This window comes from Molossus molossus, unplaced genomic scaffold, assembly GCF_014108415.1.
Source record: "Molossus molossus isolate mMolMol1 unplaced genomic scaffold, mMolMol1.p scaffold_m16_p_6, whole genome shotgun sequence".
NCBI classification, from domain to species: Eukaryota; Metazoa; Chordata; class Mammalia; order Chiroptera; family Molossidae; genus Molossus; species Molossus molossus.
The window spans coordinates 56,165,100-56,426,304 of record NW_023425399.1 but is presented as its reverse complement, the minus strand read 5'-3'; the positions used below and the strand labels follow the sequence as shown (position 1 = coordinate 56,426,304).

At 41.2% G+C, this 261,205-nt stretch overlaps 1 protein-coding gene and 2 pseudogenes across 7 annotated transcripts; 1 reads left to right on the top strand and 2 right to left on the bottom strand.

Moving 5' to 3' along the window:
• The first annotated feature begins 66,835 nt into the window (after positions 1 to 66,835).
• On the top strand, positions 66,836 to 248,627 carry CHCHD6 (coiled-coil-helix-coiled-coil-helix domain containing 6). 7 transcript variants are annotated; one of them, XM_036245358.1, is made up of 10 exons: positions 66,836 to 66,938; positions 93,137 to 93,257; positions 107,474 to 107,546; positions 109,374 to 109,506; positions 233,598 to 233,641; positions 235,672 to 235,713; positions 240,843 to 240,991; positions 242,842 to 242,949; positions 246,225 to 246,332; positions 247,449 to 247,585. In XM_036245358.1, exons 1-6 carry the CDS (start codon positions 66,849 to 66,851, stop codon positions 235,706 to 235,708), a joined length of 498 nt encoding a protein of 165 aa, XP_036101251.1. In that variant the 5' UTR covers positions 66,836 to 66,848; the 3' UTR covers positions 235,709 to 235,713; positions 240,843 to 240,991; positions 242,842 to 242,949; positions 246,225 to 246,332; positions 247,449 to 247,585. The 7 variants fall into 7 exon arrangements, with proteins under 7 accessions (XP_036101251.1, XP_036101255.1, XP_036101250.1 ...); XM_036245362.1 differs by lacking the exons at positions 246,225 to 246,332; positions 247,449 to 247,585 and adding an exon at positions 248,578 to 248,627 and having other exon boundaries at positions 240,843 to 240,915; positions 242,865 to 242,949; XM_036245357.1 differs by lacking the exons at positions 246,225 to 246,332; positions 247,449 to 247,585 and adding an exon at positions 248,578 to 248,627.
• On the bottom strand, positions 153,525 to 154,595 carry LOC118618832 (annotated as a pseudogene).
• On the bottom strand, positions 195,000 to 208,655 carry LOC118618366 (annotated as a pseudogene).
• Positions 248,628 to 261,205: the final 12,578 nt, after the last annotated feature.

The window sequence follows — 261,205 nt, the reverse complement described above, 5'->3', positions numbered from 1 at the left end:
AACATATAGATGAGTCATGCTTTCTTATCCAATCAGCTACTCTGTGTCTTTTTATGGGAGCATTCAATCCATTTACATTTAAGGTGATTATTGATATGTACTTATTTATTGCCATTTTTGTTTAGTGTGGTTCTATTTTTCTTCCCGTTTCTACTGCTAATTACAGCAGTCCTTTTAACATTTCTTGCAGTGCTGGTTTGGTGCTAATGTATTCCCTTAGCCTTGTTTTGTCTGGGAAGCTCTTTATTTGATCTTCTATTTTGAATGATAGCCTTGCTGGGTAGAGTAGTCTTGGATTCAGATTCTTGTTTTTTATGACTTTGATTACTTCATGCCATTGTCTTCTGGCCTGTAGTGTTTCTTCTGAGAAGTCAGCTGAGAGCCTGATGGGGTTCCCTTCGTAGGTAACCTGTTGCTTATCTCTTGCTGCATTTAGGATTCTCTCTTTGTCTTTAATTTGTGGCATTTTAATTACCATGTGTCTTGGTGTGGGCCTGTTTGGGTTCTTCTTACTTGGAACTCTCTGTGCTTCTTGAACTTGAATGCCTTCTTCCTTCACCAAATTAGGGAAGTTTTCTCTCACTATTTTTTTGAATATATTCTCTATCCCTTGCTCCTTTTCTTCTTCTTCGGGGACTCCTATGATGCGAATATTATTACGTTTCCAGTTGTCCCATAGTTCTCTTAAGCTGTCTTTCTGTTTTTTAATCGTTTTTTCCTTTTTTTTTTTTTTTCTGATTGGTTGATTTTTTCTACCCTGTCTTCTAATTCACTGATCAGGTCCTCAGCTTCCTCTACTCTGCTTTTTAAACCTTCCAATGTGTTTTTCATTTCTGATATGTCATTTTTTATCTCTTCTTGTTGGTTTTTAATTTCCAATTGGCTTATTTTCAGTGTCTCTACGTCCTTACTCATGCTGTTCAGCTTCCTCAAGATCATGGCTCTGAATTCTAGCTCTGTTAACATGCCTAATTGCTCCACATTGATCTCATCTTCGGTGGAGGTCTCTTGCTCTTTCATTTGGCTTCTGTTTCTGCGTTTCACCATTTTGGCTATCACTGTGGGCTTTGGAGCCTGTCAAGTTCTCCCTGTGGGTGTTGGTGTTCTGCTGTTTGTGGCTCCCTCTCCTGTGTTTAAATGAGCGAGGGAGGACCCACGTTGAACACCACTGTCAAGTCTTACTTTCCTGGTTAAAGTTGCCAGCCCAGGAAAGGTACTCTTATCCTCTAGTTTTTTGCCTGGAGGCTAGCAGTCTAGGTTACTTGATGAGTTTTGGGTTGTCAGTTGATTGAAAAATTCCCTCTGGTGCTCAGCCAAGGGGCTTTCACGAGGGTGGGGCAGATGCTGGTTGTTAGTGAGCCTCAATTAGCATTTCAGTGGCCCACAGGGTGGGGTTGGATCTCCGAGGGAGGGGCTGCTTCCTCTCCTCAGAGCCCTGGGAAGGAGCAATATGTCCACCGTCCTGCATGGCTGCACTCAACTAAAGCTCTGAGCGCCCTCAAATCCCGAGTGTCCCGACACAGCTCCTGTCCAGTCTGCCCTCCCTCTGCCAGAGCCCAAGGTGAGTGGCTGTGGCTGTTTCAGCCTCTGTCCTGGCTCTGCACTGTGGAGCCGCCTGGGAGTGTAACCCGCGGGCACTGCTCTCAGCTAAGGCCACTGCCGAGCTGCGTCTCGCGCCTTCACAAGCCTACCGGGATGGAGTCCATGTCCCTCATTGTTTGGTCCTCACAAGCTGCTTTTCTGTTGCTTTTTCCCATCGATTTGTCTGTGTTATAGTTGTAATTCCAGTTTGGTTCTCGGAGACGGTCTGTGTAGCTTCTGTTCACTCCGTCGCCATTTTTCCTCTCCAAGAAAAAAATCTTGTTGTAGTATCTTTATCTAGTTTTCAAATTAGAATTATGCTGGTGCATAAAAAAAGATTGGAAGTCTTCCTTCCTCTTGCATTTTTTGGAACAGTTTGAGGAGAATAGGTATTAGTTCTTCTTTGAATGTTCAATCAACTCCCCTGTGTTGATGTCCAGACTAGGGCTTTTGTTTGCTGGGAGTTTATTGATTATTGCTTCAATTTCCGTAGTTATTATTGGTCTGTTCAGGTTTTTTTCAGTCTTCTCAGTTGAGTTTTGGAATCAATTTCCGTAGTTATTATTGGTCTGTTCAGGTTTTTTTCAGTCTTCTCAGTTGAGTTTTGGAAGACTGTATGATTCTAGGAATTTGTTCATTTTACCTAGGTTGTCCAATTATCTGGCATATAATTGTTCATAATATTTTCTTACAATCTTTTGTATTTCTTCAGTTGTTACTTTACCTCTTTTATTTCTGATTTTACTTATTTGGGTCCTCTCTCTTTGTTTCTTAGTCAGTCTGGCTAAAGGTTGGTCAATCCTGTTTATCATTCAAAGAACCAGCTCTTGGTTTCATTGAAATTTTGTGTTGTTTATTTAGTCTCTATGTCATTTATTTCTGCTCTGATATTTATTAATTATTTTCTTCTACCAACTGTGGATTTTTTTGTTCTATTTCTAAATCTTTAATGTATGGTTAGATAATTTATTAGAAAATTTTCTTGTTTCTTGAGGTAGACGTGTATTGCTATGAACTTCCTTCTCAGGACTTCTTTCGCTGTGTACCATAGATTTTGTGTCGTATGTTTGTTTTCATTAGTTTCCAGGAAGTTTTTTATTTCTTTCTAGATCTCATTGGGAACCCATTCATTGTTTAATAACATGCTATTTAGACTCTATGAGTTTGAATTCTTTTGAGTGTTTTGATTGTGAGTTCTAGTTTCATGCCACTGTGATCTGTGAAGACGCTTGATACGGTTTGAATCTTTTTGAGCTTGTAAAGACTTACTTTGTTTTCTAAATGTAGTCTGTCTTTGAGAATGACCAATGTGCACTTAAGAAGAATGTATATTCTGCAGCTTTGGGGTTAAATGTGTAATATTAATTAAATCCAGATGATCTAGTGCATCGTTTAGTGTCCCTATTTTCTTATTAACTTTTTGACTACAAGATCTATCCAGTGATATTAGTTGGGTGTTAAAATAACCCACTATGGCCCAGCTGGTGTGGCTTAGTGGATTGAGCATTGTCCCAATGACTGAGAGGTCCTGGTTCAATTCCTGGTCAGGGCACATGCCTGGGTTGTGGGCTCAATCCCCAGTAGGGGGAAGGCAGAAGACAGCCAATGGATGTATCTCTCTCACATTGATGTTTCTATATTTCTCTCCCTTCCTCTCTCTCTCGAAAATCAATAAAACATGTTAAAATCATCCATTATGACTATATTGCTGTTCATCTCTCCCTTGAAGTTCTCCAAAAGATTTTTTTTATTATTATTATATTTTGGTGCTCCTACATTCAATACATATATGTTTACCATGCTTATATCCTTTTTTTGGTTGACCCTTTTCTTATTATGTAGTGACCTTCATATCTTATTGTAGCCTTCATTTGAAATCTATTTGATCAGATATGTGTATTGTTACACCAGCTTGTTTTTGTTTCCATTTTAATGGAAACATTTTTTTCCATCCCTTCACTTTCATCCTATGTGAACTTTGTGTTCTGCAGTGAGTCTCTTATAGATAGCATATATAACTTTGATGCTTTGTATCCAATCAGCTACCCTATGTCTTTTGATTAGAGTATCTAAGCCATTTGCATTTAAGGTTATTATTATTTTATTTTATTTTAAATCTTTATTGTTGAATGTAGAATGTATTACAGATGTTCCACATTTTTACCCCATTGACCCCTCCTCCCCACTCCCGCCCTCCTCCCGCCTTTTCCCACACTATTGTCTGTGTCCTCTGGTTATGCATATAAGTTCTTTGGTTTATTTCTTCCCACCCCCCCAACCCTTTTCCCTTTGAGGTTTGTCAGTCTAGCAATGAATTTGTACTTCTTAATCCCTTCACCTTTTTCACCCATTCTCCCAACCCCCTACCATCTGGCAACCAACAAAATGTTCTCTGTATCTATGAGAATGTTTCTGATCTACCTGTTCATTTTGTTTGTAGATTCCATTGTTGACAGATATGTATTCATTGCCATTTTGTTTGTTCATACATTTTATCTTTTTCTTCAAAAAGACCCTTCATCATTTCATATAATAACAGTTTAGTGGTGATGAACTCCTTTAACATTTTCTTGTCTGGGAAAGTCTTTATATGGCCATCAATTCTAAATGACAGCTTTGCAGGATAGAGTAATCTTGGTTGTAGGTTCTTGCTTTTCATCACTCTGAATATTTCTTGCCACTCCCTTCTGGCCTGCAAAGTTTCTTTTGAGAAATCAGCTGACAGCCTAATGGGAACTCCCTTGTAAGTAACTAGCTGCCTTTCTCTTGCTGCTTTTAAGATTCTCTCTTTGTCTTGAACCTTTTGCATTTTGATGATGATGCGTCTTGGGGTGGGCCTCTTGGGGTTCATCCAGCTTCCTGGACTTGTATGTCTGTTTCCTTCACCAAGTTAGGAAAGTTTTCTGCCATTATTGTTTCAAACAGGTTTTCAATTTCTTGTTCTCGCTCTTCTCCTTCTGGCACCCCCAAGATGCGAATGTTGGCACGCTTGAAGTTGTCCCAGAGGCTCCTTACACTATCCTCATTTTTTTGGATTCTTTTTTCTTTTTGCTGTTCTGATTGGGCATTTTTTGTTTTCTTATATTCCAAATTGATGGTTTGCTTCTTGGATTTGCATTATCTGCTATTGAATCTGTGTAAATTATTCTTTATTTCAGTTAATGCCTCCTTCAATTCTGACTGGTCCTTTTTTATGCTCTTGAGGCCCTCACTAAGTTCACTGAGCATCCTTATAAGCAGTATTTTGAACTCAGCATCTGTTAGGTTGCTCATCTCCATTTCACTTAGTTCTTTTCTTGGGGTTTTGTTCTGTTCTTTCATTTGGGACCTGTTTCTTTGTCTCCTCATTTTGGCTACCTCCCTGTGATTGTTTCTGTGTATTACTTAATGAGAGATATGGGGCTAGCTGAGACCAGATGCTGCTCGTTTGAAAGAATTTAGGAAGAATCGAAGCAGGATTCAAGACAGGCCAATCCTATGGTTAAGCAAGTGGCAACAGCTTGGGTGGGCCTGAAAGTTGGGTGGGGTGGGGCAGGACCTCAGGGAGTCACCAGGGCAGGGCTACCAGTGTGAGCCAGGTTGCTGGAGTCCCAGATATGGTGGCTGTCTGCCACCCCAGGGAAGGGCTCACCAAAGGAACAAAGGCCTCTGATAGCACGTTTGTCCCGGAGAAAGCTCCCTCTCCAGCCCTCTCTCCAGTGCCAAACAGCTCGGTTCTTCCCTGTATGTCTCTGGTGCCCCTCGAGCTGCCTCCCCTTCAAACTTAGAGGGAGAGAGTCCGATAAGTTCATGCGCAGGCACTTTAAGGAGCTGCCTGGGGCTCCAGCTGCCGTCAGCTTCCCTGAGCCTCAGTTCCCGCTGGTTTTTCCAGCCAGAAGTTATGGGGACTTCTCTTCCTGGCACTGGAACCCTGAGCGGGTCACCTGGTGTGGGACAAGGACCCTTCAGTCCTCAGGGAGGACCTTCCCAGCCGAGGGAGCCTCCTGATTTTTATCTGCCACACATGGGTCTGGGACCAGCCCATCTCGCCACTGGCCCTCGAGCCTCTGCCCCTCGTACCAGTCTGGCTGTGGCTGCTGCTTTAATTCCATAGTTGTAGGACTTCCATTCAGCTTGATTTCAGGCGGTTTTGAATGATGGTTGTTTTGTAGTTTAGATGTAACTTTGATGTGGTTGTGGACGCGATACCGCGTTTACTTATGCCGCCATCTTGACCAGAAGTCTAAGGTTATTATTGACAGGTACTTATTTGTTGCCATTTTTATTCTTTATGCCAATGTTCCCCTTTCTCTCTCTCTCTCTTTCTGTCTCTCTCTCTCTCTCTTCCTCTTTTTCCTTCAGTTCCTTTAGAATTTTGTGCAGTGCTGGTTTGGTGGTAGTAAACTTTTATTTATTTATTTTTTAAATTTTATTTTTGTCTGAGAAGCTCTTTATTTCACCTTCAACTTTGAATGACAGCCTTGCTGGATACAGTAGTCTTGGACTCAGTCTCTTGCGTTTCATTACTTTGAATAATTTCTGCCACTTTCTTCTGGCCTGGAGTGTTTTTATTCAGAAATGAGTTGACAGTCTAGTGGGAGGTCCCTTGTGGTTAACTTTCTGTCTCTCTGGCTGCCTTTAAGATTCTTTCTTTGTCTTTAATATTTGCTATTTGAATTGTGATGTGACTAGGTGTGGATATTTTGGGCTTTATCTTGATTGGGACTTTTTGTGTTTCCTGGACTTGTGTGGCTTTTTCTTCACCAGGTTTGGAAAGTTTTCCATCATTATTTTTTCAAACAGACTCTATTCCTTTCACCAGTTCTTCTCCTTGTGGTAAACCTATTATATGAATGTTTTTATGTTTTGTGTTGTGCCAACACTCTCTTAAACTCTCCTCCTGCTTAATAATGTTTTTTGTTTTTTTTTTTCATTTGCTGCTCTAATTTGGTGACTTTTTTTGTATGCTTTGTATTCTAATTTTTTGATTTGGTCTTCAGCTCTTTTTAATCTACTATTTAATCCCTTCAGGGTATTTTTAAAAATATTTTTCTTTATTGATTTTTAGAGAGAGGAAAGGAGAGAGAGAGAGACATTGATGAGAGGGAACATTGATTGGCAACCTCCTGCGTGTCCCCCACTGGGGACTGGGCCCACAACCTGGGCATGTGCCCTGACGAGGAATCGAATGGGCAACCTCTTGGTGCATGGGTCAATACTCAACCACTGAGCCACACCAGCCATGCCTTTCAGGGTATTTTTTTATTTTAGCTATGTCATTCTTCATTTCCACTTGATTTTCATTAATAACTTCTACTTATTAGATTAATGCTGATATAGTTCCCACTGCATTCTTTATAATTCTCATTAATTTGCTTGTAATTCTCACTAAGTTGTTTGAGCACCCTTAAAACCATGACTTGAATTTTTTATCTGACAAACTGCTTACCTCCATTTTATTTAGTTCCCTTTCTGGTGATTCCTCCTTTTCTTTCATTTGGGTATTGTTCCTTTGTCTCACTATTTTAACAGTCTTGTAGTCCAGGGCCAGTTGTGGTAAACCAGTGCACATAGGCAGGTAGGTGTATATTCAGTAAGATTGCTATGCCTCCCAGTCTTGGTGGGGTGGCCTTCTTATGGGACCCAGTAGAGTAGTCTCCTTGATATTCTAAGCTGGGGGCTCTAGCAATAACCTTTGTGTGGGTTTTTGGGCTCTCATTTTGGATTTGGGTCTTGATTGTTGTTGTGCATTTGAGGGTGTGCTCAGTCCTCAAGGTTGTTGACTGTGAGTCTTAACTCCAACCCTATCATTCCAAATGTTATGTAGGTTCTGACAGAATAATCCAAGGCAAAACCAGACCAAACCAAAAAGAACTTGAAAAAAATACCATCAATAATAATAATAAAAGCAACAGGCTCAACAAAAAGAATAAAAAACAAACCAATGAACCAAACACACACACACACACACACACACACACACACACACACACACAGAATACAAGAAGGCTCAAGAGCAAAAGAAGTAGAAGATAATAAAATAGAGTATGAGGGCAAAGGTGGCAAGGCAAAGCCAGACCAAACCAAAAAAAAATTTTTTTGAAAAAAAAATATCAGCAACAACAATAATAAAAGCAATAGCTTCAACAGCAAAAAAGTTTTCAGACAAACAAACAGAAAACACACACACACACACACACACCAAAGAATACTAAATGGCACAAGATCAAAAGAATTAGAGGAAGGAAAAAAAATAATATAAATGCAAGTAATAATGCTAAATAAAACAAAATAGGAAAGTAAAAAATGGGAAAAGAAAAGAAGAAAAAAATTGAATTAAAAATAAAAACAAAACAAGAAAAAATAGAATTAAAAGTAAAAATAAAACACACACACACACACACAAAACAACCACCACCACAACACAAAAAAAAACATACATGGATCTGCTATTTACCGAGTTCACTGGATTTTGCTCCAATGTTTGATCTGGCCCCTTGGTGTGTTTGTCCCTGTGCTTTTGGGCAGTTCTTTGGTGCAGGCCAATGCAAATCATAGTCCCTGCCTAGCCCTGGGCCTGGGCCACCTGACTGGAACCCTTCTGGACAGGGTCCCAAGTAGTCTGGTGGGTTGGGCTTTCCTAGCTCAGAGGTTGGGTCTGCTTTGGGGCTCACGGCTTAAATGTACTTATTCTGGGCTGCTTTCTCTCCCCCCATGGCACTGGCTCTGTAGGGTATCAGGTGGTCTTTCAAGTCAAATGTTCTGCAGTTTAGCTTCAAGTCCAGTCCTGTCCTAAGAGCAAGCAGATGGAACTTCCTTAGGCTTCAGCCATCTTGCTTCCTCCAATCAAAGTAATTCATTTTTAACAAATTTCTATTTTCAACTGTATATTTTTACTCTGTGGTAAAAAAAATGAAGAAATTAGAACACTTACACTTTCTTCTGTCTCTTCTCCCTACTCATAAACTTTATGACATATTATTATTTTTGAACTTGTATTCTTTTTTTTTTTAAATATAATTATTTATTTATTTATTTTTTTGTTACAGATATTTTACCTTTTTACCCCATTGGCACCCCCCACCCCACCCCCCCTCCACCCTGTCCCCGGCTTAGTTGTCCATGTCCATTGGTCATGCATACATGCATATAAGTTCTGTGGTTTATCTCTTCCCACCCCCCCACCCCCCATCCCCTCTTCTGAGGGATGTCAGTCTGTGCCCCACTTCCATGTGTCTGGGTCTACTGTATTCCTCAGACTGTTATGTTCATTATATTCCGTATATAAGTGAGATCATGTGGTATTTGTCCTTCTCTGCTTGGCTTCTTTCACTTAGGATAATACTTTCCAGGTCCCTCCATGTCGTCTCAAAGGATAAGAGATCTTTCTTTCTTACCGCTGCATAGTATTCCATTGTGTATATGTACCACAGCTTTTTGATCCATTCGTCTACTGGTGGACACTTGGGCTGTTTCCAGATCTTAGCTATTGTAAATAGTGCTGCTATGAACATGGGGGTACATATATTCTTCCTGATTGGTGTTTCAGGCTTCCTAGGGTATATTCCCAGCAGTGGGATCGCTGGGTCAAATGGAAGTTCAATTTTTAATTTTTTGAGGTAGCACCATATTGTTTTCCATAGCGGCTGCACCAGTCTGCATTCCCACCAGCAGTGTATTAGAGTCCCCTTTTCTCCACACCCTCGCCAACACTTGTTGTTTGATGATTTGTTGATGGCGGCCATTCTGACAGGTGTGAGGTGATACCTCATTGTTGTTTTAATTTGCATCTCTCTGATGATTAGTGATGTTGAGCATTTCTTCATATGTCTCTTGGCCATTTGTATGTCCTGTTTGGAGAGGTGTCTATTCAGCTCCTCTGCCCATTTTTTAATTGGGTTCTTTGTCTTCCTTTTGTGGAGTTGTATGAGCACTCTGTATATATTGGAAATTAACCCCTTATCTGATACATCATTGGCAATGATGTTCTCCCATACAGTGGGTTGCCTTTCCATTTTGATGATTGTTTCTTTTGCTGTGCAGAAGCTTTTTAGTTTGATGTAGTCCCATGTGTTCATTTTCTCCTTTATTTCTGTTGCCTTAGGTGATGTATCAGTGAAAATTCTGCTCCGTATGATGTCCGAAATTTTGTTGCCTACATTTTCTTCTAGAATTTTTATGGATTCACGGGTCACATTTAAGTCTTTTATCCATTTTGAGTTTATTTTTGTGTATGGTGTAAGTTGATGGTCTAGTTTCATTTTTTTGCATGTAGCTGTCCAATTTTCCCAACACCATTTATTAAAGAGGCTGTCTTTACTCCACTGTATGCTCTTGCCACCTTTGTCAAATATTAATTGAGCGTATTGCCTTGGGTCCATTTCTGGGTTTTCAGTTCTGTTCCACTGGTCTATATGCCTGTTCTTGTGCCAGTACCAGGCTGTTTTGGTTACAGTCGCTTTGTAGTATAACCTGATATCTGGTATTGTGATCCCACCTACTTTGTTCTTCTTTTTCAAGATTGCTGTGGCTATTCGGGGTCTTTTTTGGTTCCATATGAACTTTTGAAGTATTTGTTCTAGTTCTATGAAATATGTCGTTGGTATTTTGATGGGGATTGCATTGAATCTATAGATTGCTGTGGGTAGTATGGACATTTTAATGATGTTAATTCTTCCAATCCATGAACAGGGTATGTGCTTCCACTTTTTTATATCTTCCTCTATTTCTTTTTTTCAATGACCTGTAGTTTTCTGCAAATAGGTCCTTTACTTCTTTGGTTAAGTTTATTCCTAGGTATCGTAATTTTTTTGGAGCGATGGTAAATGGGATTGTTTTTTCCATTTCTCTTTCTGTGAGTTCATCATTGATGTACAAGAATGCCGTCGATTCCTTGACGTTAATTTTGTATCCTGCTACTTTGCCAAATTCATTTATTAAGTCTAATAGATTTTTGATGGAGTCTTTAGGGTTTTCTATGTACAATATCATGTCATCTGCAAATAATGACAGTTTCACTTCCTCCTTTCCAATTTGGATCCCTTTTATTTTTTCTTCCTGTCTGATTGCTGTGGCTAAGACTTCCAGTACAATGTTAAATAAGAGTGGCGAAAGTGGACATCCCTGTCTTGTTCCTGTTCTTAATGGAAATGTTTTTAGTTTCTGTCCATTGAGTATGATGTTGGCTGTAGGTCTTTCATATATGGCCTTTATTATGTTGAGATATGATCCCTCTATTCCTACATTGCTGAGCGTTTTTATCAGAAATGAATGCTGGATTTTGTCGAATGCTTTTTCAGCATCTATTGATATGATCATGTGGTTTTTATTCTTCATTTTGTTTATGTGGTGTATCACGTTTATTGATTTGCGAATATTGTACCAGCCTTGCATCCCTGGAATGAATCCCACTTGGTCGTGGTGAATAATTTTTTTGATGTATTTCTGGATCCGATTTGCTAGTATTTTGTTCAGGATTTTGGCGTCTATGTTCATCAGGGATATTGGCCTGTAGTTTTCTTTCTTCGTAGTGTCTTTTTCTGGTTTTGGAATTAGAATTATGCTGGCCTCATAGAATGTGGTTGGAAGTCTTCCTTCTTCTTGAATTTTTAAAAATAGTTTGAGGAGAATGGGTGTTAGTTCTTTTTTAAATGTTCGGTAAAACTCCCCTGTGAAACCATCTGGGCCTGGGCTTTTGTTTGCTGGGAGAGTCTTGATTACCTCTTCAATTTCCTTAGTTGTTATTGGTCTGTTCAAGTTTTCTATCTCTTCCGGGAATAGTTTTGGGAGACTGTGTGTTTCTAGAAATTTGTCCATTTCGCTGAGATTGTCGAATTTGTTGCCATATAGTTGTTCATAGTAGTTGTTAACGATCTTTTGTATTTCCGTGGTGTTGGTTGTTACTTCTCCTCTTTCATTTCTGATTTTGTGTATTTGGGTTCTCTCTCTTTGTTTCTTGGTGAGTCTAGCTAAGGGTCCATCTATCTTGTTTATCTTTTCGAAAAACCAGCTCTTTGTTTCATTGATCCTTTGAATTGTTTTTTTGGTCTCTATGTCATTTATTTCTGCTCTGATCTTTACTATTTCCTTCCTTCTACTTGCTCTGGGGTTTTCTTTTTGTTTGCTTTCTAATTTTTTAAGCTGTCAGGTTAGACATTCAATTAGAAATTTTTCTTGTTTTCTGAGGTAGGCCTGTAGTGCTATGAACTTCCCTCTCAGAACTGCTTTCGCTGCATCCCATAGATTTTGTGTTGTTGTGTGTTCATTTTCATTGGTTTCCAGGAAGTTTTTAATTTCTTCCTTGATCTCCTCGGTGACCCATTCATTGTTTAATAACATGCTATTTAGCCTCCATGTGTTGAAATGTCTTTGCATGTTCTTGTTGCAATTGATTTCTAGTTTAAGGCCATTGTGATCTGAGAAGATGCTTGATATTATTTCAATCTTCTTGAACTTGTAGAGATTTAGTTTGTGTCCTATCATGTGGTCTATCTTTGAGAATGTTCCATGTGCACTTGAGAAGAATGTGTATTCTTTAGTTTTGGGGTGTAATTCTCTGTAGATATCTATTAAATCCATTTGGTCTAGTGCTTCATTTAGAGTCTCTGTTTCCTTGCTAATTTTTTGCCTAGAGGATCTATCCAGTGCTGTCAACGGGGTGTTGAAGTCCCCTGCTATGATTGTATTGTTGTCGATTTCTCCTTGGAAGTCCTCCAGAAGATTTTTAATATATTTTGGTGCTCCTATATTGGGTGCATATATGTTTATCAAGGTTATATCTTCCTGTTGGATAGATCCTTTCAATATTATGTAGTGGCCGTCTTTGTCTCTAGTTATGGTCTTCATTTTGAAATCTATTTTATCAGATATGAGAATTGCTACCCCAGCTTTTTTTTGCTTTCCACTTGCTTGGAAAATTTTTTTCCATCCCTTCACTTTCAACCGATGCGAGTCTTTTGTTGAGAGGTGGGTCTCTTGTAAACAACATATAGATGAGTCATGCTTTCTTATTCAATCAGCTACTCTGTGTCTCTTTATGGGAGCATTCAATCCATTTACGTTTAAGGTGATTATTGATATGTACTTATTTATTGCCATTTTTGTTTAGTGTGGTTCTATTTTTCTTCCCATTTCTACTGCTAATTACAGCAGTCCTTTGAACGTTTCTTGCAGTGCTGGTTTGGTGCTAATGTATTCCCTTAGCTTTTTTTTGTCTGGGAAGCTCTTTATTTGATCTTCTATTTTGAATGATAGCCTTGCTGGGTAGAGTAGTCTTGGATTCAGATTCTTATTTTTCATGACTTTGATTACTTCATGCCATTCTCTTCTGGCCTGTAGTGTTTCTTGTGAGAAGTCAGCTGAGAGCCTTATGGGGTTCCCTTTGTAGGTAACCTGTTGCTTATCTCTTGCTGCTTTTAGGATTCTCTCTTTGTCTTTAATTTGTGGCATTTTAATTACTATGTGTCTTGGTGTGGGCCTGTTTGGGTTCTTCTTACTTGGGACTCTCTGTGCTTCTTGAACTTGAATGCCTTCTTCCTTCACCAAATTAGGGAAGTTTTCTCTCACTATTTTTTTGAATATATTCTCTATCCCTTGCTCCTTTTCTTCTTCTTCGGGGACTCCTATGATGCGAATATTATTACGTTTCCAGTTGTCCCATAGTTCTCTTAAGCTGTCTTCCTGTTTTTTAATAGTTTTTTCCTTTTGTTTTTCTGATTGGTTGATTTTTTCTACCCTGTCTTCTAATTCACTGATCCGGTCCTCAGCTTCCCCTACTCTGCTTTTTAAACCTTCCAATGTGTTTTTCATTTCGGATATGTCATTTTTTATCTCTTCTTATTGGTTTTTAATTTCCATTTGGCTTATTTTCAGTGTCTCTATGTCCTTACTCATGCTGTTCAGCTTCCTCAAGATCATGGCTCTGAATTCTAGCTCTGTTAACATGCCTAATTGCTCCGCATTGATCTCATCTTCGATGGAGGTGTCTTGCTCTTTCATTTGGCTTCTGTTTCTGTGTTTCACCATTTTGGCTATCACTGTGGGCTTTGGAGCCTGTCAAGTTCTCCCTGTGGGTATTGGTGTTCTGCTGTTTGTGGCTCCCTCTCCTGTGTTTAGATGAGCGAGGGAGGACCCACGTTGAACACCACTGTCAAGTCTTACTTTCCTGGTTAAAGTTGCCAGCCCAGGAAACGTACTGTTATCCTCTAGCTTTTTGCCTGGAGGCTAGCAGTCTAGGTTAATTGATCAGTTTTGGGTTGTCAGTTGATTGAAAAACTCCCTCTGGTGCTCAGCCAAGGGGCTTTCAGGAGGGTGGGGCAGATGCTGGTTGTTAGTGAGCCTCAATTAGCACTTCAATGGCCCACAGGGTGGGGTTGGATCTCAGAGGGAGGGGCTTCTGCCTCTCCCCAGAGCCCTGGGAAGGAGCAATGTGGCCACCGTCCTGAGTGGCTGCACTCAGCCAAAACTCCGAGAGCCCTCCAAACCCCGAGTGTTCCGACACAGTTCCAGTCCAGTCCGCCCTCCCTCCGCCGGAGCCCAAGGTGAGTGGCTGTGGCTGTTTCAGCCTCTGTCCCGGCTGCGCTGCGGGGCCGCCTGGGAGTGTAACCCGTGGGCGCCGCTTATAGCTAAGGCCGCTGCCGAGCTGCCGGCCGTGCGCTCCCAGCCCCGTCTCGCGCCTTCGCAAGCCTACCGGGATGGAGTCAGTGTCCCTCGTTGTATTTGAACTTGTATTCTTCATTCCACTAAATCTTTCACAGTTTAGTCATACTTATGTGGATCCTGAGAAATAAGATATCTATCAAGAAGGACTCGTGGTGGCTAAGTGGGCTCAAATTTAAAAGCAGAGCCCAGCAGCTATTTTAAACAGGTGTCTCTCATGCAAATCAAACTTTAGGTAGAAGCCTGCACTAATCTGTCTGCCTCCTGGACTGAACTGCCTGCCTGCACCATGTTCCTGTCATCTGAGCCAGCTCTTATAAAAGAGTTCTGGGAATCCTATTTCAACCAATAAGACTGAGGCTTTTCTCATCTAATGAAAGCTGCGCAATTATATCTCCATCAGCATCTTCACTGACCAATCAGAGTGGCTCCATTCTTACCAATTCCAGCAGTGCTATTTGAACCAATCAGACTTCAAGAAATTGAAGTCCCTATTTGCACGAGGACAGATAAATTAGGGACCAGGACCAGGGACTTCTGTCTATATAAGTCGGATCCCCTCTAGCTTAGAGACTACACTTTGTCTTTCTGTGGAAGATTAAACATTGTGTTTCCTTGACTGGAGATGAAAACACCAAAGATGAAACACTGTCTTAGCAGAGGAAGCAGAATGGAGCAGATAGGCACAGACCAGCACAGCATAGAGAAGACAGTAGCAGGTGGAGTAGACAAGAGCAGAGCAATGTCGCCTCATCCCAGAGCTGCCTCACCCCTGGGTTGCATCACAGTGGTGCTATTTCATAACTGAGTTGTAACATTATTGAGCTGTAACATTATTGAGCTATTCTCACAGCCCTGCTAAATCACAGTTGAGCTGTTTGCACTGAATGAAGTTTCCTTCTTCACTGCCTGTTGGTGTTGAATTGATGCCAACAATCATTGGTTGACACTTATTTAAGGGGATACTTAGGTGGATTTGATGTACAACACTAATATTGCCATGTCATTTTTATTCCTGAACTTTAGAATTGTAATCATTTCTTCATTGTTTGCTTTGAACTATCTCAAATACTTTTTCCCAAAAGAATCACAGTTGTCTGCCCTGTTTTTACATCTTGAGCATGTCTGTCTGTTACATACATGCATGAACAACTCAATTAGCTTTAAAGTTCCTGAATCATATTTTATTTCCCTCTGAGCTTTGTAGATTTTGCTCCCTACCTTCTGGAATAGAATATGGATGTGGAAAATTCTGAGAACATCAGTTTTCTTCTTGCATCACATGTTGGTTATTTATTATTGCAGAACATGTTATCCCAAAATTGGACTAAAAAGAGCAAATATTTATTATCTCACAGTTTCTGCAGGTCAGAAACCTGGAACAGATTGGCTGGATGATTCTGGCTCAGGGTCTCTATGAGGTTTCAATTAAGCTATTGACTAGGGTTGAAGAATCTGCTTCCAGTCTCACTCACATGGTTGTTGAAAGGACTCTGTCCTCACCACTTGGGACTCTCTATGGGTTTCTTGAGTGTCTAATGAAAAGTGACTTTTCCCACATGAGTGATTAAAAAGACAGAGAAAGAAAGAGAGCCCATGTGCAACCAAGCTGGAAGCCACATTTTTATAACCTAACCTCAGAAGTGACATCCATCATTCTGCTGTATTCTATTACCTATAAATGTGCCTAGCCCATAACTAGGGGGAAAGGAATATAGCTCCACCTTTTTATGAGAACTGCATGAAAGAATTTGTGTGCATATTTTGAAGATCACTACATACCATATACTGTTTTGTTTTTTATATCTTATTTTTTTACTTACCCTTGAGATTTAGAAATATCACCCAGCTATGTCTTTGTGTGATCTTTTGAGCACAAATCCAAGTATATCATTACTTTAAGAAAAATTTCTTCTATTACATCTTTAGATCTGTTTTTCCTTATATTGACTCTGTTTTTCTTTGTTCAAAAATTATTATAATATGTTGGGTTTCCTTTGCTTTTACATTTATTATCTCTATAATTATTGTTATAATCTTATGTTTTCTATTAACTTTTCTGTTACTTTATATTTCTTCTAGCTTACTCATTATGTGTTTTCAGTTATATTTATTCTATATGTGTTATTTTATATACAACTACTTGTATAAAGAATATATTTGCACCCTGGCCAGTTTGGCTGAGCAGTAGAGTGTTGGCCCAGGAACCAATGAGTTGTGGGTTTGATTCTGGTCAAGGGCAGTACCTTGGTTGCGATTCATCCTCAGCCTGGTTGGGGTTGCGCAGGAGGCAACCAGTTAATGTGTCCCTCTCACGTCAATGTTTTCTCTCTCTCCCTTTCTCTCCCTCCCACTCTGCCTGAAGATAACTAAAAAAAAATATCCTCGGGTAAGGATTAAGAAAAAAAAGATTACCCCTAGTTTGGCTCAGCAGTTAGAGCATTGGCCTGTGGTTCCGAGAGACTCGGGTTCGGTTCCCACTAAGGGCGCATACCTCAGTTGCAGTTTGTCCCCGGCCCTGGTTGGTTGTGCGGGTGGCAGCGATTCAATGTGTCCCTTTCACGTTGATGTTTCTCTCTCTCTCCCTCCTAGTCTACCTGAACAACAACAGAAAAAAAAAATGGAAAAATGTCCTCAGGTAAGGGTTTGAAAAAAAGATTATATTTGCTGCTTTTTTAATGTGGCTTTTATCCTTATGTGAGGACATTTTTGCATTTATCTTCAGATAGAGTGGAAGAGAGAGAGAGGTAGGGAGAGAGAGAGAAACATCAACCTGAGAGAGACATATCAAGTGGTTGCTACCTACACAACCCCAACCAGGGCAGGGGACAAACTGCAACTGGGGTATGTGCCCTTAGTGGGAACCGAACCTGGGACTCTCTGGTCCATGGGCCGACACTCTAACTGCTGAGCCAAAATGGTCAGGGCTATACTACCTTTATTTTTATTTTTAATTTATTTTATAGGCTCTGCCAGCTTTCTCTAATCATCTGAATACTTTCAGTGGACTTATTATTTCTTCTTTGAAATTTTGTAGCATTTTTCTTGAGCTTCCTGACCTCATTTTTTAAAAAAAGACAGATCATTTTCTCTACCTTCTTTGAAATTATAGAGAACTAGTTGTGTAAATTTTTCCAGTGTCTAGCTGTGGATTGATTCTTCTGTGATGTCTGCTCTTCATCTACAATTGCTTTCTTGCTCCTGTCTTCATTCCCTTTTTAGTAGCACTTATGCATAGATCTTGCAATATCAATAGTTGTTGCTAAGGGTTCGTATTGGCAATCAAATTCACAAGACACAATAAGCTTTAGTCTAATACTGTGTTTAGAAAGTTTTACAGAAAGATACAGAACAGAATATTCAAAATGTACCATTGCTTCATTTGGGGGGGGGGGTGGCGTTCTAACAGCTACCCAGGTACACTGCTTCTGATGTCCCTTACTCATGTGGAAAATGCATAGCTGCTGTAGAGGACAGACAAAATGCATATGAGAGATCTTAGCATAAAAGTTGTCACCTCAATTTCTCAATATTTTAAAAATATTATTCTGGTCACGTAAGCACAAGGCTGGATGCCAACTCCCCCAGTCCAGGTACAGACCCACAGATCACAAAGTGTGCTGTGACGTGGTCATTATTATTTTCTCTCTTATCCACATCCTCTAGTAGTCTCCTCAGCCAGAGGCTAGGTCATTAAGAAGAAGGATAACATATTTCTCTTTCATCTCCCTTGCTTCCTGGGTACTTCTTGCTTTACTCTGCATCCTGCTCATGCCCTTACATCCATTGGATCCATCTAAGCTTCATTGGATGGGACTTTCAGAACAATGACACTGTTTTCAGGAAAATCTGTATTTTAAAAAAGCACTTCAAAGACCAAGCCACTGTCAGGATAGTTTTAAACAGAATGGACTAGTTCACTTTTCAAACCTAGACTAGCAGCAAGATGATACAGACCATACTCCAGATAACTGAGATTACCACTTCCTCTAAGGCCCTCTTCACCCAACCATTGTCTTCCCATAAGATCTTCAGATCTCTACGTGTTTTTTATTACATCTTCAAGCAAGTTCTTGATCAGTATCTCACTCTGATAGCAAATGAGCCACTAGAGTTTATTGAAAACAGTGAACAGTGGTGGAGGAATGTGTGTCATCAACTTGCTCTAGGACCCCTAGCCAAAACCACTCTGGAGACAGTTATACAGGAGAGATTGCAGTCTTCTTGTGCCAGAGTATCTGTCTAGTTTTACAAAAAATGTATTACATCATAGCCAAAAATATGGCTTCTCTTATTTTTACTTTTAGAAATGTATTAAAATTCTTTTCATAGTGTGATAGCAATTTTTGCCAATGATCCTTGACTATTTGAAAAGAATATGCATTTTTAGTATGTTGTGATTATGTATTTCATATGACAGCATCCTAGCTTATTTTTATTATCAGTTCATAAGAGAGGTAAGTCAAGATTCCCTAATATGACTGTGGGTTTGTCAATTATTCAATCCATTTGCTCATATAAGTTTTGGACATTTGGTTGGCTCTCCAGAATTTGTCCCATTTCTTCTATATTGTGTCACTTCCAAGTGTTTGGGACATAATAGATATCATACCATGATGGTTTCAGATAACAGGAATCCATTCACCCTTGCTTCAGTTTATTTCAGAATCTGTGCACAAACCAGGTGTAAGCCAATCATTATCTACCATTCCCCTGGCTGCATGATCTGGTTCAGCCATGATTATGTGACCTAAGTTGGTCTATGAAGAGTGATACTCCTTAGATCAGATGCTACTGAGGAAATATTTTTTATCTATATTCTACTAGCAACCAACCCCTAATCATTAGGAGAGAATGCTTTAGGTGAAAGCAAGGATGAGACAAAGAAGGAAATGTGATCTTTGGGAGATTCTATGGCAGTTTCATTTAGCCATAGGATCCAACTTCAACTGAAAGCTGTGCTGTCTGGATGATTATAGTCCAGAGAATTGCCTTCATTACATAAGCCAGCTTGATTTGTGTTTTCTGTTATTAGCAATAAAAAGTATCCTAACCAATAAAAATATTTCAAGGTTATGATGTTAAGTGCAGAAAAATTTATGACTCACAATTTCTTTATGGATTATATCTTTTATCATAAAATACACTTTTTTGTCCTACTTAACACTGTATTTCCTTTTTTTTTTTTTTTACTTTTGTTCAACAGAATACCTATATTATTATTTTTTATTAATTTATTTTTGTTACAGATGTTTCTCCTTTTATCCCCAATTGACACCCTCCTCCCCACCCCCCCCACTGTGTCCCAGCTTTGTTGTCCATGTACATTGGTTATGCATACATGCATATAAGTTCTGTGGTTTATCTCCCCACTTCTTCTGAGGGTTGTCAGTCTATACCCTACTTCCACATCCTGTGCTGTGGACAGGAGCAGCCAGCTACCACAATAAGCTGCTTTCCAGTGCACTTATCCCTGCACCACGGGGAGGTCCCACCATTTTGGAAGATCCTGGATCTTCTCTGGGAGGAGGCAGTGGGAGCAGCTAGGGTCCAGCAACCTGAGCCCACCTGCACATCTGGCATAATCAGACCAGTGGATACTCTGTGTCAACACAGACCAGTGCATAGCAGTGGAACTCCCAAGGTGCCTTTCATGAAAACTGCAAAGAGCCCGGAGCCCAGCACCATCCCCGATAGTAGCAGCCCGATCAGAGTCCAGATATATCCCCAGCAACAGAGGCTGGGGAGCAGAAATCCATCCCCTGGCAACAAAAGCACAAACCAGAAGATGAGACCCATCCCCAAAATCTACAGCAAAGCTGAGCAGGAGTGAGCCCCATGAGGCAGCAGCACTCCCCAGCCACCAGCAGCAGGACCTAGGGCTCCACAGAGGCCTAGGTGGTCCAGTAGCTCACAAGTGCAGTGGGAAGCCCGAGCCCTAGAGGGACTGGTATGATCCAGCTGACCAACCGCAAGCTTCAGGGTTCAGGGGCACCAGAGAGGCCCCAGCGACCCAGCAGGGACTGTGCAATCCAATTAGACATGTGACCCAGCAGGAACTGTGCCATTCAATAACCCGCAGGACCTGTGGGGTGCTGAAACACCAAAGAGGACTGTGTGACCCAGCAGGGACTGTGCCATTCAGTTTCCCACAGGACCTGTGGGGTGCTGAAGCACCAGAGAGGCCTGTGCCACCCAGCAGGGACTGCGCAATCTAATTACCCACAGGGCCTGTGGGGTGCTGAAGCATCAGAGAGGCCTGTGTGACCCAGCAGGGCCCGTGCCATTGAGTTACCCACGGGACCTTCAGGGTGCTTTAGCACTAGAGAGGCCTGTGCGACCCAGGAGCCCCTAACATAGGCATAGAGCTGGGTCCCCAAAAAGAATGTGCAATTCAAATACCCATAGGACCTGCAGGTTGTGGGGGCACCAGAAAGGCCTGTGCAATCCAGCTGCACACAATATAGGCATAGAGGATGTGAAAATGGGGGCGGAGTGAATAGAAGCCATGCAGATGATCTCCCAGGACCAAATGGGAATTACAACAAAAATAAAGACAAATCCTCAGAAAAAAGCAACAGAAAAGCAGCAGGACAGGACCATATAACCAGGGACACTGTTAGGATCTGTGGAGGCACGAGAGAGTGGTGGGCTGAGAGCCAAGGACAGCAGCAGTCTTAGCTGTGAGCAGCGCCCTTGGGGAATAAAGACCAAGCCCGCTCCACAGCACAGAGAGCCAGGACAGAGTGCTAAAACAGCCACAGTCACTCACCTGTGGGCTACAGCAGAGGGAGGGCAGACTGGGCTGGAACTCTGTGGGGACACCCAGGATTTAGAGTGCACTCAGAGTTTTTGCTGAGTTGCGGCCACAAAGGACAGTGGCCAGTGGGCTCCTTTCCCTAGCTGTGGGGAAAAGCAGCAGCCCCCTCAGAGATTCAGCCTTTCCTAGGTGAGTTAAAGAAATAAAAATTGAGGCTCATTAACAACTAGCATCTATCCCTCTCTCTGGAAATGCTCTTAGGCAGAACACCAGGAATACATTCCAAGGCACTAAATAACTGAGACTACTAGCCACCAGGAGAAAGCTAGAAGATAACTTAACCTTTCCTGGGCTTGCAAATCTACCCAGGAAAGTAAGTCTTGACAGTGGTATTTAATGTGGGCCCACCCAGGCTCATCTGAACCCAGTAGAGGGAGCCACAAATGTTGCAACCCAGGAGAATCAACCTCACTCAGACACAAAGTAATTTAGAATATTAGGAGCTTTATTACCTGTGCAGGGACTATAGCCAACCTTTGTAGAGAAGAACTACAGCACCCCGTAGCAGACTCTCAGCCCTTTTATAATCAGGGTTAAACAAGCACTTATTGACAGAGAGTTAGCCAGGTGCAGTACATATATTCTTAACAGTTACAGTTTTATGGGATAAAAGTAAGCTTCAGTTTCTCCATATTTACAGCTGAAGGATGTTACTTTTCAAATTCCCAGTGGAGGTCAAACTCCGGTTAATTTCTCACAGGGCTAAAGCTACCTATAACATTCCCCACCGGTTTTATGTACAGATTAAATCTTTGATTCTTGTTGTTCATCTAATGGCAACCTCTGGTAATGAGAGGCTAAGACTAATAATTTGACAGATTGGACCTTCTCTCTTATGAAAATTATTAATTTGTTTATAATTAAAGGTCCCTATGTCAGTCCTAGAAATAGGGGTATGAAGGGGCCTGCTAGAGCAAAGAGAAGAGGGGGACCAGTTATAGAGATTTTTGAACCAGTTATTAGGGGCCTCTTTTTTTCTGGCCCATTCTGCGAGTTGCTTTCTAAGAACCTGAATACTCTCTCTGATGACTCCTGATCTATTAGCATAAATAGCAAGCTTCCCCTAGTACTGCACATAAACCACCTTGCTGGAGGAAGAGGTATGGTGGTGGGGTTACATTTTCAGGATTGTAACATTTTCCAGGTCGGGGAGTGGTACGCCTGTGGAAATGTATTAGAGGGTCATTTCTTCTCCCCAGATACCAGCCTAAAGCCAAAGTTTCACATCCCCAGGATCTGCAATAATAGTCGGCCGCTGTTCCACAGGAGAGATTTGGAGGAGGGTTTTTGGGACAGGCATAATGTGGCATCTACATGTTGTCCTGGCCATGCCTAGGCCAAATAGGAATATTCCTCCCCTATTCTTTATTTCTAGGCTTATGCAGATGTCATCTCCAAACAGGTGAGCTAGGTCAAAGGAGAGGGTAGGGTCCTCCCCGTATGTCTCATTGGAGGAGATGACAGTTCCGTCTATAGTTCTCATGATTACCCATTTGGATTATTGAATGGATTACCTGGGGTGCTTGGTATAGTGAATCCAGTACCTTTTTCTTAAGACCTTTACAGCAGTTAGAGTAGATAGGATGACTAAGTATGGTCCGTCCCACCAGGGTTCAAGGTTCTCAGGGTGGTGTCTTTTCAGTCAAACCCAGTCCCCTGGGTGGTACTTCTGAGTCAGGGATGGCAGAGGTTGTCCTTCAGGTCATTGAAGGAGCGGTCGAGTCTCATCTCAAAGGAGTTGAATAGCCTGTAAGGACTTTAAGAGATCTCAGTTATGAAATTCAGCAAGATATTCAGAAATAAGCTTAGGTAAAATTGGCAGGGGTCACCCGAACATAATTTCAAATGGGGTGAGTTTCTTGAGATAAAGTGAGCAATGGATGCACAATAGTGCTGCAAAGGGCAAGAGACTTACCCAATTTTTGCCCATCTCTAAGTGTAGCTTAGTTAATGTTTCCTTTAGAGTCCTATTCATCCTTTCTACTTGTCCTGTAAATACAATGTAATTTCCAATCTATCCCTAAGGTTTTTGCTAGTGATTGAGATATTTTGGGAATGAATGCCAGACTATTGTCAGACCCCAATGCTAAGGGAAGGCCAAATCGAGGGATGATCCCAGAGAGTAGATGCCTGATGATGATATGAGCAGATTCCCCTTTTGTGGGGAATGCTTCAGTCCATCCCGAATAAGTATCAATAAAAACAAGTAAATGTTTGTAGTTAAATTTTCCTGGTGTCACGTTGGTGAAGTTTAATTCCCAATATTCTCCAGGTTCTCGTCCGCATTCACGGGTTCCCAGGGCTGGAGTACGAGTGGGCCTGCGTTTACTTTGGCACAGGCCAAGCATCTAGCAACAGCTGAATGAGCCATCAGTTTTAAGTCTTAAATATAGAAATGTCTATTTAGGAGGGTCGTTAGTTTTGAAGTTCCAAGATGGGTGCTCCCGTGAAGGGGTGCAGTAGGTCTAATCCAAGCGCCTTTGGTAGCAGCAGGTATTGGTCTGGTAGCTATAGCCAGCCATGGGGCCCTTTTGTACAATTTGGTCTGTTCCCTAATTCGACCTCTTCTGGAGATAGATGGGTTGTTTTGGTAGTTCTCTTTGTGGGAGCAGAGGAAGTATGTCAAGGGGCCCCACTGGTCTTGTGGCTATGCCTCTTGCTGCTTGGTCAGCTAGGGAGTTCCCCTCATGATGGGGTTGTTCCCTTTCTGGTGCCCTCTGTAATGCATGATTGCTACCCTTTTTGGGAGCCAGCTGGCTTCTAATAGGGCTAGGATTTCTTCCTTATTTTTGATTTCCTTTCCAGAGAGGGTAAAGAGACCCCTCTCCTGGTAGAGGAAACCATGAACATGAGCCATTACAAAAGCATAGCGGCTGTCAGTATAGATGTTTGTTGTTTTTCCTTGTGTCCATGTTAAGGCTTGTGTCAGAGCAATTAGTTGAGCCTGTTGTGGTAGGGCCTGTGGCCAAATAATGTCTGTCTGAGTGGTGATTGCTGCCCCTGCTAGTCTGGCCCCTTCTTTCAGATAGCTACAGCTGTCTGTGAATAGTTCAAATTCAGCCTCAAGAATCGGGATGTCAGTGAGGTCCAGTCTGGACCCCTTAAGGGTGTCTAGGATCTCAGAACAGTTATGTAGTGGCTCCTCAGGGTCATCATCTGGTATGAGTGTGGCTGGGTTCAGGACTGAGGCCTTGCAGAAAGTTATGTGTGGTGGGTTTAGGAGTAGAACCTGATATTGGGTGATCCTCGTGTTTGAGATCCATCGGTCTGGCAGGCTCCTTAAGAAGGCTTCTGTAGTGTGGCCCCCTATAATCTGCAGGTTCTGTTCTAAAGTTAATTTCTGAGCTTCTTTGATTAAGAGCGCTGTGGCTGCAATGGCTCTCATACAGTTTTGCCAGCCAGAAGTGACAGGATCAAGTATCTTAGAGAGATAGGCCACTGGCCTTTTCCATGGCCCTAGGGTTTGGGTTAGGACTCCTTTTGCAATTACCCTTGTTTCAGCTACAAAGAGCTGGAAAGGCTTGGTAATGTCTGGTAAGGCTAGGGCTGGAGCAGAGGTTAGGACCCTTTTGGGTTCCTCAAATGCCTTTTGTTCTGTCTCAGTCCAAATAAGTTCAGTGCCCTTTCCCCCAGTGCTGGAATATAGTGGTTTTGCTATTTCCACAAAGCCTAAAATCCATAGTCGGCAATATCCAATAGTTCCTAGGAATTCCTGTACCTGTCTCTTGGTGGCTGGAATCGGGATTCGGAGGATGGCTTCAATCCTGCTGTTTGAGAGGGACCTCCTACCTTCCTTTCGTTGGTATCCTAGGTAGGTTGCCTCCTGTGTGCATAGTTGAGCCTTTTTGGCTGATACTCAGTAACCCAGTTTCTGCATTTCCTCTAGGATGGCTCGTGTTGCTTCTAGGCATTCCTGCAAGGAAGAGGCTGGGAGAAGGAGGTTATCTACATATTGTAGAAGGGTTACCTATGGATGGCTTTCTCGGAAGCTGAGGAGGTCCCTGCTGAGAGCTTCATCAAACAGCGTTGGGGAGTTCTTAAATCCTTGTGGCAGGCAGGTCCATGTCAACTGTCCAGGAAATCCCCCCTCAGGATCTGTCCATTCAAAGGCAAAGATGGGTTGGCTCAAAGGTGATAAAGACAGGGAGAAGAAGGCATCCTTCAGGTCCAGGACCATGTAGAAGGTCCTGGAGGGTGGTATGAGGCTCAAAAGGGTGTAAGAATTAGGCACAGTAGGATGTATGGTTTCTATCCTAATATTTACCTCATGTAAGTCCTGGACAGGGCGATAGTCTCCTGTCCCTGGTTTCATCACAGGCAATAAGGGTGTGTTCCAGGCTGACTGGCAGGACCGGACAATACCTGCCTGTAATAGTCTTCTGATATGCTTAGCAATCCCAACCTTAGCTTTTTGGGGAATCAGATATTGCCAGACCCGTATGGGGGTAGCTGAACTCAAGAGTTGAACAATTATTGGCAGTTGGTGTGCAGCTAAGCCTGGGTGGTTAGTCTCAGCCCATACACCTAGAATTTCATCCTGCAGCTTCCTTAATAGGTTCTTGTTATTTGGATTCTCAGGGTCCCCTTCATATAGTATGTATTCCTCTGATATGGGAACTGACACCATAATTGTCTGTGGTGTCTCCCCTATCGTTAGGGTGGATTCTCCATTTGCAAAAGATATAGTGGCCTGTAGCTTCTGCAGTAGGTCCCTTCCAAGGAGAGGGTAGGGGCAGGCTCGCATAACTAGAAAGGAGTGTGTTATAGTCCCCTTACCTAGGTCAGTGATTCGTGACCGTGTCCAAGGATAGGATTTGGGCTTCCCGGTAGCTCCTATAATGGAGGTCCGTTCATAGGTAAGGGGTCCATGGGACTTTTTGAGTACTGAGTAAGTGGCCCCTGTGTTGACTAGAAAATCGATCGGTTGACCCCCAACTGTCAAAGTTACCATAGGCTCCTGAGGGCCAAGTTTGTAGGAGCCTCAGCCTCTTCATTCTTGGTCCTCAAAGAGGATGCCAGGGGAGTCATTAGCCTGTTCTCTCTCCTTCTTCATGATCCCCTTGGGGCATTCATTCTTCCAATGTCCCTTTCCTTTACAATAAGCACATTGGTCCTTGTTAAGGAGATGCCTTTCTTTCTTTTCTTTTTGGTTTCCTTGGGGTCCGTTTTTTTTTTTTTTTTTTCTCTCTCTCTCTTCTTTGTGCAGAATTTTTAAAAATTATTTTTTAATTTTTTAATTTTTTATAAATTAATTTTTGTTACAGATGTTTCTCCTTTTTCCCCCGCTGATTTCCCCCTCACCCCCCTCCCTGCCCTGTCCCCAGCTTTGTTGTCCATGTGCACTGTTCATGCATACATGCATATAAGTTCTGTTGTTTATCTCTCACCCATCACCCCCTCTTCTGGGGATTGTCAGTCTGTACCCCACTTCTAAGTCTCTGGGACTACCCCATTCCTCAGACTGTTATGTTCATTATATTCCACAAATGAGTGAGATCATATGATACTTGTCTTTCTCTGTTTAGCTTGTTTCACTTAGGATGATGATTTCCAGGTCCCTCCATGTAGTCTCAAAGAATAAGAGATCTTTTTTTTCCTTACAGCTGCGTAGTACTCCATTGTGTATATGTACCACAGTTTTTTTATCCATTCATCTACTAATGGACACTTGGGCTGTTTCCAGATCTTAGCCATTGTAAATAGTGCTGCTATGAACATGGGGGTACATATATTCTTTCTGATTGGTGTTTCAGGCTTCTTAGGGTATATTCCTAGAAGTGGGATCAATGGGTCAAATGGAAGTTCAATTTTTAATTTTTTGTGGTAACACCATATTGTTTTCCATAGTGGCTGCACCAATCTGCATTCCCACCAGCAGTGCACTAGAGTCCCCTTTTCTCCACACCCTCGCCAACACTTATTGTTTGATGATTTGTTGATGGCTGCCATTCTGACAGGTGTGAGGTGATTGTTGTTTTAATTTGCATCTCTCTGATGCTTAGTGATGTTGAGCATTTCTTTATATGTCTCTTAGCCATTTGTATGTCCTGTTTGGAGAGGTGTCTATTTAGTTCCTCTGCCCATTTTTTAATTGGGTTCTTTGTCTTCCTTTTGTGGAGTTGTATGAGCACTCTATATATATTGGAAATTAACCCTTTATCTGATATATCATTGGCAGTTATGCTCTCCCATACAGAGGGTAGCCTTTCCGCTTTGATGATTGTATCTTTCGCTGTGCAGTAGCTTTTTAGTTTGATGTAGTCCCATGTGTTCATTTTCTCCTTTGTTTCTATTGCCTTAGGTGATGTATCAGTGAAAATTCTGCTGTGTATGATGTCTGAATTTTGTTGCCTACAGTTTCATCTGGGATTTTTATGGATTCATGAGTCACATTTAAGTCTTTTATCCATTTTGAGTTTATTCTTGTGTAGGGTGTAAGTTGATGGTTTAGTTTCATTTTTCTGAATGTAGCTGTCCAATTTTCCCAGCACCATTTATTAAAGAGGTTGTCTTGGGGTCTGTTCTTATACTGACCTCGTGGAGTTATTTTTCTGCCCTGAACGGCTAGTAGAATTTTAGTTAGCTGCTTTGTCTGGCTCGTTATGAGATCATCCTTGTTCTGGAGGACTTTTAGAGCAATTTCCAACAACTCACTAAGATTCTTTCCTTCAAATTCTTCTATCTTTTGTAATTTCTTTCTGATGTCTGGGGCCGACTGGGAGACAAAAGCTATGTTAATAATATATTTATTCTCATTTTCTTCTGGGTCCAAGGGAGAATAGGTCTGGTAGGCCTCTAAAAGTCTAAGAAGGCTGCCAGAGATTCACCCCTGCCCTGTAAAACCTCACGTATCGTATTAAAGTTTATGGGCTTCTTAGCTGCGGCCCTTAGACCCCTAAGCAGAGACTGGCAATAATGGCATAAGGCTTCCTGCCCTGCATTGGAGTTGGGATCCCAGTTAGGGGGAAGTGTGGGGGGTTGTTTCTCTATTTCTTGGTGGTGTGCTTGGGTGTCCCCTTCCCCCCTTCCCCCAAAAGTCTTTTCACTGCTTTCCTATATATTCTCCCTCTCTCTTCTGACATAAATAACATTTGCAAAATTTATTGACAATCGTTCCATGTTGGTTGATGGGTACAAAAAATAGTCTCCATCAAGAAGATTAATTCTTGGGGCTTCTCCGAAAAGGAGGGATTTCACTAGTTGAAAAAAGGACATAGATATAACACTGTCCTGGAGGTGCCCCTGGTTGTGGGGGTACCTCACAAAGAGGCAACATTGGAACCTAGGAGTCTGGGATTTCTTCCCTTTTACTGTAAGGGGTTCCTCCGCGGGTATGCGGGGGACTATCTAAATTCTGGGGAAAAGCCAATTGATGGGCCTCAGGAGGTCCCTGTGGATAAGAGGGAGGGTTTAGTAGCCCCTCAATTGGGTCCTCTGTGTCCTCCAGCAACACTAGATAGAGCCTGTTCTTATGGCATGGCTCTAGCTGAGGTATCGTCCAAGATTTTTCTGATCCCTTTGAGGGTTGCTCGAGAGATAATTCCCCTTTTGGTCTCGGTGCAGCTAACATAATAGTGCAGCCCCTGATTTTGGCTTTCATTTTTTTCCCCTCCATTTTTGAGGGTGCTAGGCACTTTCTTAGATAGCCCAGTTTATCATGGGCTGTATCTATCCACACATCTATATATATTTGTTGGTCAAGGTGTGGAACCTTATATATTATAGCTCTGACAGCAAAAAATAGGGAGGGGTCAAATGACCCCTCAAGTGGCCAGTCTATGCCAAACGATGGCCATTCTAATTCACATAGGGTCCTGAGAAAGCCTGAGTCTGCTGGATTCCCGTAGTCACAAGAATGCTTAACGAAATCAGAGAAATTATACAGCATGCATTGGAGCAGTGTTTGGGCTTTTGAATCGGCTTGCCCCATTCTGTGGGAAAGAAAAGAAGCTGGAACATGACAATAACAACACAAGGACAGACAATAACAAACAGTGAATGCCCACTTTCATTCATACACCAACCAAATTCGCAAGCAAATCCAAAACCATAAGCCAGGTATGGCGTCCCGTCCCAACCAGAGTGAGGCAGTTCTGTGGCATCCCAACTGTCGAACACCAGATACAGTTCCTCAGAAAATAACCGAAAACATATGGAAAGAGATGGTGTTTCCCTTACCTCCAGATGTCCCAGGACAAATCCGAAGAACTCGTAGTCAAATCGAAAGCCAATTTGAGGTGAAGAATATGAAGGTTTCCTTCGCCTAGTCCAAGGAGGTCTACCCCAACGAAAGGGGGACCTCGTGGTGATCTCACTGGGGCCTCCAAATGTTATAACCCAGGAGAATCAACCTCACTCAGACACAAAGTAATTTTGAATATTAGGAGCTTTATTACCTGTGCAGGGACTGCAGCCAACCTTTGCAAAGAAGAACTGTAGCACCTGGTAGCAGACTTTCAGCTCTTTTGCAATCAGGGTTAAACAAGCACTATTGACAGAGAGTTAACCAGGTGCAGTACATATCTTCTTAACAGTTACAGTTTTATGGGGTAAAAAGAAGCTTCAGTTTCTCCTTATTTATAGCTGAAGAATGTTACTTTTCGAATTTCCAGTGGAGGTCAAACTCCGGTTAATTTCTCAAGGGGCTAAAGCTGCTTATAACAACAAACAGCAGTACACCAACACCTACAGGGAAATTGACAGGCTCCGAAACCCACTGAGATAGCCAAGATGGTGAAACAAAAAAACAAATCCAAAATGAGAGAACTCTATTGAAGATGAGATCAATGAAATGCAGTTAAGCAAATTATCAGAGGTAAAGTTCAGAGCCATGATCTTGAGGAAGATCAACAGCATCAGTAAGGACATCAGCACCATAAGTAAAGATATAGAAAGATTGAAAACCAACCAAGTGGAAATGAAGAATGATATAGCAGAAATTAAGAACATATGGGAAGGCCTAACAAGCAGACAAGAGGAAGCTGAGAACTGAATCAGTGAATTAGAAGACAAGGTAAAACAAATCAGCCAATCAAAACAAAAGGAAAAAACAATTAAGAAACATGAAGACAGCTTAACAGAACTGTGGGACAACTGGAAACATAATACTTTTCACATCATAAAAGTCCCCAAAGAGGAAGAAAATGGGCAAGGGTTCGAGAATATATATTTAAAGAAATAATGACAGAAAAATTTAATAACTTGGTGAAGAAAGAAGGAATTCAAGTTCAAGAAGCAAAGAGAGTCTGAAGTAAGAAGAACCCAAATAGGCCCACACCAAGACACATAGTCATTAAAATGCCAAAAATTAAAGACAAAGAGAGAATCCTAAAGGCAACAAGAGATAACCAACAGGTTACCTAAAATGGAAACTCCATAAGGCCATCAGCTGACTTCTCACAAGAAGCACTACAGGCCAGAAGGGAATGGCATGAAGTAATCAAGGTCATGAAAAACAAGGATCTGAATCCAAGACTACTCTACCCAGCAAGGCTGTCATTCAAAATAGAAGGTCAAATAAAGAGCTCTCCAGACAAAAAAAAAAAAAAAAAAAAAGGCTAAGGGGAATATATTAACACCAAACCAGCACTGCAAGATATGCTAAAAGGACTGCTGTAATTAGTAGAAAAATAGAAAAAAAAAAAAAAAAAAAAGAACCACACTAAACCAAAATGGCAATAAAAAGTACATATTATCACCTTAAATGTGAATGGTTTGAATGCTTCAAAAAAAAAAAAGACACAGAATAGCTGACTGGATAAGAAAACATAACTCACATATATGTAGTCTACCGGAGACCCACCTCACAACAAAAGACTCAAATAGGTTGAAAGTGAAGAAATAAAAAAAAAAAATCTTTCAAGCAAACGGAAAGCATAAAAAAGCTGGGGTAGCAATACTCATATCTGATAAAGTAGATTTCAAAACATAGGCCATAACTAGAGACAAAAAAGGCCACTACATAATATTGAAAAAATTTATCCAACGAGAAGATATAACCATGGTAAACATATATGCACCCAATATAGGAGCACCAGCATATATTAAAAACCTTTTGGAGGACTTAAAAGGAGAAATCAATAGCAATACAATCATAGCAGGGGACTTCAACACGCCACAGACATCACTGGATAGATCTTCTACACAAAAAAATTACAAGGAGATAAAGACTCTAAATGAAGCACTAGATCAAATAGATTTAATACATATCTACAGAGAATTATACCCCAAAATGGCAGAGTTCAAATTCTCCTCAAGTGCACATGGGACATTCTCAATGACCACATGTTAGAGCACAAACTAACTCTCTACAAGTTCAAAAGAATTGAAATCATATCAAGCATCTTCTCAGATCACAATGGCAAGAAACTAGAAATCAATTGCAACAAGAACATGCTAAGACATTTGAACACATGGAGGCTAAATAGTATGTTATTAAACAATGAATGGGCTACCAAGGAGATCAAGGAAGAAATTAAAAACTTCATGGAAACCAATGAAAATTAACACACAAAAACACAAAATCTATGGGATTCAGCAAAAGCAGTTCTTAGAGGGAAGTTCATAGCACACTACAGGCCTACCTCAAGAAGCAAGAAAAATTTCTAACAGAATATCTAACCTCACAACTTAAAGATCTAGAAAGCAAACAAAAAGAAAAACTAAGAGCAAGTAGAAGAAAGAAAATAGTAAAGATCAAAGCCGAAATAAATGACATGAAGAACAAAAAAAAAAAAAAAAACAATTCAAAGGATCAATGAAACAAAGAGCTGGATCTTTGAAATGATAAACAAGATTGATTGATCCTTAGCTAGACTCATCAAGAAACAATGAGAGAGAACCAAAATACACAAAATCAGAAAGAAAAGAGGAGAAATAGTAACTGACACCACAGAAATACAAAGGATAGTGAACAAATGTTATAAACAATTATACAGAAACAAATTCGACAATCTAAGTGAAATGGACAAATTTCCAGAAACACATAGTCTCCCAAAACTGAACTGGGAAGAGATAGAAAACTTGAACAGACCAATAACAACAAATCAAATTGAAGATGTAATCAAGACACTCCCAGCAAACAAAAGCCCAGGCTTGGATGGCTTCACGAGGGAATTTTACTGAACATTCAAAGAAGAACTAATACCCCCTTTCCTCAAATTATTTTTTTAAAATTCACGAACAGGAAGACTTTCAAAGTAGTTTTATGAGGCTAGCAAAATTCTAATTCCAAAAACAGAAAAAGACACTACAAAGAAAGAAAACTACAGACCAATATTTCTGATGAACATAGATGCCAAAATCCAAAACAAAATACCAGCAAGTTGAATCTAGCAATACATCAAATAAAATCATTCACCATGACTAAGTGGGATTTATCCCAGGGATGCAAGTCTGGAACAATATTTGTAAATCAATAAATGTGATATACCACATAAACAAAATGAAAGATAAAAATCATATGATCATATCAATAGATTCTGAAAAAGCCTTTGACAAAATCCAGCACACATTTCTGATAAAAATGCTCAGCAATGTGGGGATATAGAGATCATATCTCGACATAATAAAGGTCATATATGAAAGACCTACAGCCAACACCATACTCAATGAGCAAAAATTAAAAGCATTTTCCTGAAGAACAGGAACAAGGCAAGGATACCCACTTTCACCACTCCTATTTAATATAGTATTGGAAGTCTCAGCCACAACAATGAGACAGGAGAAAAAAATAAAAGGTATCCCGGAAAATGGCGGCGAAGTAAATGGAGCGACACAGACCATCTCCCAAGACCAAACTGGATTTACAACTAAAATAAAGGCAAATCATCAGGAAAGCGCAGCCGAAACACACATTGGAGGAACACATAACCAGAAACACCCACTCAATCCTAGTAGGCTTGAGGACTTGAGAGGGGGCCAAGAGCCCACGGTCCACAGTGGCCTGGGCAGGGGCCAGGGAACTCGGCCTGAAGTTACTGCTACCGCCTCCCTTGCCACCCTGCATGGGCCCTGGGAACGCTGTAGCCTGCTAAGCTCTCGGATGGAGCCGCACAAACTCACGGACACCAGGGGACTCGGTGGGACGCTGCTTCCAAGGCTGAGTCCCGAGGAATCTGGGTGCTAAGCCCTCAGCGGGTGCCGCGCAGACTTGCGGGAACCAGGGGACTGTGCTTGATGCTACTGCCACCTATGCAGTGCCCTGCTACCGCTGCTCAGTCCTGGGGCTTCTGCTGAGTGCAACCCCCTCAGCTGGTGCCACAGCCACAGCCGCCCTTGGTTGGTAGCAGTGCTCTCGGGTTAAAAGTCCCAGGCAGCTCCAGGACGCAGAGTCCGGACAGAGGCTAAATTGGGAGCAGCCACTCAAATTGGGCTCCAGCAGAGGGAAGGCAGACTGGACTGGAACTGTGTGAGGACACTCGGGTTTTGGAGGGTGCTAAGAGCTTTTGCTGAGTGCAGCCACTCAGGACTGTGGTCATTTTACTTTTTCTCAGGGCCCTGGGGAGAGGCAGTGGCCCCTCCCTCAGAGATTCAACCCCACTTGGTGGCCATTGAAATGCTAATTGAGGCCCATTAACAATGAACACCTGCCTCACTCTCAGGAAATCCTTTTACACTGAGCACCTGAGGGAGTTTTTCAGGCAACTCAGAAACCAAGGGTCTGCAGGTGACCTTTACTAATAGCCTCCAGGCAAAAAAAAGCTAGAGGATGACTACCATTCCCTGGGCGTGCAACACTAACCAGAAAAGCTAAGATTTGACGTTGGTGTTTAAAGTGGGTCCTCCCTGGAGCATCCAAACCCAGGAGAGGGAGCCACAAACAGCAGAACACTAACAACCACTGGGAAAATTTGGCAGACTCCAAAGCCCACTGTGATACCAAAAATGGTGAGAAACAGAAACAAAAGCCAAATGAAAGAACAAGAGACCTCTACAGAAGATGAAATAAATGAGGTGCAGTTAAGCAAGTTAACAGAACTAGAATTTAGAGCCATGATGTTGAGGAAGCTCAACGGCATGTGTAAGGACATGAGCACCATGAGTAAAGAAAATAAACCAGTTGGAAATGAAAAACCAACAGGAAGAAATGAAGAATGACGTATCAGAAATGAAAAACACATTGGAAGGTCTAAAAAGCAGAGTAGGGGAAGCTGAGGACCAGATCAGTGAATTAGAAGACAGGCTAGAAGAAATCAACCAATCAGAAAACAAAAAGGAAAAAAACAATTAAAAAACAGGAAGACAGCTTAAGAGAACTGTGGGACAACTGGAAACGGAATAATATTTGCATCATAGGAGTCCCTGACGAAGAAGAAAGTAAGTGAGGGCTAGAGAATATATTCAAAGAAATAGTGACAGAAAACTTCCCTAATTTGGTGAAGGAAGAAGGCATTCAAGTTCAAAAGCTCAGAGAGCCCCAAGTAAGAAGAACCCAAACAGGCCCACACCAAGACACATAGTAATCAAACTGCCAAAAATTAAAGACAAAGAGAGAATCCTAAAAGCAGCAAGAGATAAGGAACAGGTTACCTACAAAGGAAACCCCATAAGGCTCTCAGCTGACTTTTCACAAGAAACACTACAGGCTGGAAGGGAATGGCATGAAGTAATCAAGGTCATGAAAAACAAGGATCTGAATCCAAGCAAAGATATCATTAAAAATAGAAGGTCAAATAAAGAGCTTCCCAGACAAAACAAGGCTAAGAGAATACATTAGCACCAAACCAGCACTGCAAGAAATGTTAAAAGGAATGCTGTAATTACCAGGAGAAATGGGAAGGAAAATAGAAACACACTAAACAAAAATGGCAATAAATACGTACATATTAATAATCACCTTAAATGTAAATGGACTGAATGCTCCCATAAAAAGACACAGAGTAGCTGATTGTATAAGAAAGCATGACTCATCTATATGTTGTTTACAAGAGACCCACCTTACAACAAAAGACTCACATAGATTGAAAGTGAAGGGATGGAAAAAATCTTCCAAGCAAACGGAAAAGAAAAAAAAGCTGGGGTAGCAATACTTATATCTGATAAAATAGACTTCAGAATGAAGGCCATAACTAGAGACAAAGAAGGCCACTACATAATATTGAAAGCATCTATCCAACAGGAAGATATAACCTTGATAAACATATATGCACCCAATATAGGAGCACCAAATATATTAAAAAAATATTGGAGGACTTCAAAGGAGAAATCGATAGCAATACAATCATAGCAGGGGACTTCAACACCCCGCTCACATCACTGGATAGATCCTCTAGACAAAAAATTAGCAAGGAAACGGAGAGTCTAAATGAAGCACTTGACCAAATGGATTTAATAGATATCTACAGAGAACTACACCACAAAACTACAGAATTCACATTCATCTCAAGTGCACATGGAACATTCTCAAAGACAGACCACATGTTAGGGCACAAACTAAGTCTCTACAAGTTCAAGTAGATTGAAATTATATCAAGCATCTTCTAAGACCACAATGGCATGAAACTAGAAATCAATTGCAAGAAGAACATACAAAGATATTTGAACACATGGAAGCTAAATAGCATGTTATTAAACAATGAATGGGTCACCGAGGAGATCAAGGAAGAAGTCAAAAACTTCCTGGAAACCAATGAAAATGAAGACACAACAACACAAAATCTATGGGATGCAGCAAAAGCAGTTCTGAGAGGGAAGTTCATAGCACTACATACAGGCCTGCCTCAAAAAAGAAGAAAAATCTCTAATAAACGATCTAACCTCACAACATAAAGAACTAGAGAGCAAACAAACAGAAAACCCCAGAGCAAGTAGAAGGAAGCAAATAGTAAGGATTACAGCAAAAATAAATGACATAGGGACCTAAAAAACAATTCAGAGGATCAATAAAACAAAGAGCTGGTTTTTCGAAAAGATAAACAAGATTGATGTACCCTTAGCTAGACTCAGCAAGAAAGAAAGAGAGAGAACCCAAATACATAAAATCAGAAATAAAAGAGGAGAGATAACAACTGATACCATAGAAATACAAAAGATCGTTAACAACTACTACGAACAATTATATGGCAATAAATTCAAAAATCTAAGCGAAATGGACAAATTTCTAGAACACGTAGTGTCCCAAAACTGGATAAGGAAGAGATTGAAAACTTGAACAGAACAATAAAAACAGAAGAAACTGAACATGTAATCAAGACTCTCCCAGCAAACAAAAGCCCAGGACCGGATGGCTTCACGGGGGAGTTTTACAGAACATTCAAAGAACTAATACCCATTCTCCTCAAACTATTTCAAAAAATTCAAGAAGAAGGAAGACTTCCAAACTCGTTTTATGAAGCAGCATAATTCTAATTCCAAAACCAGAAAAAGACACAACAAAGAAAGAAAACTACAGGCCAATAACCCTGATGAACATAGATGCCAAAATCCTGAACAAAATACTAGCAAATTGAATCTAGCAATACACCAGAAAAATAATCCAACATGACCAAGTGGGATTCATCCCAGGGATGCAAGGCTGGTACAATATTCGCAAATCCATAAATGTGATACACCACATAAATAAAATGAAGAATAAAAACCACATGATTATATCAATAGATGCTGAAAAAGCCTTCAACAAAATCCAGCATCCATTTCTGATAAAAATGCTCAGCAGTGTGGGAATAGAGGGATCATATCTAGACATAATAAAGGCCATATATGAAAGACCTACAGCCAACATCATACTCAATGGGCAAAAACTAAAAGCATTTCCGTTAAGAACAGGAACAAGGCAAGGATGCCCACTTTCGCCACTCCTATTTAACATAGTACTGGAAGTCTTAGCCACAGCAATCAGACAGGAAGAAAAAATAAAAGGGATCCAAACTGGAAAGGAGGAAGTGAAATTGGCATTATTTGTAGATGACATGATACTGTACATAGAAAACCCCAAAGACTCCACCAAAAGTTTACTAGAGTTAATAAATGAATTTGGCAAAGTAGCAGGATACAAAATTAATGTCAAGTAATTGATGGCATTCTTATACACCAATGATGAACTCACAGAAAGAGAAACTAAGAAAGCAATCCCATTTACCATTGCGGCAATAAAATTAAGATACCTAGCAATAAACTTAACCAAAGAAATAAAGGACCTATTCACAGAAAACTACAGGTCATTGAAAAAAGAAATAGAGCAAGATATAAAAAAGTAGAAGCACATACCCTGTTCATGGATTGGGAGAAGTAACATCATTAAAATGTCCATATTTCCCAAAGCAATCTATAGATTCAATGCAATCCCCATCAAAATACCAATGGCATACTTCACAGAATTAGAACAATTACTTCAAAAGTTCATATGGAACCAAAAAAGGCCTCGAATAGCCACAGCAATCTTGAAAAGGAAGAACAAAGTTGGAGGGATCACAATACCAGATTTCAGGTTATACTACAAAGCCACTACAATCAAAACAGCCTGGTACTGGCACAAGAACAGGTATATAGACCAGTGGAACAGAATAGAGAACCCAGAAATGGACCCAAGGCAATATGCTCAATTAATATTTGACAAAGGTGGCAAAAGCATACAGTGCAGTAAGGACAGCCTCTTTAATAAATGGTGCTGGGAAAATTGGACAGCTACTTGCAGAAAAATGAAACTAGACCATCAACTTACACCCTACACCAGAATAAACTTAAAATGGATAAAAGACTTAAATGTAACTCATGAATCCATAAAAATCCTAGAAGAGACGGTGGGCAACAAAATTTCAATCATACGCAGCAGAATTTTTACTGACACATCACCTAAGGCAATAGAAACAAAGGAGAAAATGAACACATGGGACTACATCAAACTCAAAAGCTTCTACACAGCGAAAGATACAATCATCAAAACGGAAAGGCTCCCCACTGTATGGGAGAGCATCATTGCCAATGATATATCAGATAAGGGGTTAATTTCCAATACTTATAGAGTGCTCATACAACTCCACAAAAGGAAGACAAAGAATCCAATTAAAAAATCGGCAGAGGGCGGACCGAAAAATGGCGGCGGAGTGAACGGAGCTACACAGACCGTCTCCCAGAACCAAACTGGAATTACAACTATAACACAGACAAATCGACGGGAAAAACCAACAGAAAAGCAGCTTGCGAGGACCATACAACGAGGGACACTGACTCCATCCCGGTAGGCTTGCGAAGGCGCGAGACGGGGCTGGGAGCGCACGGTCGGCAGCTCGGCAGCGGCCTTAGCTATAAGCGGCGCCCGCGGGTTACACTCCCAGGCGGCCCCACAGCGCAGCCGGGACAGAGGCTAAAATAGCCACAGCCACTCACCTTGGGCTCCGGCAGAGGGAGGGCAGACTGGACTGGAACTGTGTCGGGACACTCGGGGTTTGGAGGGCTCTCGGAGCTTTGGCTGAGTGCAGCCACTCAGGACGGTGGCCACATTGCTTCTTCCCAGGGCTCTGAGAGAGGCAGCAGCCCCTCCCTCGGAGATCCAACCCCACCCTGTGGGCCATTGAAGTGTTAATTGAGGCTCACTAAGGACCAGCATCTGCCCCACCCTCGTGAAAGCCCCTTGGCTGAGCACCAGAGGGAGTTTTTCAATCAACTGACAACCCTAAACTCATCAATTAACCTAGACTGCTAGCTTCCAGGCAAAAAGCTAGAGGATAACAGTACGTTTCCTGGGCTGGCAACTTTAACCAGGAAAGTAAGATTTGACAGTGGTGTTCAACGCGGGTCCTCCCTCGCTCATCTAAACACAGGAGAGGGAGCCACAAACAGCAGAACACCAACACCCACAGGGAGAACTTGACAGGCTCCAAAGCCCAGAGTGATAGCTAAAATGGTGAAACACAGAAACAGAAGCCAAATGAAAGAGCAAACCACCTCCACCGAAGATGAGATCAATGTGGAGCAATTAGGCATGTTAACAGAGCTAGAATTCAGAGCCATGATCTTGAGGAAGCTGAACAGCATGAGTAAGGACATAGAGACACTGAAAATAAGCCAAATGGAAATTAAAAACCAACAAGAAGAGATAAAAAATGACATATCCGAAATGAAAAACACATTGGAAGGTTTAAAAAGCAGAGTAGGGGAAGCTGAGGACCGGATCAGCGAATTAGAAGACAGGGTAGAAAAAATCAACCAATCAGAAAAACAAAAGGAAAAAACTATTAAAAAACAGGAAGACAGCTTAAGAGAACTATGGGACAACTGGAAACGTAATAATATTCGCATCATAGGAGTCCCCGAAGAAGAAGAAAAGGAGCAAGGGATAGAGAATATATTCAAAAAAATAGTGAGAGAAAACTTCCCTAATTTGGTGAAGGAAGAAGGCATTCAAGTTCAAGAAGCACAGAGAGTCCCAAGTAAGAAGAACCCAAACAGGCCCACACCAAGACACATAGTAATTAAAATGCCACAAATTAAAGACAAAGAGAGAATCCTAAAAGCAGCAAGAGATAAGCAACAGGTTACCTACAAAGGGAACCCCATAAGGCTCTCAGCTGACTTCTCACAAGAAACACTACAGGCCAGAAGGGAATGGCATGAAGTAATCAAAGTCATGAAAAACAGAATCTGAATCCAAGACTACTCTACCCGGCAAGGCTATCATTCAAAATAGAAGATCAAATAAAGAGCTTCCCAGACAAAAAAAAGCTAAGGGAATACATTAGCACCAAACCAGCACTGCAAGAAATGTTCAAAGGACTGCTGTAATTAGCAGTAGAAATGGGAACAAAAATAGAACCACACTAAACAAAAATGGCAATAAATAAGTACATATCAATAATCACCTTAAACGTAAATGGACTGAATGCTCCCATAAAGAGACACAGAGTAGCTGATTGGATAAGAAAGCATGACTCATCTATATGTTGTTTACAAGAGACCCATCTCTCAACAAAAGACTCACATAGGTTGAAAGTGAAGGGATGGAAAAAAATTTTCCAAGCAAATGGAAAGCAAAAAAAAGCTGGGGTAGCAATTCTCATATCTGATAAAATAGATTTCAAAATGAAGACCATAACTAGAGACAAAGACGGCCACTACATAATATTGAAAGGATCTATCCAACAGGAAGATATAACCTTGATAAACATATATGCACCCAATATAGGAGCACCAAAATATATTAAAAATCTTCTGGAGGACTTCCAAGGAGAAATCGACAACAATACAATCATAGCAGGGGACTTCAACACCCCGTTGACAGCACTGGATAGATCCTCTAGGCAAAAAATTAGCAAGGAAACAGAGACTCTAAATGAAGCACTAGACCAAATGGATTTAATAGATATCTACAGAGAATTACACCCCAAAACTACAGAATACACATTCTTCTCAAGTGCACATGGGACATTCTCAAAGATAGACCACATGATAGGACACAAACTAAATCTCTACAAGTTCAAGAAGATTGAAATCATATCAAGCATCTTCTCAGATCATAATGGCATGAAACTAGAAATCAACTGCAACAAGAACATGCAAAGACATTTCAACACATGGAGGCTAAATAGCATGTTATTAAACAATGAATGGGTCACCGAGGAGATCAAGGAAGAAATCAAAAACTTCCTGGAAACCAATGAAAATGAACACACAACAACACAAAATCTATGGGATGCAGCGAAAGCAGTTCTGAGAGGGAAGTTCATAGCACTACAGGCCTACCTCAAAAAACAAGAAAAATTTCTAATTGACTGTCTAACCTCACAACTTAAAGAATTAGAAAGCAAACAAAAAGAAAACCCCAGAGCAAGTAGAAGGAACGAAATAGTAAAGATCAGAGCAGAAATAAATGACATAGAGACCAAAAAAACAATTCAAAGGATCAATGAAACAAAGAGCTGGTTTTTCGAAAAGATAAACAAGATTGATGGACCCTTAGCTAGACTCACCAAGAAACAAAGAGAGAGAACCCAAATACACAAAATCAGAAATGAAAGAGGAGAAGTAACAACCAACACCACGGAAATACAAAAGATCGTTAACAACTACTATGAACAACTATATGGCAACAAATTCGACAATCTCAGCGAAATGGACAAATTTCTAGAAACACACAGTCTCCCAAAACTATTCCCGGAAGAGATAGAAAACTTGAACAGACCAATAACAACTAAGGAAATTGAAGAGGTAATCAAGACTCTCCCAGCAAACAAAAGCCCAGGCCCAGATGGTTTCACGGGGGAGTTTTACCGAACATTCAAAAAAGAACTAACACCCATTCTCCTCAAACTATTTCAAAAAATTCAAGAAGAAGGAAGACTTCCAAACACGTTCTATGAGGCCAGCATAATTCTAATTCCAAAACCAGAAAAAGACACTACGAAGAAAGAAAACTACAGGCCAATATCCCTGATGAACATAGATGCCAAAATCCTGAACAAAATACTAGCAAATCGGATCCAGAAATACATCAAAAAAATTATTCACCATGACCAAGTGGGATTCATTCCAGGGATGCAAGGCTGGTACAATATTCGCAAATCAATAAACGTGATACACCACATAAACAAAATGAAGAATAAAAACCACATGATCATATCAATAGATGCTGAAAAAGCATTCGACAAAATCCAGCATCCATTTCTGATAAAAACGCTCAGCAATGTAGGAATAGAGGGATCATATCTCGACATAATAAAGGCCATATATGAAAGACCTACAGCCAACATCATACTCAATGGACAGAAACTAAAAACATTTCCATTAAGAACAGGAACAAGACAGGGATGTCCACTTTCGCCACTCTTATTTAACATTGTACTGGAAGTCTTAGCCACAGCAATCAGACAGGAAGAAAAAATAAAAGGGATCCAAATTGGAAAGGAGGAAGTGAAACTGTCATTATTTGCAGATGACATGATATTGTACATAGAAAACCCTAAAGACTCCATCAAAAATATATTAGACTTAATAAATGAATTTGGCAAAGTAGCAGGATACAAAATTAACGTCAAGAAATCGACGGCATTCTTGTACATCAATGATGAACTCACAGAAAGAGAAACTGAAAAAACAATCCCATTTACCATCGCTCCAAAAAAATTATGATACCTAGGAATAAACTTAACCAAAGAAGTAAAGGACCTATTTGCAGAAAACTACAGGTCATTGAAAAAAGAAATAGAGGAAGATATAAAAAAGTGGAAGAACATACCCTGTTCATGGATTGGAAGAATTAACATAATTAAAATGTCCATACTACCCAAAGCAATCTATAGATTCAATGCAATCCCCATCAAAATACCAACGACATATTTCATAGAACTAGAACAAATACTTCAAAAGTTCATATGGAACCAAAAAAGACCCCGAATAGCCACAGCAATCTTGAAAAAGAAGAACAAAGTTGGAGGGATCACATTACCAGATATCAGGTTATACTACAAAGCGACTGTAACCAAAACAGCCTGGTACTGGCACAAGAACAGGCATATAGACCAGTGGAACAGAACTGAAAACCCAGAAATGGACCCAAGGCAATACGCTCAATTAATATTTGACAAAGGTGGCAAGAGCATACAGTGGAGTAAAGACAGCCTCTTTAATAAATGGTGTTGGGAAAATTGGACAGCTACATGCAAAAAAATGAAACTCGACCATCAACTTACACCCTACACAAAAATAAACTCAAAATGGATAAAAGACTTAAATGTGACCCGTGAATCCATAAAAATTCTAGAAGAAAATGTAGGCAACAAAATTTCGGACATCATACGGAGCAGAATTATCACTGATACATCACCTAAGGCAACAGAAATAAAGGAGAAAATGAACACATGGGACTACATCAAACTAAAAAGCTTCTGCACAGCAAAAGAAACGATCATCAAAATGGAAAGGCAACCCACTGTATGGGAGAACATCATTGCCAATGATGTATCAGATAAGGGGTTAATTTCCAATATATACAGAGAGCTCACACAACTCCACAAAAGGAAGACAAAGAACCCAATTAAAAAATGGGCAGAGGAGCTGAATAGACACCTCTCCAAACAGGACATACAAATGGCCAAGAGACATATGAAGAAATGCTCAACATCACTGATCATCCGAGAGATGCAAATTAAAACAACAATGAGGTATCACCTCACACCTGTCAGAATGGCCGCCATCAACAAATCATCAAACAACAAGTGTTGGCGAGGGTGTGGAGAAAAGGGAACTCTAATACACTGCTGGTGGGAATGCAGACTGGTGCAGCCGCTATGGAAAACAATATGGTGCTACCTCAAAAAATTAAAAATTGAACTTCCATTTGACCCAGTGATCCCACTGCTGGGAATATACCCTAAGAAGCCTGAAACACCAATCAGGAAGAATATATGTACCCCCATGTTCATAGCAGCACTATTTACAATAGCTAAGATCTGGAAACAGCCCAAGTGTCCACCAGTAGACGAATGGATCAAAAAGCTGTGGTACATATACACAATGGAGTACTATGCAGCGGTAAGAAAGAAAGATCTCTTATCCTTTGAGACGACATGGAGGGACCTGGAAAGTATTATCCTAAGTGAAAGAAGCCAAGCAGAAAAAGACAAATACCACATGATCTTACTTATATACGGAATATAATGAACATAACAGTCTGAGGAATACAGTAGACCCAGACACATGGAAGTAGGGCACAGACTGACATCCCTCAGAAGAGGGGATGGGGGGTGGGGGGGTGGGAAGAGATAAACCACAGAACTTATATGCATGTATGCATGACCAATGGACATGGACAACTAAGCCGGGGACAGGGTGGAGGGGGTGGGGTGGGGGGTGCCAATGGGGTAAAAAGGTAAAATATCTGTAACAAAAAAATAAATAAAAATTCATAAAAAAAAAAAAAAAAAAAAAAAAAAAATCGGCAGAGGAACTAAATAGACACCTCTCCAAACAGGACATACAAATGGCTAAGGAACATATGAAGAAATGCTCATCATCACTAATAATCAGAAAGATGCAAATCAAAACAACAATGAGGTATCACCTCACACCTGTCAGAATGGCCTCCATCAACAAATATTCAAACAACAAGTGTTGGCGAGGCTGTGGAGAAAAGGAGACTCTAGTGCACTGCTGGTGGGAATGCAGACTGGTGCAGCCACTATGGAAAACAATATGGTGTCACCTCAAAAAATTAAAAATTGATCTTTCATTTGACCCAGTGATCCCACTTCTAGGAATATACCCTAAGAAACATAAAACACCAATCAGAAAGAATATATGTACCCCCATCTTTGTAGCAGCACTATTTACAATCGCTAAGAACTGGAAACAGCCCAAGTGTCCATCAGTAGAGGAATGGATCAAAAAGCTGTGGTACATATACACAATGGAGTACTACGCAGCGGTAAGAAAGAAAGATCTCTTATCCTTTGAGACTACATGGAGGGACCTTGAAAGTATCATCCTATGTGAAAGAAGCCAAACAGAGAAAGACAAGTTCCATATGATCTCACTTATTTGTGGAATATAATGAACATAACAGTTTGAGGAATGGGGTAGTCCCAGAGACACGGAAGCGGGGTACAGACTGACAATCCCCTATGGAGTGGGGAGGTGGGCGAGGGATGAACCACAGAACTTATATGCATGTATGCATGAACAGTGGACGTGGACAACAATCTGGGGAAGGGGCAGGAAGGGAGGGGTTGGGGGGAATCAGTGGGGGGAAAAGGAGAAACATCTGTAACAAAAATTATTCAATAAAAAATAAATAAACAAAACAAAAAAAATGTTCATCCAGGCACTCGATTATTTTTTGAAAGACAAATCAAACTAATTTTTATTTGTATTTTACATTAGTATGTTCTTTTCAAAGCTCATCTTCAGAAGAGTCTTTTTGTTACCTGTGAAACTGGAGTTACTTTATGGAAAAATAGTTTTTAAAAAATGAGTGAAGCAGTTCTGCTTCAGCTCTTCCCTGTTCATGGTTAATATTTTTAAAAATCTGAAATGTAAAAGAACTCACAAATATATTGGAGGTATTTTCTCTATTCACTTAACAGGTATATTTTCAGAGAGAGCATGTTATACACTGTTTTTGTTCAAACAACATTTCTTAGATAAATAATAAGAACATCTGATATAAATAAAATGATGCATAATTGTAAAAAAAAGAAAGATAAAGAAACATATATAAAACAATTTTTGTTTAGCTGAGAAGGGGTGATAGAGGGTACAGGAAAGAAAGTAAAGCTCCCCCAGCCACCCTCTTTTGTCGCCTCTGCTGTATGCAGGACTTGGGTTAATAGCTTTAAATGCATACCCCTCACCCTGGTCATTCTGCAGGCTCCTCCGTTGAGGCTTCTGCAACTCCTCAAAGCTCATGGAGGACCCATGGATTAGCTCCTCTCTTCCTCCACTAATAGATTCAAAAGGCTGGAAAACCATTTTGCCAAATAGGCAACTAGGATTAGCATTGAGCTCTCAAAGGAATTATGTCCATTTTTAGCTTTTATTACTGCATCATGTTATTTTCTTAAAGTTTGTGTGCACATTTTAATTAATTTATAAAACTTAAACTGTAAGTCCCATGGTGGGGAAGGGATACAGCATTGTGATTTTTCATTGAGCTAAGAGGTAGAGGGAATCTTCTGTGGGTCTGGGAGTCCAGGCTGGGTCCAGGACAGTTTTCCCATCAGAATTTGGATTCTGGGCTAGCAGGATGACAAACATACCTGGCCAAAAGCTTTTCTTTTCCTCCTCTATACTGATGCAATTCTTGTGGCCTGATAGTCTCACACTCAAGAGCCAAGCGGGCCATCCTATGGGGGAGGTGCTAAGGCAAGATGGGGCCCCAGAAAGAGCTCCATCTTCTGAGTTCTTCAGTTATTCACTCAATCGGTGAGTCACTCAAGATTTCCTAAGTACTTGATCTGTGCCAGGACCTGTGCTAAATGCTAGGAATTCAGTGATGGTTGAACCAAATGTTGTCTCTCTTCTTTGAAGTCCTATCTTAGAAATTGTGTGTGTGTATTGTGGGTGGGATTGGTTGAAGGCCAACTATAAATAAAGAAATAGGCAACAAAAATCCAGAAAGTGGTCTTTTTTTCACAAGGGAAAATAAAAAACAAAAACACAGTAATGTGAGGTAGGAAGAGACAGCCTGGTGGGGGAAGTGACATCTGAGCTGAAATCTGGGTGATGAGCAGTAACTGCTGTGGAAAAGCAGGCGGGAAGCAGTAGGGGCAAGTCTAAGTTCAGCCAGTCCCAGAGGCCTCTGTGGCTCTGGTCTTGGGCCAGCTGCTTGCCCAGTACCTGTGAACTCTGGCAGTACTCTGAGCTACTCCAGAGCCTCCCAGCCTCTCACAGAGGTGTGAGCCTCTGTATGCTGGTGTGGCTTAGAGCTCCAATGAGGTACTTCTTAGGAGCAAGGACAGAGCCTTTAGCTGAAACAGACTAGAAAGCCAAGCCTCTCCTCTATATGAGTTTCAGTCTCTCTCTCTCTCTCTCTCTCTCTCTCTCTCTCTCTCTCTCGTGTGTGTGTGTGTAGGGAGAATAATCAGAGAGGAAACAATTTTTAGCCGCCTCCATGAGAGTTCTGTAGCCTAGTTGCTTTGTTGAGCCAACTTCTCTCTCTTCCCACTGGAGTTCTTGCTCCTTCCTCTTTCACTTTCAGCCAGCCCTGCTCAGAACAGCCCTGCTCAGAATTGTAGAAAGGGACTGTCCTTCCTGCAGTGTTGCTACTGATGTGCAGAGAATTCTGGCTCTGGGAAGCCCTCTCTTGCCCTTTCCTGGCTGCCATTCACAGGGCTGAACATTTACATCCAGAGAAGAAGCTGAAGCTGAAAACTTGAAGAAGCAGAAAAGGAAATTGGGATTGAGGACACTAATCCTAACTTTCTGCTTGAGCCACTTGTGCTTCTCAGCAGATTCATTCTATCTGGAGGCTTTGTTTTGCACTAGGAGCCACCTGGATTTCAGGAGAGTAGGTGGGGTCCTGAGCATGGGCCTGGAACAATGAATAAAGCAGATTTATTGTCTAGGTTTCTCTCCATTTCTGTGGTATACACACACACACACACACACACATGCACACACACACTCATTCACAGTGATGCAACATACAATACACATTCTGTTAGCACACAGGAACCACACACATGGAAGCCCTGTGACAGTCCAGTGCTAGCACAAAACAGATGGTTGTTCAAATGGAGGACTCGAAGAGGCTTTAATAAAGGGATAATTTTCCTAGGTGTGAGCAGGGCTGGTTTTGACAGGGTGCAAGCCAGGAAATGATCCTCCTTGTCTAAGGCATTCCTGGCCATCCTGCCTCCTTTGTTGGGGGCTGGCCTAGGTGTGTGTGTGTGTGTGTGTGTGTGTGTGTGTGTGTGTGTATGATTTATAACTTCTCCTGGCCAATGTCACTCCAGGAGAAAATCGATGGTTGCTTCTGGGAAAGATTTTCTTTATGCACCCCGGTTCTTCCTGCTCAGCCAACTGTGGTGGACAGATGCAATGCTTGGAACTAAGGCTGACATGCGGATACCCTGAAGGGAGATGTCACAAATATGCTGAGAAGATAGGAAGAGTCCTAATTCTCATTGGACCCAGTCTCTCACCACTAAGTCTATCACATGAAAGGTGTAGGCAGCCTAGCAAACCTCAGAGAGATGAGGAGGGAGCCACCAAGCATCACATGCCAAATTCCCGTATGAAATTCTACCCAAGATAAGCCAAGAGTGTTATGCTAATGGATGTCCCTTCTTATGGAAACATGAGGCTGAAGAAGGGAGGTTTCCATGACTAACAGTATCTTCTAGGGGTCAGAGAGTGAAGAGGGTAAGTGTGGCTGGTATGGATCTCCCACAAGTTCAGATGGCAGTGATTAAGTAATGATCTCTTCATGTCGACAAGGTTGTATTTTTAGGGATGGGCCCCATCATCAACTATTTCCAGGGATACTCCAAAGAGCACCCTCCACTCTGAGGTCAAAGACAACTTCCCAAAGTGCAGCTTGGACCAGACCCCTCCTCAGCTTCCAAATCAAGAGTTCTCCACAGTCTGCTGTCTCAAGGATCAAACTATATACTTAACATTTAAGGCATCCATCCTCATGGTCCAACTAAATTCTCCAGAGTTTTCTCCCACCACACCCCACTGTCCTGACACTCTGGTACCTTACACATCCTTTCATAAGTTCACCATTGGCCAGTTATTTTCTAAGAAAATGATTCTAAACAATGATCCAAAGATTAATTTGGAGCTGTCCATCTAGTCTCTATGGAGCTAGACCCAAACACTTTTGCACGAAGCTACCCAATTCAATTCAAAAGCACTAATGATTAAGTTTAACCTTTTATTGAATATTATACAGAGATAGAAGAAAGGGTTCTATCACTTACCACAGGACAAAATCTATTCATCTACCACTTTAAACCATAATCTCTTTCCCAAACATTTTCTTCTAACACGTTTTTGTCTTTTTTCCTTTCTTCACTCCAAGCCCTACTCTCCTTCAATTGAGCTGGCTCTGCTCCTACCCACTCCCCTCCACCTTTCAAAACCAATCAAAAACTTACAACTGCTCAATAAAAGTCTCAGTAGTTAGCCCAAACAGTCCAAATAGTACAAATGTCCCCAAATCCAGTTGTTACTTGTTTTTCAGGCACATAGGAGTAGGTACAAGGAACTCAAATCATGGCCATCCTTCAGATAAGAAGTCTGAGGTCCAAAAAGGTAAAGGGTCACAGAAAGCTAGGAAACTCCCCCCAGCCCCCATCCAACAGCGTCACTTGCTCTCTCATTTACTCCTCTCAGTGGCTCCCAGACCATGGGCTCAACTAATTCTCTAGTGAGCACCTCCTGCAGGCCTGCATGTGAGCATCCTTTAGTCCACCTCTCTTTTAATCAGGGCTTCATACCTCACCAGTGGTTTCCAAACTTTAGCACAGTACACAGAGAAATGTAAAAAGTAAGGGCAAATGAGTAGCAGCAAAAACAATTTGCTTTCAAAGGTACATGCATGCTAACATCGCTGAGTGACAATTTTAGCACCCAGGAAATACCTTCTTAAAGAGAAAGATCCATGGAACATTGTTATTGTATGGCAGAAGACATGTGCAAGAAATTTCACAACACATTCAGCATGTGAAATATCTCAGTTATTACCAGTATATATTTGTATATGGACCTTCTCAGAAAACAGTAAGTGATCAATGACTTGTTCATTCATAAGTTGTATGTAATATTTCTAGTGCATTGATATCAGTTTTCTATTTCCTTCTACTCCAGTGGGAAGACAACATTTCCCAGTCCTTGCATTGGGTGAGGAGGTCATGTAACTAAATGACCAGTGGAATGTGAATGAAAGTGAGGGATCACTGAAGCAGGAAAAAAACTTTGGTTCAGGTCTCTAGTCTTCGAGGTCCACTTGTGCCCTGCTGAGTTGACTGACAAAGCCATGTGTTCCAGATGATGCAATTAAAGCATGGTGGAGTCTCTGGCTGTCAGGATTGCCAAGACCCACCCACTTACATTTTGCTTGAGTGAAAAACAAACATTATGGTATTAACCCACCAAAAATATTTTAAACTTTTATTAAGATATAATTTATATATCATAAAATACCTAGATGTTAATCTTGATAAATGTGTATGTCATGTAGCCACTACCCCAAGTTTTTTTTGTGTGTTTTTTTTTTTTGTCAATTTTCATCTCCTTTTATAGGCACAATGTTTTGTAGTTTTCAGGGTAAAACTCTTGCATGTCTTTGGTTAAATCTATTCCTAAGTGTTCTATTTGTTTTGATGCTATTGTAAATGGAAATGTTTTCTAAATTTTATTTTTGGATTGGTATAGAAATCCAAAGTGTATAGAAATGGAACATCTTTTTGTATTTTGATCTTACATACTGCAATCTTGACGAACTTGCTTATTAGCTCACACACACGTGTGTGTGCGTGTGTAAATTCCTTAGGATTTTTTATATACAAGTCCATATCATCTGTGAACAAAGATTGTTTTACTTCTTTCTTTCCAATTTGAATTACTTTATTTTATTTTCTTGTATAATTGCCCTGGCTGGAAACTTCAGTGTAGTGTTGAATAGAAGCAGACATTCCTGTCTTTTTCCTGATCTTATGAGAAAAGCTTCTTTTTGGCTTTTAAATAGTAAAAACAATTTACTTTAAATTTTTTTTTTGCCCTACCAGCCCTTCTATTCCTCTTGTCTAATTATAGAGAACCCAATGTATGAGAACCCACCTCACACAACTTCCTTTCTAGTCCATTTTCTATACTGATTGAAAAGTGTTATTTACAAAAACAAAATCTTTCAATAATAATAGCTATCCCTGAATGAATTTACTAAGTTCCCAGTTCTGGGTAAGCACTCCATGTAATGTCAGCACCACCCTTATATCCATTAGAAAACTGAGATACAAAGGTATTCACTGCCCTGGCCCATTTTGCTCAGTGGTTAGAGCATTGGCCCATGGGGTTTGGTTCCTGCTAAGGGCACGTACCTCAGTTGCAGTTTGTCCCCAGCTCCAGATGGAGTCGTGTGGGTAGCAACCAGTCAATGTGTCACATTGATGTTTCTCTCTCTCTCTCTCTTCCTCCCTCTCTCCCTCCAACTCTATCTGAAGATAAATGCAAAAAAAAAAAAAAAAATGTCCTTGGGTGAGGATAAAAAACAAAAACAAAGATATTCACTAACTTGACCATGGACAAAAGTTTAGAAAGATAGAGAGCTCAGACTTGCACCCTTTTCACATTGCCACATCTCACTGATCTCCTCAGCTTCTGTGATATTTTCCAGGTATCACACTGCTCAAGAGCCTCCTTGGCCAGAGCTAGGTCACATGGTCACTTCCAGCTGCAAGAGACAAGGTAGTCTGGTGAGAAAGGTAATTTTTTTCCCCAAGGGCAGAATTTTATGTGTCCTTTATTTATTATTCTGAAAATTTTCAAAACCAAAGAAACAGTGAAAGAATAATATAATGTATGTGTGTATGTGTGTGTGTGTGTGTGTGTGTGTGTGTGTGTGTATCACCTAGATCCATCTGTTGTTGAAATTTTTTTCTGCACCATTTGAGTGCAAGTTGCAGACACTATGACACTCCATGCCCAAATACATCAGCATACATCTCCCAAGAACAAAAAAATTAACATTTATTCAAAAATATCTAGGACACTATTCTATATGTAAAACTTTCCCAATTGTCCAAAGTACCTTTTTGTAACTTTGTTGTTGTTGCTGCCATTTCATTTTAATCCAGAAACTAATCAAATTCACTGTTGCATTTAATGCTTATGCTTTTTAAAAATCTTTTTAAAACTACCTTTTTGTTTTGTTTTGTTTTGTTTTGTTTTGTTTTGTTTTTTAGGACATTGACCTTTGGTAGAGCTCAGGACAGTTGTTTGGCAGGATGTTTTATATTCTGGATTTGTCTGATTATTTCTTTATGATTAGATTCAGGTCTCACATTTTTTACAATACTCCACAGGACATGTTCCTCATTGCATTACATCAGGATAGACATAATGTCAGGTAGTACTACTCTTTGTGATGTTAAATTTGGCCATTTGGTTAAGATAGTGACTTCTAGGTCTCTTAATTATGTTAATATAATAAACATTCAAACTTATAGAGAATTTTTGTTAGTTTATTTGAGCCAAGTTATCAGCAATTGCTGGGAATCAAAATCTTAAAGGGTTAAAAATTTCTCCAGAGAATTGAAGTTTTCCACCTTATTTTATACATTACCAATCAAAAGAGAACATACAAGTGAGTTATATTGAGAAGAAAATCATGGTGCAGACAATTTCCTCAGCTCAAGGTGCAGAGATTCTGCCCCTTATATCAGCCAACTGCCTACACTACAGCAGAACTAGAAAGCCCCCAATACCCAGAAGCTTATCATGTATAAAAGGCAACTGGAACCCAGGCACTGGGCTCAGCCTTTGGGGGTGACTGAGAGATAAGGAGATCATTTGTGTCCTGCAGCGGTGGGGTTTTCACACTGTGAGATAAAGGGATTGTTTGTATCTGGTTTGCTTTTTCATTCCCCCGCTCTTGATTCTCAAGCTCCTCCTAGCAGACTTAGAGAACGTCCTGGATAGGGAGTTCCCTTAGTGCCATGAGACAAAGAGGGACACTGATCTCTCTGGCTGCTTCCTGCTGAAATAGGGGTGTTGAAGGGAAGTGATGCAGTAACTAGAGTTCTTCACCATCCAGAGGAAAGTAGTTAGGGGTCCTTATTTGAAGCATCATTTGGAGCTAAGCGAGAGGAAATAAAATGGGTTAGTATGTTGAGAATACAAGGGCCAAACAGGAGTGCTATAAAAAGCATTAAGAGAGGACCAGCTAATGGGAGTACCTGAGATGCCCAGAATTTGTTCCTTTAACTGCTGGGCCATGTCTCTAATTATTTCTGACTGATTAACATAAAAGCAACATTCCTCATTTAAGAAGAAGCATATTTCTTTCTTTTCAGCAATCAGTAGGTCTAACCACCTTCTGTTTTGTTCTATAAGGCTACTAAGGATACAGTCCAGTGCTGGGGTCAGACCAGATGGTGACACCTCTCAAGTCTTCTGAGGGAGTCCTCAGGTGCTTGCCATAGACCAATCAGCAGGTTTCACTGTCCTTTTAAGGGTGAGGTACAGATAATTGTTATGGCTGGCAGTCACTCTCCAGGCAGGTTGGTTGTCATGTGGCAGGTGAGCTGCCTTCACTCATGAGTAGTGGACCAGGTATTCAAATCTGCACCCCTGAGAGCGGTGGGAGTGGTTAGTATAACTAAAGAGGGCCCTTTTCAGGTTGGTTTGAGGGGTTGTCTTTTATTCAGACTCAGTCCCCAGGTCTGTGGGGTGTACAGTATTCCGAGGGGAATGGGTATTCTATCAGTTACCCACTTATGTACCTCAAGAATGTTTTTTCCTAGTCCTTGTAGTTGTTTTGGATTTCTAAATTTCCCAGTTCTTTTATATCCCCTTTGAATTTGATCAGTGGGGGAGGTCTCCAGTAGAAGATTTCAAAATGGGAGAACCCTATCTTGCCCCAAGGGGTACAACATACTCTCAGGAGAGCTAGGGGCAGTATATCAGTCCAGGGCAGGTAGGTTTCTTGATGTAATTTTGCCATGGTCTGCTTAAGGGTCCGATTCATGTGTTCTACTTTCCATGATCTCTGGGGCAAGTAGGCTGTATGCAAATTTCACTGGATGCCTAGAGTTTTAGCTACCTGCTGTACTATTTCTGTTACAGAGGCGGGGCCATTATCTGATCCTATAGTCAATGACATTCCATATCTCAGGATGATATCTCTCAATAGAGCTTTGGTTACTTCTCTTGCCTTTTTCATACATGTGGGATAAGCTTCAATTCAGCCCGAGAAAGTACTGATGAAAACCAGGAGATATTTATTTCCTCTACTGGGTCCTAATTCTGAGAACTCTACTTCTAGATCTTCAAAGGTGCTTGGCTACAGCACTGGATCCCAGTGGATTGGTGGGGCCTTGTCTGGCATGGTTTTGAGCACAGTGGAAACAGCATTGGGAGACTGAGGCCCACAGGGATGGAAGTTGAGCAATCAGGTCGTACCAACTTAATAAGGCTTTTAGGGTGGTTTTTCCCACATGGGTGAGTTCATGTTGTTCAATGGCTAGCTAAGGACTAATTGTTCTGGCACATAGATTCTGTGGTCTGAGAGGATCCACCATCCTTCCTTTTTTATATTCCCCCCTTCCTGTTGTGCCCATTCTTATTCCTTCCTGCGTTGTGTATTTTGGTGTTGCAGGTAGTTCTGGAGCCAGCATGATTTTTGATGGGGCTGTTTGTTCTCTTGCAGCTTGTTTAGTTACAATGTCTGCCCAACTGTTTTCTTCTGACACTGAGTTTCTTCCCTTTTGGTGTCCCTTGCAGTGGATGACTGCTACCTCTCTTGGTTCCCAGACCACCTCCAACAATTTTAGGATTTCACCTTGGTTTTTTATTTATTTTCTCCCTACAGTAAGGAGCCCTCTTTCCTTGTACATAGCCCCATGTATATGTAGAGTGGAAAAGACATAGTGCAAGTCATTATATCTGTGATGAAGTGGGCACTGAAGGGCTCCTTGGGATCCATGTGAGTCATCACAGGAGCCATGACACAAGGAGAGGCTTTCCCAGGCCCATTCAGACCAACACATGGAGCACAACTATGAGCCAGATCACACACAGTACCCATGTCAGCCATGCCCAGGGTGTCACGGGTAGAGACCCCACAGAGGCTATGAAGCAATGCAGGGTATGGGCAGTGCTGGGTGCCACCTGGGATCCTTCCTCTCCTGGCTTTAGAACCACTAGCTCAGTCACCACCAAGCTGATAGGGTTGTGGATACTCGGATGCTTGAAGGCCTTGGCTGCGGCTGCCATGACTGTGAGCAGGTAGTGCTTCAGCCCTGTGCTGTGAAATGCTGCCATCTTGTCATTTGCCATCACCAGGGTCTCCACAAATCTACTCAGGGAAGCAAAGTGCTTGGCTCTTTGGGGCCTGGGCATAGAGTTCCCAGGAGGAGTCTTGATGCTGCACATGGAGTCCTGGCCACTAGCGAGGTTCTTCTGGAATAGGATGTGAGTCCCAGGCACCCCCCTATAGGGGTGCCTTGCTCCAAGGGCTGAATGTGGAGTTTGGTCTCCTGATACTGCAGTACCCCTAACAGGGCTCCCTCATAGGTTCCTGGCTCTGCCCCACCCAGTAGCTCAGGTGCCTGACCCAGGTACTGCACTGTCAGCCCCTTGATCCACACACCTTGGTCTTGCTCCAGTTCTAAAAGCAGTGTCTCTCCAAAGCCAGGCAAACAGTACCACAGCCTAGCAGAAATGTCCAAAACAGGTAGGACAGTGCCACTGAGTTTCTCAGGAAACACCATCTCCTCCTCCCAGGGGGAGGGGGCTGGCCAGCCTGCGAAAACGGAGTCAATTTGCTTTGAAAGGTGAGCTACTAGTCTCTGCCAAGGCCCAAATTTCTGGGTTAGGACTCCAGGAACATCAGGGAGTCCTAAGGCTGGTGCCTCCATGAGCTTGGTAAATGCTTTCTCGATTGGGGCCCCAGACAAGAGGCACCTATTCTCATTTCAGGGCCTCATATAAGGGTTTTTCCAGTTCTGAAAATCTGGGTATCCATATTCAACAGAACCCTGCTGCTCCCATGAATTCTTGAATCTGTTGACAGGAAGTGGGAACTGAAATAGCGCAGACTGCCTGTTTCCTTTTGGCCCCTAGCATTCATTTGCCTTGGGTGTTCTTGAAACCCAAGTCAGACCGGTAGTGGGTGGGTGGAGCAGAAGTTCCTGGTTTTCCTAGCTGGCAGTTGGGGCACTCATTTTTCCACCTCCTGCATGCCCTTCACTGAAGATAGGGCCCACAAGCTAGGCATGTGCCCTGACTGGGAATCAAACTGGCAACCTCTTGGTGCATGCATGGGTCAACACGCAACCACTGAGCCACACAGGCCAGACTGAGGGCAGGAGGGAGGCCAGCAGCAGCTGAAGCAGCCACACCAGCCCAGGGAAAGTCAAAGTGGGGAGCAGCAGATGGGGTTGGGCTCCCCACAGCCAGCTGCCTGTCCAGTCCCTCCTGCAATGGGGGTCTGGGGCTGGGATGTGGTAGGGTGCTTCTGGGCACCACGTCCTTTACACCCTGGCTTCCTGGAAAGCTTCTTTCTGCAGCCTAGAGCTCAGACTAGCATCAGGGTCAGAGGCAAAGTTTCAGAGGGGCTGGGGACCTTCAGACAAGATACAGAAAACTTGCCCCTTGGCTTGGGAGTGGTGCCTAGTGGCCCAGCTCCTGCAAACCCTCCTCTCCTGCATCTTTGTCTCTCCCTGCCTCTGTCTCTTGCACCTTCTCTGGCCTCTCTCTGTCTGACCCAAACTCTAGTGTCACCTCTGTGCCTTTGTCTGTCTCTCTCCTGCCCTCTTCTGTCCCTGTGTCTGTGGGTCTCCCTGAGGGTTCCTCATCAGGTAAGGCCTCTCATGCCCCTGCTTCTATATCTAGATGTTCAGCTGGAGCCTGGGTCTGGAGCCACTTTCTGGCTTCTGTGACAATCAGCTATAGTCAACCCAGGTGGGGAGATGAGTCTGGAAGATTGCTCCCCCATCTAGTAGGGTCCCATCAAGACCCATTCTTTGTGGACCCCTTGTCTCCTGCAGTAGTAATTGCATTGCTGCTGGGGGTTTTGGTCGCTGACCTGAGACATCTTTCCACTGGATTCAGTGACCCTGGCTCCAGTGGTGCAATGGCCGGTTGTGGGGGTGAGATGCTTGGAGGTCAGCTGTTAGGCAGGTGAGGTTCCCCATCCTTAAGTAGCAGGGCATATGGTGGTGGCAGTGGAGAGGCCTCTTCTGAATATCCTTGAAATACAGGAGGCTGCTTAATTCCCCATGAAGACTTTCTTTCACCTTGTGTCACAAGGACCTTATACTGACCCTGACTGGTAACACAGAATTAGACCCAAAGGGCCTGATTTGGGCTATTTAAAACCACCGGTCTATGTAGAAAAATTGATCAGATGGCGGAGTCTCCAGTGACACCCTATACACAGTCTGGACTGTGGGGACATCAAGGGTGCTTTCAGAGGGCTATTCCACACCAAAGGTGGGCCATTCTAATTCAGAGAGGGTGTCCAGTTTTCCATGAGGAAATTTGACCCCATAATCTCCTGAGAACTCCTTTATAAAATTCTTTTTTTCCCCCCTCACCCAAGGATACTTTTCTGTTTACACGGAAACATCAATGTGATAGAGCCACTTTGACTGGTTGCCTCCTGCATGACCCAATCAAGGCTGGGGACAAACCACAATCGAGGTATGTGCCCTTGACCAGAATCAAACCTGCGACTCATTGGTCTATGGACTGATACTCTAACTTCTGAGCAAAACCAGCCAGGATTATAAAATTCTTTATTATACATTCCAGAACAGTGGGTTTAGAGAAACTTCCCTCCATAATGATATCTAAGATGGTTAAGCAAACCTCCCAGTGAATGATGTTGTGAGATAAACAGGAGGAAACACTTGTTTTGTTCCCCTGGATACTCCTCTCATGGGAATTTAGGCTCCTCTTGACATTGACAGGTCAGTATGGATCAGGTTTGCTGGTGGAGACAAATGTCCCCTCCAACCTGATACTGCCCTTAGCCATATGAGGTCACTATGGATGTGCAGGTGGAGACTCATGCAGGCCCCATTATGTGTTGTGGAGCACAGTCACTCACACTCACAATCACACACAATTTAAACTTCCACCCTAGAATTCCCTATCCTGTGCGGCTTCTATGCCACTTGGGGGATGATCAAGCTTCCCTTCCTCCTTAGAGGCAAACCTGAACTTGATCTTGGGTCCCTGGGGACACTTACCAATCCAATGTCCTGGCAGGCTTTTCTATCCTCCCTGGAATCTGTTGGAGCACAGCAGTGGCTGACTATAGTCGGGCCCAACGAGGGTCAGTGATTCACCAGTGGCGTGCCTTTCTTTCAATCTCAGAGGCCCAAAATTAGTGGTTCCTTCCTGCCACTTCCAATAATTGTGGCTCAAAAAGCCAGCACAGCTGTTGGCTTCTGGGCCAACGCACCAATATGTCGTGGCAGAAATTCAGCCGGAAGAAACAGTCTGCATTGTACTGGGAGGATTAGAAAAGGACTGTTCATTGTGCACCAGTGCTGTCTCAATGGAGTCACCTCCAAAGGCTGATCCCCATGCCCCGGTTCCAGCAGCCTTTTATACAAGATAAGCCTCCAGGCATTTGGGACCTTCTAGTTCTTCTGTAGTCTAGGTGGTTGGAGGATGTAAGGGAATTACAAAAGCCAAGGGTGGAGGTTGCTGCATTGCCTAAGGGGCTGCACCTGTCTTGCCTTTTCACAAGAGCCAGGGGTGGGCATCTTTGCACTGAGAAATAAAGGGATTGTTTATATCCAGCTTGCCTTCTCACCCTTTATAAGTTTTAAGAAATCTGTGCTGAGACTTAGAGGTTGGGTGAATATCCTTCTCCCCAACCACGTTTCACACCATGGCTTTAGTATCCATTGTTGATTTTTGCTTGATTTAGTTAATTCACTGAAGGTTGTAAAATGGCTTTTTTTTTTTTCCTCACTGGAGGACATTTTTGCATTTATCTTCAGTTAGAGAGAAAGGGAGAGAGGAGGAGAGAGAGAGAAAAGCATCAATGTGAGAGAGACACATTGACTGGTTTGCCACCCACACGACCCCACTTGGGGTTGGGACAAACTGCAACTGAGGTACGTGCCCTAAGCGGGAACCAAACCTGGGACTCTCTGGTTTGTGGGCTGATGCTCTAACCACTGAGCGATGTGGCCAGGGCTAAAATGGCAATTTTTAAATCTCACATTGATTTGCTGGCAAGTCTTTTGTAAAGAAGTTTCTCACCTTTTTTCTATTCTTTCCCTCTCCAAATGGACCATTGGATTAAAAAACGTAATTGTTATAAACTTACATTGTCAAAGTGTTAGAATGTTCAAATTGTCCCAAGTTTGGCCAGTGGGAGCCTAAAAGGTAAATTTTCTATCAAGCACATTGTTGCACCAAGGGAAATTGGGGTTATGTCATAGGAAGGAGCAAATGGTTATTGGCCAGCAATTAGTGGTTCTGTCACACCTTACCTCCCCAAAGCCTCAGTTTCCTGGGCTTTAGAATGGGGTAATAACTCTCTCAGGGTCATTTCCAAGACTTGATGAATTGGTCATGAATTGACTGCATGAAAATCATGTGTGCCTGTCTCATAAAGCCTGATACAGAGAAGGTGCTGGGAAAGAAAAAAATTTTCTTTCTCATCCTTCCCTATGCCACTACCTTTATTTAAATCCTCTTCTTACTTTGTTTTCATTTATGTCACATTATCTTCACCTCTTGGCAACTCAGTTTTTTTGTCTGTGAAATAGGGACACAGAACTTGTTGGGTTGTCATGAAGCTTAGCTATTGCTGCGGTTAGTGTATCCCCCACTCCAAGTCTTGTGGATTTTCAATTCTCTCTCAGGATTTTGCAGATGGTGGGGTGGGGAGTGAACAGTTTCATGGTTACCTGTGTCTCTGACTCTTGTTTTGCTAAATAAACTGTGTGTTAATTATTCTATCATCTGGCTCAGAATTGAATTCTATTTCTTCCTTCAATTTTTACAGTCCCCCTTTGTTATTAGTAGAAGTGGAGTTCTTAAGATGCTGAGAGAAAAATAATTTCCTGAGTCCCCGATGGAAAGATGGGTTTTGTGGAAAGCTTTATTGATGATGGAAAATTAAGGGGGTTCCCCTTCAAGGTCCCATCTCTGTGCATCCTATAAGCAGATATAGGATGCCACTGCTTAAGCAGCTGCTTAAGGCCACATGGCTATGGATGTAAAGGACAAACAAACACATGTTATATGAACGTACAGTAAAAATTTTTCCCATTTGGCAGAACTTAGCCCCTAGAATTTAAGAGAATAGCAAGAACTAGCAGTCAGAGTTAATAGATAACCAATATATCGTATAGATAACCATTGCATTGTGCAAACCGAAACTGCTTACTCCCTCAGGCATAATGCTAGCCACAAATATCTGCTTCTGTACATGCTTGCTTGCTTGCTCGTAAACCTTTAGCCCAAATTCCTTAACAGGGGCTAAGACAACTATATAAACAACCCAGCCCCTGAGCTTGGGGCTGCTCTCTCCTCTCCATAGGATGGGACAGCCACCGTGCAGCTAATAAAGCTCTCTTAATTTGAACCCAGTTCAGCTTCTAGTCTGGTCTGCCTCATTGGTCTGCAACATGGACAGTGAACAAGTGAATGCATAGGTGTGTGCAGGTCACTGAGCAAGAGAGAGCAAGCGTGAGCAAGTTAGAACAAGAGTTAGAAAACTCTGGGAACATTTATTTATTTATTTATAATTTATCTTTATCATTGACAGTATTACAGATGTCACTCTCTTTTTTCCCCATTGACTCCCTCCACTCCACTCCTGTACCCCCACCCCCACCCAGGCCTTTACTGCACTATTGTCTGTCCATGGGTTTTACATATATCCATATAAGTTGCTTAGTTAATCTATTCCTGCCCCCACCCTTTCCTCTGAGATTAGTCAGTATATCCCATGCTTCCATGTCTCTGGATCTATTTTCTGGGGACTTTTAACCAGGAGCTTCTTCAAACTAACCAATTGACTCTTTAAGATTTTGTGTGCTCGCAGTTGCTCCACCCTCTTAGCCAATGATCTTTTTCCTGGACTAGACTGACAGGCAAGCACCTTCTTTGTATTACCCTGACTTTACTGAGCATGCCCCAACTCCCCTTTTGTTCTATCACTTCCCCCAGTGATCTGCAGGGAATGAACCAGTGGTTCCCTGGGGAGTGTGAAGCTGTAGCTTCTTGGTGAGTTGCCCAGATGACCATCCTAATAATGTCTGGCCTCCCCTTTGCTTTTTTTTCTTTATTAACATTAACTTGCTAATTACAAAGATAACACCTTCACTGTCTTAGAAATTGTTTGGGTGTTAAGGAGGCCTTGAAAAATATGGGGAGCATGTAGTGGGTGCTGAAAGTGCCCCACCCAGAATTTTTATTGGCTGGTGAGACCATCCACTAGCTGCTGTGGGTGTTGGCAACTCACAGATGCCCCTTTTACTGAGGAATTGTCCTGGGCTGCCAATAACTAATGTGGGGGAGATAAGGCTCATCCCCTTACCTCAGAGTGAGACTATTTGTGGCCATAATTTGTGTTCCAGAGCATCCTGTGGGATCAAGCTGAAGCCAGTCTCCGGCTTTGACCACATCTTTACTTAGCTTATTCTGTTCCCTTACTACATTTCTCCATAGGTGCTCCCCCAATAAAAAATTTGTCCTATACAGTCGTCCTTCTTTATCATGGTTAAACCATTCCAGACTCTAGCAGTTGCACTTGGTGTGGAAGGATTCTTGGGGTGCACAAATACATAGACCTATAGTCGAAACATAGAGTAATTTTAATTTTAATTGTAATACAGGGGTGTATAATTGTGTCAGACAACCGAACACGTGCTGTATCTTTTTCACCGTTTCGATCAACTTTTTAATTAATATATTTGAAAAAACCATGATAGAGTGAAGCCACGAAAGTCGAAGTATGAAGTGGCAAGGGATGACTAATCCCTAGGCTCTGCTGACAGGGAAGAAATGGAGGACAGAAAGGATGGAGTGAGATTTTCAAATCAAAGTTAAAAGTATTTTTTTTTATCTTTATTGTTGAATGTAAAATGTATTACAGATGTTCCACATTTTTCCACCATTGACCCCCTCCTCCCCCCTCCCGCCCACTCCTGCCTTTTCCTACACTATTGTCTGTGTCCATTGGTTATGCATGTAAGTTCTTTGGTTTATTTCTTCCCACCCCCTCAACCGCTTTCCCTTTGAGGTTTGTCAGTCTAGCAGTGAATTTGTACTTCTTAATCTCTTCACCTTTATCACCCATTCCCATAACCCCCTCCCATCTGGCAACCAACAAAATGTTCTCTGTATCTATGAGAATGTTTCTGTTCTGCTTGTTCATTTTGTTTGTAGATTCCATTGTTGACAGATATGTATTCATTGCCATTTTGTTTGTTCATATATTTTATCTTTTTCTTCAAAAAGACCCTTCATCATTTCATATAATAACGGTTTGTTGGTGATGAACTCCTTTAACTTTTTCTTGTCTGGGAAAGTCTTTATATGGCCATCAATTCTAAATGACAGCTTTGCAGGATAAAGTAATCTTGGCTGTAGGTTCTTGGTTTTCATCACTCTGAATATTTCTTGCCACTCTCTTCTGGCCTGCAAAGTTTCTTTTGAGAAATCAACTGACAGCCTTATGGGTACTCCCTTGTAGTTAACTAGCTGCCTTTCTCTTGCTGCTTTTCAGATTCTCTCTTTGTTTTGAACCTTTTGCATTTTGATGATGATGTGTCTTGGTGTGGGCCTCTTGGGGTTCATCTTGTTTGGGACTCTCTGTGCTTCCTGGACTTGTATGTCTGTTTCCTTCACCAAGTTAGGAAAGTTTTCTGCCATTATCGTTTCAAACAGGTTTTCGATTTCTTGTTCTCGCTCTTCTCCTTCTGGCACGCCCAAGATGCGAATGTTGGCACGCTTGAAGTTGTCCCAGAGGCTCCTTACATTATCCTCATTTTTTTGGATTCTTTTTTCTTTTTGCTGTTCTGATTGGGCGTTTTTTGTTTTCTTATATTCCAAATAGATGGTTTGCTTTTTGGGGGGGTTCTGTTCTGTTCTTTCATTTGGGACCTGTTTCTTTGTCTCCTCATTATGGCTGCCTCCATGTGTTTGTTTCTGTGTATTACTTAACGAGGGCTAGCTGAGACCAGATGCTGCTCGTTTGAAAGAATTTAGGAAGAATCGAAGCAGGATTCAAGACAGGCCAATCCTATGGTTAAGCAAGTGGCAACAGCTTGGGTGGGCCTGAAAGTTGGGTGGGGCAGGGCAGGACCACAGGGAGTCACCAGGGCGAGGCTACCAGTGTGAGGCAGGTTGCTGGAGTCCCAGATATGGCGACTGTCTGCCACCCCAGGGAAGGGCTCGCCAAAGGAACAAAGGCCTCTGATAGCACGTTTGTCCCGGAGAAAGCCCCCTCTCCAGCCCTCTCTCCAGTGCCAAACAGCTCGGTTCTTCCCTATATGTCTCTGGTGCCCCTCGAGCTGCCTCCCCTTCAAGCTTAGAGGGAGAGAGTCCGATAAGTTCATGCGCAGGCACTTTAAGGAGCTGCCTGGGGCTCCAGCTGCCGTCAGCTTCCCTGAGCCTCAATTCCCGCTGGTTTTTCCAGCCAGAAGTTATGGGGACTTCTCTTCCTGGCACTGGAACCCTGAGCGGGTCACCTGGTGTGGGACAAGGACCCCTCAGTCCTCAGGGAGGACCTTCCCAGCTGAGAGAGCTTCCTGATTTTTATCCGCCACACGTGGGTGTGGGACAAGCCTGACTCGCCACCGGCCCTCAAGCCTCCGCCCCTCCTACCAGTCTGGCTGTGGCTGCTGCTTTAATTCCGTAGTTGTAGGACTTCCATTCAGCTTGATTTCAGGCGGTTTTGAATGATGGTTGTTTTGTGGTTTAGTTGTAACTTTGATGTGGTTGTGGGAGGACGTGATACCGCGTTTACCTACCTGCCATCTTGACCGGAAGTCAGTTCAAAGGATTTTTAATAAAATTAGCATATGTTCTTGTTCATGAAAATCTTTTTGCTATCCAACATCTGGAATGTACATAGGCTCCTTTTTTTTTTTTTCCAGAATGCAAAAGAGAAATTGTTTATTTAAAGAATAAGTAGGAGATAAGACATATTTATTTTCTTTTTAATTAATTAATTAATTAATTATTGTTACAGATGTTTCTTCTTTTCCCCCCACTAATTCTTCCCTCCCTGTCCCTCCTCACCGTGTCCCCAGCTTTGTTGTCCATGTACATTTTTCATGCACACATGCGTATAAGTTCTGTGGTTTATCTCTAACCCACCATCCCCTGTTCTGGGGATTGTCTGTCTGTAACCCACTTCCACATCTCTGAGACTACCCCATTCCTCAGACTATTATGTTCATTATATTCCACAAAAAAGTGAGATCATATGATATTTGTCTTTGTTTGGCTTGTTTCACTTAGGATAATACTTTCCAGGTCCCTCCACGTCATCTCAAAGGATAAGAAATCTTTCTTTCTTACAGCTGCATAGTACTCCATTGTGTCTATGTACCACAGCTTTTTTGGCCATTCGTCTACTGATGGACACTTGGGCTGTTTCCAGATCTTAGCGATTGTAAATAGTGATGATACAAAGATGGGGGTACATATATTCTTTCTGACTGGTGTTTCAGGCTTCTTAGGGTATACTCCTAGAAGTGTGATTACTGGGTCAAATGAAAGTTCAATTTTCAATTTTTTGTGGTAACACTGTAGTGTTTCCCACAATGGCTGCACCAGTCTGCATTCCCACCAGAAGTGTACTTGAGTCCCCTTTTCTCCAAACCCTCGCCAACACTTGTTGTTTGATGATTTGTTGATGGTGGCCATTCTGAGAGGTGTGAGGTTTTGTTTTAATTTGCATCCCTCTGATGATTAGTGATGTTGAGCATTTCTTCATATGTCTCTTAGCCATTTTTATGTCCTGTTTGGAGAGGTGTCTATTTAGTTCCTCTGCTCATTTTTTAATTGGGTTCTTTGTCTTCCTTTTGTGGAGTTGTATGAGTACTCTATATATATTGGAAGTTAACCCCTTATCTGATATATCATTGGCAATGGGGGTTGCCTTTCCATTTTGATGGTTGTTTCTTTTGCAGTGCAGAAGCTATTTAGTTTGATGTAGTGCCATGTGTTCATTTTCTCCTTTGTATCTATTTCCTTAGGTGATGTATCAGTGAAAATTCTGTTGTGTATGATGTCTGAAATTTTGTTGCCTGCAGTTTCCTTTAGGCTCTTCATAGATTCATGTGTCACATTTAAGTCTTTCATCCATTTTGAGTTTATTCTTGTGTATGGTATAAGTTGATGGTCTAGTTTCATTTTTTTGCATGTAGCTATCCAATTTTCCCAACACCATTTATTAAAGAGGCTGTCTTTACTTCACTGTATGCTCTTGCCACCTTTGTCAAATATTAATTGAGCATATTGCCTTGGGTTCATTTCTGGGTTCTCTGTTCTGTTCCCCTTGTCTATATTCCTGTTCTTGTGCCAGTATCAGGCTGTTTTGATTACAGTGGCTTTGTAGTATAACCTGAAATCTGGTAATTTGATCCCTCCAACTTTGTCCTTCTTTTTCAAGGTTGCTGTGGCTATTCGAAGTCTTTTTTGGTTCTATATGAACTTTTGAAATATTTGTTTTAGTTCTGTGATGTATGTGGTTGGTATTTTGATGGGGATTTCATAGAATCTATAGATTGCTTTGGGTAATATGGACATTTTAATTATGTTAAGTCTTCCAATTCATGAACAAGATGTGTGCTTCCACTTCTTTATATCTTCCTCTATTTCTTTTTTCAATGACTTGTAGTTTTTTGCGAATAGATTTTTTATTTCTTTGGTTAAGTTTATTCCTAGATATCTTACTTTTTTTTACTGTGATGGTAAATGGGATTTTTTGGTTTGTTTCTCTTTCTGTGAGTTCATCATTGGTGTATAAGAATGCCATCAATTTCTTTTTTTTATCCTCACCCGAGGACATTTTTCCATTTTTTGTACAGATAGAGTGGGAGGGAGAGAGAGGGAGACGGAGAGGGAGAGGGAGAGGGAGAGGGAGAGGGAGAGGGAGAGGGAGAGGGAGAGAGAGAGGGAGAGAGAGAGAGAGAGAGAGAGAGAGAAACATCGACGTGAAAGGGACACATCGAGTGGCTGCCGCCCGCACGACCAACCAGGGCCGGGGACAAACTGCAACTGAGGTACATGCCCTTAGCGGGAACCGAACCCGGGTCTCTCTGGACCGCACGCTGACGCTGTAACCACTGAGCCAAACTGGCCAGGGCACCATCGATTTCTTGATGTGAATTTTTTATGCTTCATAGGCTTCTTTATCTAAGCTGTTCTCATATCAGAGTGTCTCACTGGTCTCTCTCATTTACTCTCTCCTCCTCACTCCTTTCTTTCCAGATGGCCAGGAGGAGCTCCAAATCACTTTTACTATTTCATGTAGCAATCCAGTGTTCCCCAGTTCCAGATTCCAAACTCAACTCCAGGCCCACTTTGCCATATGAAAGCCATTTAGCAATTCAGATGAACAAGCGAGGCCTTCATTCATGGTTTCTGTGACTGTGAATAGCACTCATTTGTGTTCCTCCATTATACTTATGACTCTGTGTTAGAAGCAAACACGCTGCACTCAATGCATAGTATGTATACTCCTTGGAGAACATCTCCTAAATGCTTAGGACCATTCACTGCTCTCTGAAGAATAAAACTCTGACCTGGGCCTATAAGGCTCTCCATGGTCTGACCTGCTTGTCTCCAGCTTGCTTCTGCTTGTTTTTCAGTTTTCATTTATGCAGTTAGACCCTTTGTCTTCTTGAATGTGACAAGGTCTTTCCTGACTCAGGGCCTTTGCATGGTTGGTTCCCAGCAAAGTTGTTTCCCCATCCTCTCCTCAACTCTTCACTAGACCTTAGATCTCAATTCAAATACTTCTTCCTCAGTAAGGTTGCTCTAGCCTCTCAAATTAAAGGAGGGCTCCTCCTAATTTCGTTCATAGCATTTATCACAGTGGTTAGCAAGTTTATTTACACGCTTGCTTGTCTTTTCATTTGTTCCCTCCATGATTTGTAAAAAGCAGAATGGCAGGACAGGTCTAGTTAGTCGTTGTATTCCCCGTGGCTAGGTCAATGCTTGCTTGTATTCAATATCAGTTTGCTGAATGAACCAAGCCAAGAACCATAAAAAGTTCACCATTACAAGCTTGGTTCAGCCCCCTCGGTGGTCTCTTGGCATGATATCACCTTCAGCTCTGCTTCAAGGGTGACCTTTCCAAAGCAAGTACTGCCCCTCTCACTCTTGCTCCTTAGCGTGCTATTGGAGGCGCTCTGCGTATAGGCACGAGGGACTTGAGTTTCAAAGCGTTTTCCAAGCTGCCCACACAACACCTCCCACACCACGCCTCCCAGGCCTCCAAGTTATACAGAAGGGCTGGGCGGGCCGGTGGAACTACAATTCCCCAAATACGCCGCGGCCCCACGCCACATGATTAACTGAGCCTCTGCAGGCGTCCAATGAAACGTGTTTTTGTTGGCTTGTGCCACAGCAGACGGAGTCCGGGAAGCCACCGTTCAGCGTCTTCCTGGTTGCTCTGGATCCGGATTCGCTTGCCCGCCCGCCTGCCTACCGGTCTCCTGCTATGGGGGGCACCGAGAGTAGTGAGGGCTGCAGAGTGTCCTTCGGCGGAATGGACGAGGAGGAGCGGGTCCGGGTGCTGCAGGGCATCCGGGTGAGCGGGCCGTTGGAGGGCGCACCGAGCGGAGCGATCCTGGGGCAGGGTGGGCATGGAGGGCGCCCGAGGGTGCAGAGTCCGGGCAGGCCTAATGGGAGGTGCTGGCCGAAAGCGGGTGGGCACACCTCGCCGGTGGAGCACTACCCTACACCATGGTTGTGAGATCTCTTCCTCCGCCCAGTAAATGAGGAAAGGTGAGGCTCTGGAAGTGCCCAGGTCCCAGGTGCTTCACACTTTGCTGGCATCGGGAGAAAGTGGAGAGCGAGAGAGGTGGTGAGGCCTCATTCCGGTCTCATTTGACTTAATAGTTACAGACCTGGATCTGTTAGTCGCACAAGTGCAAACGTCTTGTTACCGGTACATGAGATGCTGCTTACAATCCTGGACAATTGCAACAGCCTCTTAACTAGAGGCTCTGGGCTTCTCAACACTGCAGCCAAAGGGGCACATTAGAAGTTGTGTGTGATTCAAATCAGAAACTCTTTCCCATGCTTAAAATTCCAGGCAAGGATTTTTTTTTTTCTACACCCGAGGACATGTTTACTGATTTTTAGAGAGAGAGAGAGAGAGAGAGAGAGAGAGATATCAGTGTGAGAAAAACATGATCGGTTGCCTCCCTTATGCAGTCCCCACAAGCTAGGTATGTGCTCTGACCAGGAATGGAATCTGCAACATTCTGGTATATTAGGCAGTGCTCCAACCAACTTAACCAACTGGCCAGGGTATAAGTAAGGGTTTTAATGAATACCTAGTGCATTTAAGGTGAATAAGAATGACCTTATTTTACAAAGCTGTGCTGCTGATCTCTCTGACCATCTCTGACCTCCCACTCCCCACCCCTCATCTAGTCACTAGCCTCAGGACCTCCTTGTCCCAGCAAGATGTCAGCTTGCTCCAAGCACAGACCACTGCATTTTCTGTTGCCCACCACCAACACAATTTATTAGTTTTCAGCTAATAACCATAGGCATATGTTCCTAAAATTATATAATGTCTTCTAATTCTGTTGTAATAATGATTGTATATTAGCAAATGTCTAAATGTTTTACTGATTTAATTTTATAGGAAACAATATAGGATAATAAAAACAGTCATTTCTAATTTTTTCATTTGAAACAATATAAAGCACTAATCCATTAATGTATGCTGAGAAAACAGGAGGGTTGAAGATTCTAAATCTAGATTTTGACGATTTTGAAATGAATCCTTGGTTTTCCCCATTTCCCTACAAATTAATTATAGTTATGAGTACAGTCATATAGCAACCATAATTCAGTTGACTGCTGAAGGTCTTTTCAAATTTTGTCCTTTCCAACATTTTTCTGAAGCTGGTTTCTGGTTGGTTCCATCAATACCAAGAGTCCTTGTATGATATGATGGTTGCTGAGTAATATTTGCCTAATAGTTCAACTTCCACTTGTCCTACCTTACTTAGCTCTGTAGGGACATATGCAAAAGCCAGACTCTTCTGGATGCTATAAATTAGCTTCCAAACATGGTGTTGCCAACCATCTTGCCATTGTACCAGATGCTTTCATTTCCCTCTCAATCAACATTGTCTGTTGCCAAGGTGAGGCAGACCAGTCTCTGTTTCAGCCCCTTGGCTTTAATCTGTTTCAGTGCTTGCTTTCCTATGAAGTCTGTTGGCTGCATTGCAATTCTAATTAAAGCTTCTTTTCCAAGTCCTAGTCCTTGTCCCCCAGCTTTTATATCTGGATCTTATCATTCTTATAGTTACAATATCTGAATATTCTTCTCTGACCACTTAAAGTATCTTCCCACCCACCCTGTCACACATCTTTTTTTCATAGTGCTCATTCATCACTATTTGAAACTAATATTAGTGATTTACTTGTTTAATGTGTTTCCCAGTACAGGAAAGCTCCTTGAGGCTAAGGCTCTTGTCTGATTTGAGACTTTATCCTCAGAACCTAGAATAATAAAAGCAGCTCATATTGCTAAGTATCCTCTCATTTAATTATCAACAGCCCTGTGAGAGATGTAGAATTTTTTTTTTTTTTTTTTTTTTTAATCCTCACCCGAGGATACTTTTCCATTTTTTGTACAGATAGAGTGGGAGGGAGAGAGAGGAAGGGAGAGAGAGAGAAACATCGACGTGAAGGGACACATCGAGTGGCTGCCACCCGCACGACCAACCAGGGCCGGGGACAAACTGCAACCGAGGCACGTGCCCTTAGCGGGAACCGAACTCGGGTCTCTTCGGACCGCAGGCCGACGCTCTAACCGCTGAGCCAAACTGGCCAGGGCGAGAGATGTAGAATTTTATTTGCCGATTTTATAGACTAAAGAAATTGAGGCACAGAGAGATGAAGTAACTTATCCAGGGACACCTAGATGACAAGTGGTAGAGCTAGGATTGAAATAGGCAACTCTGGCTTATTCAGTGAATGCTGTATACTTCCTCCTACACCTGTGGCTGGCAGACAATGGGTACTTTGTAAATGTTGAGTGATAAAATGGATGAACCCAGTGAAACAGAGACCGAGTTTAGATGGTATGCACAGAGGTGGGTATAGGTGAATTAGTTAGGGAAGTGGCTCAGAAAAAGACATCAGGAGGCCTAACTTCTATGCAGATGCTCATTACCTATGTGACCTTGGATGAACAACTTATCTTTTGAGTCTCAATTACTACACTAAAAAAAAGGAGGGGGGGGGCAGTGATAATTCTACGTGCTGCCTACAATAAAATGAAGATTTGTTGGAAAGTGTTATGAGAAAGAACATTGTGTTTATATTTTATTTTTATCTATTATGTATATATATATAAATATCCTACATTAGTAAATTATTAAATAGTTTTTAAAAGCCCATTTAGACCATATGAAGGCATCACTTATTTTTTATTAATTAATTTATTTTTGTTACAGATGTTTCTCCTTATTCCCCCACTGATTCCCCCCTCCCTCTCCCTCCCTGTCCTGTCCCCAGCTTTGTTGTCCATGTCCATTGTTTTTGCACACATGCATATAAGTTCTGTGGTTTAGCTCTCCCCCACCACCCCCTGTTCTGGGGATTGTCAGTACGTACCCCACTTCCACATCTCTGGGACTACCCCATTTCTCAGATTGTTATGGTCATTATATTCCACAAATAAGTGAGATCACATGATACTTGTCATTCTCTGTTTGGCTTGTTTGGCTTAGGATGATACTTTCCAGGTCCCTCCATGTTGTCTCAAAGGATAAGAGATTTTTCTTTTCTACAGCTGCATAGTACTTCATTGTGTATATGTACCACAGCTTTTTAAATTCATTCTTCTACCGATGGACATTTGGACTGTTTCCAGATCTTAGCTACTATAAATAGTGCTGATATAAACATGGGGGTACATATATTCTTTCTGATTGGTGTTTCAGGCTTCTTGTGGTATACTCCTAGAGTGGGATCACTGGGTTAAATGGCAATTCAATTTTTAATTTTTTGAGGTAACAGATTAGTGTTTTCCACAGTGGCTGCACCAGTCTGCATTCCCACCAGCAGTGTACTAGAGTCCCAGTTTCTCCACACTCTTGCCAACACTTGTTGTTTGATGATTTGTTGATGGCGGTCATTCTAACAGATGTGAGGTGATACCTCATTGTTGTTTAAATTTGCATCTCTCTGATGATTAGTGATGTTGTGCATTTCTTCATTTGTCTCCTAGCCATTTGTATGTCCTGTTTGGAGAGGTGTCTATTTAACTCCTCTGCCCATTTTTTAATTGGGTTCTTTGTCTTCCTTTTGTGGAGTTGTATGAGTACTCTATATGTTTTGGAAATTAACCCCTTATCTGATGTATCATTGGCGGTGATGCTCTTTCATACAGTGGGTTGCTTTTCCATTTTGAGGTTGCTTCTTTTGCAGTGCAGAAGCTATTTAGTTTGATGTAGTGCCATGTGTTCATTTTTTTCTTTGTTTCTGTTGCCTTAGGTGATGTATCAATGAAAATTCTTCTGCATATGATGTCTGAAATTTTGTTGCCTACAGTTTCTTCTAGGCTCTTTATGGATTCATGTGTCACATTTAAGTCTTTTATCCATTTTGAGTTTATTTTTGTGTATGGTGTAAGTTGATGGTCTAGTTTCATTTTTTTGCATGTAGCTGTCCAATTTTCCCAACACCATTTATTAAGGAGGCTATCTTTACTTCATTGTATGCTCTTGCCTCCTTTGTCAAATATTAATTGAGCATAAAGTCTTGGGTTCATTTCTGGGTTCTCTGTTCTTTTCCACTGGTCTATATGCCTGTTCTTGTGCCTGTGCCAGGATGTTTTGATTACAGTAGCTTTGTAGTATAACCTTATATCTGGTATTGTGATCCCACCTACTTTGTCCTTCTTTTTTAATATTGCTGTGCCTATTCGGGGTCTTTTTGGTTACATAAGAACTTTTGAAGTATTTCTTCTAGTTCTGTGAAATATGTCATTGGTATTTTGATGGGGATTGCATTGAATCTATAGATTGCTTTGGGTAATATGGACATTTTAATTATATTAATTCTTCCAATCTATGAACAAGGTATGTGCTTCCACTTTTTAAAATATCTTCCTCTATTTCTTTTTTCAATGTTTTCTGCAAATAGGTCCTTTACTTCGTTGGTTAAGTTTATTCCTAGGTATCTTGATTTTTTGCCATGATTGTAAATGGGATTGTTTTTTCAGTTTCTCTTTGTGTGAGTTCATCATTGGTGTATAAGTGTGCCATTGATTTTTTGACATTAATTTTGTATCCTGCTACTTTGCCAAATTCATTTATTAAGTTTAGTAGACTTTTGATGGAGTCTTTAGGGTTTTCTATGTATAATATCATGTCATCTGCAAATAATGACAGTTTCACTTTCTCCTTTCCAATTTGGATCTTTTTTATTTTTACTTCCTGTCTGATTGCTGTGGCAAAGACTTACAATACTATGTTAAATAATAATGGCGAAAGTGGGCATCCCTGTGTTGTTCCTGTTCCTAGGGGAAATGCTTTTAGTTTCTGCCCATTGAGTATGATGTTGGCTGTAGGTCTTTCATATATGGCCTTTATTATGTCTAGATATGATCCCTCTATTCCCATATTCTGAGCATTTTTATCAGAAATGGATGCTGGATTTTGTCAAATGCTTTTTCAGCATCTATTGATATGAATCATGTGGTTTTTATTCTTCATTTTATTTAGTGGTGTATCACGTTTATTGATTTGCTAATATTGTACCAGCCTTGCATCCCTGGGATGAATCCCACGTGGTCATGGTGGATAATTTTTTTGATGTATTGCTGGATGTGATTTGCTAGTATTTTCTTCATGATTTTGATGTCTATGTTCATCAGGGATATTGGCCTGTAGTTTTCTTTCTTTGTAGTGTCTTTTTCTGGTTTTGGAATTAGAATTATGCTGGCCTCATAAAACGAGTTTGGAAGTCTTCCTTCTTGAATTTTTTGAAATAGTTTGAGGAGAATGGGTGGGTGTTAGTTCTTCTTTGAATGTTCGGTAAAACTACCCCGTGAAGCCATCTGGGCCTGGACCTTTGTTTGCTGGGAGAGTCTTGATTACCTCTTCAATTTCCTTAGTTGTTAGTGGTCTGTTCAAATTTTCTGTCTTTCTGGTCCAGTTTTGAGAGACTATGTGTTTCTGGAAATTAGTCTATTTTACTTAGATTGTTGAATTTTTGCCATGTAATTGTTCTTAGTAGTTGTTAACGATTCTTTGTATTTCTGTGGTGTCAGTTGTTACTTCTATTTCATTTCTGATTTTGTATATTTGGGTTCTCTTTCTTTGTTTCTTAGTGAGTCTAGGTAAGGTTTCGTTAATCTTGTTTATCTTTTCAAAAAAACAGCTCTTTGTTTTCTTGATCCTTTGAATTGTTCTTTTTGTCTCTATCTCATTTATTTCTGCTGTGATCTTTACTATTTTCTTCTTTCTACTTGCTCGGAGGTTTTCTTTTTGTTTGCTTTCCAGTTCTTTAAGTTGTGAGGTTAGATAGTCTATTAGAATTTTTTCTCATTTCTTGAGGTAGGCCTTTAGTGCTGTGACCTTCCCTCTCAGAACTGCTTTCACTGCATCCCATGGATTTTGTGTTGTTGTGTGTTCGTTTTCATTGGTTTCCGGGAAGTTTTTTATTTCTTCCTTGATCTCCCTGGGAACCCATTCATTGTTTAATTTTTTGAAATAGTTTGAGGAGATGGGTGGATGTTAGTTCTTCATTGAATGTTCGGTAAAACTTCCCTGTGAAGTCATCGGGGCCTGGACTTTTGTTTGCTTGGAGATTCTTGATTACCTCTTCAATTTCCTTAGTTGTTAGCAGTCTGTTCAAATTTTCTATCTCTTGATAAAAAACATGCTATTTAGCCTCCATGTGTTCCAATATCTTTGCATGTTCTTGTTGCAGTTGATTTCTAGTTTTATGTCATTGTGATCTGAGAAGATGCTTGATATGATTTCAGTCTTCTCGAATGTATAGAGACTTAGTTTGTGTCCTATCATGTGGTCTGTCTTTGAGAATGTCCCATGTGCACTTGAGAAGAATGTGAATTCTGCATTTTTGGTGTGTAATTCTCTGTAGATATCTATTAAATCCATTTGGTCGAGTCCTTCATTTAGAGTCTCTGTTTCCTTGCTATTTTTTTTGTCTAGAGGATCTATCCAGTGATGTCAGCGGGGTGTGGAAGTCCCCTGCTATGATTGTATTGCTGTTGATTTCTCCTTTGAAGTCCTCCGTAAGATTTTTAATATATTTTGGTGTTCCTATATTGGGTGCATATATGTTTACCAAGGTTATATCTTCCTGTTGGATAGATCCTTTCAATATTATGTAGTGGCCTTCCTTATCTCTAGTTATGGCCTTCATTTTAAAATCTATTTTATCATATATGAGTATTGCTACCCCAGCTTATTTTTCCTATCGTGTGCTTGAAAGATTTTTTCCACCCCTTCACATGCAACCTATGTGCATCTTTTGTTTTGAGGTGGGTCTCTTGTAAACAGCATATATATGAGTCATACTTTCTTATCCAATCAGCTACTCTGTGTCTTTTTATCGGAGCATTCAGTCTATTTGCGTTTAAGGTGATTATTGATACATCCTTATTTATTGCCGTTTTTGTTTAGTGTGGTTATATTTTTCTTCCTATTTTTTCTTCTAGTTACAGCAGTCCTTTTAACATTTCTTGTAGTGCTGGTTTGGTGCTAATGTATTCCCTTAGCCTTTTTTTTTTTTTTGTCTGGGAAGCTCTTTATTTGACCTTCTATTTTGAATGATACCTTTGCTTGGTAGTGTAGTCTTGGATTCAGATCCTTTTTTTTCCTGACCTTGAATACTTCATGCCATTCCCTTCTGGCCTGAAGTGTTTGTTGAGAAGTTCCCCGATAACCTTATGGGGGTTCCTTTGTAGGTAACCTGTTGCTTTTCTCTTGCTGCTTTTAGAATTCTCTCTGTGTCTTTAAATTTTGGCATATTAGCCCTGGCTGGTTTACTCAGCAGTTAGAGCATTGGCCTGCATTCCCGATAGACCCGGGTTTGGTTCCCGCTAAGGGCACGTGCCTTGGATGCAGTTTGTCTCCTGCCTTGGTTGGGTCATGTGGGAAGCAGGCCCTCGATGTGTCCCTTTCACATCGATGTGTCTCTCTCTCTCTGTCTTCCTCTCTTTCCCTCCCACTCTATCTGAACAAAAAATGGAAAAATGTCCTCAGGTGAGGGAAAAAATTTATTTTGGCATTTTAATTACTATGTGTCTTGGTGTGGCCCTGTTTGTGTTCTTCTTAATTCGGGCTCTCTGTGCTTCTTGAACTTGAATGCCTTCTTCCTTAACCAAATTAGAGAAGTTTTCTGTCACTATTACTTGAAATATATTCTCTAATCCTTGCTCATTTTCTCCGTCTTTGGGGACTACTATGATGTGAATATTATTATGTTTCCAGTTGTCTCACAGTTCTCTTAATCTGTTTTTCTGTTTTTTAATTGTGTTTTTCTTTTTGGTTTTCTGATTGGTTGATTTTTTTCTACTTTGTCTTCTAATTCACTGATTCAGTCCTCAGCTTCCTCTACTCTGCTGTTTAGACCTTCCAATGTGTTTTTTATTTCTGCTGTGTCATTCTTCATTTCTTCTTGGTGGTTTTTAATTTCTAATTGGTTGATTTTGAAGATTTCTATGTCTTTATTCAGGGTGTTGATGTCTTACTCATGCTGTTGACTTTTCTCAAGATCATGGCTCTGAATTTTTTCTCTTTTAACTTTCTTAACTGCACCTCATTTATCTCATCTTTGGTAGGGGTCTCCTGTTCTTTCATTTGGCATTTATTTCTTTGTTTCACCATTTCAGTTATCTCAGTAGGCTTTGGAACCTGCCAAATTTTTCCTGTGGGTATTGGTGTTCTGTTGTTTGTCACTTCCTCTACTGGGTTTAGGTAAGTGTGGGAGGACCCACATTAAACACCACTGTCAAGTCTTACTTTTTTGGGTAGAGTTTCAACCCCAGAAATGGTTCAGTTATCCTATAGCTTTTTGCCTGGAGGCTATTAGTCATGGTTATTTGAAGAGCCTTGGGTTCTCAGTTGAATGAAAAACTCCCTCAGGTGTTCAGTGTGAGGGAATTTCCCAAGCATGGCACAGATACTGGTTGTTAATGAGCCTCAATTTTCATTTCACTGGCCCACCGGGTGGGGTTGAAACTCTAAGGGAAGGGCCGCCCCCTCTCCACAGAGCCCTGGGAAGTAGTAAGATGGCCACCATCCTGCATGGCCAGAACTCAGCACAAGCTCTGAGCGCCCTTCAGATCTGGAGTGTTCCCACACCGTTACAGTCCAGTCTGCCCTCCCTCTGCCGTAGCGCAAGGTGAGTGGCTGTGGCTGTTTTAGCGCTCTGTCCTGGCTCTTTATGCTGTGGAGCCGCTTGGAAGTTTAACCATCAGGGCACTGCTCATAGCTAAGGCCACTGTTGTGCCTGGGCTTCCAGTCCCCCTCTTGTGCCTCCGCAATTCTGCCAGGATTGAATCAGTGTCCCTGGTTATATGGTCCTCGCAAGCTGCTTTTCTGTTGCTTTTCCTTAATGATTTGTCTTTATTTTAGTTGTAATTCCAGTTTGGTCCTAGGAAATGGTCTGTGTAGCTTGCATTCACTCTGCCACAATTTTGGAAATGCTCTTTTTATGCTCAAGATGGCTGTATTGTGCAGCAACTCCATGCACCTGTTAGCTAGGTACCTTGATTGGTTAGATCTCAAATCCTCTCCATTTTCCCCCAGATTTAATGTTCTACCTGGTCAAGTGCAGTTAATGAGGCCACAGTAGGAAATGCAAACTTGGAAAGCCAGGATATGAATGGCCAAATTATATACAGCTTTCCAGTGAATGGTGTATGTTGATTTGGATATCAAGTACAGCAAACATTGTTCAAGTACACACCTTGTGCCAGTCTTGGGGCCAAGTGCTTTCCGAAGTGTTTTTCTTTTTGATGATCCCAAACATCACATCTGACATGTGGTAAGGCATCAGAAAACAAAGTGGAGCTAATTCCATAGGGAAGCAGAGCACTTTTGCTTCCTTCGCCTTTTCTTCTGCTGCTGAGGAGTGGAGAATCATCTTAAAGACTAGATTGTACGAAGGCCTGTACACCTATATGTAGACTTTCACTTCATGCCCTCCATTTATCTGGCTCAAGGGTTCCCAGAATCAATGTATGTGAGGATAGTAAACACTGGCTACACAACCATGCTGTACTTTAGGAGCAGATTTAGGAACTTTCAAGGGTTTATTTGAACACCATTTAAATTTTCTCTTACTAGTACTACAATATAACCGGTAACAAAATTTAAATGGTGTAAGAATTGACGTGAATTACATCTTACCTTCTGATGTTTCTATATAACCCTTAAATAAGATGAAATTCCATTGTAATACTCCTTACCTATACTGTAATATAGTGTTGAAGATCTTTCTCTGTAAAAGATTTATCTACAAAATAAAAAAAGAGCCTGGCCAATGTGGCTCAGTGGTTGAGCGTCGACCCATGGACAAAGCGGTTGCTGGTTCAATTCCTGGTCAGGTCTCATGCCCAGGTTGTGGACCAAATCCCCAGTGGGGGCCATGCAGGAGGCGGCCAGTTGATGTTCTCTCTCATTGATGTTTCTATCTGTCTCTCTCCCTTCTTTTCTCTCTAAAGTCAACAAAGAAAACTTTTTTTTTTTTAATTAAAAAAAAAATAAAGAGAATTGTTAACTTTCACTCTTACCAAGTTCATCTTGGGTTAGTTCCCCTATTTGAGGTAAAGACACTACATTGGAAGCATCTTTGATTTTGTAGGTTCAAATGCTACCCTTTTCTCCTCATAGAGGGAGATTGCTACATCATCTCCCACAGCAGCGCTGGTTTCAGAACCCAACCTGCTGTTTGTGCTGTTCCTCTGTGGCTGGTAGGAACTTCAGGATATTCTCTGGTTTATCCCTCTTTCCCTTCTGCACCCTGTCCCTGGCCACCCTCTTTCATCCTCATTTGTGAGCTGCTGAGTTCTGCATTCTGAATACCAACTCAGAACTGTCCTGAATGCTGCTGGTCTTGTCTCTTTGCATGTTGCATGGGTGCTTGTAACTCATTACTTCCAGTGGAACTCACCCCCACCCCCTCCTCTGCCACCTAGAAATCACCCTGTTTACTAGATTGTGAATGGCTCCATCCAGAAAGCTGGATCCTGCATTCCTTTTTTTTTTATAGTTAATGAAAAATCTTGAATTCTCCCTTTTAGCTATTTTTCTCCTCTTTATTATTTGTTTCACCCTCCTTTTTTTATCCTTCTCTTTATCTCAGTCTAGGTCCACTCCATCTTCCCCATGGTCATCTGATAAAATTGCTCTTTCTCCCAATAGGCTTGTCTCCCACAAATCTATACCTCCCGGTACTAGCAGAATAATTTTTTAAGGTAAATTTTACTTTTTTACTTCCAATTTTTATTAATTTATTTTTGTTACAGATGTTTCTCCTTTTTCCTCCGTAGACACCCTCCTCTCCATCCCGTTCCCCCCCACCCCCAGCATTATTGTCTATGTCCATTGGTTATGCTTACATGCATATAAGTTCTTTGGTTTATCTCATCTATCCTCCCCCTTCTCTGAGGTCTGTCAGTCTGAACCCTAATCCTTTCTATGTCTCTGGGTCTATTTTATTCATCAGCTTATTTTGTTTATTATATCCCACAAATAAGTGAGATCGTGTGGTATTTGTCTTTCTCTGATTGGCTTATTTTGCTTAGCATAATGCTCTCCAAGCCCCTCCATATCATCTCAAAGGATAAGATCTTTCTTTTTTACAGCTGCATAGTAGTCCATTGTGTATATGTACCACCACTTTTTTATCCATTTGTCTACTGATGGACACTTGGGCTGTTTCCAGATCTTAGCTATTGTAAATAGTGCTGTTATGAACATAGGGGTACATATACTCTTTCTGATTCACCAATCAGATGTTTCAGGCATCTTAGGATATATTCCTAGAAGTGGGATCACTGGGTCAAATGGAAGTTCAACTTTTAATTTAACTTTTAATTTTTTGAGGATACACCATATTGTTTTCCATAGTGGCTGCACCAGTCTGCATTCCCACCAGCGGTGTGCTAGAGTCCCCTTTTCTCCACACCCTCGCTAGCACTTGTTGTTTGATGATTTGTTGATGGCGGCCATTCGGGCAGGTGTGAGGTGATGCTTCATGGTCTTAATTTGCATCTCTCTGATGATTAATGATGTTGAGCATTTTTTCATATGTCTCTTGGCCGTTTGTATGTCCTTTTTGGAGAGGTGTCTATTTAGGCCCTCTGCCCATTTTTTAATTGTTTTTTTTGTCCTCCTTTTGTTGAATTGTATGAGCTCTCTATATATTTTGGAAATTAACTCCTTATCTGATGTATTATTGGCAAGTATGCTCTACTATAGAGTGGGTTTCCTGTAAATTTTTCTTTTTAACATGCTTCTGGCAAATGGTAATAAAATTCAGACAGTTCAAAAGGTGGCACAAAGGGGAAAGAACATCTCTCTCTTCTACCTTGTCAGTCCTGCTCCGAGGCATCCCCTGTTACCAGCTTCTTGCTTCAATAATTCTTCAGAGTTAAAGCCAATTGTGTTACTTCCTTTCTTTGCATCCTTACAAGCTTCCCAGTGCTTTTAGGTCAAAGGCAGATTCCCAAAACTGGTTCACGAGGCCCTCCATGTGTTGGCACGATTTTCTGCCTTTTACTCCAGATTCTGGCAGGGAGGGCACTTGCTCTTTGTATACTCTATACTATTTCATACTTCTGTGTCTGATTCTGATGGCAGCCTGCAGTACTCCCCCACCCCCACCCCTTTGGCTAAATTCCTCTTCATCCTTAGCACCAATTCAAGTGTTATTTTGTGAAGGATGCCTTTCACCTTTTGTGATGTCACTGCCTCACCTCTCAGTGGTTACCAACCTGGGCCCTACAAATCTTTTGTTCATTGTCCAGTGCTTATTGCTCTGGGGAGAGATGATCTCTTCCTTGCTTACTCCTTTACTGCCACATGAACATGAGCCACTTTTTGCTCTCTGTCCCTAACATCTAGTTCAGAGCTGGGCACAAGTCAGCAAAATACTTGTTGGACAGAATTTTAAGCCACTAGTTGAGTTTTTCTTGCCCCATACCATGAGTCTAGAAACTTTATGGTATTAATTGATTTTAATTAATTGCTAACATTTAAAAATTAGAGGCTTTTTATAAATTTATGTTTTAGCTTTTTTGGGAAAAAAATTTCAAGTCTAGTTCACATTCCCATGTGGTGGTGAAAGAGTTATGAAGTACCTGCCCTCTTTGGTGGGGGGAGCATATTGTTGTCACCACTGTCTCACCACATTGTCCTTGCCCCTTACCCCTCTTACTGGGCCCATTCATTTTTCTTTTTCTTTTTTTTTTTTTTATCCTCACCCGAGGATATTTTTCCATTTTTTGTACAGATAGAGCGGGAGGGAGAGAGAGGAAGGGAGAGAGAGAGAGAAACATCGACGTGAAGGGACACATCGAGTGGCTGCCACCCGCACGACCAACCAGGGCCGGGGACAAACTGCAACTGAAGTACGTGCCCTTAGCGGGAACCGAACCCGGGTCTCTCCGGACCGCAGGCTGACGCTCTAACCGCTGAGCCAAACTGGCCAGGGCGCCCATTCATTTTTCTTACCTGCCTGACCCCTGTGGGCATTTGTGTTTGCCACACTTGGTGTAGGAGGCCTCCAAGGGCTTTTCTTGGTTTGACAGGAGGAGCCCTAGGCCCTGCTGGGAGAGAGCAGTGAGCTGCAGTTTACTCCTGGTACCCAGTGGGTCCTCAGAAAGTGGTGCCCTGAGTGGTCATGGATATGGCCATGCAGACCTAGCTCACTGCAGAACCCTGGGCAAGCTGCTTCTCTGCACCACACCTTCTCCAGTCTCTGCATGAGGAGGTGCCTCTCCTGCTCATGAAGGAGCTGATACATTAGTTAATGGAAAGAATAATGCTTAGGAGCTGCCTCCACATTGTTACTTCTCAAATGTGTCTAGATGAGTAACATTTTAAGACTAAGATGTGGTAATCTTCATATTGACACTCCTAATTTAGGTTATTTTATGAGTATACATATCCCCCTTCCAATCCCTACCTTGGGACTCAATAAACTACTGTAAACTGGGAAATGTGTCTTGCATGCATGCACACACATGTGCACATACACACACACACTATATATATATATATATATTTGACTTGGCCCTTCTATGCACCTAGTTACTTGTCACAACAGAATGGCTCTGTGTTACTACTTGCCTTCACTGATGCAAATATCACAGGTAAGTACCCCAGCTTTGGATGGGGGTCTTGGCCCCCTCATTTAGGACTTCCTGTAATTTTTGGTGAATTGTTTTACATTCCTGACTCTAACTTCTTCATCTGTAAAACGGGAATGCACCTCGCCAGGGGCCTGCCATGTGGGGCATTCTCAACAAATATTAGGTAATAGTTGTTTTTATAATTTTTAAATAGAAACCCCTGTCATCACTCTAGAGTTGAGTGCCTCTGCTGCAGCTGTGAGCTTTGTTGCCCCCTTCTGGAATTTGGGGACATCACATCTCTGGTCTGCCCTCAGCACTTGGATGCCAGGGATTCCCTATTTCTTTATCTGCATGCAGCCTCTTGTAGCTTCCTGTGTAATCTGTCTATTTGCCTCTGGAACAGAGAAGCTTGGATGGGCTTAGATCCCACTCCCACACACAAGAACAGTTCTTGGCTCAATGTTGACACCTCAATTCCAGTTTGTTAGCCGTGGGTCTTGCTGTCGTTTTTCCTTCATTTACTCCTTTAATAAGACTTTTTCTTCTTGCAAGATGCATCTTATTTTTAAATGCCACCTGTTTATAACTTCTCATGAATCCTTTCTGGCTTTTCAAGCCTCCACATAAAAGCATGCTTTCCCCCTTTTTATAGTACACAAGAGATTGTACTGTATATGCCACTCTGTAAATTGTTGTGCACTGGTCAGCTGCCGGCTTTTCAGTCATTTCACTTCCTTGGTGTCTGTTGCATACATTTCCTTCCCTCACTCCTGTGATTGTGTTTCAGTCTTCTTACTCCTGGTGTGCAGTCTTCTGCTAGACTGTTCTGAGCAAGGCGAGGATCTGACTGAGTTCCTGTTCAGAAACCACTGGCGGCTCCCAGTTTACTGCAGAACAAATTGTGCCTCCTTACCTTGTCATTCAAGGCCCTCACTAAGGGGAATCCACCAGCCCTCCACATCTGGTTTACTTTATGGACTTGTGCTGTGTCAGGCTGAACCTTGGACTTCTCTTGAGTTTTTTTTTTCTCTCTGCCTTTGCTCCTGTCATTCCCCTTTACTTTCACCCCTTCTCTGCAGTCATGTCTTTAGGCCCAAGTCAGGCCATCTCCCTTCCAGCTAGAACTTAGGGTTCCTTTTTTAGAACTCTTGAGTACCTTAGTTGATCTTTGCATACCTGACAATTTAGCAGCTTGTGTCATCTATGTGAGTTTGTTTTGGCCACCCTATCAGACCATAAGCTCTTTGAATGTAAAGCCTTTGGCTATTATATCTTTAGATGCTCCATTGCACTAGTGTATTATGGACATGTGCCTTTAGTAAATATTTAGTTCATGTATTTAACAAATATTGAGCATCTCCTGTGTGTTGTGCACATTCTAGGCACTAAAGATAAAGCAAGAATAAAACAGTTGCTGCTCCCATGGAGCTTTGTTCTGGTGAGAGTGACGAAACAAGTGATCAAATATGAGTTATGTCAAGTGGGTAAGAAGTCTCATGAAGCAAAATGAAACAGAGGAAGAAGAGAAGGAGTGATGGCAAGATTATGACTTAGACATAGCCATCAGGGAAATGCAGAAAGTATTTTTTGTGTCTGAGCCTTCTTGTGACTCAACTGGGGTTCCCTGGCTTCTCTTAGAAATCCTGACTCTTTCATTTTTTAGTTTTTTCAGTAGTTGTCCCTTCCAAGTGTCCCTCCTGCCTGTGAGTGCTGATTTGCAAGTGCATCTCCCTTTGCTCTTGTCAGCATCCTTTTGACCCATAGTAGACTGGATAGGGATTAAGGAGTCAGGCAGCCTAGCTTGCACTTTATGAGCTTCAAGGCCTGGCTGAGTGCTTTACACTTTTTGTGCCTTGGTTTCCTCTACTGGGAGGTGGGTGTTGCTTGTAGTTGTTATGTCTCTGACCTTTTGCATTTTACTGCAGGTCAGCAGGACATTGCTCACTCCTATTATGGTTCTTCCATTCAGTGCTGGATAATATCCACTTATGATTTTTCTCTCAGCACCCTTGTCCTCTAGCCTTTTAGTTGGAGGGTAGCCACATGACTTACTGATAGTCCTCTGTTGTTTAATAAAGAAACTTCTAGCCCTCTCTTTGTGTACTTGCCTCTAAAGTCAGTAAGGAAAGCATTTGGTTGCAGTCATGTAATGGTAATCGTTAGGATGTGGGGTCTGGGTTCCCAGCCATATTTATTAGGACAGAAGTGGTGAAGTCTGCATATGTGTGACTTCAACTGAGACCTGACTTTGGCTGTTTGTGGCCTGCCAACCTGTGGCCATGGCACCCCTGGGTGAGGGCTGTGGGCTGGAGAGGGGAGAGGAGGGTGTTCCTTCTTGGGCTCCATGTTGTCAGTGGAGACCTGTGGAGGTGCTAGCCAACTGCACCACGGTGGTAGTGTAGAAAAGCCCCTTTTCTTGAAATCCCATGTTACTCCACTCTGAGTCAGGAGGTCAGAGCTGGAGAGTGCTTTAAAAACAATCCTCTCAATTTAATTTTGAACAGATTACACATGTAGAACACTTAGAACAGTGTTTAGTTTATAGTATATGGTATATATTACCTATTGTTATTACAATATTCCCTTTATCCACAGTTTTGCTTTCCTCAGTTTCAGTTTCCTGTGGTCAATCAACCATGATATGAAAATATTAAATGGAAAAATTTCAGAAATAATTCATTAGTTTTAAATTGTGCGCTGTTCTGAGAAGTGGGATGAAATCTCACACTATTCCTTCCAAGATGTGAATGATCCCTTGTCTGGTGCATCCACAATGTATGTAAGGTGCAGTAAGATAATTTGAAGAGAGAGAGAGACCACATTCACATAACTTTTTTTTTCCATTGATTTTTAGATAGAGTGGAGGGAGGTGGGGGTAAACATTGATGAGGGAGACACATATTGATTGGTTGCCTCCTGAAAGACCCCAACCAAGGCTGAGGATGAACCTGCAGCCCAGGCACGTGCCCTTGACCAGGAATGGAACCTGTGACCCTTTAGACCATACCTGACATTCTAATCGCTAAGCCAAACTGGCCTGGGCTCACATAACTTTTATTACAGTATACCGATATAATTATTATATTGTTTTATTAGTTTGTTGTTAATTTCTTACTGTGTCTAATTTGTAAATTAAATTTTATCATATGTATGTATAGGAAAAAACAGTCTATACAGGGTTTGATACTATCCATGATGTCAGGCACCCACTAGGGGTCTTGGAACATATCCCCTGTGGATGGGGCGGACTACTATATTACTTTTTTTTTTTTTTTTAAACTTATCTTTATTGTTGAATGTATTACAGATGTTCTTCATTTTCTCCCCATTGACCTCCTCCTCCCCACTTTTGCCCCCCTCCTGCCTTTCCCCACACTGTTGTCTGTGTCCATTGGTTATGCATATAAGTTCTTTGGTTTATTTCTTCCCACCCCTCACCCCCCCTTCCCTTTGAGGTTTGTCAGTCTAGCAAACAATTTGCACTTCTTAATCCCTTCACCTTTTTCACCCATTCCCACAACCCCCTCCCATCTGGCAACCAACAAAATGTTCTCTGTATCTATGAGAATGTTTCTGTTCTTGTTTATTTTGTTTGTAGATTCAGTTATTGATATGTATTCATTGCCATATTGTTTGTTCATATTTTTTATCTTTTTCTTCAGGAAGATCCTTCAAAATTTCATATAATAATGGTTTGGTGATGAACTCCTTTAGCTTTTCCTTGTCTGGGAAACTCTTTTTTTTTATCCTCACCCGAGGACATTTTTCCATGTTTTGTTCAGATAGAGTGGGAGGGAGAGAAAGGAAGAGAGAGAGAGAAACATTGACGTGAAAGGGACACATCGAGTGGCTGCCACCCGCACAACCAACCAGGGCCGGGGACAAACTGCAACCGAGGTACATGCCCTTAGCGGGAACCGAGCCCAGGTCTCTCTGGATTGCAGGCTGACGCTTTAACCACTGAGGCAAACCGGCCAGGGCTGGGAAGCTTTTTATATGGCCATCGATTCTAAATGACAGCTTTGCAGGATAGAGTAATCTTGCTTGTAAGTTCTTGCTTTTCATCACTCTGAATATTTCTTGCCACTCTCTTCTGGCCTGCAAAGTTTCTTTTGAGAAATTAGCTGACAGTCTTATGGGAACTCCCTTGTAGGTAACTAGCTGCTTTTCTCTTGCTGCTTTTAAGGTTCTTTCTTTGTCTTGAACCTTTTGCATTTTGATGATGATCTGTCTTGGTATGGGCCTCTTGGGGTTCATCTTGTTTGGGACTCTCTGTGCTTCCTGGACTTGTATGTCTGTTTCCTTCACCAAGTTAGGGAAGTTTTCTGCCATTATTGTTTCAAATAGGTTTTCGTTTTCTTTTTCTCGCTCTTCTCCTTCTGGCACCCCCAAGATGTGAATGTTAGCACGCTTGAAGTTGTCCCAGAGGCTCCTTACACTCTCCTCAATTTTTGGATTTTTTTTTTTTCTGTTCTGATTGGGTGTTTTTTGCCTCCTTATATTCCAAATTGATGGTTTGCTTCTTGGCTTTACCTACTCTACTACTGAATCTGTGTAAATTATTCTTTATTTCAGTTAGTGCCTCCTTTATTTCTGACTATGTATCCTTCATTTCTAACTGGTCCTTTTTTATGCTCTTGAGGCCCTCACTAAGTTCACTGAGGTTCTCACTAAGTTCATTGAGCATCCTTATAAGCAGTGTTTTGTACTCAGCATCTATTAGGTTGCTTATCTCCATTTTGCTTAGTTCTTTTCCTAGAGTTTTGTTCTGTTCTTTCATTTGGAACCTGTTTCTTTGTCTCCTCATTTTGGCTGCTTCCCTGTGTTTGTTTTCTATGTAGTACTTAATGAGCGGTATGGGGCTAGCTGAGACCAGATGCTGCTTGTTTGAAAGAATTCAGGAAAACCTGAAGCAGGATCCAAGACAAGCCAATCCTATGGTTAAGCAACTGGCAGCAGCTTGGGTGGGCCTGAAAGTTGGGTGAGGCGGCGCTTCAGGGATTCACCAGGGCAGGGCAAACAGTGTGAACCAGGTTGCTGGAGTCTGAGATATGGCTGCTGTCTGCTGTCCCAGGGAAGGACTCACCAAAGGAACAAAGGCCTCTGACAGCACGGCTGTCCAGGAGAAAGTTCCCTCTCCAGTCTTCGCTCCAGTGTCAAACAGCCCAGTTCTTCTCTATATGTCTCTGGCACCCTTCAAGCTGCTTCCTCTCTGAGCTTAGAGGGAGCAAGTCCGAGTAAGTACATGCATGGACTCTTTAAGAGGAGCTGCCTGGGGCTCCAGCTGCCTCAGCCTCCCTGTGCCTCAGTTCCCGCTGGTTTTTCCAGTGAGAAGTTATGGGGACTTCTCTTCCTGGCACTGGAACCCTGAGTGGAGCACCTTGTGTGGGATGGGGACCCCTCAGTCCTCAGGGAGGACCTTCCCAGCCAAGGTATCCTTCTAATTTTTATCTGCCACATGTGGGTATGGGACCAGCCCATCCGCCTCCAACCCTCTTACCAGTCTCGATGTGGCTTCTTTGTAGTTGTAGGGTTTCTATTCAGCTTGATTTCAGGTGGCTTTGAATGATGGTTGTTCTATAGTTTAGTTGTAACTTTGATGTGGTTGTGGGAGGACACGATACTGTGTTTACCTATGCCACCATCTTGACTGGAAGTTAGCTACTTCTTAATGCATGTATTTTTATGTACCCAGTATTTGCCTGGTATGGATTATAATTCCTTTTTTATTTTTTCTTTTCTTCTTATTTTTTATCCTCACCTGAGGACATTTTTCCATTTTTTGTTCAGATAGAGTGGGAGGGAGAGAGAGGAAGAGAGAGAGAGAGAGAAACATCCACATGAAAGGGACACAATGAATGGCTGCCTTCCTCATGATCTAACCAGGGCCGGGGACAAACTGCAACTGAGGTATGTGCCCTGGTGGGAACTGAACCCAGGTCTCTCTGGACCGCAGACCAATGCTCTAACCACCGAGCCAAACTGGCCAGGGCTATAATTACTATTTCTATAGTGCTTTTCAGTTTCACATAATAGCTAATACTGGTTTTTACTTTGTGCCAACTCTTTTATGTAGATTGCTTCATTTAGTCCTAACAACAGCTCTATAGTTTATACCATTAATTATTTCCATCTCACAGATGAAGAAACTGACTTAGAGATAAGAAGTCCCTTGTCCATGCATCTAGTAAATAGCTTAGTTGGGATTCAAACCCAGGTTTTTCTGACCCCAAAGCACTTAATTCCTGAGCTGTGTCACTGGAGTCCCCATTTCATAGGTGAGAGAGGTGATGCTCAGAGGAGTTAAAGGATTGGGTGAAGGCCACACAGCTGGAGCATAGGTAGCACCCCTCTTTTCTTGCACTGCTATGGACCACAAAGAACCATATCTGGCCAGCCATGAGGGCACAGTGACCAGTGGGCCTCTAGCACCAAGTTCCAGACCCGTCTGGCTCTGGAGTCCTTCATTCTGGTTCTGTTGGTACAGGAAGCTCTGCCCAGATGATGTTTATTCTCACATGACTACTATGCGTGTATGTATATTTGTTGATTAAAAATATTACTTGCTTTATTTTGTAGCAACATTAAAACTTTTTTACAAATCTCTTATTGCCAACATGAAGCATGCCAATATTTTCCTTAATCCCTCATTCACCAAGTAGTGTGGTTCAGATGATAACTACCGGGGCCAGGACCAGGCAATCAGAGCCTGTGAGTCACCTGTGTAGAAACCTATACTATAGCTGTTCTGACTCTTGGATGAAATGTGAACTTTTAACTTTCTTCTGCCAGGGCGTATAGTCTTGCCTTTGCCTGCCTCCCTGCCCCCATCATCTGGTCCAATTCTCCTTCTTAAACTCTGACCTTTTGTTAGGCCCTTGGACATGCCACGTTCAGTTTTTCTTAGAGACTTTGCATTTATCCTCTCTTCTACTTAAAACTAGATCATTTTCTGCTGGATTTCAAGATGCAAATGTTGAGGCAGGAGTCTTAACATTAGTGTCATCTCTCTAAGAGGTCCTTCCCAGCTCCTGTGGCTTCCTTCACACATCCCATAATTACAATATTGTATTTTATTATTTTCTATCACTTATCACTAACATGGGTCACTGGTTTTTAAGACACATTTTAACATCTCTGAAATAGGGATGTTAAAAGCAGGTGGAATGGTAATTTCATTGGTGTTTGTCTTTAGGTAATGTAAAAATAATGGTTTGATTTACAACTGTTTTAGATTGTCTTAAACTGGATGAAATAAGATTTGTAAAATTGTTTACTTGCTTATTGTCTCTCACCTCCCATTAGAATGTAAGCTCCATGAAAGCAGGGACCATGTCTCTTTCATTGCTGTTTCTTTCATGTACTGTTTCTAGAACATGCTGTCAGACAGTGGGTCTTTGTAAACAAATACTTGCTGAGGGAACATGGATTGGAGTTATGTTGTCTTTGGCCAGGCTGATTTCTCTTGTCCCCAAAGCCTCCTTTCTAAGTGTGCCAGCACCTGTTCTTCCTGGTCACATGACCCTTTACAATGTGACCATTACCAGGGTAACAGCCTGTTTCACTCACACCCACATGGATCTTAGGACCACTCAGTGCTCTCCTCCCTCCAGACACGTCTCAGAGAACTGGTACATCTCAGAGAGTCCACTGGGAGACTGGAATGATGCCTCTTGGTGTTCTGGTACATGTTTTAACAACTGGCTTTTCTCCCAAAAAAGGGCCCTGACTTGCAGCATTTGCTGATTTCTGTGGCTTTTTAAGCTAAGTCTCTGATATGATATGTATATATGATCTTTAATTTATGCTATGCTGTAGAACAGTTGTATTTGAATTTTAAAAAGTGTCAGGTCTCAAAAAATAAAAAATGTCAGTGGCCAAGTTTAAGCTGGCTGTGAAGTCAACCAGCTTGCTGAATTCCTGAAAGTTTAAAAATTAGCTCTTATAAGCCACTTCCAGCACACTTTTGGGACACCCAAATATTCTTTCCATGCAAATTCACTCTTGAGCGCCAGCTCCATGCCCCTACCTGCCTGGAAAAACATCCCACCTCAGCCTTGCTGTTGCCTCACTCTTCCCACCTTGGTCCTCTGTGTAGCTGATCTGAGCAAGAAATGGGCATTGACGGTGCTATAGAGTTTATGCCTGACTTTCCAAAGCATTGATTCATTTCAGGTTTTAGTTGCTGTGCTGTAAAAAGGAGAGAGTGAGCCAGTGGATTTTAAGGGTTATTTCCCTTTTATAATCTGGGATATTATATTTACAATCAAGCTAATTTGCTATTTTCTCAAAATAGTTTCTCTATTTTTGCTTGCCATTTTCTGTCGTCCTCCCAGTTCTTCCACTAACTTAAGGTCAGAACTCCCTTTTCTCTAACTCTATGCTGTCCTTTGTTCCTCACCACTGAGACAGCAGAAGATAAACCTAGTTCTTTTATGTCACTCTTGCTGCCTCAGGCCCTTATCACTTCATGACTAGGGACACACTCCCAGCTCCAGTGTGCTCCTATGACACTGCTGAGTCACCTTCCAAAAACACTGCTTATATTTTTTCCTGGCCTGAAAACTTTCAGCAGGGCCCACAATTGTTTGAATCCTCTGTCTGACTTTGAAGTTCCTGTCCAAGCTCCATCCAAGTTCACCTTTTCAACCCATACCATGAATTTAGGACTGCAGGCACTGGCTGTCTGTGTCTCATTCCTACATGCCTAGCCAGCACTGTGAGAGATTACCTTCTGTCTAAATGTGAGATGTTCTTCTGTCTAAATCCTGCTTCTACCCTCAGGAACACACACAAGTGTATGTTCCTTAGTGTATCTTGCTTTTGCTGGGTGACATCCTTTTTGGACTGCTCCCTTTTATTTTTGGTTCTCTTTTATAACAGCTTTATTGAAATGTGATTTACATACTGTACAATTCACGCATTTAAAGTGTACAATTCAGTGGTTTTTAGAGTTGTCACAGATATGTGCAACCATTATCACAATCATTTTTAGAACATTTTATCACCCCCAGAGAAACCCTCTTACCCTTTATTTTATTAATTAATTTTTGTTACAGATGTTTCTTCTTTTTCCACCACTGATTCCCCCTCCCCGCCCTGTCCCCACCTTTGTTGTCCATGTCCATTGTTCATGCATACATGCATATGCCTCTTACCCTTTAATTGTCAGTCTCCAATCTCCTCATCCCCCTCGCCCCCCCAAGTCCAAGGCATCCACTAATTACCTTTTGTCTCTGGAGATTTGCTTATTCTGGACATCTCAAAGAAGTGAAATCATCTAGTATGTAGCCTTTTGTGTCTGGCTTATTTCACCTAGCATAATGGCTATAGGTTTATCCATTTTGTAGCATGTATTGGTACTTAATTCTTTTTTTTATGCCCAAATAATATTCCATTGTATAGATATATCACATTTTACTTATTCATTCATCAGTTGATAAATATTTGTGTTGTTTCCACTTTTTATCTAATATGGATATGAACATTCACATACAAATTTATGTGTGGACATATATTTTCATTTCTTGTGAGTAAATATCTAGGAGTAGAATTGCTGGATCTTATGGTAACTTTATGTTTAACATTTTGAGGAACTTCCAGACTGTTTTCCACAACAGCTGTACTATTTTATATTGTCATCAGCAATGTACAGGGTTTCTGATTTCTCCACATTCTTGTCAACCCTTGTTATTACCTGACTTTTAATTATAGCCATCCTAGTGGGTGTGAAGTGGTATCTCATTGTAGTTTGAATTTGTATTTTTCTAATAACTAATGATATTGAACATCTTTTGGGTATGTTTATACAGATCCTTTGTTAATTTTTAAATTATTTTCCTTGCATTGTTGAGTTGTGGGAATTCTTTATATATTCTAGATACATAGATACATATCCTTTGTCAGATATGTGATTTGCAAATATGATATATTTTCTCCCTTTTTGTTGGTTATATTTTCAGTTGTTTGATTCTGTTCTTTGGTACACAGAACTTTAATTTTGTTAAAGTTTGTATATCTCTGTTTTTTTTTTTTTTTTTTATTGTTCCTGCTTTTGGTGTCATATCTACAAATCCACTACCAAAGCCAAGATCATAAAGATTTACTTCTAAAACAAAAAGAAAAGATTTACCCCTATATTTCCTTCTAAGAGTTTCATTGTTTTAGCTTCTATGTTTAGGTCTCTGACCCATTTGAAATTGGTGTGAAGTAGGTGTTCAACTTCATTTCTTTACATGTATAAATATAATTGTATCAGTACTATTTGTTGAAGAGACTATTCTTTCCCCATTAAATTATCTTGGCACCTCTGTAAATCAATTGACCATAGATATATAGGTTTATTTCTAGATTCTCAATTTTCTTCTACTGCTATATATACTTGGTCTTTTCTTGTCCTGTATTATTAATTAGGTATTTGGTTTGCATTGATCTTTTTTTTTTAATTCCTCACCCAAGGATATTTTTCTGTCTTCAGATAGAATGGGAGGGAGGGAGAGAGAAACATTGATGTGAGAGAGAAACATTGACTGGTTGCCTCCCACATGACCCTTACCAGGGCCCGGGACAAACCGTAACCAAGGTACGTGCCTTTGACCAGAATTGAATCCACGATTCATTGATCTGCGGGCTGATGCTCCAACCACTGAGCCAAATCAGCCAGGGTGATTTGCATTCATCTTAAATACTAGAGGGACTATATTATTATTATTTTTAGTTGCTAAAAAATGTTTATTATAACAAATTATAGTGCAGAAGTACCAAAAGTGAAAGTCCTGCTCCAGCTGCTCCTTGCCCCCACTTGCAGAACTTTGTGTTTTTTTTGTTTTTTTTTTATCCTCACCCGAGGACATTTTTCCTTTTTTTGTTCAGGTAGAGTGGGAGGGAGAGAGAGAAACAGAGAGAGAGAGAGAGAGAAACATCGACGTGAAAGGAACTCATCGAGTGGCTGCCACCCGCACAACCGACCAGGGCCGGGGACAAACTGCAGCTGAGGTACGCGCCCTTAGCGGGAACCGAACCCGGGTCTCTCAGGACCGCAGGCCGACGCTCTAACCGCTGAGCCAAACCGGCCAGGGCAGAGCTTTGTGTTTTTTATGTGGCCTTTTAAACTTTCACATCTGAACAGATTTGTGTGTATACATATATATGAAAATGCAAATGCATTTTCACATTTGTGAATATACACATGCATGTATTGACATATTTATCTTTGCATGTTTGCATTTTAATAATTGTATCTCCTTTTACAAAATTGAGATATACAAAGTGTCTATGACTTCACAAAATCAGCGGTATATCTCATACATCCTTTTGTGACAGTTGCATCTCTTACCTCATTCTTTCTTAATGGTTTCATAATATTTCATAGAAGGTGTACACTATAATTTCTTTAATCAGTTCCCTATTGTTGCGTATTTATGTTGTTTTCTTTTTTACTATTCCAATGCTGTGTACATGTGGGAGCAATTTTCTTGGCTAGATACCTGGAAGTGGAGTTACCGATTGTGGCTTTTTTTCTTAAAGTCATTTTTACATTTTCCCCTCAACTGTGCTTTATTAGGCACTTAGTAAATATTTACTGACATGAATGCTTAAGGGTTTTTATTCTTGATTTACCCTTAGCTTGCTATTTCATTTCAGTAAACTGTTTTATGACATCCTCATGCCTATTTTACTGTCTCTAAAATGAATGAAAGTTTTAGTTATCCAGTCTTCATTAGAGGCAACTAAGGTGAAATGAGTATGTGTGACACTGGGGGGTATACAGTGGTGAATAAGTGGAAGCCCCAGCCCTCAAGGTATTTACACACCATTAGGATGAGGCAGGTAAGGATGTGTGGTATACTCCTGAGGGGCATACATGAGTTCCAATGGGAGGGTTAAGGAAGGGGAGAAATGCTACTTCATTTGGGTGCTATCAGTGAAGATCTCACAGAAGAAGGGACACTGAAATACCCTTAAAGGAAAGGTAAGATTTGGGCAAGTGGAGGTGTGCCAGGGGTTGGAGGCTGCTGGTGGTTCTTGGTAGAAGAACAGCATAATAAATTCAGAGGGAGTGAAAAAAGTGAGAACTTGGGTTCTACTGAGTACAGGGTGCAGGCAGAGAGCAGCAAAAGACGAAGCTAAAGAGCCAGCAGGGGGCCTGCTGTGGTGGGTCTGGAATCTCGACAGGGATTTAGCATTAATCTGATAGTACTGAGCCATTATGAGAGGTTTTAGAATGGAATTATAGCCCTGGCCAGGTTGGCTCAGCGGTTAGAGTGTCGGCCTGCAGTATAGAATGGAATTATATTTTTGGAGTTGGTCTTAAGGAAGTGGTTTTATTGGTCACTTTGGGGCATGGATAAAGAAGGGTAGTCTTCCTTTCCAGAGGTTTCTATGATATAACTTTTCCCATCCTTCAATTTCTCTCTTAGCTTTCTGAAAATGTGGTTAACTGCATGAAGGATTCCAGCCAGCCTTCCAAAGTGGGCCAGCTGACTTTTTCTCCTGCTCCTCCATCTTCCACATTTGGCACCTCTAAAGGCCTGGAGAAAGGTACGGCAGGTTGTAGTGATTCTGTGGAAAGCTGGAGTAGAGTGTGAAAGGAATGACAAACCATACTCCTGTCAGAACATGTTTGACAGCTGATGGGGCTCTTGTTTGTTTCTGGGAGATGTAAACAACTCCTTTCTGATAACTGCTTTTGAGAAGAGTGTGGGCTTCTGTGCATAACAGATGCCATCTGGTATAACAGAGGAGCACAGGTTAGTCAGAGCTCCTGTCACTGGAGCCAAACTGTTTTGCCTTACTGTTTTAGTTTCTGTATATGTAAAAATAAGGCAAAAGTGCTTGGTTTGACAACTCCTGTAAGAAGTTTCATTTAATGATTAGTAGGCGAAGAATAATCATTAGTGTTGGTATCATCCAAAGAATGATAGGGATTTATGTGAATTAAGACATCTAGGGGCAATTGAGTTGATGACTTTGGTGTCAATCTCAGTAACTCTAATCTAGCCCACACATCCTTATCCTTCTAGGAGGGTCTTCTACTCTGCACCTCCCAGAAGTTGTTCTTTTTGCACCCCTGCAGGGCTCAAAGCTGAATTTTATTCTACTTTCTTTTGCATCCATCACAAAAGAAGAAATTTGTGCTTTTTTTTCTAAATAACTACTTTTAGCAAACACAAAGGAAGAAAAAGTTTAAGAAAGCAGGTATAAGGTACAAAATATTAAGATACTGTGAACCAAAAAAGTCTTGGGGCAATTGATGTTCTTCTCAATAAATACCTGTTTATGAGAATTTGGGTCTTAGCTATCACTTTTAACTTGATGTGTGTTTTATTACTCATTGACTGGAGAAGCCAGGGCACTGTATCTTACAGTAGATAACTGTTCATTGTATTGTATGTGGCCTTGTATTAGAGTTGCCTTTTCTGCTAATCTTCCCTATTAGGTTGTAATATTATAGAAGGAGGAACCATACCTATCCACCCACCAGTTAATGAAGGCTAGCCAGGGATCAGGACATGTGCTTTGTACTGGGACACAGTGACAGGTAGATAGGGACACTGCTCTTATGGCACCCAAAGCTCTAGGTAAGGAGCTAGCTATACATATAACCCTGTAGGTCACATATATCTTGTGAAGTTGCAACACTAGATGCATTGTCTAAAGTTTAAGGGAGCACAGCAGATCCAGATCAAGTAACTCATTATTTTAGAGTGGGGCTCCAAGTGAAGATGACTTTTGAACCAGTATTTTGAAAGAGCAGTGATAGATAGGTGGTTCAGGCATGATGAACAGTATTAGCAGAGGCCCAGAGGTGGCACAGCCTGGCCTGTTGTGGGACCCAAAAATGGTTTTCTACCTCTGGAGTATAAAGTAGAGGGAAAGGGAGATTCCAAAATGGCAGTGAAGTGAATGGAAGCTACACAAACCATCTCCCAGGACCAAGCTGGAATTACAACTAAAATAAAGACAAATCATCAGGGAAAAGCAACAGACAAGCATCTTGTGAGGACCATGTAACCAGGGACACTGAATCAATCCGGGTAGGAATGTAGAGGCATGAGAGGGGGGCTGGGAGCCCACGGACAGCAGCAGTCTTAGCTGGGAGCGGTGCCCTCAGGGTAACACACCCAAGCGGCTCCACAGCGCAGAGAGCAGGGACAGAGCACTAAAATAGCCACAGCCACTTAACTTGGTCTACAGCAGAGGGAGGGTGGACTGGACTGGAACTGTGTGGGGACACTTGGGATTTGGAGAGCACTCAGAGCTTTTGCTGAGTTATGGCCACACAGGACGGTGGCCACCTTACTCCTTCCCAGGGCTCTCTGGAGAGATGACGGCCCCTCCCTCTGAGATTCAACCCCACCTGGTGGGCCAGTGAAATGAAAATTGAGACTCATTAACAACCAGCATCTACTCCACTTGGGAAATCCCCTTACCTTGAACACCTGTGGGAGGTTTTCATTCAACTGAGAACCCAAGGCTCTTTAAGTAACCATGACTGATAGCCTCCAGGCAAAAAACTATAGGATAACTGAACCATTCCTGGGCTTGAAATATTACCTAAGAAAAGACTTGACAGTGGTGTTTAACGTGAGTCCTCCCACACTCACCCAAACCCAGTAGAGGGAGCCACAAACAGCAGAACACCAACACCCACAGGGAAAATTTGGCAGGCTCCAAAGCCCACTGAGATAGCTGAAATGGTAAAACAAAGAAATGCCAAATGAAAGAACAGGAGACCTCAACTGAAGATGAGATAAATGAGGTGTAGTTAAGCAAGTTAACAGAGCTAAAATTCAGAGACATGATCTTAAGGAAGCTCAACAGCATGAGTAAGGACATCAATACCCTGAGTAAAGACATAGAAATCTTTAAAATCAATCAATTGGAAATTATAAACCACCAAATAGAAATGAAGAATGACATAGCAGAAATAAAGAACACATTGGAACGTCTAAACAGTAGAGTAGAGGAAGCCGAGGACCAGGTAAGTGAATTAGAAGACAAAATAGAAAAAAATCAACCAATCAGAAACCAAAAGGAAAAACACAATTAAAAAACAGAAAGACAGCTTAAGAGAACTGTGGGAAAACTGGAAACGGAATAATATTCACATCATACTAGTCCCCAAAGACGGAGAAAATGAGCAAGGATTAGAGAATATATTCAAAGAAATAGTGACAGAAAACTTTTCTAATTTGGTGAAGGAAGAAGGCATTCAATTTCAAGAAGCACAGAAAGCCCCAACTAAGAACAACCCAAATAGGCACATACCAAGACACATAGTAATTAAAATGCCAAAGAATTAAAGACATAGAATCTTAAAAGCAGCAAGATAAAAGCATCATATAACCTACAATGGGATCCCCAAAAGGCTATCAGCAGACTTCTCAACAGAAACACTACAGGCCAGAAGGGAATGGCACGAAGTAATCAAGGTCATGAAAAACAAGGATCTGAATCCAAGAGTACTCTACCCAGCAGGCTATTATTCAAAATAGACAGTAAAATAAAGATCTTTCCAGACAAAAAAAGGCTAACAGAATACATTAACACCAAACCAGCACTGCAAGAAATGTTAAAAGGACTGCTGTAATTAATAGGAGAAATAGGAAGAATAATATAACCACACTAAATAAAAATGGCAATAAATAAGGACATATCTATAATCAACTTAAATGTAAATGAATTGAATGCTCTGATAAAAAGAGACACAGAGTAATTGAATAGATAAGAAAGCATGACACAGCAGAACTAAATGACATGGAGACCAAAAAAACAATTCAAAAGATCAATGAAACAAAGAGCTGGTTCTTTGAAAAGATAAAGATTGATGGACCCTTAGCTAGACTCACCAAGAAACAATGAGAGAGAACCAAAATACACAAAATCAGAAAGATAGGAGGAAAAATAATAACTGACACCACAGAAATATAAAGGATTGTGAACAAATATTATACACAATTATACAGCAACAAATTCAACAATCTAAGTGAAATGGACAAATTTTCAAAAACACATAGTCTCCAATAACTGAACTGGGAAGAGATAGAAAACTTGAACAGACCAATAACAACAAAAGAAATTGAAGATGTAATCAAGACACTCCCAGCAAACAAAAGCCCAGGCCCGGACGGCTTCACGGGGGAATTTTACCAAACATTCAAAGAAGAACTAACACCCATTCTTCTCAAACTGTTTAAAAAAATTAAAAAACAAGGAAGATATTCAAACTAGTTTTATAAGGCCAGCATAATTCTAATCCAAAAACAGAAAAAGACACTACAAAGAAAGAAAACTACAGGCCAATATTCCTGATGAACATAGACGCAAAATCCTGAACAAAATACTAGCAAGTTGAATCTAGCAATACATAAAAAAAAAAAAAAAAAAATTACTCACCATGACCAAGTGGGATTCATCCCAGGGATGCAAGGCTGGTACAATATTTGCAAATTAATAAATGTAATACACCACATAAACCAAATGAAAGATAAAAACCACATGATCATATCAATAGACGCTGAAAAACATTCGACAAAATCCAGCACCCATTTCTGATAAAAACCTTCAGCAATCTGGGAATAGAGGGATCATATCAGGACATAATAAAGGCCATATATGAAAGACCTACAGGCAACATCATACTCAATAGGTAAAAATTAAAAGCATTTCTCTTAAGAACAGGAACAAGATAAGGATGCCCACTTCTGCTACTGTTATTTAACATAGTACTGGAAGTCTTAACCAGAACAGTCTGACAGGAAGAAACAATAAAAGGGATCCAAATTGTAAAGGAGAAAGTGAAATTGTCATTATTTGCAGATGACATGATACTATATGTAGAAAACCTCAAAGATTCCATAAAAAATTTACTAGACTTAATGAATTTGGCAAAGTAGCAGGATACAAAATTAATGTCAAGAAATTGATGGCATTCCTATAAATGAATGATGAAATCACAGAAAGAGAAACTAAAAAATAATCTCATTTACCATCACGGCAAAAAAATTAAGATACTTAGGAATAAACTTAACCAAAGAAATAAAGGACCTATTCGCAGAAAACTACAGGTCATTGAAAAAAGAAATTGAGGAAGATATAAAGAAGTGGAAGAACATACCTTGTTCATAGATTGGAAGAATTAACATCATTAAAATGTCTGTACTACCCAATTCAATCTATATATTCAATACAATCCCCATCAAAATACCAACGACAAGTCTCACAGAACTAGAACAAATACTTCAAAAGTTCATATGGAACCAAAAGAGACCTCAAATAGCCACAGCAATCCTGAGAAAGAAGAACAAAGTTGGAGGGATCACATTACCATACTGCGGGTTATACTACAAAGCCACGGTAATCAAAACAGCCTGGTACTTGCAGAAGAACAGACATATAGACCAGTGGAACAGAACCGGGAACCCAGAAATGGACCTATGGCAATATGCTCAATTAATATTTGACAGAGGTGGCAAGTGCATACAGTGGAGTAAAGACAGCCTCTTTAATAAATGGTGCTGGGAAAATTGGACATCTACATGCAAAAAATGAAACTAGACCATCAACTTTCACCTTACACAAGAATAAACCCAAAATGGATAAAAGACTTAAATGTGACCTGTGAATCCATAAAAATCCTAGAAGAAAAGGTAGGCAACAAAATTTCAGACATCATATGCAACAGAATTTTCACGGATACATCACCTAAGGCAACAGAAACAAAGGAGAAAATGAACACATGGGACTACATCAAACTAAAAAGCTTCTGCACAGCAAAACATACAATCATCAAAATGGAAAGTGAACTCACTGTATGGGAGAGCATAATTGCCAATGATATATCAGATAAGGGGTTAATTTCCAATATATATAGAATGCTCATACAACTCAACAAAAAGGAAGACGAACCCAATTAAAAAATGGGCAGAGAAGTTAAATAGACACCTCTCCAAACAGGACATACAAATGACTAAGATACATATGAAGAAATGCTCAACATCACTAATAATCAGAGAGATGCAAATTAAAACAACAATGAGGTACTACCTCACACCTGTCAGAATGGCTGCCATCAACAAATCATGAAACAACAATTGTTGGCAAGGGTGTGGAGAAAAGGGGACTCTAGTACACTGCTGGTGGGAATGCTGACTGGTACAGCCACTGTGGAAAACACTATGTTGTTACCTCATAATAATAAAAATTGAACTTCCATTTGACCCAATCATCCCACTTCTAGAAATATACCCTAAGAAGCCAGAAACACCAATCAGAAAGAGTATATGTACCCCTATGTTTGTAGCAGCACTATTTACAATAGCTAAGATGTGGAAAAAGCCCAAATGTCCATCAGTAGATGAATGGCTAAAAAAGCTGTGGTACGTACACACAATGGAATACTATGCAGCTGTAAGAAAGAAAGATCTCTCATCCTTTGAGATGACATTGAGGGACTTGAAGAGTATTATTCTAAGTGAAACAAGCCAAGCAGAGAAAGAGAAATATCACATTATATCACTTATCTGTGGAATATAATGAACATGACAGTCTGACGAACGGTGTAGTCCCAGAGATGTGGAAGTGGGGTATCAACTGACAATCTCCAGAAGAGGGGATGGTGAGGGAGAGATAAACTACAAAACTTATATGCATGTATGTATGAACAATGGACATGGAAAATAAAGGTGGCGTCAGGGCGGGGAGGGAGAAGGAGGGCGGAATCAGTGGGGAAAAAGGAGAAACATCTGTAACAAAAATAAATAAATTCATTAAAAAGAAAAAAGAAAGCATGACTTTCATATATGTTGTTTACAAGAGACCCATCTCACAATAAAAGACTCACATAGGTTGAAAGTGAAGAGATGGAAAAAAATCTTCCAAGCAAAGAGAAAGGAAAAAAAAAGCTGAGGTAGCAATACTCATTCATGATAACATAGAGTTCAAAATGAATGCCATAACTAGAAATATGGAAGGCAACTACATAATATTGAAAGGATCTATCCAACAGGAAGATATAACCTTGGTAAACATATATACACCCAATATAGGAGCACCAAAATATATTAAAAATCTTCTGGATGATTTCAAAGGAGAAATCGACCGCAATACAATCATAGCAGGGGACTTCCACACCCTGCTGACATCACTGGATTGATCCTCTAGAGAAAAAAATAGCAAGGAAACAGGGACTCTAAATGAAGGACTCTACCAAATGGATTTAATAGATATCTTTAGAAAATTACACCCCAAAACTACAGAAAATCACATTCTTCTCAAGTGCACATGGGACATTCTTAAGGATAGACCACATGTTAGGACACAAACTAAGTCTCTATACATCTGAGAAGACTGAAATCAGAACAAGCATCTTCTCAGATCACAATGGCATGAAACTAGAAATCTACTGCAGCAAGAACATGCAAAGACATTTGAACACATGGAGGCTAAATAGCATGTTATTAAACAGTGAATGGGTTACCACGTAGGTCCAGGAAGATATTAAAAACTTCCTGGAAACCATTGAAAATGAACACACAACCACACAAAATCTATGGGATGCAGCTAAAGCAGCATTGAGAGGGACGTTTATAGCATTATAGGCCTTCCTCAAGAAACAAGAAAAATCTCTAGTAGACTATCTAACTTCACAACATAAAGAACTAGAAAGCAAAAAAATGAAAACCCCAGAGCAAGTAGAAGGAAGGAAATAGTAAAGATTGGAGCAGAAATAAATGACATAGAGATAAAAAAAAAAAAAAAAAAAAAAAAATCAAAGGATCAATGAAACAAAGAGCTGGTTGATTGAAAAGATAAACAAGATTGATGGTCCCTTAGCTAGACTCACCAAGAAACAAAGAGAGAGAACCCAAATGCACAGAATCAGAAATGAAAGAGGAGATGTAACAACTGACACCACAGAAATACAAAAGATCATTAACAACTACTATGAACAATTACATGGCAGCAAATTCAACAATCTAAGTGAAATGGACAAATTTCAAAAAACACTGAGTCTCTCAAAACTAGAGCAGGAAGAAATATAAAACTTGAACAGACCAATAACAACCAAGAAAATTGAAGTGGTAATCAAGACTCTCCCAGCAAACAAAAGTCCAGGCCCTGATGGCTTCACAGGGGAGTTTTACCGAACATTACAAGAAGAACTAACACCCATTCTCCTGAAACTATTTCAAAAAATTCAAGAAGAAGCCTTCCAAACTCATTTTTTGAGGCCAGCATAATTCTAATTTTAACACCAGCAAAAGACACTACAAAGAAAGAAAACTACTGGCCAATATCCCTGATGAACATAAACGCCAAAATCCCGAAGAAAATACTAGCAAATAGGAGCCCCAATACATCAAAAAAATTATTCACCATGACCAAGTGGGATTCATCCCAGGGTTGCAAGGCTGGTACAATATTCACAAATCAATAAATGTGATACACCACATTCATTAAATGAAGAATAAAAACCACATGATCATATCAATAGATGCTGAAAAAGCAGTAGACAGAATCCATCATGCATTTTCTTTTTTTTTTTTTTAAATCCTCATCTGAGGACACTTTTGCATATTTTGTTCTGATAGAGTGGGAGGGAGAAAGAGAGAGAGAAACATCGATGTGAAAGGGATACATTGAGTGGTTGCCACCCACACGACCCAATCAGGGCTGGCAACAAACTGCAACAGAAGTTCGTGCCCTTAGGGGGAACCAAAGTGGGTCTCTGTGACTGGAAGCTAATGCTCTAACTGCTGAACAAAACTGGCCTGGGCACCAGCATCCATTTCTGATAAAGATGCTCAGCAATGTGGGAATAGAGGGATGATATCTCGACATAATAAAGGCCATGAATGAAAGACCTACAGCCAACAACATACTCAGTGGGCAAAAACTAAAAGCATTTCCCTTAAGAACAGGAACAAGACAGGCATGCCCACTTTTTTTTTTTTTTTATTCTAACCCAAGGACATTTTTCCATTTTTTGTTTAGATAGAGAGGGAAGGAGAGAGAGAGAGAAACATCGATGTGAAAGGGACACATTGAGTGGTTGCCACCTACATGACCCAACAAGGACGAGGGATAAAGTGCAACCAAGGTATGTCCGCTTAGCGGGAACTGAACCTGGGTCTTTCTGGACCACAGGCCGATGCTCCAATCGCTGAGCCGAACTGGCCAGGGCAGGGATGCTCACGATTGCCACTCTTATTTAACTTAATACTGGAAGTCTTAGGGATCAGGCATGATGAGAAAATAAAAGGGTTCCAAATTGGAAAGGAGGAAGTGAAACAGTGATTATTTGTAGATGACATGGTATTATACTTAGAAAACCTTAAGGATCCCATCAAAAATCAATTAGACTTAATGAATTTGGCAAAGTAGCAGGATACAAAATTAATGTCAAGTAATCGATGGCATTTATATACACCAATGATCAGCTCACAGAAAGAGAAACTGAAAAAACAATCTCATTTACCATTGTGGCAAAAAAAATTAAGATACCTGGGAATAAACTTAACCAAAGTAGTAAAGGACCTATTTGCAGAATACTACAGGCCATTGAAAAACGAACTAGAGGAAGATATAAAAAAGTGGAAACACATACCTTGTTCATGGATTGAAAGAAATAACATCATTAAAATGTCCATATTACCCAAACCGGTCTGCAGATTCAATGCAATCCTCATAAAAATACCAATGACATATTTTACATAACTAGAACAAATCCTTCAAAAGGTCATAGGGAACCAAAAAAGATTCCGAATAGCCACAGCAATCTTGAAAAAGAAGGACAAAGTAGGTGGGATCACAATACCAGATATCAGGTTATACTACAAAGCTACTGTAATCAAAACAGTCTTTTAATGGCACAAGGACAGGCATATAGACCAGTGGAACAGAACAGAGAACCCAGACATGGACCGAAGACATTATGCTCAATTAATATTTGATAAAGGAGGCAAAAGCTTACAATGCAGTAAATACAGCCTCTTTAATAAATGGTGTTGAGAAAATTTGACAGCTACATGCAAAAAAATGAAACTAGACCATCAACTTACACCATACACAAAAAATAAACTCAAAATGGATAAAAGACTTAAATGTGACCCGTGAATCCATAAAAATCCTAGAAGAAAATGTAGGCAACAAAATTTCAGACATCATATGAAACAGAATTTTCACTGATACATCACCTAAGGCAACAGAAACAAAGGAAGAAATAAACACCTGGGACTGCGTGAAACTAAAAATCTTCTGCAGAGCAAACGAAACAACCATCAAAATGGAAAAGTAACCCACTGTATGGGAGAGCATCATTGCCGATAACACATCAGTTAAGGGGTTAATTTCCAAAATTATATAGAATGCTCATACAACTCAACAAAAGGAAGACAACCCAATTAAAAAAATGGACAGAGGAGATAAATAGATACCTCTGCAAACAGGACATACAAATGGCCAAGAGACATATGAAGAAATGCTTAACATCAGTAATCATCAGAGAGATGCAAATTAAAACAACAGTGAGGTATCACTTCACACCTGTGAGAATGGCCGCCATCAACAAATCAAGCAACAATTGTTGGGAAGGGTGTGGAGAAAAGGGGACTCTAGTACACTGTTGGTGAGAATGCAGACTGGTGCAACCACTATGGAAAACACTGTTGTGTTTCCTCAAAAAATTAAAAATTGAACTTCCATTTGACCCAGTGATCCCACTTCTAGGAATATACCTTAAGAAGCCAGAAACACCAATCAGAAAGAATATATGTACACCCATGTTTATAGCAGCACTATTTACAATTGCTACGATGTGTAAACAGCCCAAGTCTCCATCTGTAGACAAATGGATAAAAAAGCTGTGGTACATGTACAGAAGGAGTACTATGCAGCTGTAATATAGAAAGATGTTTTATCCTTTTACACAACATGGAGGGACCTGGAAAGTATTATCCTCAGTGAAACAAGCAGGAAAAGACAAATACCACATGATCTCACTTATTTGTGGAATATAATGAACATGACAGTCTTCGTAATAGGATAGACCCAGAGATGTGGAAGTATGGTATAGACTCACAACCCTCAGAAGAGGTGGTGGTGGGGGGAGGGATGCGATAAACCACAGAACTTATATGCATATACCATAACTAAAGGACATGGATAATGAATCCGGTGACAGGGTTGTGGGGATGGAGCGGGAAGTATTAATGGGGAAAAAAAGGAGAAACACTTGTAACAAAAATAAATAGAAAGAAAAAATAAAGTAGAAGTGAAGGAGAGGTGTCAGGGTCATGCTTAGGGGCCAGTCTTGGAGACCTCCACACAGTGGCTAGGGAGCTCTGGCTCATCCTTATGACTAGGGTCCTGGCCAGGCCTGCTATACTCCTTCCCCTGTATTGTCTGCCCTCAGGGCTTCCTGAGCTTTAGTGCATATCACTTCCTGGATTTGGACCCACCTCAAGATATTTTTGAATATTCTATTAGTGAAGGGGCTGAGTGAGGTTCTCAAAACTCACACAAGACCTTTATCAAAAGGGCTAGCTCCAGGCTCTCTCTAGCTAACTGATGAGTTGAAGTGGGTCTAAATTAACCCAGGGAATTAAGTGGTGAGAGGGAGAAGTAATGAAAAATGCAAAAATTGCTACAATGTGTTATTCACACATCAATTTCAGCTTTGCAAGATAAAGGAAGTACTTACTTCAATTTTGGTAAGTTTCAGTAGTTTAAGAAGCAAGAATTGTGGCTCTCATTTGTCATTTGGTTTTAACTATTACAAAGCATTTTGCTGTTTAAATGAGTGTGACTTTTGAATTTCTGAATTCTGAAAAAATAGAATTCTGAGCATAAATGGACTGTTTTGAAGTTGACTAATTTAAAATTTTTTTACTTTTAAAATCAATATTTGCTTTCATTTTAGTGATAGAATAAATTAGAAAAATAAGTTAAAATTAATTTCTATGTTACACCATACCTCAAAATAAATGTCAGAGGCAATGTAAGATTTAAAGATAAGAATGGCAGCCAGAAAAGTACAGCGGTATATAAAAGTACAATAAGTTGACTTTCTAAGCATTACATCAAGTGAAGAAATCCTAAATTATGAAGAAAAGTGGGTAATATAACTATAAGAAATTAGAGACAGTTTAGAAAAAATAAATGAAGAATGAAGAATAAAATGGATAAAAGACTTAAATGTGACTCACAAATCCATAAAAATCTTAGAAGAAAATTTAGGCAACAAAATTTCAGACATCACATACAGCAGAATTTTCACTGGTACAACACCTCAGTCAAGAGAAACAAATGAAAAAAATGAATACATGGGACTACATCAAACTAAAAAGTTTCTGCACAGCAAAAGAAACAAGCATCAAAATGGAAAGGGAACCCCACTATATGGGAGAACATAATTGCCAATGATACATCAGATAAGGGGTTGATTTCCAAATATATAGAGTACTCATACAGCTCAACAAAAGGAAGGCAAAGAACCCAATTAAAAATGGGCAGAGGACCTAAATAGACAGCTCTCTAAAAAGGACATACAAATGGTCAAGAAACTTATGAAAAAATGCTCAATGTCACTAATCACCAGAGAGAGGCAAATTAAAATGACTATCAGATATCACCTCACACCTGCCAGAATGGCTGCCATCAACAAATCATCAAACAACAAGTGCTGGTGAGAGTATGAAGAAAAAGGGACTCGAGTACACTGACCATGGGAATGCAGACTGGTGCAGCCACTATGGAAAACAATATGTTGTTTCCTCAAAATATTAAAAATTGAATTGCCATTTGACCCAGTGACCACATTTCTAGGAATATATCCCAAGAAGCCTGAAACACCAATCAGGAAGAAAATATGTACCCTTATTTTCATAGCAACACTATTTACAATAGCTAAGATCTGGAAACAGCCCAAGTGTCCACCAATAGATGAGTGGATGAAAAAGCTATGATACATATACACAATGGAACATTATGCAGCTATAAGAAAGAAGGATCTCTTATCCTTTGAGACGACATGGAGAGTCTTGGAAAGTGTTATACTAGGTGAAATAAGCCAATCAGAGAAAGAGAAGTATCACATGATCTCACCTATTTGTGGAATATAATAAACAAAATAAGCAGAACAAAATAGACCCAGAGACATAGACTGACAAACCTCAGAGGAGGTTGGTGGGGGGAGGGAAGAGATAAACTAAAGAACTTATATGCATATATGCATAACCAATGGACATAGACAACAATGTTGTGGGGGATGAGGAGGTAGGTGGGATTGAGAAGAGGGTGTCAGTGGGGGACAAAGGTGGAACATCTGTATAAAACATAAATTAATAAATATATTTAAGAAAATTTTAAAAAAGAATGAATAATAAACTAGGGAAATATTATAACATGACAGCATATTGGTAGTCTTAATGTACAAAGAGTTCTTAAAGGTTTTTAATAGAAAATGTACACAAATGATCATATACATGTAATGGTATTCTCAACTTTACTAATGACTAAAGTCATATATATATTAAATAATGAGCATTACCGTGGGCAGGCTCGTACATGGAAGGTTGGCGTGTAGATTAGTCTACATTTTCCACAATGGATTGATGTATTATTTTTGTAGTGATAAAATAGGAAAATTGTATAAAAAGCAAAAATAGGATTAATTATACCTTAAAGCTATTATAAGCAAATAAGTAAGAATAGGGAGCATTAATGTCAAAATAAGAACTAGTCAGAAGTATTCTATTTTTTATTTTCATTTGAGTATCTGAGATGTTACTATGGAGCATTTAGCTGTGCCCTCTTTGCAGGTTGGAGCACTGCTGTGTCCATCCTTCTGTAGGGAGTCTGAAAGTGGGACTCATAGGATAATTACTTTTGGAAATGGCTTTCTGAAGGGTTGAGTGCTCCAGTCTGTGAGTTCAGCATGCTTTAAAAGGTCTTGGAAATGAAATAGCAAATCCTCACATATTCTTTCACAAATCTTGGTTCTAAAATATTTTATGCAGTCCTAGTTACTGCCACTTTAGAATCCTATGATGGAGGTGTAGGACATTTGGCCAAGGCCACAGAAAGTGTTGAAATTTGGCTGAGAGATGGTTTGGGAAGGATAAAGGCTGGAGGAAGGAGAAGAACAAAACCTTTGGAGTATCACCAAGCGTAAAGAGAGTAGAGTGAATTGGATTTGCTCAGAAATCTCCAAGTTTATGACCACTTAAAGAACCCAATGATACTAGAGGTGATCCAGGTTAAATAATATATAAAATGCCATTAATGGGGGTGTTTGCCACATTCAGGATTAGAAATTCATAGAATGGGATAGATACTAAGGGAAACAAGATTTAAAGAACCTCCCCCCCTCCCCTCCTCCCTGTCAAACCCAGACCCTGGAGGATGTCCTTTCAGCATGAAGCATAAAGCAGTCTCTTAGCTGTTTCTGGCCTGTGTTTAGTAGATAACCTAGATTCCAAGTAATTGTAGAGTGAGCAGGGATGGATTTGAAACACTGCATTCAAATAGTTCTACTTACTGCCAATCCCAGGCAGCAAGAGGTCCTGGTGTAGAATGAGGAAGTGGAAGGCCTTTGGCTATCTCTCTCCCGAATGGCTGGATCAAGGATGTGTCCATCTCTGGGGCATGTCCATCCATGGGAGTGCACTCTTGAACTCCTTTCCTGGATGACCACAATATCTTCATTTTTCCTGGGTGTTACTGATAGGCCCTTTCTTCTTGTCCCTTTGCAGACTCCAAACTGCCCAGGTTGGCATATGGTGGTGATCAGCCGCCCTCGGGGGTGGATGAGGATCTCCTTAAGAGGTGAATGTGAGTGCCTATTCACCCCTGTCTTCCATGTTCTGGCTGAATGCTCTTTCCTGACTTGGGACCTTTCTCTGACCTGAAGGTTCTAGGGTTTGTCTCACATATTTTGTCTTATTTAGATTGCACGACAACCCAGGTGGTACTGGTCCTAGTTTAAAGATGAAGAAACACCGAAAGGGGCATGTCGGAGTTGATTGCTAATATTTTCAAGACTAAATAGTTGAGTGTCTGGACCTTCTGTGCTTGTGTACATATGCAGGAATAGTTTTAGAGATAGGAAGGAGAAAGTGGAACCCTTACAATTCTAACCGTAGTTGGTGAGATGGACTTGACTCCAGAATGTTGGTGACTTTCCATCAGCATAGGTTAAACACTGGAGAGCTGGCCATACCTCTGAATTGAATTGGGACCCGTCCCCCCACCCCCAACATGGCTTGTAGAACATTGGTTAAAGCATGGAAGCTCTCCTGGAATGCAGTTTTGTATTCTGATTTTGCAACTTACTGGTAATGTGACCCTGAAAATCACTGCATCTCTCTAAGCCTCTGAGAAGGATATAGTTTGAGTAACTCTTTCATTGGAGTATTGTCATGATGAAATATGTTAATGCATATAAAGAGCACACACAGTGCCTGGCACAGAGTTCTCAGTGAATATTAACTGTAGTTGTTATTGATCAACTTCTTCAACACCCTTGAGACACTGGTCTCTGTGTCAAAAGACCAAGTGAGTTTGTTTAGGAGGGGCAGTGTGGGCCACAGTTGGTTTTCTCCCTCTAGTAGTTCAGCCATGTGGGTCTAAGAATTTTACCTCACTAATTCTAAGAGGCCTCTTTAAGAACAACTAACCTGAACCCCCTTTTTTGGTACTTTTAAACAGTTAAAAAATGATCAAGTAATACATGCTAATGAAAGATTTAGAAAATATATAAAATGAAAAAAACATCTATAGATTTGTCATTTCAAGACAACCATTATTAGTATTTTGGAGTGTTTCTTTCAAATGTGTTCTTTTCTCTAGTTTAGGATTATTGTTTCAGTCATACATAATTTTATATTTTGCTGTTTTCACTTAGTATTATACATTTTTTGATTTGTTACTCCTGCTTTGTAAACATTTTTATTGGTAAAAGTAGTTTATTGGTTCTCAATTTTTAGATTCAACCTATAGACAAGTAAAATAATGTATTTTCTAATGATGATATAGTATACCATTATGTGATTATACCAGATGTCCAACAGTCAAGGTCAAGTTAAAAGACATTTCAGTTGTTTGCATTTTTTATACTACGATAAATAATACTAACAACATCTTAGTTATAGTAACTTTTTTCTCTCTTTAGGATTATTTTACTGGAAAGAAAGCCCAGAAGGAGGTCAAAGGTTAGGAACAGATTCAGAATGAAGAATTAATTACATGTTCAAAGCAAAGGGCTGCTATTATCTAAAAACCTTCAAGTTCTCAAGTGGAGGCAGGGAAGGTGGGCTTTCCACCTTCTGACCCACTTTGAAAGAGTGGCTAGTGAGGGATTGAAATTCTGCCCCAAGAATCTTTCATTTGGCATATGGCTGCCTGATTCCTCACTTGGTGGTCATCTTTCCTTCTGTTCCTAATTAGTCTATATTGTTCTAAAGTGTCACTGTATCCCCTTGCCTTGGGGACTGTCACTGATGCCTGACCTCTAAGAGATCAACTTCAGAGTTCTATTGGCCCACAGATCCCAGTCCCCTGGCCAGCTAAAGTGAGTACATAAACTTTTTCTTGGCTACCTTCTGCCACGTCATTATATCTGCACCCGTTTCTCCCATGTCTCTCCTGGCACAGGTATAAACAAAAGCAGAATGAGCCGTTTCAGGTGGCGATGAAGGAAAGAGAGGCAACCATGAAGCACTGGAGTGCATCCCTGCACCGAGGGGAGGACAGCATTGACCAGGAGAAGCAGAAGTCAGCCCTGCTGGTGAGTGCAAATCTTCCTGAGCTGGCCTTTTATGCTCTAGCAATACAGGGAAGCAGAGGTCAGGCCTGGGACCTGATCTGTCTGAAGCCTGGGACTCAGGTTGTCCATCTGATGTTATTTGAGTCTCCTTTGTGGAAAGGGTGTATTTTTAGGGACCAGGATTTTGAGTTCTTATAACTCTTGTTCTGGTACTGATATGCTTTGTTACCTCTGGTCTTGTTTTCAGTCTGTGGGGCCCCAGAACTATAGTGTAAGAGCTGGATCATTCGATGGCCTGGTTCTGCTCTGAAACTTGACAGGTATAAGTGTGGCAGTGGAATGTGTGCCAGGATGGTGTGAAGGGAGAGGACTGGGTCTTGGGGTCATGTCATAAATGAGATGTTAAGCTTGTAGAGTTAGGCAGCCTGGGTGTGAATCCTAGCTCCCTACTTGTTAGCATGGGCATATCCTCTCATGTCCATCTGCCTTGGTCAAGGATCAGGGTGTCTGACACAGTATTGCCCAAGGGATCAGTGGAGGTGATAAGTAACTGCAGGGCTTAGTGCTCCCTGGCAGATCATGAATGTGTGCTATTGTTGCTGTTATTGTTATTAATACACTTAACTGATGGGAGTCTATTAGTTAGGACTCATTCTGCTGTAAGTGCACTGATGTCAAAGTGTGCAGTAGTTACATAAGAAATGTTAGTTGAACTAGGCCCTCTGGGAAATATGAACAATGTAGGACTCTCTCCTTTGGGAACTTTTCAGTCTAGTGGGGAAGACAAACTTACATCAAAAACTTTGAAAAAGCCCAAATTGGTTACATTAGATGTGAAATTGAGGTAAAGATAATATGCTTGGGAATGCAAAGGCAGTGGTGCCAACTGCTGGTGGAAGAGATGGCATTTGACCTCAGCCTTAAGCAATGTGGAGCCCTCAGGCTGAGGGAGAAGCTAGGCTGAAATAGGTGGATATCCAGGGGGTGATGGGACACTGAGAAGAAGTGAGCGAGGTGTGAAGACAGATTAGAGAAAACCTTGGCCACCTTAAATCGTTAACCCACAATATAGCCCAAGGCAACTATGAAACTGAAGAGGATTCCCAGAAGTTCATACCAATATAATTTGACTTGTGTTTTTAAAACCCCGTGGCATATTGGTGAAGAATCAATTAATGTAGAGAGAAACAGGTGAGAACACAGATTTAGAGGTGCTCGCAGTTAGTCTCTGAGGGGCAGGCAGGTTGTCTGAAACCCTCTCCAGGTTGCCTGAAAACCAAGTCAAAAGGACCCTGGTTCTGGAGATGAAGATTTAATCAGTATGGCATGAGGAAAAAAGGTTGGCCTCCTAGGGTAGTCATCTAGCCTGGGAAATTGCAGCTTCTAAATGTGTTAACTCTTTATTCTTACCTGGAATGTGTTACTTATAGAGAAAGGGAATTCACAGCTTCCCTTCTTCACCTACAAAGGAGAGAGCTGGGCCCTGCTCCCTCAAGACTGTCCCAGGAAGAGAACCTGTACAAGTGGGAAGCAACATAAATGACCTTCAGTACAAGTGTGTAGGTTCTTTTAAATGAAGGATAACTTTAGAGTAAAGGAGATAACATCCTTACTTGATTCCTGCCCCCAAATCTCTGGATGGATAATGCTCTTCCGAACCAGAGTTCCCAGGGAATAGTGAAGCAAGTGACTTCCTTTGTTTTGAAGATGTTTGGTAATTGCTTTTGGAGGCATCCCTCTCCCTTTTTTGGTTAATTCTCACCCGAGGATATTTTTTCCATTGAGTTTTTTGATTGTTCAGCATCCATTTCTTCATGCATTTGGTGCCTGTTTTCTTTTGGGAACTTACTTGTTTCCTGATGTTGTATTATCTTACTGGGATTGTACTTCTAATGCCCAACTTTCTCTATGGAAGCTAGATCTCCACCCCCCCCCCCCTTCCCAGCCACAATACAGGTAAGATCTGGGCCCAGGGCCTAAGGGCAGCCAGTCACATTCACTCTTCAGGGACTTGTAATTTTGGGTGAGTGAGGAAGCCAGGGTGGGGTTGTTTGTTGCATGGCTGACCAAGACTTCATCCTGTGAGGCTGCCCTTAGTTTCTGTCTGGTCTTCCTGCCTTCTTGAGGATTAGATTGTCTGCTGGTAGCCTGTCATCAATTCTTCTTTGCTTCAGTTAGCTGGAGTTGGTTTCTGTTGCTTGGTGCTAGAGCAGATGCAGAGCCCAGTTTTAAAGGCTTACAACTATATTCAATACTCAGTGAGAACAGAGAAGGGAAACTAGTACTAGACCCTGTTCTATAAGTCAGTAGGGGCAGAAGGTACTTACTTAAATGCTGAATGAAGCTTTAGCTATCACTTCCATTTTGGTGTCTTGGTTAGCATATGCTTATAGTGGAGATAATTTCAAACTACTTTGGAGGATTTAAATAGGAGGAGAAAATTGGAGAGAAGAACCTCAACAGAAGCATAGAGCATTTTTTTTTTCTTTATCTGCATCTTCCAGATGCAAGGATTAGAGGAGCCTGCAAGGCAGACACTTAAGGGTGTTAGGATCACAGCACACCCTCCTTGCAAGGAGGCCAGGTTTCACCCCGAGGCAGACCAGTCACAGTTGCTGTCCAAGTGAGCTGGCTGCCCATTTGTTCTCGGTGGCTACTCTGACCAGTGTCCTCAAGCCCTGCACTCTTGAACCTATAGCCTTTTCTGAAGAATTTCCTTTGAGTTGGCTGAGTGTATTTTGACATTTAATGTGCACGTCTGCCCTGTCTCTTTGCCTCTGACTGTTACAATATTGATTTTTTAATCCCTTTCTGCATGAAGGAATGATTCAGCTCATTATTGGGAACAGTTCATAAAACTAATGACAAGGAAAGGTAATAATTTTTATAACCTACTTCTGATGACAGAAGTGTTGTCAGTTCCCATCTAGTGCATCAGTGATGAACTATTTTTGAGTTATGTTTATGCCTGATTCTTGCCACTTGCTGACAGGTAAAGCCCCAGTTATAATTGGGGTGATGGCCCTGGGTGTCAATAGAGCCTATGGGAGGTGTGCTTCTCTCTGAATTGGGGGATAGGAAGTTTGGTGTTCAAATCAATGTTTAGGAGTCCAAAACATTCTAGAGAGAAATAAGAAAGAACAGAGTGATTTCTTGGGTTGAGTTTTCTGATGGGAAGAGTTTTAAAAATCCAATGGATGGAGTAATACAGGTTTGGCAGTAGCGTTACTTTAGGGAAGAATGAAATTTATAACCTTGCCCATTAGATTCCTTAAACATATGGTTAGATGTATGTGATTATATTATACCTGATAGATAGTAAAAACTTTATTTCATTTTTGGTGAGCAATTGATGCATATATGAAATTTTCTCTATATTACTGTTATATGTTAGACATTGGGTTAATTTCTTGGTAAATGGAAATAAGTAATATACAGCCTGACCACCTGAAATCTAGCTGAACAGAAGTCTTACAACTAAGGATATAAAGAAGAAGCCACATCGAGACTGGTAGGAGGGGTGGAGACTTGGACCTGGCTGGTCCCTTACCCTTGTGTGGCAGTTAAAAATCTCAACTCTGGAAGTCACCTCTGAGGAGCAAGAGGTTCCAGATCCCCATCAGGCTCCCCAAGCCCAGGGTTTCAGTGCCAAAAAAAGAAGTCCCTATAACTTTTGACTGTAAAAACCAGGGAGGATTGTGGCTGAGTGAGATGGAGGGCTTCTGGAGTACCAGGTATTCCTCTTAAAGGGCCCACACACAGACTTACTTGGGCTCACTTGCTTGAGCTCAAGCACTGAAGAAACAGCTTGAAAGGCACCAGGGAAAGAACTTAATTGTTTGGCATCAGGACAAAAGCTGGAGGTGCAACTTTTCCCCAGACAGAAGTGCTGAGAGGCCATAGTTCCTTTGCTGAGTCCTCCCTACACAGAACTGGCAGGTGGATGCCGTATCTGAGACTCCAAGAATCTGGCTCATACTGTTTTCTCTTCCCTGGTGACCTGAGACCTTGCCCCACCCAACTTTTGGGACCACCCAAGCTGTTTCCAGTGGCCTTTCCATACAATGGTCTGTCTTGGTTCATGCCTTGAACTTTCCTAAAATCTTTAAAAAAGCAGCATCTGGCCTTGGCATGCCCCATACCACTTGCTAAGTGGCCCCAGGTCTGGCACTAGCTGCAGCTGACCTCAGTTCACAGCTTGGCCTCTCCTGGGAATTTCAAACCTAGTACAAATAGCAGCCATCTGCAGATCACTTTATAGCTCATGCTGGATGGCCTTGGACAGGACACAGTTAGAGGCTGACTTTAGCTTGTACCTCCCAGGAGGCCCCAGAATCAGTGTACCCTTTGGATTGCTTCAGACCATGTCGAAGCACCACCCAACCACCTCCATAACAGATACACTCAAGGGGCAGACTGATTAGGCCCCAGAGCTCTGCTAATGTAAGTCCTTCTCTATGGGGTTGGCCCCTGCACAGCTAATCCTTCATAGTGGTATAGCCAGTTCTCACAGCCTGTTGATCTGGGGATGAATCCCTGCCATTGAGGTATCAACAGCAGTCAAGGCTCCACTACAGCAGGATGTGTACACAGTCCACATGGGGGGTGCACCTGAAATGTTCAGCTCAAGTATCAGGGAGGCTCTACCACTGGACCCTATTGGACACCTACTACATAAAGCCATTCTACCAAGCCTGGGAGACATAGCATCTCTCCCTAATACATAGAAACAAACACAAGTAGGCTGCAAAATGAGGAGACAACAAAACATGTCCCAAATAAAGGAACTGAACAAATCTCCAGAAAAAGAACTAAGCAAAATGGAGACAATCAATCTACAGATACAAAGTTTAAAACACTAGTTTTAAGGACATGCACTGAACTTAGGGGAAGAGTAGAATTCTTCCCTTAGAATTTCAGCAAAGAGATAGAAAACATAAAAATGGAGATAGAAAACATAAAGAATCAGTAAGCACTGAAGCATTCATTAATTGAAATGACTAATAATGGAGAACCAACAGTGGAGTAGATGAAGCAGAGGATCAAATCAAAGATTTGGAAAATAAGGAAAACTACCAATCAGAACAACAAAAAGAATGAAAAAGTCCAAAAAATGAGGATAGTATAAGGAGCCTCTGGGACAAATTCAAGCTTACCAACATTTGCATCATGGAGGTGCCAGAAGGAGAGAAGAGAGAGCTAGGAATTGAAATCATATGTGAAAAAAGAATGATGGGAAAGTTTAAATATAGGCATATGAGTCCAGGAAGCAGAATCCCAAACAAGATGAACCCAAAGAGGCCCACACTATGACACATCATAATTAAAATTCCAGAGGTTGAAGACAAAGAGAGACTCTTAAAAGCAGTAAGAGAAAAGCAGTTAGATATCTATAAGGGACCACCTTCCATATGACTGTCAGCTGATTTCTTAACAAAAACCTTGCAGACCAGAAGGGATTGGCAGTAAATATTCAAAGTGGTGAAAATCAAGGACCTACAACCAAGATTACTCTACCCAACAAAGCTATCATTTATAATTGAAGACAGGTAAAGAACTTCCCAGACAAGAAAAAGCCAAAGGACTCCATCACCATCAAACCAGTATTACAAGAAATATTAAAGGGTCTTCTTTAAGAAGAAGAAGAAAAAAAAAAAAGAGAGAGATCAAACATATGAATAATAAAATGGCAATAAATACACACCTTTCAACACTGTGTTTGTTTATTTATTTATTTATTTATTTATTTATTATTTCTTTAATGTATTGTAGTGACTCATAATAAGATCTGTATATTGCACTGTGTGCCACCACCCCAAGGCACCATACATTAGGCCCCTTCACACTCCCCCCATCCCCTTAACACTTATTTAAAATGCAAATTGATGAAGTGCTTTAACTGAAAGACATGTGGTGGCTTAGTGGATAACAAAACAATACCCTTACTTATGCTGTCTACAAGAGACTCACTTCATATTGAAAGACATATACAGACTGAAAGTAAAGGGGTAGAAAAGATATTTCATGAAATGGAAACAAACAAACAACAGCTGGGGTAGCAATACTTACACCAGATAAAATTAACTTTAAAACAAAGGATATATAACAAGAGGCAAAAAAGAACCCAGCAATTCCATTTCTGGGTATTTATATGAAGAAACCCAAAATACTAAATTGAAAAGACGTATACATTTATAAGTTCATTATAGCATTATTTACAGTAGCCAAGATATAGAAACAACCTAAGTGTCCATCAATAAATGAATGATAAAGAAGGAATGGTGCATATATACAATGGACTATGATTCAGCCATAAGAAAATAATGAATTCTTGCCATCTGCAACAACATGGATGAACCTAGAGGGTATTTTGTTGAGTGAAGTCAGACAGAGGAATACAATTGCCATATGATTTTATTTATATGTGGAATCTAAAAAACATAATAAACAAATAAGCAGAATAGAAACAGACTCATAGATACAGAAAACATTTTGACAGTTGCTAGATGGAAGGAGGGTTGGGAGTATGGGTGTAAATGGTAATGGGATTAAGAAATATAAATGGGGATTTATATTTGACTATGGGGATGTAAAGTACAGCATAGTGAATATAGTCTATAATATTGTAATAATTATGTATGCTGTCAGATAGGTACTATAGTTATTGGGGGTGATCACTTAGTAAGTTATATGATGTCTAATCGCTGTATTATACACATGAAACTAATATAATATTGTATGTCAAATGTAATAGAAAAATAAATTATTACAAAAATAAATAAGATACAATTCCTGTCCTTGAGAAGATCTGTTCATTAGGAGAGTTACATGTTCTCAGAAGTGACCATAGAGTGTTACAATAACATACCAAAGGGACAGGAAAGTACTAGAGGAGGAAGGAGGCCACAACATTAGCTTAAGAGGAGGTGATATGTGAACTGGATCTTAAAGACTGAAGAGAAGTGTGCCAAATGAAGAAGTGTAAGAAAGGGGGTTGCAGATGAAGGATATTGCAGGAGCAAAGGCCAGTGGCTGAGAGAAGACAAAGCATTTGTCTGGAGTCGAGGAGAGTGGTGGATGTGGCAGATAGGAAAGGTCAGTTTAGACCTGGGCTTGAAGTGAAATTCTGGAATGTGACAGGGATCTTTAGAGGAAGGTTTTTTTCCTCAAAAGAGACTCTCTTCTACCAAATAAATATCGAACACTGGGAAAAGAACTAAATGGCAGAGATAGATGTTGGGACCAAATCCTTCCACTAGACAGAGGACAGTAACTGAGTGCTTCTCTACCTAAATATGCCCATCTAACCTAAGGACTTGCACAGAAAAAGTGGCTGCCCTGCTCCACTTTCCATTTTTCAGGGAGTTTTGATCTATTGCATTCTTTTCATTGTTTAGATATGCTAAAAAGCTGCTACCTTAGCTCTGAATTCTGTTATCCGAATTTTAAGAAAATATCAGATTCAAAAGTTTTTGAATTGCAGTTTTCTGAAATGAGTGAGATAGAAGTTTTATTTTTCCTAATTCTCCCCTCCTACATCTTTGTATGTCTTACTCCTCAGATTATAAGTTCCTTCAGGAAAAGAACTGTGCCCTTTCTGTAGGTGAGATCACTTTGGTCTCTGTAATGCTCAGCAAATTATAGATGCACAGCAGATGGTTATGGAATGGCATATCTCAAGTGACTGAGGATGTGGGGTGGTGTCTTCTGCTTTGGAGACTTTGCATAGAGTCCTTTGTCAGTTGCTTGAGGCCTCATGGCAGTGTCCCATTACAAATAGATGAAGCAACTACCCATTTCTGCCTTTCCTGGAATGGAAAGCAACTCACAGATCTGACCTTTTTAAATTTTTATTTAATTTAATTTATGTATTTATTTATTTTTTATCCTCACCTGAGGACATTTTTTTTTTTTTTGCATCTATCTTCAGATAGAGTGGGAGGGAGAGAGGGAGGAAGAGAGAGCGAGAAACATGGATGTGAGAGAGACACATCAAGGGGTTGCCATCCACACGTTGGGGTCGGAGTCAATCTGGAATCGAGGTATGTGCCCCTAGCGGAACCAAACCCGGACTCTCCGGTCCTTAGGCTGATGCTCTAACCCCTGAGAAAAACTGGCCAGGGCACAGATCTGACTTTTTTTTTATCCTCACCTGAGGACATTTTTTCATTTTTTGTTCAGATAGAGTGGGAGGGAGAAAGAGGAATAGAGAGAGAGAGAGAAACATCAACATGAAAGGGACACATCAAGTGGCTGCTACCTGCATGACCAACCAGGGCCGGGGACAAACTGCAACCGAGGTACATGCCCTTACGGGAACTGAACTTGGATCTCTTTGGACCACAGGCCGGCACTCTAACCGCTGAGCCAAACCAGCCAGGGCCAGATCTGACCTTTTTAAACAATCAAACAAAGCACAACAACAACAACAACAAAACCTTTCAGTATATCTTGGAGTCAACTAGAAAGCAGTTTATATGGCTACTACTAGTCAAGACTTAGGAACTTTGGGTTTAATTTGTGTGGAACAGGCAGAGAGTGGGACTTTGGTGACTCAGGCCTGGGACTTTGGTGACTTTATTCTCATGCTTCCTCCAATTTCAGCTACAGACAGAGATCTTGAATTCCTATGGAAATCTACTTGTCAGCATTTAGACAACTAGTAAAAGGCATAATCTGGAAAAAAGAGCATGGCATCCATAGCCCCTTTCTTTGTTTCCTTAAGTCTTGCTCAGTTTCTTTCTAGATTAGATCAGAATTGACAAACTTTCTCTGTAAAGAGATAGATAGTAAATGTTTCAGGTTTTGCAGGCCACATGTGGTCTCTGTCACATGTTCTTTGTTTGTTTTTAACTTTTTTAAAATCATTTTTTATTTTTTAATTATGGTTGACATACAATATTATATTAGTTTCAGATGTACACTCCAGTGATTAGACATTACTTAACTTACCAAATAATCATTCCGATAAATCTCATACCCATCTGGCACCATACATGTTGCATATTACATCCCCATGACTACCAATTTGTACTTCTAAATCCCTTCACCTTTTCTTTTTTTTATTGTTATCTTTTTAAAATTTAATTAATTTATTTTTGTTACAGATGTTTCTCCTTTCCCCCCCACTGATACCCCTCCCCCACCCTCCCCGTCCTGTCTGGCTTTATTGACCATGTCCATTGTTCATGCATACATGCATATAAGTTCTGTGGTTTATCTCACCCCCACCACCCCCTGTTCTGGGGATTGTCAGTCTGTACCCCACTTCCACATCTCTGGGACTAGCCTGTTCCTCAAACTTTTATGTTCATTATATCCCACAAATAAGTGAGATCATGTGATATTTGTCTTTCTCTGCTTGGCTTGTTTCGCTTAGGATAATACTCTCCAGGTCTTTCCATGTCGTCTCAAAGGATAAGAGATCTTTCTTTTTTACAGCTGCATAGTACTCCATTGTGTATATGTATCACAGCTTTTTTACCCATTTGTCTACTAATGGACATTTGGGCTGTGTCGTTGTTGTTTTTATAGCTCTAAAAAACAAAAGTAAAACCATTCTTAGCTCACAGGCCATATCAAAAGAGGCTATAGGTTGGATCCCATTGGTGGGCTGTAGTTTGCTGCCCCTTGGACTGGTCAGTGCAGGTTTGGAGATTTTAAGCTTTTAGGTCTCTGAAGAACCCAGTGCCTCAAGGAGCTGGGGGCAGTGGCACTGTTAGTAGTCTTAGTTCCTCATTGATTTTTATTCCTGTGAGAAATTTCATGGCATGGTGATATCTGTGAGCCTCAGTCTTCTGAGCTGTAACATTAGGATTATTTTAGAGACAGCCTAGTGGGCTCTCCATGAAAAATCATGAACTTCTACTTTAACTGATTTTTTTTTACATTTGACACTTTTTATGGTTTCTATTTTTCTGCTGAAATTCCCTATTATTTATACATGTTATTCACCTTTTCCATATTTATCATACTTATTCTAAAGTCTCTATCTGATATTTCCAACATCTGAGTCATCTCTGGGTTTAGTTCAATAGACTATTTCCTCTCTTGATAATGGGTCCCATTTCCCCGCAGCTTTATGTGCCTTGTCATTTTTTATTTACACTGGATATCATGGGCAGAACAGTAGAGACTGAGGTAAATAATGTTTATGCTCAGAAATGCCACTCTTATTCTTTTGACAGGTCATTAGTGTTGGTGGATGAGTAAATCTAGTCTATAGTTGAGCAAGGTATGGGCTTCGTTGTTGCTTTGGTTTCAGACCCTGTGAGGGTGGAACCAAAACCTTCTGTTGAGCTAGCTTAGACTCTGATCACTGCAGGGTTTGTCTGTGCTCTCTTGCTTTCCCATAAGACTTTTTGGAGGCACTGCTTATCTGTCTCAGGGTGATTCCTTGTACCTGCTCCAGCTGCAGATAGCTGTTGTATAGGGCCTGGAGTACCATGGGACTACTGTCCATCTCCTGCTTGGCTCTTGGTGGTAGCAGGCCCTGTGCACCGGTTCCTTGGGGGTGTTCAGGGAGGTTGTTATTCAGTTCTACCCCACATCTAAGTCTTTTGAATAGTATAAAGAATATTTCTATAACCAGTACCAAATTTATTTTATGCTTCCATTTTTTGGTCATCACTTTGAAGCACTCTTCTCTCCCCAAGGAAATAAAAAAGGCAAAGTAACATGATTGATCTCACACTCTTTCTGAATGTATAGGCCCATATGGCTACTGATGTATAGGGTCAGTCCTTCCATAGGACAGGTGGTCTTTCATAGGCAGGTATAAAGGGACATATCACGCACTGACCATTTCAATGCCCCATGTGCAGCCACATTTGCTCAAAGAGCAATGGTGTGTACATTTCATCATTTTAGAAAGGTGGAATAATTAGTTTGAAGGAGCATTGTGAGGCCTCCTGGGTTCTTATTTATTAAGGTCAAAGTTAAAATAATCAGGCTTTGGAAAAAAGAAAACTACAGATAGGCTTGCATTAAAACTGGTTTAACCATATTTTTAGCTGATTACACACCCAAAAAAGAACTTTAATTTTATTTTTCATGTATTTTATGCAAATTGTGGGAGAGGGAGGGCATAAAAACCAGACATGGCATTCAGTCACAGGCCAAGAATCTGGCACTGAGTCCAGGGATGGCTCTTAGTGGGTGAGGGTGGGATTGTAGGAGAGCAGGTAACCTAAATGCTGACACCCAGGAGCTTGAAGAAGTGGACATGTTCTGAGATAGTGAGGCAGACAGAACACTGTATCCAAATGCCTCCTACTGGGATCCGTTCACTCTACTACATTGTTTCTTCTCTGTGGAATGGGGGTAGACAGGGTTTCACATTATAGGCATTGTTCTAATTTAGTTTTCTCTTCTTCACCTCCCTTGTGGACCCAGGACACAGAATTGATGTGAACTGATTCTTAGAACAAAACAACCTCATAGGTTTCTGACCAGTTGTCTGAAAAGAGAGGTAGAGCCTCTCCTTATGAGCAGGGCCTTGGGGCCTCCTAGATGTGCGTTACAGGTATAGAATGAGGGCCCTACGGTGGCTTTGCTCCTGCCAACTGTCTTACCTACTTCACTTTGATGTTTGTCCATCTCTGCTCAGGTTCTCAACCTGCTGTGCATCAGAATCACCTGGAAATTTGGTAAAAATACACTCAATTGGATTTCACTCTGGAAACAACTGGATTGGACTCTTTGCTGCCATGATCCTGTTTTTAACAGCTCTTATGGGATGCTGGCACAACATACCCAGAACTGGCTCCTGGGCTGACAGTGGGAGCCTGAGACACCAGAGGGAGAGATATTTGGCCTTTTTTTGCTGTCTGGACCTCTAAGGGATATGGAGTGTTCCCATTGATGCTGTGGCTCCCCGGGTAGGGACACTGCTGTTTGGAATGTTTGCCAGGTAACCAATGGTCCTGTCCCTGACACAGCTTGCTGACCACCTAGATGCCTTTATCATACTTCTCAGCCTCAAAGGAAAGCAGGAGCTCTTCTTTACTGGGGATAGCTTGAGAAGAGAATCAGCTGTGTCCTGGTACCATGCCCTGGGAGAGGTCTAGGTAAGCTAGACTCAGCATTGTAGGGGACTGGGCATAAGAAAATGTTGCTAGAGGCCAGTTGGTGATTGCCGTGGGACATGGGGGATGCCAAGTGGCACCCATCACACTCCCAACAATAACCTGGCTTGTGTGAGAGCCCAGACCCTCAGTTCCTTGCAGTAGCAGCCCCTGTAATGCTGGAGGCATGTGGCAGAACAGAAAGAAGCCTTCACAAGGCATATTGGACTCACGAGCCCACTGGAGCACGAGAGAGCTGCTGAGGTCTAGTTGCTACTATAGTCTCAGAGACATGGCCCCAGGCGGGCCCAACAGACCTGAGGGTTACACTTCTGTATCGTCCCTGAAAAGCCTGATAAATTCTTGTTTTTCATGCATCTCATTAAGTGCATTGTGATGGTGTCCTTGGGGTGAAAAAGTCTTGTCTTTCTTCAGCTGCTTTATACACCACAGGAAGATGGTGGTCACCCTGGTAGTGAGGAGGAGGAGGGGAAGGACTAGGGTGAAGTGATGGGTAGAGGGATGGGGTTGAGAGGGGCCTAGGGTTTGTTTGGACAGGGTTACCAGATGGTTTCAGTGGAGCAAGGAGAAGGTGAATAGTGGTCTCCAGCTGTGTGAATCCTAGAAAAAAGTGGAAAACTTTAAAGTTTTAAAGAAAGTTGTTGCTCTGTGGATTTCTCAGATTAAAATGCAGGAATTTCAGAATTGCCCTGAGGTGGGAAGGGAGATCCCAACACTTTGGGGTAGTGCAAGATATGCTTGTACTCTTTTAGTTAAACTGGAATTCCAAGTATGTGTCACAGCCTGGGCTGATTAGGATTTGTGCAGCCTTCTCTCCTTGCTGTCTCACAGATTTGCAGATGCCTTTTTTTCCTCCTTCCCAACTCTGACGCTAGTAGCTCCAGTGACCTTTGCTGTGTGCTGACAGAAGCTGGAAATCCCCAATTAGCTGCTAACTTTGTTAGGCAAATTGATGATTGTGGTTCCATTCCTGGCATCATTGTTTCTAATTAGCAGATCACATTTCTACCAAAATGTCTGATAGCACAAGGGATGAGCTAAAGAGGCTGACAGCTAGGGCTGGGATCTGGAGAGACTGAAAGAAATCCTTTCTCTTAAGCCTCTTGGGGGACTCAGCTGCTGACCTCAGCCAGGCTCCTTGGCCTCTGTGTGCCTGATGGTTCCAAGTGATCTGAGCTGTAGACTTCATTGCAAAAATCCACCAGCAGAGGGGGGATGACCTGAGCCAGCTGCCAGAGGCATCTAAAGCAGCAGGTGGCACCTTACTGACCTAAGACCTTTGAGAGGTTGGGGTGTTTGTGTTTTGAGTAACTCCTTGTGCAGCTGTGTGTAAGCCTAAAATTGTAGGGAAACATGACTTCAGAACTGGGGCCATCCTCATAGCTGGAGTCCGATGGTATGTGCTGCGGTCCTGGCCTTTTAGAGGATGCAGGCCATCTGAAAGCAGTACCTGCTATCAGTGCCTGCTCTGCACCCATTCCATTCCTTTTCTTTGGGATAATACTGCTCACTACCCCTGTCATTCTGTTCATGCCTGTGGATCAAGTGGGGCTGATCCTATAGCCCTCAGTGATCTTGGCAGCAATATATTTTCCTTTTCTGTCCTACTTGAGTGAAATTGGGCTGGGGCCTGATGCCTTTCATGCGTGCCTCTAGGATGTTAGCAGGACTGGGAGAGAGGAGATGGTTTATTTTAAGTTTATTTATGTGGTCTGTTCACATAGTCTTTGAGGAACTATCATCTTTTTCTTTTTCTTTTTTTATCCTCACCTGAGGACATCTTTTTTGTTTGTTTGTTTGTTTTTTGTTCAGATAGAGTGGAAGGGGGGGGGAGAGAGAGAGAGAGAGACAGAGAGAGAGAGAGAGAGAGAGAGAGAGACATCGATGTGAAAGGGACACATTGAGTGGTTGCCACCCCCACAACCCAACCAGGGCCGGGGACAAACTGCAACCGAGGTACGTGCCCTTAGTGGGAACCGAACCTGGGTCTCTCTGGACCACAGGCCGACGCTCTAACAGCTGAACCAAACCAACCAGGGCCTGCCTTTTTCTTTTTGTGAAAAAGTGTTTTAGATTTTTCAGTTTAATAGAATGTGTTTGCCGTCTTGAGTAGATGCTGGCATGGTGAAGAACTGGAAAGGGATTATTTGGTTGGCAAACACAATAAGTGGGACAGGAGAAAAGTGTCAAATTTTTTTCTTTCACTTCTGAGTCTACTCAGTGGCTGAGCTAGGTCCTTATCTCCCATTTCTGGGTGCCAAGATGATTGCTCTCAGGTAGAGCAAAATGTGTGCCAATCAGGAGCAGTTTGGGCTATAATGGCAGACCAGGTGGCTGTGGCTGAAACAGTAGGGGTTGTTCATCACAGGAAAACAAGAAATCTGGGGCAGATAGCCCCAGCAGGTGTGGTAGCTCACTGCATCAGGACAGATCCATTATCGCCCTCCTTTCGTTTTGACCCACCATCCTCAGTGTGGCTCTTCTCAGGGCTGCAGGGTGGCTACTATGCCTCTAGGCATCATGTCAGTTTTCTAGTCTGGAAGAAGGAAGGGCCAAAACCTTTTCCTTAGTGAAGTTTTACTATTTTATGTGGGTGGATCACCTTCCCCAGGGTCTCTTACTAACAGAACTGTGTCACAGGGTCACCTCTGGCTGAAAAAGGATAGTGAGTAATTTTAGCTGGTCACTTGATGGCCCCCCAAACAATTAGGGTTGTGTTATTAATGGAGAAGGGGCTGGATGCTGGTCAGGTGGCAAGCAGGCTTCTTCTGTAGCATGGCACTAGAAGAAGCCCCACTTTGGGACCTGTTAGATTCACCAATTACTGTCTTCGTGGCACTGGATACATTACTTAACCTCTGTGAGCCTCAGTTTTCTCATGTGTCAAATGGCAAACAGCTGGAATTGTTAGGATGCTCCAATGACGTGATGTAAGCAGAATATCCAGTGTGCTGTCTGAAAGATGGAAGACAGCTAGTTCATTCTTTTCTTGGCATTGTGGCAGCTCCCCCCAAATGCAGGGCAAGAGAAGCTGAACAGGTGACTAACCTTCATCTAAAAAGTGGAAGAAGGGCCCTGGCCGGTTTGGCGCAGTGGTTGGAGCATCGGCCTGTGGACCAGAGAGTCCTGGTTTTGGTTCTCACTAGGGGCATGCACCAAAAAAAAGAAGGGACTGTTTTTATTTTTTTATCATGGTGGAGAAGGGACAGGACATTGAGGGCAGGCATGATGGCTGTTACTGAGTCCCGGCTTTCCTTCACCTGAGCTAGTATTATTAACAGCATGTGCAGCATCATCCCTCTTAACCTTGTGCTCCTTTATCGTGAAGCTGACAATCCAAGTCCTACTGGGCATTATCTCCTGACTCTCAAGGTTAATTTGAGGTGGAGAGGAGGTGCTGCTGCTCTGGTGCCTGCACTGTCCTGGATTGTGTTCTCCTGGAGGCCCAGATTGGAGTGTTTTTGTGAGTCCTGGGCTCTTGTGAGGCTGAGGGAAGAGCTCACTTGCACACATTCTTAGTGGACTCAGGGCACCCCAACTCTTGGCAGCAGTTCCTTCATCCTAGACTTGCTGAGTCCAGCAGGATTTCTCTGCGGGATTCTGGTGCTTTGCTTTTTGCTGGGACTGGAGTGGGGGTGGGGGGAGCAGCTAAGGGGGAGAGCCTAGCAGAGCAGCTCTGTGTGCAAGGCTTTTATGTGATTTACACTTGAGCAGCAGAGCTCTGACATCAATGGGACTAGCTACTGGGAAGGAGTCTCCATGAAGGGGTTCTCTGGAGCTCGTTGGCTCGCCTCTAACTCACCCCCACCTCCACTCCCACATTAGCCTCACCCAGCTACAGGACAGTCAGTCACTCATTCTCCTGTTATTATGCTGACTCTGCTCTCTCTTGTACCCTTTCCCAACACACAGCCCTATGTGGGTTTTACTCACAGCCCAGCCCTCTGCCATGCCGTGGCCCCCACTTCTCTCTTCTGCATCTCCACCCTTGCTGGCCAGCGTAATAGGTGTGTCAGTGAGCGCAGGGCAGGATCTGCTCAAGACTCTCTGTTCTTGGGGTTCCCAAGTGTCAGACAATGTGGAACATGGGGCCCATTCTCTAGTTGACTAATGGGACATGATGTTGGCACCTTATCTTTATGCTGATACATACTGGGCATTAATAGAAATACGTAGCCAGGGAACATGTATAGAATTTCAAGCAGCTGTGCTGGCTGGTGCTTTCGATAGCATATTGTGTGATTAACTTCTTCTGAAGAGGTTTCTGAGGAGAAATGAGTAAGACTGTTAACTCTAGGAAGCTGGGTATATGTCAGGTTTCCTTTCTTCTTTTTTTTCTTTTTCCCTTCTTGATTTTCTGTAGTGCTTCCTTAATCTTCATTCCCAGCAGTGGGTTTTGCTGCCTCAGGATTTCTTATTTAAATCACTGCTGCTTGAGTGATGCTCTGCTGGTCCTGATAGGAGGACTGAGCTGGCCTTGGTTGGGGTGCATTGTAGGGTCTCAAGGTGGCTCAGGGGGACCAGGAGAACCTTTACCTTAGTCTTGATTGTCTCACCCTGAATTTCTCATCCTGGTCCCAGCCCAGGGGGAAGCTCCTTTATGACTGCATAGGGCTCTTGGGACCACCGGCTTCTCTTTTGAGATGTTTGAAGCTTTGGAGCCATTCCTTTTTTCCCTTTCATCTCATCTCCTTATTCCTCCTCAAGAGCTGCTAATGATGGTTCAGTTTTTCTGATTGGAGTCTAAAACTCAGGAGAAGAATGACTTAGAATATTGGGTCTTGATATGGTCAAGGGTGGTCCTATAGGTGTTGTAGAGAGGCTTGTGTTCACCACTCTCTACTGATTACCATGTTGTTATCATCGTGCATCTTCAGTTTCCCCAGCTGTAAATGAGAAGTAAAAATGCATGCAGGCCATAGGCTTAGTATGGGTTTAAATGAGACAGTATTTCAGTGTCTAGGAAAATGTCTGCACTGTAGTAGGTCCTCAACAAAAATCATTAAACATTTTCTTAGTGAGGCCTAAAGCTAATATGTTTCCCAGTCTTCCCTCTAGTATGGCTGTTGTTCTTTTGGTTCATTTTAAATTAGACTCTTATTTTTTAAACTCTTCTCTGTCCTCACTCCCCCTGAACACTTATCTTCACCCTCTTTGGGTCTCCTGGTCCCAAGCACCTCCCTGCCCTGCAGAAACTGTACTGACAGCTAGTTACAGCCTACACTCTCTTTCCCTTCCCTCCTTCCCTTTCCACTTTGCCAGATTTCAGCCGTGGGCAAACATCACTGTTTGCTTTCTCAGCATCTGGGTTTAGGCTCCTGAGGGCCACAAGAGGAAGTAACACACCAGGCTGAAGGGTCATGGGTTCGAACTTCCTCCTTGCTTCTGGCTCATTCCTCTTGTCACTCTTTTCCAGCCAGCTCTTGTGGGATTACCACTGCATCCATCCCATGCCCTGTCTACACTGACTTGTTTAGCTCCCACTCAGCTTTCTCTGTCCTTGCCTCGCCACCCTCCCTTCTCCATGTTCTTCAAAGATGCCTTATCTGCTGCTGGAATGGATCTAGCCCTTTCTGTCCCACTGGAGCTTACCCTCTTTTCCTCCCATTCCCCACTCTCAGGACCTCCTGGTCTAAAACCAGTGCACATTTTCCAGCAGCTTCTCTAGTTGCAACTTGGGTTTTTCCTTAATTGTAGTGTTTTAAAATCATAGTGGTAAAATCATAATCTCACTTCTCAAACTTTTTACAATTTGACCATCGCTTCCATTAATACTTTCTTTTCAAAAACCACCACCTTTTTCCCAAAAAATCTGACAACTTTCCTTCTTCATGTTTCCTCCATGGGGTATTCGACACTAAGGAGCTGCTCTGTCTTTGGACTCTCACTTTTGTCAACCTCTGTGCCTCCCTTTCTGCATGCTTTATCCACTTAACAGTTACCAAGGGGCACGATCGCTGGTGCACAGAAGTGACATGTTTTGGCCCATTAGGAGAGACAGACATTAACAAGTAAATATTATTTAATTACAAACTGAGATAAGTATGATGCTGATAAAGAACAAAGTATTTAGAAAGAGAGAGACAGTAGGGACCTAATTTAGATGGAGGTCAGCAAAGGCTTCTCTGAAGAACAGACATGTGAGCTAAGACCTAGAGGAAAAGTGGAATTAAACAGAAAACTGAGAGGAGGAACCTGTGATCAGAAGGAAGAGCATGGTCACAGGCTCTGGGGTAGGAGGGAGCTCAGCGAGTTAGAGGAACTGCAGGCAATGGGTGTTAGTTAGCACAAGAGCATAGGGGCTGATTGTGAAGGGACTTAATAGGCATTAGGGAGGTTTGGGTCAGGTGCAGGAAGGAGCCTGTGAAAGGTTTTCATAAAGGTTCTGGACAGGGTGGCTGAGAGTGGATGAGAATAGAGGCAGGGAGATCAATGGGAAGCCACTCAGGAGTCCCAGTGAAGTTGTTATGGTGACCCAGACAAAGAACAGTGACCATGTAGGTGGGGAGAATGGCACAGAGAATGAATGAACAAGTGAGGGTATGTGGGATGAGGGGGAAGGAAGTGTTGTGCATGACTTTTGGACTTCTGGATGGAGCCAGATGTTCTTTGCTGACAAGGGGATACCTAGGGGAATGGACCATCTCTGCTCTTCTGGCCTCTCCCACTCAAGTGGATGTGCTATCTACCCATGGTCCTAGTATCAGGACAGGGACTGAGCTACTGTAACAAAGAGGCCCCCAGATACATCTATTCCTCTTTTATGTAACAGTCTAGAGGTGGGTGGGTAGTGTAGGACAGGGTGGGGGCTCTGCCAGCCTCAGCAGCTCTGAGTTCGAGGTGGTTGCTCCATTTCTCTCAGTTCCCAGCCTGTGGGAAAGGGAAGAGGCCAAGTGAGCTCACACCCACTCAGTCATTTAAGTGTAGGACCTGAACACCATTTCTGGCCACAGCCTATTGCCAGAAGGCAGTCACATGTCCACATCTAGCTACAGGTTGCTTAAGAAATGTAGTCTAGCTGGGTGCCCTGCAGAAACACTGTTACACTAGAGGAAGGGAAGGATAGGTGTTAGGGGACAGTTGGAAATCTGCCACTATTGTCTGTTGCCTCCTTGTTCTCTTTCAAAGACTGCCCCCCCCCATATACCTTTGGCCGGACCTCTGTTCAGCGCTTTGCATTTCTAGGTGCTGCTTGGACAGTCTCTCCTGATGCCTTTAGTACCTCCAACTGAGACTGTCTTGAACAGAGCCTGTCTTATTCCTAAACATGTGCTTCAGTCATTTACAAACTATTTTTGCAGTTGTGATAACTGCTCAGTTTTATTTATTTATTTATTTATTTATTTATTTATTTATTTATGGTACGTGCCTCTAGCAGGAACCAAACCCGGGACTCTCTGGTCTGCAGGCTGACACTCAACCACTGAGCCAAACTGGCCAGGGCAACAGTTCTCTACATTTAGCAATAAAGGTCCCTAGAGAAGAGATAATGCTGTTGGGTCCACTCATTCATGGGAGGTGGTTTTGAGTAGCAAAGGGGGATGTTCCTGCAGAGTTGAGTTGTCTTTGACTTTTCCTTTCTAGTGGTCAGCCGGCCTTCTAGGCAGCTGGCCTTGAGATCTTTCACTGAAACCTCAGACAGGTGTCTCTGTTGTTTTAAAGATGATCTGTCAGGATGCTGAATGTGGCAAGGCAGATGGCTCTTTCCCGACCATCTGTCCACAGTTGGGCCCTGGCCAGACCTCACAGAACAATGGTGTTTTTCAGTGGATCAGATGGAGTGAGAGAGGAGAAATCCTCCAGGACTGGGGACTCTCTCCTGGAAGTTGGATCAGGAAGAAGAGGACTGGGGGGTCCCAGCTGGCCTGGCCACTGGTGTTGGAGATTTATTGGAGGGTCTGGCCCTGGTTGAACATTACTGCCTCTGGAGTGTGAGGTCCTGGGTCAGTCTCCCCAGCTTCACACCAAGCCCTCACCTGAGTGAGCAGACTCACCCAGCTTTAATGCTAACTCCCTTTGCAGTGAGCCTGAACTTTCTGCATTCCAGTTAAAGGCAACCCATTTAGTACTGCCCCATCTGTCACCATAAACAAAAAGTTCTTCTAACAGGTGGGCAGGCAGTCCTCCCAGGATAATGAGGAATCTGTGAAATTCCTCTGGGGACTGAGGGTACTGTCAGAGGCAGCCTTGGCCTCCTCCATGGGAAAATGCAGCTGACAGAGGGCAGTCAGTTGGTGCTCTATGCTGACCCCAGTATGACCCTCTTGACCTCTAGAGGCTCTGGAAGCATGGGAGAAAGAGATTGTGTAGAGGAGGGCAATCTTATCTATCTTGCCCTCTAGTTTTTCCTAGAGTCACCACCAGGGATGGAGAAAGAGAATGTGTATTTTATCTTTTGTGCCGCCTGGCAGGACCTCCGGGGAGCTGTTTTCCTCCTGGCCTCTGATAGCTCTTCTTTGAACATACTTGCTTTTTCTCCCTAAGAAGAATTTGCTGCATTGCCTAACTTGATTCTTGTCTCTGCTCCTCTAGAGTAATAGGATTCTGTTCCTTTGCTGGATTCCCTGGTCAGAACAGACCTGAGTTTTTTCAATTTTAAGGTAGGGAGTTTTTTGTTATGTCCAGCAGCTGGAATTAGAGGCATTGGCATAGCCTGGACTCAGGGGCCAGATTGACTGGGATCAAATCTTGCTTCTTAGCTGTGCTCCCTGCACCTTTCAGTTGTTCCTTATGTTAAACGGGGATGACAGTTTTGCCTGTTTCCTTCATTGCCACAAGGATTTCTTGTGATAATGTATGTAAAATGCTTAGAGAGTGTTTGACACACAGTAGGACTCAGTAAACATCCTCATGGTTGTACACAGGTCCCATATATCTGTATAACTGTCTGCTATTTACCAGGCCCTCCCCCACCAAGGCTTACTCTGCCCAACTCACTTATTTGATGGCCATATAAAGGATTTTCTGTTCCAAGGACTTTACATCGAGTTTTGGACCAGAATCTTATGGTAAAGACCAGAGCTCAGATCCTGTGTTTCTGGGAGGAGGGGGTCAATGTGTTGCTGTGTACCTTCCTATTGCATTACTTGTGCTCTCTGGGGGAAGGCTCTGGGGCAGGTGTTGCTTGTTCAGGTTTATGAATGGTGGGGAAGAAATCAGCTGACTCCTTCCCACCTTTCTTCTTGTAACTGGTCCCTGGGAACTGTGTGGTAATGATTTTGGTTGTTACCTCAACCAGAAAACCACTGTGCTTTCTGAATGAAATCTGAGGCTCGGTTGTCCTGGAGCCTCTTCCTGTATTGCCCTCTAGGTGGCAGTCCTGGGCCAGCCTTTGGCTGGGAGGACAGGAGTCCTAGGAGCGGGTCTCTAGCCAGCAAGTGGGGCAGGTCCCCTTCTGATGTGCTCCATTTAAGGGCCAGGATCTAGCTGAGAATGCTTGAAAGGCCCATTATTCTGGGCTGGATCTCCCACTACCCCCTTCACCTTTTGTTGGGAGATCTAGGCTTTTGCCTTTGTCTGTCCTTTGAGGCCTCCCTTTGTTGTGGCTGCCCTGGGAACTGGTGCAGGTTACTGGGTGATGCTGCCCAGTGGGAGGCACTCTGCCCTCCAGCCCCATCAGTGGGCTGTCTGAGGTGGGTGTAGGGAGTGAGGGACTCCCTTCCTCTCCTGTGGTATTCTACTTCTCATTCAGAAAGTTGCTGATGGCTTGACTTGGATGCCGAAAATATAGAGGAGGAACAGTTGGGAGTAGATGAAGAATGAGAAATGTTGGGGTTTTAGGATGGGCTGGGTTGGGTGGGCTAGGGCATTCACTCCTCAGCCACAGGTTACTTTCTTCCCAGAGTTGGTAAATCACATTGCTTCTCTTTGACAAACACCTGAGGTTAAAGCCAAATTAAGAGCTGAGTTTGTGGTCTTCTTTACATGGGAGGAAAGATAGGAAGATTCCTGCTGGAACTGATGCTCGCGCCTTTTCTTTGCCCTTTGACTCTTTTGCAAAACAAGCAGATTCTGACTTTGCTGTGGGTGGATGGACTGCCATAGTTTTGGCAGCCAAAGAGATTTTTCAAGACCTGGAGAAGGGGCATGGAGAAATCAACTAACATAGTGGTGATTTTAAGTTCCCATGGCAAACAGCTGTTGGGTTTAAGGAACCTGAAGTTGGTGTCAAAACACAGACTTTCTTGCCTGTTTCTGCTGAGAAGCCAAGGTCTTGGCAATAGGACCCCTGCTGGAGAGGAGGAGAGGAAGGTTGTGCAAGGATTCATGGCCTTGTGCAAATCATCCTAATGATATTTCGATGAGTATGCTGCAGCCTGCCCGAATGCCTACCTTAGCGCCATGCCTGCCATAGCTCTGCTTGCAGAGCCTTGGATTGCGGTAGGTCCTGAGTAATCATTGGATGAGGAAACAACTTCTAGGAGAGCTTACTAAATTGTCTCACCCTTATCAGGCCCTTGATAGTCTTCTCCCAGTTAGGCATCAGCAGACTTCTACCTCTTTTTTCTGTCTTCATCTTCACCACATCACCCCTGCCTCTCCCACCTTCTTTTGGCCTACAGGCACATGTCCCAGAGCCTTCCTAGACTGTCTTTCCACAGCAGTGGGCTAAGATTGTGTACAGGCTTTGTTCTTTCTGCTCTGTGGGCTATGACACTTGAGCATGAATCTTTTGGTGGCACAGACACCAAGCCCCACTGGATGTTGGTACCATCCAAGAAGCTCACTAGGGGCTGCTTTCCTGAGGGGATAGGGAGGACAGGGATTGCCAGCCTGGAGCCTTTATTGGGAAAATATGTATTGAAGGTGGTGTACAAATTCTAGGTGTAGTGGGGGAATCCTATTAGAATTATCCATGTGCTTTAAAGAGTTCACAGCAGCACAGAAATTCCTGTGGCCTTGGTCTTTAATCTTTGGTTTACTGGTAGAAAGAAAGTAACCTATTTCATTAGTCCGTACAATAGTCTCAGCAGATAGAGCTCAAGTTCTTTCAGTCATAGTCTGAACTTCCCTAAGGGGGAGGTAGTAAGTGGTAGAAAAATCCCAAAAATTCTTAAACAATTTATGTGGCCTGGGCATTGGTTTCTCCATATGTAAAATGGGGACAGTAATACCTACTTTACAGGATTGTGGAAGGACAGAGTATAAACATATTCAAAGTACCTTGCTCAGTGCTTTGCATGGTGTAGGTCCTCAGTAAGCATTTATTCCCTCTTGGAGATGGTGCCAGCACCTGGCTTCCAGTCAGCATATCCTTTCCTCCACTTCCTAAGCCAGGTATTCAGTCTATGGGGTGTGTTCAAACTGCCCTGTGAACATCTATTCCAGGACACCCAGGGGCACTCCTCTTATTGGAGCTCTTTCTATGGTGCTGGCTATTGGCAGAGGAGAGAGCTGGGGCAAAGACCCCAGCCTGTCCAGGAACATTCTTCCTGATGTTTCCTCTCCAAAGCAGTCTGCTTCAAGCAGCTCAACTGCCAAAGTGAAAATCCTGTGTGCTCACCCTAATCCTGTGTGCTCACCCTAACTGGTTTTCAGCAGAGGTTGATTTTTGCCTGTGTAACTGCTGCTAGGAACCCTGATGTCTCTCTCCTTAGGGATTATCAGATGAATTTTGTTTTTAGCAACTACAGAGTCCATCCTATCCACTACCTGTTTTAGAAGGACATGTTTAGGAGCCCTGAAGATGAAGGTAGGCACCTTCAGCCTTTTGGCTTTGGAAAGGCTGTCACTTGGAAGGGTCCCCAGGATAAGAAGCTGATGGCAGACAGAGAGATAGCCACAAGGAAGAAAAAAGGCTGCTGTCAGTCTTCCTGGGTCTGGCATCTTCTCAGTGAAGGTAATGAGAGGTCATATTTTAAATATTTGGGAAAGGGAGACTGCAGAGAAGATCAGAGCTCCTCAAGTATTTGAAGAATTGTAGCCTGAAAAAGAATAAACCAGCTGTTCTGGTTACAGGGAGAGCAAAAGAGGGCATACCAAGCATAAATGGTACCAGGAAAGAATGTGAGGAGGGGAAAGGGTTAAAATAAATTAGAGTTGAGTAAAACTTCTCTCTGAGCAGGGTCTGCCCTGGCTGGCATGGACCAAAACTGTCTTCAATAAGGAAGGAGATGTGTAACTATAAATGACCAGAGCTAGGAACAGGTAGGTTCTGAGTTCGTCTTGCTCAGCTCTGCTGTACAGGGGAACTGAAGCCTAGATGAGGTTAGGTGGCCTGTCCAAGAGCCTGAGCTAGTGTGAATGTCTGAAAGTGCCCATGTCTTGAGCTCTGGGTTGGTATTGGCTGGAGAGTCATCTCTGGCATAGCATCAGGAAGTGTCTTTCAACACTGTTCCTTGAAATCTTATAGTTTCACTAAGCTCTCCAGGGATTCTGCAGTATATCTGTATTTGAGTTACTGTAGCCCTTTTTTTGGCAACAATTATTTAGGCCTGACAGGTAGGCACAACTGTCTCATTAAAGGCGGATATACTTGTGCGGCTTGGGGGAAAAAATTAAAGGGAACATTCCATTAGTTTTAAAAAAGAATACCAGTCATTCCTTTTATTTGTAAACTCAGTGTATTCAATATATTAAAATTTGTCATTAAATTTATGAAACAGGAGCAAAGTGTTGTACTTTTCTATTGTGAAATGCTCACTGTTCAAGGGCCTATAATGTATCTGTGTGTATGTGCACATTTATGCCTGTGTGTATAGACACAGCTACTTCTTATGACTGGTCCTGGGTTAGGTGTTTTGCATATAATTTCTCAGTTATCCTCATGATTAATCTACTAGGTAGGGACAGTCTCAGCCTTGCAAATGACTGAGGCTCAGTGAGGTGAACCCAAGCCACAGCAGCTGGTCTGTAGATATTAATGCTGGAGAACCAGATGAAAATTGCAGCTGCAAAACAAGGTAGGCCTTCAGGCTTGTCTGGCTGTGGCCAGGATTCTCAGCCACCCTCTGCCTTACCTATAACCCAACTGTGCATTGAATCTGGGGAGATGGAGGTGGAGAAAGGAAACAGAGATTGCAGAGGCCTCTTGGGTGCTTCTGTTAAATATGCCCACTATTGAGAATCGATAGTTTTTGTAGAAGGAGAAAGATGAACATTATGAAAATGCTTCTCTTTCGTCTCCAAAAGAACTGCTCAAGGAGCCCTGTGGTGCTGGAGAACCTGGAATCCTGAATGAGGCAGCATCTGCCTTAACCTCTTCCTTACTCCACCTGGATCTAGAGGGGGTCTCCACCCTGACTTGTAAACTGTAGACCAGTGGGGAGATGGAATTTGTGTCTCACCAGTTTTGTTTTTTTTCTTTTCAGGGTTGCATCTCCTTTGTAAACTGAGGTCTCCCTCCACTCTGTCATACCCACACTATAGGCTGAAAGGGCTAGAAGGCCTCCGTTTCCTCATCTGTAACAGCCAGCAGCTTTTCAGAGTGTGAGAACTAAATGAGAAATCATTCATTGTTCTTTCAACAAATGAGAGCATTAGTACACCATGCTCTGTTCTTGGCACTGGGATACAATGTGGACAGAATAAATTCTTATCCTTTGTGCTTATATTTGAGTTGTATAGAATATAAGTACAGGGAGACACACAGTAAACAAATAGCTATTAGGTCAAATGGTAAGTATGAAGAAAAACAAGGTTTGTTTTAAGAGGGATGGAGAGTAAAGGGTACATGTGCTGTTTTCTTTTTTACTGAGGTGAAATACACATAACATGTTAGTGTTAATTCAGTGGCATTTTGTACATTCACATTCTTGTGCAACCATTACCTCTACCTAATTCCCAAACATTTTCATCTTCCCCAAAAGGGGTGTCACCTTTATATATAAAGGTGATATTTGAGCAAAGATGTGAAAGAAATGAGGAAGTGACCCATGGAAATATCTAGGACAAGACCTTTTCAGGTGGAGGGGGCAGCTAGTGGGGAGACCTTGAGGCAAAGAGCTGCTTTGGTAAACTTGACTAATAAGGAGGCTAGGAGGCTGCTCAGTGTGTGTGGGGAAGACCTGTGGGAAGTGAGATGGAAGGGCATGTGGAGGCCACCGCAGTCAGATCCAGGAGACCAGTGGAGTCTTGAGGGGTTGGAGCGTCTCAGTGGCATATTGGGCATGCAGCAGGCACTCACTAGGTGCGTACCTGCAGCATCTTTTCTGGCCCCTTCCTGATTCTCTACAAATCATAACCTCTTGGTTTAGTCTTAGTCTGTTAACTGCATGTGTCTTGTTAATGACAGCAAGAATCATGTTACATGTATTTGGATTGTCCACCTTGTATACCTGTAATACTAATAGTAGTACAGATTTCTACCTCTTCCTCCTATGTATTTCTCCTTGGAAAAAATCCTTAAAAAATAAAAAATATGAACTTTTGAAATAATTGTTCTAATTCTGTGAAGTATGCCGTTGGTATTTTGATGGGGATTGCGTTGAATCTACAGATTGCTTTGGGTAATATGGACATTTTAATGATGTTAATTCTCCCAATCCATGAACAGGGTATGTGCTTCCACTTTTTTATATCTTTCTCTATTTCTTTTTTCAATGACCTGTAGTTTTCTGCGAATAGGTCCTTTATTTCTTTGGTTAAGTTTATTCCTAGGTATCTTAATTTTTTTTGCCACAATGGTAAATGGGATTGTTTTCTTAGTTTCTCTTTCTGTGAGTTCATCATTGGTGTGGAACCAAAAAAGGCCTCGAATAGCTACAGCAATCTTGAAAAGGAAGAACAAAGTTGGAGGGATCACAATAGCAGACTTCAGGTTATACTACAAAGCCACTGTAATCAAAACAGCCTGGTACTGGAAAAAGAACAGGCATATAGACCAGTGGAACAGAACAGAGAACCCAGAAATGGACCCAAGGCAATATGCTCAATTAATATTTGACAAAGGTGGCAAGAGCATATAGTGGAGTAAGGACAGCTTCTTTAATAAATGGTGCTGGGAAAATTGGACAGCTACTTGCAGAAAAATGAAACTAGACCATCAACTTACACCCTACACGAGAATAAACTCAAAATGGATAAAAGACTTAAATGTAACTCATGAATCCATAAAAATCTTAGACAAGACTGTAGGCAACAAAATTTCAGACATCATACGCAACAGAATTTTTACTGATACATCACCTAAGGCAATAGAAACAAAGGAGAAAATGAACACATGGGACTACATCAAACTCAAAAGCTTCTGCACAGCGAAAGATACAATCATCAAAACGGAAAGGCTACCCACTGTATGGGAGAGCATAATTGCCAATGATTTATCAGATAAGGGGTTAATTTCCAATACATATAGAGTGCTCATACAACTCCACAAAAGGAAGACAAAGACCACAATTAAAAAATGGGCAGAGGAACTAAATAGACACCTCTCCAAACAGGACATACAAATGGCTAAGAGACATATGAAGAAATGCTCAACATCACTAATCATCAGAGAGATGCAAATTAAGAGAACAATGAGGTATCACCTCACACCTGTCCAAATGGTTGCCATCAACAAATCATCAAACAACAAGTGTTGGCGAGGGTGTGGAGAAAAGGGGACTCTAGTACACTGCTGGTGGGAATGCAGACTGGTGCAGCCACTATGGAAAACAATATGGTTTTACCCCAAACAATTAAAAATTGAACTTCCATTTGACCAGTGATCCCACTTCTAGGAATATACCTTAAGAAGCCTAAAACACCAGTCAGAAAGAATATATGTACCCCCATGTTTGTAGCAGCACTATTTACAATAGCTAAGATCTGGGAACAGCCCAAAGGTCCATCAGTAGACGAATGGATAAAAAAGCATTGGTACATATACACAATGGAGTACTACGCAGCTGTAAGAAAGAAAGATCTCTTTACCTTTGCAGACTACATGGTGGGACCTGGAAATCATCATCCTAAGTGAAACAAGCCAAACAGAGAAAGACAAGTATCATATGATCTCACTTATTTGTGGAATATAATGAACATAACAGTCTGAGGAAAGGGGAAGTCCCAGAGAAGTGGAAGTGGGGTACAGATTGACAATCCTCAGAAGTGGAGGTTGTGGGGGAGAGATAAACCACAGAACTTATATGCATGTATGCATGAACAGTGGACATGGACAACAAACTGGGGACAGGGCAGGGAGGGAGGGAGAGGGGGGAATCAGTGGGGGAAAATGGAGAAACATCTGTAACAAAAATTAATTAATAAAAAATAAATTAATTAAACAAATCTTAATAAAAAGGCCCCAGCTAAATGGAAAGGACATCTTTGGTGAATTGACAGTCTACCCATGGCCATCAGTGCCCCATCAGCAGGTGATATCCCCAATGTCTCTTCAGCCTGAAGCTATTTTTAGCTCTACTCTAATTCCATTCACCAATTCTATTTCCTAGTGTCACTCATCTGTATGTTTAATTTTGTAACTGGTTTTACAAATTATAGTGGTGTTCAACTGCATTTCATTTCCTAGAGCAAATCAAAGCATATTACACTATGTCTTGTTGACCATCTATTCAGCCTGAAAGTAGGCACAATGGAAGATGATTGCTTTCTTATGAGGAAATGAGTTGGGAAAATGAAGTCTCTGTAAAGAGAGTCTCATGGGATGGATGTGGGATTGCTTTAAGCAGCTGACTTTTTTCTTTTAAGATTTGGGTTTTGTGTCTCTATTAAGCTAGTTTATTGCTGACTCATTTTTAGAAATTGACTTTAATTCTCAAGCCACTGCTCATGTTTGTATTTGAGCAAGGAGGTATATCATTCTTTGAAGTATTGGAGAAGGATGCATGGGGCCAGCAAGACTATCCCCTAGCAGGTACCCCATAGGAAGGGCTTCCTTGAAACTGACCATAATCTCCCCTTCTAAGACCAGTTACTGAATGTGTTCTTCTAGAAAGTCCTTCCTTCTGTTTAACCTGGATCACTTATATAATTTAAGTTCCTTACCTTTTGATTGAGCTTCAGTAAAGAATAAGTGGTGAGCACCCTTCCTGAGTAAACCTTCTCTTTTGTGCTATTGATACCAATGTCTCATATGCTCTATTGAATTTTTTATTTTCTGTTACCTCTCAGCCCACCAACATGGTTAGGTCTTCCTGTCCTCTCCAGTCTCACACTACTGATCCTCCAGCATTCCTCCAACCAATGGCTTGAAGCTCTGATTGCCTGCTCATTTGTGGAGTTTTGGTAATGTGGTGGTCAACCTTATTACTACACTTCTACAGTGATTCTCTCAGAGATGCCAATGATTTATGCTGCCTGCCAAATCCAGAACATTCTCTAGGTCTAACAGTGTTATTATTTTTGAGGCATTGTCATTTCATCCCTAAATACTTTAACTCATATCTCACCTTCTAAAAACAAGAACATTTCTACCTAACTACGATAAAATAATCATACTCTATATGTAATATAGTTGTTTGTATGGAAAATAATACAATAATTAATAAATAAAAATACAAGAACAAGTTCTGTTGCTTAGTCTCATAACTGTAAACCTACATTTGCCCCACCTGATATAGGCCATGTTCAGTTTGTCTGGGAGTCCCAATCTTGTCCTTGATAGCTGTGTTTTAAAAATCCAGGATTCAGTTAAGGATCGTTCATTGCATGTACATGTTATATCCCTACAGTGTCCTTTAATCTAGTAATATAGTAGCTCAGACATTTTGTAGTATTTTACGACATTGATATTATTGAAGATTCCATTGTTGAAGAGTTTTGTAAAGTCTCCCTGAACTTGTATATATCTGATCATTTCCTTATGATTACATTCAAGTTAACTGCTTCTTGGCCTTTTGGATAAGATCAAGTGTACATTCATTCAGGTTGAACATTTTGGTCAGGATGATTATGTAAGTACTTTTATAATCCAGAGACACATAATGTCACCTTGTCTTATTATTGGTTATGTTAAATTTGATTACTTGGTTAAGTGGTGCAGACCAGATTTCTCTATTTTCCTTTTGAAATCAATAAGTAATCTGTGGGGTACTGCTATTAGACTGTGGAATATCCTGTTAAACAAATAGTCTACCATCCAATGATTTTTAAAATCTATTCTATTTATAACATTTTAAAAAGCATTCTTTTATTGTGGTAAAATATATATAATGTAAAATTTGCCATTTTAACTATTTTTGAGTGTACAATTCAGTGGTATTAACATTACTCATAATGTTGCACAACCATCACCACTATACATTTGCAGAATTTTTTCATCATTCCAAACAGAAATTCTGTACATATTAAAAAACAAGTACCCATCTTCTTCCCCTAGCCCCATTCTACTTTCTGTCTTTATGAATTTGGCTATTCTAGAGACCTCATATACATGGACTCAGACAGTATTTGTCTTTTTGTGACTGGCTTCTTTCATTAGCATAGTGTCTTCATTATTTTGTAGCTTTTATGAGAATTCTGTTCTATTTAAAGCTAAATGACATTCTACCATATTCATAGCATCTGTTGATGGACACTGGGTTGCTGCTACCTTTTGGCTATTGTGAATATTGCTGCTATGAGCATGGGTGTGCACATGTCTCTTCCACACTCTGCTTTCAATTCTTTGGTGTATATAGCCAGAAATTGAATTACTGGATTATGTGGTAATTCTATTTTTAATATTTTGGGGAACTGCTATACTTTTTTTCATAGCTGCTGCACCATTTTACATTCTTACCAGCAATGCATGAGGGTTCCAGTTTCTCCACTTCTTTACCAACATTTACCTTTTTCCATTTTTGTTACATATTTATTTATTTATTTTTGTTCATCTTAGTAGGTGTGAAGTGACATCTTATTGTGGTTCTGATTTCCATTTCTCTAGTAGCTAATGATTTTGAGCACCTTTTCAAGTACTTCCTGGGCATTTGCATACATTCTTTGGAAAAGTATCTATTTAGATTCTTTGCCCGTTTTTAAATTGGGTTATTTGTTTTTTATTTATTTATTTATTTATTTATTTATTTATTTATTTATTTATTTATATTTGTTTCTTTATTATTGGTTTGTAGTTCTCTCTCTCTCTGTCTATATACATACATACATACATATATACATATATATGAATCTATATACATATTTTTTAAAAAATTATAGTTATTATTGAAAATACTACAGATGTTCCTCCTTTTTTCCCCCATTGGCATCCTGCTCCTTGCTCCTGCCCCCCCCCCCCCCCCGCACCTTCACCGTACTGTTGTTTCTATCCATTGGTTATGCATATATGCTTATAAATTCTTTGGTTTATCTATTCCCGCCCCACACACTCTTCCCTCTGAGATTTGTCAATCTGTTCCCTACTTCCGTGTCTCTGGATCTGTTTTGTTCATCAGCTTATTTTGTGCATTATATTCCATAAATAAGTGAGATCATGTGATACTTGTCTTTCTCTGACTGGCTTATTTCACTGAGCATAATACTCTCCAGGTCCATCCGTGTTGTCTCAAAGGGTAAGAGATCTTTCTTTCTTAGAGCTGCATAGTATTCCACTGTGTAAATATACCACAGTTTTTTTTAATCCACTCATCTGCTGATGGACACTTGGGCTATTTCCAGATCTTAGCTGTTGTAATAGCACTGCTATGAACATAATGGTACATATATTCTTTCTGATTGGTGTTTCAGGCTTCTTAGGGTATATTTCTAAAATTAGGATCATTGAGTCAAATGGTAATTTTTAAATTTTTAGGGAAACACCATATTGTTTTGCATAATAGCTGCACCGGTCTGCATTCCCACCAGCAGTGTACTAGAGTACCCTTTTGCCCACATCCTCACTAGCAATTGTTTGATGATTTGTTGATGATAGGCATTCTGGCACATGTGAGGTGATACCTCTTAGTTGTTTTAATTTGCATTTCTCTTATGATTAGTGATGTTGGGTATTTTTGCATATGTCTCTTGGCCATTTGTATGTCCTTTTTGGAGAGGTATCTATTCAGGTCTTCTGCCCATTTTTAAATTTGGTTTTTTGTCTTCCTTTTGTTGAGTTGTATGAGTACTTTATATATTTTGGAAATTAACCCTTTATCTGATGTTATTATTGGCAAGTATGCTCTCCCGTATAGTGGGTTCCTTTTGCATTTTGATGCTTATTTCTTTTGCTGTGCAGAAGCTTTTTAGTTTGATGTAGTCCCATGTATTAATTTTTTTCTTTGTTTCTCTTGCCCTAGACGATGTATTGATGATGATTCTGCTGCCTACATTTTCTTCTAGGATTTTTATGGTTTCATGAGTAACATTTAAGTATTTCATCCATTTTGAGTTTATTCTTGTGTGTGGTGTAAGTTGGTGGTCAGTTTTGTTTCTTTTTTTGCATGTACCTGTCCAGTTTTTCTAGCACCATTTATTGAAGAGACTGTCTCTAGTCTATTGTATGCTTTTGTCTCCTTTGCCAAATATTAATTAAGCATAATGTCTTGGGTCAATTTCCAGGTTTTCTTTTCTGTTCCATTGATCTACATGCCTGTCCTTGTGCCAGTACTAGGTTGTTTTGATTGCAGTGGCTTTGTAGTATAATCTGGTATCCGTTATGTGATCCCTGCAACTTTGTTCATCTTTTTCAAGATTGCTGTGGCTATTCGGGGTCTTTTGTGGTTCCATATGAACTTTTGAAGTATTTGATCTAGTTCTGTGAAATATGTCATTGGTATTTTGATGGGGATTGCATTGAATCTGTAGATTACTGTTGGTAGTATGTACAATGTAATGATGTTGATACTTTGCAGGAGTTCTTTATAGCTGTATTCAAGATACAAGTCTCTTATCAAAAATAGGTTTTGCAAACATATTTTTTTTAATTTTTATGTTGTCTTTTCAATTACTTTGATGCAAAAAGTTTTAAATTTTTTGTTGTTGTTATTTGTCCTCTCCTGAGGATATTTTTTTCATTGACTTTTAGAGAGAGTGGAAGGGAGGGAGGGGCAGAGAGAGAGAGAGAGAGAGAGGACGAAAGAGAGAGAAACATCAATGTGACACACATCAACTGCCTGCCTTCTGCACTACCCGAAGTAGGGTGGGGGTTGGCACCTGTGACCCAGTCATGTGTCCGTGACCGGGAATCAGATCGGTCGACGCTCTAACTTCTGAGCAAAATGTTTTTTATTTTGATGAAGCTCAAGTTATCTCTTTGTTTTATTGTTGTTCATGCTTTTATTGTCATATCTAAAAATGGACATGAAGATTTACCCCTAAGTTTTCTTCTAAGAGTATTATGGTTTTACCTCTTATATTTAGGTCCTTGATCCATTTTGAGTTAATTTTTTAAATTGATTTTTTAGAGATAGAAGAAGGGAGAGAAAGATAGATTCATTGATGTGAGAGCCCTGGCCAGTTTGGCTCAGCGGTTAGAGCGTCCGCCTGCGGTCCGGAGAGACACGGGTTCGGTTCCCGCTAAGGGCACGTACCTCGGTTGCAGTTTGTCCCCGGCCCTGGTTGGTCGTGCGGGTGGCAGCCACTCGATGTGTCCCTTCACGTCGATGTTTCTCTCTCTCTCTCCTTCCTCTCTATCTGTACAAAAAAATGGAAAAATATCCTCAGGTGAGGATAAAAAAAAATAATAATAATAAAAGTAAGAAAGTTGTTAAAAAAAAAAAAGAAAAGAAAAGAAACATTGATGTGAGAGAGAAACACCGATTGTCTGCCTCCCACACACCCCCTGCTGAGGATAAAGCCTGTAACCCAGGCACGTGCACTGATGGGGAGTGGAGTTGGGACCTCTCAGTCCGTGGGATGATGCTCAATCCATTGAGCCACACCAACCTGGCTTGAGTTAATTTTTTTATATAGTCTAAAGAAAGTGTCCAACTTTATCCTTTTATATGTGGTCATTCAGCTGTACCAGCACCATCTGTCAAAGAGACTGTTCTTTTCCTATTGAATGGTCTTAGCATCCTTGTCCAAGCTTAACTGGCCATTCATATATGGGTTTATTTCTGGACTCTCAATTCTATTCCATTGTTATATATCTATCCTTATGCCAATATCACAGTGTTTCGATTAGTGTAGCTTTGTGCTAAGTTTGGAAATCGTGAAGTGTGAGTCTTTGAACTTTGTTCTTGTTTTTAAAGATTGTTTTGGCTATTTGGTGCCCCCTGCAATTCCACTTGAATTTGAGGTTCAATTTTTCCATTAGCAGGAAAAAAAGATGTTTGAATTTTGATAGGGATTGCGTTGAATCTGTAGATTGCTTTGAGTAGTTTATTAGTTTCCCAAGGCTGCTTTAACCAAGTACAACAGCTGGAATGACTTAAAAAAACAAAAAGAAAAACAAAACAGAAAGTAAGGTGTTGTAAGGAACATGCTCTATCTGAAGGATCTAGGGAAGAACCTGTTTCATAACTTTCTCTTATCTTCTGGTGTTTACTGGAAATTTTTGGTGATCCTTGGCTTTCAGCTGCATAACCAGTGTGTGACTTCATCTTCACATGGTATTCTTCTCTTTGTGTCTCTGTCTCTATGTTCATATTTCCCTCTTCTTGTAAAGACACCAATCATATTGGATTTAGGACCATCCTATTTTAGCGTGACTTCATCTTAACTAAATACTTCTACAAAAACTCTATTTTCAAGTAACACCACATTCTGAAGTTCTAATGGACATGCATTTTAGGAGGATACTATTAAACTCAGTACTGTTAGTGTTACCATCTTAATATTAATTCTTATTTTTTTGTATCTAAAGGTTTTTTTTTTTTTTTCCTAATTAACTTATTTTTGTTACAGATTTCCCCCCCCCTACCACCCACCAGACATCTTCCTCCCGATCCTCTTCCCACATCATTGTTGTCTATGTCCATTAGTTACGCATATATGCATATAAATTCTTTGGTTTATTTCATCCCTCCTCCCCATCCTACTACTCTGAGGTTTGTCAGTCTGAACCGTACTCCTATCTATGTCTCTGGGTCTATTTTGTTCATTAGCTTATTTTGTTCATTATATTCCACAAATAAGTGGTATTTGTCTTTCTCTGATTGGCTTATTTTGCTTACCATAATACTCTCCAGGTCTTTCCATGTCGTCTTAAAGGATAAGAGATCTTTCTTTCTTATAGCTGCATAATGTTCCACTGTGTATATGTACTACAGCTTTTTTATCCACTCATCTATTGATGGACACTTGGGCTGTTTCCAGACCTTAGCAATTGTAAATAGTACTGCTATAAACATAGGGGCACATACATTTTTTCAGAATGGTGTTTCAGGCTTCTTTGGATATATTTCTACAAGTGGGATTACTGGGTCAAATAGCAGTTCAACTTTTAATTTTTTGAGGAAACACCATATTGTTTTCCATAGTGGCTGCACCAGTCTGCATTCACACCTGTAGTGTACTCGAGCTCCCTTTTCTCCACACCCTCGCCAGCACTTGTTTTATGATTTGTTGATGGCAGCCATTCTGGAAGGTGTGGGGTGATACCTGATAGTCATTTAAATTTGCATCTCTGATGATTAGTTACATTGACCATTTTTTCATATGTCTCTTGGCCATCTGCATGTCCTGTTTGGAGGGGTGCCTATTTAGGTCCTCTGCCCATTTTTTTAAAAATTTAAATTAATTATTATTATTATTTTTTTTTATCCTCACCCGAGGACATTTTTCCATTTTTTTGTACAGATAGAGTGGGAGAGAGAGAGAGGAAGGGAGAGAGAGAGAGGAAGGGAGAGAGACAGAGAAACATCGATGTGAAGGGACACATCGAGTGGCTGCCACCTGCACGACCATCCAGGGCGGGGGACAAACTGCAACCGAAGTACGTGCCCTTGGCGGGAACCGAACCTGGGTCTCTCCGGACTGCAGGCCGACGCTCTAACCGCTGAGCCAAACTGGCCAGGGCTAATTAATTTATTTTTGTTACAGATGTTTCTCCTTTTCCCCCACTGATTTCCCCCTCCTCCTCCCTCCCTGTCCTCTCCCCAGCTTTGTTGTCCATGTCCATTGTTCATGCATACATGCATATAAGTTCTGTGGTTTATCTTCCCCCCACCCCCTCCTCTGGGGATAGTCAGTCTGTACCCCACTTCCACGTCTCTGGGGCTACACCATTCCTCAGACTGTTATGTTCATTATATTCCACAAATAAGTGAGATCATATGATACTTGACTTTCTCTGTTTGGTTTGTTTTGCTTAGGATGACACTTTCCAGGTCTCTCCATGTCGTCTCAAAGGATAAGAAATCTTTCTTTCTTACAGCTGCATAGTACTCCATTGTGTATATGTATCACAGCTTTTTTTATCCATTCGTCTACTGATGGACACTTGGGCTGTTTCCAGATGTTAGCTATTGTAAGTAGTGCTGCTACAAACATGGGAGTACATATATTCTTTCTGATTGGTGTTTCAGGCTCCTTAGGGTATATTCCTAGAAGTGGGATCACTGGGTCAAATGGAAGTTCAATTTTTAATTTTTTGAGGTAACACCACAGTGTTTTCCACAGTGGCTGCACCAGTCTGCATTCCCACCAGCAGTATACCAGAGTCCCCTTTTCTCCATACCCTCACCAACAATTGTTGTTTGATGATTTGTTGATGGCGGCCATTCTGACAGGTGTGAGGTGATACCTCATTGTTGTTTTAATTTGCATCTCACTGATGATAAGTGATGTTGAGCATTTCTTCATATGTCTCTTAGCCATTTGTATGTCCTGTTTGGAGAGGTGTCTATTTATTTAGTTTTCTGCCCATTTTTTAATTGAGTTCTTTGTCTTCCTTTTGTGGAGTTGTATGAGCACTCTCTATATATTGGAAATTAAACCCTTATCTGATGTATCATTGGTAATGATGTTCTTCCATACATTGGGTTGCTGTTCCATTTTGATGGTTGTATCTTTTGCTGTGCAGAAGCTTTTTAGTCTGATGTAGTCCTATGAGCTCATTTTCTCCTTTGTTTCTATTGCCTTAGGTGATGTGTCAGTGAAAATTCTGCTGTGTATGATGTCTGAAATTTTGTTGTCTACGGTTTCTTCTAGGATTTTTATGGATTCATGAGTCACATTTAAGTCTTTTATCCATTTTGAGTTTATTCTTGTGTAAGGTGTAAGTTGATGGTCTAGTTTCATTTTTTTTTTTTTTGCATGTAGCTGTCCGATTTTCCCAACACCATTTATTAAGGAAGCTGTCTTTATTCCACTGTATGCCCTTGCACCTGTGTCAAATATTAATTGAGCATATTGCCTTGAGCCCATTTCTGGGTTCTCTGTTCTATTTCACTCGTCTATATACCGGTTCTTGTTCCAGTACCAGGCTGTTTTTATTACAGTGGCTTTGTAGTATAACCTGAAATCTAGTAATGTGATCCCTCCTACTTTGTTCTTCCTTTTCAAAATTGCTGTGGCTATTACGGTCCTTTTGGTTCCATATGAACTTTTGAAGTATTTATTCTAGTTCTGTGAAGTATGTCTTTGGTATTTTGATGGGGATTGCATTGAATCTATAGATTGCTTTGGGTAGTATGGACATTTTAATGATGTTAATTCTTCCAATTCATGAACAGGGTATGTGCTTCCACTTTTTTATTCCTTCCTCTATTTCTTCTTTTAATGACCTATAGTTTTCTATGAATATGTCCTTTATTTCTTTGGTTAAGTTTATTCCTAGGTACCTTAATCCTTTTGCCGCAATGGTAAATTGGATTGTTTTTTTAGTTTCTCTTTCTGTGAATTCATCATTGGTGTATAAGAATGTCGTCGATTTCTTGACATTAATTTTGTATCCTGCTACTTTGCCAAATTCATTTATTAAGTCTAGTAAATTTTTGATGGAGTCTTTGGGGTTTTCTATGTATAGTATCATGTCATCGGTGAACAATGACAGTTTAACTTCCTCCTTTCCAATTTGGATGCCTTTCATTTTTTCTTCCTGTCTGATTGCTGTGGCTAAGACTTCCAGTACTATGTTAAATATAAGTGGCGAAAGTGGGCATTCTTGCCTTGTTCCTGTTCTTAAGGGAAATACTTTTAGTTTCTGCCCATTGAGTATGATGTTGGCAGGTCTATCATACATGGCCTTTATTATGTTGAGATATGATCCCTCTATTTCCACATTGCTGAACATTTTTATGAGAAATGGATGCTGGATTTTGTCGAATGCTTTTTCAGCATCTATTGATATGATCATATGATTTTTATCTTTCACTTTGTTTATGTGGTGTATCACATTTATTGATTTGCGAATATTATTCCAGACTTGCATCCCGGGGATGAATACCACTTGGTCATGGGGAATAATTTTTTGTTGTTGTTTTTTTATTATTAATTTATTTTTGTTACAGATGTTTCCTCTTTTTTCTCCATTGACACACTCCTCCCCATTGCCCCATCCCGTTCCCAGGTTTGTTGTCCGTGTTCATTGGTTATGCTTACATGCATATAAATTCTGTGGTTTATCTCTTCCCTCCCCCCACCATCCTCTCTTCTGACGGTTGTCAGTCTGTACCCTACTGCCAGGTTTCTGGGTCTACCCTATTCCTCAGCTTGTTATGTTTATTACATTCCACAAATAAGAGAGATCATGTCATATTTGTCTTTCATTGCTTGGCTTGTTTTGCTGAGGATAATACTTTCCAGGTCCCTCCATGTTGTCTCAAAGGATAAGAGATCTTTCTTTCTTATAGTTGCATAGTGCTCCATTGTGTACATGTACCACAACTTTTTTTTTTTTTTTTTATCCACACCCGAGGACATCTTTTCATTTTTTGTTCAGATAGAGTGGGAGGAAGAGAGAGGAAGAGAGAGAGAGAAAGATAAACATTGATATAAAAGGGACACATCGAGTGGCCACCACCCGCATGTCCAACTATGGCTGGGGACAAACTGCTGTCAAGGTACGCACCTCTAGCAGTAACCGAACCCAGGTCTCTCTGGACTGCGGGCCAACACTCTAACTGCTGAGCCAAACCGGTCAGGGCATGGTGCTGGATTTTGTCAAATGCTTTTTCAGCATCTATTGATATGATCATGTTTTTTTTGTTGTTGTTGTTGTTTTTTATTCTTCATTTTGTTTACGTGGTGTATCACATTTATTGATTTTTGAATATTTTACCAGCCTTGCATCCCTGGGATGAATCCCACTTGGTCATGGTGAATTGTTTTTTTGATGTATTACTGGATCTGATTTGCTAGTATTTTGTTCAGGATTTTGGCATCTGTGTTCATCAGGGATATCAGCCTGTAGTTTTATTTCTTTGTAGTGTCTTTTTCTGGTTTTGGAATTAGAATTATGTTGGCCTTAAAAAAGAGTTTGAAAATCTTCCTTCTTGAATTTTTTGAAATAGTTTGAGGAGAATGTGTATTAGTTCTTCTTTGAATGTTTGTTAAAACTCTCCTGTGAAGCCATTTGGGCCTGGGCTTTTCCCTGCTGGGAGAGTATTGATTACATCTTCAATTTCTTATTGGTCTGTTTAACTTTTCTATCTCTTCCTGGTCCAGTTTTGGGAGACTATGTGTTTTTAGAAATTTGTCCATTCGCTTAGATTGTCAAATTTGTTGTCATGTAATTGTTCAAAGTATTTGTTAACGATCCTTGTATTTCTGTGGTGTTAGTTGTTACTTCTCTTTCATTTCTGATTTTGTGTATTTGGGTTCTCTCTCTTTGTTTCTTGGTGAGTCTAGCTAAGGGTTCATCAATCTTTTTATCTTTTCCAAAAACCAGCTCTTTATTTCCTTGATAGTTTGAATATTTTTTTTTTTTTTGTCTTTATGTCATTTATTTCTGTTCTGATCTTTACTATTTCCTTCCTTCTACTTGCTCTGGGGTTTTCTTTTTGTTTGCTTTTCAGTTCTTTATGTTGTGAGGTTAGATAGTGTATTATATTTTTTTTTTTTTTTTTTTTTTGAGGCTGGCCTGTAATGCTATGAATTTCCCTCTCAGAACTGCTTTCACTGCATCCCATAGATTATGTGTTGTTGTGTGTTCATTTTCATTGGTTTCCAGAAAGTTTTAAATTTCTTTCTTGATCTCCTTGGTAACCCATTCATTGTTCAATAACATGCTGTTTAGTCTCCATGTGTTCAAATGTGTTTGCATGTTCTTGTTGCAGTTGATTTCTATTTTCATGCCATTGTGATCTGAGAAGATGATATGATTTCATTCTTCTTGAACTTGTAGAGACTTAGTTTGTGTCCTAACATGTGGTCTATCTTTGAGAATGCCCCATGTGCACTTGAGAAGAATGTGAATTCTGTAGTTGTGGGGTATAATTCTCTGTAGATATCTATGAAATCCATTTGGTCTAGTGCTTTGTTTAGAGTCTCTATGTCCTTGCTAATTTTTTGTCTAGAGGATCTATCCAGTGATATAAGCAGGGTGTTGAATTTCCCTGCTATGATTGTATTGCTGTCAATTTCTTCTTTGAAATCCTCCAGAAGATTTTAAATATATTTTGGTGCTCTTATATTGGGTACAAATATGTTTGCCAAGGTTATATCTTCCCTTTTGGCTTGTAGTGATTCTGTTGAGAAGTCAGCTTATTGGGGTTCCTTATCTCTTGCCGCCTTTAGGATTCTCCCTTTGTCTTTAATTTTTGGCATTTTAATTACTATATGTCTTGGTGTGGGCCTGTTTAGGTTCTTCTTACTTGGGGTTCTCTGTGCTTCTTGAACTTGAATCCCTTCTTCCTTCACCAAGTTAGGAAAGTTTTCTGTTAGGAAAGTCACTGTTTCTTCAAATATTCTAATCCTTGCTCATTTTTTCTTCTTCGAGGACTCCTATGATGCAAATATTGTTACGTTTCTGCTTGTCCCACAGCTCTCTTAAGCTGTCTTCATGTTTTATAATTGTCTTTTCCTTTTGGTTTTCTGATTGGTTGATTTTTTTCAACCCTGTCTTCTAATTCACTGATCCGGTCCTCTGCTCTGCTGTTTAGTCCTTCCAATGTGTTCTTTATTTCTGCTATGTCATTTTTCATTTTTTTCTTGGTGGTTTTTAATTTCCAATTGGTTGATTTTGAAGATTTCTGTGTCTTTACTCATGGTGCTGATGTCCTTACACATGCTGTAGACCTTTTTCAAGATCATGGCTTTGAATTCTAGCTCTATTATCTTTTCTAACTGCATTTCATTGATATCATCTTCAGTAGAGGTCTCTTGTTCTTTCATTTGGTATTTGTTTCTTTGTTTCACCATTTTGGCTATCAGTTGGTTTTGGAGCCTGCCAAATTTTTCCTGTGGGTGTTGGTGTTCTGCTGTTTGTGGCTCCCTGTAGTGTTTGGATGAGCAAGGGAGGACCCATGTTAAACACCACTGTGAAAACTTACTTTCCTGGGTAGATTTGCAAGCCCAGGAATGGTTCAGTTATCCTCTAGCATTTTAGCCTGGAGGCTATTAGTAGAGGTTACTTGAAGAACCTTTGGTTCTCAATTAAATGAAAAACTCCCTTAGGTGTTCAGCGTAAGGGGATTTCCCGAGGGTGGGGTAGATGTTGGTTATTTATGGGCCTCAATTTGCATTTTTAAATTTTTTTTGAGAAATACATTTTATTTTTATTTATTTATTTTTAATTCTCACCCAAGGACATTTTTTCATTATTTGTTCAGATAGAGTGGGAGAAAGAGAGAGAGAGAGAAACATCGATGTGAAAGGGACACATCGAGTGGCTGCCACACGTACGACCTAAGCAGGGCCAAGGACAAACTGCAACTGAGGTACGTGCCCTTCACGGGAATTGAACCTAGGTCTCTTTGGACCACAGGCAGACACTCTAACTGCTTCTGAGCCAAACCGGCCAGGGCTCAATTTGCATTTCAATGGCCACTGGGTGCGTTGAATCTATGAGGGATAGACCTGCCTCTCCCCAGAGCCCTGGGAAGGAGTAATATGGCCACTGTCCTGCTTGCCTGCAACTCAGCATAAGTTCTGAGCGCCCTCCACATCCCGAGTGTCCCCACACAGTTTCATTCCACTCTGCCCTCCCTGTGCTGGAGCTGAAGGTGAGTGGCTGTGGCTGTGTTATTGCTCTGTTCCGGCTCTTCACTGTGGAGCTGCTTAGGAGTGTAATTTTGAGGGCACTGCTCACAGTTAAGATCGCTGCTGTCTGTGGACTCCCAGCCCCACGATTGCGCCTCCGCAATCCTACCAGGATCAGTTCAGTGTCCCTTGTTATATGGTCCTTGCAAGCTGCTTTTCCGTTGCTTTTTCCTGACAGTTTGTCTTTATTTTAGTTGTAATTCCAGTTTGGTCCTGGGAGATGCTCTGTGTAGCTTCCATCCACTCTGCTGTCATTTTGGAATTCCTCAGGGTTTTCTAGTTTTAGCTCTTACACTTAGTTCTCTGATCTACTTGGAGTTCATTTCCATGTATGGTGTAAGGAAAGGACCTAACTCCACTCGTCCCAGACAAAAGTCTGGACATCCATTTGTCCCAGTATCATTTGTGAAAAGACTTCTTTCTCCATTGAATTGTCTTAACATCTTATTGAAAATAAAGATATGTCATTTTTTTTTTTTTTTTTTTTGCTGGGCATATATAATTGATTTCATAGTAGATAAATGTGGGTGTGAAGCATTTCTACTGTGTATTTTTCTTTCTTTTTATTAGGGATGAAGGTGGGGCTTGTTTTGTATTACAAAAAAAAAAAAAAAAATAACTCCTTGGAAATCTTAACAAAGGAAAGGAATAGTTCACACTCAGAACAGAAACCAGGATACAAAATTACAGGTGTTTTGACTCCAGTCCTGTTCTCATTTCCTCAAAGAGCAGAGATGGGAAGGAGACAGTTTAAACAAATAGACAATTTTGTAAAACAAAGGCTTCATATTCTTACTATGTGATTAAAATTTAAACTTCTCTTTTGCTTTTAAAAAATGTATAATATATCAAAAGGCCTGCCTTAGTGACATGCTATTCCCACTAGAAAATAACCCCAATACTCCCTTGTCAGTAACATGTTCAAGTTGACCAGCCAACGATATTTCTAAACCCCTGTGTATATGTACATGTGTGTCTTTAAACCAAAGCCACATGGCTTAGTGAATGCTGCTATAAGGTGCTTCCAACTAGTGTCCAGGGCATGGCGAAACTCTTAAGTGGCAGTGAGGGAATCACAGCCCCAAACAGCCAACTTCTAAAGCACCTCTACCCTCACCCCAACTCAAAAGGAGATTCTTACTTCTAACCAGACTACTAACCTCAAATGTAGCTCTTAGTGACTAGAATGTTTTTTCTCTTTTAGAGAAAGCACACATATCTGCACATCCATATATATGTGTGTGTATATATATATATAATTTTTATTTTTGCATTTAAATATAAAAAAACTGTGTTGCTTTGTGTTATAAATAGAAGACTAAGCAATGAGAACATTTTCTTCTAAGGTAGGGCTGTCCATCCCATCCCTTTATGCTGAGCTCATCTTCAAGTGAGGACATTTAGCCCCAGGCAAGGGAAGTACCACACTAGGGTAATATGGGGTTTTCTTGCCTGATTCCCATTCTTTCCTTGCTCCTAATTCTCACTTTTATTAGAAAACTAGCTTATAGCCTTTTAAGAACTGGAATTTCCTATCAAGAGGGGAAATCTAACCTCAAAGTAAGCTTCCCACTTCTCCCATCTTTTTCCGGTACCTCAAAGACAAAGTCCTTTTTATCCCTTCACAAATGTTCACTGTTCAGTTAGCTACATCTATTAAATGAACACACCTGCTTAAATGGAAGCAGTGCTGTGTATCCCCCCCCCCCCCCCACACACACACATACATACACACATACACTAATGCATTAGAAAGCTTTAGTGATGGGGAAAAAAAGCACGTGTGTGTGTGTGTGTGTGTGTATGTGTGTGAAGAAATTAAGAAAGTGACTCTTCTATCCTGGCCAAAGAAAGCTAGAAACATATTAAATGGGCATGAAGAATAAAAAAAGGACCTTGACATTCCACCCTTTGAGTTACAGCTATTATGACAATTGAGAGGGGTTGAAAGTGATAGCAGGATGAAGAATTAGAAGGGGGCTGTTGGCTGCAAGTGTAGTCTATTTAGTTCTTGTACTGGAAGGGCTCATCGCCAGTGTCATCGAGTGGGCTTCTGTCACTGCAAAGGGATCACAGCTGGCAGAGGGGTGACAGTCTTCAAAGTAACTTTTCTCCTGGTCGACAGTCCAGGGAATGTGGATGCTAGTGGTGTGGTTGGCCATGCCAGCAGAAAAGTTGATATTGGAGGTTTCATCGGATCTAGTTAGATACTCGGCATTCTCCAGAACCCACTTTGGAATTGTATGCTTGGATGTGGTACTGGTGCTGCTTGCTCAGTCTCTCAATGGACTCCTCAGTGTAGTTCAGACCATTCTCCTCTTATGTGGCCATGGTGCTGAAGTTGGTATGGCAGCCTGCACCATTTCAGTTCCCAGGAATGGGCTTAGGATCAAAGGTTGCTATCACTCCAAAGTCTTTACACACTTGATATAAGATGAAATGGGCCACCCTGAGATGATCTTCCACGTTTATTCCTTCAAAGGTGCTATCTGGAAATCCCTCTGGGCAGGCATCACCTCGGCATTTGTCTCTCCGATTTTGACTGTGGCATACAAGCAGGCCTGGTAGTGAGCTCCATAATACCTTTGCTATAGGCTTTGTGCACTCTCATGACACAGTAGTATGAGCTTTAGGCCCTAGAGAAGCCACTGGAAGGTTATCCAAAAGGGTGCCCATCAAAGTATATTTTTGATTCATTCCAAACCAGGATGCTGATTTCTCACCATGTCCATTATTTGTTTACAGGTATGCAGGCTTTTCATTGTACTTGAAGACTTCACAGAATACCAGCTTCTTGGGGTCCTTGTGGACAGGGTTCTGAAACTTGGCAGCAAGGATGAGATACAAATTACTGCGGGAACCTTTAGACTGAAAAGAACTAGAGCCATCAAAATTCCACTTGGGCAACTCTTCTGTACCCTTGGGCTCACTGTCCAGTGTTTGGGTCTTACAGTGCAGTTCTTTTCTAGCCTTATAAATCCAGATATAGATAGCCTGGGCTCTGTCACTCTGAGGCAGGGACATGTACACCTGCTTGATGTGTTTGTTCAAGTGGGAACTTGCTGAGGTGGCCATGATGGAAGATGTTCTGTGGGGCAAGCAGGCGGCAGGGCAGGCAGGCTGTGAGAGCAAAGGTGGAGAGGAGCCCAGGAGCCACAGGTGCTGCTCAGGCATTCCACTCTGCTTGCATTCTCAGCTCTCTGTCTAGTTTTTAATCTGCCCCACTAGGTTATGAACTCCTTATGGCAGAAAAAGTCATGTCTCATTTATCTTTATTCCCTTCAGCATCCAGCTCAGTGTCTGATATATACTGGACTCCTGAGTAAATCAGAATGAGCAACAGAGGCCCGATCAATAATAGTGTGAGAAAATATTTCTCCTGCTGATTTTCAAGACCCTGTCAGCGAGCTCATATAACTAACACTGTAATAAGAAAATCATATAGGGTTATTAAAAAGGAATTTCTTTTTCAATTTTGTTTTAACTTATGCTTATTTAAAAATAAAGTCTCAGTATTATGCTTTTATGTTTGCATCAAGTTCTCACACCAGCATCACTCACAGTCATAGGTCATCCAATCCTTTTAAATGGAGTACACTTATCAGGCTCAAACGTTTTGGTGATCTAGATATCAAGAATTTAAGAATGTTTGTCTGGCCGGTGTGGCTCAGTGGTTCAGCATTGACCCATACAACAGGAGGTCACCAGTTTGATTCCCGGTCAGGGCACATGCCCAGGTTGTGGGCCTGATCCCCAGTGGGGGGGCATGCAGGAGGCGGCCAGTCGATGTTCTCTCTCATCAGTGTTTCTGTCCCTCTCACTATCTCTCTCTCTAAAAATCAATAAAGGAAAAAAAAAAAGAATTTAAGCATGTTTCATTTTTATCTTATCTACTTTTACATGTAGCTTCTATTAATGGCAAGTGATAATGATTTTCCATTTCTGTTAGTTAAATAAAAATTTAAAACCAATTTAAGTAAAGAAACAAAGATAGATTAAAAAAATAAAGTTATGTAGTATTGCAAAAATCACTAGGGAGGGAGCCCTTGAAAAATAAAAGTTAGGGAAATGTCTAAGAGATTTCACCCCTTATTTTTCTATTTATTTTTCCACTTATTGTTTTATTTTTGAATGGTTAATACATTGACAACAATCAAAAGTCAAAAAGTACAAAAGGCATAAAGTGCAAAGGCCTCTTACCCCATTCCTTCAGCCACCTGGGTCCCTGCTTTGAGGTAAGATTAATTGATTTCTTATATATTTGTTCAGAGGTTGTTGATACATATACCAAAAAAAAAAATCTTTTAAAAAAATGTATTGATTTTATTTATTTATTTATTTATGTATTTATTTAATTTTTAATTTTATTTCTGTTACACATGTTTCTCCTTTTTTACTCCATAGACACCCTCCTCCCCATTCCCCCGTCCCGTCCCTGGCTTTGTTGTCCATGTCCATTGCTTATGTGTACATGCATATAAGTTCTGTGGTTTATCTCTTTCCACCCCCCACCACCCCCTCTTCTGAGGGTTGTCAGTCTATACCCTACTTTCAAGTTTCTGGGTCTACCCTATTCCTGAGACTGTTATGTTCATTATATTCCATATATGAGATCATGTGGTATTTCTCTTTTTCTGCTTGGCTTGTTTCACTTAGGATAATACTTTCCAGGTCCCTCCATGTAGTCTCAAAGGATAAGAGATCTTTCTTTCTCACAGCTGCATAGTACTCCATTGTGTATATGTACCACAGCTTTTTTATCACTTCGTCTACTGATGGACACTTGGGCTGTTTCCAGATCTTAGCTATTGTAAATAGTGCTGCTATGAACATGGGAGTACATATATTCTTTCTGATTCGTGTTTCAGGCTTCTTAGAGTATATTCCTAGAAGTGGGATCACTGGGTCAAATAGAAGTTCAATTTTTAATTTTTTGAGGTAACAACACAGTGTTTTCCATAGTGGCTGCACCAGTCTGCATTCCCACCAGCAGTGTACTGGAGTCTCCTTTTCTCCACACCCTCACCAACACTTGTTTGATGATTTGTTGATGGCGGCCATTCTGACAGACGTAAGGTGATACCTCGTTGTTTTAATTTGCATCTCTCTGATGATAAGTGATGTTGAGCATTTCTTCATATGTCTCTTAGCCATTTGAATGTCCTGTTTGGAGAGGTGTCTATTCAGCTTCTCTGCTCATTTTTTAATTGTGTTCTTTGTCTTCCTTTTATTGACTTGATAAGTACTCTATATATTTTGGAAATTAACCCCTTATAACGATGTTCTTCCATACATTGGGTTGCCGTTCCATTTTGATGGTTGTTTCTTTTGCTGTGCAGAAGCTTTTTAGTTTGATGTAGTTCCATGTGTTCATTTTTTCCTTTGTTTCTGTTGCCTTAGGTGATGTATCAGTGAAAATTCTGCTGCGTATGATGTCCAAATTTTGTTGCCTACATTTTCTTTCAAAATTTTTATGGATTCATGGGTCACATTTAAGTCTTTTATTTATTTTGAGTTTATTTTTGTGTATGGTGTAAGTTGATGGTTTATTTTCATTTTTTTGCATGTAGCTGTTCAATTTTCCCAGCACCATTTATTAAAGAGGCTGTCTTTACTCCACTGTATGCCCTTGCCACCTGTGTCAAATATTAATTGAGTATATTGCCTTGGGTCCATTTCTGGGTTCTCTATTCTGTTTCACTGGTCTAAATGTATGTTCTTGTGCCAGTACCAGGCTGTTTTGATTATAGTTGCTTTGTAGTATAACCTGATATTTGGTATTATGATCCCATCTTCTTTGTCCTTCTTTTTCAAAATTGCTGTGGCTATTCGGGGTCTTTTTTGGTTCCATATGGACTTTGGAAGTATTTGTTCTAGTTCTGTGAAGTATGTCCTTGGTATTTTGATGGGGATTGCATTGAATCTATAGATTGCTTTGGGTAATATGGACATTTTAATGATGTTAATTCTTCCAATCTATGAACAAGGTATGTGCTTCCACTTTTTTATATCTTTGTCTATTTCTTTTTTCAATGTCCTGTAGTTTCTGCAAATAGGTCCTTACTTCTTTGGTTAAGTTTATTCCTAGGTATCTTAATTTTTTTGCCACAATGGTAAATTGGATTCTTTTCTTAGTTTCTCTTTCTGTGAGTTCATCATTGGTGTATAAGAATGTCGTCGATTTCTTGACGTTAATTTTGTATCCTACTACTTTGCCAAATTCATTTATTAAATCTAGTAAATTTTTGATGGAGTCTTTGGGGTTTTCTATGTATAGTATCATGTCATCTGCAAATAATGACAGTTTCACTTCCTCCTTTCCAATTTGGATCCCTTTTATTTTTTCTTTCTGTCTGATTGCTGTGGCTAGGACTTCCAGTACTATGTTAAATAAATGGTGATACTGGGAATCCCTGTCTTATTCCTGTTCTTGATGGAAATGCTTTTAGTTTTTGCCCATTGAGTATGATGTTGGCTGTATGTCTTTCATATATGGCCTTTATTATGTCGAGATATGATCCCTCTATTCCCACACTGCTGAGCGTTTTTATCAGAAATGGATGCTGGATTTTGTCAAATGCTTTTTCGGCATCTATTGATATGATCATGTGTTTTTTATTTTTCATTTTGTTTATGTGGTATATCACATTTATTGATTTGGGAATATTGTACCAGCCTTGCATCCCTGGGATGAATCCCACTTGGTCATGGTGAATTATTTTTTTTTGATGTGTTGTTGGATCCGATTTTTTAGCATTTTGGTCAGTATTTTGGCGTCTGTGTTCATCAGGGATATTGGCCTGTAGTTTTCTTTCTTTGTAATGTCTTTTTCTGGTTTTGGAAATGGAGTAATGCTGGCCTCATAAAAAGAATTTGTAAGTCTTTCTTCTTGTTTTTTTTTGGAACAGTTTGAGGAGAATGGGTGTTAGTTCTTTTTTGAGTGTTTGGTAAAACTCCCCCATGAAGCCATTCGGGCCTGGGCTTTTGTTTGCTGGGAGAGTCTTGATTACATCTTCAATTTCTCCTGCTGTTATTGGTCTTTTCAAGTTTTATGTCTCTTCCCGGTCCAGTTTTGGGAGACTATGTGTGTCTAGAAATTTGTCCATTTTGGTTAGATTGTCAAATTTGTTGCCATATAATTTTTCATAGTAGTTGTTAACGATCTTCTGTATTTCTGTGGTGTCAGTTGTTACTTCTCCTCTTTCATTTTTGATTTTGTGTATTTGGTTTCTCTCTCTTTGTTTCTTGGTGAGTCTAGCTAAAGGTCCATCAATCTTGTTTATCTTTTCGAAAAACTAGCTCTTTGTTTCATTGATCCTTTGAATTGTTTTTTTGGTCTCGATGTCATTTATTTCTGCTCTGATTTTTACTATTTCTTTCCTTCTACTTGCTCTGGGTTTTTTTTTTTTTTGCTTTTTGCTTTATAGTTCTTTCAGTTGTGAGGTTAGGTAGTCTGTTAGAGATTTTTCTTGCTTCTTGAGGTAGGCCTGTAGTCCTATTAACTTCCCTCTCAGAACTGCTTTTGCTGTATCTCGTAGGTTTTGTGTTGTTGTGTTATTGGATTCCATGATGTTTTAAATTTTTTTTTTGTTCTCCTCATTGACCCTTTTGTTGTTTAATAATATGCTATTTAGCTTCCATGTGTTCAGATGTCTTTGTATGTTCTTGTTGCAATTGATTTCTAGTTTCATGCCTTTGTGATCTGAGAAGATGCTTGATATGATTTCAATCTTCTTGAACTTGTAGAGACTTAGTTTGTGTCCTAACATGTGGTCTATCTTTGAGAATGTCCCATGTGCACTTGAGAAGAATGTGAATTGTGTAGTTTTGGGGTGTAATTCTGTGTCAATATTTGTTAAATCCATTTGGTCTAGTGCTTTATTTAGATTCTCTGTCTCCTTGCTCATTTTTTGTCTAGAGGATCTATCCAGTGATGTCAGCGGGGTGTTTATGTCCCCTGCTATAATTGTATTGCTATTGATTTCTCCTTTTAAATCTTCCAGAAGATTTTTAATATATTTTGGTACTGCTATATTGGGTGCATATATGTTTATCATGGTTATATCTTCCTGTTGGATAGATTTTTTTTCAATATTATGTAATGGCCTTCTTTGTCTCTAGTTATGGTCTTCATTTTGAAATCTATTTTATCAGATATGAGTATTGCTACCCCAGCTTTTTTTTCTTTTCATTTGTGTGGAAGATTTTCTTCCATCCCTTCACTTTCAACCTATGTGAGTCTTTTGTTGTGAGGTGGGTTTCTTGTAAACAACAAGAGATGAATCATGCTTTCTTTTCCAGTCAGCTACTTCGTGTCTTTTTATCGGAGTATTCAGTCCATTTACATTTGAGATGATTATTGATATGTACTTATTTATTACCATTTCTGTTTAGTTTGGTTATATTTTTCTTCCTATTTTTTCTACTTATTACAGCAATCCTTTTAACATCACTTGCTGTGCTGGTTTGGTGCTAATGTATTCCTTAGTCTTATTTTGTGTGTGTGTGTCTGGGAAGCTCTTCTTTTGACCTTGTATTTTGAATGACAGCCTTGCTGGGTAGAGTAGTTTTGGGTTCAGATCCTTGTTTTTCATTACCTTGATTACTTCATGCCATTCCCTTCTGGCCTGTAGTGTTTCTTGTGAGAAGTCAGCTTAGGGCCTTATGGGGTTTCCTTTTTAAGTAACTTGTTGTTTATCTCTTGCTGCTTTTAGGATTCTCTCTTTGTCTTCAATTTTTGGCATTTTAATTACTATGTGTCTTTGTTTGGGCCTATTTGGGTTCTTCTTACTTGGGGCTCTCTGTGCTTCTGGAACTTGAATGCCTTTTTCCTTCTCCAAATTAGGGAAGTTTTCTGTCATCATTTCTTTGAATATATTCTCTAACCCTTGCTCATTTTCTTCTTTTTCGGGAACTCCTATGATGCAAATATTATTCCGTTTCCAGTTGTCCCACAGTTCTCTTAAGCTGTCTTCCTGTTTTTTAATCATTTTTTTTTTTCGTTTTGGTTTACTGATTGGTTGATTTTTTCTACCTTGTCTTCTATTTCACTGATCTGGTCTTCTGCTTCTTCTATTCTGCTTTTTAGACCTTCCAATGAGTTCTCTATTTCTGATATGTCATTCTTGATCTCTTCTTGGTGGTTTTTAATTTTCAATTGGTTGATTTTCAGCATCTCTATGTCCTTACTCATGCTGTTGAGCTTCCCCAAGATCATGGCTCTGAATTCTAGCTTCGTTAACTTGCCTAACTGCTCCACATTGATCTCATCTTCATTGGGGGTCTCTTGTTCTTTCATTTGGCTTTTGTTTTTGTCTTTCACCATTTTGGCTATCACAGTGGGCTTTGGAGCCTTTCAAGTTTTCCCTGTGGGTGTTGGTGTTCTCCTGTTTGTGGCTCCCTCTCCTGGGTTTGGATGATAGAGGGAGGATCCCCGTTAAACACCACTGTCAAGTCTTACTTTCCTGCTCAGGAATGGTATTGTTATCCTATAGCTTTTTGTTTGGAGGCTAGCAGTTGAGGTTACTTGAAGAGTTTTGGGTTTTCAGTTGATTGAAAAACTTTCTCATGTGCTCAGGGTAAGGGGATTTCTGGAGGGTGGGTCCGATGCTGGTTGTTATTGAGCCTCAATTTGCATTTCAATGGTCCACAGGGTGTGGTTGTATCTCTGAGGGAGGGGCCACTGCCTCTCCTCAGAGCCCTGGGAAGGAACAGTGTGGCCACAGTCTTGCATGGCTGCAACTCAGCAAAAGCTCTGAGCGCCCTACAAATCCCAAATTTCCCCACACAGTTCCAGTCCAGTCTGCCCTCCCTCTGCCATAGCCCAAGGTGAGTGGCTATGGCTATTTTAGCATCTGTCCCGGCTCTGTCCTGTGGAGCCGCTTGGGAGTGTAACCCCGAGGGCACTGCTCCCAGCTAAGGCTGCTGCTGTCTGGGCTCCCAGGCCCCCTCTTGCACCTTCGCGATCCTACTGGTATTGAGTCAGTGTCCATGGTTATATGGTCCTCACTAGCTGCTTTTCTGTTGCTTTTTCCTGTCGATTTCTCTGTGTTTTAGTTGTAATTTCAGTTTTGTCCTTGGAGATGGTCTGTGTAGCTTCCATTTACTCCACTGCCATTTTGGTATCTCAAAATTTATTGATTTTAGAGAGAGAGGAAGATGGGGAAGTGAGAGGGAGAGCTAAAGCTATATAGAGAGAGGACGAGAGAGAGAAATACTGATTTGTTGTTCCACTTATTTATGCATTCATTGGTTGATTCTTATATGTGCCCTGACCAGGGACAGAACCTCAACCTTAGCATATCAGGCCGATGCTCTAACTAACTGAGCTACCTGACCAAGGCCCCCAAAACTCTTTCTATCTAATCTTTTACAGTCATAGGGCATTCAGATGGTTTCTTTCTCTTTGACTGAATCTCTCTTGCCTTGAAGGCTTGTTCTTGGCCTGGGCTGGCCTGTCTAGATTTGGGATGGCCTTGTAGATTGCTTGTGACCCTTGAATATAACTAGCTCTGTGGGGATGTTTCATGACTTTAATATATTAAAAATGCATGTGAAAAAGTTGTGCTTCCAGACAGTGCGACCATTTGTGGCATAGAATAGCTTTTGGCTGCAAGAAAAAGATCAATCAACTATGAGAGGTTTAATAGCACAAACAAATATTGTCTTTCTCCAAAGAAGACTGGCCCACTGGTATCTGAGAAAGGGTACCTTTTCCACAGGTCTTTGGCCTTACCCTCACACTCATGGGACACTCAGTCCGCAAAGCAGGCACCTCATAGTCACAAAGGGTCCAGTCCACACACTACGTCCCTCACAGTCACGGATATCCAAATTCTGACCTGTGTCATTCACAGTCATGGGACATAAAGTCCTAAACTAGCATCCCTCACAGTCACAGGACATCTGTCCTCACACCAGTGTCCCTCACAGTCACAGGACATCCATCCTCACACCATTGTCTCTCACAGTCCAGGGCATTCTGTCCTCACAAGAGACTCACTCACAGTCATGGGATATCCAGTCCTCACACAAGCATCCCTTACAGTCAAGGGGCATCTGGCCTTCACACTAGCATTCCTTACTGTCATGGGGCATCCAGTCCTCACACCAGTGTCACTTTCAGTCATGCGACATCTGAGTCTCACACCAGTGTTCTTCACAATCTTGAAACGTCTATTTCTTATACCTGTGTTTCTCATAGTCATGGGACATTCAAATGGGACATTTTCACTGGTGTTCTTTACATTCTTGGGGCATCCAGTCCCCACACCAGCATCTGTCACAGTCAGGAAGCATTCAGGTCTCACACTTGTGTACCTCACAGTCACAAGACATCTGGTCCTCACACCAGCATTCCTCAAGTCAGTGGCATTTAATCAAGGGATAAGGTCATGGAAGTGTTTTATCATTTAGGTAGGACTGTTATGTAGCCACTTATACGTCTCTTTGGCTGACTAGTATAATTACCATCTCAGACCAATCACTGCAATGGAGGCCAAGATTACCACGGCTGTTTTACATTTGTTACAGTTTTTACCCAATGCTTGCAAATGGGCTTGCCTTTCCTGAGATCAAAGGCTTCCACTTCCCATAAAATGGGAATTAACTGTCTTGTGGGAATGGCCACAGTGTCTGCTGTAGGACTTTGTAGGAATGCTAGTAGAGGAGCTGAGACCAATGTTCATATTAGAGAAGTCTCAGGATAGCACGGCCATTTCTGAGCCTAAGAATTAGAAGCAGCAATTGATCTGGCCTGAGGCATTGGTAGTGGGGAGACACATATGCTCACTCTTGCCCCAAGTTTTATGTAGTCATTCTTGATCCACAAGGTTCTCTCCCTTTAAAGTAGTGGTTCTCAACATGTGAGTCACAACCCCTTTGTGGATTGAACGACCCTTTCATAGGGGTCGCCTAAGACCATCGGAAATATGTGTTTTCCGATTGGTCTTAGGAACTGAGACACCGCTCCTCTACCAGTCTCCAGGAGGGTCTGCCCACATGCAGATATGCCCACATACAACATGAGGAACTGTATTAAAGGGTCATGGCATTAGGAAGGTTGAGAACCACTGCTTAAAGTTCTCCCCCGGGACTCACATCATTTGAGAGAACTCTTTGTTCCAGCCTCCCTGTGAGAAGAAACCAGACATGCCTCTGCTCCCTCCTAGCCAGGCCTGCATTCTTGGAGTCTCTTTGGGCAGCTGGTCATCAGCCAAGGGGTCAGAACTGGAGATGGTGCACTGAGTGGACAGTAGCCACTGGTCCTGAGCAGATGCTGGTCTACCCTGCTTTCAGAGCATGACTTTGGCATTCTTGTGCCCATGCTGAGAGCCCAGTTTTTCCAGTCTTACCCCTTCCTCTCTGTTGCTCTTTTTTCCTTCCAGCCTTTCTCACTCAACTCTTCTTGTTTTTAACTCTCTCCTTTCTAGCCCGGTGTTGCTGAGAGCTAGGGGCCCAAGGTCTTTCTTTTCTAGCATTGCACAAGTTTACAAAGCCCTGTTGTTTTCATCAGTCATGAATGGGGATGGGGAGCACTGTTTAGAAGGTGGAGACTTGGTGAAGGTTAGAAGAGTGTCTCAGGGATGAGAAACAAATGTAGAGATCCTGTGTGGCTGAGCCTAGTCAGGGGAGTTGCAAGGAGAGGGTCCAGAGAAGGCTGGAATGGAGTGGTCATATTCATTTGTATGTATAATATTTTTGTGGCTTTACTGGTGTTCATGAAGCAAGAAGCTTCTGGCAAGGCAGTGAACAACAAGCGGATGTTAACTGCCCTTTCTAAATTGTGGTTATGTCACAGCACCCGTGAACATTAATTCTCAATTTACAGAGTAATTGAATAATGAAGGGGCTGCCTGTTTGTTGTGCTCTGTGCTTGCCCTTGCATTTCTGCAGTGCTAGGCCCTTCTGTCTCTTAGTCTTTGAATGATGCCCACTTCCCTAGTGATTTTAGTGCCTCTTCTCCTGGTAGTGAGCTGTCTGGCATCACTTTTCGTTGATGGTGGGTGAGGCATAGGCTGATGTCATATTCTCTAAAGAAAGGGATACCAGCCATTTCTGACTCCAACCTGTTACTGCTTTCTAAGTTCTCTTCCAGCAACAAAAGCCTGCTCTGGCTAACTCAAGCAAAAGAACATGAATTTATTGGAAGGATATTGAAAGGATATCAGGAAGCACACAGAGGCCAAAGGAAAGCTGGAGAAGCAGGCCTTGAAAGAAGAGAGCTAAAACCAGGGTCCAGGGTCCAGGTGGGGGCACTTAGTCCCTGTAGGACACTGAGGTGGGACTCAGCTCCAGAGTTTCTAGTCTGCCATTTCACACTGGATTGATTTGAATTCTTGAGCCAGTCACACTCTTGGCAGTGTAGGGTGGGTCATTTTGACTGTACCCAGTTTACCAGAAGCAGGAAGCCCTTTCCTCAACCTCTGGACATTCACTTCTTTCCTGTCACTGAAGAGAATGTGCCTACTGTCGAGAGGGGGGCGGTGAGTCCACAGGGAGGAAAGATTAGCATCAGTTGGGGCCTCAGGTCTGCATCAGCAAGGATCTGGTATTCCTTTCTTGTGAATGCCATTCTGCATTTACTTTTTGAATTTGCAGTCTTTTTTGCTGGCCTTGGGGTCAAGGAACCATACTTTTCAGGTGGCTACTCATGGAAGTTCCAGTAACATTTGTGTATGGCACTGAACTTCTCAGCAGATTCATTGTCATTTTGGATGAGGTGTGTAAGAAAGACCTTGTATTTTTAAGAAACCCTGTGGATGTCCTTATTGCTGGATATGCCCCCCTGGATACTTCCTGCCTCTTAAAACAGTTACACATCTTGTTTGGTATGATTTTCAGTCATGAAGATACATGGTGTGGAGCCACATACACCTTTTTGATCAGCAGTCATCATTTGTAAACTAGCAGGCTGTGTGAGGGGTGTAGGCTGGGGCCATGGTCTGGCGTGCTGGCCTCCAGTGTAGGTGGGGGGCCCTCTCTGGTACACACTACAATCAAATATGTGATCTTGGCACCTTTTTTGAGGAACTGAATCAGAAAAAGAAAAGTAATTCAGTACTTTTCAGAGAGAGAGAAAGTAACAGGGCAATCTTATGAGTAGGGGAATGTTATAGACAGAATGTTTGTATCCTCCCCAAAATTCATATGTGGAAACCTAAATTGCTGTGTGATGACATTTGATGGTGAGGACCTAGGGAGGTGATTATGTCATGAGGGTGAAGCCTATGAATGAAATTAGTGTCCTTGTAAAAGGGACCCAAGAAAGATCCCTTGCCCCTTCTGCCATGTGAGATGAGTGCCATTATGAACCAGGATATAGGCCCTCACCAGACACCAAATCTTCAGGTGCTTTGACATTGGACTTCTAAGACTCCAGATGTATTTGATATTTATTTATTGTAGAAATAAATTTCTGTTGTTTATAAGGTACCTAATCTGTGGTATTTTTGTTTTCGTAGCCCAAATGGACTAAGAGTCTAATTGAACTTTTTCGGATCCCCATAGCTTCATTTTTCTCTTGATGTCTCGTGGGAGACACCATGCTATATACAAAGAGAGTCTTGAAAGCTGACTGCAGGTTTTGTGATTGCCAGTGGATGTGCTAACCACAAATAGGATGGGTAGGAATCCATTTTACAGCCCCTAGCCTCATGTTTTTTTTCTTATCAGTGATTCCTATCTTCATTCAATGTAGGAAACCCTGCTCACCTTTGACCTCATCTCCAGGATTATTCTACCTTTAAGATCTTGAACAATGTTCTCCCTGACCACAGACCACTGTGTGTTTTACTCTTTTTGTTCTCTCTTTCCTCTGGAACTTTCTCTTTGCTTTCATTGCATTTGCAAAACTTCCCTGTTCTCCCAATTTATTATTTCTCTGGTATCATTTGTTTTCTTACCCTGGGCTGATTCAAATCAGTATGTCAGGTTTCACCTCTGTCCTCTCTAGCACTTACTATAGGTCTGCCCCCAACTGCAGTTCTGCTGGAGAAAACTCAGTAGCCAATGTGGACAGTGCAGGCGCACCTCTACCTGATCTTCCCTGACTCCCCAAAGCAGGTTTTCACAGCTCTCCCCACCCAAGTACCCCTCATTCTCAGCCGACACCTTTGCTTTGCAGCTCATTGAGGAAGGAGGCCATCTCATCTGATCTCTTTCCACTTCTCCCTTTCCTGTTAGCATCTCTAACTCTTCATTCAGTATGGCCCTCTAGGACCTGTGACCTTGATTGGATTCTAAGGAAAGGTCTTATCTGGAACATTCTTTTGCCATTGCCCTTCCTCTTGCTTACTGTTTACATTTTTTCCTCTCTACTTGACTCCTTAGCTTATCTATTTGCCCCAAATTCCCAAAGCACTTAATACTTTTTTTAACCTACTTCTAGTGTTGTAAAAGCTATGCATCCTTCTATTGTCCTTTAGATTATACTTACATGTTTTTTATACTCGTGTGATGGTATTTTTTTCTAAATTGATTTTTAGAGAGAGAAGGGGGGTGAGGGAGAGAGAGAGACATTGATATGAGAGAGAAACATTGATTGGTGACCTCCCCTATGTGCCCCAACTGCGAATCAATTCTCAATCTAGATGTGTCCTGACCAGGAATAGAAGCTGCATCCTTTTGGTGTACAGGATGATGCTCTAACTGACTGAGCCACTCAGCCAGGACTATGCTTAGATGTTTTATAAAAAATTAAATTTTGAAACAGTTTTAGACTCACATAGAAGTTTCAAAAATAGTGTAGAGATTCCCATGTGCCCTTCCCCCAGTGATGACATCTTGCCTAACCACAGTATAGGGTCTCTCAACCTCAGCTCTATTGACATTTTGGGTTGGTTACTTCTTTATTGGGTGGGGGTGCTGTCTTCTGGATTATATGATGTTTAGCAGCATCCTTGGCCTCTAACCATTAGATGCCGGTGGCACTCCCCCAGGTGTGGCAAAGTGTCTCTGGATGTTGCCAAATGTCCCCAAATCATCCAGTTAAAAACTACTCTGTATTAGTTTTTTATTACAGTTGTAACAAATTACCACTCATTTCATGGCTTGAAACAACATGAATTGACCCTCTTCTAGCTCTTTAGGTCTGAAGTCTGTCATGATGTGGCTGGATTTTCTGCTCAGAGTTCTCACTGGGCTAAAATCAAGTTGTTAGCCAGGGCTGCAGTTCTCATTGGAGGCTCTGGGGAAAGAATTGGTTTCCAAACTCATACTGATTGTTGGCAGAATCCATTTCCTTCCCATGCTTTCTACATGGCTCTTCTTTTTTCAAACCAGCAGCAAGTGTCTAGTTTTTCTCATGCTTTGAATCTATGATTTCTTTTTCTACCACCAGCTAGAAAAAGTTCTGTGCTTTTAAAGGCTCATGTGGTGACATTGAGCCTACTGGATAATCCAGGATAATCTCATCTAATTCCCAGTTTCCAGAGATTAGGGTGTAGACATCTTTGACAGGCCATTATTCTGTCTGTCATCCACTGTCATAATAGAATGATCACAACCAGGAAATAGACACTGCTACAATGCATTAACAGGCCTTATTCAGCTTTCATCAGTTTTCACCATTGCTTTTTATCACTATTAATTTTTGGTTAAAGTTCTGTCAAAGTGTGTGTGTGTGTACATGCGTGTGTGTGTGTATTCATGTAACCACCATCACAATCAAGGATACAGAACTATTCCATCAACCCTAAAGAAACTCCTCTCCTTTATCCTTAACCTAGCAGTCCTTTTTTTGTCTTCTCTGTGAGCATAATTTTTTAATTTTGAGAATGTTATGTAAGTGGAATCATACAGTATGTCACCTTGTGAGACTGGCTTTTATTTCATTTAGTATAATGTCCTTGAGATCCATCTAAATTATTGTGTGCATCAGTAGTTGAGTCCTTTATATTGTTGCATAGTATTCATTTATATGGGTATACCATACCACCTTGCTTACCTTTTCATCACTTTGAAAGACATTTGAGTTGTTTCCAGTTTTTTTAGTTGCAAATAAAGTGGCTATCTATGTAAATGCATGTACAATTTTTTATGTAGTAAAAAAATTTTATGTAATAAATACACAGGAATGGTATTGCTGGGTCATTTGATAAGTGTATATTTAACTTTATAAGATGCTGCCAAACTGTTTTCTAGAGTGACTGTACCATTTTACATTCTCACCAGCAATGTATGAGTGATTCAGTATCTCTATATCCTCGCCACACTTGGAACTGTCTACATTTAAAATAATTTAAAGTATTTAAAATATGAGAGTATAAGTATATAAAATATACTTATTATATATAAATATAAAATAATTAACTATTCTAATAGATATGTACTGGTATCTTATTGCAGCTTTAAATTGCACTTCCCGCCCTGGCCGATTTGGCTCAGCAGTTAGAGCATTGCCCTGTGGCCCAGAGAGACCCGGGTTCAGTTCCTGCTAAGGGCACATACCTCAGTTGCAGTTTGTCCCCGGCCCTGGTTGGGTCGTGTGGGTGGCAACCACTGGATGTGTCCCTTTCATGTCAATGTTTCTGTCTCTCTCTCTCTCCCTCTTACTCTATCTGAACAAAATATTAAAGTCCTCGGGTGAGGATAAAAAACAAACAAACAAACAAACAAACAAAAAAATAAATTGCACTTCCCTAATGTCCATAATGGCTAATGATATTGACTATTCTTTAATGTACTCATTTAGAATTTAATACCCACCTAACCTCATACATAGTTATTATAATATTATTGACTCTATTCTCTGTGGGAGGTCATCCTGTTCCCTGTAACTCTTCTGCAACTACGAATTTGTACTTCTAAATCCCTTCACCTTTTTCACCAAGCCCCCTAAATCTCCTTCCCATCTGGCAACCTTCAAAATGTTCTCAGTATCTATGAATCTTTCTGATCTGCATGTTAGTTTATTTTGTTTTTTAGAGTTAAATGAAATCATCAGGCACTTGTTTTTCTCTACCTGACTTCACTCAGCCCAATACCCTCTGGGTGCATCCATTTTGTTGCAGATGGCAAGATTTCATTATTTTTTATGGCTGAATCATATTCTGTTGTATATATGCAACACTTCTTTGTCCATTCATATATTAATGGACACTTCTGTTCCTTCCATATCTTGGCTATTATATAAATAATGCTGCAGTGAATATATGGATGTATATGTGTTTTTGATTTGGTGTTTTTGTTTCTTCAGATAAATACTAGAAATAGAATTGCTGTCCTTCTTTATCTCTTGTTATAGCCTTGGTTTTAAGGTCTATTTTGTTGCCTGGCTAGTGTGGCTCAGTGGATTGAGTTTCGACCCATGGACTGAGAGGTCCTGGTTTGATTCCCAGTCAGGGCACATGCCCTGGTTGCAGGCTAGATCTCTAGTAGGGGGCGTGCAGGAGGCAGCTGATTGATGTTTCTCTCTCACATCAGTGTTTCTCTCCCTCTTCTTTTCTCACTCTAAAAAGTCAATGAAAAAACAAACAAAAAACATTAAAGTCTATTTTGTCTGATATAAGTATTGCTACCCCAGCTTTTGCTTGTTTTCATTTTTATGAAATACCTTTTACTATCCCTTTACTTTCAGTCTGTGTCTGTCTTTCAATCTAAAGTGAGTCTCTTGAAGATAGCTTACAGGCGTAGGCAAAAGTGGGTTTACATGGAAAATATATAATATAAGAATAAAAAATAATACAAGAATAAATAATAATATAAGAATAAACTCTGTGTTTCACGTACTCAAAACGCTAAACCTACTTTTGCCCACTCCGCATGTAATGGTCTTGTTTTATGTGTTTTGATTGGAGCATTTAAGTTGTTTGCATTTAAAGAGATTGTTGATGGATGTGTATTTATTGTCATTTTGTTATTCATATTTTTTATCTCATTTTTCTTCTTATTATAGAGGACCTTTTAATATTTCTTGTAATAAAGGTTTGGCGGTGATAAACTCCTTTAGCTTTTTCTTGTCTGGGAAGCTTCTTATCTCTTTTTGATTCTAAATGATAACTTTGCTGGGCAGAGTAATCTTGGTTATAGTTTGCTGCTTTTTATCACTTTGAATATTTCATGCCAGTCCTTCAGACCTGCAAAGTTTCTGTTAAGAAATCAGTTGACAGACTTATGGGAGCTCATTTATAGGTAACAGCTTTATTCTTGCAGCTTTTAAGATTCTCTCTTTGTCTTTTACCTTTGGCATTTTATTTTTATTTTTTATTAATTAATTAACTTTTGTTACAGATGTTTTTCCTTTATCCCCGAATGATTACCCCCCTTCCCATCCCTCCCTGCCATGTCCCCAGCTTTGTTGTCCATGTCCATTGTTCATGTATACATGCATATAAGTTTTGTGGTTTATCTCTCCCCCACGACTCCTCTTCTGGGGATTGTCAGTCTGTTTCCCACTTACACGTCTCTGAGACTACTCCATTCCTCAGACTGTTATGTTCATTATATTCCACAAATAAGTGAGAAGATATGATACTTGTCTTTCTCTGTTTGACTTGTTTCACTTAGGATAATACTTTCCAGGTCCCTCCATGTCATCTCAAAGGATAAGAGATCTTTCTCACAGCTGTGTAGTTCTCCAATGTGTACCACAGCTTTTTTAGTCATTTATCAACTAAAGGACATTTGTGCTGTTTCCACATCTTAGCTATTGTAAATAGTGCTGCTACAAACATGGGGGTACATATATTCTTTCTCATTGGCGTTTCAGGCTTCTTAGGGCATATTCCTAGAAGTAAGATCACTTGGTCAAATGGTAGTTCAATTCTTAATTTTTTGAGGTAACATAATAGTGTTTTCCACAGTGGCTACACCAGTCTGCATTCCCACCAGTTGTATACCAGAGTTCCCTTTTCTCCATACCCTCGCCAACACTTGTTATTTGATGATTTGTTGATGGTGGACAGTCTGACAGGTGTGAGGTGATACCTCATTGTTCTAATTTGCATCTTTCTGATGATCAGTGATGTTGAGCATTTCTTCATGTGTCTCTTAGCCATTTGTATGTCCTGTTTGGAGAGGTGTCTATTTAGTTCCTCTGCCCATTTTTAAATTGAGTTCTTTGTCTTCCTTTTGTTGAGTTATATGAGCACTCCATATATATTGGAAATTAACTCTTTATCTGATATATCATTGGCAATTATGCTCTCCCATACAGTGGGTAACCTTTCCATTTTGATGATTGTCTCTTTGCTGTGCAGAAGCTTTTTAGTTTGATGTAGTCCCATGTGTTCATTTTCTCTTTTGTTTCTGTTGCCTTAGGTGATATATCAGAGAAAATTCTCCTGCGTAAGATATCTGAAAAATTGTTGCCTACATTTTCTTCTTGGATTTTCATGGATTCATGAGTCACATTTAAGTCTTCTATCCATTTTTTGTTTATTCTTGTGTAGGGTGTAAGTTGATGGTCTATTTTCATTTCTCTGCATGTAGCTGTCCAATTTTCCCAGCACCATTTATTAAAGAGGCTGTCTTTACTCCACTGTATGCTCTGGCCACCTGTGTCAAATATTAATTGAGCATATTGCCTTGGGTCCATTTCTGGGTTCTCTGTTCTGTTCCACTGGTCTATGTGCCTGTTCTTGTGCCAGTCCCAGGCTGTTTTGATTACAGTGGCTTTGTAGTATAACCCGAAATCTGGTAATGTGATCCCTCCAACTTTGTTCTAATTTTCAAGATTGCTGTGGCTCTTTGAGGTCTTCTTTGGTTCCATATAACTTTTGAAGTATTGGTTCTAGTTTTGTGATGTATGTCGTTGATATTTTGATGGGGATTGCATAGAATCTATAGATTGCCTAGGGTAATATGGACATTTTAATGATGCTAATTCTTTCAATCCATGAACAAGGTATGTGCTTCCACTTTTAATATCTTCCTCTATTTCTTTTTTCAATGTCCTGTAGCTTTCTGTGAATCTTTTTTTTTTTTTATTTCTTTGGTTAAGTTTTTTCTCAGGTATCTTAATTTTTTGCCACGATGGTAAATGGGATTGTTTTTTTCAGTTTTTCTTTCTGTGACTTCAATATTGGTGTATAAGAATGCCATCAAAATTTTTTTTTTTTATCCTCACCCGAGGATATTTTCCATTTTTTGTACAGATAGAGTGGGAGGGAGAGAGAGGAAGGAGAGAGAGAGAGAAACATCGATGTGAAGGGACACATCAAGTGGCTGCCACCCGCACGACCAACCAGGGCCGGGGACAAACTGCAACCGAAGTACATGCCCTTAGCGGGAACCGAACCCGGGTCTTTCCGCACCGCAGGCCGACGCTCCAACCGCTGAGCCAAACTGGCCAGGGCCCATCGATTTTTTTATGTTAATTTTGTATCCAGTTACTTTTCCAAATTCATTTATTATGCCTAGTAAATTTTTGATGAAGTCCTTGGGGTTTTCTATGTATAGTATCATGTCATCTGCGAATAATGACAGTTTCACTTCCTCCTTTCCAATTAGGATCCCTTTTTTCTTTCTGTCTGATTGCTGTGGCAAAGACTTCCAGTACTATATTAAATAAGATTGGCAAAAGTGGGCATCCCTGTCTTGTTTCTGTTCTTAAGGGAAATGATTTTAATTTTTTGCCCATTGAGTATGATGTTGGCTGTAGGTCTTTCATATATGGATTTTATTATGTCAAGATATGATTTCTCTATTTTCAGATTGCTGAGTGTTTTTATCAGAAATGGATGCTGGATTTTGTCGAATGCCTTTTCAGTGCCTATTGATATGATCATATGATTTTTATTCTTCATTTTTTATGTGATATATCGCATTATTGATTTGTGAATATTATACCAGCCTTGCATCCCTGAGATGAATCCCACTTGGTCATAGTGAATAATTTTTTTTGATGTATTGCTAGATTCAATTTTCAAGTATGTTGCTTGGGATTTTGGCATCTATATTCATCAGGAATATTGGCGTGTCATTTTTTTTCTTTGTAGTGTCTTTTTTTGGTTTTGGGATTAGAATTATGCTAGCCTCATAAAATGAGTTTGGAAGTGTTCCTTCTTCTTGAATATTTTGAAATAGTTTGAGGAGAATGGGTATGAGTTCTTTGAATGTTTGGTAAAATTCCCCTGTGAAGCCATCCGGACCTTGGTTTTTGTTTGCTGGGAGTCTTGATTACATCTTCAATTTCTTTTGTTGTTATTAGTCTGTTCAAGTTTTCTATCTCTTCTCGGTTCAGTTTTGGGAGACTATGTGTTTCTAGAAATTTGTCCATTTTTCTTAGATTTTCGAATTTGTTGCTGTATGATTGTTCATAATATTTGTTCACAATCCTTTTTATTTCTGTGGTGTCAGTTATTATTTCTCTTCCTTCATTTCTGATTTTGTGTATTTGGGTTCTCTCTTTGTTTCTTGGTGAGTCTAGCTAAGAGTCCATAAATCTTGTTTATCTTTTCAAATAACATGCTCTTTGTTTCATTAATCTTTGGAATTGTTTTTTTTTTTTTTGTCTCCATGCCATTTATTTCTGCTCTGATCATTACTATTTTCTTCCTTTCACTTGCTCTGTGGTTTTCTTTTTGTTTTCTTTCTAGTCCTTTAAGTTGTGACGTTAGGTAGTCTAATAAGAAATTTTTCTCGCTTCTTGAGGTAGGCCTGTAGTGCTATGAACTTCCCTCCCAGAACTAGTTTTGCTGCATCCCATAGATTTTGTGTTGTTTTGTGTTCATTTTCATTGTTTTTCAGCCAATTTTTAATTTCTTCCTTTATATCCATGGTAACCCATTCATTGTTCAATAACATGCTATTTAGCCTCCATTGTTTCAAATGTCTTAGCAAGTTCTTGTTGCAGTTAATTTCTCATTTCATGCCATTGTGATCTGAGAAGATGCCTGATATGATTTCAGTCTCCTTGAACTTGTAGAGACTTTGTTTGTTCTCTAACATGTGGTCTTTCTTTGAGAATGTCCCATGTGCATTTGAGAAGAATGTGAATTCTGCAGTTTTCGGGTGTAATTCTCTGTAGATATGTATTATATCTATTTGATCTAGCGCTTTATTTAGAGTCTGTGTTTCCTTGTTAATTTTTTGTTTAGAACATATATTCAGTGATGTCAGCGTCGTATTGAAGTCCTCTGCTATGATTGTATTGCTGTTGAATTCTCCTTTCAAGTCCTCCAAAGGATTTTTAATATATTTTGGTGCTCCTATATTGGGTGCATATATGTTTACCAAGATTATATCTTCCTTTGGATAGATCCTTTCAATATTATGTAGTGGCCTACTTTGTCTTTAGTTATGGCATTCATTTTGAAATCTACTTTATCAGATATGAGTATTGCTACCTCAGCTTTTTTTTTTGCTTCCCATTTGCTTGAAAGATTTTTTTTTCCATACCTTAACTTTCAACCTATGTGAGTCTTTCATTGTAAGGTGGTTCTCTTGTAAACCACATATATGTTAATCATGCTTTCTTATCCAATCAGCTACTCTGTGTGTTTTGATGGGAGCATTCAAACCATTCACATTTAAGGTGATAGTTGATATGTACTTATTTATTGCCATTGTTGTTTAATGTGAGTCTATTTTTATTCCTATTTATTTTACTAATTACAGCAGTCCTTTTAGCATATCTTGTAGTGCTGGTTTGGTGTTAATATATTTCCGTAGCTTTTTTTTGTCCTGCTGCTTTTCTATTGCTTTTTTCTGAGGATTTTTTTTTTTTTTTATTTTAGCTGTAATTCCCAGTTGGTCCTGGGATATCTTCTGAGTATGTACTATTCACTCTGCCTCCATTTTCATATGCTCTATGCCTATCTTGTTCGCAGCTGGGTCGCAGAGGCTTTTCTGGTTCCCGGGCACCCTGCATATCCCACTGTTAACTGGATTGCACATTCCCTTTTGGGACCCGACTATATGCTGTTGTTATGGGCTGCTTCGTTGCACAGGCCTCTCTGGTGCTTCAGCACCCCACATGTCCCACAGGTAACTGGATGACACATTCCCTGCTGGGTTGCACAGGCCTCTTTGGTGCTTCAGCACCCTACAGGCCCTGTGGGTAAGTAGATCGCACAGTCCCTGCTTGGTTGCACAGTCCTCTCTGGTGCTTCAGCACCCTGCAGGTCCTATGGGTAACTAGATTGCACAGTCTCTGCTGGGTCGCACAGGCCTCTCTGGTGCTTCAGTCCCACGCAGGTCCTATGGGTAACTGGATTGCACAGTCCCTGCTGGGTCACACAGGCCTCTCTGGTGCCCCTGCATCCTGCAGTTTTCGAGGATGGGCAGCTGGATTGCACCAGTCTCTCTTCAGCTCTGGCTTCCCACTGCTCCTGTGGGCTACTGGATCACACAGGCCTCTGTGGAGCTCCGGGTCCCACCGCTGTGGCTGGGAAGTGCTGCTGCCCCATGGGGCTCAACTCCTGCTCAGCTTTTGCTGTAGTTTTTGGGGATGTGTCTGAGCTGTTGCTCTGTGCTTTTGTTGCCTGGGGATGGATGTCTGCTCCCCAGCCTCTGTTGCTGGGGGCATATCTTGACTCTGATTCGGCTGCTATTATGGGGGATGGTGCTGGGCTCTGGGCTGTTTGTGGCTTCCTTGATCAGCAGCTTGGGAGCTCCACTACTGTGCACCTGTCTGTGGTGACACAGAGTGTCCACTGGTCTGATGGTGCCAGGTGTGCTTGTGGGCTCAGGTTGCTGGGCCCTAGCTGCTCCCACTGCCTTTTCCCAGGGATGACCTGGAATCTTCCAAAATTGTGAGACCTCTTGGTGGCACAGGGAGAAGCGCCCTAAAGGACCACTTACCACAGTAGCCGTCTGCTCCCATCCACAGTACAGAAACTGTCTGCTCCACAGCTCTGCACTGCTCAGGTTTGGTTGTCCACCTTTACGTCCACTCACACTCTCTCACATACTCACCCTTTTTCTGGTTCTACCCACTGCCATCTTCCACCTTTGGCATTTTAATTATGATGTGTCTTGGTGTGGGCCTCTCTGGGTTTATCTTGTTTAGGACTCTGTGCAACCTGAAATTGTATGTCTATTTCCTTCACCAAGTTAGGGAATTTTTCTGTTAAATTTTCAAATAAGTTTTCAATTTCTTGCTCTCACTTGTCTCCTTCTGGCCACCCCCATGCTATGAATGCTTGAAGTTGTCCCAGAGGCTCCTTACATTATACTCATTTGGGGGGAGAGGGTGATTTTTTTTTTCTTGCTGTTGTTATTGGGTGTTGACTGCTTCCTTATCTTCTTTTTTATGTTGGTATTTTTTTTTTTTTTTTTATGTTTCCTGTCTCTTTGTTGACGTTCTCTCTGAATTCATTGACTCTGCCCATAGGTTCATTGAACATCCTTATAATCAGTGTTTTGAATTCTGCATCTGGTAGATTGCTTGTCTACATTTTGTTGAGTTCTTATTTTGGAGTTTTGTTCTGTTTTTGCATTTGGAACATGTTTCTTTGTCTCCTCATTGTGGCTGCATCTCTGTATTTGTTTCTGTGTGTTAAGTAGAGTTGCTACATCTCCTGCATGTGGTAGAGTAGCCTTATGTAGTAGGTGTCCTGTAGGGCCCAGTAGTGCAGCCTCTCCAGTCCCTAAACTTTCAGATGTGTTCCCCACCATGTGGGCTGTGTGTACCCTCCTATTGTAGTTGAGCCTTGATTTTTGTTGTCACATCAGTGGGAAGGATTTACCCTCAGGCTGATTTTCTAGGAGGACTGGCCATTCACCCCTTGAGTGTGTTGCTTGTGGAGTCGGTTGGGTGGTGCTCTAGCATGTTCTAAAGTTGTTACCTGGGTGTGCTGATTTTGAGGCCTCTTGGGAGGTTTAGGCCAAAGTCAGCTGCTGCCTGTGCCCTGCCTAGGGCCACCTGGCATGAGATACAAAGTGATCTGCAGATGGCTGCTATTTGTACTGGGCTTGGAGGAGCCCAGAAGAGGCCAAGCTGTGAACTAAAGCCAGCTACCACTAGTGCCAGGCCTGGGGAAACTTTGCAGTAAGTACAGGGTATGCTCTGGGGCAGATGCTGCTTGTTTGAGAGTTTTTAGGAAAGTGAGCAGCATGAACCAAGACATGTTGTTTGTATGGAAACTGGAAAGGGCTTGGGTGGGATGAGGTCTAAAGGAATCATCAGGGCAGGAGGGACCAGTGTCAGCTAGGTTGATGATGACTCAGATATGGCACTCCGCTGCTGGCTCTGTGGTGGGGAGGGTTCAGCAAAGGAACAATGGCCTCTGTCAATACTTTTGTCTGGGAGAAAGCTGCTTTTCCCCCCTAGCCCAGATGCCAAACCATTCATTTTTTCTCCATATCTCCCTGGTACCTTTCAAGCTGTTGCCCCAGCACTAGAGCTCAGAGTGAGTACGAGTAAATCCATGCATGGGCCCTTCATCTCACTAAACCACAATTTTTACTGGTTTTCACAGACAGAATTTAAGGTGACTTCTCTTCCTTGGGTTGGGGGTTCTGGTGTGGGGCTAGGACCGTCCAGTTCCATATCTTTATTCCTTCTACCACTCTGGATGTGTATTTTTCTTTATATCCTTAGTTGTAGGATTTCTGTTCAGCTAGATTTCAGGCATTTTGGAGTCATGGTTGTTCTGTAGTTAGTTGCAATTTTAATGTGGTTGTGAGAGGTTATGAGTACCACATTTCCCTATGGTGCCATATTGACCAAGAAAGCTCCTGAACATTTTTGTAGGCTCTTTTTATTAAGTTGAGGAAATTCCCATTTATTTCTAGTTAGCTGAGATTTTTTTTTTAAATGATGAATGGGTGTTGACGTTTGTCAGATACTTTTCCTTCAATTGATATGATTATGTGGTTTTCTTCTTTAGACTTTTCATTTGGTGGTTTACATTGATTTTTATGACAGTTTAACCAACATGGCATTTCTAAAATAAAACCCACGTGGTTATAGTGCATGTGTATGTACAGGTGTGTATTTGTACACACATATATATGTTACAGACATCATGCTAATATTTTGTTTAGTATTTTTACATCTGTTTTCATTGTCATTCAGTTTTGGTCTCTAGGTTTTTTGTTGTTGTTCTTATCTGGTTTTGATATCAGGATAATGCTAATCTCATAAAATGAATTGGGAAATGTGGCTTATATTTTCTGGAAGAGAATTTATAGAATTGGTAATATTCTTTTTTTTTTTACAATGCTTACAAGAATTTGATAGTGAGATAATTGAGGCCTGGAGATTTCTTTTTCAAAAGGTTAATCATGAGTTCAGTTCTTTAATAGTACTGTACTATTTAGATTATTCATCTCATCTTGAGTGTATTTTGGTTGTTTTAGTTTTTGAAGAATTGGTCCAGTTCATCTAAGCAGTTGAATTGATGTGTAGAATTTTTTGTAGTATTCTCTTATGCTCTTAAGGTATCTGAGATCTGTAGTGATGTCCCCTCTTTAATTCTTGACATTGTTAATTTGTTCTCTTTTTCCCTTTGTTAGTTTTACTAATGGTTTATCAGTTTTATCAATATTTTCAATTAACCAGTTTTTTTTTCATTAACAGTTTATATTCAGTATTATTTTGTATTAGTTTGTAGTGGTTATACAATCATATACTTTACAAAGTGATTCCCCTGATATTTCAAGTACTCCCTGACACCATACATAGTTATTACAATATTATTAACTGTATTCTATATGTTTTATTTTATACCCCGATGACTGTTTTGTGAACTACCAATTTGTATTTCTTAATTCCTTCACTTTTTTCACCCAGCCACCTAACCCTCCTACCGTTTGGCAACTATCACTTTGTTCTCTGTATCTATGAATTTGTTTCTATTTTGTTTGTTCATTTATTTTGCTTTAGATTCCACATATACGTGAAATCATGTGGTATGTGTCTTTCTCTGTCTGACTTATTTCACTTAGTATAATACCTTCTAGGTCCATCCATACTGTTGCAAATGGTAAGATTTCATTTGTTTTTATGGCTGAGTAATATTACAGTGTATATATGTCCCATAGCTTTTTTATTCACTCATCTATTGATGATGGGTTGCTTCCATACCTTGGCTATTGTAAATAATACTGCTGTGAACATAGGGGTGCGTATATTCTTTCAAATTAGTTTTTGGAGTTTCTTTGAATATATTCCAAGAAGTAGAATCACTGAGTCATAAGGCAGTTCTATTTTTAATTTTTTTAGGATGCTCTATACCATTTTGTATAGCGGCTGCATTAATCCAAATTCCCACTAACAGTGCACAAGGGGTCCCTTTTCTTCACATCCTTACTAGCACTTGTTGTTTGTTGATTCAAACAACCAGCTTTTGGCTTGATGGTTTCTCTGTTTCATTGATTTATGCTCTTATCTATTTTTTCTGCTTTCTTTTATTTTACTTTGTCTGCTTTTTCTAGTTCCTTGAAATGAGATCCTGGATTATTGATTTGAGACCATTCTTCTTTTTTAATATGTTTTTAGTGCTGTCAGTTATACATTATATTTAAAATCAATGGATTAAAACAATTATTATCCTGGAGTGTGAGAGAGTGTGAGTAAACATGAGTGTGGACAACCAACCCTAAGCAGTGCAGAAATGTGAGGCAGAAGGTTCCTGTGCTGTTGACAGAAAGCAGTTGGCTACTGTAGTCAGTGGCTTGTCAGCAAGCTTCTCCCTGCCTGTCTGGAGACCCCACCATTTTGGAAAATTCCTAGTCTTCTCTGGGAGGAGGATGTGGGGAGTGTCTAGGGCTGAGCAACCTAAGTCCACCAGAGCAACTTACACCATCATACCAGTGGACCCTACTATGTCTATGGTGCTATCAAAGTGACTGCTACAGTAGCTGAAACTGGCCTGGAGCCGAGCACCATCCCTCACAGCAGCAGACTGATTGAAGCCCAGCATCTTCCCCCACAGCAGCAGTGACTGAGTGGACATGGAGCCGCTCCCCCAAGAGCAGCTGAGCCTTGGGAGCTGAGACACACCCCTAGCAGCAGAGGCTTGGGAGAAGATATCCACTCCAGGCAGCAGTAGAAGCACAGATCACAGCTGAGACCCATCCCCAGCAGCATCAGCAGAGGGTGATCAGGAGCAGTGACTCAGGCCAAGCAACAGAAAGACTTGGGCACCCAAGACATGCCCCTGACAACTGTAGCAGCAGATTTAGAGTGGAGCCCCTCCCCCTGGAAGCAGCAAAGTCTCAGGAGCAGAGCATTCTCAGCTCCCAACAGCAGCAGAGGATTGGGAGCTGAGAACACACCCTGGCAACAGCAGCAGCAGCAGCAGCAGCAGCAGCAGCAGCAGCAGCAGCAACAGTGCAAACAAGGAGCTGATACTCACCTTCAGCAGCATCTAATCAGGAGCTGAGCCCTACCAGGCAGAAGAGTACTCCAGCAGAACACCAGTGGGACCCACGCATCCCAGCAGGGCACCAGTGAGAGCCACACACCCCAGCAGGGCACCAGTGGGGCCCACGCATGTCAGCAGAGTACTAGCATGACACACACACCAGGCAGCAGCAGCAGCAGCACAGATCAGCAGCTGAGACCCATCTGAAGCTGCGTCAGCAGAGGCTGATCAGGAACAGTGCCCCAGCCCAAGCAGCAGCAAGACTCAGGGAGCCAAGATCTCCATGAGAGACCAATACCAGCTGCCAGTTGCCACTCCTCCAGGACCCACAGCAGACAAGAGGTGCTATACACTAAAACAGTCCTGGAGGCACAGCAACCTTATTTGATACACACTGACCTGCCTACACATTCCAACATTCCTAACCAGGCCTAGAACTACCAGATTTCTGAAATGGTGACACAAAGAAACAATACCCAAATGAAAGAAAAGAAGGAATCACCAGAAAAGGAACTACAGGAAATGAAAGAAAGCAATTTGTCAGATAAAGAATTCAAAGCAGTGATTTTAAGAGTGCTCAAACAATTTGATGAGAAATACAAGCAACTTAATAAGAATTATGAAGAGCCCAGTGGGAACTATATCAGCTTTAAAAAGAAGAGGTAGAAGTTATGAATAAAAATCAAGAGGAAATAAAAAAGGATATAGTAGCTGTTATGAAAAATACCTGAGAAGGATTCAATAGATTAGAAGAAGCTGAAGACTGAATCACTGACTTATAAGACAAAGTAGGAAAACAAAACAAAACAAAACAAAACACCCAAAAGACCAGCAAATGGGAACAGAAATTAAGAAGCAGGAGGAAATTTAGACCAGAAGATGATGGTGGGCAGTACCGGAGGGAGGGAGAGTGTGTGAGAGAGTGAGTGAGTGTGTGAGAGAGTGTGAGTGGACGTGAAGGTGGATGACCAATCCCCTGCACTGCAGAGACAAGGAGCAGAAAGTTCCTGTGCTGTGGATGGGAGCAGCCAGCTACCTCGGTAAGGGGCCCTTCAGGGCACTTCTTCCTGCACTGCAGGGAGGTCCCACCATTTTGGAAGATCCTGGGTCTTCCCTGGGAGGAGGCAGTGAGAGCAGCTATGGCCCCACAACCTGAGCCCACCAGCACACCTGGCACCATTGGACCAGTGGACACTCTGTGTCAACACAGGCCAGTGCACAGTAGTTGAGCTCCCAAGGTGCGGTCGTGGAAACTGCACAGTCTGGAGCCCAGCACCATCCTCCATAGAAGCAGCTCGATCAGAGTCCAGATATACCCCTAGCAACAGAGGCTTGGGAGCAGAAATCTATCCCCAGGAAACAGAAGCACAGACTAGCAGAAGAGACCCATCCCCCAAAATTACAGCAAAAGCTGAGCAGGAGTTGAGCCCCATGGGTCAGCAGCACTCGCCAGCCACCAGCAGCAGGACCTGGGGCTCCACAGAGACCTGTGCGGTCTAGTAGCTCACAAGAGCAGTGGAAAGCCTAAGCCCAAGAGAGACTGGTGCGATCCAGCTGCCTGCCTACAGGAACTTTAGCATGTGGGGGCACCAGAGAGGCCTGTGTGACCCAGCAGGGACTGCAATCCAGTTACCTGTGGGTCCTCTCTGGTGCTTCAGCATCCCACAAGTCACACATGTAATTGGATGGTACAATCCCTGCTGGGTCTCCAGTTACCCGCCGTACTTCACAGCAGGAACTTCACAATCTAGTTACCCATGGGGCATTTGGGGTGCTGAAGCACCAGAGAGACCTGCGCGACCCAGCAGGAACTGTCCCATCCAGTTACTACTGGGACTTGCAGGATGCTGAAGCACCAGAGAGGCCTGTGTCACCCAGCAGGGACTGCATAATCTAGTTACCCAATGTCCTGTGGGGTGCTGAAGCACCAGAGAGGTCTGCACGATCCAGCAGGAACTATGCCATCCAGTTTTTCATGGGACCTGTTGGGTGCTGAAACACCGGAGAGGCCTGTGCAATGCAGCAGCCCATAACATAGGCATAGAACCGGATCCACTGAAGGACTGTATGATCCAGTTATCCGTGGGACCTGCAGGGTGCTAGGGCACCAAGAAGGCTTCTGCGAGTCAGCTGCACACAAGATAGGCATAGAGGATGTGAAAAATGGAGACAGAGTGAATAGAAGCTACACAGTTTATCTTCCATGACCAAATGCGAATTACAACTAAAATAAAGACAAATCCTCAGAAAAAAGCAACAGAAAAGCAGCAGGACAGGACAATATAACCAGGGACACTGGTAGGATCTGTGGAGGCATGAGAGGGTGGCAGGCTGGGAGCCCATGGACAGCAGCAGTCTTAGCTGTGAGCAGCGCCTTTGGGGAATAAAGACCAAACTTGCCCCACAGCACAAAGACCCGAGACAGAGGGCTAAAATAGCTATAGCCACTCACATAGGGCTATGGCAGAGGGAGGGCAGATTGGCCTGAAAATCTGTGGGGACACCTGGGATTTGAAGGACACTCAGAGGTTTTTCTGAGTTGTGATCACAAAGCATGGTGGCCAGTGTGCTACTTCCCAGAGCTGTGGGGAAAAGCAGCAGCCCCTCACCTTGGAGATTCAGCCTTTCCCAGGTGAGGCAAAGAAATAAAAATTGGGGCTCATTAACAACCAGCATCTATTCCACCCTCTGGAAATTCACTCAGGCAGAACACCAGGGCTACATTCCAAGGCACTGAGTAACTAAGACTACTAGCCACCAGGAAAAAGCTAGAGGATAACTGAACCTTTCCGTAGCTTGAAAATCACCCAGGACAGTAAGATTTGATAGTGATGTTTAACGTGGGCCCACCCAGGCCCATCCAAACCCAGTAGAGGGAGCCACAAACAGCAGAACACCAACACCCACAGGGAAAATTTGGCAAGCTCCAAAACCCACTGAGATTGCCAAAGTGGTGAAACAAAGAAACAAATCCCAAATGAAAGAACAAGAGAACTATATCAAAGATGAGATCAATGAAATGCAGCTAAGCAAATTATCAGAGGTAGAGTTCAAAGCCATGATCTTGAGGAAGCTCAACACCATGAGTAAGGGTATCAGCACCATGAGTGAAGATATAGAAAGATTGAAAACCAACCAAGTGGAAATAAAGAATGACATAGCAGAGAGTAAAAACACATTGGAAGGACTAAACAGCAGAGTAGAGGAAGCTGAGGACTGGATCAGTGAATTAGAAGACAGGGTAGAAAAAAATCAAGCAATCAGAAAAAGGAAAAAACAATTAAGAAACAGGAAGATAGCTTAAGAAAACTGTGGGACAACTGGAAATGTAATAACATTCGCATCATAGGAGTCCCCGAAGAAGAAGAAAATGGGCAAAGGTTAGAGAATATATTTGAAGAAATAGTGACAAAAAAACTTTTCTAACTTGGTGAAAGAAAAAGGCATTCAAGTTCAAGAAGCACAGAGAACCCCAAGTAAGAAGAACCCAAACAGGCCCACACCAAGACACATAGTAATTAAAATGCCAAAAGTTAAAGACAAAGAGAGAATCCTAAAGGCAGCAAGAGATAAGCAACAGGTTACCTTAAAGTAAACCCCATAAGGCTCTCAGCTGACTTCTCAACAGAAACACTACAGACCAGAAGGGAATGGCATGAGGTAATCAAGGTCTTGAAAAACAAGGATCCGAATCCAAGACTACTCTATCCATCAAGGCTATCATTCAAAATAGAAGGTCAAATAAAGAGCTTTCCAGACAAAAAAGGCTAAGGGAATATATTAACACCAAACACTAGCACTACAAGATATGCTAAAAGGACTGCTATAATTAGAAGAAATAGGAAGAAAAATAGAAACACATTAAACCAAAATGGCAATAAATAAGTACATATCAATTATCACCTTAAATGTGAATGATTTGAATGTTCCGATAAAAAGACACAGAATAGCTGATTGGATAAGAAAGCATGACTCATCTATATGTTGTTTACAAGAGACCCACCTCACAACAAAAGACACACATAGGTTGAAAGTGAAGGGATGGAAAAAACTCTTTCAAGCAAACGGAAAGCAAAAAAATAAAGCTAGGGAAGCAATACTCCTATCTGATAAAGTAGATTTCAAATTGTAGGCCATAACTAGAGACAAAGAAGGCCACTACATAATATTGAGAGGATCTATCCAACGGGAAGGTATAACCTTGGTAAACGTATATACAGCCAATATAGGAGCACCAACATATATTAAAAACGTTTTGAAGGACTTAAAAGGAGAACTTGACAGCAATACAATCATAGCAGGGGACTTCAACACACCGCTGACAGCACTGACAAAAAAGTAAGAAGGAGACTCAGACTCTAAATGAATCGCAAGATCAAATGGATTCAATAGATAACTACAGAGAATTACCCCTTAAAACTGCAGAGTTCACATTTTTTTCATGTGCACATGGGACATTCTCAAAGAAAGACCACATGTTAGAGCACAAACTAAGTCTCTACAAGTTCAAGAAGTTTGAAATCATACCAAGCATTTCAGATCACAATGGCATGAAACGAGAAATCAACTGCAACAAGAACATGCAAAGACATTTGAAAATATGCAGGCTAAATAGCATGTGATTGAACAATGAATGTATTACCATGGAGATCAAGGAAGAAATTAAAAACTTTCTGAAAACCAATGAAATGAACACATAACAACACAAAATATATGGGATGCATCACAAGCAGTTCTGAGAGGGAAGTTCATAGCAGTACAGGCCTACCTCAAGAAGTAAGAAAAATTTCTAACAGACTATCTTACCTCACAACTTAAACAACTAGAAAGCAAACAAACAAACAAACAACAACAACAACAACAAAACCCCAACAACAAAACTCCCCAGAGCAAGTATAAGGAAGGAAATAGTAATGATGAGAGCAGATATAAATAATATGGAGACAAAAAAAAAAACAATTTCAAGGATTAATGAAACAATGAGCTGGTTCTTTGAAAAGATAAAGATTGATGAACCCTTGTCTAGACTAACCAAGAAACAATGAGAACGCAAATACACAAAATCAGAAATGAAAGAGGAAAAATAATAACTGACACCACAAAAATAAAATGATCATTAACAAATATTATGAACAATTTTATGGCAACAAATTTGACAATCTAAGTGAAATGGACAAATTTCTAGAAACACATAGTTTCTCAAAACTGGACCGGGAAGAGATAGAAAACTTGAACACATCAATAACAAGAAAAGAAATTGAAGAGGTAATCAAGACTCTCCCAGCAAACAAAAGCCAAGGCCCGGATGGCTTCTTGGGGGAATTTTATCAAACATTCAAAGAACTAATACCCATTCTCCTCAAACTATTTCAAAAATGTCAAAAAGAAGGAAGGCTTCCAAACTCATTTTATGAGGCCAGCACAATTCTAATTCCAAAACCAGAAAAGGACACTACAAAGAAAGAAAACGACACACCGATATCCCTGATGATCATAAATGCCAAAATCCCACACAACATACTTACAAATTGAATCTACCAATACATCAAAAAAATTATTCACTATGACCAAGTGGGATTTACCTCAGGGATGCTGGTTGGTACAATATTTGCAAATCAATAAATTTGATACACCACCTATAAACAAAATGAAAGATAAAAATAATATGATCATATCAGTAGATGCTGAAAAAGCATTCGACAAAATTCAGCACCTATTTCTGATAAAAATGCTCTGCAATCTGGCAATAGAGGGAACATATCTTTTTTTTTTTTTTCAAATCTTTATGGTTGGATGTAAAATGTTCCACATTTTTCCCCCATTGACCCCCTCCTCCACACTCCTGCCCCCCTCCCACCTTTTCCCACACTATTGTCTGTGTCCATTGGTTATGCATATAAGTTCTTTGGTTTATTTCTTCCCATCCCCCCCAACCCCTTTCCCTTTGAGGTTTGTCAGTCTAGCAATGAATTTGTGCTTCTTAATCTCTTCACCTTTTTCACCCATTCCCCCAACCCCTCTCCCAACTAGCAACCAACAAAATGTTCTCTGTGTCTATGAGAATGTTTCTGTTCTACCTGTTCATTTTGTTTGTAGATTCCATTGTTGATAGATCTGTATTCATTGCCATTTTGTTTGTTCATATATTTTATCTTTTTCTTCAAAAAGACCCTTCATCATTTCATATAATAAGGGTTTGGTAGTGATGAACTCCTTTAACAATAAGGGTTTGGTAGTGATGAACTCCTTTAACTTTTTCTTGTCTGGGAAAGTTTATATGTCCATCGATTCTAAATGACAGCTTTGCAGGATAGAGTAATTTTGGTTGTAGGTTCTTGCTTATCATCACTCTGAATATTTCTTGCCACTCCCTTCTGGCCTGCAAAGTTTCTTTTGAGAAATCAGCTGACAGCCTAATGGGAACTCCCTTGTAGTTAACTAGCTGCCTTTCTCTTGCTGCTTTTAAGATTCTCTCTTTGTCTTGAACCTTTTGCATTTTGATGATGATGTGTCTTGGTGTGGGCCTCTTGGGGTTCATCTTGTTTGGGACTCTCTGTGCTTCCTGGACTTGTATGTCTGTTTCCTTCACCAAGTTAGGAAAGTTTTCTGCCATTATTGTTTCAAACAGGTTTTCGATTTCTTGTTCTCACTCTTCTCCTTCTGGCCCCCCCAAGATGTGAATGTTGGTATGCTTGAAGTTGTCCCAGAGGCTCCTTACACTAGAGGGATCATATCTTTTTTTTTTTTTTTATCCTCACCCGAGGACATTTGTCCATTTTTTGTTCAGGTAGAGTGGGAGGGAGAGAGAGGAACAGAGAGAGAGAGAGAAACATCGATGTGAAAGGAACACATCGAGTGGCTGCCACCCACACAACCGACCAGGGCCGGGGACAAACTGCAACCAAGGTACGCGCCCTTAGAGGGAACCGAACCCGGGTCTCTCAGGACCGCAGGCCGACGCTCTAACCGCTGAGCCAAACCGGCCAGGGTGAGGGATCATATCTTGACACAATAAAGGCCATGTATGAAAGACCTACAGCCAACATCATACTCAATGTGCAAAAATTAAAAGCATTTCCCTTAAGAACAGGAACAATGCAAGGATGCCCACTTTTGCCACTCTTATTTAACATGGTATTGGAAGTCTTAGCCACAGCAATTAGACAGGAGGAAAAAACTAAATGGATCAAAGTTGGAAAGGAGAAAGTGAAACTGTCATTATTCGCAGATGACATGATACTATACATAGAAAACCTCAAAGACTTCATCAAAAATTTACTAGACTTAATAAATGAATTTAGAAAAGTAGCAAGATACTAAATTAATGTTAATAAAGTGATGGCATTCTTATACACCAATGATGAAGTCACAGAAAGTTAAACTAAAAAACTATCCCATTTAGCATCACAGTAAAAAAGATACCTAGGAATAAACTTAACCAAAAATATAAAGGATCTATTCGTAGAAAATACAGGTCATTGAAAAAAGAAATAGAGGGTGATTTTAAAAAATGGAAGCACATATCTTGTTTATGGATTGGAAGAATCAGCATCATTAAAACGTCCATACTGCCAAAAATAATCTATAGATTTAATGCCATCTCCATCAAAATACCAATGACATACTTTACAGAAGTAGAACAAATACTTCAAAAGTTCTTATAGAACCAAAAAGTCCTTGAATACCCACAGCAATCTTGCAAAAGAAGAACAAAGTTGGAGGGATCACATTTCCAGATATCACGTTATACTACAAAGCCTCCGTAATCAAAAGAGCCTGGTACTGGCACAAGAACGGGCATATAGACCAGTGGAACAATACAGAGAACCCAGAAATGGACCCAAGGCAATATGCTCACTTAATATTTGACAAAGGTGGCAAGAGTATACAGTGGTGTAAAAACAGTCTTTTTTAATAAATGGTGTTGGCAAAATTGGACAGCTACATGCAAAAAATATGAAATTAGACCATCAACTTACACCACACAGAAGAATAAACTCAAAATGGATAAAAGACTTAAATGTGATTCATGAATCGATAAATCCATAAATATTCTAGAAGAAAATGTAGGCAACAAAATTTCAGACATCCTACTCAGCATAATTTTCACTGATGCATCCCCTATGGCAACAGAAACAAAGGATAAAATGAACACATGGGAGCTCATCAAAATCAAAATCTTCTGCACAGCAAATGAGACAGTCGTCAAAATGGAAAGGCACCCCACTGCATGGGAAAGCATAATTGCCAATGATATATCAGATAAGGGGTTAATTTCCAATATGTAGAGAGTGCTTATACAACTCAACAAAAAGAACAAAAAGAACCAAATTAAAAAATGGGCAGAGGAACTAAATAGACACCTCTCCAAACAGGACATACAAATGGCCAAGAGATATATGAAGAAATGCTCAACATCACTAATCATCAGAGAGATGCAATTAAAACACAGTGAGGTATCACTTCACGCCTGTCAGAATGGCTGCCATCAACAAATTATCAAACAGCAAGTGTTAGCGAGGGCATGGAGGAAAGGGGACTCTAGTACATTGCTGGTGCGAATGCAGACTGGTCATCCACTGTGTAAACAATCAAAAAATTTAAAATTGTACTGCCATTGCCCCAGTGATCTCACTTCTAGGAATATACCCTAAGAAACCTGAAACACCAATCAGAAATAGTACATGGACTCCCATGTTTGTAGCAGCACTATTTACAACAGTTAGGATTTTGAAACAGCCCAAATATTTATTAGGTGACAAATGGATAAAAAACCTTTGGTACATATATACAATGGAGTACTATGCAGGTGTAAGAAAGAAATATCTCTTATTTTTTGAGATGACATGGAGGGACCTGGAAAGTATCCTATGTGAAACAAGCTAAACAGAGAAAGACAAGTATGATATCATCTCATTTATTTGTGGAATATAATGAACATAACAGTCTGAGGCATGGGGTAGTTTCAGAGATGTGGAAGTGGGGCACAGACAGACAATCCCTAGAACAGGGGTAATGGGGGAGAGATAAACCACAGAACTTATATGCATGTATGCATGAACAAAGTTCATGGACAACAAAGCTGGGGACAGGCTAAGGAGGGATGGTGAGGGGTGAATCAGTGGGTGAAAAAGGAGAAACATCTGTAACAAAGATTAACTAATTAATTTTTAAAAGGAGGAGTGTTTTCGAGAGTTTTGTGACATCATGGAATATAACAACATTTGCATCATAGGGGTTCTGGAAGGAGAAGAATCAGAGAAAGAATAGAGAACTTATTTGAAGAAATAATGACAAAAAACTTTCCTAAAATGGTGAAGAAAAAGTCACACAAGTCCAGGAAACACAGTCTGAAGCAAGATGAACCCCAAAGGATCCACAGCTAGACACATCACAATAAAAATGGCAAACATTAAAGAGAAAGAAAGAATCTTAAAGGAAGCAAGAGAGAGACAGAAAGTTACCTACAAGGGAGCTCCCATTAGACGTGCAGCTGATTTCTCAGTAGAAACACACTGCAGGCCAGAAGGGAGTGACATGAAGTGTACAAAGTAATTAAAGGCAAGTGTCTGAAACTACAGCTACTCTATCCAGCAAGGATATTATTGAAAATTGAAGGGAAATAAAGAGCTTCTTATACAAAAAATAGGTAAAGGAATTTACCCCCTCCAATGCACTACTGCAAAAATGCTGAAGGGCCTACTGTAAGAAGAAGAAGAAACAGAGACAGAGAGAACACAGGCATAAAATAAAAATGGCAATTAATAAGTATCTATCAATAATAACCTTAAATGTAAATGGCTTAAATGCTCCAATCAAGAGACATAGGGTAGTTGACTGGATAAGAAAACATGACCCATATATTTATTGTCTATAAGAGACCCACGTCACAACAAAAGACTCACACAGGATGAAATTGAAGGGATGGAATAAAATTTCCAAATAAATGAAAATGAAACAAAAATTAGTGTAGCAGTACTCATATCTGATAAGATAGACTTCAAAACAAGGGCCATAAAAAGAGACAAATAAGATCACTACACAATATTAAAAGGATAATTCCAACAGGAGATTATAACCCTGGTAAACATATAAGCACCAGATAATAGGAGCACCAAAATATATTAATAAACTTCTGGAGGACTTCAAGGGAGAGATCAATAGCAATCTTAGTGGGTTACTTGAACACCCCACTGACACCATTGGATAGATCTTCTAGACATAAAATTAACAAGGACACAAAGTTCTTAAATGGCAAACTAGATCAGTTGGACTTAATTGATATTTATAGAACATTTCACCCCAAAGCTGAAGAATATAGATTCTTCTCAAGTACACACACGACATTCTCAAAAATAGACTACATGTTAGGACAGAAAGTTAGTCTCCAAAAATTTAAGAAGATTGAAATCATATCAAGCATCTTCTCTGATCACAATGGCATGAAACTAGAACTCAAAACAAAAAACATCCAAACACTTGGAGGCTAAATAGCATGTTATTAATGAATGGGTTACCAAAGAGATCAAGGAAGAAATTAAAAAATTCCTAGAAACCAAAGAAAATGAACACACAACTCAAAATCTATGGGATGCAATGAAGGCAGTCCTGAGGGAACTTCATAACACTACAGGCCTACCTCAAGAGAAAAGAAAAATTTCCAATGACTTCCTAACCATTTAACTTAAAGAACTAGAAAATACACACAAAGAAAAACCCAGAGCAAGTAGAAGGAAGGACATAGTAAAGGTCAGAGCAGAAATAAATGGTATAGAGACTAAAAAAAAAGCAATTCAAAAGATCAATGAAACAAAGAGCTAGCTCTTTGAAAAGATAAACAAAATTGATGGACCTTTAGCCAGACTCACCAAGAAACAAAAAGAGAAGACTCAAAAAGAAAAAAAAAAAAATCACAAATGAAAGAAGAGCAGTAACAACTGACACCACAGAAATACAAAGGGTCGTTAAAAAATACAAAGAACAAATATACACCAAAAAGTTGAACAATTTATGCAAAATAGAAAAATTTGTAGAAACACTCAGTCTGCCAAAACTAAATTGGGATGAGAGACAAACTTAAACAGACCAATAACAACTAAGGAAATTGAAGGTGTAATTAGAAACTTCCAGCAAACAAAAGCCCAGGCCCAGACAGCTTTACAGGGGAGTTTTACCAAACATTCAAAGAAGATCTAACACCCATTCTTCTCAAACTATTCCAAAAAATCAAAGACGATGGAAGACGTCAAAACTCATTTTATGAGGTCAGCATAATTCTAATTTTGAAACCAGATAAAGACACTAGAAAGAAAGAAAACTATATGCCAATATCATTGATGAGCACAGATACCAAAATCCTTAACAAAATATTAACAAATCAGATCCAGTAATACATAAAAAAAAAAGTATTTATTATGACCAAGTGGGATTCATCCCAGGGATGCAAAGATGGTACAATATTCGCAAGTCAATAAATGTGATACATCACATAAACAAAATGAAAGATAAAAACCATATGATCTTATCAATAGATGCTGAAAAGTATTCAACAAAATTCAGTACTCATTTCTGATAAAAACACTCAGTGATGTGGGAATAGAGAGATTATATCTCGACATAATAAAGGCCATGTATTAAAAATCTTCAGCCAACATCATACTCAATGGGGAAAAACTAAAAGCATTTTTCTTAAGAACAGGAACAAGACAGGGATGCCCACTTTTACCCTCTAATTCAACATAGTACTGGAGGACTTAGCCACAGCAATTAATCTGGAAGAAAAATAAAAGGGCAGATGATATGATATTGTATATAGAAAACCCTAAAGACTCTATCAAAAATCTACTAGATTTAATAAATGAATTTGGTGAAGTATCAAGATACAAAATTAATGTCAAGAAATTGATGGCATTCTCATACACCAATGATGAACTCACAGAAAGAGAAACTAAAAAAAATCCAATTTACCATTACAGCAAAAACATTAAGATATCTAGAAATAAACTTAACCAAAGAAGTAAAAGACCTCTTCACAGAAAACTACAGGTCATTGAAAAAAAAAGTAGAGGAAGATGTCCTTACTACTTAAAGAAATCTATAGATTCAATGCAACCCCCATCAAAATACCAATGACATATTTCACAGAACTAGAAGAAATACTTCAAAAGTTCATATGGAACCAAAAAAGACCCCGAACAGCTACAACAACCTTGAAAAAGCAGAACAAAATAGGAAGGATCACATTACCAGACTTCAGGCTATACTACAAAGCACTGTAATCAAAACTGCCTGGTACTGGCTCAAGAACGGGCAGATAGATCAATGGAACACAATAGACAACCCAGAAATTGACCCAAGACAATATGCTCAATTAATATTTGACAAAGGTGGCAAGAGTATACAGTGGAATTAAGACAACCTCTTCAATAAATGGCGTTGGCAAAATTGGACAGCTATATGTAAAAAAATGAAGCTGTTTTTATCAGAAATGAGTACTGAATTTTGTTGAATGCTTTTCAGCATCTATTGATAAGATCATATGGTTTTTATCTTTCATTTTGTTTATGTGATGTATACAGAGAATAAACTCAAAATGGATAAAAGACTTAAATGAGGCTTGTGAATCCATAAAAATTTTAGAAGAAAATGTATGCAATGCAATTTCAGACATCACACACAGCAGAATTTTCACTGATACAATGCCTTTGGCAAGAGAATCAAAGGAGAAAATGAATACATGGGACTACATCAAACTAAAAAGCTTCTTCACAGCAAAAGAAACAACCATCAAAATGGAAAGGGAACCCACTATATGGGAGATCATAATTACCAACAATACATCAGGTAAGGGGTTAATTTCAAAATATATAGTTTACTCATACAATTCAACAAAAGGAAGACAAAGCCCTGGTCAGTTTGGCTTAGCAGTTAGAGCATTGGCCTGCGGTCTGGAGAGACCTGGGTTCAGTTCCTGCCAAGGGCACATACCTAGGTTGCAATTTGTCCCTGGCTCTGGTTGGGTCATGTGGGTGGCAACCACTCGATGGGTCCCTTTCATGTCAATGTTTCTCTCTCTCTTTCTCCCTCCCACTCTATCTGAACAAAATATCAAAATATCCTCAGGTGAGGATAAAAACAATAAAAAAAGACAAATAATCCAATTAAAAAGGCAGAGGCCCTAAATAAACACCTCTTCAAGGACATACAAATAGCCAAGAGACATATGAAGAAATGCTCACTGTCACTAATAATCAGAGAGATGCAAACTAAAACAACTATGAGGTATCATCTCACACCTGCCAGAATGGCTGCCATCAAGAAATTATCAAACAACAAGTGCTGGCAAGGGGTGTGGAAAAAAGGTGACTCTAGTACACTGCCAGTGGGAATGCAGACTGGTGCACCCACTGTGGAAAACAGTATGGTGTTTCCTCAAAAAATTGAAAATTGAATTGCCATTTGACCCAGTGATCCCACTTCTAGGAATATATTCTAAGAAGCCTGAGAAAGAATATATGTACCCCTATGTTCATAGCGGCATTATTTACAATTGCAAAGATCTTGAAACAGCCCACATGTTTATTAATAGATGAGTAGATAAAAATGCTGTGGTGCATATATACAATGGAATACTATGCCGCTGTAAGAAAGAAAGATCTCTTATCCTTTGACACAACTTGAAGGGACCTGGAGAGTATTATGCTAAGGAAATAAGCCAATCAGAGAAATACAAATAAGACATGATGTCATTTATTTGTGGAATATAATGAACAAGGTGGGCCACTAAACAAAATAGACTCAGAGACATAGAAAGGAGTATGGTTCAGACTGAGAAACCTCAGAGTAGGGGGGGGGCGGGGGGGGATGGATGAGATGAACCAAAGAACTTACGTGCATGTATGCATAACTAATGGACTTATACAACAATGCTGGGGACAGGGCTCCGGTGGGGGTGATTGTGAGGAGCATGTCAATAGAGGAAAAAGGAAAAACATCTGTAACAAAAATAAATTAATTTTAAAAATTAAAAAAAAAAATCTCAGTTTTTGTGGGTCAGAATTTTTAAAAAAAATTATCAATGCAGTATTTATTTGTCTTCTCTCTGTCAAAACCTGAGCCAATCATTTTTCCCAGACTGCCTGGGAGTTGTAGGAAAAGGAACATACAGGGAACACAAGACACAGGAGAAAGAAATACGGGAATTTGGGAGGTGGAGACAGCTCTTTCACATGGCGAAAAGAATGAGAAAAGCCAACATCAAGCAAAAGAGTTCCATGGCCTCTGAGGAGGCAAAGTCCAGAATCGCGTAGGAGAAGAGCTTTTGCTTCAGAGAAGGGTTCCTGGCATAACCAATATTGAGGCTCTCAAACACTGTCCCAATTCCAGCCCCAGAGCCTGCCACCCCTACTATGGCAGCCACAGCCCCAGTGAACTTGGTCGTTGTGTCAATGTTCCTTGAAATGGCACTGGTTTGAATGCTGAGGCTAAAAATAAGTGAGATCAGGGGATGTGGGGCTGCCAAACTACTGAAGCTGTCATCTGTCAGGGTCTGTGGTCGTTTCAGCACCACTGCAGACAGTGACTGACTCAGCTGAGAGGCGCTTCTCACAAGGAGGGGGTGGAGACAAACTTGGCTTGGCGCAGGGGTATATTTTCAGGGGATGAGGGGAGCTACTCACAGTACAGAGAAGAGAGACCTGTAAGTCAGGAATTCTAGGTGAAGCTTAGCTTGTCTTATGCTTCAGGGTGTCTCACAAGGCTGCAGTAAAGATGTTGTCTAGAACTAAAGGCTTTCAAAGACTGTAAGAGGAGGATCCACTTCCAAGCTTCATCATGCAGAATTCAATTCTTTAGTGGCTGTTGGCCAGAGGTTGCTCTTAGTTTCTTTACACATGGACTTGTTCATTAGGGTAGTTCACAACATGGCAGCTTGCTTCAGTAGAGCAAGTGAGAGAAAAGAACCAGGAAGAGTAAATGCTAGTAAAATGTAAATCACTCTCTTTTATTATGTAATCAAAAGTGACGCTTTGTCACTTTGGGGTGTACTCTTCATTAGGGACAAGTTACACAGTCCAGCCTATCACAGATGATATAAATTTTCATCTGAGCTCTGCCTTTCCTACAACACAGAGTTTTAAAAAAATTATGGTAAAATATACATGACATAATTGTACCATTATAACCATTTTTCTGTACAATTGACATTAAGTACATTCACCATGTTGTGCAACTACCCCACTATCCATTTCCAGATTTCTTTTATTATTCCAGATAGAAACTCTTCCCCCCTTAAATAATAACTCTCCATTCCTCTGTTCCTCCAGCCCCTGGGGACCTCTGTGCTACTTTCTGTCTTTGTGAATTTGCTACATATTCTAGATTGCTTATATATAAGTGGAAACAGTATTTGTCCTTCTTTATCTGACATTTCTCTAAGCATAATGTTTTCAAGGTTCATCCATGTTTTAGCATGTATCAGAATTTTTTTTAAGGCTGAATAATATTTCATTGTATGTATATACCACATTTTTTTATCCATCCATTGATAGACATATGGGTTATTTCTGCCTTTTGACTATTATGAATAATGCTGCTATAAATATAGGAATACAAGTATCTATTTGAATACCTGCTTTCAATTATTTTGTGTATATATTTAGAAGTGGAATCGCTGGATCATAAGGTAGTCTTATGATTAAACTTTTGAGAAACCACCAAACTGTTTTCCACAATGGTTGCACCATTGTACATTCCCATAAGCAATGCACAAAGGTTTCAATATCTCCATGCATTCATCAGATTTTGATGTTTTTTGTTTTTTTCATTTAGGTCAGTAACAATAATATATATTTTAAATGTTCTTTGAGACCTCCTCTTTGTCCCAAGGATTATTTAGAAGTGTGGCGTTTAATTTTCAAGTTTCTAATTGTTTCCTTGATAACTTTTTATTACTGATTTTCAACCTGGTCAGAGAACATATTTTCCCTGATTTCAATTAATTTGAGTTTGTTGAGATTTATTTTATGACCTAAAGAGATGGTCTATTTTGGTGAATACTCCATGTATGCTTGTAATTAATGTTCATTCTTTTTAGGTGATGTGTTTTATAAAAAAGAGATTCTGTTGGTTTAGGGTTGTGTTGATTCTTCTGTTTTCTTGCTCATTTTCTGTCTAGTGGTTGTATTAATTTCTAGCAGAGTTTTGTTGAAGTTACTGTAATTCTAGAATTGCCTATTTCTGCATTTAGTTCTGATTTATCTGCTTTTTAAGTATTTTGTGGCTCTGTTGTTTGATGTATATACATTTAGGATTATTATACTGTTAATAAATTGACCATTTTATGACTATGTAATGTCTCATTTTTTAGCTGGTAATATTTTTTGCTCTGAAATCTACTTCATCTGAAATTAATGTAGCTTGTCTAGCTTTTTAAAAAGATATGTTTTTATTGATTTTTTTAGAGAGACAGAAATGGAGAGAGAGAAACATCGATGTGAGAGAGCTGCATTGATCAGCTGCCTCCTGCATGCCCCCTCCTGGGGATTGAGCCTGCAATCTGGGCATGTGCCCTGACCTGGAATTGAACCGGGATTTCTCAGTCCATGGGATGGTGCTCAATTCCCTGAGCCCCAATGACTGGGCTATCCAGCTTTATTTTGATTAGTATTTGCATGATATATCTATTTTATACCTTAACTCATAATCTGTACACCTAAATTTATTTGCTAGCATATGGTTGGATCATTTAAAAAAATTTATTCTGGCTGGTGGCTGTGGCTCAGTGAATTGAGTGTCATTCCATGGACTGAGAGGACCCGGTTTGATTTTTTGCCAGGACATATGCCCGAGTTGCAGACTTGATCCCCAGTAGGGGGTGTACAGAAGTCAGCTGACCAATGTTTCTCTATCACATTTATGTTTCTATCTCTGTCTCTCAAAACAAAACAAAACATATTTTTTAAAAGCCCATTTTTACAGTAGCTTCTTTTTTTTTTTTCATATGTTCTTTTATTTTATTTTATTTTTTTTAATGAATTTTTATTTATTTTTTTGTTACAGATATTTTACCTTTTTACCCCATTGGCACCCCCCACCCCACCCCACCTCCACCCTGTCCCCGGCTTGGTTGTCCATGTCCTACAGTAGCTTCTTTTTTAATAGGTATGTTTAGATCATTTCTCTTTAATGTAATTAATTATATGGTAGGATTTAAGTTTACCATTTAATTTTTTTTTCCATTTGTTTTCAATGTTTTTTGCTCTTAGGTTTCTTCTTTTTTGACTTTCTGTTAGATACTTGAATATTTTGTAATATTTTATTTAGATTTAAAGAATTTTTAAAGTATATCTTTTTGCTTTGTTTCTTTAGTGGATGCTTTATGGATTATAATATACCTATTTAATTTACCACAGTCTACTAGTATTAACATTTTAACACTTCATGTGGAATATAGAAACCTTACCACCATTTATGTTTCTTTACCCTCCCCCTTTGAGAATATATATAGTTATCTTTTTATTTATTAATTTATGTTTTAAACTTATTTTTATGGTTGAATGTATTTCAGATGTCCCACAATTTTTCCTCCATTGACTCCCTCCTCCCCACTTTTGACCCCCTTCTGCCTTCCCCACACTATTGTCTGTGTCTATTGATTATGCATATACGCACATAAGTTTTTCGGTTTATCTCTACCTAACCCCCACCCTGCCTTCTCTTTGAATTTTGTCAGTCTAACAATCAATTTGTGTTTTTTTTTTTATTCTCACCTGAGGAAATGTTTTTGTTTATCATCATATAGAGTAGGAGAGAGGGAGAGGGAGAGGGAGAGAGAGGGGGGGGAGAGAGAGAGAGAGAGAGAGAGAAACATCGATGTGAGAAAGACACATCCACTGGCTGCCTCCCACATGACTCCCACATGACCCAATCAGGGCTGGGAATGAACCACAACTGAGGTATGTGCCTTTGACCAGAATTGAACCCAAGATTCATTGGTCCACTGGCCAGTGCTCTAACTGCTGACCCAAACTGTCCAGGGCCAATTTGTTCTTTGCAATCCTTTCACCTATTTCTTCCATCCCTCAATTCTCTTCCCATCTGGCAACCAACAAAACGTTCTCTGTATCTATAAGTCTGTTTCTTTTCTGCTTGTTCATTTTGTTAATAGATTCAATTGTTGAGAGATACGTATTTATTGCCATTTTATTTTTTATATTCTTTTTTTTTTTCCTCACCCGAGGACATTTCTCCATCTTTTGTTCAGATAGAGCGGGAGGGAGAGAGAGAGAGAGAAACATCGACGTGAAGGGACACATCGAGTGGCTGCCACCCGCACGACCAACCAGGGCCGGGGACAAACTGCAACCGAGGTACATGCCCTTAGCGGGAACCGAACCCGGGTCTCTCTGTACCGCAGGCCGACGCTCCAACCGCTGAGCCAAACCGGCCAGGGCTATTTTTTATATTCTTGATCTTCTTATTCTTCAGTATTTTATATAATACTAGTTTGGTGGTGATGAACTCTTGGCTTTTTCTTGCCTGGGAAACTCTTTATATGTCCATCAATTCTAAATGGTAGCTTTGGGGATAGAGTAATCTTGGTTGTAGGTCCTTGCTTTTCATCATTTTGAATATTTCTTGCCACTTCCTTCTGACCTGCAAAGTTTCTTTTGAGAAATTAGCTTACAGTCTTATGGGAGCTCCCTTGTAGGTAACTAACTGCTTTTCTCTTGCTGCTTTTAAGATTCTCTGTTTGGGCCAGCCAGTGTGGCTCAGTGGATTGAGTATCATTCCATGGACTGAGAGGTCCTGGTTGAATTCATGGTCAAGGCACATACCTGGGTTGTGGGCTCAACCCCTAGTAGGGGGTGTGCAGGAGGCAGCTGATTGATGTTTCTCTCTCAACATTGATGTTTCTGTCTCCTCCTTTTCTCTCTTAAAAAATTAATAAAAATGTATTTTTAAAAAATGATTTTTTCTTTATTTTTAACCTTTTGCATTTTTATTATGATGTGTCTTGGTATGGGCCTTTTGGGGTTCATCTTGTTTGGGACTCTCTGTGCTTTCTGGTCATGTATGTCTGTTTTATTCACCAAGTTAAGGAAGTTTTCTGTCATAATTTTTTCAAATACATTTTTAAGTTCTTGCTTTCTCTCCTTTTCTTCTGGCAACACCATGATGCTAATGTTGGTATGCTTGAAGTTGTCCCAGAGGCTCCTTACACTAACTTTTTTTTTTCTATTATTCTTTTTTTTTTTTTGCTGATCTGATTGGGTGTTTTGTGCTTCCTTATATTTCAAATTAATGTTTGCTTCTTGTCTTTATCCATTCTATTATTGATTCTCTGTGAATTATTCTTTATTTTAGCTAGCGCATCCTTCATTTCTAACTGGTCCTTTTTTATGCCCTTGAGGTCCTCAATAAGTTCATTAAGCATCCTTATAACCAGTGTTTTGAACTTTGCATCTGTTAGAATGCTTATCTCCATTTTGTTTAGTTCTTTTCTTGAATTTTTTTTTTGGGGGGAGCATATTTCTTTGTCTCCTCATTTTGGCTCCCTCTCTATGTTTGTTTCTGTGTATTAGGTAGAATTGCTATGTCTCCTAGGCTTCCTAGGGTGGCCTATTGTAGCAGGTTTCCTGTAGGGTCTAGTGGCACAACCTTTCTCATAACCCCAACTGGTCTCTCAAGGTGCACCCCTCATGTGGACTGTACATCTTTCTCTTAGTATTGAGTCTTGATTGATTTCAGCAAATCAATGGGAGGGATTTACTCAGGTTAATCAGCTGCAAGGACTGGCTATGCCCACTGACCATTGATATCTGACTACCTTGGTGGATCAGCTGTGTAAGGGGCCCACCACACAGAACAGGACTTACCTCAGCAGGGCTCTGGTACCCACTGAGTTTACTTCTTGAGTGTGTCACTTGTGGAGGCTGTTGAGTATTGGTGCTTATACATGATCTAAATCTGTCCACTGGATGTGCTGGCTTTGGGTAAGGTCAGCTACTGCCTGTGTTATACCTGGGGCCACCAGGCATAAGCTACAAAGCAATCTGCTGATGGCTGCTTCTTATACTGGCCTTGATGGTGTCCAGGCAAAGCCAAGCTGTGAAGCAAGGCTGGCTGCTTCTAGTGCCAGGCTTGGGGCTACTTAGTAAGAGGTATGGGGCTCACTGTGGCCAGATACTGCTTGTTTGAGAGAATTTAGGAAAATCAAGCAGGAGCCAAGACAGCCCCTCCTATGGTAAAGCCACTAGAAAGAGCTGGGGTGAGCCCAAAATTTAGGTGGGGCAGGTCCTCAGGGAATCATCAGGGCATGTTGCTGGAGTCCCAGATACGGCACCCATCAAAAATGGCCTCTGCCAGCACGTCTGTCCTGGAGGAAACTATTTCTCCAGCTTTCACCACAATACCCTACAAGTCAGTTTTTCTTGTGCATCTCTGATGCCTTTCAAGCTGCCTTCCCCACCTAAAGGGAGTAAGTCCGTGTCTGGGCCCTTTAAGAGGAACTGCTTGGCACTCCAGGATCCTCAGCCTCAATCCTCACTAGTTTTTATAGCCACAAGTTATGAGGACTTCTCTTTCTGGCACTGGAACCCTGAGCTGGGGGACCTGGTGTGGGATGGGGACTTTTCTCTCCCCAGGGAGGATCCTCACAGCCAAGGTATCTCCCCTGATTTTATTGGGCAGTCTTGATGTGGCTTATTCTTTAATTTCGTAGTTGTAGGACTTCTAATCAACTCGATTGCAGGAGGTTCGGAATGATGGTTGTTTTCTAATTTAGTTGTGCTTTAAATGTGGTTTTGGGAGGAGGTGAATATCACATTTACCTATGCTGCCAACTTGACTGGAAATCCAGAACCTCAAGGATATAGTTGTTTTAAATATTACCTGTGTGTATATTGAGAACTACATCAGAAAGTGTTGCATTTTTTGCTTTCAAATGTCAAATATGATTTTTAAAATTTAAGAGAAGCATTGTTTATTATATTTATCCTTTCCTTTACTCTTTATTTATTCCTAATATTCAAAATTCCTTCCTTCCTTCCTTCCTTCCTTCCTTCCTTCCTTCCTTCCTTCCTTCTTTCCTTTTTCTCTTTCCTTTTTTCCTTTATTCTTTCTCCCCCCCCCCTTTTTTTTCTCTTTTAGAACTATTTTCTTTTTATATGAAAAACTTTCTTTAACAATTGGAGCAAATGTAGTGGGAATGGATTCATTTTTCTTCATCAATTAAGTCTTTATTTCTGAAAATATTTTCACAGGATACAGACGTCTGCGTTAACAATTCTCTTTCAGCCTTGAAATTTGTTGTGCTACTTCCATTTGATGGCAGCAAGAATGGCACCAGGTGTTAGACCCGTGGGGTCAGACCAGACCTTGGTTCAGCAACCTCAGTACTTGATTTCTGGCTAGGAAGGAATTCAGAGATGACTCAAACCATAAGAGAAAGTTTATCTTGAAAGTCACTGAGGCAGGATTAAGTGAGTGGTAGAAGAAATGAGCTCAGGAAGCAAGTTACAGAGGCAAAGGAAGGGGGCCCTGGGAGCTTAGGAGAGAGGAGGGTAAAGTTAACACACTGCATGTAGGAAGAAAAGAGGGAGGGGAAAGGCTCCTGGCTTGCTCCAGGAGGGAGAGCTAGCTGGTTCCCCTGTCCTAAGGCTTTTATAAGAGTGGATTTTAGGGGAATATCTCAACAGAATATTCAGCTTTCTACGTGTGTCCTTTCAGAGTCTTGGTCTCCAGTGATTGGTTGGGGCCAGGGAAGGGGTTGTTAGTCAATGCATCTGGTCCTGATGTTCATCATGGCATAGCTTATTGGGTTTTGCTGCTTTTCTGGGCCTGGACCTGAAACACAACAGAGGCCTAGATGGTATCCCTAAGAATTAATGCTTAAGGGAGTGGTCATGCAAGGGCCCACATGGGAGTCACATGAAGCCACTCCAGCCCACTGTTCCTTTTCTAAGAAGGTTTACTGTAAGGTATCTCACCAATGAAGAAAGAGAAACAGATCTACAAAAGCAGGGAAGAAAGTTTTATTGAAGTGTTGCTGGGCGAAGTTTACTGGTCCATGTGGTTGGGGCCAGGGAAGTCACACTCTTATGGCCACCCAGGAAAGTTTATAGGGGTGGTTGAGGAATAAAGAGGGGAGGTACTTGATTCTGCATAACAAAGAGGGGAGGTATTTGATTGGTGGTTTTGATTTTTCCTTCAGTCCTCCCTTTCCCCAGTCATGTGACTCCCTGGAGCCCACTGACTTTACATTCCAACGTTTTGTGTTAGATAGGGGCACTGCTTTCTGCCTGGATACTTCCTGCTGGGTAGGGGCATCATGGGTCGGGGAGGTCGGTGTCCAGCGGTTCAGTTGGGAGTTGCATGTAGGGGTGACACAACATCTGGTTCACAGCCACTTGAGAAACCTCATGGATGCAATTCTGCAAAAATCTGAGGAAAAAAGGAGCAAACATCAGTAATAGGCAGATAATTAGGAGAGGACCTAATATGGGTACAATCTATGTAAATGCTGGTGATTTCTACCATCCTGAGAAAGGGTATCCGTTGTCTGCTTCCTGTGAAGCTTGTTTTGCAGGTGATTCAGGGTGTTGATATTTTCTTCTACTAGACCAATCTCGTTGATAGAGTAGCATCATTGTTCTTGGAGGAAGAGACAGATCCCTCCTGTCCGCTGTTAGTAGGCCTAGTGCCTGTTGATTTTGAAGTGTAACCTGAGCAAGGGAGGTGATCTGGCACTGGAGAGAGGCTAGGGATGTTGCCGATGCCTCTACAGCTATGTGGAATTTTTCTTCCAGCTGGGAAGAAGTTATGCTGTGGCCTATGGCGCCACCTCCTATACCTGTAGCAATGAGGGAGGAGGCTAGAGAGATCCCCACTAGAACCAGGAGGAAAACCTCTCTTTTTTCTCAGTGGGCTGGTGAAGATAGCAAGGAAAGGATCTCTGCTTGGTTATACATTATAAGTTGGGGTACCAGAGTGACTGGTAGGCAGGGAAAAGGGGATGAAACATATATGAATTTGGTTAGGGTTTCATTGCATCAAAAGAATTCTTCAGGTGGTGCATTAAGTAAGGCAGTTAACAGTGATAGTAGAGTTGCAAGGGAGATTAGATGAGGGGGTAGAAGAGCCTAATGTAACACATAGAGAAGTTTTGGATGAGGAATTTCTGGAATAAGTGTATCTCTGTTAGTGGAGGAAAGGGTGGGCTGGGTGGAGTCGAATTGTTGAAACTCTGGATTAGGAGAACTACCATGAGGGGTGAATGGCCAAGAAAAGCACACATGAAACAGTCAGTAATATTACCAAGTCCGGAGTGGTTTAGGATTTCAGTCCCTTGATGTATCAGGGCCAATCAGGAGAACCGATTAGAGTGTGCATCCTGCTGGGGCCATAAATGGCTGTCCAGAGCAGCCTCATTGTGGATCATGATGCTGGACACCTGGCCCAGTTGTTCCATGGCTTCTGAGACGACAGGGGTATAGGTCCAAAAAATTTTCAGGATACCTGTGGGTAAGCGTCTCCGTGTCATCTATAGACTTTTCCCTTTACCCCCTTTACCCATCTCTTATCCCAGGGGTCCTTGATAATGAGTTTAAAATCACTTGGCCTGAAGTAATTTCTTTTAGTTGAGTGGTAGAGACAACCTCCATATGTCTTAGGCCACCATCAGCAATACTCTTAAGTCTGATAATGGATGAAGCAGACAGCAGAACTATCCGCATTAGGTATACTTTTTATTTTAAAATTGTGGGGCCATGATACTTATTGCTGCCTGACAGTTGCGGAATTGGCGGTCCCCAATGGCTATAATATGAGCAGAAGTTGCCCTATTTTGTGTCCAGCTTTCTTGGATATAGAACTGCCAGACATAGGCATTGATCTGGTTAGTTGTGGTGAAGTTTCCCTGAGGGAGGGTAAGGAGGAGGAGGAGGAGGAGGAGCCATAGGACCCAGGTTCTGAATAATCCAGATGCAAGTGGGGTCCAAGGGCTCAGACCACCAGTAATCCTGGTGTGGAGCCAGTTTGAGGCAGGAAACATGGTACCAGGGTACCTGCCCCAGGAGCTTGGCTGCTGTGGGGGCGGTTAATATTACTGTATGAGGTCCTGTCCATGTGCATTGTAAGGAGCCAGGCTGGAGTTCTCATAGGAAGACACTGTCCCCTGGTTGGAGGGAAACTGTGGGCTGAGTGTTGTTGGGGATCCTCACAGGTGGAAGAGTTGGTCAGCGTGTTCACTTAAGAGATGTTGGAGCATTGGTAGGAAGGGGAGATAGGTGGCAAGAGGTAGGGTGTTAATTGGTAAATTGTGGTTAATAAGAAATGGTCTGCCCATATACCAGTTTGAAAGGGCTGAGTCCTGTGGGGCCTTGTCGGGTAGCCCTAATCCTGGTGAGGGCTAAGGGAAGAAGGACTGGCCAGGAGAGTCTGGCCTCGATAGAGAGTTTGATTAAGTGTTTTTTTAGGATGCCATGGGCCCGTTAAACTTTACCAGATAATTGGGGATGGTATGGTATGTTTCCAGGTGATGTTGAAGGAGTCTGCTACCTGCTGAACCACCTGGGCAGTGAAGGCTGGCCCATTGTCTGATTGGATCATGGTAGGCAGCCAAAGTTGTGAGATTATCTGGTCAATGAGGATAGAGGTGACAGTGTTGGCTGTTTTCCAAGGGGTAGGAAAGGCCTCAATCCATCCTGAAAAGGTATCAACACAGGTTAGGAGGTAGCGGAGTTTCTTGTGAGAAGGCATGTGAATGAAACCAATCTGCCAATCTTGGCCTGGCTGATGTCCTCTCATTTAGTGAGTGGGAAAATGAGGGCCGAGACCCCCTTGCAGGGAGGTTTTGGAACAGACAGCACAGGCCATGTGTGTCTTTTCAATCGTCTGTTGGAGGCCTGAAAAGAAAAAAAGTGGTTGCAGAAACCAGTAAAGGGTTTTAGGTCTCACATGTAGGGAACAGTGGATGTCAGAGAGGAGGGCTGTAGCCTCTTTTCCCGGCAGGGCAATTTTGTCTCAGAAATAGTCATCATTGGTTGGATATTCTTTCTCCTTTCTGAAGGAGAGTTTCTTTTTCCTGAGGAGTATATGAGGGCTTGATGGGGGTGGAGAGAAACATGATAGGGGCAGGGGAAGTGCCTGCAGTGAGGCCTTGAGCCTTCACATCTGCCCGAGCATTCCCTAGGGCAACAGGGTCTTGTGAGGTTTGATGACCCCTGCAATGTACCACAGCCACCTCAGCAGGTAACAGGAGAGTCTCTGGGAGCTTAGAGGTAAGGGTAGCATTTATTATGAGGGAGCCCTTGGTGGGGAGGAAACCCCATTTCTTCCAGAGTGCAGAGGGGCTATGGGTAATAAAAAAAAAAAAAAGGCATATTTAGAGTTGGTGTAAATGGTTACCCATTTTTCTTGGGCTAGAGTGAGTGCCCATGTAAGGGCAATGAGTTCTGCCTTTTGGGAAGTGGTGCCGTCTGGTAGGCACTGGGCCTCTAGGGTGGAGGAGATGGTGACCGCTGTGTAGGCTGCCCGCTGCAGTTTGTTCAGCCCCAGAGTTGAACTCCCATCCACAAAGAGAACGAGGTCTGGGTCCTCTAGAGGGGAATCCAACAGGCCCTCACGAGGCCTATTGAGAAAAACTATTAGTTCTGTACAGAGGTGAGAAGGTTCTGGTAGCATAGCCGGAATTGGAAGTAAGGTGGCTGGGTTGAGCTGGGGGAAGGTGAAAGAGTGATGGAAGAGTTTTCTATGAATAAGAGATGAAATGCCTGTAACCAGGAAGGACCTAGTAGGGAGAGATTTATGTGAGAGAAGGTCAGTGAGTCTATGTGATGAGAAAATAGATATAGGTTGGCATAGGGTCAGTTTAGTTGCTTCTTTTGCAAGTTCAGCTGCGGCACCTAATACTCAAAGGCAGGCTGCCATCCCCGGACAGTGGTATTTAGCTGTTGAGAGAAGTACACCACCGGGCGGTAGGTAGGCCCTATCAGTTGGGCCAGGACTGCTACCGCATTCCCGTTTCTTGTCTGTGAAAAGGTGAAAAGGGCATCTGGGATTAGGCAGAGCGAGAGGAGGGGAAGAGATTAAAGTGTCCTGGAGGGTGGAGAAGGCCCTTCTTATGGTGCTGGGTGAAGTGAGAGGTCCTGTAGGGGCCTCTCTGGCTGCTGTGTAGAGGGGCTTGGCTAGGAGGGCAAAATTAGGTGTCCAGTGCCTAAAGAAACCAATCAATCCAAGGAAGGAGGAGATCTGTTCTGCAGTCAGGTGCTGAAGGTTGCAGAGGGCTTGGGTACGGTCTAGAGTAAGGCCTCAGGTGGTGGGGGTTAGAGAAACACCTAGGTAAGTGACAGACTTGCTATGAAGTTGGGCTATAGCAGAGGAGACATGGTATCCCCTGGGGCCGAGGAAGTTAAGGAGAGTAGAAGTATGCTGTCTCAAGGTGGACAGCAAAGATCTGCAAAGGAGGAGGTCATCTACATATTGAAAGAGGGTACTGGGCTTGAGTGAACAGGAAGTGAGATCCTGTGCCAGAGCCTGTCCAAATAGGTGTGGGCTGTCTCAAAACCCCTGTGGCAAGACAATCTATGTGAGTTACTGAGCTATGTTGGTGTCCAGGTAGGTCCAGGTAAAAGCAAATAGGAAGTAAGAGTCCAGGTGAAAAGGAACAGTAAAGAAAGCATCTTTAAGATTGAGGACAGTAAAGTGGGTGGTACCAGGGGGAATATTTGAAAGTAAGGTGTAAGGATTGGGAACTACCTGATGGAGGGAGACAATTGCCTTGTTTAGGTCCTTGATGAGGCGGTAAGTCCCTGGAGGGTTTTTGAACAGGAAGGATGGGGGGTTTGCAAGGTGAATCAGTGGGGATCAGCAGACCTTGACTTAAGAGATGGGTAATTATGGGTATGAGGGCCTGGCGGTGAGTCACCAAAATGGGGAACTGGGGCCTCGATGGGTATTGTGAAGGGTCCTTTAGTTGAATTTTAATGGGAGTGTGGTAGGTGGCTATTATCAGGGTAGAGGTGTCCCAGACTTGAGGGTTGACAATGTCTGGGGAGATAGGGGGTTTTAGAGAAAGAGGGTGGTTGGTGGTGGTGGGAGAATCTTCAGTGAGGAGGAGTAAGGGAAGATGAGTGAAAGCTGTCCAGAGTGATGTCATTTGGATAGTAGCCCCAAGACTCTAATATGTCTCGGCCCAGGAGGGGCACAGGGCAAGAGGGCATAACTAGGAAGGAGTGTGAAAGGGGTATTCATCTAGACTGCATGACAGAGGCTTTGTGAGAAGGGGAAAGGAGGGTGTGTCATCAATTCCCGTAACCAAAACCTGAGAAGGGACTAGAGGCCTGGAGTGAGATGGCAGAACAGAGAAGGTAGCCCTTGTGTCCACCAGGAATGAGATGGACTTACCCGCTACTTGCAGCTTTACCCTGGGCTCAGCAAGGGTGATTGGGGTGCTCAAGTCCTGGCTGCATCAGTCATCCATGAGGCCAAGGAGCTCAAGTGATGATCCCATTTGGCTGATCTGTCCTCGGCATGGAGGTGCTGAGGATGAGCCTGTTGCTCAGAGAGGGCAATCGCTCCACCAGTGACCAGGCTGTTAACAGTCTGGGCATGGTTTTGTAGGTGGCTGTGGACATGGGCATTGACAGGCCCAGTGGCCTTTGTTGAAACATTTGAAGTAGGCCCCTGGTGGGGTTTCCTTCAGTGGCCCGGAGACATTAAGTCCCTTAGGTCGAGCACCCCCTTTACCCTGCTCATGCTGGGCTGCTGGCCTCAGGGCTGCCACTAGAGCCTGGGTTTGGAGGTTTACCTTCTGCTGCATTTGGGTTTGATGAGTGGCCTCAGCCTTGTCCTCCTGGGCATTAAATACTTTAAATGCCATGTTCAACATGTCTTTCATAGGGCTCTTCTGCCTTTTTAAGTTTCTTTCTAATATCTGGAGCTGACTGGGAGATAAAATTAGTGGCTAAGATCGTTGCCCCCACTACTGAGGCAGGGTCCAGTTGGGTTTGGAGAACCACAGTCTCAGTCAGGTGGTTTAGGAATAGAGCTGGGTTTTCAATAGGTTCCTGAATGACTTCTTAGTCTGTCATAGTTAACAACTTTTGGTGCTGCATTCTGCATGCCTTCCAAGAGGCATTGGACCATTTGGTCTCACCTCCATCTGCTGTTCTGTCCTGCTTGATAAGCCCAATTGGGTTCTGCCTCAGGGTCTGCCTGAGTCCCAGTGGGCATCTGGTTGTCTGTAAGATGTACCTGATCAGCATGGGCTCATGTTGCTGTTCGGATCTGATCGTGTTCATCAGGGGTGAGGGTAGAGGACGTAATGACATAGAGATCATGGCAGGTAAGATCATAAGCCCAAGTGAGATATCGGAACTCTTTGATAAAGGCTGTGGCATTGGTAGAATAAGATTCTAAACGCTTTTTGATAGTGGATAGATTGGAGAGAGAGAAGGGGACATGGACCCGCACAAGTCCCTCTGCTCCCACTACCTTATGGAGAGAACAGAGGAAGTCAGCTCCTTCCCATGGGTCATGACATGACCACATGTGAGGACTGACAGGGGAGGAGAGAGTGAGAGTTGAGATGGAGGTCAGAGGATGGTTAGAGGTGGATGGGTCAGGGTAACATGGAGGAGAGTTAAAAGTAGGGTCAAGCCAGATGGCAGGTGAGGACAGTTTCTCTGGGGAGTCAGCAAATGAAGAGAGGTCAGGAATGGAGGGTTTGGAAGCGGGTGTCTTTAGCTAGGAAGCGGGTGTCTTTAGCTAGGAAGACCTGTGCTGTGTAACAGGAGGCACAGAAGTTAGGACAGGATCACAAATACCAAAAAGCCTGAATATATATGATTTTGACCATTTTCCATTTTTTTTGGCAAAAGTTTTCTACGTCGGTGAGTATGGTCCCTTCAGGAGGCCATCTGGACTGGTTGTACAGTGGGAATTGTGGCCAGGCCACAGTGGAGAAGAAGAACAGTTTCTTCCTTTTTAGGGAGGGATCTATTTTTGAGAGATTTAAAATAAGACACCTAGTGTTTTTGGATTCGGTTGAGATTCCTAATTGCCCATGGTCCATCTCAGTCCTGGAGTGATCAGAGATGAGAATTTGCGTCCCAAAACTCAATCTCTGGTCCACAGGTGGACAGATAGAGTGGGGGGTCTCTGGGATATCTCCATGGAGCCCCATGCACTCAGAATGGATAGGAGATTCCTGATGCAACTGTGATTATGGACAAGGAGCCCCAAAGGTGGAGAAAACAGACGAGAGGACAGAGGCAGGGGAACTTACCACACTGCCCTGAACTGGGTGGAAGGTCCATGGTCCCTGGTCTTCCTTGGGAGGGAGGGAGAGGAGCAGCCCAGGTGGGGTCAAGCTCCCACCGGGTTTTGGTACCAGATGTAAGGTATCTCACTGAGGAAGAAAGAGAAATGGAGTTGCAGAAATGGGCAAGAAAGTTTTATTGAAGCATTCCTAGGTGAGGTTCACTGGTCCACTTGACAGGGGCCAGGAAAATTGCACTGTTAAGGCCGCCCAGGAAAGTTTTATAGGGGAGGTTGAGGAACAAAGAGGGGAGGTACTTGATTCTGCATAACAAAAAGGGGAGGTATTTGATTGGCAGTTATGATTTCTCCTCTGGTGGTCTATGTTCCCAGTCATGTGACTCTTGGGCAATGTGACTCCCTGGTCATGTGACTCCACAGAGTCTGCTGACCTTACATCTACTACATGACTAGCAACATGCCAGGAGAGGAAGGGTTTGGAGAGTGTCCAAACTGCATTTGGGGGGTCTGAATCGCATAACCTGTGATATGCTAGGGGAGGAAAGGTTACTGGGGGCTGAGATCCTTGTTTTCCCAGTTTTGCCTATTGCTAGGGATCTGGAGCTTTCCATCCTGGAGACCTTCTGTACCTGCCCCCTAGTCCTTGCTCTGCTCATGTCTGTTTAACTGCCTACCACACTTCTGACTTCCATGATTTCTGTTGAGAAATCCACTTATTTGAATCATTCTCTTATGGGTAATATTTTTTTTTCTCTCTGGCTATTTTCCAGATTTTTTATTTGTCTTTAGTCTTAACAGTTTATATTATGATATTTTTGAGAGTGGATTTCTTTGGGTTAATCCTTTTAGAATTCATTCAGCTTCTTTAATCTGTAGGGTTTTCTTTTGTCAACTTTGGGACATTTTAAACCATTATTTTTGCAAATACTTTTTGTGTGTTATACTTTTTCTTTTTTTTAAATTGAAACTGTGGATGAAAAAGGGCTCTAAGTAATGTCAACATAAGAAATGTGCAAACCTGTTAGAATGTTTTATAAATTTATTTGAGCCAAACTGACAATTGCCTAGAAGCAAAATCTCAATGGATTGAGAAAATGCTCTGGAGAATGGCAGTTAAGCACCTCATTTTATACATTACAATAAAAGGAGGAGGCGTAAGGGGGTTATATGAAATCCATTAATAATAGATTGTGGTAGTGAGAGAAAGCAAAGCTGAGGGTTGGGGGGTAAGTAAAAGGAATAAACACATACTTCTTTTACATAGGTGGATACAGGATAGTTAACAGTCAACAATTAACATGATAATGATAATAATGTGGGGGTTGTGCTTTGAGGGGTCTGAAAAAAGAAATTACTTTGTTGTTACAAAAGCATGTTATCCTAGATATAAAAAGACAACAGGTTCAGTTAAGGTGAAGATTGATCTTTGTTAGGGAAAAATACTGCCCTAGGATATGACTACCTGCTATAAAGTAAGTTTAAATTTCAGACCATCCTATGTGGTTACTTTCTGTTTCTGAGTTTGTAAAGCTGCCACACAGGCCTCCCTGAGCTTGTCAATTGTAATATGTGGCTCCTTTTTTTGTCCACAGGACTCTAATGGTTCCTTGTGTTTTGTGTATTTTTACCCAGTTTTTTTTTTTTCACTACGTTTTATAAAAAGTTATATTTTTTGTATGTAGATATAAATAATTTATATAAATTTACATTCTCCATTAAATAATTACTACCGTTTTATTCTCTGTGGTTTTTTTGTTTTGTTTTGTTTTGTTTTTTTAAATTGGGTTCATGGCCCAGCCAGTGTGGCTCAGTGGTTGAGAGTGGACCCATGCACCAAGCAGTCGCTGATTTGATTCCCAGTCAGGGCACATGCCCATGTTGTGGGCCAAATCTCCAGTGGGGTCATATGGGACGTGGCCAATCAATTTTCTTTCTCATTGATGTTTCCCTCTCTCTCTTTCTCTCTCTCTAAATTAATAAAGAAAGAAAAAAATTTTTTTTTAATTGGGTTCATGCCCTGGCCAGTTTGCTCAGTTGAGAACCAGCCTGTGGACCAATGTGTCACAAGTTCAATTTGAGTCAAGGGCACATACCTCAGTTGCTGTTCATCCCTGGCCCTGGTTATAGTCATACAGGAGGCAACCAGTCAATATGTCTGTCTCACATCAGTGTTTATCTCTGTCTCTCTCCCTCCCTCCCATTCTATCTGATGGTAAATGGAAAAATATCTTAAGGTGAGGATTTAAAAAAATAAAAATTTGGTTCATTACGTATTTTGCTGGAGTGCTTCGTCAAGTAATTCTTTAAGAAAAATTTCAGATATTATAAACTTTATTTTTTTATATTTTTTACTTTTCTGTAATTTTATAACATCTAGGACTTCTGGGGAAAGTAATTTTAGCCCAGTACTTTAAAGCTATTTTTGCCCTGTAGTCTGGTATTACCAGTGAGATCTCACAGTGCTTTATCATCCTTTTTACTATAGATCTTTTTACAACAAACTGAGACAGGCTAGTAAGCCAGGACAAGTAGAATAGGGAAATTGAGACAGAGTTAAATGGCCAAGCAGTTTACAACCATCTAGTAAATTGCAAAATTTTATCTTCTGTAACCAAGGACACTGAAGAGTAAATGGTTTGCACTTCTCCTCAGCCAGAGTGTAAATAGCTTAAGTCACCCCACTTAGGGAGACAGATAGCAGGAATTCAATTAGTGCTATTTTCCAACCACATCCAAGGACAGATGAAGTTAAGGGACTAAATCTCATTTTGGCATATTAGCATAAAATTGATGAATATTCTGAGCTCCTAGCTTTTTAAACAAAATTTATTTATTTTTATTATTGTTATTTTTTATTCCTCGGCTAAGGATATAGTTTTACTGATATATATATATATATATATATATATATATAGAGAGAGAGAGAGAGAGAGAGAGAGAGAGAGAGAGAGAAACATTGATATGAGAAACATTGATCAGTTGTCTCTTGTACTACACTCTAAACAACTCATTCAGCCAGGGCTAAACTCCTAGCCTTTAAAACCTCTCAAAATAAAGGTCCCAGCATGCATGCTCCCTTCCAGGAGCATAACTGTGTCTTTCTCTTCCCCCTATTTATCTCCCACAGACATGTATCTCCTAAAATTTAAGGGACCCCCAAAGGCTCACAACCAGGACAGCAATAAGCAGCAGCAGTTTTTCCCAGATAAACCCCTAAATCTGTCACTAAGGCCCCCTTTTCTCTGACTTTTAAGTGAGACAAAGCAGCACCACCTAGGCTCTCTCCTGTTGCTTCTCTATCCCAGGCCCTTCCTTATTTCACTCTCCCCAACTTTAATAAATATCCTCTAAAAATCACTTGGACTTGTGTTGTGAAATCTTTCCTGCATAAAGTCTAGCACCCATGTACTACTGGCCAGCCTTAGGCAGACCCGCTCAGGGCCAGGTACCCTTTTTAGTAACAAATCCTTATATTAGATTACTGTGTTCACGTTTGGTTCCCCCACGACAATGTCTTGAAAGCCAGGGCATTGTCCTATTAATCTTTGTAAATACAGCCCCTAGCACAGTGCCCAATAAATGAAATGTCAGCAAGTGTTTTTTACATTGGATTGAAATATGGAAAACAAGTATATTAAGAGAGACATATCAACTGATACATTTGATCCTCTGATCTTGCTTATTACTGATATTATTTTTAAAATTATTTTTGTTACAGATGTTTCTCCTTTTCCCCCCATTAACACCCTCCTCCTGCTCTGCCATACCACTTCTCAGCATTGTTTCCTATTTTCCTATGTCCATTGGTTATACATATATGCATGTAATTTCTTTGGTTTATCTATTCCCTTCCCACCAAACCCCTGCTTCTGAGGTTTTTTAGTCTGTACCCTACTTTTATGTCTCTGGGTCTATTTTGTTCATTTGCTTATTTTTTTCATTATATTCCCCAAATAAGTGAGATCATGTGATATTTGTCTTTCTCTGATGGGCTTAGTTTGCTTAGTATAATACTGTTCAGGTCCCTCCATGTTGTCTCAAAGGATAAGAGATTGTTCTTTCTTATATCTGCATAGTATTCCATTGTGTATACGTACCACAGCTTTTTTTTCACTCACTTACTGATGGACACTAGGACTGTTTCTAGATCTTAGCAATGGTAAATAGTGCTTCTATGCACATAGTGGTACATATATTCTTTTGGATTGGTGTTTCAGGCTTCTTAGGATATATTCCTAGAAGCTAGATCACTGAGTCAAATGACAGATTAAGTTTTAATTTTTTGAGGAAACACATATTGTTTTCCACAGTGACTGCAGCAGTCTGCATTCCCACCAGCAGTGTATTAGAGTCCCCTTTTCTTCACACCCTCACCAGCACTTGTTGTTTGAAATTTTTTCATGGCAGCCATTCTGGCAGGTATAAGATGATACCTCATAGTTGTTTTAATTTGCATCCCTCTGATGATTAGTGATGTTGAGCATTTTTTCATATGTCTCTTGGCCATTTGTATATCCTGTTTGGAGAGGTGTCTATTTAGGTCCTCTGCCCTTTTTTGTTTCTTTATTGATTTTAGAGAGAGAGGAAGGGAGAGGGAGAGAGAGATAGAAACATCAATGAGAGAGAACATTGATTGGCTTCCTCCTGCATGTCTCCCACTGGGGATTGGGCCCACAACCTGGGCATGTGCCCTGACTGGGAATCAAACTAAGGACCTCTTGTTGCATGGGTTGATGCTCAACCACTGAGCCACACTGGCCAGGCCTCGCCCACTTTTTAATTGTGTTTTGTATTTTTCTTTTGTATGTTGTATGAGTACTTAATATATTTTGGAAATTAACCCCATATCTGATGAATTGTTGGCAATTATGGTCTCCCACCTAGTGGGTTTCCTCTCTATTTTGATTCTTGTTTCTTTTGCTGTGCAGAAGCTTTTTAGCTTGATGTAGTCCCAGGTGTTTATTTTCTTCTTTGTTTCTCTTGCCTTAGGCATTGTATCAGTAAAAATTCTGCCACGTGTGATGTCTGACATTTTGTTGCCTACATTTTCTTCTATGATTTTAATGGTTTTATGACTCATGTTTAAATCTTTTATCCATTTTGGCCCTGGCCGGTTTGGCTCAGCGGTTAGAGCATCGGCCTGTGGTCCCGAGAGACCAGGGTTCGGTTCCCGCGTAGAGCATGTACCTCGGTTGCGGTTTGTCCCTGGCCCTGGTTGGGTTGTGTGGGTGGCAACCACTCGATGTGTCCCTTTCACATCGATGTTTCACTCTCTCTCTCTCTCTCCCTCCCACTCTATCTGAACAAAATATAAAAAAAAAAAAATGTCCTCGGGTGAGGATAAAAAATAAATCTTTTATCCATTTTGAGTTTATTCTTGTGTATGGTGTAAGTTGGTGGCCTAGTTTTTTGTTTTTGTTTTTTTTTTTGCATGTAGTTGTTCAATTTTTCCTACACCATTTATTAAAGACTCTGTCTTTACTCCACTGTATGCTCTTGCCACCTTTTTCAAATATTAGTTGAGCATAATGTCTTGGGTCAATTTCTGGGTTCTCAGTTCTGTTCCATTGATTTATATTTTTATTCATGTACCAGTACCAGGCTGTTTTTAATACAGTGGCTTTGTAGTATAACCTGATATTTGGTATTGTAATTCCTCCTACTTTGTTCTTTTTCAAGATTGCTGTGGCTCTTCAGGGTCTTTTTTTGGTTTCGTGTCAACTTTTGGAGTATTTGTTCTAGTTCTGTGAAACATGTCATTGATCTTTAGATGGAGATTGCATTGAATCGGTAAGTCCTTTGGGTAGTATGGACATTTTAACAATGTTAATTCTTACAATTTCTGAACACGGTATGTGCTTCCACTTTTTTTTTTTTTATATCTTCTCTATTTCTTTTTTTAATAACTTACATTTTTCTGTGAAGAGGTCCTTTACTTCTTTTGTTAAGTTTATTTCTAAGTATCTTAAACTTTTTTTCTGCATTGATAAATGTGATTTTTTTTTTTTTTTTTTTTTTTGTTTTTCTTTCTGGGAGTTCCTAGTTGGAATATAAGAATGTCATTAATTTCTTGCTGTTAATTCTCTATCCTGCTACTTTGCCAAATTCATTTATTAAATCTAGTAAATTTTTGAGGTAGTTTTTAGGGTTTTATATGTATAATATCATGTCATCTGCAAATAATGACAGTTTTATTTTCTCCTTCCAATTTGGATCCCCTTTATGTTTTTTTTTTTTTTTTTTTCATGTATCATTGCTGTGGCTAAGGCTTCCAATTTTATATCAAATAAGAGTGGTGAAATTGGGCATCCCTGTCTTGTTCCTGTTCTTAAGGGAAATGCTTTTAGTTTTTGCCCATTAAGTATGATGTTGGCTGTAGGTTTTTCATACATGACCTTTATTATGTTGAGATATGAGCCCTCTGTTCCCACATCGCTGAGCATTTTTATCAGAAATGGGTGCTGGATTTTGTTGAATGCTTTCTCAGCATCTATTGATATGGTCATATGTTTTTTATTTTTCATTTTTTATGTGGTATATCACATTTATTGATTTGCAAATATAACAGTCTTGCATTCCTGGGATGAATTCCAGTTGGTCATGGTGAATAATTGTTTTTAATGTATTTCTGGATTTGATTTGCTAATATCTTGTTCAGGATTTTGGCATGTATGTTCATCAGAGATATTGGCCTGTAGTTTTTTCTTTTTTGCTGTTTTTTTTTTCTTTTTTTGTAGTATCTTTTTCTGGTTTTAGAATTAGAGTAATGCTAGCCTCATAAAACCAGTTTTGAGACTTCCTTCTCCTTGAATTTTTTTGGAATAGTTTGAGGAGAATGTGTACTAGTTATTTTTTGAATGTTTGGTAAAACTCACCTGTGAAGCTGTTTGGGCATAGGCTTTTGTTTTCTGGGAATTTCTTGATTATGTCTTCAATTTTCTTAGTTGCTTTTGGTCTGTTGAAGTTTTCTATCTCTTACAGGTTTGTTTTTGGGAGACTGGTGATTCTAGAAATTAGTCCATTTAACCTTGATTGTCCTGTTTGTTGGCCTATAATTGTTTCTAATATTTTGTAATGATCCTTTGTATTTCTGTGGTGTCAGCTGTTACTTCTCTGCTTTCATTTCTGATTTTGTTTATTTGGGACCATTTTTTTTTTTTTTTTTTTTTTGGTACATGCCCCTAGCGGAAACCGAACCTGGGACTCTCTGGTCTGCAGGCCAGCGCTCCAACCACTGAGCCAAACCCGCCAGGGTTGGGTCCTCTCTTTTTTTTTGTTGGTAAGTCTGGCTAAGGGTCCGTCAATCTTATTCATCTTTTTAAAGAACCAGCTCTTTGTTTTATTTATCTTTTGAATTGGATAGTTTTGGTTTTTTTTTTTTTAGTTTCCATATCATTTATTTCTGCTCTGACCTTTACTATTTTTTTCTACTGGCTCTGGGTTTTTACTTTTTGTTTACTTTCTAGTTCTTAAGTTGTAGGGTTAGAAAGTTAATTAAAATTTTTTCTTGTTTCTTGTGGTTGCCCTGTAAGTGCTATAAACTTTTCTCTCAGGACTGCTTTTGCTGCATCTTTTAGACTTTGTGTTGTTGTGTGTTCATTTTCATTGCTTTTCAGTAAGTTTAAAATTTTTTCCTTAATCTCCTTGGTAACCCATTTATTGTTTAATAATGTGCTGTTTCACCTCCATGTGTTTAAATGTTTTTGAGTGTTTTTATTGTAATTGATTTTTAGTTTTATGCTATTGTGATATGAGAAGATGCTTGATAAAATTTAAGTCTTCTGGAACCTGTAGAGACTTAGTTTATGTTGTAACTTGTGGTTTATCTTTGAGAATGTCCCATCTGCACTATAGAAGAATGTGAATTCTTCAGGTTTTGGGTATAATTCTCTGTAGATATCTATTAAATTTATATGATCTAGTGCATCATTTAGAGTCTCTGTTTCCTTGTTAATATTTTTCTAGAAGATCTATGCAGTGATGTCAGCAGTGTGAAGTCCCCTGTTATTATTGAATTACTGTTGATTTCTCTTTTGAAGTCCCTCGGAAGTTTTTAAATGTATTTTTGTGCTCCTATATTGGGTTCATATACATTTACTAAGTTTATATCCTTCTGTTGGATAGATCCTTTCAATATTATGTAGTGGCCCTTTTGTCTATAATTTTCACCTTCATTTTGAAGTGTTTTTTTGTTTTGTTTTGTTCTTTTTAAATCAGATATGAGTATTGCTACCCCAGCTTTATTTTCCTTTTTGATTGCTTGCAAGATTTTTTTTTCCATACCTTCACTTTTAACCTATGTGAGTCTTTTGTTTTGAAGTGGGTCTTTTGTAAACAACATATATATGAACCATGCTTTGTTATTTATTCAGCCACTCTGTGTCTTTTGATTGGAGTGTTTAATCTATTTACTGTTAAGGTTATTATTTTTTTTATTTTTATTTTTTTTATCCTCACCCGAGGATTTTGAGGACATTTTTCCTTTTTTTGTTGTTCAGATAGAGTGGGAGGGAGAGAGAGGAAGAGAGAGAGAGAGAAACATCGATGTGAAAGGGACACATCGAGTGGCTGCCACCCACACGACCAACCAGGGCTGGGGACAAACTGCAACCGAGGTACATGCCCTTAGCGGGAACCGAACCCGGGTCTCTCTGGACCGCAGGCAGACTCTCTAACCGCTGAGCCAAACTGGCCAGGGCAGTTAAGGTTATTATTGGTAGACACTATTTATTGCCATTTTTGTTTATTTTGGTTATGTTTCTTTTTCACTTATTACAACAGTTCTTTTAACATTTCTTGCAGTGCTTGTTTGGTGCTAATATATTCCCTTAGCCTTTTTTTGTCTGGGAAGCTCTTTACTTCACCTTCTATTTTGAATGATAGCCTTTGTGGATAAAATAGTGTTGGATTCAGTTTCTTGTTTTTCATGACCTTGATTACTTAATGCCTTTTCCTCTGGCCTATAGTGTTTCTGTTGAGAAATCAACTGATAGCCTTATGGGGGTTCCTTTGTAGGTAACCTGTTGCTTACCTCTTGCTGCCTTTAGGATTCTCTCTTTGTTCTTAATTTTTTGGCATTTAAATTATTATGTGTTTATGTTTGGGCCTCTTTGGGTTCTTCTTACTTGGGACTCCCTGTGCTTCTTGAATTTATATGCCTTTTTTCTTCACCAAGTTAGAGACATTTTCTGTCACTATTTTTTCAAATATATTCTCTTATTCTTGCTTATTTTCTTCTCCTTCTGGCACTCCTATGATGTAGGTATTGTTACATATTTTTTGTCCCACAGTTCTCTTAAGCTGTCTTCCTGTTATTTGATTGTTTTATCTTTTTGGTTATCTGATTAGGTGATTCTGTGTCTTCTAATTCACTGATCCAATTCTCAGCTTCCTCTACTTGACTGGTTATTTTTTCTAATGAGTTCTTTATTTCTGCCATGCCATTTTTCATTTCCATGTGTTTGATTTTCTTTCTTTTTTTTAAAAAAATTATTTTTATTAATTTTGTTTGTTACAGATGTTTCTTCTTTTCCCCTTATTGACACCCTCCTTCCCTCCTCTTGATTGATTATTAATGTTTCTATATCTTTACTCAAGCTATTGAGCTCTTTACTTGTGCTGATGAATTTTCTCATGATTATTACTCTGAACTCTACTTCTGATATCTTGCTTTATTTTATTTTATTTATCTCTTCTTCTGTAGAATTTTCTTGTTCTTTCATTTGTTTCTTTGTTTCATCATTTTGGCTGTCTCAGTGTGTTTTGGAGCCTGCTAATTTTTTCTGTGGGTGTTTGTGTTCTGCTTGTTGTAGCTCCCTCTACTGGGTTTGGGTGAGTTTGGAAGGTGCCATATTAAACACCACTGTGAAGTCTTACTTTCCTGGGTCAATTTGCAGGCCAAGCAAAGGTTTTATTATCCTCTAGCTTTTTCCTGCAAGCTATTATCCTAAGTTACTTGATGAATCTGGATTTGTAGCCCTCAGCTGAATGAAAAACCTCTCAGGTGTAAGCAGATTTTGAGCATATGGGGCACTTACTTGCTGTCAGATTCTAGCTGTTAATGAACCTCTGTTTGTATTTCTCTGGCCTGGCACAGTGGTGTTAAATTCTTGAGGAAGGGAATGTTGCTTCTCCCCAGGGCTCTGGGAGGGTGCTTTTTAAGTAATATGCCTACTGTCCTTTGAGGGAGTGATTCAGCATAAAACTCCCCGTGTCCTTTCTCCCCTGAGCCACAGACTTTCTTCACATAGTTCCAGTCCCATCTGCCTTTCTCTGCTGGAGCCCAAGGTGTGTGGCTATAGCTGATTTGGTGCTTTTCTAAGCCATGCTTTCTCAGCAGGAACTGCTCACAGCTAAAACAGCCCTCAAGTGCTGTCTGTGGCCTCCCAGCTCACCCTCTCGCACCTCCACAGTTTCTACCAGGCACAATTTAGTGTCCTCTTCATCCCTGGTTATATAGGTTCTCTCCAGCTGCTTTTCAGTTGGTTTTTCCTGATGATTTGTTTTTATTTTAGTTGTAATTCTAGTTTGGTTCTGGGAGATGGTCTGTGTAGCTTCTGTTCACTCTGCCACCATTTTCTTCAAATCTATGGGGGAAGGAAAAGGGAAACAAAATGGCACGGGTGTGATCCCAGGAGGGAGAGGCCTGATTATATTTTTGACTGGAAATATCATTTCAGTCACTTTTAGCAATAGAAAGATGTGCTTAAGCCTGAGGGGTTGTGGGTTGTAGCCTGGCAAAGATGGGAAGAGTGGTTTCATTTTATTAGCATGTCTGAGCCTATTTCTAGGTTGGCCACCAGTATGAATCTCTACAGTGTTTTCTGCCCACCAGGAGCTCATGGTCTGGTAAAGACATGCAAATTAATTTCTAAAGCATGGAAGGACCTGGGTGTGAATCTAATTCTATCCTTTATAAGGACACGGTATTGGTTCTGTTTTTTACCTCAGTTTTCTTTTGCATAAAATGGGTTTAGAAATCTACATCTCACTGGTACTGAAAGCATTAAATAAGAAAGCGTATATAAATCACTGGCATGTACTCAATATTCAGTGAATTTTTATTGTTTTTCAACAATATTTTAGAAAGCTGGAGAATTTCATTTTGGCTCATTTAAGAATTGCACATAGTACATCTGCGCATCCTCTCAGAATATTTTTGAGTGATATAACACAGGCAGAGGATAATGGTTAATCTTTGAAGATTTTAAGATTTGGGGCAAAGGGTGGCTTTTTGGAAAGGAAACTTTTTTTCTCAAGCAGAGATTGTAGGTTTTTTGTTTGGTGCCATCTTATCATGTAGCAGGTAACTTGGATCCCTTGAAAGTTAAATAATGGTACTCAGCCTAACACAGTGAGGAACAAAACCAGTATAAAAGCCTTCAAGCCCACAATCAAGTTCATTAGACCTACTGCTTCTCTCCTGACCTGTGGGTTTCTTTTTTTTTTTTTCTTCAAACAGAACATTCTTTAGGGAAGTTAAGATGGTTTAGTTAATCTTTTGTTTCATGTCAAGAGAGGCCTTCTTGTTAAGAGAACATGTTGTGTGTGTGTGTGTGTGCATGTGTATGGGATAAAGACTTTAAGCAGAGATAAGATGAGAGGCCAGGTAATACCTCACAGTAGATTTGAGTGGTAGCTGTGGGTTTGCTTTGAGATGGAGAAATCACTACTTTCTCTCCTTCCTGTTTGTTGTATGCAAGTGAAACTCCTCACTCACCAATGGAATGAATCTTTTTTGTTCCCCCTCAGATTACCTATTCATCTTCTCACAGGAGTTTCCTACATGTTTCTAACAGAATGTCTTGTCATCTTCTTGGGGAACCATTATTGGGATAACTTATGTAATTTTTCAGAGAGAAATTTTACTTTTACGAGAATCATACACACTATGGACTGTCTCTAGTAAGGTGCGATTGTAAGGTGGTGTGGCTGGCATAAGTATACTTTAGAGGAAGCCTCAGTTAGATTTGTGCTCCTGGGGTTAAGAACCTGCTCCTCAGAGAGTAATGGTACATCAGAGTCCTGCTCCTTTCAGTCGTGCTGTCAGAGAGTTTCTGTGTCAAGGTTGACTCTACTGCATATTTACTTGGGAGGCCTTTCATTTGGTCCTTCTCTGAGCCTTTCAATCTGGCCAAAGTGCTGCCTTCTCCTCATCTCTGTAGCTCTCACAGCAGTTCTGAGAGTCAGGAGGAGGTGGCAGTATGTAGAGGTAGGAGCCCCAGAGGGTGACTGCCAGGAAAGCTCTGGGAAAACTGCCTTTCCAGAGACTTTTCTCCCCATGCCCAAGTCTCTGTCACTTGCCCAAGTCTCAGTGTTTCCCAGAAGCTCAAATGTCTGGTCCCTGGATGGCTGGTAGTAGGAGAGCGGCATGTCAGTATCTTGGCCTGTACCCCTGAATCTCTGGGGTGTACAGAGAAGAAGGAGGCCTCTGAGATCTTTGAGCTGATGGACAGAGAGATGGATGTCCACAGGGACATGTGAAAGAATTCTTTGTTGTTATTGTGAACAAAACCTCATGTTTCTGTTTCTTTTGCCATGAATACTAAGGGGAGATGATGCCGATGATGATAAAGAGGAGGAGGAGGGTTGAAGCTGTAAGGGAGGGAAGGGTTGTTGACAGCATAGGAATAAATGGACCTATATAAAATTTCCCACATTTGACATTTAGTTTCCCAGAAAGTTGATGTTTCCCTAAAAAACATCAGTGTTTCCCAGTAAACACTGTTTCTGGTTTGAGCTAGAGAATCTTTCAAATTTATCTGTTTCTAGTTTGTTGTTCTTATCTGTGGCTAGAAAATGTGATATACTGTGATACTTCAGGGACTTTTGATTGCCTGCTTTAAGACCTTTTTTGGTAAATGTATTTTTTCAAATACAGCAGGGATACATACTTTGAAAAGGTAATACATGTTCATTAAAAACTTTTAAAAAATCCTCAGAAGTTGTTTAAAACAAAAAATTAAAGCCCTCTTGCCCCCATGTCACTCCAAGGCTCACTATGGAGAAGGGACCAGTGGGGATCACTGTGGACTCTTTTGAACATTTATCTTCCACTGAAGGGTCTAGACCTGGTGTGATCTCCCCCTTCAGTGCTTCACATGGAAGGGGTTCTCTGGTGTGGTATGGTTCCCTTGGGAAGGAAGAGGGAGAAAAATGACAGGGCAACTTTGTCATCTTTCTCAAGCCAAGATGTTGAAAAGAGATAAGTAACCTTTCCCCAACTATTCTTTTTTTTCTTCTCAAGCCTTAGGTTGTGTGCTACTAATAGGTATCTGATAAAGTTTCTCTCTCTCTCTTTAAAAAAATGTCTATAATTTTTGCTTCACAGTTTGAAAAACAGTACTATAATGAGGAACAGAAGGAGGGAAAACAAAATGGTGTGCTGGAAGATCCATATAGAGATCAGCTCAGCAGGGGGTTCATCTTGCCTCCCCTGCCAAGGCATATGAGAAGGCACTGATAGTGAAGACCAAGCTTTATTTCCAAAGATGAGGTGTTAATGTCTCCAAACCAGAGAGGTTTCAGCACTCCATGGCAAATGTGACCTTACAGTGTTGGTTCTTGAGGGGCTTTTCTTCTTTAAAAATCTATTTAGAGGTAAAGAGGAAAACAGAGGAGCCCGTTAAACCCTTGTCATTCTTGAAACAACAAAAAGTAGATCTAGTAAAGACCTTGGACTCTGTGTTGTCAGTCTGCTACTCTTGCTTGCAGGATCAGTCATAGTTGGAGCTAAAAAATAAATTTGTTCCTTTGATTTTTTAAAATTTGTTTTTGTATTAATTTATTTTTGTTACAGATGTTTCCCCTTTTTCCCCCATTGACACCCTCCTCCCCATCCCTCCCCACCATGTCTTCAGCTTTGTTGTCCATTGGTTATGCGTACATGCATATACATTTTGTGGTTTATCTCTTCTGCCTCCACCCCCTTGTCTGAGGATTGTTAGTCTGTACCCTACTTCCACATCTCTGGGACTACCCTGCTCCTCAGGCTGTTATGTTCATTATATTTTACAAATATGTGAGATCATGTGATATTTATCTTTCTCTGCTTGGCTTGTTTTACTTAGATTAATACTTTCCAGGTCCCTCGATGTTGTCTCAAAGGATAAGAGATTTTTCCTTCTTACAGCTGCATAGTACTGCATCATGTATATGTACCACAACTTTTTTATCCACTTGTCTACTGATGGGCACTTGGGCTGTTTCTATATCTAAGCTATTGTAAATAAGGCTGCTATGAACATAGGGGTACATATATTCTTTCTAATTGGTGTTTCAGGCTTCCTAGGGTATATTCCTGGAAATGGGATTACTGGGTCAAATGGCAATTTAATTTTTAATTTTTTAAGGTAACACTATATTGTTTCCATAGTGGCTGCACCAGTCTGCATTCCCATCAGCAGGGAACCAGAGTCCCCTTTTCTTCACATCCTTGTCAACACTTGTTGTTTGATGCTTTGTTGATGGTGACCATTCTGACAGGTGTGAGGTGATACCTCATTGTTGTTTTAATTTGCATCTCTCTGATGATTAGTGATGTTGAACATTTCTTCTTATGTCTCTTGGCCATTTGTATGTCCTGTTTGCAGAAGTGTTTATTTGGGTCCTTTGCCCATTTTTTAATCGGGTTCTTTGTCTTTCTTTTGTTGAGTTGTATAAGCACTCTACATATTTTGGGAATTAACCTCATATCTGATGTATCATTGGCAATTATGCTCTCCCATACAGTGGGTTCCTTTCCATTTTGATTGTTGTTTTTTTGCTGTGCAGAAACTTTTGAGATTGATGTAGTCCTATGTGTTCATTTTCTCCTTTGTTTTTGTTGCCTTAGGTGATGTATCAGTGAAAATTCTTCTGCATATGATGTCTGAAATTATATTGCCTACATTTTCTTCTAGAATTTTTATGGATATTCATGACTCAAATTTAAATCTTTTATTCATTTTGAGTTTATTTTTGTGTATAGTGTAAGTTGATCATCTAGTTTCATTTTTTTTGTACATAGCTGTCCAATTTTCCCAATGCTATTTATTAAAGAGGCTGTCTTTACTCCATTGTATGCTCTTGCCACCTATGTTGAATATTAATTGAGCATAATATCATGGGTCAATTTCTGGCTTTTCTGTTCTGTTCCATTGATTTATATGCCTGTCCTTGTGCCAGTACCAGGTTGTTTTGATTGCAGTGGCTTTGTAGTATAACCTGATATATGTTATTGTGATCCCTCCAACTTTGTTCATCTTTTTCAAGATTGCTGTGGTTATTTTGGGTCTTTTTAGGTTCCATATAAACTTTCAAAGTATTTGTTCTAGTTCTGTGAAATATGTCATTGGTATTTTGATGGGGATTGCATTGAATCTGTAGATTGCTTTGGGTAGTATGGACATTTTAATAATGATAATTCTTTCAATCCATGAACAAAGCATGTGCTTCCAGTTTTTTATATCTTCCTTTATATTTTTCAATGTCTTGTAGTTTTCTTCAAATAGGTCCTTTACTTCTTTGGTTGAGTTTATTCCTAGGTGTCTTAATGTTTTTGCCATGATAGTAATTGGAATTTTTTAAAATTTCTCTTTCTGTGAGTTCATCATTGGTGTATAAGAATGCCATCAATTTCTTGATGTTACTTTTGTATCCTGCTACTTTTCCAAATTCTTTTATTGAGTCTAGTAGATTCTTGATGGAGTCTTTAGGGTTTTCTTTGTATAATATCATGTCATCTGCAAATAATGACAGTTTTACTTTCTACTTTTCAGTTTGAATCCCTTTTATTTTTTCATCATGTCTGATTGCTGTGCCTAAGACTTCTAGTACTATGTTAAATAAGAGTGGCAAAAGTGGGCGTCCCTGTCTTGTTCTTGTTCTTAAGGGAACTGCTTTTAGTTTTTGTTCATCGAGTATGATGCTGCCTGTAGGTCTTTCTTATGTGGCCTTTATAATGTCACGATATGATTCCTCTATTTTCAGATTGCTGAGCATTTTTATCAGAAATGGGTGCTGGATTTTGTTGAAAGCTTTTTCAGCATTTATTGATGTGATGACATGATTTTTATCTTTCATTTTGTTTATGTGCTGTATCACAGTTAGTGATTTGTGAATATGGTACCATCCTTGCATCCCTAGGATGACGCCCACATGTCATGTGAATAATTTTTTTGATGTATTGCTAGTATTTTGTTCAGGATTTTAGCATCTATGTTTATCAGGAATATTGGTCTGTAGGTTTTTTTTTTTTTTGGTAGTATTTTTTTTGGTCTTGGAATTAGAATTATGCTGTCCTCATAAAACCAGTTTGGAAGTCTTTCTTCTTGAATTTTTTGAAATAGTTTGAGGAGAACGGGTGTTAGTTCATCTTTATTTTTTATTTTTTTTTGTTATCCTCACCCGAGGATATTTTTCCACTTTTTGTACAGATAGAGTGGGAGGGAGAGAGAGAGAGAGAAACATCGACGTGAAGGGACACATCGAGTGGCTGCCACCCGCACGACCAACCAGGGCCGGGGACAAACTGCAACCGAAGTACGTGCCCTTAGCGGGAACCGAACCCGGGTCTCTCCAGACCGCAGGCCGACGCTCTAACCGCTGAGTCAAACTGGCCAGGGCAGTTCATCTTTAATTGGTAAATCTCCCCATGCAGTTGTCTAGCCCTGGGCTTTTGTTTGCTGGAAGAGCCTTGATTCCATCTTCAATTTTCTTTGTGGTTATTGGTTTGTTCAAGTTTTTTATTTCTTTCCAGTTCAGTGTGGGAGACTATGTTTTTCTAAAAATTTGTCTGTTTTTATTATATTGCCCAATTTGTTGCCGTATAATTATTCATAGTATTTGTTAATGATTCTTTGTAATTCTGTGGTGTCAATTATTACTTTTCTTTCATTTCTGATTTTGTGTATTTGGGTTCTCTCCCTTTGTTTCTTGGTAAGTCTAGGTAAGGGTCCATCAATCTTGTTTATCTTTTAAAAAACCCAGCTTTTTGTTTCATTGATCCTTTGAATTGTTTTTTTTTTTTTTTTTTGGTCTCTATGTCATTTATTTCTTCTCTGATCATTACTATTTCTTTCTTTCTACTTCTTCTGAGGTTTTCTTTTTGTTTGCTTTCTAGTTCTTCAAGTAGTGAGGGTAGGTAGTTAAGTACAAATTTTTCTTGTTTCTTGAGGTGTTCTTGTAGTGCTATGAAATTCACTCTCAGAATGGTTTTGCTGCATCTCAGAGGTTTTGTGTTGTTTTATATTCATTGTCATTGGTTTTCAGGAAGTTTTTTATTTCTTTCTTGATCTCAATGGTAACCCATTCACTGCTTAATAACATGCTATTTAGCCTCCATATTTTTAAATGTATTTGCGTGTTCTTGTTGCAATTAATTTCTAGTTTTATGCTATTGTAATCTGAGAAGATGCTTGATATGATTTTGATTTTCTTGAACTTGTAGAGACTTAGTTTGTGCCCTAACATGTGGTTTATCTTTGCAAATGTCTCATGTGCATTGAGAAGAATGTGAATTTTTCAGTTTGGGGGTGTAATTCTCTTTTGATATCTATTAAATCCATTTGATCTAGAGCATCATTTAGAGGCTTTGTTTTCTTGTTAATATTTTGTATAGATGGTCTATCCAGTGATGTCCGTGTGGTGTTGAAGTCCCCTGTTTATGATTGTATTGCTTTCAATTTCTTCTTTGAAGTCTCCCAGGAGATTTTTAATATATTTTGGTGCCTCTATATTGGGTGCATATATGTTTACCAAGATGATATCTTCCTGTTTGATAGATCCTTTCAATATTATGTAGTGACCTTTTTTTTGTCTCTAGTTATGGCCTTCATTTTGAAATCTACTTTATCAGGTATGAGTATTGCTACCACAGCTTTTTTTTCTTTTTTATTTGCTTGAAAGATTTTTTTTTTCATCCCTTCGCTTTCAATCTATGTGAGTCTTTTGTTGTGAGGTGGGTCTCTTGTAAACAACATATAGATGAGTTATGCTTTCTTATTCAATCAGCTACTCTGTGTCTTTTTATTGGAGCATTCAGTCCATTTACATTTAAGGTGATTATTGATATGTACTTATTTATTGCCATTTTTGTGTATTGTGGTTATATTTTTTTTTCCTATTTGTCCTGCTAATTACAACAGTTTTTTTTTGTGTGTGTTTGTTTGTTTGTTAACATTTCTTGCAGTGCTGGATGATGCTAATGTATTCTCTTAGTGTTTTTTTTTTTTTTTTTTTGTCTTAGTAGGTGTTTATTTGGCCTTCTATTTTGAATGACAGCCTTGCTGGGTAGAGTAGTTGTGGATTCAGATCCTTGCGTTTTATGACCTTGATTACCTCATGCCATTTTCTTTTGGCCTGTAGTGTTTCTTTAAGAAGGCATCTGAGAGTCTTGTGGGGTTCCTTTGTAGGTAACCTGTTGCTTTTCTCTTGCTGCTTTTAGGATTCTGTCTTTGTGTTTAATTTTTGGCATTTATATTACTATGTGTCTTGGTGTGTGCCTCTTTGGGTTTTTCTTACCGTGGGCTCCCTGTGCTTCTTGAATATAATGCCTTCTTCTTTCACTGAATTAGGGAAGTTTTCTATCACTATTTCTTCAAATATATTCTCTAACCCTTGCTCAATTTCTTCTTCTTTGTGGACTCCTATGATGTGAATATTACTACGTTTCCATTTGTCCCACAGTTTTCTTAAGCTGTCTTTTTGTTTTTGTTTTTTGGTTTTCTGATTGGTCGATTTTTTCTACACTGTCTTCTAATTCACTAATTTGGTCCTCCGCTTCCTCTACTCTACTTTTTAAACTTTCCAATGTGTCCTTTTTTATATATGTCATTCTTCATTTCTTCTTGGTGGTTTTTAATTTCCAATTGGTTGATTTTCAACATTTTTATGTCTTTACTTATAGTGCTCATGTCCTTACACATGCTGTTGAGCTTTCTCAAGAGTGTGGCTCTGAATTCTAGTTCTGTTAACTTGCTTAACTGCACCTTATTTATCTCATCTTTGGTAGAGGTCTCTTGTTCTTTCATTTGGCTTTTGTTTCTGTGTTTCACCATTTTAACTATTACAGTGGGCTTTGGAACCTGCCAAATTTTCCCTGTTGGTATTGGTTTTCTGCTCTTTGTTGCTCCCTCTCCTGGGTTTGGATGAGCGTGGGAGGACTCACCTTAAACACCACTGTCAAGCCTTGGCCAGTTTGACTCAGCTGTTAGAGTGTCAGCCTGCAGTCCAGAGAGACCTGTGTTTGTTTCCTGCTAAGGGCACGTACCTTGGTTGCAGTTTGTTCCCAGCCTTGGTTGAGTTTTGTGGGTGGAACCACTCAATGTGTCCCTTTTACATGGATGTTTCTCTCTCTCTTTCTCCCTCCCACTCTATCTGAACAAAATATTGGAAAAAAATGTCCTCAGGTGAGGATAAAAAAAAAACACCTCTGTCAATTCTTACTATCCTGGTTAGAGTTGCTAGCCCAGGAATGGTACTGTTATCTTTTAGCTTTTTGCCTGGAGGCTATCAGTAGTGGTTACTTGAAGAGCCTTGGCTTCTCAGTTGAATGAAAAACTCTCTCAGGTGTTCAGCATAAGGGGCTTTGCCCAGGGTATGGCAGATGCTGGTTGTTAATAGGCCTCAATTTGCATTTCAATAGCCACCTTGTCTGGTTGAATCCCTGAGGGAGGGGCCACTGCCTCTCCCCAGAGCCCTGGGATGGAGTAAGATGATCCCTGTCCTGCGTGGCCCCAACTCAGCCAAAGCTCTGAGTACCCTCCAAATTCCAAGTGTCCCCACATATTTTCAGTCCAATCTGTCCTTCCTCTGCTGGAGCCCAAATTGAATGGCTGTGGCTATTTTAGCATCTGTCCCCTCTTTGCACTGTGGAGCCACTTGGGAATTTAACCAGAGGGTGCTGCTCACAGCTGAGGCTGCTGCTGTCTGTGGGCCCCCAACCCCCATCTCATGCCTCCGCAATTCTACCTGGATTGAGTCATTGTTTCTGGTTACATTGTACTCCAAGCTGCTTTACTGTTGTGCTTTTCTGTTAATTTGTCTTTATTTTTGTTGTAATTTCCGTTTGGTCCTGTGAGATGGTCTGTGTAGCTTTCATTCACTCCATTGCAATTTTGGAATCCTCCTGTTGCTTATCTTTTGCTGCCTTTAAAATCCTCTTTTTGTCTTTAATTTTTGTATTTTAATCATTATATGTCTTGGTGGGGGCCTGTTTGGGTTCTTGTTACTTGGGGCTTTCTGTGCTTTTTAAACTTGAATGCTTTCTTTCTTCACCAAGTTAGGAAAGTTTTCTGTCACTATTTTTTCAAATATATTCTGTAACCCTCACTCATTTTCTTCTTATTCAGGGACTCTTATGATTCAAATGTTATATGTTTCCAGTTGTCCCACAGTTCTCTTAAGCTGTCTATCTGTTTATTAATTATGTTTTTCTTTTTGGTTGATTTTTTTTTTTTTTAATCCTTTCTTCTAATTCACTGCTCTGGTTCTCAGCTTCCTCTACTCTGCTGGTTAGTCTTTCCAATGTTTTCTTTATTTTTGCTATGTCATTTTCTTTTCCACTTGGTTGTTTTTTAATGTTTTTATATCTATACTCATGGTGTTGATGTCCTTACTCCTGCTATTGAGCTTCCTCAAGATCCTGACTCTCTACCTCTGATAACTTGCTTAAGTGCATTTCATTTATCTTATCTTCAGTAGAGTTCTCTTGTTTTCTCATTTGGGATTTGTTTCTTTGTTTCACCATTTTGGCTATCTCAGTGTATTTTGTAGCCTGGCAATTTTTTTCTGTGGGTGTTGGTGTTCTGCTGTTTGCAGCTTCCTGTACTGGGTTTGGGTGAGTGTGCGAGGCCCCACGTTAAACACCATTTCAAGCCTTACTTTCCTGGGTAGATTTGCAAGCTTGGAATGGTTGTTGTCCTCTAGCTTTTTATCCTGGAGGCTATTAGTTTCAGTTTTTCAGGGTCTTGGGGTGGAGCTTTCAGCTGTATGAAAAAGTTCCTCAGGGTTTAGCAGAAGAGGATTTCCCAAGGGTGGGGTAAATGCTGGTTGTTAGTGAGCCTCACTTTTTATTTCTTTGGCTCTCCTGGGTGGGGTTGAATCTCTGAGGGAGGGGCTGTTGCTTGTCCCCAGATCTCTAGGAAGGAGCAAGCTGGCCACTGTGCTATGTGGCCATGACTCAGCAAAAACTCTGAGTGCCCTCCAAATCATGGGTTTTCCCACAGAATTCTAGTCCAGACTGCCCTCTTTCTGCCAGAGCCTAAGGCGAGTGGCTGATGCTAATTTAATGCTCTGTCATGGTCCTCTGCACTCTGGCACCAGCTTGGGATTTTTGACCCCAAGGGCACTGCTCACAGCTAAGACTACTGCTGTCCATGGGCTCCCAACTTGCCACCCTCTTATGCCTTTACTGACCTACCAGTGTTTCTGGTTATATGGTCCTGTCCTGCTGCTTTTCTGTTGCTTTTTCTCCATGATTTGTTTTTATTTTAGTTGTAATTCTTGTTTGGTCTTGCGAGATTGTCTGTGTAGCTTTCATTCACTCCACTGCCACTTTTTTGAGTTAAATTTTTTTTTTTTTTAATGGATATCTTCTGTTCTCTTTTTCTAGCTAGTTTTTCTTTGTAGCAGGCAGCAATCACAGAGTGTGAATGAATGTTCTCTCTCTTTGCTTTCTGAAAAGTGTTAAGCTCTGTTCCTGGATCTTTATGCCAGCCTTTGTGTTCTAAAGGCTGGGCCTGAGTCCCTTTTTTGTCCTTCCCTGGTTCAGCACTTGGTCTCCTGGACTCTTATGGTCAGTGAGGACCTCTGACATTCATAGATAACAGCTGCCTAGTCACCGCAAACAGATATTTGTTCTTCGCAGGAATTCCAGGTAGGCTGTGGTCTGTGTTGTTCTGCATTTTATGTGGGCCTCTGCCTGGTTCATCCAGACACAAGCCATGGTGTTTCTGAGAATTCCGAGTTATTTCAGCCTTGGACTGTTGCTTCCATATTTTGGAATGTTCTGGTTTCTGCTTTCCCCCTTTTAACAGAAAAGTTTTCAGGGTCAGCCTAGATTATCCTCCTTTGGGAAGCATTGCTGGCTCTCCCAGGGCTGATTTCTGCTGCACTGTGCTCTGAGTTTTGTCTACCTTGGTGCTTCTCTTTTATTACCTAGAATGCAAATTCCTTAAAGGCATAGTTTGTGGTTGAGTCATTTCTGAATCAAGTTTTCAGCCAGAAACTTGGTGGGGATTTAAAAAAAGAAAAAAAAATTGTACAATGACTAAGGAAATATTGTCTCTGGCTATGCTTAGCAGGTGCTGGGTACTATAAGCTGTAAAATGTGTTTGTAAGGGAGAAATATTACTGGATCCAAACTGAGGGGATAGGGTCTGGAGATGCCTGGACAAACTGCATGCCCTTTGTTCTATAAGATATTTATTTCTTTGTGGTCTGGTCATATTTATTGTCATAGTATTTCTGGGATGAAGTGTGGATCTATGTTACTATAGAAAATGGAAACAAAGGAGAAGTGACTGTCCACAGTTGTCTTGTTAGTAGGACAAGGGTTGGGAGATAAGTCAGCTTGTCCTGACTCCTGGGTAAGAGATTCATGCAGCTTGCCATGATACTGTTGTAATTAGCTAGTTATTAATACTAGGAAAGGAGCAAAGGGAAGGCCAGACATTATAGGCATGTCATTTGGGCAGCTTCACCAGGAAGCTACAACTTTACATTCCTCAGAGAGCTGCCAGTCCATTCCTCACAGAATCACTTGGGTAAGGGATTCAACAAAGGAGAGAGAGTTGCATGTTCAGTAAAGTTGGGTGATATGGGGAAGGTACTTGCTTGTCAGTCACACCTGAATGGGTATGGCCACGGAAAGTGTGCAAAAATTTGGAAATACTTACTCTCCTAAATAAGAGTTCTCTCTCTTGGCTCTTGGCTTGTAGGGCTCTCTAGTACCTGCTTCCTTGCATTTTCCCATATGACCCACAGCCATACAGACCCCACATGCAATGGATTAATGAACTGCAGCTTGGAGCACAAGCTAAGTTAGCCTGATGCTGGACTGGAGTGTGCAAATATGTAATAGAAATTCTGGAAACTGGCTCTCATTTTAGCCCTGCTAAAGGCAAAAGTGGGACTTCTTTGGCAGGACTGAAGGAAATAAAACCTTGGAAACTTAGAGGTTTGATTCCACAGAAATAAAGTTTTGTATGATACTTTATCCTCCCGAGTAAGTCTCAGAAAATTCTTTTTCTCAGAATATCACAAGAACTCCACCCCTACTAGCAAAGGCTAGGGATGAGGACCACTCCCCTAGCTTCCACTTCTTGTGTTAAAAGTCACAACACTACATTCCCTGGTGCCCTACTGACAGCAACACCTGGGCCTTGAGACCTGGGTTTTGGGTCAGAGAATGGAACAGCAAAAAGAAGAAAGTAAACACTCAGAATTCTATTATCTAGAAAGAAAGAAGGATGATAACATCCTGGTTTATATATGCTCCTTTGTAAATTGTCTTTTTTATTTAACAACAGCTTGTGCATATTTTTCATGTCATTAAATATAGGTCTACTCCAACTTTTTAAAGGCTGCATACTGTTTTATAATTGGGTAAGTGTAATTTTTAAAGCAATTTTTATTGTTATGATACATTTATTTTCCATTTCCAATGTTAAAATCAACACTTTGCAAAATATACATTTACATGTAGCATCTTTTGTTCATATTTCCTTTAGGTTGAATTCATAAAATGTCATTGCATAGTCAAATCATATGCACATTTACAATTGATATATATTTTTAGATTATTCTCTAAGAAACATCTCTAGAAAAATAGTTAACTGTGTGTGTGTATGTATACATATATGTATATATTATATATATAATTTTTGTCGTAATTTGTGGTTTTATTGTTAACCTATAACTCTTTGGTTTATTTGAAATGTATTTTAGTGATGACATAAAGTAGGTGACTAAATTTTTCCCCCCTCAAATTGATTAGTAGTTGTCTCAATAGCATTTACTAATTAAGACATGCTGCCCTGGCCAGTTTTGCTCAGCAGTTAGAGCATCGGCCTGCGGTCTGGAGAGACCTGGGTTCGGTTCCGACTAAGGGCACGTACCTCGGTTGTGGTTTGTCCTCAGCCCTGGTTGGGTCATGTGGGTGGCAACCACTTGATGTGTCCCTTTCACATCAATGTTTCTTCCTCTCTCTCTCTCCCTCCCACTCTATCTGAACAAAATATATTTTAAAAAAAAAGTTCTCAGGTGAGAATAAAAAAAAAAGACATGCTTAGTAAGTTGATTCATTGATTTGAAATAACTTTTTATAAATTAACTTTCCATGTTTAGATGTTGTTTTCTGTTTCTTGACTCTTTATTCATGTAACCCATCATGTACCTTTAATGTATTTATGTTATGATGCTTCAAAATTCTCAAATTTAATTTATTTATTGAGTAAAACAGTAATATGATTGAAAATTTAAAATGTATAAAAGAGAGACAATGAAAACCATCTTTTAACCCATCCACCCAGTTCCCACCCTCCTCTATAAGGTACCACTATTACTAGTTTTTTGTATTTTTTAAAAAAATTTTATTGATTTTAGAAAGAGAGAAAGTGAGAGGGAGAGAAAGCTAGAAACATTAATGAGAGAGAATATCAGTTGGCTGCCTTCTGCCCACTGGGTATTGAGCCCACAACCTGGGCATGTGTTCTGACTGGGAGTCAAACCAGTGACCTCTTGGTGCATGGGTTAATGCTCAACCAGTGAGCCACACCAGCTGGACAGCTTTTTTGTATTCTTGCAGAATATTTTTAAGGCATATTCAAGCAAAAGTAAAAATTGATTTTATCTTTACCCTTTTTACATATATGATAACATACTGTACATACTATTCTGTAGTTTTTTTAAATTTAACATTATCTTGGAAGATCTAAACTGAATTACGATAGCTTTATAATATATTTTAATATCTGGTAAGACAGTATGCTCCATTCTTTTCTAATTTCCCTCATTGTTCTTACACATTTATTTTGTTAAATTTTTGAATTAGTTTTTCAAGTCGAACAAAGCCTTTTTTTTTTTTTTAATTTCAAGGTGGGGCCCAGTCCATGTGGATTGGAGGGGTTCCTTTTTCCAGTCTTTAATCCATACATAGTCCCCTGGTTTATGTGAGTGGGCTGGCCCCCCTCATGGCAAGGGTCCTTGGCCTAATCTGGCTTGATGTATCTGGCTGTTTCCTCTAGTTTCTGTAGGTCTCCTCTAGGTAGGGGTAGTATGGCTGGTGGCCTTCCATAAACTAACTCAAATGGTGTATACCCTGTGGCATTAGGGGCATTTTGCACTCTGAATAATGCTAAGGGTAGCAGGTCTGGCCAGCACAGGTTGGTCTCCTGATGGAACTTTGCAAGGGTTGTTTTTAGAGTCTGGTTTATGTGTTCTACCTTTCCTGAGCTCTGAGTGTAATAGGGAGTATGTAGCTTCCAAGAAATTTTTAATAGTGTTGCTAGTTCCTGGAGCACTTTTGCAACAAATGCTGGCCCATTGTCGCTGCCAAAGGTCATAGTCAACCCAAAGCAGGGGATAATTTCTCTGAGGAGGATCTTGACTACCTCTGCTTTTTTCTCTTTTGGTAGGGAAAGCTTCTACCCATCCAGAGAAAGTACAGACTAAAACAAGTAAGTATCTGTATCCCCGGGTTGGCCTGATCTCAGTAATGTCAATCTGTACATCCTCAAAAGGCTGTTGCCGCCCCTGTGTTGTATTCCGGGAAGCTTTTTTGGGTGACCTGCTGCATTGTTCCTGGCAGAGGCCAGGCATTGAGTCTCTGCCGCTGCATATAGTCTAGACATGTTAGGGAAGTAGTAACACCTCCCGAGTAAAGCCTCTAGAGATGTTGTCCCTAGTTGTGTGAGGGCATGACATTGCCTGATGAGATTGCTGGGCTGGCCTTGGGGTATGTAGAGCCATTCATCTGGCAGTTACCATATGCTGGTGGGTGTTGGGAGGCAGTTTTCTTGTATGGCCCATTTCTGTTCCTCTGGGGTGTAGTTTGGCTGATTGACGGTCAGTTCTAATAGGGTACCTTCTATTTGTCAGGGCCTCCCTTTCTGTAACTGCTGCCTTTGCTGCCTGATTTGCCCTTCTGTTCCCTTGGGCTACTTCTGTCTCTTCCTACTGGTGGCCCCTGCAATGCATTACAGCTACTCACTGAGGGGCCCAGACTACTTCTAGCAGTCGAAGTATTTCTGCCTTGTTTTTAATTTCTTTCTCCTCGGCTGTTAAGAGTCCTCTCTCTCGGTAGATTGCCCCATGGATATGTATGGTGGTGAAGGCATACCAAGAGTTTGTGTAAATATTGACCCTTTTTCTTCTGCTATTTTCAGTGCCCTAATTAATGCCCAGAGTTCTGCCCTTTGAGTGGACCAGCCAGCCAGCAGGGGCTTTGCTTCAATTATTTTCTCATTGTCCATGACAGCGTACCTGCCATTTGTTTCCCCTCAGTCATGTAACTGCTCCCATAGGTGTAGGGCATTAAGTCTGGCTTGTCTAGAGGCTGGTCCCGCAGGTCTGGTCGGCTGGCATGCACGTCTTCAGTTGTCTCGAGGCAATCGTGGTCTGGTCCTCCCAGCTCAGCAGGGAGAATGTAGCTGGGTTTATTTGCCGGAGAGTGCTGACTTTCACTCGGGGATTCTCGTAGAGAAGTCCCTGGTACTGTGTCAGTGTCAGATTGGAGAGCCATTTGTGTCCCTGTCCAGCCAGAAGGCTAGATACTATGTGGGGAACAAATATGTTGATCTCTTGCCCAGGTTTTAGTTTGTCTGCCTCCTGTAAGACAGTGACAGCTGCAGCTATGGCCCTCAGGCAGAATGGCCAACCTGCTGCTACATTGTCCAGTTGCTTAGATAGGTATGCAACTGGCCTTTGCCATGGTCCCACTGGCTGTGTAAGGAACCCCAATGCTATTTTTTTTTTTTTTCATTTTTTTGCATGTAGAGTTTGAAAGGCCAACTGGGGTGTGGCAGCCCTTGGGCCTGCTCACACCCAAGATCTTTTATAGCCTGGAAGGCTTTCTCCTGTTCAGCTTTCCATCAGAGGGGTGCTGTGTCTGGGCCTTTTAGCACTTGGTAAAGTGGTTTGGCTAATGCTGCATACCCCGGTACCCAGATTCGGCAGAACCCGGCCACCCCTAGGAACTCTCAAAGTTCCCTCCATGTGGCTGGAGTTGGTAGGGCCATTAATGACCTGCTTCCTTTCCTGGCCCAGGACTCATTTCCCTTGGGAAATGAGGAATCCCAGGTATTTTATCTGGGCCTGGCATACCTGTGCTTTCTTCCATGAGGCCCAGAACCCTGCCTTTGTTAGCAGTTCAAGCAGCTGGCAGGTACCTCCTAGCACCGGTCCAATGTGTGGGAAGCTAGTAGGAGATCATCTACATATTGTAGCAGCACTAGATTTGTTTCTGTATCAGTAAATGGTTTTAAGTCTCTGGCCAGGGCCTCTCCAAAGAGAGTGGGTGAATTTTTATTTCATTATTATTATTTTATTATTATTTTTTTATCCTCACCTAAGGACATTTTCTCTCTCTCTCTCTCTCTCTCTCTCTTTTTTTTTTTTTTTGTTCACATAGAGTGAGAGGGAAAGAGAGAGAGAAACATCAACATGATAGGGACACACTGAGTGGTTGCCACCCACACGACCTAACCAGTGCCAGGGACAAATTGCAACTGAGGTATGTGCCCTTAGCGGAAACCAAACCCGGGTCTCTCTGGACCTCAGGCTGATGCTCTAACCACTGAACCAAATTGGCTAGGGCAAAAGTGGGCAAATTTTTTAAATTTTTGTGGCAATCTGGTCCAGATCAGTTGTGTCTTTACCGCAGTGTGGGGGTCTTCCCATTCAAAAGCAAAGAGTGGTTGGCTCGCCTTTGAAAGTCAGAGGCAGAAAAAGGCATCCTTCAAGTCCAGACAGGTGAACCAGGCCGCCTCTGCAGGAGCTAGCTAAGGAGCGAGTATGGGTTGGGTATCACGGGGTGCAGTGTGATTGTTGCCTTGTTTACTGCTTGCGGGTCCTGTACCAGCCTTTATCCACTCCCATCTGGCTTCTTCATTGGCAGCAAGGGAGTTCCACAGGGACTGGCATGGGACAAGTATACCTTCCCTCAGATGCTTCTGGATTACCTCTGTGATGCTTAGCTTGACCTTCCTGGGGATGGGGTACTGGCAGATCTGTTTCAATCTGGCTCCCAGCTTCAGTTTTATAAATATAGGTGCATGGTTTCCTGCCATTCCTAGTAGGTTGTCTTCTGCCTAGACCTTTGGGTATCTCTTTTGAAGATCAATCCCTCTTCCCTCTGTGGGCTTCTGTTGGCCTTCCTCCACTTTCTCATATAGTCACTATTCTTCTTCCTGGGGAACTAAGACTGCTATGAGGTGTGGGGTGCCAGATTTTAAGTGAGCTTCTCTCAATGGGTGAAAGGAGATCTGGGCTTCTAGTTTAGAAAGCAGGTCATATCTCAGGAGAAGAACTGGGCACTCTGGCATGTACAGGAATTGTGCTTTACCTGGTGGCCCCCAAGTTCTACAGTTTGGGCTTGACAAAACTGTCTGGGGCCACTAGACTGTCTGGTGGCACCAATGATAGAGATCTCACGCCCTGAGGGAGGTGCAACCGGGGTTGTTACTACTGAATGTTCTGCCCCAGTATCTACCAAAATGGGGAGGGTTTGGCCCCCTACTGTCATTTGGACCATGGGCTCATGGGGGCCAAGGTGTAGTGAGCCTGGTCTCCCCTAGTCTGAGTCTAGGCCTGCCAGACTGAGGATGGTAGGTGCCTGGGTCCCAGGTCCCAATTGCCTATCCGCCTGCCTTTTCTTTCAGTTGGGACACTCTCTTTTCCAGTGTCCCCTTTCTTTGCAGTATGCACATTGGTCTGGTTCCACACGTCAGTGTGTAAGCTTGTTTTTTTCTTCTGGCTACTGGCCTTTCCTGGGTGGCAGGTGCTTTCCTACCCTGGATGCTAGGAGGGCTGCCTTTTTCTCCATTCTTTATTGAGCCTCCTGCTTGGCCGCCTCCTCTGTTATTGTACACCTTGTTGGCAATCTCTGTTAGTTGGCTTATGTTCATTCTGGCAAAGTTCTTGAGTTTCTGAAGCTTCTTCCTGATGTCCGAGGCTGATTGGGAGACGAACACTGTGTTGACCATTCTCTGGTTGTCTGGGGCCCTTCAGGATAGAATGGGGTGTATATCCAATAGGCCTCACACAGATGTTCATAAAAATCCCCAGGGCATTTAGCAGGCTACTAAGTCACATTAGCTACTTTTGACATGATAGTAGGCCATTGGGCCCCCACCCAGATTCTGCAAAGAAGGGCATCCCTGTATCTCTGAAGCACAGCCCTTCCTTCTTCTGAGTGGTGGTCCCAGTCAGGTTGGGCCTCAGGTGTTGCTGCTCTGGCTCATTGGGCTGGGTCTAAATTGCCCATGGGTGCTGTGGTCTCCAGATATTGGTGGGCTTCCTGGAGAATGTGCCTTCGCTCCTTGGTATTGAACAGCATGAGGAGTAGTAGCTGTTGGCAGTCATACCAGGTGGGACAATGCGTCTGCATGATGGACTCCATAAGGTCAGTCAGGGCCTGGGGTTTCTCCGAGTAGGACGGAGTATGGTGCTTCCAGTTTAAGAGGTCAGTGGCGAATGGTTGGTAATAAATGATGGTCCATCTTGGCTGCTCAGTACTATGTGGCACAATTTATGGTGGGGCCTGGGTCTCACTGAGAGGCATCTGGAGTGGCTGCCAATGCAGGGGCACTTCTGGGGCTGGTGAAACAGATGGTGGTGGAGTGTCAATTTTGGGGGCCCAGGGGACCATCTCAGGCACATATGGTGGGAGTAAGTGGATGGGTGATTCTTTCTCTGGGTCACCTTTGAGGATGTGGGGTTGGCATGTCTCCTTAGATTGAGCCACGAGGACATGGGCAGGGACTTCCCGCATTTGGCAAGGTGAGGTCTTTTTCTTCCGGTTACCTCTGCCAATTTTGGCTTCTGCCCAGCATAGCATTGAAGCCACTTTGGCATGTCCTGAGCTAGTTCCTGGCATTTATCTATGTAGATGTACTGGTCTGGGTGTCCTGGCCTCCCTGTTATTATCAGCTATATTGCCCATATGATTCCTAGGTTGAGGGTTCCCTCAGGGGGCCAGCCTACCCCAAAACTAGGTCATTTGGCTGAACAGAAAGTTTCCAATTGTCTCGGGGTCATGCTCAGATCCTGGCACTGGAACCGATCAAAATTCTGCAACATGCAGTTGAGTACTGTTGATAGGCCTCCTCCCATGGTTTCTCCTCCCATAAAGGCATAGACAGACAAGGGGTGGGGGGTTTTGGTTTGTCCTCCTGGCCACTCCCCTCATGGGGATTTAGGTGCTGCTTAGCTCTGGTAGGTCAGTACAAACCTCTCACTCGAATCAGGAGGTTCGTAGGGAGGACTATGTCCCCCAGAACCTGATACTGCCTTGAGCCATATGAGGTCACTAGGTTACCACAGGTTGGGGCCCACTCAGACTCCGTAGGCTTGCACTGGTGGAGCCACACAGACATTCACACTCATTCACACACTGACATTCAGACGAGTTTAAACATTCTCTCCCATTAGGGCTTGCCCTACCTGGTGGCCAGAAGGCCTGAGAGGTGATCAGTCTCTCCTTCCACCTCAAGGGTGGGCCCATACTTGGGCTTCTGGTCCCTGGGGCACTCACCGGTCCTGAAGCTGTGCACTCCCTGAAGCTGGCCCTGTTCATTTCTCCTCGCAGCCCGGGTGGAGTGTGAACCTTGCTGACAGCTGGCCACAGAGCCTGGAATGGGCAGGGACCCGAAATGGCCAGGGTGCATGCTTCCCTCCATCACAGGGCTCCACGAAGTACCTGCCGGTCCACCTCACTGGTGGCAATCACCTGCTCATGTGAGTCATTTCCTGATCAGGGAACCAAAATGTTACAGAAAAGACTCAGACAGAACACCGGAGGAAGTGAAGAGGTTCCTTTATTTACACATGAGGACCCAGAGGAGGCAGTCTCAAAATTCTGGGCCCTGAGATGTAGGGTGTGCCTAACTTTATAGTGGCTGAGTGGGGCATTCCTTTGGCGCAAAGGCAGTAAGCAACTTACAGAAGGAGGAAGCAAAAGGGGTCATGTCATTTCTAAGATGCTGGCTCAATTAAAATGGTGGTTTACTTCCTCTATCAAGTGTAAGCACATGCACAAGGCTTAGTGCATGTTTGCAACATCAGTCAGCAGGAGTTAAAACTGCTGCAGAAGGTCACACTGCTGTGAGACAACAAAACCAGTTACTGTGCGCTCTGTGGTGTGATCACATGCTAATCATTTGCCAAATATTGCTTATGACCAGTAACTCTTGGCTTTAAATATATAGACCATATTTGTAGATATGTAATATTTATTCATGTCAGCAACATTACTGTGCCCATACTCGGGTTTCTGGTCCCTGGGGCACTCACAGGTCCATATATTTTTTCCGAATATATGGCCTATTTGCTAAAATTTGTTAAAAATAACAGTAAATTAATAACAAAAAACAACCAGTTAGTTTAATTGTAAGCAAATCTTGGCTTAAAAGCATTTTAAAATTAACAGGGTGTTAATTTTTATATATGACATACGGACTGGAAATTTTGTCTATTAAATCTGAAGTTTGTTAAATCAAGGTCTGCAAAAGCAAGGGTTTACTGTATTTAACACAACCATTTACCTTAGCTCCCTACCCAAGTTCTATTCTTAAATATAAGCGTATGATACCATCTAGAGATCATCAGACATTTGATAACTTTCTCTGACAATATTCAATTAAAAGGAGACTAAAAACACCAGGGGAGAAGGACAATGGCAACAAAATTGTGATAGCTGTGTGGATGAAAAGGAGCCACATGGTAACCTGAAAAGCTCAGGGAAGGCCTGTGTGACAGCCTTGCAAACTCAAAGACCTAAAGTAACCAAAGGATGGTCTGAAATTTAAACTTTTAAACTAAAAGCAGTTTATGGCAGATAGTCTTGTCCTAAGCCAGCATCTTCCTTGACAAAGGTCAATTTTCACCTTAATGAAGTCTATTATTTTTGCATATAAGATAAAATACCTTTGGAATGTGGGGTAACTTTCTTTTTTCCAAATCCCTCAGGGCACAACCTATGCACCAGAGCAGAAATCAGAAATCCCCTCATTGTTGTTATTATCATGTTAATTATTGACTGTTAACTATCCTCTACCCACCTGTGTAACAGAAGGATGTGTCTGTCATTTTACTTTTTATCCAAACCCAGAGATTCCCTACCCACTTTGCTTTCTCCCACCTCCCTAATCTATTATCAATGGATTTCATGAAACCCACTTACATCTTCTCTTTTCATTGTAATGTATAAATTAAGGTGGAAAACTGCCATTCTCTGGAGTATTATCTCAATCTGTTGAGGTTTTGCTTCCTGGCATTTTTTAACAGTTTTGCACAAATAAACTCACAAAATTCTTTGAATATTTCTTACATTGACAGCGGGAAAAGAAGTCAATGATCTGTAGGTAATTGGCTAAGCAGATCAGATACAGCTGGAGTTCAACCCTACAACATAGAAGCACAGAAACAATTGGGCCACATCAGGGAGCCTCAGAGAGTTCCAAAATAGAAAAAGGACCAAGTACTTCTGAAACTGGGGTGCAGAGAGTGGGGTAGAGAAAGTCTGTGTGAGTAGTCAGATTCCTTTCGTAGCTGTGCAGTATGGTAATTGCACTTTCTCACACTTTCAGAAGACCCTCGGTTTATTCTGCAGGTATTTCTTGGTGAGATTCAAGTGGAAGGACTGCATGTAGGGAAAGCAAGCATCACTGAGAATGGTACATCATGCTCAAGACCAGGTGAGACCCTTCCTACTTGCCTGATTCTAAGAGCATAGGCATAACCCTTCCAGACAAGAGAGTAAACCATTCCTTTATAAGTTGAAGAGCCCAAGTGAAAACCTGCATAAACAATGAAAGGTGGGAATGCAGACTGGTGCAGCCACTGTGGAAAACAATATGGTGTTACCTCAAAAAATTAAAAATTAAACTGCCATTTGACCCAGTGATCCCACTTCTAAGTGTTCGATGGCCTGGGGACTGGCGCCAGGCAAAGTGCTCGACCATTGTCTCACTTGCTCAGCCTTGCCTCCCACCCTGAACTGCCTGCCTTGAGCTTGTAGATTAACTCCCATCTTGCTCTTATGGATTCACATTCCAGAGGTTCCATGCATAGCCCCCGCAGGGCCAAACCCTAAGGGACAAATTCCAGCTACAACAGGCAGATATAAAAGACACAAGCCCCTACAGTGAGCGCGGCTTCTAGGACTCAACCCCCTGAGTCTGTGAACCCGCCCGGAGTGTACCCAATAAAGCCTGATCCCTGTTTATTCGGCTGATTGGCTCTCCAGTCTCTTCTCTGTTTTATTTGGCGGCGCCCCTGATTCCTTACATCTGGTGCCGAAACCCGGGAGGAGAGTTTTGTGACCCGGCCTGGACTTTTTGGTCCGGACGAGAGTCCTCTCCTCTCCCTGCGCTGACACCCATCTTCTGGATTCGGAATCTCCTTTGACCCAGCACCGACTTCGGAGCCAGGCTCCAAAACTGTAAGTTGTTTCACTCTTTCTCTGAGGTTTTCGGAGCCAGTCTCCAAACCCATCAGAGCCAGGCTCCAAAACCGTTTCGCTTTTTTCTGGGGTTTTGATCTGTCATCCGTCCGGGGCGCGGGTCTCCCATCCAAACCTTGGCCAAGTCGGGATGCCCCCGCCTCTCCCAGTCTGAAGCTGCTTCTAGGGACGCCTGAGGCTCCTTCACGACCACCCTGTCCATCCAGGACAGACATCAGTCCCGGGACGGGCATTCAAAAGGGACGCCTTTTGTATGTCTGCTCTCCCGACAATCAAAGCCCCTCTTATCTGTCGCCATGGGCAATTCCGAATCCATACTTGACCGTAGACCCCCTCGGGTGTCTCCTCGAAAATTTTTCCAAATTGGGATATTCTCAGAGTCTACACAAGGCACCGGAAAAGATTCTGAAGTCCCTTATATTCAGGCTTTATTGGGTACACTCTGCTCCCCCACCCCAGATAATCCCCTCAGTTCCCCTGTCGCTGCCCACACCCGGTCCCACACACCCATGGGGCCACTGTCCTTGCCTGCCACTTCATCTCCCAGTCCACCCCTGATATCAGAAAGAACCTCAAGAAGGTTGAGGAGGGCCCTGAAACTCCCATCCAAGACCTGGTAAAAATGGCCTTTAAGGTTTTTAATGCCTGGGAGGAGACGGCTGAAGCAGCCCACCAGGCGAGGCTCCAGCAGAAGGTAAGCCTCCAAACCCAGGCTCTGGTAGCTGCCCTCCGGCTGGCAGGGGACCCAAAAAGACACCAGGCCCCAAAAGGGGGACCTCGCTCGCCTCCAGGCGCCTGTTTCAAATGCAGCAAGGAAGGCCACTGGGCCAAAGCCTGCCCACAGCCCAGGCCACCTACCGAGCCCTGCCCCCAATGCAAACAAATGGGACACTGGAAGTCGGACTGCCCGACCCTGGCTCAATCCTCAGCACCTCAATGCGGGGGAAATGAGACCCAGGATTTCCCAGCATTGGAGCTACTAGGGTTCATGGACGACTGAGGCAGCCCTGGTTCTGCGACTCCGGTCACCCTCGCTGAGCCCAGGGTCACGATCCAGGTAGCGGGTAAGTCTATTTCCTTCTTAATAGACACGGGGGCTACCTACTCTGTCCTCCCCTCCCATTCGGGCCTCACTTTTCCTTCCCAGGTCTTAGTTATGGGAATTGATGGGCTCCCTACAACCCCCAAACGAACGGCCCTACTTAACTGCGTCTTCGAAGGCCACCCGTTCTCCCATTCCTTTTTAGTAATGCCTGCCTGCCCAGTTCGACTCTTGGGGAGAGATATCTTATCTAAACTCCATACTACCATCTCTTTCCTCCCCCAGCAGCCGCATCTAACAGCTTTACTCTCTGGCCCTACCCAGGCTACTGCCTCAGCTTCCGCGGTCCAGCTCTTACCGGCAGTCCACCCTGGGGTCTGGGACACAAACACACCCTCCGTTGCCTCACATCACGCCCCCATCCTTATCAAATTAAAAACCCATCATCTTACCCCAATTGCCCCCAATTTCCCATCTCTCAGGCTCACCGACTAGGACTCCACCCCATTATATCTAAACTCAGAAGCCAGGGCCTCCTCATTCCTACCAACTCCCCCTGTAATTCCCCCATTCTGCCTGTTAAGAAACCCTCGGGGCAGTACCGCCTTGTCCAAGACCTTCGCATAATTAATTCAGCGGTCATACCCATCTCCCCTGTAATCCCAAACCCCTACACCCTCCTCTCTCATATTCCCCCCCATACTACTCATTTCTCGGTTCTTGACCTAAAGGATGCTTTCTTTACCATCCCGCTACATCCTGATTCCTATTTTCTCTTTGCTTTCACCTGGGAAGATCCAGTTTCCAATATTTCCCAACAGTTAACATGGACTGTCCTCCCTCAAGGATTCCGAGACAGTCCGCGCCTCTTTGGTCAGGCTCTTGCTCAGGACTTAAGGGAATGTGATCTGTCCCCATCCACTCTTCTCCAATATGTAGACAATATTCTCATCTGCTCCCCCTCTGAAGGAGATAATATCTCAACCACCACCGCTCTCCTCAATTTTCTTTACACCAAGGGTTACCGGGTGTCTGCACAGAAAGCCCAGATTGCGACTCCCTCGGTGACCTATCTAGGGCTCCTTGTCACTCTGACACACCGGGCAATCACCTCTGACAGGTTGCAGGCCCTTAGGGACTTACAACCCCTGACCTCGGCAATGGAAATTCAGTCCTTTCTTGGGCTTATGGGGTTCTTCAGGCACTGGATCCCCAATTTTGCCCTCCTAGCCAGACCACTCTACCAGGCAGCCAGAGACACCCCCAAGGGACCCCTGACCTCCCCTAAGGAGGTCCGCCAGGTTTTCCAGACCCTCCTTGAGGCTTTGTGCTCTGCTTCAGCTCTTGCTCTCCCCAATCCCCAACGACCTTTTCTCCTCTATACAGACGAAAAACATCACTTAGCCATAGCGGTCCTGGTTCAGCCACTCGGCCCCACCCTGGTCCCTATTGCTTACCTCTCAAAGCAGCTGGACCCCACTGTTCGTGGATGGCAGCCTTGCCTCCGGGCCCTTGCAGCAGCGGCAGAACTCACCACAGAGGCTCTGAAGATCAACCTGCAACAGCCTCTCCAGGTTTTCTCCCCCCACCGCCTTACCAACCTCTCGCATCAGGCTCTGGCCCACCTTGGGCCCTCTAGACTTCAATTATACCATCTCCTCTTTATAGAAAACCCTTCAATCTCTCTTTCAAGCTGTGGCTCCCTCAACCCAGCAACCCTTCTGCCTGCCTCAGACCAGCAAGTCCCCACACACTCCTGCATAGAAATCCTGGAACATCAGCAGTCTCCCCGGCCTGACCTGGCTGACCATCCCTATATTGATGGCAGCTCCATCCTGGACCCCTCCGGAACCAGACAGGCGGCCTATGCTGTAGTTACTGACTCTAATGTCATTGAAGCCCGACAGCTCCCCACAGGGACCACCTCACAACAGGCTGAACTGATTGCTTTAACCCGTGCTCTCATATGGGCTAAAGATAAAATAGTCAACATCTACACTGATTCCAAATATTCCTTTCTGATCGCACATTCCCACTGTATGATCTGGAAGGAACGAGGCTTCCTCACCACCAAAGGCACCCCGGTCCTAAATGGAAAACTCATTGAAAAACTCATTTGAGCCATCCAGCTCCCCCTGCAGGTAGCTGTCATTCACTGCCGGGGCCACCAGACTTCGAACTCTCCTGTAGCTAAGGGAAATGCTTTTGCTGATAAAACGGCCCATCCACCGCTCGTCTGGGGCGGACTCCTGCTATCTGTTTTCTTTCAGGCTCCTATACTCCACAATACTCAGCCACAGAATTAAAGTCTCTCCAGTCTTCTCCCGGGGTCCACTTCAAGGATGGATGGGCCTTTCAAGACGACCTCCTAATTCTTCCAGACGCCCAAAGACTGCAAATACTGTCAGAGATCCACAAGTCTCTCCACATAGGCCCCGACGCCCTTCACCAATTCTTATCTCCAATCCTCCACCCCAACAAACTCCGACCGGCTATCCAGGCCGCACAGGCCGCACATGCCACACGTTCTGTTTGTTCCAGGTCCAAGAGCCAAGGAGCTTGCCATGTGCACAGGCCCCTACACCAAATGCGGGGTCACCTGCCAGGACAAGACTGGCAGATAGACTTCACTCATATGCCTAAACACAAACAACTAAAATATCTTTTAACCATGGTTGATACTTTTTCAGGTTGGATTGAGGCCCTCCCAGCCGCCTCAGAGGCTGCAGAAACCGTAGCCACTCACCTACTGAAAGACATCAGCCCTCACTTCGGGCTGCCAAACTCCATACAATCAGACAACGGGCCAGCTTTCATCTCCAAGGTCACTGAAGCGGTCTCGGTCTCTCTTGGCATCAAATGGAAACTACATGTGGCCCAGTCCTCGGTTAAGGTGTTGGGGATCTCCGCCTGGATCCATCTCTCTAGTATAAAGAAAGCCCCGATTCCAGAAGAGCAACCAGTCCTGGAGCCTTGCTTCACCTGCACTCCATTAGGGCCGACCAAAATCAAAATATACAAGATGCCCTAATTGGATCATCCACGATAAGTCATTATGATTCTGCTATACATCTTTCTGACTCTGGGCCTTGCCCCGGGTTGCCCACTGATTCTTGCCACCTTCTCGCCTTTGCTTCTGGAATCCTCCCATCTGTTCCGTACCCTGAATTTGACCCAACGCCTCCTCTATCAGGCCAACTCCACATTTGCGTCCTCCTCAGCCTACTCTGCCATATGTGTGGGTCCACCACCTATATGTGTCTCCCCACTAACTGGACCAGCACCTGCACCTTGGTATATCTCACCCCCAACATCAATATAGTCCCCCAGGATGCCTCCCTGCTTGTTCCCGATGTCACCCTGATTAAACAAGAAGACACAAACGGGCTATACAGCTGGTACCCCTCCTCACTGCCCTAAGCAGTACAGGAGCTTTGGGACTCGGGGCAGGTGGGTTAGGAACCTCTCTATCATATTTCCACATCCTATCTGAAGACCTACAAAATTCTTTATAAGAAATAGCCTCCACCCTTCTCAGCATCCAAGATCAACTAGACTCCTTAGTAGCAGTCACCCTTCAAAATTGAAGGGGCCTAGATCTCCTCACTGCAGAAAAGGGAGGTATATGTGTTTTCCTAGAAGAGCAATGCTGCTTCTATCTTAACCAGTCAGGCCTCGTCCGAAGTGCTGCCAATAACTTAAAAGAAAGAGCACAACGCATTCGGGAAAGGCGAGATCAATCTTGGAGCACCTGGTTCGATTCCAACTGGGCACACTGGGTTTTGCCGCTTAAGGGTCCCCTAACTCTCCTTTTTCTAGCCCTAGCCTTCGGACCCTGTCTCCTGAGACTGCTCTCCTCCCTACTACAAAACTGACTGAAGGCCTTCACCAGCCAGACGGTGCACGAGATCTTGATGGTAAGCCATTATCAACCTCTCACCAGATCCTCAGGCCCGGATCATGCCGAAATGGGCCCCCTTCCCTAACGCCGCCCCTGTCCAGCTCGAAGTAGCCAGAAAGATACCTGTGCCCCTTTGTCATTATCACAGAATCGGGAATGTCCGATGGCCTGGGGACTGGCGCCAGGCAAAGTGCTCGACCATTGTCTCACTTGCTCAGCCTTGCCTCCCACCCTGAACTGCCTGCCTTGAGCTTGTAGATTAACTCCCATCTTGCTATTATCGATTCACATTCCAGAGGCTCCATGCATAGCCCCCGCAGGGCCAAACCCTAAGAGACAAATTCCAGCTACAACAGGCAGATATAAAAGATACAAGCCCCTACATTAAGCGCGGCTTCTAGGACTCGACCCCCAGAGTCTGTGAACCCGCCCAGAGTGCACCCAATAAAGCCTGATCCCTGTTTATTCGGCTGATTGGCTCTCCAGTCTCTTCTCTGTTTTATTTGGCGGCGCCCCCGATTCCTTACACTAGGAATATACCCTAACAAGCCTGAAATGCCAATCAGAAAGAATAAATGTACCCCCAATTTATAATATGTATAAATTGCATCTTAATTTATACATTACAATCAAAAGAGAAGATGTAAGTGGGTTGCATGAAATCCACTGATGATAGATTAGGGAGATGGGAAAAAGTAAAGGGGGTAGGGAATCTCTGGCTTAGATAAAAAGTAATATATATAGCAGCACTATTTACAATAGCTAAAATCTGGAAACAACCCAAATGTCCATCAGTAGACGAATAGATAAAAAAGCTGTGGTACTTATACACAGTGGAGTACTGTGCAGCTGTAAGAAAGAAAGATCTCTTATCCTTTGAGATGACATGGACGGACCTGAAAAGTATTATCCTAAGCAAAACAAGCCAAACAGAGAAAGACAAGTTTCATATGATCTCCCTTATTTGTAATATAATGAACATAACAGTCTAAGGAATGGGGTAGTCTCAGAGAAGTGGAAGTGGGGTACAGACTGACAATCCCCAGAAGAGTGGGTGGTGGGAGAGAGATAAACCACAGAACTTATGTGCATGTATGCATGAACAATGGACATGGTCAACAAAGCTGGGGACAGGGCAGGGAAGAGGGGGGATCAGTGGGGGGAAAAGGAGAAACATCTGTAGCAAAAATAAATTAATAAAAAAAAAGTTGGAAATTCTTCAGTAAAATGATCTGAACCAGATCATCTTTCCAATTGACAAATTTCTTTATAGAAACAGACCTTGCAACAGTTTGTTATTGCTTTATTCTTAAATATGAGGGGACAATCCCATCAAGAGATCATCAGACAATGGATAACTTTCTCTGATGTTATCAAAATATAAACCAATATAAATATAAGACAAAAGCAATCAGCCTCTATAATTCCAAACAAATAATCAAATAGAGAAAAAAGGAACACAGGAAAGACTGTAGGGGAATAGAAGAAAACCTTTCTTACCATTAAAAAAAAAAATCCACCCGGCTGGTATGGCTCACTGGTTAAGTTTCAACTTATGCACCAAGAAGACCCCAGTTCAATTCCCGGTCAGGGCACATGCCCAGGTTGTGGGCCAAATCCCCAGTACCATAGTAATGTAAGATGTAAACATCAGGGCAGACTGGATGAGGAGAATATAGGAACTTTTTACATTTACTTTGTAACTTTTTTTTGTCAATTTAAACTTATTTCAAATTAGAAAGATTATTTAAGGAAAAAGAGAAATAAAGTAGATGCTCTCAGGCTACTGGATGGGTGGTGAGTACTTCTTGAGCTAGGTACACAAGAAGAGGAGCAGGTTGTATGGGTGGGTGAGGTGGGGGAAAAGGTTCAGTAGTAGACACTTCAGAGGAATGTGTGTATCCAGGTATATCAGCTATCCTCTAGACAGGACCTCCAGATTAAAGACCAGAAGTGTGAGCCACCTGTCCATGGATTATTGATTGGGAGCAGTTGGAATGTGTCCATATAACGTGTGTGAGGAGAAGAGAAAAGGACTTCAGACAGAGCTCTAATAAATACCAAGAACATTAGGAGAAAATTGCTATTTTTGCAGTTTAAGTTTCTTCCCTAATTGTATTTTTTTGTATTGATTCAGTTATTTTATGAGGCCAGTTATTGAACTTCTACATTATATTATAATTCTAATCAAGAGCTAACTTTAAAGCCAACGGAAGCCATGCAGAATTATTTGGGTGAAACTGACCTTGTATGTAGGTAATAGAGAATGGTATGAACTGTGGCAAACTGAACTGTGCCTGCTCTGCCCAGAGGGAGGACTCCAGCTTCAGCTCCAGCTGATGGTTAAGTAGAAATGTGGGTCTAAAAGTGACACATTTTTTTTCCTAAGTCAGAAATACAGAGTTCTATATGAAACCTGCCAATTTTGAGTGTTGGCAATTAATTATTTTTAATTTTTGCTAACCAAATAGAACATGTCTGTTGACAGCCAGCACCTTGCAGGCCTTTTGTTTGTGACCTCTGTTCAAAATCTTTCCCCAACGTTTGTGGCCACTTTTCTGTTCTTTCCCCTGCCCCAAACATTTATGCTTTTAATCTGAAGTACCCCAGCAGACTGGCAACATAGTGTTTGATGAGGCTGTTGACAAATTTGGACCTAGGACATATTTCTACACAGTCCTATTTATTAAATGCATGTTTCCCAGAAGCACTGGCTTACTGATGTAAACTGAATGCAGTTTGCCAAACATTTAACTTCTTGCTTATAGGGACTTTATTACCTATGGTTGTCCCTTGTCATTGATTACCCTGTCATAGGGTACAGGGCCTAATTTATGCCAAAGCGAGACAATGTGGCCCTATGACCTGTGAGGCTCTTATTTTAGCTTAGAAGACTAATCTAATCTGGCAGGACTTTCTCTTTTATAGCCATGGTAGAGTATGGCACATTTTCCTTTCACGTATTTGCAAATAAATTCTGTTTTTATTTCTACCCCCATGCTGCTTTAGCATTAGAAGGAAAAAATGCAAACCCTCAAATGTTGTTTATGGACCTGCAGTTTTCCAATCTTGTGTCCTTGAAGTTCTTTGTACATACAGACATCATAGTGGTTCTTTTCCAGATTGTTCAGGCATATTCTCAATCCTCCATGAAGTCTTAGAAATATCAGAATTCCTGGAATGTATTTGGCCACTTTCTTGAGCGTCCCAAATGTAAATTGGAGATACAGATCTGGTTTCCCACCCTCCCCTCCTCTGTGTGGCCTGATCAAAAGTTTTTAGTCCACATGTGACTTTGAATTTTGAGGAAAAAAAAAACACAAGTATTTTTCACATGATTAGTTACCAATCTCATATTAAAAATTGGCAAGATTGTGTGGCTGGTGTGGCTCAGAGGATTGAGCGTTGTTTCATGGACTGAGAGGACCCAGTCAAGGCACTTGCCTGGGTTGCAGGCTCAATCCCCAGTAGGGGGTCTGCAGGAGGCTGCTGATTGATGTATTTCTGTCATGTCAATGTTTCTTTCTATCTTTCTCTTCCTTCCTCTCTCTCTAAAAAAATCAGTAAAAACATTTTTTTTTTAAAAATTGGCAAGATCATCTTTATCTGGCTTCTAGTATAGCTAAAAAATATTTTCCTGTTTATTCTATGTCTTTTGAGGTGCATCTCATTTCTTGCTTAAACTTCATGATACTACTTATTGTGGAAGACTATTTCTTTTGCCTATTGATTGGCATCTTGGGATTTTTTAAAATTTAAGTGTAGCTTCCATACAATGTTATATTAGTGATTCAACATTTGTACACATTACGATGTAATCATCCTACTAAGTTTAGTAAGCATCTGTGCAAAATTATCAGTTGTCATTTTATGCATACCTTTGAATTATCCAATATAGTTTGTCTCCAAATCCTGGAGGTTTCCTATTGGAAGTAATGGAATATGTGGCTTCTCTTCCTCCATGTAGTCTTGGAACTTATCATGATTATATGTACATAATGCTTGCTTTATATACTATAAATTTTTTTTATTAATTTTTGTTACAGATGTTTCTCCTTTTCCCCCCACTGATTCCCCCTCCCTCTCCCTCCCTGTACTGTCCCCAGTTTGTTGTCCATGTCCACTGTTCATGCATACATGCATATAAGTTCTGTGGTTTATCTCTCCCCCACCACCCCACTCTTCTGGGGATTGTCAGTCTGTACCCCACTTCCAAGTCTCTGGGACTACCCCATTACTCAGACTGCTATGTTCATTATATACCACAAATAATTGAGATCATATGAAACTTGTCTTTCTCTGTTTGGCTTGTTTCACTTAGGATGATACTTTCTAGGTCCCTCCATGTAGTCTCAAAGGATAAGAGATCTTTCTTTCTTACAGCTGCATAGTACCTCCATTGTGTATATGTACCACAGCTTTTTTATCTATTCGTTTACTGATGGACACATGGGCTGTTTCTAGGTCTAAGCTATTGTAAGTAGTGCTGCTACAAACATGGGGGTACATATATTCTTTCTGATTGGTGTTTCCGGCTTCTTAGGGTATATTCCTAGAAGTGGGATCACTGGGTCAAATGGAAGTTCAATTTTTAATTTTTTGAGGTAACACCATATTGTTTTCTATAGTGGCTGCACCAATCTGCATTCCCACCAGCAGTGTACTAGAGTCCCCTTTTCTCCACACCCTCGCCAACACTTATTGTTTGACGATTTGATGATGGCGGCCATTTGACAGGTGTGAGGTGATACCTCATTGTTGTTTTAATTTGCATCTCTCTGATGATTAGTGATGATGAGCATTTCTTCATATGTCTCTTAGCCATTTGTATGTCCTGTTGGGAGAGGTGTCTATTTAGTTCCTCTGCCCATTTTTTAAATTTGATTCTTTGTCTTCCTTTTGTGGAGTTGTATGATCACTCTATATGTATTGGAAATTAACCCCTTATCTGATATATTATTGGCAATTATGCTCTCCCATACAGTGGGAAGCCTTTCCATTTTCATGATTGTATGTTTCACTGGGCAGAAGCTTTTGAGTTTGATGTAGTCCCATGTGTTCATTTTCTCCTTTGTTTCTATTGCCTTAGGTGATGTGTCAGTAAAAATTCTGCTGCGTATGAGGTCTGAAATTTTGTTGCCTACAGTCTCTTCTAGGATTGTTATAGATTCATAAGTTACGTTTAAGTCTTTTATCCATTTTGAGTTTATTCTCGTGTAGGGTGTAAGTTGATGGTCTAGTTTCATTTTTCTGCAAGTAGCTGTCCAATTTTCCCAGCACCATTTATTAAAGAGGCTGTCCTTACTGCACTGTATGCTTTTGCCACCTTTGTCAAATATTAATTGAGCATATTGCCTTGGGTCCACTTCTGGGTTCTCTGTTCTGTTCCACTGGTCTATATGCCTGTTCTTGTGACAGTACCAGGCTGTTGTGATTACAATGGCTTTGTAGTATAACCTGAAATCTGGTATAGTGATCCCTCCAACTTTGTTCTTCCTTTTCAAAATTCCTGTGGCTATTCGAGTCCTTTTTTGGTTCCATATGAACTTTTGAAATAATTGTTCTAATTCTGTGAAGTATGCTGTTGGTATTTTGATGGGGATTGCGTTGAATCTATAAATTGCTTTGGGTAATATGGACATTTTAATTATGTTAATTCTCCCAATCCATGAATAGGGTATGTGCTTCGACTTTTTTATATCTTCCTCTATTTATTTTTTCAATGACCTGTAGTTTTCTGCGAATAGGACCTTTATTTCTTTGGTTAAGTTTATTCCTAGGTATCTTAATTCTTTTGCCGCAATGGTAAATGGGATTGTTTTCTTAGTTTTTCTTTCTGTGATTTCGTCATTGGTGTATAAGAATGCCATTGATTTCTTGACGCTAATTTTGTATCCTGCTACTTTGCCAAATTCATTTATTAAGTCTAGTAAACTTTTGATAGAGTCTTTGGGGTTTTCTATGTATAGTACCATGTCATCTGCAAATAATGACAGTTTCACTTCCTCCTTTCCAATTTGGATCCCTTTTATTTTTTCTTCCTGTCTGATTGCTGTGGCTAAGACTTCCAGTACAATGTTAAATATGAGTGGCAAAAGTGGGCATCCTTGCCTTGTTCCTGTTCTTAAGGGAAATGCTTTTAGTTTTTGCCCATTAAGTATGATGTTGGCTGAAGGTCTTTCATATATGGCCTTTATTATGTGTAGATAAGATCCCTCTATTACCACACTGCTGAACGTTTTTATCAGAAATGGATGCTGGATTTTGTCAAATGCTTTTTCAGCATCTATTGATATGATCATGTGTTTTTTATTCTTCATTTTCTTTATGTAGTGTATCACATTTATGGATTTGCGAATATTGTACCAGCCTTGCATCCCTGGGAGGAATCCCACTTGGTCATGGTGGATAATTTTTTGGTGTATTGCTGGTTCTGATTTGCTAATATTTTGTTCAGGATTTTGGCATTTATGTTTATCAGGGATATTGGCCTGTAGTATTCTTTCTTTGTTGTGTCTTTTTCTGGTTTTGGAATTAAAATTATGCTGGCTTCATAAAACGAGTTTGGAAGTCTTCCTTCTTGAATTTTTTGAAATAGTTTGAGGAGAACGGGTATTAGTTCTTCTTTGAATGTTCAGTAAAACTCCCCGGTGAAGCCATCCTAGCCTGGGCTTTTGTTTGCTGGGAGATTCTTGATTACATCTTCAATTTCTTCTGTTGTTATTGGTCTGTTCAAGTTTTCTATCTCTTCCTGATCCAGTTTTGGGAGACTATGTGTTTCTAGAAATTTGTCCATTTCACTTAGATCGTCGAATTTGTTGCCATATAATTGTTCATAGTAGTTGTTAATGATCTTTTGCATTTCTGTGGTGTCAGTTGTTACCTCTCCTCTTTCATTTCTGATTTTGTATATTTGGGTTCTCTCTCTTTGTTTCATGGTGAGTCTAGCTAAGGGTCCATCAATCTTCTTTATCTTTAAAAAAAAACAGCTCTTAATTTCATTGATCCTTTGAATTGTTTTTTTGGTCTCTGTCATTTATTTCTGCTCTGATCTTTACTATTTCATTCCTTTTCTACTTGCTCTAGCGTTTTCTTTTTGTTTGCGCTCTAGTTCTTTAAGGTGTAAAGTTAGATAATCTATTAGAGATTTTTGTTCTTATTTGAGGTAAGCCTGTAGTGCTATGAACTTAACTCTCAGAACTGCTTTCGCTGCATCCCATAGATTTTGTGTTGTTGTGTCTTCATATTCATTGGTTTCCAAGAGGTTTTTGATTTCTTCCTTGATCTCCTCAGTGACCCATTCATTGTTCAATAAAATGCTATTTAGCTTCCATGTGTTCAAATGTCTTTGTATGTTCTTCTTGCAATTGATTTCTAGTTTCATGCCATTGTGATCTGAGAAGATGCTTGATATGATTTCAGTTTTCTTGAACTTATAGAGACTTAGTTTGTGCCCTAACATGTGGTCGATCTTTGAGAATGACCCATGTGCACTTGAGAAGAATGTGAATTCTGTACTTTGGGGTGTAATTCTCTGTAGATATTTATTAAATCCATTTGGTCTAGTGCTTCATTTAGAGTCTCTTTTTCCTTGCTAATTTATTGTCTAGAGGATCTATCCAGTGATGTCAGCGGGGTGTTGAAGTCCCCTGCTATGATTGTATTGCTATCTATTTCTCCTTTGAAGTCCTCCAGAAGTTTTTTTATATATTTTGGTGCTCCTATGTTGGGTTCATATATGTTTATCAAGGTTATATCTTCCTGTTGGATAGATCCTTTCAATACTATGTAGTGGCCTTCTTTGTCTCTAATTATGGCCTTCATTCTGAAATCTATTTTATCAGATATGAGAATTGCTACCCCAGCTTTTTTTTCTTTCCCGTTTGCTTGGAAAATTTTTTCCATCCCTTCACTTTCAATCTATGTGAGTCTTTTTTTGTGAGGGGGCGTCTCTTGTAAACAACATATAGATGAGTCGTGCTTTCTTATCCAATGAGCTACTCTGTGTCTTTTTATGGGAGCATTCAATCCATTTACATTTAAGGTGATTATTGATATGTATTTATTTATTGCCATTTTTGTTTAGTGTGGTTCTATTTTTCTTTCCATTTCTCCTGGTAATTACAGCAGTCCTTTGAACATTTCTTACAGTACTGGTTTGGTGCTAATGTATTCCCTTAGCCTTTTTTTGTCTGGAAAGCTCTTTATTTGACCTATTTTGAATGATTGCCTTGCTGGGTAGAGTAGTCTTGGATGCTGTTCTTTATTTTTCATGACCTTGATTACTTCATGCCATTCCCTTCTGTCCTGTAGTGTTTCTTGTGAGAAGTCAGCTGAGAGACTTATAGGGTTTCCTTTATAGGTAACCTGTTGCTTATCTCTTGCTGCTTTTAGGATTCTCTCTTTGTCTTTAATTTTTGGCAGTTTGATTACTATGTGTCTTGGTGTGGGTTTGTTTGGGTTTTTCTTACTTGGGGCTCTCTCTGCTTCTTGAACTTGAATGCCTCCTTTCTTCTCCAATTTAGGGAAGTTTTCTGTCACTATTTCTTTGAATATATTCTCTAACCCTTGCTTATTTTCTTCTTCTTCAGGGACTCCTATGATGCAAATATTATTCCGTTTCCAGTTGTCCCACAGTTCTCTTAAGCTGTCTTCCTGTTTTTTAATCATGTTTTCCTTCTGGTTTTCTGATTGCTTGATTTTTTTCTACCCTGTCTTCTAATTCACTGATCCAGTCCTCAGCTTCCCCTACCCTGCTTTTCAGACCTTCCAATGTGTTGTTCATTTCTGATATGTCATTCTTCATTTCTTTCTGTTGGTTTTTAATTTCCAGCTCGTTGATTTTCAACATTTTTATGGCTTTACTCATGGTGCTCATGTCCTTACACATGCTGTTGAGTTTCCTCAACATCATGGCTCTAAGTTATAGTTCTGTTAACTTGCTTAACTGCACCTCATTTGTCTCATCTTCCGTAGAGGTCTCTTGTTCTTTCATTTGGCTTTTGTTTCTGTTTTTCACCATTTTGGCTATCACAGTGGACTTAGGAGTCTGCCAAATTTTCCCTGTTGGTGTTGGTGTTCTGCTGTTTGTGGCTCCCTCTCCTGGGTTTGGATGAGCCAGGGAGGACCCACTTTAAACACCACCTTCAAGTCTTAGCTTTTCTGGTTAATGTTGCTAGCCCAGGGAATAGTAGTTATCCTATTGCTTTTTTCACCTGGAGGCTATTAGTAGAGGTCACCTGAAGACCCTTGGTTTCTGAGTTGCCTGAAAAACTTCCTCAGGTGCTCTGTTTAAGAGGATTTCCTGAGGGTGGGGCAGCTGCTGGTTGTTAATGGGCCTCAATTAGCATTTCAATGGCCACCAGGTGGGGTTGAATCTCTGAGGGAAGGGCCTCCACCTCTCCCCAGGGCCCTGGGAAGGAGTAAAATGGCCACAGTCTTGCGTGGCTGCACTCAGCGAAAGGTCTAGCACCCTCCAAATCCCGAGTGTCCCCACACAGTTCTAGTCCAGTCTGTCTTCCCTCTGCTAGATCCCGAGTTGGTTGGCTGCTGCCAATTTAGCCTGTGTCTAGATTCTGCATCATGGAGCCACCTGGGACTTTTAACCCGAGGGTGCTGCTTCCAGCCAAGGGCGGCTGCGGCTGTGGCACCAGCCAAGGTCATTGCACGCATCAGAAGCCCCAGGACTAAGCCGCGTTAGCGGGACACTGCCAAGGTGGCAGCAGCTTCCGGCAGAGTCCCCTTTTCCCAGCGAGTCCGAGCGGCTCTAGCCTAGGGCTTAGCACGCAGAGTTTGCAGGACTCAGCCGGGGTCGCAGCCGAGGCGGCTGTAGTGTCCTACTGAGTCCCTGGTTGCAGCCAGTCCGTGCAGCACCAGCCGAGGGCTTAGCAGGCAGCAGAGTTCGCAGGAGTCATGCGGGGTCGCAGCCCAGGCAGTAGCAGCCACTTCCCGCCGAGTCCCTTGGTCCCAGCCCAGGCCGCTGTGGATCGTGGGCTCCCGGCCCCCTCTCGCGTCCTCGCAATTCTACCAGGATTGAGTCGGTGTCCCTGGTTATGAGGTCCTCCAAGGTGTCTTTTGGTTGCCCCTTCCTGACGATTTGCCTTTATTTTCGTTGTAAATCCAGTTTGGTCCTGGGAGATGGTCTGTGTAGCTCCATTCACTCCGCTGCCATTTTTCGGATCCTATATTATAAAATTTTTAAAAATTAAACTTTGTGAATATCTTTTTTAGGGAGTCAGCATGATGTTGTAAAAGAGTATGAAATTTAGAATCAGAAATTAGACAAAATATTTTGTCTGAAATTTCTTACCTAGAGCAAGCAGTGGGTCAATAAATCTTGAAATTAAAAAATATTTTAAATTTGGAAATCAGATTCCTATTTTGCCTTTTACTAGCTAAGTGATTTTGGTTGGGTAAGTCAAGTCACTTCTCTGAAACTTGGCTTTCTCATTTTGTTGATAGAGATGCTGTCCTTACCTGTTGACCATACTAGATTATTATTAAAGATCAAATGAGGTCATGGATAAGGCAGTTCAAAATTGATGTCAATAAATTATATTGCTATTATTTTAAAATATGGTAGGGCAGTTTGCTCTTTGAAGAAAGCATAAAGAATGTGAATGGTCACCTTACTTCAATGAATTTTCCTAAAGTTACAGGTACTTCTACACTGTAATTTCCAGTGAGAGGAAGGACTGAAAGAAATGTAACTCTGGCCACTATTGAGTGCTTTAACCCACATTAGCTCCTTGCATCATGACAAACATTCGTTTAGAAAGGCCTTAGCTGTTTTTGTAAATGAAGACAAGAATGCCTGGCTGAAGAACCAACTCCTCTGACCTGCACAGGGCAGCCTGGATGTCCACTGATTGGCCTAGCATGTGCTGGATCCAGGGCCCACCCTCACCTGCTTGTTTCCTGACTAGTCTGGTTCCAGGCCCTACAGCTAGTCTTACAGGCCTGGAGCTAGTTTAATTAGGGCCAGGAGAGTTTCTGCCAAAAGTGAACCTCAAAGTATCAATTAGTTGCAGGATGCTAGCTGAAGCCTGGAGGAGCTGCCAAGAAGCTATTCTAGATTTATAAAATTCTCATCCAGATGGGAAAATAAATGGAGAAGAGTCCAAATCCAACTCAGTATTTGTGAGATATAGGATAGAGTTTCCCAAGAGGGATTGTTTTGAATTCAGCATAAGATTTAGCTAATTTTGCTAGGCTTATTGCACCAAGAATGTGTGCGACTTTTCCTGATTTTGTATTTCTGAATTGAGGTATAATTTTCAAGGGTGGGTTATTGGCCTGAAATCATATGTAGTACAAAAGATCCTATGTAGTAGGAAAGATCTGTCTATTGAGAGAGCAGAGGGAAAGACATAGATTTGTTTTAAAAAGGTTGGAGGTAGTTCTTTGTGACTGCCTTTCTGCCTTCTTAAGGGAATTTGTCTCTCTGGTAAAGCACAAACAGGAAGGAGATTATGAATCTCACCCAAACCTGGAGATCTTCAGTTTGGTATCCTAAGCCCTTTTATCGCAGGGTTATGTTTTCAGCAAGCCTTGTTTTATTTCCTGCCTGATCCTTAAGTCTTGGTACTCCCCAGGGTCATATCCCATTTTTACTGAGTAGACTCATGGGTGATTTCCTACCTTGCCATGGTTTCAGCTGTCCTCCCTACACTAAGGACTCCTAATTCTGTGATATATCCCGTTCAGATTTCTCTTTTTTGTCTCCCTGGCCTGCTCTTGTCCTGGTGTTCTCCAAGTGGGTTAACAGTAAGTTAGAAACCTGGTTAGCATCGCAACTACTCCCTCTTTCTCACCTGTTTACAGTTACAAGTCCTATTCACTTAACTTTGAGTTTTCCCTCACCAATCAATCCTCTTTTCTTCCCATGACTACTCTTGTTGTCTTGGCTCTAGCTGCTGCTTTGCAGGCTCCCGCCCTACTTGATCTCTCTGTCAGTGGTCCTTGTTCCCTTGGGATCCATCCTCCACCATGCCCCCCAGAATTATCTATCAGAAACACATGTTTGATGATGCTACTCCTTTGGCCAAAATCATGCAAGGCTTTTCTTTATTTTTGTGACCAAGTCCCAGCCCTATAGCTTAGCAGTTAAGCTACTTAGGCTTCTTCCCAATTTTTCCTCAAGGAGGAGACCTGCGTCCCTACTGGAGGGACTGGGCTTCTCACACTTTGCAAAAAACTCTGCAGTTACATCTCTCTCTGCTTTGCTTGGAACATACCTTCAGCTTCAAAGGTACTCAAGTCACTGGTCCTCTGCCCAGGACAAAGATGTCTGCTGACATCAAGCTCAAGTGTCCTCTTCTTTCTGTGGGCCCTTCTGATTTCTCTTTCTTCTTATCTTCCTCCCATCTTCTGCCTCTGTTCCTTCTTTCTTTGGATCATTATATGTTACTAGGCCAGGATGTACTCGAGGACTTTTGTTATTTGTATTATTTCCTCCAGCAACAGTGTAAACTGTGTGCTTGAAGCATATTTGTCAGGAGAATGACAAGAGCCCAACACAGAGCTAGGCATACAGAAGCTTTGTCA

What these genes read in the sequence shown, in the direction of transcription:
- CHCHD6 (XM_036245362.1), top strand. Translation starts at nt 66,849, where the DNA reads ATGGGGGGCACCGAGAGTAGTGAGGGCTGCAGAGTGTCCTTCGGCGGA. An exon ending in CTCTAAAGGCCTGGAGAAAG is followed by an intron (nt 93,258 to 107,473) that starts GTACGGCAGGTT and finishes GTCCCTTTGCAG; the next exon opens with ACTCCAAACTGCCCAGGTTG. An exon ending in GATGAGGATCTCCTTAAGAG is followed by an intron (nt 107,547 to 109,373) that starts GTGAATGTGAGT and finishes CTCCTGGCACAG; the next exon opens with GTATAAACAAAAGCAGAATG.